The 288,358-nt window shown below is 45.4% G+C and overlaps 1 non-coding gene across 1 annotated transcript; it reads left to right on the forward strand.

The window, feature by feature from the left end:
- Positions 1–68,000: 68,000 nt before the first annotated feature.
- LOC120978296 lies at positions 68,001–68,086 on the forward strand. Its single transcript, XR_005774055.1, has one exon. It is a non-coding gene; the product is annotated as a small nucleolar RNA SNORD71 (small nucleolar RNA).
- The last annotated feature ends 220,272 nt before the right edge of the window (positions 68,087–288,358 follow it).

The following is a 288,358-nucleotide window of genomic DNA, read 5'->3' on the forward strand; positions in this document are numbered from 1 at the left end:
ATAACAAGAAATAGCTGTTTTGGCACCGTTTTTATTTTTTGTTATTTACAACATTCATCTGACAGGTTAGATCATGTGATATTTTTATAGACCAGATTGTCACGGATGCGGCGATACCTAATATGTCTAATTTTTTTATTTATGTAAGTTTTACACAATGATTTCTTTTTTGAAGCAAAATAAATCGTTAATTTCTAATGATAATTTGTTTTCCCTTAGTCCTAACAGCAGCACAGATGGGGTTAACTGCCCCTGTGGACTGGTAGGACCGGCGGAATTTTAATGAGCCCAAGAACCAATAAACGATCTTCAGCTCCCTGAAAGGGAGGAGATCACCCCCCAGCCCACCGTGTTTTTAACAAGCATAATGTATTTAGGGTGGGATATTTGTGTGCTGCTGTTAGGACTAAGGGAAAACAAATTATCGTTAGAAATTAACGATTCCCTTACGTCCTCAACAGCAGCACAGATGGGGAGATAGCAAGAAGAATCCCCTAGGGAGGGTCCTCATGCCTGGCAGAACTAAGAACAGTCTGCCCAAAAGCCGAAAACTCTGCCATCCTAGCATCTATCCTATAAAGGGAGATGAAGGTTGACTCAGAGCTCCAGGAGGCCGCCTTACAGATCAACTCTAAGGGGAGGAGTCTTCTCTCCGCAACCGAGGTGGAGACCGCCCTAGTGGAATGGGCTCTCACAAACTCAGGAGGATCTAAGGATTGGGAGACGAAAGCTTCCATAATGGCCTCCTTGATCCAGCGACTAATGGTGGCTTTAGACGCTTTACGGCCTTTAGACTTACCGGCAAACAGGATAAGAAGATTCTCATCTATCCTGAACTCACTAGATCTATCCACATAGATCTGGAGGCATCTTGAAATATCCAGCGGGTCTCTAGCTGGAGTATCAGAGGAGGAGGCTGTAAACAAAACTGGTAAAGATATTACCTGATTGATGTTCTGGAAAGTAGGCACCTTAGGCCTGAAGTAAGGTAAAAACTTCAGGAGTACTCTATCCTGTAGAAAAATAATGTACGGGTGAATTGCGGAGAAAGCCTGCAATTCAGAAACTCTCTTGGCTGAAGCTATAGCCAGAAGAAAGACCATCTTTAAAGTCAAAAATTTAAAATTTACCTCCTCCAAGGGCTCGAAGGGGGGAGATGCTAGCCCCCTGAGCACTACTGAAAGATCCCACTGGGGGATAGGTTTCAGTATAGTAGGCTTTAGTCATTCAGCTCCCTTCAGGAAGCGTTTGATGAGTGGGTCCCGAGAATGTGGCCTGTTGAGACAGGCCGAGATGGCATAAACCTGTACCTTCAAGGTAGCTGGAGATAGGCCTCTATCTAATCCATCCTGAAGAAATTGAAGTATCGCAGGAAGGGGCGGATCTGCAGACGCCACCATGCCTCGAAGATTCTCATGATCCTGGAGTAGGCCTTCTTTGTAGACTCTGCTCGGGAATGCGACAAAGTTCTCAGGACCGACTCGGAAAGCCCTTCTATGTTGGGAAGGGACTGATCAACCTCCAGGCTGTCAGGTTGAACCTGTGCAGATCTAGGCAGAGGTGAGTGTCCCACGACACCAGGGTCTGCTCCGGGGGGAGTCTCCAGTATTGTCCCCGACTCATCTGAATGAGCTGGGTAAACCAGGATCTTCTGGGCCAAAACGGTATGATGGCTATTACCGAGGCCTGATCCTGACGGATTTTCATCAATACCCTCGGTATCATGGAAAAGGGAGGGAAGATGTAAGCCAGCCTGAACCTCCACGGTATTGACAGAGCATCTATCGCCAGGGGGTTGTCTTCCCTGTAGAGAGAACATAACCTCATCACCTTGGCGTTGAACCTGGTTGCCATGAGATCCACTTCTGGCATACCCCATCTGTGAACTAGCTGCCTGAAGATCTCCGGATGCAGAGACCACTCCATGGTCGGTAATCCTCGACTTAAGCGGTCCGCTATCATATTGAGGGAGCCTCGAATATGAACGGCAGATAGATGGGAAAGGTTCAGCTCTGCCCACCGAAGAATTACCCCGATCTCTGACAGAAGGGGCAATGATCTTGTGCCTCCCTGTTTGCTTATATAGAGAACTGCAGTCATATTGTCTGACTGGACTTTCACTGCTTTGCCCCGGATCTGAGGCGCAAAGTGAAGGAGGGCTAGCCGGATAGCTCGCATCTCGCGAAGATTGGAGGAAAGATGCCGCTCCAGAGGAGACCAAGATCCCTGAATTGGGGTGCCGTCCAGGTGAGCGCCCCAGCCTACAAGGGACGCGTCTGTAGTCAATATGACCCAAGCTGGTTGGGTCATAGACTTCCCTGCTGGTAGCTGAAACCACCATCTGAGGGAATTTCGGGTTTGACCGGACAGGGAGCACAGGGAATCTAGCCCCGCAGGGCTGCCGTTCCATAGGTGTAAGACCTCCGACTGAAGAGGACGGAGGTGCCATAGCGCCCAAGGGACCGCATCCGCAGCCGCTGACATGAGCCCCAGCATCTTCATGAGAGTCCGGATAGAGACTCGACGAGGGACATAAAGGACCTTTGCCAGGTCCTGAATCCGCGCTCTCCTTTCTGGAGTCAACCGGAGGGACATCTCCACAGAGTCGACCACGAATCCTAAGTAATGGATTGAAGTCGATGGGCTCACATTCGACTTCTGCCAGTTGATAATCCAGCCTAGGCGGAAGAGAAAAGAGATTGCGACCTGAAGATGGTGGGTAAGGATCGGAACTGGAAGAGGCTATGAAAAGCCAATCGTCCAGATAAGGAATAATAGTCAGTCCTGGAGTCTCAAAGCTGCCACCACCGAAACCACCACCTTGGTGAAGATAAGGGGGCAGAAGAGATTCCGAAGGGAAGCACGGCGAACTGAAAGTGCCTGCAAACCCCTGAAATCTGGACCGCGATCCTGAGGAGTTTCCGGGAAGCGGAATGGATCGGAATGTGAAGGTACGCATCCTTGAGGTCCAGAGTAGCCATGACGTCCCCAGGATTGAGGATATGGCTGACTGACCTTATGGTTTCCATGCGAAACCTTGTTTTCCTTATAAATCGATTGAGGAATCTCAAATCGATGATCATCCGGAGATCTCCTGTCTTCTTGGGAACCAGTAACACTGGTGAATAAATCCCTAGGCCCCGCTCCCCTGCCGGTACCTCCTCTAGGGCTCCCTTGGAAATATAGTCCTGAATGTAAGATTCTAGGACCACCTGTTTGGCACACCCGAAGTTTCGTGTGGCGATGAATCTCCCTGGGGGGACAGAGATAAGATCTACCCGGTACCCGGCGGAAACTATGTCCCGGACCCAGGGGTCTGCAATCAACCGGCTCCAAGAGTCTTTGAAATGGGTAAGACGGCCCCCCACGGGAATCTGGGGGAGGTGAACGGGAAAATCTAGAGGAGACACTGCAGAGGCAGCAGGGCTTATCCAAGAGCCTCGAGGAGGCCCATAGTCAGGAGGGTTTTGCCTCCCTGGTGGGTTTGCGGGGGCGTCTCGGATATTTACGAGACGGCCCCCCCCAATCTCTGCGCCTAGACTGCTGCCCAGGACGACCTCCGCCCTTCTTTTCCTGTCTGGGGCGTCCCCGAAAGGGCTGCTGGGGGAGGCTTTTCCCTTTTTTATCGGAGAGCCCCTCCATTATTTTGTCCAATTCGGACCCGAATAACCTATCTGGTTCGAAGGGGAGCCCACAAAGGTTAAACTTGGATGCGTTATCCGCGATCCACGGTTTCAGCGGGCAGCTGAAACTAGGGCCATAGTTTTGGCGGCCAGCTTCAGCTGCATCTGGGAGGAATCAACTAAAAAGTCCATAGCCAGGTTGGCTGACTTAAAGGCTTCCAGGATGTCGTCTCTTGATACGCTCTGGTCCACATCCGTCTGGATTTGATTAAGCCTAGAGCGTAGATAGGTGGCTACCTCAGTGGCCGCAATGGAAGTAGATGCGGAGGCAGCGGCCGCCGCGTAACCCCTCCTAAGGGTGCACTCTGCCCTCCAGTCTAGAGGGTCCTGCAGGCTAGACCCATCGTCTACAGGGACTAGAGTGCGCCGGGACAACTTGGCTATAGCCATGTCCACCTTGGGAACGGAACCCCACGATTCCACCAAGGGTTTAGCCATCGGGTACATGAGTCTGAATTTTCTGGTAAGCACTGGACCCTTCTCAGGCTTTTTCCACTCTGTGCGCATCACAGAGAGGAGGGTCTCATCCGCTCTAAAGACACGCTGTGTCCGACCGGCGGGATCGGAGGACTCCCCCATGTCAACATCCTGCTCCTTAGGGGAAGCCATAGTCTGTAATGGAAGAAACAAAACAGGTCATAACACATACAATATCAGGAGGTGGAGAAAACCAGACCTTAAGGGGGCCCACCAGCACTAGAAGAAATAGAGCTGAAAGAAGAGGAAGTACAAAACCCAAGCAAAGCAATACTGCAGGAATATCACAAAGCACAGGAGAGCTCTGGAGCTAACTTGTGAAAGCAAACGCAACCAGAGCACTGACTGATGGGCTCTGGGCGCTAACAGAAGAAAGCCACGCCCAATGGGCGGGTTCCTGAAACGAGATCATCACCACTCCCTTTTTTTTTTTTTTTTTTCTCTTGTAGAAAAACCAGAGCCTATACTGGCTCTACCTATACGAAAATTGTCTCCCAGACTAATCCTAAGTCCAGGATGTCTTCTAGGGAGCCAGTTTAAAAGAAAGGTGAGTTTTATACATCACTGCAAGGCTTCGGAAAACCGGAAGTGACGTAGCGCACCTAGGGCGCGTCACTTCCGGAAAATGGCGGCGCCCATAGCGCCGCACACATGCGGTAACGGAGGGACGGAGCACCGTCTACAGATGATGAGAGAAGAGGGAAGGGGACGCCCTCCTCCCCGACGGTACCCCAGACCGAAATCGCCATGATCAGGCCTAAAATAAAGGCACTGAGATCCATAGAAAGCGAGCTAAGCTTAAGGGGGGGAAAAGAACCCCTAAGCAATCTTCAGCTCCCAGAGAGGGAGCGACACGCCAGTCCACCTGTCCAGAGGACAGAAAAAAACACGGTGGGCTGGGGGGTGATCTCCTCCCTTTCAGGGAGCTGAAGATCGTTTATTGGTTCTTGGGCTCATTAAAATTCCGCCGGTCCTACCAGTCCACAGGGGCAGTTAACCTCATCTGTGCTGCTGTTAAGGACGTACAGTAGGTGAACCCGATTTTGTGTCAATCTCGCTCTCTTTCTCGGCGAGATTGAGCACCTACGAGCCCCATCGCGGGAGCCAGCGCCGAGCTGGCTTGCCGCGATAGAGACAGAGCCGTCATAGAAGCGACGGGAGATCCGACTTGGATTCCCGCCAATTCTACACGTGTGCGGCGTTTGTTATGAATCCTGAGGGGGAAGTCCCCGCCGGATTTTAAATAAAAATCCGGCCTGGGTCCCCCCCTCAGGAGCATACCGGGCCCTTAGGTCTGTTATGGGTTGTAAGGAGAGCCCCCCCTACGCCGAAAAAAACGGCGTAGAGGGTCCCCCTATAATCCATACCAGAGACCCGTATCCAAAGCAACGCTACCCCGGCCAGCCAGGAAGGGAGTGGGGACGAGCAAGCGCCCCCCCCCCCTCCTGAGCCGTACCAGGCTGCATGCCCTCAACATGGGGGGGTTGGGTGCTCTGGGCAGGGGGCGCACTGCGGCCCCCCCACCTCAGAGCACCCTGTCCCCATGTTGATGAGGACAGGGCCCCTTCCCGACAACCCTGCCGTTGGTTGTCGGGGTATGCGGGCGGGAGGCTTATCGGAATCTGGGAGCCCCCTTTAATAAGGGGGCCCCCAGATACCGGCCCCCCACCCTAAGTGAATGAGTATGGGGTACATCGTACACCTACCCATTCACCTGCAAGAAAAGTGGTAAAAACACAAATAAACCACACAGTGTATTAAAATATTTTATTTTTCTGCTCCGGAGGCCGCCCCCTGTCTTCTTTATTAGCTCTTTTACCAGGGGGGGCTCTTCTTCTTCTGCTATCCCCGACGGGTCTTCTCCGCTATCCGGGGGGTCTTCTCAACTCTCGGGGTTCTCCTTCTGTCTTCTCCGCTATCCGGGGGGGTCTTCTCAACTCTCCGGGGTTCTCCTTCTGTCCTTCTCCGCTATCCGGGGGGGTCTTCTCAACTCTCCGGGTTCTCCTTCTGTCTTCTCCTTCTGTCTTGTTGACTCGGCGCACCCCGGTTTTTCGTCTCGCGAGACGTCTCGCGAGACGAAGAACCGGGGTGCGCCGAGTCAACAAGACAGAAGGAGAAGACAGAAGGAGAACCCCGGAGAGTTGAGAAGACCCCCCCCGGAGAGCGGAGAAGACAGAAGGAGAACCCCGGAGAGTTGAGAAGCCCCCCCCGGATAGCGGAGAAGACAGAAGGAGAACCCCGGAGAGTTGAGAAGACCCCCCGGATAGCGGAGAAGACCCGTCGGGATAGCGGAAGAAGAAGAGCCCCCCCCTGGTAAAAGAGCTAATAAAGAAGACAGGGGGCGGCCTCCGGAGCAGAAAAATAAAATATTTTAATACACTGTGTGGTTTATTTGTGTTTTTACCACTTTTCTTGCAGGTGAATGGGTAGGTGTACGATGTACCCCATACTCATTCACTTAGGGTGGGGGGCCGGTATCTGGGGGCCCCCTTATTAAAGGGGGCTCCCAGATTCCGATAAGCCTCCCGCCCGCATACCCCGACAACCAACGGCCAGGGTTGTCGCGGAAGGGCCCTGTCCTCATCAACATGGGGACAGGGTGCCTCTGAGGTGGGGGGGGCCGCAGTGCGCCCCCTGCCCCAGAGCACCCAACCCCCCCATGTTGAGGGCATGCCAGCCTGGTACGGCTCGCGAGGGGGGGGGGGGGGGGGGGCGCTCGCTCGTCCCCAATCCCTTCCTGGCTGGCCGGGTAGCGTGCTTTGGATACGGGTCTGGTATGGATTGTAGGGGGACCCCTACGCCGTTTTTTTCGGCGTAGGGGGGGGCTTCCTTACAACCCATAACAGACCTAAGGGCCCGGTATGCTCTCTGAGGGGGGGACCCAGGCCGGATTTTTATTTAAAATCGGCGGGGACTTCCCCCTCAGGATTCATAACAAACGCCGCACACGTTGTAGAATTGGCGGGAATCCAAGTCGGATCTCCCGTCGCTTCTATGACGCGCTTGCTGGGATGTGCTGTCACTATTCCAGTGAGTGCGAGATCTCGGCTCCCATGGTTGCCGAGTATCAGCGCGACGCTGTCGTGCTAAAAGCACAATCTCACAAACACCTACTGTAAGGGAATCATCTTTTAGTGTTTCCATTGTCTGAGAGCCATAGTTTTTCAGTTTTTGGGCAATTAACTTGTGTAGGGTATTATTTTTGCGGGATGAGATGACGGTTTTATTGCACTATTTTGAAGTGCTTGTGACTTTTTGATCGCTTGCTATTTCACTTTTGTGATGTAAGGTGACAAAAAATGGTTTATTTAGCACAGTTTTTATTTTCAATTTTTTACGGTGTTCATCTGAGGGGTTAAGTCATGTGATATTTTTATATAGCCAGTCGATACGGACGCAGAGATACCTAATATGTATACTTTTTTTTATTTATGTAAGTTTTACACAATGATTTCATTTTTGAAGCAAAAAAAAATCATGTTTTAGTGTCTCCATAGTCTGATAGCCATCATTTTGTTCAGTTTTTGGGCGATTACCTTGGGTAGGGTATGATTTTTGCGGGATGAGATGACGGTTTTATTGGCACTATTTTGGGGTGCATGTGACTTTTTGATCGCTTGCTATTACACTGTTTGTGATGTAAGGTGACAAAAAATGGTTTATTTAGCACAGTTTTTATTTTATATTTTTTACGGTGTTCATCTGAGGGGTTAGGTCGTGAGTTTTCTTTATAGAGCTGGTCGATACGGACGCGGCGATACCTAATATGTATACTTTTTTTCATTTATGTAAGTTTTACCAATAACAGCTTTTTTAAAACAAAAAAATGATGTTTTAGTGTCTCAATATTCTGAGCCATAGTTTTTTTTATTTTTTAGGAGATTGTCTCAGGTAGGTGCTCATTTTTTGCGTGATGAAGTGAAGGTTAGATTGGTACTATTTTGGTGGGTAAAACGCCTTTTGATCGCTTGCTGTTGTACTTTTTGTGATGTAAGGTGACAAAAAAAATGGTTTATTTTGCAGTTTTATTTTTTTATTTTTTTACGGTGTTCCTCTGAGGGGTTAGGTCATGTGATATGTTTATAGAGCCGGTCAATACGGACGCGGCGATACCTAATATGTATACTTTTTTTCCCCCTATTTTTTACCAATTTTTTTTTAACTTTATTTGGGGAAAATGACGTTTTTGTTTATTTTTACTTGAAACTTTTAATTTTTGGGCGGGAAATCCTTTACAATGCATTCCAATACTTCTGTATTGGAATGCATTGGCTGTATGAGTAATACTGTGTGTATTACTCTACAGCTTCTACGGCCTGTGAGATCCAGGGGCTGGATCTCACAGGCTCGTCACCGGAAGGCAGCGCAATGCCTTCCTTAGACATCGCGCTGCCATCCATGCCATAGGGTCCCCCCACAGCCACATGGGGACCCGATGGCACCACCCACCGCCGCCGCAACCGCAGGTAAAAGCCACAAACCGCAGGTCTGAATTGACCTGCGGTTTGCGGCGATCGCCGATACGGGGGGTCACATGACCCCCCTCGGCATTGTGACAGGATGCCCGCTGAATTATTTCAGAGGGCATCCTGTTCCTATTAACCCCCGCCGCGCCGCAATGTACTTTTAAACTTAGGACGTACCGGTACGTCCTGAGTCCTTAAGGACTCCGGCAAACATGGCTAGTACCGGTTCGTCCTAAGTCCTTAAGGGGTTTAATACTTTTAACATTGATTTTATTAAACCAAAACTTGATTGAAATGATGAGAAAGTACACCTAAATTTGCCAAAACTGGCCTAATAACTCAAGTATGAACTCTGCCTTATAGGTAGATGTTAGTGTCAAGAAGTGGTGCACTGGGGGGGCGGAGCCTGCGCTTGAGCCGTATGGACGTGTGAAGAGCTGCTCTCCTGCCCTGCATATCCCTCACAGGCACTTTATTATAGGCTTACTGGACCCCAAAATGGTCAAAATAGGTGGCCAGAAACCCACTGAACAACCGGGAAACAGTCGCTCCCAGTCGGAGAGATGGAGAGATTTATCAAAAAAAACTGCCGCTGTGGCTGTGAGCCGAGAATCCAAGATGGCGCCCGCCACCGCGCTCAAGCCACAAGCTAGCAGCAGCCGCTGGTGGCGACAATTAGGGGATGATCCCAGCGATGCGGACTGTCTGCCATATCCCAGAGCTTACTTAAAGGAAGCTCTTGAGAAGCCCTGGGTCCCCTTAGTCTAGACATTTCCTCAATAAAAGAGGACGTTCGACACATAGGCTGAAGGGTGGAAGTTTTAGAGGAAACCCAGGCCGCAATCCTGCATCACCAGAGTGAAGTGTCTCTATCCTGTCGCTAGCCCAAAGCCACATAAATTCCCTGTACACCGGGCCATAGAAGACCAAGAGAACAGGAGTAGGTGCAATAATTTGTGTTTTAGAGGTATCCTGAAACTATCTTAGCTATGGACATTCCGGAAACAGTGATCCAGATATGCCTTTAAAATTCTGGGTACCTGACTCTGCACATGAGGTCCTGCTTGAAAGGGCTCACAGAGCTCTCCGCCCTAAACTGCCAGCAAATGACCCCCCAGGGATGTGATTTGCAAATTTTCTGTTCTTCCCAGTAAAGGAAGCTATACTGACAAGCGCCAGAAACTCCAGTTCTGTGGAAGGGAAGAAAACAACATCACTATTTTTCAAGATATAGCACAACAACCCTCAGAAAGCGTAAGCCATGAAACCTCTCACTGACCTGCGCTACGCCAGCACAGAATTTTTTACAGATGGACATTTCCTTTCGGTCTATCATTCTGCACGAGGGAAGACGCATCCACATTTCCACCTTCAAATGATCTGTACAAAGCGTATGATCTTCTTCAGCTTCCCCACTACCCATTGAGAACTGGACATGGTCCAGAACTTGACCCCCTTACCTGACCTTTCTACGGTGACGCCCTGGGAGCCTTTACGCACCCCAAAACTCCAAAGGAATAGAAGGGGAAATTTATTTTCCACCCCCAAATGTCTAACCATGGTGGATAAGTAATCTTCTCTAGTTCTCCCCCCTAGGATTAGGAGGCTGTGGAAACCATCGTACGAGACTTCCTAACTCCAAGTTATTGTTATAATTGCTTACCACGTGACTTCATCTATATACTGAGTGGAGATTCTAGCTTTCTCATCCCCTCTACCTATGCATTGCTCTCCACCCAGTATTAGACGTCGAGACAGTAGGGATTTCTCTTGTTAGTTTTCCCATCTGTTTTAAGGTCAGGCCAGTCACAATGTCAAACATTATCTCAGGTGACAAACAAGATACCTCCCGTACTACAATGCCCTTCCATCCCCAAGGCATCAAGAGAGGGATCCCTCTCCTATACCTCTACCTCCTTAAATATTCTGCATCACCTTTTCCACCAGTTAGTTTAGACGTGATTTCCCCCCGCCATCTATCTCTTATCCGTTCCTTATTGAGATAGGCAACAAAGATAATTCCCAACACCCTGCTAACTCCCGGGGCCTTCCAATATCGCTGTCTCCGTTACTATTTTCCAGTATAATTGTCCTATAAGAGGGAAATGCTTCTGGGTACTTTACCTTTTCCCCCTTTATGCTACCTAATCAGAGAGGCACAATTGTTATGTCCTCTCTTGTTTGGAGAATAACCATTCATCTTTGGTTTTCACTCTTTGGTTTATTTTGTGTTTTATATTATTATTGTTTTGACAGGTACTCAAGAATTACTTCAATACTCTCTCAAGTGTGTGAGCGGGGGTCCTCGCAAAGACAGAAAACATATGTTTGGGATCATCTGGGTGATTGGATGTTCTCTGGCTCGCCTCGAGGTGGCACTCTCTCCACCACCCTAATTCTGGTTGGTCAATTTTCTCTTGCTACACCACTCATAGCCCCTCCAACTCCCCACCTCTCTAAAATGATATGGCAGATTTCAGATTGTCATCATACAATGTTAAGGGACTGAGATCCCCTTCTAAAAGATGCCAGATCTTTTCTCTCCTGCACAAAGAGAAATGTTCAGTAGTTTTTCTGCAGGAGACACATTTCAAACACGATAATTACCCCAACCTTTCTCACTCTAAATTTCCTAGCTGGTACCATTGTGGGGCCGGCGGTGCGGCCTCGAGGGGAGTCAGTATAGGCTTCCGTAGAGGCCTTCCTTTCCAATACAAATCCCATGTTCAGGACCCAGATGGCCGATACCTGATCCTTAAAGGCCAGGTGGGAAAATCCATGTTCACCTTTGCAAACATCTACGCCCCAAACACAGACCAAATCAGTTGGCTCATCCCTATCTTTTCTCTAATAGAAAAACATAGGGAAGGATTTCTGATTCTGGCTGGGGACTTTAATTTAGCCTTTAACCCTTCAATTGACACCTCCTCCAAAAAATCCCCTGCCTCAGCGAAGGCTCTTAGATTATTACACACAAAATTATATAATCTGGGAGTTATAGATATATGGCGCTGCCACAACCCTGAACCAGTTGGTTACTCCTTTTACTCCCCTGCAAATAACTCATACAGCAGAATTGATTACATCTTAGTCCCAAAAGAGAAACTAAAATTCTGTTCACTTCCTAAAATAGGGGATATTACCCTGTCCGACCACTCCCCAGTTTGCTGTGATATACGCCCAGACCTAAAAACTGATAGACAACCAACCTGGAGATTCAATGAATCTTTACTGAATAACACCAAACACACTGCTCAAATATCCTCTTATCTTGAGGAATATTTCCTAATCAATAATACCCCAGAGGTGTCCCCCCAGGTCCTCTGGGACGCTCACAAAGCCTACATTAGGGGCAGGTTAATCAGTCTCTGCTCCATTCTTAAGAAAGAATCAGAGAAAAAGCTCAATACTTTACTAACAAAAATTCACCTGGCTGAAAAAGCACATAAGCAATCTCTAATGGTCCAGCAACTGACGGAACTTTCTTCTCTCAGAGCTCAATTAAAAAACCTCCTGAACGAACGCTCAGCCAAGTTTTTCTTGTCTGCCCAACAGAAAATCTTTGCTCACGGCAATAAAGCCTCCAAATATGTGATGAACCAAATTAAACAGAGAAGAAATTCCCGTTATGTTCAGTTCCTTAAATCCCCTCAAGGCACCCAACTATTCAAAGCAGAAGAGATTGCTGAACAATTCAGACTATTCTATCAGTCCCTATACAATCTCCCGGTCCCTGAATTCCCTAACCCTTCTTTGAGTAGAGAGTCTAACATTAACTCCTTTCTAGATACTCTTAACCTCCCAGCCTTAACCCCACTGCAGCAGGAGTCTTTAGCCAAACCGTTTACTGTCCCAGAACTAACTACAGCCATTAAATCAACCCCTAAAGGCTCTCTCCATATCTTACTTATGGTCTCCCCATATCTTACTTCTCGATCTTCAGAAACATCTTGTTACCCCATTTGCTCCCTATCTGTAATCTCACAATGGCCAACCTCCCACTTTCCTCTGAAATGACTAAAGCTACCATTACAATAATCCCTAAAGAAGGCAAAGACCCCTCAGAATGCTCCAATTATCGCCCAATCTCCCTACTTAACGTAGACCTTAAACTTTTAGCCAAGCTGTTAGCCACAAGATTACAGAGCTTCTTACCTGAATTAATCCACCCAGACCAAGTGGGCTTTGTCAAAGGACGAGAGGGGAAAGACAATACCACCAAAATATTAGATGCCTTATACTTTAAGTATAGGATAAGTGATCAAATTTAAAACTTAACGTTTAATACACAAGATATAGAAAATTTGGTCCCATGATAATAAGATACAATTATAGAAACTAACAAGGAGCAACGCGGTGGTACACCAACGGAGAGCAGGTGCAAACAACCAGAACCCATATGCAAAAAAACGGTGCTCGGCGGCACTCAAAATAAACCCGGTGGTCCTACCGCTTAGATGAGAAGCTCATTGGAATTGCGACTGCACGTCCAGTGCTGATAGATGTGCACACCAATAAGTGACGGCAGGCGTGTGAAACAGGGTATAGGGGTGCTAGGATTGCTGACCCTAATGATACCCTAGGGCCCTACAATGGCCTAGATGGCACGACCACGGATCCCCGCGATCAGCCAAAGCAGGAACCTACCCCTGGAATTTGTGCGCCCTAATTAGCCCTCAGCTGCCTAGTCCCTACACGCATGTTTCGCAAACATAGATGAGTGAATGGCTCATCAGGGGAAACACGGAGCCTGGGCTGAGATTGTGCAGGGAACGCTGACAAAATGTCAAAAGCGGACACTGCACAAAGGCAAAGTTCGACCACAATCCAGATATAGAAAGAGTGTGGCCAAACAAATCACAGGGTGGAGAGGACAAACTGATACTTGTCCCAACCACTGCTATATATCTATGGCGCATGGGCTGATGTAGCCTGAGGAAGTGTTTAAATCCACCACCTTTTAAACCAAAGCCTGGCCTCAGAACGAGGCTTGGTCCGGACACTCCCACCCGTCATAGACAGTGCGATGCGCCCGCGCATGCGCGAACGGACGGAACGCATAAGGGAGGGAGGTCACTCAGCAGGCGCCTGTGAACGTGATGACGTCACCGCGCCCGATCTCGTTTGTTCACACGAGACCAAACGGCAGTTGCCAGGCGACCGGGACGCTTCTCCCTGACACCGCCGGATGACGCCGCTTCAAGTTGAGAAGCTGCGCAAACATAAGTGAGGCATTCAGGCAAACATATTAATTAAGGAAATCCTGGCTAAAAAGACAATCCACGGACACATGTAGACAAACGGAAGGGGTGATGAGGAAAAACATACAGATAAGACAGGAGGACAGAACGAAGGGGAGAGGGGGCAAATGGCATAACAATAAGTTAAATGAGGAATAATTAGAAGCCATATGAGTCAATAAGTATAAGCATAGGGGATCGATACAGGCAGCCTAAATAAAACAGCTATAGTTAAGCTGTTCATTCAGACCGGTGGGTGAGACCGTACCTAAAACATAGATCCAACGGGATTCTCTCTGGAGTAAAGTACGTTCCCAGTCACCACCACGTATTGGGTGTGCCACCTTCTTGATTCCCATTGCCCTCAGACAGCCGGGGTTGCCCTGATGGCAATCATGGACATGTCTGGAGATAACGGTGTCCCTCTGATTGGCAATGTCGCCAAGGTGCTCGCCTAGACGTCTGCCTAGTTCACGCCTCGTTTTGCCCACATACTCCAAATTGCACTCGCAGGTAATCTTATAAATCACACCTTGCGTCTTGCAATTAATGAAGTCTTTGATCGGAAAGGACTTATTGAGGTTAGAGCTGAAAAAAGATTTCCCTGTCTGGATGATTTTGCATGCTACACAGCCGCTGCACCTAAAGCAACCCATAGGTCTGCGGTCAAGCCAAGTCCCTTGTTTGGGTGGCGGGGCAAAGTGGCTGTGCACCAGGAGATCCTTTAAATTGCTACCCCTTCGGAATGTTATTTGGGGGTAGTCGTGAATGATGTCCCTGATGTCCGGGTCCATCATTAAAATTGGCCAATGTTTGCCCAGGATCCCACGCATTCTATCGGCACAGCCATCAAACGTGGCTAGCAGACGGATCTTCTGGTCACCGGCTGATTTAGCCTTAGGTACCAGGAGGTCCGACCTAGCCGTGTCAACCGCTCTGTGATAAGCCTGCTGAAGCACATTGTCCGGATAACCCCTATTCAGAAAGCGTGCCCTTAGATCATGCGCCTTCTTCCTAAAATCTGGTCCCTCGGAGCAGTTGCGCCTAAGGCGCAAATATTGGCCACATGGAATACCCCTTTTAAGGGGAATGGGGTGGCTACTGCTCCAGTGTAGGACTGAGTTGGTAGAGGTAGGCTTTCTGAAAATAGTTGTTGAGAGTTCATCGGACCCCTTTCTAAAGATGGAAATATCAAGAAAGGACAGACTATTAGGGTCAGATTCATGTGTGAATCTAAGGCCTATACTGTTATGATTCAGCTTGGATACCAAACCAGAGAATGATGATTGAGAATCGTTCCAGATGATGAAGATGTCGTCGATGTAACGTGCCCACCGTGCTATGGGCACGGTACTCGACGACATCTCCTCAGAGAAAACACAAGTAGCCTCCCACCAGCCCAGGAGCAAATTGGCGTAGGCCGGTGCACAAGAACAGCCCATCGCCGTGCCCCTGAGCTGGTGGTGAAGCTTGGTACCAAAATGAAAAAAATTATGTGTCAATAGATACTCAAGCAGTCTCAGCACAAAATCATTGTGCTGAGAAAACTGACAACCCCTCATACTAAGAAAATGACCAACTGCTTTGAGGCCCGCGGCATGAGGGATAGAGGAATATAATGCCTCGACATCAATACTGACAGTGAACGAGAACAACCAGGCACATCAACCAGACGGAAAAACACATACAGGGGGGGGAGGGGTAGAGGAGGTAGAGGACAACCCTAGGGTTTTTTAGATCAAGCCATTCCCTATCCGTTGAGAAACAGGTCAAGGACTCGGGACCAACAGGGCCCGAAGTAATAAACCTGTCTCAGAGAACACTGAGTACCATAGAGATGGCCGTACTTAGTAAGGGTTTATCCTTTGTCCCCACTCGCCGTTTCGACGCCTTTACGTGGACTAAGGATCTACATCTTTTCATTAGGAAACTTAGATGGCGGAAGTTTTTTAAACACACGGACGAACGGCAGTGCCAGGAACTAGGGATTCCCCTAAGCCTTTTACCGGATGTTAGGTTGCTACACGGTCTGGAGGATCTGGGCGGCGGCATTACTGGTGTGGGTCCCTTCACGACCCTTAGGAATAAGAGCACCAAGATGCCTCCGTCCAGTGACATTTCATGCTTGGATGTGTTCCTCCAGCTTGTATCAGCAGACCTCAAAAAAGTGGCATCCACCCCCCCCGGATAACAACTGTACTAGGAAGGAATGGGAGGCCATTACGGCCCTCAAGAATGATTCCACGATCACTGTGAAGCCTTCGGACAAAGGAGGCAACACAGTGATCATGGACACCACTGACTACCAGAATATGTGTGAGCATATTCTTCGGGACAGAAACACCTATGAAGTTTTGCCATCTAACCCGACAGACTCTTATCTAATAGAACTGAGGGACATCCTGCAGGATGCTAAAACCAAAAAACTGATCTCTGCAGAAGAATTGGACTTTTTGTATCCTAAATATCCAGTGAATGCCACATTTTACAGCCTACCGAAGGTCCATAAGGGGACAATTCCCCTTAAAGGGAGACCTATCGTCTCAGGGGTTGGCTGTATTAGCCAAAACCTGGGTATTTACATTGATAAAGTCCTTATGCCCTTCGTGGTGTCCCTGCCATCTTATGTCAGGGGCACCATGGACCTACTTAAAAGACTTGACGGCGTGAACATCGAACCCCAGGCTATTCTGGGGAGTATTGATGTTGAGGCATTATATTCCTCTATCCCTCATGCCGCGGGCCTCAAAGCAGTTGGTCATTTTCTTAGTATGAGGGGTTGTCAGTTTTCTCAGCACAATGATTTTGTGCTGAGACTTCTTGAGTATCTATTGACACATAATTTTTTTCATTTTGGTACCAAGCTTTACCACCAGCTCAGGGGCACGGCGATGGGCTGTTCTTGTGCACCGGCCTACGCCAATTTGCTCCTGGGCTGGTGGGAGGCTACTTGTGTTTTCTCTGAGGAGATGTCGTCGAGTACCGTGCCCATAGCACTGTGGGCACGTTACATCGACGACGTCTTCATCATCTGGAACGATTCTCAATCATCATTCTCTGGTTTGGTATCCAAGCTGAATCATAACAGTATAGGCCTTAGATTCACACATGAATCTGACCCTAATAGTCTGTCCTTTCTTGATATTTCATCTTTAGAAAGGGGTCCGATGAACTCTCAACAAACTATTTTCAGAAATCCTACCTCTACCAACTCAGTCCTACACTGGAGCAGTAGCCACCCCATTCCTCTTAAAAGGGGCATTCCATGTGGCCAATATTTGTGCCTTAGGCGCAACTGCTCCGAGGGACCAGATTTTAGGAAGAAGGCGCATGATCTAAGGGCACGCTTTCTGAATAGGGGTTATCCGGACAATGTGCTTCAGCAGGCTTATCACAGAGCGGTTGACACGGCTAGGTCGGACCTCCTGGTACCTAAGGCTAAATCAGCCGGTGACCAGAAGATCCGTCTGCTAGCCACGTTTGATGGCTGTGCCGATAGAATGCGTGGGATCCTGGGCAAACATTGGCCAATTTTAATGATGGACCCGGACATCAGGGACATCATTCACGACTACCCCCAAATAACATTCCGAAGGGGTAGCAATTTAAAGGATCTCCTGGTGCACAGCCACTTTGCCCCGCCACCCAAACAAGGGACTTGGCTTGACCGCAGGCCTATGGGTTGCTTTAGGTGCAGCGGCTGTGTAGCATGCAAAATCATCCAGACAGGGAAATCTTTTTTTAGCTCTAACCTCAATAAGTCCTTTCCGATCAAAGACTTCATTAATTGCAAGACGCAAGGTGTGATTTATAAGATTACCTGCGAGTGCAATTTGGAGTATGTGGGAAAAACGAGGCGTGAACTACGCAGACGCCTGGGCGAGCACCTTGGCGACATTGCCAATCAGAGGGACACCGTTATCTCCAGACATGTCCATGATTGCAATCAGGGCAACCCCGGCTGTCTGAGGGCAATGGGAATCGAGAAGGTGGCACACCCAATACGTGGTGGTGACTGGGATCGTACTTTACTCCAGAGAGAATCCCATTGGATCTATGTTTTAGGTACGGTCTCACCCACCGGTCTGAATGAACAGCTTAACTATAGCTGTTTTATTTAGGCTGCCTGTATCGATCCCCTATGCTTATACTTATTGACTCATATGGCTTCTAATTATTCCTCATTTAACTTATTGTTATGCCATTTGCCCCCTCTCCCCTTCGTTCTGTCCTCCTATCTTATCTGTATGTTTTTCCTCATCACCCCTCCCTTTGTCTACATGTGTCCGTGGATTGGCTTTTTAGCCAGGATTTCCTTAATTAATATGTTTGCCTGAATGCCTCACTTATGTTTGCGCAGCTTCTCAACTTGAAGCGGCGTCATCCGGCGGTGTCAGGGAGAAGCGTCCCGGTCGCCTGGCAACTGCCGTTTGGCCTCGTGTGAACAAACGAGATCGGGCGCGGTGACGTCATCACGTTCACAGGCGCCTGCTGAGTGACCTCCCTCCCTTATGCGTTCCGTCCGTTCGCGCATGCGCGGGCGCATCGCACTGTCTATGACGGGTGGGAGTGTCTGGACCAAGCCTCGTTCTGAGGCCAGGCTTTGGTTTAAAAGGTGGTGGATTTAAACACTTCCTCAGGCTACATCAGCCCATGCGCCATAGATATATAGCAGTGGTTGGGACAAGTATCAGTTTGCCCTCTCCACCCTGTGATTTGTTTGGCCACACTCTTTCTATATCTGGATTGTGGTCGAACTTTGCCTTTGTGCAGTGTCCGCTTTTGACATTTTGTCAGCGTTCCCTGCACAATCTCAGCCCAGGCTCCGTGTTTCCCCTGATGAGCCATTCACTCATCTATGTTTGCGAAACATGCGTGTAGGGACTAGGCAGCTGAGGGCTAATTAGGGCGCACAAATTCCAGGGGTAGGTTCCTGCTTTGGCTGATCGCGGGGATCTGTGGTCGTGCCATCTAGGCCATTGTAGGGCCCTAGGGTATCATTAGGGTCAGCAATCCTAGCACCCCTATACCCTGTTTCACATGCCTGCCGTCACTTATTGGTGTGCACATCTATCAGCACTGGACGTGCAGTCGCAATTCCAAGGAGCTTCTCATCTAAGCGGTAGGACCACCGGGTTTATTTTGAGTGCCGCCGAGCACCGTTTTTTTGCATATGGGTTCTGGTTGTTTGCACCTGCTCTCCGTTGGTGTACCACCGCGTTGCTCCTTGTTAGTTTCTATAATTGTATCTTATTATCATGGGACCAAATTTTCTATATCTTGTGTATTAAACGTTAAGTTTTAAATTTGATCACTTATCCTATACTTTCAATTGATTCAGGTGGTCTCTACTAAATTATCTATATTGGTGTTAAATATGCCTTATACTTTGCCTCATACAAACCTACCCCCCCTGGTCCTGATTTGTACGGATGCCGAGAAAGCATTTGACAGGGTTGATTGGACATATATCAGGTTGACCCTGTCAAAATTTTAAATACCGGAACAATATATATGAAGAGCAAGTGTACATAGCAAACACATTCCGGCAGGAACAATCCAGGGGGCTAACTTCTGGTGCCCCCTGGGGATTATAGAGAGTTACAAACTAATTAGCCATAGATAGCGTGATCCCATGTGTACCTATATAATGGTGTACAATTGATTGGCTATTTTCTTTTGGCCATTGTATAAAGGCAAGTTTTTAATCTATACACTGACTTGATGCCCTGATACTTTTTATATATAATCAAAAAACTTTTTTTTAAAGCATACAGGCTACAGGAAGCACGAAAAGGAGATCTGTTCATTGAGACCCATTGGATTCAGTTTTTAACCGATGAATTTCGGCCTGGATGACATCATTTATTTGACCTTTCTTCTGATCTGTCAGAAGGAAGGAAAAATGAGACGCACAACAGATCCTGTCTGTGTAGCAGCTGTAAGGCCTGTATGGTCCCATCAGAATTGGCTTATAATTTGGTAGACAAAATCAGGAGTGGGTACAAAGCACAGAAGAAATATTCCATTCACGTGTCATCTCTGTTTTAGATCCAAACCTGTTTTTATTGGCATTTTCAATACTGAGCAAATGCTAACTGGGTGAAGGCATATGTTCCAAAGACAGGATCCGTTTTTTTGTGGGTTATTGTTCTGATGGATCAGAGGAAGGGCAAATTAATCAGTGACGTCAACACAAACTTACTGCTGACACCCTCTCCACTCTGTCAGGGGGGCTCTACTTGTATAAGCGTGTAATAGAACAGGTTCTGTAGACATCTATGTGGAATCAGCTGACAAGGGTGTAAAAGGAGTGCACCACTTCTTTTTTTTTTTTTTTTAATTGACAATTTTTATTGTTTTCTATTTTTCATAGCAAGGTACAATGTCAAAGAAATATTGTAATAACAATACATGTGACACAAAAGGAAGCAACAATCTCGTATGAATAGACGTCACAGGTACAAATAACTAATGGGCGATTAGGCCCAACATTGACAGGTATCAGATAGAGCTAGGCACTTGTACATTCAAAAGTAAGCAGAATGTCAGAGATACTGGATTGTAGTTCTTGTGTTGTGAGGAGGGGGCTTAGTGGGGTAAAGGAGTTTCCTTGGCAAAATGTAGATAGGTAGGCAATAGAAAATAAATGTTGACAGAGCATTTTATATAAATTTTCTATAGGACATCCAAGGTGACCATACTTTTAAGAAAGAGGATCTGGAGTGTGACTCCCAGTGAGAGATTTCCTCTAGCCTATATATTTGGTCTACTTTATTGATCCAGTGGTCAATACAGGGGATTTCAGGGGATAGCCAGTGGGTTGGTAGGAGCAGTCTGGCAGCTGCCAATAAGAGTGTGAAGAGGGACGTTTTGTATGGCCCTACACCTCCCATTCCCAGGGATAACAGAGCTAGTTCAGGTGTGCAGGGGAAGGAGGACTGGCATATCTGGTTGCATAATTGAATTATCTCGTGCCGCCATGGTTTAATTAAGTCACATGACCACCAGATGTACATAAAAAAACCTTTAGATTTGTGTCATCTCCAGCATACATCAGAGGCTGTTGAGCTATATCATAAGTTTGCATATTTCAGAGTCTGAGAGTACACAGCCCTCATGGTCTAGGAGTTGAGAGATGGCAACCTCCGAAGACCTTATGGAAAATGGACAGCTCTCTTTCAGCTCTTTGGGTGCTAAATCAATAATATCTTTTATAAGCATGAGAGGGGAAGGGAGTGTGGGGGCCCCTGGACTAGACGAGAACCACCTCCAAACCTTTAGGGTGTTGCGTATGAGGGGGTTGAGTACTGTAGCCAGGTGAAGGGGGTGATCTGTTGGCCAGCAGGAGGGCCCGAGTGGAGGAGGGGAGTAAAGCGTTCTCTAGTGTGAGCCAGGATTTGTAAGTAGGCTCTCTGATCCAGTCTATAGCTCTGGAAAGTTGGATTGCATTCATGTAGGTCTCAGGGTCAGGAAGGCCAATACCACCTTTAGATCTAGGTTTGGTTAAAGTATCAAAGGAGATACGTGGGCTTGAGCATTATCAGTCCTCTAAGCCTGCAACCTGTGCAATAAGGAAGCACATGATACATCATCTGTGAATCCTTCCATTTTTTACCGCCCAGCTCCCTGCTGTTTCCCCTGATGAGTCTTACGCTCACCCGTAAGTGAAACATGCATGTAGGGATCTTCCAGGAGAGAGCTATTTAGGGTCTCCAATTCCAGGGTTAGGTTCCGGATGGGACACCCTTGTTCTAGTGGGTGCACCGTAGTTAACTTTAGGGCTAGTGTAGGACCCCATTAGGGCAACACTAGGGACCTATAGGCCGGAACCCTTCTCGTGTGCAGCACCATTAATACCAAGGACCTATCATTATTCCGAGAGGTAACTGCGGCACAATTGGAGCTGCCCAACTACGCGGTAGGACAAACTGGTTATTGCTATACGGGTGCCGCCGTGCACCACTCCATTTCTCTTTTTGTTCTATCTAAGTCCATGATGTGTGAGCTTTAATTTCGTTTGGAGTCACCTATACTCTACTGTCATATGTAATGTGACACGATTGAGGCTACACATCTAATTGTTTGAGATTCTATCTATATCTAATTATGTAAGGGGCTATTTTTCTAATAAGCTACAATTAAAAGTTAAGTTTTAATATCCTAAAAATTCAATCACTCATACTAGATACATCTAGTCTGCAGCAGAACACTGCGTTAACGCAGCCTGCCTCACTGTGTTCTGATTCCTCCGAGCCAGAGGGCTGCAGAATTGGCAGGGTTTAGCAGCGGCTCTATCGTCCTCCTCTTGTCTGTGAGGAGGCATGTGTACCGCCACTCGCCCCACCCATACACGTTCGGCGCTGCACACACTCTGGGCTATGGACATTGGCATGACCCTGCCGTCCCCTGCCCATCAGTGCCCAGAAACCAGTGACGAACTTGCTTGTCTTAGGCCAGGTGTGGAAGTGTCCTCGGCTCCGACACCGGGGTCAGTTTCTCTTCCCCTCGGTCATGACTCTGTCACGATCCCCGGCTACTGGCGGGGTCCTCGGCGACTGCCTCCAGTGCGCAGCATGGTTCATCTATCGCAGGTCATGCTGCCGAATAAGGCTTTAGCTGTGAGGCTTGGCTACACACGGGGGGTAGTGTCACCCAGCCTGGAGCAGACTTCACCATGGAGGGGCTGATACGCACAGGGGAGCACCTACACTGTCATACAGCAGAGTGGAGTTTGTAGGCTTTTTGGAAGGCAACATGTGTTCTGGAGTGCCATCGAACAGCCGTTAAAATTAACCCACATAACTAATGTATCTGTGCTTCATCTTTGTGGACTTGTTTGTTCGTGAAAAACGTACAGTAATCCAGTCCTCTACAATGCCGATATCTTGATTGGTAGAAAATTTCTGGTCTACCTTGGAGAGATGTGGTACATGGATAATTTATACCAGGATGGACAACTCATATATATCTATCTACCCCATATCTCTCGGGAATCCCTTTATTATTCTTCCCCTTCCCTAGATTTGCATTACAAAGGACAGGATTAGTATACGTTTTTATAGAGGTTAGAAGAATAAGAATTTCTATGTAAACTCAACAAAAATGAAGCACTGCTGCATTAGTTATGTCGGTTCAGTTTACCGGCAGTTCTCTGTAACTATAGCACACATGGTGCCTTCTAAACAATCCTCTCTGCTGGATTACAGTGCAGGTGCTCCCCTGTGCCTGTCAGCCCCTTCCTGGTGGAGTCTGCTCCGGGCTGGGTGACACAACTCCCCGTGTGCAGCCAAGCCTCGCAGCTAAAGCCTTATTCTGCATCATGAACTGCAATAGATGAACCATGCTGCGCACTGGAGGCAGCCGCCGAGGACCCCGCCAGTAGCCAGGGACCGTGACAGAGTCATGACCGAGGGGAAGGAGAACTAACCCCGGTGTCAGAACAGGGGACACTTCCACACACGGCCCAAGGTAAGCAAGTTCTTCAATGGCTTCTGGGCTCTGACAGGCAGAGGACAATGGGGTTGTGCTAATGTCCTTAGTCCAGAGTGTGTGCAGCGCCGATCGTGTATGGGTGGGTCGAGAGGCGGTACACATGCCTCCTCACAGACAAAAGGAGGACGTCAGAGCCGCTGCTAAACCCTGCCAGTCCTGCGGCCCTCTGGCTCGGAGGAATCAGTACATGGTGAGGCAGGCTGTGTTAACCCAGGTTTCTGCAACAGACTAGATGTGCCTGATATGGAAACTGAGAGCAGAAGGGTTTGGGCGGAGTTAATAGCTTATTTGTTATTCATTTATATTGTGCGTTCAGAAGGTAAAATAGCATTCCCTTAAATAATATAAACTAAAAACATTGCATTCACTATCCATTTTATCCCATTACTGCTTTACACAATGAACCTACTACTGTAACATGTGTTTTATAATATTTTTGGTTTTGCCCAGGTCTGGTGGGAGGGCCATTCCTGGGAACACATTCCTGCTGCACATTTAAAAGCTGCTGCTGCATGTCCTGCTGAGCTGGGCAGAGACATGTGTAGGCCTTATACTTGACCGTCACCGAAAGCCTGCTGTTGCTGCTGCTGCATGTCATGATCATGCTGAGTAATCATATGGGCCTTTTACCACAACATTACCTGCTGCTGCCTGTACTGCTGAGTTGTGCCAAGACATGTGTAGGCCTTAGACTCGACCATTACCAAAATCCTGATGTTGCTGCTGCTGCTGTATGTCATGATCATGCTGATTTATGTTTTATGCCTTATACTACACAATTTCCTTTACCTGGTGGTGCTGCTGCTGTTGCCTGTCCTGAATCAGCTTAGTTAGCCCCATCTATATTTAGACCTTATACTACAGCGTTAACATTTACCTACTTGGCTCTGTAATGATCCTGCGTAGTTGAGTCTAGAAATTTGTAGTCCTTAATACTACAGAGTTACCATTTACATGATGCAGTCTGACATGATACTGCTTGGTTAGGCCCATCGATGTGTAGGCCTTAAACTGTATTGTTACGACACTGCCTTTCCCCCAAAAAAAATCGACACCTAGATGTAACTTATCAAATAGTTATGACGCTCCTATTGAACAATTACTGCATGGGTGATTATCTTTCAGCTGGCAACAAGTTATTTAACCTCAAATGGTGCAATGAGTTGCTTCTCATTTCTTAAAAAAACATGTGTTCGTGGAAAAGATTTTAGTCTGTTTGAGAAGGGTCAAATCATTGGCATGCATCAAGGCGTGAAAACATCTAACAAGATTGCAGAAATTAATAAATTTGTCTGGAGAACTAACCAATGCATTATTAAAAACTGGAAGGGTAGTGCACTGTGGACTCATCAAACTTGATGAATAAATGTGGCAGGGAAAAAATACTGAATGATCCTGGTTTGCGATCACTTAAATGTTTGGTGAAATAAAATTTAATAAAAACAACAGTAGAACTCAAGACTATGTGTGATAGTGAAACTAAGAGCATTTCTACACGCACAATGCAAAGGGAACTCAAGGGATTGGGACTGATCAGCTGTGTAGCCATAAGAAAACCACTAATCAGTGAGGCAAACCAGAAAAAAGGCTAACATTTTCTAGGGAGGACTCTGGAGCAATGGAAGAAGGTTAAGTGGTCTGATGATCCAGATTTACCCTGTTCCAGAGTGATGGGCGCATCAGGGTAGAAGACAGGCAGATGAACTGATGCACCCATCATGCCTAGTGCCTACAGTACAAGCCTGTTGGGGCAGGGCTATGATCTGGGGTTGCTGCAGTTGGTCAGGCATTGTATGTTTTTCAAGAATGAGGTCTGCTGACTGCCTGAACTTACTGAATTAACAGGTTATTGCATCAATGGATTTTTTTCTTCCCTGATGGCACGGGCATATTCCAAGATGACAATGCCAGGATTCATTGTGCTTGTGAAAAAATGGTTCAGGAAGCATGAGGCATCATTTTCACACATGGATTGGCCACCACAGAGTCCAGACCTTAACCCCTTTGAAAAAAAAAAATTGTGGCCTTTTTTTTTTTGGGACAGGCAGTGCATTTACCTGCTACTGTTTGCAGTTATTCTGCAAGGTTATAAGTCGGCATTCTGGTACAAATACCTGTTGATGCTGTCTGTCCTGATCGTGTGGAGACAACCAGCATGGACCACTTATTTTCCATAGGATTTTGTCAAGAATAGAGTATTTGCATTCTCTTAAACTGGTGTGCATGTTTCATATGTGTACATATGCTCTGTTCCTTATGTATTGTCAATAATTATATAATTATATATATATATATATATATATATATAATGCATCTGTAATGCACTGTTTATTTTGATTATTTATTAATTGTAATGAATTATGTTCACCTGACATGTAACTTGTTTTGATTTGATATAACACTATATATGTTCAGTGTTTGGTCTGTACACACTGCTTGAGGAAGGCTCCTATGTAGAGCCGAAACGTCGCATTCGCCTTATGGGTAAATAAAGTTTTTTTCATCTTTTTATCCGCTGGAGTGCTGCCCGTTTTTATATTTTATATATATATATACACTGCTCAAAAAAATAAAGGGAACACAAAAATAACACATCCTAGATCTGAGTTAATTAAATATTCTTATGAAACACTTTGTTCTTTACATAGTTGAATGTGCTGACAACAAAATCACACAAAAATAAAAAATGGAAATCTAATTTTTCAACCCATGGAGGTCTGCATTTGGAGTCACCCTCAAAATTAAAGTGGAAAAACACACTACAGGCTGATCCAACTTTGATGTAATGTCCTTAAAACAAGTCAAAATGAGGCTCAGTAGTGTGTGTGGCCTCCACGTGCCTGTATGACCTCCCTACAACGCCTGTGCATGCTCCTGATGAGGTGGCGGACGGTCTCCTGAGGGATCTCCTCTCAGACCTGGACTAAAGCATCTGCCAACTCCTGGACAGTCTGTGGTGCAACGTGACGTTGGTGGAGAGAGCGAGACATGATGTCCCAGATGTGCTCAATTGGATTCAGGTCTGGGGATCGGGCGGGCCAGTCCATAGCATCAATGCCTTCGTCTTGCAGGAACTGCTGACACACTCCAGCCACATGAGGTCTAGCATTGTCTTGCATTAGGAGGAACCCAGGGCCAACCGCACCAGCATATGGTCCCACAAGGGGTCTGAGGATCTTATCTCCGTACCTAATGGCAGTCAGGCTACCTCTGGCGAGCACATGGAGGGCTGTGCGGCCCTCCAAAGAAATGCCACCCCACACCATTACTGACCCAATGCCAAACCGGTCATGCTGGAGGATGTTGCAGGCAGCAGAACGTTCTGCACGGCGTCTCCAGACTCTGTCATGTCTGTCACATGTGCTCAGTGTGAACCTGCTTTCATCTGTGAAGAGCACAGGGCGCCAGTGGCGAATTTGCCAATCTTGGTGTTCTCTGGCAAATGCCAAACGTCCTGCACGGTGTTGGGCTGTAAGCACAACCCCGACCTGTGGACGTCGGGCCCTCATATCACCCTCATGGAGTCTGTTTTAGACCGTTTGAGCAGACACATGCACATTTGTGGCCTGCTGGAGGTCATTTTGCAGGGCTTTGGCAGTGCTCCTCCTGTTCCTCCTTGCACAAAGGCAGAGGTAGCGGTCCTGCTGCTGGGTTGTTGCCCTCCTACGGCCTCCTCCACGTCTCCTGATGTACTGGCCTGTCTCCTGGTAGCGCCTCCATGCTCTGGACACTACGCTGACAGACACAGCAAACCTTCTTGCCACAGCTCGCATTGATGTGCCATCCTGGATAAGCTGCACTACCTGAGCCACTTGTGTGGGTTGTAGACTCCGTCTCATGCTACCACTAGAGTGAAAGCACCGCCAGCATTCAAAAGTGACCAAAACATCAGCCAGGAAGCATAGGAACTGAGAAGTGGTCTGTGATCACCAACTGCAGAACCACTCCTTTATTGGGGGTGTCTTGCTAATTGCCTATAATTTCCACCTGTTGTCTTTCCATTTGCACAACAGCATGTGAAATTGATTGTCACTCAGTGTTGCTCCCTAAGTGGACAGTTTGATTTCACAGAAGTGTGATTGACTTGGAGTTACATTGTGTTGTTTAAGTGTTCCCTTTATTTTTTTGAGCAGTGTATATATATATATATATATATATATATAAAAAAATTTTTTATAAAATTGTGCGGTGTTCTACTTCAATCACAAAATATAAATGTTTAAATTTAATTTATTTTATAGTTTATTATTTTGCTGAAATTGGGTTTGGGGAGGCCCAGTTGTGCTTCTCGATGTAGCAAGGTGGGGAGCGCATGTGGCCTTCCCTTGTCAAAAGGTCTTGTGCATTTAACATTGTAGACCTGATTGATGAACCTACTAAAAGCTTATTATTTTCTTATTTTCTTTATTGTTTACATACAGACTTAGGTTTGAACATGGTGTTTTATGTCGTCCTGGAAAGGATGCCTGAATTCCGTGTTCATCTCTCTACATGGTTGGGTGTGGCTGGCGTTATACTCATCCGTGTTGTAATCCGATTTTGTGAATGGAGCCTTATTTTCACATGTATATATCAATATAAATATTGATATTTATATGTTAATTATTGACAAATATGTACTGATAATTTGCACATGCTAATTTTATATAAACACAGCTTTAAACTTAGCAGTATAAACTGTGGACTATATAATGTTCTTGAAGGCATGTCACCATTTTTAGAGTGATTATAGGAAGCTATGCTTCGACATGCATGGTTAACAAGACGGAACACTATCTCGTATCCATGCTGATTAGTTCTTAGCCCACGCATTACATTTTTTTTTGTATTGTAATGGCATTTTTTATGACACTTTTTTTTTTTTCAAATATAGTTAAAAATTCTCACTCAGATGAATTAAGCTAATGTTATTAATACACATAGTGTTAGTGAAGTTATTAATCTGTTCACTGTATGGATACTAGTATCAAATGTTCTTATATTTTAAAATTATATTCTATTTATAGAAAATTTAATAAGCATGCTAATTTTGGGTGATGCACATAATAATATTTTTCTGTGAAAAATCACAACATTTGGTATTAAACCTTGAACTTGGCACTATTCACTTTGGTCACTACTTGAGAATTGTCCCATTGTGTTTACCAAAAAGTTACTTACTGTTTAATAAACACACAATTTCTGTTTGAACTTACGGGGTATTTGGTTTATGTTATCTTATATATTGGACTATTTTATATTGGCCTTTACAATCGTAAACAAATAAATCAGATTAAAAAATTTCATGCAAAAAATATTTTAGTTTTTATCCATGGGAGAACACTCCTGATGTAACTGATGAACAAACATGCGGCTTTTGCGGTAGTATAATTTTTTATATATATTTACCCCGTCTGCCTGGGGCACATTCCTGGGAACACTTTCCTGCTGCAAACTAATGACATGCTGCTGTCTGTTCCTGCTTAGTTAGGCTGAGCTATGTGTAGGCCTTAAACTACAATGTTAAATAACCATCTGCCTGCTGCTATTGTCCTGATGCTTCTTAGTTATGTGTAAGCAGTATACTCCACCGTTACCAATGACTGCTGCTATTATCCTGATCTTTCTGAGTTATGTGTAGACCTTATACTTTATCGTTACCAGTGACTGCTGCTATTATCCTGATCTTTCAGAGTTATGTGTAGGCCTTATACTCCACCATTACCAATGATTGCTGCTATTATCCTGATCCTTTAGAGTTATGTGTAGGCCTTATACTCCACCATTACCAATGATTGCTGCTATTATCCTGATCCTTCAGAGTTATGTGTAGGCCTTATACTCCACCGTTACCAATGACTGATGCTATTATCCTGATCCTTCAGAGTTATGTGTAGGCCTTATACTCCACCGTTACCAATGACTGCTGCTATTATCCTGATCCTTCAGAGTTATGTGGACGCCTTATACTTCACCGCTACCAATGACTGCTGCTATTATAATGATCCTTCAGAGTTATGTGTAGGCCTTATACTCCACCGTTACCAAAGACTGCTGCTATTATCCTGATCCTTCAGAGTTATGTGCTGTATGTCATGATAATTATGAGTTTGGGCTGGACTAAAGGGTCCTTAATGTAACCCTATTGGTTAAAGTAAAACAGAAACCATACAATTATAAATAAAAAACAGTAAGTTATAAGATAACTAGAAAACATTTATATTAACATTTACCTTATCAAAAAGCATTATATTTACAATTAAAACTATGGCAAAGCTTTAAGTTGGTCATGGAGGTTTAACAGCACCTCCACGGCCTTATTGTGCTTCTCCACCGGCTTCATCACTTTGTGTGAAAACTGTAGTTTCAGCTCCCGCAACTTCTGCAGCTGGTGCTCCCGTAGCTCCTTTAGATCTTGGTGGTGCTCCCGCAGCAACTGTAAGATCTTTATTTATTTTTTTCATTTTTATTAGTACTGTGTAAAAAAATTTATAATTATTTCTGAGCAGATTAAAAGCCAATTATTGATTAGTGTATAAAGCTGCTGACAATTTGCATCTCAATTCATTATATAGTTGTTTAGTTAGGAATAGTTAATTAGTGTCTAGTGTTATTTAGTAGTTAAGTTAATGGTTTTTATGTAGATTAATTAATTAGTGTATAGTGTTGCTGTTTTATATTACCGGATTGTTTGTTATACCTTCATTGTTGCCTTTTTTTTTATAACATTTCTACCATTTTATAGATAAAGATTAATATTGCTGTGTGCACTTTAGTAGCCCAAAGGGGAGAATCATAGATGGTCGGTATGTCTCACTGAGAATGTATGCCTCATTGAGATAATAATCCTAGATTACTGGGATGTTATCATTAAAGTGGATTTTGGGTCTGGGTTTTAGGCATGACTAGAGACAATGGGTGGGACAGGTCACTCCCATACTTCATCCAGGGTTTTCATAAAGGTGTGGTTAAAAAGGCTGGGGAGATAAATTGTGGACAGGCGATCTATACGCCAAAAAAGCTGAGAGAGGAACATGATCTCTGAAAGACTGTAAAGAGTGTTGAGATACTACTGTTTTGGTACCCTGCTTGGACTGAACTCAAAGTCTGGGACCTTATGTTATCCAATATGTGTGGGCTGAAGAAAGATTAAAGGTAAAGCTTGAACACGTTTATTATTGTTTGCTGCAATAAACTATGCCTGTAGTGAAGACTAAACTGACACCTGTGTGTGTGAACATTGACTCAGTTAAAACACCCACAGGGGGTTGTCACAACCTCTTCCTCGTGGTGAAGGTGAAGGTGGGGGTGGTGAAGAGGGGTGGTATGAGGCTCCAGCCTCCTGAACCTCCATCACTTGACCCACATCAGGTGGGGTAGGGGCCTTCTGCTGCCCAGAGGGTCCGGCATGCTCCTCCTCCTCCTCATGCTCCTCTGAAGCAGAGACCTCCACCACTACCTTTCTGGAATTCCTGCGGCAGACGCAGGGAACAGGAACATCCATAATGACACAATTTTCTGAATTTATAAAAGCAAATCTTAAAGCATACCTGTACATATACATTACAGAGTGTTGGTGAAAGATACAAAAGTTATGTAAGCATTGTACCTGGGCAAATTTTGTCGCGGATCTCTCTGATCCTATCAGAATTCCATCTCTTCAGATCGGACCATTTCTTCAGGATGGCCAACCTCTTGTGCTGGCCATCATGATTCCTCCACAACTCATACCCGATACTCCTCACTATACTTCGCTTGTCAGCATGGGACCGGGTCTTGTCATATCCCTTCCCCAATGCGCTGTAGGATGAAAATGCAAGCATATATTCCCAACTTTTTAAAATGCAAGTATTAGAATTTAAAGGGGTTCTCCCAGCTTTTTCTATTGCTGATGATGACCTATCCTCAGGATAGGTCATCAATATCAGATCGGCGGGGGTCCGACACCAGGTAACCGCACATATCAGCTGCACGTCCGTCTCCCGACTCTCTTCCTGCCCGCTGCTGCTGTCCCATAGACATACAGCATTGAGCAGGAAGAGAAAATGGAGACGGCACAAACAACTTATCGGTGGGGGTGCCGGGTGTCGGACCCTGCAGATCTGACAATGATGACCTATCCTGAGGATCAGTCATCAATAGAAAAAGCCTGGACAACCTCTTTAATGTCATAATCTCGAGAAAATCAATAAGACATTTTAGTGTTTAAAAGTTAAATATTAGATTTAACTTTACCATTATAACATCTGATTGTATTGAAATTGTATGTGTGTGGGGTATGAGCAATCTGATATTGGTCATCTGAGGAGAGGTGTACCTGTCTAGGAAAGTGACGGTACGGTATGGGGTGTACAGCTGGTTCGCCTCCCTGTGGTGCACCCTAGGTAACGCTAAATGAACCAACAAATACTGGCGGTCAAACGTTACCTGTCCTGACCAACAAGACACAAATTAGAATCTATAGACTGTGTGTGTGTGTGTGGGGGTGTGGTGGGGGTCTGGGGGTATATAGTGTGTTGGATATAGTGTGGGGTATATAGTGTGAAGCAGGAAAATGGATGTGTAATGTGCATATGACAGATATTTGTCTGCTATCCATACATACATGCTACAGAAATAGCGGTGTGATGTCAGATAAAGTTTTCCTAAATATTTGTGATCTCAAAAATTGTTGCACAATACTTATTGCCCCAAATCATTTTATCTACGCAAACAAGATAAAATGTCAATTTGTATGTATTCCGAAAAATATTACTAGAAATTTTCGAGATCACAAATATTTATGAACACTTTAGCTGCATATAAATGCATTTAAATATGTGATACAACATTACAGTGCTATAAAGTTGAATTACTTACAGTGATGATTGATGACATCTGGCTCGGCATCAGTAAAATTACTCCCGACCATTTTTTCCATACAACTTGACATCCGAATCTTTGAAAACGATTGCGAGACTAAGCCACGCCCATATATGCGCATGCATAAAAGAATATTTCAATGATGAGTTCTCGCGATAAAGAAAACATTGTAGGAATATAATGAAGTTCCGAAATTAGCTAATATATCCCGAATATTTGACAAAATATATTTATGAAATATTGCGAATTCGAATATGGGACCTGCCGCTCATCACTATTGCTGAGTTTAACCATGCATAAGGAGGAACTACCCTGCTTTCATGATTATATTCAAAAGATTTCAGAATATAGACCTAAAGACAATTTTCACACGTAATGATCAGTGATTTCTTTGTGCATTATTTAAAAATCTCTATTGTAAAGCTTCTCTTCTTTTTCCATTAACACAGATGTTCATTTTACAAAATGTCTCACATACTTCACTATACTTATGTAACAATGTCCTTTAGATGTTTAATACATCAATATGCAATGATCCCTAAAGTTGCAATATTAATTCATCCTTAGGTGGCCAATTTAAGTTGCTAACAATTTAACTTAAAGGAAATATGTTACCAAAAATGTTATCCGCCAGTTAAAACCAGATAGTAACACATCTTTTTATCTAATCTGTTTTTATTTTCTGATCGTAGATTTTAAAAATTTATTTACTGAACATTATTACGGGGGCGACCTTATCTGTTTCCAATGATCCACAGAGGGCCTTATTTACTTCTATGGGACAGTTTTCTAGGCATGCTCTGTGATTTGTGCATTGTACAAGAAAAGAATAGATAATATTTCACAATCACCTATTGTGAATGGTGGATCCTGTCTTATCTCTACACAGAAGTGATATCATTACAGGCAGGATTAAAATTAATTCACTGCAATAAAGTGATCTATACAGACATAAGAAGTGGCACCAATTATGAGACATAGTGGCCAGTGCAAAAACTGCAGTATTTTTGGTTTTCGCTTAAATATAAAAAAAAATAGCATGGGAAAAAAAAATCATAAACAATTATTTAAAAATATTTTAAACATAAAAAAGTGATTTTTAACAGCAGGTCATTTTCTCATGACACATTCCCTTTAAGGATTAAAGAGACAACTCATAGAGTGGTTTGAATGCTGAGGATGTTAATTGGCTGCAGTCAAGCAACAGGAATACCGATCCAGCACTGCAGTGGATGGCGCTGGAGAAGAAAGTGAGTACCGTATTTTTCGCCCTATAAGACGCACCGGCCTATAAGACGCACCTAGGTTTTTGAGGAGGAAAATAAGAAAAAAAATATTTTTAACCAAAAGGTGTGCTTTTGGTTGATTGTAAATTAATGGTGGTCTGTGCATGAAACTATTATGGGAGATCTGTGGATGATGCACTGTCATGTGGGGGATCTGTGGATGGCGCTGTCATGCGAGGGATCTGTGGATGGCATTGTTATGGGGGATCTGTGGACGGCACTGTTATAGGGGATTTGTGGATGGCACTGTTATGGGGGATCCGTGGATGGCACTGTTATGGGGGATCCGTGGATGGCACTGTTATGGGGGATCTGTGGATGGCACTGTTATGGGGGATCTGTGGATGGCACTGTTATGGGGGATCCGTAAATGGCACTGTTATGGGGAGGGACATCTGTGAATGGCACTGTTATGGGGTGCTGTATCTGTGGGTGGCATCTGTGGATGGCACTGTTATGGGGGGTATCTGTGGATGACACTGCTATATATGTGTCATTCCCAAATCCCCCTCATAACAGTGTCCCCCAATACACCAGCCCACCGCTCACCGCAGTATTTATAAATATTAATACTTAACCTCTTAATAAGTTTAACTAAAGCTGCGCTCTCCCCTGTATCAGTACTGTACTTACTAACAAGCTTCCATAGCAGGCAGAGCGGACGGCAGCAGTAATGTCACTCACTGACGTCACGCGCCTGCTACGCCTGCAAAGTGGGAGGAGCAGGCGCGCAACGTCAGTGAGTGACGTTACTGCTGCTGTCCGCTCTGCCTGCTATGGAAGCTTGTTAGTAAGTACAGTACTGATACAGGGGAGAGTGCAGCTATAGTTAAACTTATTAATAGGCTAAGGATTAATGTTTAGAAATACTGCGGTGAGAGGCGGGGCCCGGTGTAAGAGTACAGTGACTGCACCCGGCCCTGCCCAAAGTTCTGGACTCCAGCCCCTCCTCTCTCCCCGCTCATACATCGCAGTCTGCGATGCCACAGCATCACAGACTGCGATGTAAAAGGGAAGCATTTGGGGGCAAAAAAGTGCATCTTATGGGGCGAAAAATACGGTCTATTTTTTTACGCAATTGTAAGGGTTGTCTAAAATTTTGAAGTATGTATTTTGGACAACCTCTTTTAGACCATAACTGAAAAAAAGTATAAAATTCATACAGACAAACAATCCATTGCAAATAATTACTGGACAAAGTAAATCATTCTCTGTGCTGAGAACAGCTGCTTCTTCTGTGTCCTATGTAGTAAGTGCATGGTGCATAGTAATAATAAAAGGTTTCCTCCCTTGGTTTCGATCTGAATTTCAGGAAAAATTTGATTCGCACCAAATCCGAATTTCCTCATGCTTTGTGGTAATGAATCACGAGTAGAGACCTTGTAGCACTTAGTGGGTATTTTGCTGGAGTAGAGTTCCCACCCCTTCACATCAATAAATACAAAGACTCCAGTTCAACAATATCGGATGCAACTTGTTTATTTTGTTCAGTGCAGGTTGCTGCGGCAGGGTATCAGACTGCAGCAAAATAAAAATAAAGTATATCTACATGAATCAATATGAAAGCAGACATTTGTTTATATTATAATCAATTACATATGGAACAAAAAGATAATAAGAAAAGGTGCAAAAAAATAACAAATGGAAGGAATTCTTGGAGTTCAAAACATGGAATCCTGTCCCGGCAAGGACACTGTCAGCTAGAGTCATCCTCTTATATGTAGTAAAACTGCATCAGCAGGTTAAGGAGAAGCTGGAGTGATAGCATCTTAAATCTCATATGTGAACAGGGTATACTCATCAGTCATAATCACGTTTATAGGACTCAATCATAATAAGTACGTGTATGTGATAATATGTATCTATGCCTGCATCTCAGGCAACATATAAATAGTACAAGAGTAATGGAGAGACTTGCAAAGATGACCGGCCCAGAGCCACAGAATCAACTTACCTAATGCCGCTGTTAGAGAAAACCACGAGGAGGGAGGCACAGTGGGGAAAATGACATGCGGATATACCGCTGGAGAATAGTAGCGCCATGTCTGCTTGTAAGCCGGGCGGGTAGAAATACCCGTGCGGCCTGTTGGCGTGTCCCGCTCAACCGGAAACCGGAAGTGCGTCACGTGGAACGCACAAGGCTACAGCGGTGTGTTCCACCAACTGGAAGTACGTCGGTGGAGTGCAGCACTGTATGGCAGAAACATGGGATCGTAGTGGAGAGAGATAGGTGAATGGGGGGACATATAGGAAACAACCAAGTCAAACAAAAAAGGTTAAAAAGGTTAGAGGGATTGAAAATAGCAAAAGGACAACATGGACTAAGAAGGGGAAGGGGATGTAATTAGTAAGAAATGTGATTAAGAATAAGGAAATACAGCTATGTTTTAAAGGTGGGTGTGATGGAGGATCCCCTAATGGATAAAAGTGGCTCAGGTGACTTTATAAGAATCACGTGGATATCTAAACTAGACGTCATGAGGACAGTGAATATAAATAAAAGGTTGGAAGGAGAATCTAATGCATGGTGAAAACAGATATAACAGAAAAATATGGACAAAGCATAACACAAAAGGATACAATGCGGCACTAGAGTGGTCCTGATGCGTCAGTGGGCCTGTGGAGAAAAAATGGAGAAAGGGAAGAGTTAATAAGTAATATTATGAACATTCTTATAATAAAGCTTGGATCTCGTACTCTTTATTGAGCCCCCTTGGTTCCATAGTTTCCAATTTATGAATCCAGAAGGCTTCTCTTAGTTTGAGTTGCTTCACTCTGTCTCCCCCCCGTCTTGGTACTGGAATGTATTCTACCACCTGGAATTTCAGTTGAGAAATAGAGTGTGAAGCTTGTTTGAAATGATACGGGACAGGGAGGAGGAGGTTTTGTTTACGAATTGAAGATTTATGTTGGCATATTCCATTGCGGATGGTTTGTGTGGTTTCACCCACATAGATTAGGCCACATGGGCATTTGAGTGTGTAGATCACAAAGTCAGACTCACAAGTGAAAAAATCATTGATTTGAAATTGTTTGCCTGAGTATGGATGAGAAATGCTGTTGCCTTTCTGTACATGTGAGCACTTTATGCAGTGATGGCACGGAAAAGTGCCCTTCTTAGGTGTCCTTAGAAATGACTGGCATGTTTTAATGGCTGAGCCTATATCTGCTCGGACAAGTAGGTCACGCAAGTTCTTTGGGCGTCTGTTGCACATGAGGATTGGGTTTTTGAATTCTTCAATTTCCGGATAAGCTCTAGCTAGTAGGTGCCAATGGGATCTAATACTGTTTTGGATCTTTTTAGCGCACGGGTGGTATGTATTGAACAAAGGGAATACGTTTCCCTGATTGTCGATTACGGTCTTGGGGATGTATTGAGTATTTTATCAGATGTGGGTGATAACCTCTCTCCCTGAATCGTTCCTGCATTTCTTCAATTCTTTTTGTCTGTGTGAGTTCGGTTTGTACAATTCTACATATTCTTTGAAATTTCAACATTGGGAGTGATTTTTTTGTGTTAGTCGAATGGAAGCTAGAAAAGTGCAATAGATTATTACGGTCTGTGGGTTTCCTATAAAGGTCGCTTGTGAGACTGCCATCAGGATTTTTGAATACTAGTGTGTCCAGAAAGTTGATAGATACTGGGTCAAAATGGATAGTGAATTGGAGTTCTGGAGTGATGTTATTAATGTAATTGTGGAAATCAAGTAGAGTTTCTGTGGTGCCCATCCAGATACAGAAGATATTGTCGATATATTGTTTCCACAGTTGTATGTGTGTCCTAAAATTGCTATCTAAGTATAGATGGGTTTCTTCAAAATCGGACAAAAAGCTATTGGCATAAGGGGGCGCCCACATTGGACCCCATTGCCGTCCCCTGTTTCTGTAGGTAGAACTGATCCTGAAACATAAAGAAGTTGTGGTAAAGGACTAGTGAAAGTAAGTCCATGCACAATGAGATCACATTAGGGTGTTTGTCTGTTTTTTGGAGTAATTTGTCTACCGCTGCTAGTCCTTTCGTATTTTGGATTGAGGTGTATAGACTACATACATCCCAGGTAACTAAGATGGTATTTTTTTGTAATGGTTCCAGATTTTTGAGAATGTTAAGAAAGGCAGAGGAATCAAGTAGGAATGATTTGGTATTTTTGATTTCTGATGTAAGTATTTTTTCAAGGAACATGGAGAGGGGTGAGAGAATGTTGCATCAACCTGCACTGAACAAAATAAACAAGTTGCATCCGATATTGTTGAACTGGAGTCTTTGTATTTATTGTGGTAATGAATCCCATTTTTTCCTAAAATGGATGTTGCACGTATTAGGACATGGATAGAGTTGAGAGGACACCTGGATGTTCGGGTTCAACGGGTTCGGCCGAACTTCAGAAAAAAGTTTGAGTTCGGGACCCGAACTTGACCCTAACTTGAACCCTAACCCCATTGAAGTCAATGGGGACCCGAACTTTTGAGCACTAAAATGGCTGTAAAAATTTAATGGAAAGGGCTAGAGGGCTGAAAAAGGCATCAAAATGTGGTTAAGGGCATTGCAATGTGGATCGGGAAATGACTTTAAATAACATAAAATACGTAAAAATATAAAATAATAATCTTGATCTAGGAGGATGAGGTCCATATGGAGTAGAAGGTTGAGGAGGCGGTGGATGTGGCGGTGTAGATGGAAGCGGGGAATAAGGGTTCCAGGCCAGAAAGGGAGCCTAAGAAAATGATACCACATGCAAGAGAGGTCAATGGATGAAATTAAATGTAATCAATCGGAAATGTGGGACAAAGTATTGCAGCATAAGCTTCCAAGTTAAGGAGGGGGCGCGCGGCAATTACCCAATGCCGACCCGGGGAGGTAGTGACGATAAATAACAATTCAGGACTCTTAAGATGTCCTGTTATTGGAATGATTAATAAAAAAATTAAGGGAATGTCACTGAGGTATTTTGGATTTAGAAACGTTCACCTGAAAATGTAACAGACAAATTAGTGATTTTTTTTTTAACCTGTATACTAGTTATAGCAGTGGTACATCACACCCAAAAATTGGTGAGTTTCACCCGAAAATGTAACAGACAAATTTGTGAATTTTTTTTAACCTGTCTACTAGGTATAGCAGTGATACATCACACCCAAAAATTAGTGAATTTCACCTGAAAATGTAACAGACAAATTTGTGATTTTTTTTTTAACCTGTCTACTAGGTATAGCAGTGATACATCACACTAAAAAATTAGTGAATTTCACCTGAAAATGTAACAGACAAATTTGAGAATTGTTTTAACCTGTCTACTAGGTATAGCAGTGATACATCACACCCAAAAATTGGTGAATCTCACCCGAAAATGTAACAGACAAAGTAGTGAAATGACATCAAATAAAATAACATACGTACAAATAAAAATAAAAAATATATTAGATTTATGAAGTGGAGGTCCATATGGAGTAGGAGTTTTTAGGTATTTTGCCCAAAAAGGGTGTTTTTAAAAACCCAATAAATTATAGCTTTATTTCTAGCTTAAATTGCACACTGACTAATCCTACAAAGGTACCAGATGTTAGATATTGCCAAAACTGTGTGTTTTTTCAAAGCCAGAAAATTATTGAAGTTTTTAAAACTTGTTTTTAACAATCACAGATGCAGCAAGGGCTGCAATATTAAGTATTTTGCAAAAAAAGGGTGTTTTTTTTTTACTAACAGAATATGAAAGCTGTATATAACGCTTGAATTTCACACGTGCAGATGCTGCAAGGGCTGTAAAATAGTGTATTTTGCCCAAAAAGGTTGTTTTTAAAAACCCAGAAAATTATAGCTGTAATTCTAGCTTAAATTGCACACTGACTAATCCTGCAAAGGCACCAGATGTTGGATATTGCCAAAAATTTATGTTTTTTTAAAGCCAGATTATTATTGCAGTATTTTAAGCTTGGATTTGAATGTCACAAAAGCACAGATGCAGTGCTGGTGCAATGAGCTTGCATAAAATGGCCGCCGCCGCCCACCTAACTAACAGACGGATAAAAGTTATTTTTCTCTGGCACTTGGCTCAGGGCAGGGTAAAAAGATTGTGCACTGCACGCACACAACTAAATCTATGTAGATCGCTGAGTTCAATTGGAGTTCTGATCACAGATTCTGTCCTATTCTCTCCCTCACAGCAGCAGCATCCTCTCCTTACACTAAGCACAGCAGAGTGACGTGCAGCGCTACGTGACTCCAGCTTATATAGAGGCTGGGTCACATGCTGCACTGGCCAATCACAGCCATGCCATAAGTAGGCATGGCTGTGATGGCTTCTAATGTCAGACAGTTAAATGCTTGTTGATTGGCTGCTTTGCAGCCTTTCAAAAAGCGCCAAGAAAGCGCCGAACACAGAACCCAAACCCGGAATTTTACTAAAATCCTGAAGTTCGGTATGAACCCGAACTTTACAGTTCGGGTTCACTCGACCCTAATTATTACCCTTTCAGCGGTGCAGTTATATGTTCTGAAGCTATTTGGGGGGTTATTAGTGGTGGAAAAAGGCTTATTTCCCGTTCTAAAGCTTTTTTTTGTGGTGTATTAGTGGGAAAAAGGGCTTATTCGCCTCTATGCAGTGAAGTGACAAAATTATTGCCTTTTTTATGGTGTTTTAGTGGAAAAAAAAAGGGCTTATTTGCCATTCAGCGGTGCAGTTATATGTTCTAAAGCCTATTTTGCTGTGTATTAGTGGAAAAAAATGTCTTGTTAGCCGTTGTGCAGGGAAGTAACAAAATTACAGCCTTTTTTGGGGTGTATAAGTGGAAAGAAAATGTATCATTAGCCATTCAGTTGTGTAGTTATATGTTCTGAAGACTTTTTTTGGGGTGTGTTAGTGGTAAAAAAGGGCTTATTTGCCGTTCTGCGGTGCAGTTAAATGTTCTAAGGCCTTTTTTGTGGTGTATTAGTGAAAAGAAATGGACTGTCCGTTGTGTGGTGAAGTGACAAAATTACAGCCTTTTTTGGGGTGTATTAGTGGAAAGAAAAAGTATTATTGGCTGTTCAGCGGTGCAGTTATATGCTCTGAAGCCTTTTTTGTGGTGTATTAGTGGAAGAAAAGAGCTTATTAGCTGTTCAGCGGTGCAATTATATTTTTTAAAGCCTTATTTGTGGTGTATTAGTGGGGGAAAAAAGGCTTATTTGCCGCTATGCAGTGAAGTGACAAAATTACAGCATTTTTTTGTGCTGTATTAGGGAGAAAAAAGGGCTTATTTGCCGTTCAGTGGTGAAGTTATATGTTCTGAAGCTTATATTTGGGGTTTATTAGTGGGAAAAAAGGGCTTATTTGCCATTCTAAAGCTTTTTTTGTGGTTTATTAGTGGAAAAAAGGCTTGTTAGACAATGCAGGGTGAAGTGAAAAAATTACAGCCTTTTTTGGGGTGTATTAGTGGAAAAAAAAAGTTATCAGACGTTTAGTAGTGCAGGTATATGTTTTAAAGCCTTTTTTGTGGTGTATTAGTGGGGAAAAAAGGATTGTTAGCTGTTTAGCATTGTGGTTATATGTTCTGAAGCCTTTTTGTGGTGTATTAGTGGGGGAAAAAGGGGCTTATTTACCGCTATACGGTTAAGAGACAAAATTATAGCCTTTCTTGTGGTGTATTAGTGGAAAGAAAAAGTATGATTAGCTGTTTAGCGGTGTAGTTATATGTTCTGAAGCCTTTTTGTTATGTATTAGTAGGGAAAAAAGGGCTTATTTGCCGCTATACGATGAAGTGACAAAATGAAAGCCTTTTTTGTGGTGTATTAGTGGGAAAAAAAAGGATTGTTAGCCATTGTGCGGTGGTGTGACAAAATTACAGCCTTTTTTGGTTCCGGCGTCCGATCGCGTATCCATGCTGGGCCGCTTGAGCGTCCGCATGAACGCTTGAGAGGAGGTTCGCAAAGGGTTCGGCAGCCGAACTTACGCGCATCTTATTCGCTACGCCGGCCGCTGATGGGGAATATACCTGTACATAAACTCCAGTAGATTAGAGGGCAGGCATGGGTTAAGTGATCAATGACCAGCCAAGGCCGCACAAGTGTCAGGGATTAGGATAATCATATGGCCTATGAGGAATAGACACATGGCACTCTGTGATTGGCTAGCAGGTGTTTAAGAGGTGATCTCCCTGGCTGGTCAGTGCACACTGGTTTTTTGACAACCCGGGTGTATGTTGCTATTCACAGTCTTCCAGACTACCTGTGCATGACCGCTGACTTTCTCAATCCATCTCTAGAGACTGCTTGTGGGAAACTTCTATGCGGAACAGTTTGTCTCGTGTTGGACCTCGGATCGGACCCTGGAAATGTCTCATCCCTAGTTACTACGTTACATTGACTATTTCTGTGCATATGAACTTTGGCCTGGTCTGGCTGTCCCTTGTTTTTGGATTGATTACTTGCATATGATTTCTGGTCTGGACTGTACTGCTGTTATTTAATAAATTCATCATTGTTTAAACTCTGGCTTATTTGCTGTTGTGCGGTGAAGTAAAAAAATTACAACCTTTTTATGGTGTATTAGTAAAAAAAGGGCTTATTTGCCGTTAAGCGGTGCAGTTATATATTCTAAAGCCTGTTTTATGGTGTATTAGTGGGGGAAAAAAGGCTTGTTAGCCGTTGTGCAGTGAAGTGACAAAATAACAGCCTTTAATGGAGTGTATTAGTGGAAAGAAAAAGTATTAGCCGTTCAGCGGTGCAGTTATATGTTCTAAAGCCTGTTTTGTGGTGTATTAGTAGAAAAAAAGGCTTGTTAGACGTTGTGCAGTGAAATAACAAAATTACAGCTTTTGTGGTGTATTAGTGGAAAAAAAAGGGCTTATTAGCCACTCAGCGGTGTAGTTATATGTTCTGAAGCTTTTTAGTGGGTTTACTAGTGGAAAAAAAGGGCTTATTTGACGTTCTAAAGCTTTTTTGTAGTTTATTAGTGGGGGGAAAAAAGGCTTGTTAGCCGTTGTGTGGTGAAGTGACAAAATTATAGTCTTTATTGGGGTGTATTAATGGGGAAAAAAAGTCTTATCAGACTTTTAGTGGTGCAGTTATGTTTTAAAGCATTTTTTGTGGTGTATTACTGGAAAAAAGGACTTATTTGCTGTTCTGCGGTGAAGTGACAAAATTATAGCCTTTTTGGTGATGTATTAGTGAGGGGGAAAAAAGGGCTTATTTGCCGTTCAGCAGTGCAATTATATGTTCAAAAGCCTATTTTGTGGTATATTAGTGGAAAAAAAATGCTTGTTAGCCGTTGTGCAGTGAAAAAAAACTACAGCCTTTTTTGAGGGGTATTAGTGGGAAAAAAAGGGCTTATTAGCAGTTCAGCGGTGAAGTTATATGTTCTGAAGCTTTTTTTGTGGTGTATTAGTGGGAAAAAGGGGCTTATTTGCCTCTATGCGGTGAAGTGACAAAATTATAGCCTTTTTTGTGGTGTATTAGTGTTAAAAAGGGCTTATTTGCCGTTCAGCTTGTGCAGTTATATGTTCTAAAGCCTGTTTTGTGGTGTATTAGTGGAAATAAACAGTATTATTAGCTGTTCAGCAGTATATTTATATGTTCTGAAGATTTTTGGGGGGTTTATTAGTGGAAATAAATGGCTTATTTGCTGTTTTAAAGCTTTTTTTGTGGTGTATTAGTGGAAAAAATGCTTTTTAGCCATTGTGTGGTGGTGACAAAATTACTGCTTTTTTTTGTGGTGTATTAGTGGGAAAAAAACTTAATTGCCGTTCAGGGGTGCAGTTATATGTTCTAAAGCCTGTTTTGTGGTGTATTAGTAGAAAAAAAAGGCTTGTTAGCCGTTGTGCGGTGAAGTAACAAAATGATAGCCTTTAGGCCTCCTGCACACGACCGTTGTGTGCACCCGTGGCCGTTGTGCCGTTTTCCGTTTTTTTTCACGGACCCATTGACTTTCAATGGGTCCGTGTAAAAAACGGAAAATGCACCGTTTTGCAGCCGCATCCGAGATCCGTGTTTCCTGGCCGTGAAAAAAATATGACCTGTCCTGGACCTGTCAATGGGTCCGTGAAAGAACACGGATGCACACAAGATTGGCATCCGTGTCCGTGATCCGTGGCCGTAGGTTAGTTTTTATACAGACGGATCCGAAGATCCGTCTGCATAAAAGCTTTTTCAAAGCTGAGTTTTCACTTCGTGAAAACTCAGAACCGACAGTATATTCTAACACAGAAGCGTTCCCATGGTGATGCGGACGCTTCTAGTTAGAATACACTACAAACTGTGTACAAGACTTCCCCCTGCTGCCTGGCAGCACCCGATCTCTTACAGGGGGCCGTAATCAGCACAATTAACCCCTTCAGGTGCGGCACCTGAAGGGGTTGAATGTGCTGATCACGGCCTGTAAGAGATCAGGGCTGCCAGGCAGCAGGGGGCAGACCCTCCCCCCCTCCCCAGTTTGAATATCATTGGTGGCCAGTGCGGCCCCCCCCTCTATTGTAATAATAGCTTGGTGGCCAGTTCCGCGCCCCCCCCCCTCCCTCTATTGTAATAATTCGTTGGTGGCACAGTGTGCACCCCCCCCTCCCTCCCTCTATTGTAATAATTTGTTGGTTGCACAGTGTGCGCCCCCCCCTCCCTCCCTCTATTGTAATAATTCGTTGGTGGCACAGTGTGCGCCCCGCTCCTCCCTCCCTCTATTGTGATAATTCGTTGGTGGCACAGTGTGCGCCCCTCCCTCCCTCTATTGTAATAATTCGTTGGTGGCACAGTGTGCGCCCCCCATCGGCCCCCCTCCCTCTATAGCATTAACAACATTGGTGGCCAGTGTGCGGCCTCCCATCTCCCCCCCCCATCATTGGTGGCAGCGGAGTTCCGATCGGAGTCCCAGTTTAATCGCTGGGGCTCCGATCGGTAACCATGGCAACCAGGACGCTACTACAGTCCTGGTTGCCATGGTTACTTAGCAATAGTACAATAGTAGAAGATTCATACTTACCTGCTGCTGTGATGTTCGTGTCCGGCCGGGAGCTGCCTCCACCTACTGTTAAGTGACAGGTCTGTGCGGCGCATTGCTAAATGAACCGTCACTTACCAGTAGGAGGAGCTCCCGGCCGGACACGAACATCGCAGCTCCCAGGTAAGTATGAATCTTTTACTATTGTACTATTGCTAGTAACCCGCTGCCACCAATGATCGGGGGGGGGGGCGGGGGGGTAGATGGGAGGCCGCACACTGGCCACCAATGTTGTTAATGCTATAGAGGGAGGGGGGCCAATGGGGGGCGCACACTGTGCCACCAACGATTTAGTACAATAGAGGGAGGAAGGGGGGGGGGCGCACACTGTGCCACCAACGAATTATTACAATAGAGGGAGGAAGGGGGGGGGGACGGGGGGGGGCACACTGTGCCACCAATGAATTATTACAATAGAGGGAGGAAGGGGGGGGGCGCACTGGCCACCAATGATATTCAAACTGGGGAGGGGGGGGTCTGATCTCTTACAGGGGGATATGATAGTACAATTAACCCCTTCAGGTGCGGCACCTGAGGGGTTAATTGTGCTGATCACGGCCCCCTGTAAGAGATCGGATGCTGCTAGGCAGCAGGGGGCAGTCATGTACACAGTTTGTAGTATATTCTAACTAGAAGCGTCCCCATCACCATGGGAACGCTTCTGTGTTAGAATATACTGTCGGAAATGAGGTTTCACGATCTAACTCATATCCGACAGTATATTCTAACATAGAGGCGTTCCCATGGTGATGGGGACGCTTCAAGTTAAAATATACCATCGGATTGGAGAAAACTCCGATCCGATGGTATAAAAGGGACTCCAGACTTTACATTGAAAGTCAATGGGGACGGATCCGTTTGAAATGGCACCATATTGTGTCAACGTCAAACGGATCCGTCCCCATTGACTTGCATTGTAATTCAGGATGGATCCGTTTGGCTCCGCATGGCCAGGCGGACACCAAAAAGACTTTTTTTATCATGTCCGTGGATCCTCCAAAAATCAAGGAAGACCCATGGACGAAAAAACGGTCACGGATCACGGGAAAACGGGACCCGTTTTTGCGGACCGCAAAAAAATACGTTCGTGTGCAGGAGGCCTTATTGGGATGTATTAGTGGAAAAAAAGGGATTATCAGACGTTTATTGGTGCAGTTATATGTTTTAATAAAGAAAAAGTATTATTAGCCGTTCAGCAGTGTAGTTATATGTTCTGAAGCTTTTTTGGTGTTTACTAGAGGGGAAAAAAAGGCTTATTTGCCATTCTAAAGCTTTTTTGTGGATTATTAGTGGGGGAAAAAATGCTTGTTAGCCATTATGCTGTGAAGTGACAAAATTATAGCCTTTATTGGGATGTATTAGTGGAAGAAAAGTCTTATCAGACATTTATTGGTGCAGTTATGTTTTAAAGCCTTTTTTGTGGTGTATTAGTGGGAAAAAAGGGCTTATTTGATGTTGTGCGGTGAAGTGACAAAATTATAGCCTTTTTTTGTCGTGTATTAGTGGGAAAAAAAGGGCTTATTTGATGTTGTGCGGTGAATTGACAAAATTACAGCCTTTATTGCGGTGTATTAGTGGAAAGAAAAAGTATTAGCCGTTCAGCAGTGTAGTTATATGTTCTGAAGCCTTTTTTGTGGGGTAATATGACCACATGCCACTATATCCATACCGTACCCTTTCCATTTTGACATTGATCTGCTGCTTATCCCAATTAAAATGAATAATGTTTTTAGGTTCGGTCACAACAAGCCACTTTTTCTTCTGACAATCAACACTTGTGGATGTCATATCGGCAGGCATTCTCACCCTGTTGAGGCATAATTTTTGAACACTTGGTCCCCCAATCCACTTTTTTTATCCCATAACATTGTGTGTATTTAACCATCATCTGCCCCTGATAATGGACAATTTTTGAAAGCTTTGGAATATGAAAAAGCATAGCACATGTTCTGGCGTGGTGTGTTATTTAAACACGCTGTATGTTAATGCCGTCAAACATGCGTTTACCCATAGCTATATATGAGTGCTAAGCGGCTAGAGAGGATTATATACCAACTTTCAGGGCAATTGGATTAAGTTTGGTTCAGTCCGCATCGATTCGGATCCAAACAGAACTTTAAGGAAAAAAAAGGTGAGACACAAAACGAATCTTAACTGGTTCACTTATCTCTAATTTAAATAATATGACATCAAAGTTGTGTAGACCCAAGAGGGGAAATGTTAGGGTTAGAAAAATGCCTCAAAGGCTTTTGCATCTTGGAAAACTTTTTCCAGTGTGTGGTTTCTTCTAGTCCTTATATCTGTTGCACCTCGATGATCCACTCTTTTATGGTAGGTAACTCCATCTTGTGTCAAAGTAACAATTTAGCTGCAGTCAATAGAAGAGGGAGGTTACTTTTGTCAGGTGAAAATGTTGGGTTGGGTCTCCAGAAGAGGTGGATACTTGGTCTAAATAAATTTAAATCCCCTTCCCCAAAAAAAATAAAAAATTATAATTCTAACTATCAGAAGATCTGTGGTTAGTTCTCAAAGATGTTTGGTACATCCTTCCTTCTAAGTTCCTTCAAAAACTGTGCAAGTGTAGCTAGAAGAATTAATGCTGTTTTGAAGGAGAACAGTGGTCGCAAAAAAAATTGATTTAATTTAGATGTTGTCAGAATCAGTTCTGTGAGAAGGTCTGGCAGACGTCCTTCTCTACCTCTTGCATGACGTTCTTTGTTTTGGTTTCACTTTGTCATCTCCTTTCCTTCTCCCAGGTGTCACCTATTTAGACTAATTGTCTCCCTTTATATTCTCTCCCATACTGCCTCACTTTGCGGTTTATACTACCTCCTGGATGAAGTGTTCACTGCTGGAGGCTGCTGCTGCTGCTGTTTGCTCAGATAAGTCTTTTCATTTATTGTGTTTCCTTGCTGGCTTGATTCTAGGTGACCCTGACTCCGTCCGTATTAAGTGCAGGGAGCCGGTGGTCATGTGCCCTCACTATTATAGGGTTTTCAGGTGTCACACAGTCTAAGGTACGTGAGCATGCAATTGTCTACCATTGAGACCCTTGCATGGGCATAGCAGTCAGGGAGAGCTCTTAGGGTTTTATTGGGCTCACCTATATGCTCCTTAGTTTAGGATCAAGCCAGTTGGATGTTTATTCATAAGTACCAGCTATCTGCAACATCATCCGTGACAGATGTATCTTTTGTTGATTAACTTTGCATTTGGTTTATTGATAAAGAAAAAAAAAAACTTAGCACTTCACTTCTGTTTTTGAAAGCATTGTTACTTTGTTGCATTTTTTCCATACCTGCAAAAAACTTTTGCACAGTACTGTGTTTTTTTTTTTTTTTTTTATAAATGCATTTTTATTTTCCAAAAGATAAAAATCTACAATCTTCCAATTTGACATTACATAGCAATATAATAGTACTAAATTTCCCTCTTGTTTTTAACCCACCCTCCCTCCCTCCAACCCCTTTTTTTCCGCGGAGCTACCGTCATTGCACCAAGTGTTGGCATTTCAAATTACCCCATATCTGCAACCAGGCTGCCTTTTTCCCCGCTGTTTGGGCGAGAGTGTATTCATATTGCTTAACCCTATTCATCCATTCCATCCATTCCTGAAAATTAGGATATTTCGTGGAACCACAATGTTTAACAATTATTATTTTGGCCAAGGCAATGCCCCGGAGCCAAAGTATCTGCTCAGTTTTATTTTTATCTGTCTCTGGGAGAGTACCCAGGATCACATATTCAATACATGCTTCGTATTCCATGGGGGAACTGTCCTGCAGTTTCCGGAATATTTTGATCCAGTAATCTTTTATCCCCGGGCATTCCCACAGCAGATGTTTATAGTCTCCTCTATTTTTGTTACATTTATAACAGTTCTGTTTTCGGTCTTTGTAAATGGTATGCAATAATGCTGGTTTGTAGTAGAGACGGTGGATGATTTTCAAAAGAATCCATGTATGGGCGGGGGAGACCGTCAATCTTTTGATATTTCTATAAACAGTATTCCACAAAATGGGTTCCCCATTTTGCAGATCTTTTTCCCATTTAGCCTCACCTCTAAATGTGATCATTTTGGTGTATTCATATTTTAACTTTGCATAGATGTGCGATATAGAAGTGTTAAATGTCATTTCTTGACAGAAATCTAAAAAAGTGTTCCGTACAATGTTTAGATAATTCTTATTTTCAGTATAGTGTATAGCGTGTCGTAGTTGTTCATATCTGAATTTATCAATAAATCCTAATGTGGTGTCAGGTAAGATTTCATTTAAGGGCTTAATCTGTCCTTTATGAAACACCTGTGCAATTAGGTGTATCCCATTTTTTTCCCCAGTATTCAACCTCACCCAGTTGCCTAATTTGTGGTAAATGTGCATTCCCCCACAATGGGGTATACTGAACTGCATGGGATACTCCAACCATGTGTCTAACTTGTTGCCAAATATACCCAGGCATTCTACAAAACGGATTCATTATTGTTTTCTTCTCAATAATACCAGTTTCGAGAATGTGAAAAAGAACCTCCCAGGGTCTACAGTGCTCCCCAAAAATAAGCCGAATACATTTATTCTTTCGATTCCTCACACACCATCTCAATTGTGCGGCTACATAATATCCTTTTAGGAAAGGGACAGAGATTCCACCCTCTTCTTTATACAAATATTGTATCTTGATTCTAACTCGTTTGCGCCCCCATATTAGTTCATTGAAGAGGGTCTCTAAATTGTTAAAAAACTTATCTTCTATCGTTATTGGGCTAGCATTGAGTACATATAGTAACATTGGTAGTAACGTCATTTTTATAAGGGCTATGCGGTTGATTTGTGACAGGGGAAGTTTTAGCCATGTTCTGATTTTTCCCTTAACTTTATCTATTATTGGAAGTATATTTAGTTTCGTATAGTGTTCCAGTTTGGTCCCTATCTGGATGCCTAGATATGATAAAGAGTCTGCTGGGGTCAATATGCTAACCCGAAAGTTATGACCGGGCGGAACCGGACGTCTTAACGGAAGAAATTTCGATTTTTTTTTTTTCCCAATTTATCTCATATCCAGATAGGCATCCAAATTCGTCCAAGCTTTCCATAACCCTGGGCAGATTCTTATACCCTCTCCCCAAAAAAAGTAACGTATCATCCGCATAGAGACTTATTTTGTCAACTTCTCCCTCGCACCCAAAACCCGTTATTTCCCCATCTGCTCTGATTTTACATGCCATTGGCTCCAAGAACAATGAGAAGAGCAAGGGAGAGAGGGGGCATCCTTGACGCGTTCCCCGGGTCAGGGGGAAAGGGGCAGAATATTCATCATTGACTCGTACCCTGGATACCGGGTTTTGATACTGAATACGAACCCATCTGGAGAAGTATTCGCCCATTTTCACCCGTGACATCACTCTCCAGAGGAAGGGCCACTTCACCCTGTCGAAGGCCTTGGCCGCGTCCAGGGACAGGATGGAGCAGTCCTCCCCATCCCCCATCTGGACATTCAAGAAGGCCCTCCTTACGTTGTCCTGTATATTCCTTTTGGGGATAAACCCGGTTTGGTCCGCATGGACAACTTTGTGAATAACTGATTTTAATCTGTTGGCTAACAGTTTGGCAAGGATTTTATAATCTGTGTTCAACAGAGAAATGGGGCGATAAGATGTAACTAACAGCAGGTCTTTCCCTTTTTTGGGAATTAATGTGATGGTTGCTTCCATCCATGAGGGGGGTAAGGAACCCATTATCCATGATTCGTTTAATACCTCTAACATTTGGGGAAGAATAATTCCTTCATGTTTTCAGTATACTTCAAATGGAAAGCCGTCCAACCCTGGGGACGTATTACCCTTAATAGATTGCAACGTAGTATGTAGCTCAATCAGTTGGATAGGTCTATTCAACCAATCAATATCTTGTTGGTCAAATTCAGGAATCTTAATGTTGTCTAAGTATTGATCTATTTTTCCTCCCTGTTTTTTAGACCCAGCTTGGTATAACATCGAGAAATATTGGGTAAATTCCCTTAGGATATCATCGGGGTCTCGTAAAATGTTTCCTGCCTCTGTCCTAATTCCCGTGATGTTATTGCTCCTCCTTTGATTTTTAACTATTATGGATAAGTCTACTTGGTTTGCCGGATTCGCTGAAGGTTTTCAGCCCCGAGAAAAACATTTTATTCAGTGCTTTTTTATATAGATATTGTTTATATTCATCTCACACTTTTTTTAATTGAAGTTGTTTTTCTGGGGTGTTTACATGGGTGATCTCGTTCATTATCTGATCGAGCGTACCTTCTAGTTCTTTTTGACTTTGAGCGAATACGTTTTTCTGTTTCCTAATTTGGTGTGAATATATACCCCGCAGGTATGCCTTAAGCGAGTCCCAAACCATGTGAATGTGTGTTGAATTAACGTTATCGCTCCAAAAGAGCTTTATTTCTTCGTTGATCTTATCCACATCCCACAGTACTGTATTTTTGGCATATTGTTTCAAAGTCTCTTGTTTTTTAATGAAATCCCTGAGGCCCATGCCAGTTTTCTTCAAGAGAAAATCATCCTCAGTGGATTAATATTTGAGAAAAAAAAGTAACAATAGGAATTTGAGAAAAAAAAGTAACAATAGGAATATCAGCATTCTAGAACTAAAACAAGCATTTTAGAACTTTCTTTGTACACTTTTTTTTTATCTAGGATATGTTATCACTGAATAAATGATTCAAACAACCAACCAAATGGTCAACATCAATAACTTCCTCACTAAATTTAATTGACATTGCTATTAAAGAAAATTTGGATCTTGCTTGTCAGTGTTGCAATTGACATTGGACTCTGGTTATATTTCATGCACTTCAGCACTCTGTGATAATTTTCAGTGAGTTCTGTGGCTGAGCTGTTTTTGCAGTTAATCTTTCATAGTGATGACAAACAATGGAGCAGATTTAATAATCCTCTATAAAGCATTAACTTAAGCTAGCTAGACATTCACCAGATTAATCATAGTAGCTGAAACTAGATAATAAATGTGGTACAGTACATGGATACAGACTTTTGTCTAACTTTCTTCCAACTATTGCTTAGCTTATTTACAGACAAAATCTTAAATCAGAATTATGGTGCAAATTTGGCATTAAATGTTGCATAATAGATCATGTCCATTATTAAAGGAAGCTACATGTCTTTCCCAGTGAGCCATATTTCATGGAAGGTGCATACAATTTATCTAAACCTAGATAAAGAAAATGTGAGCATGATTTACGTCATAATCACACTCACATTTGTAAATATGGGTCTATGGGTCATTTAGGCTACTTTCACACTTGCGTTCAGAGCGGATCCGCCTGGTGTCTGCACAGACGGATCCGCTCCTATAATGCAAACGTTGGGATCCGTTCAGAACAGATCCGTCTGCATTATAGTTCAGAAAAAATTCTAAGTGTGAAAGTTAGTCAGACGGATCCGTCCAGACTTTACATTGAAAGTCAATGGGGGATGGATCAGTTTGAAATTGCACCCTATTGTGTCAACTTCAAACGGATCCGTCCCTATTGACATACATTGTACGTCTGGACAGATCCATCTGGCTCCGCACGGCCAGGCAGACACCCGAACGCTGCAAGCTGCGTTCGGATGTCCGCCTGCTGAGCAGAACGGAGGCCAAGCGGAGCCATCCTGATGCATTCTGAGCGGATCCGCATCCACTCAGAATGCATTGGGGCTCTACGGATCCGTTTGGGGCCGCTTGTGAGAGCCTTTAAACGGAGCTCACAAGCGGAACCCCGAACGCTAGTGTGAAAGTAGCCTTAAAGAGTACAGATGTATCCTTCCATATGTTTGCCATTAGAATGACATATCCTAAGCTATTTGGTGAAAGATGACCAGATTAAAAAAAAATTGTATATGATATAAGGATTGTGTATGAAATAAATAAAGCACATGCTGGGATAAACAAAAGCATTGTCCTTTATCAGATTGTAAATTCTCCTATTAAAAATATCTTTATTATAATCACATTTTAAATAACTTGATGTTCTACACAAGTAATGACATTTCAATTATGTGACATGAAGATTCACACTGAAGGCATCAAAACTATGAATTAACACGTGAAATTATATACATAACAAACAAGTGTGAAACAACTGAAAATATGTCATATTCTAGATTCTTCAAAGTAGCCACCTTTTGCTTTGATTACTGCTTTGCACACTCTTGGCATTCTCTTGATGAGCTTCAAGAGGTAGTCCGCTGAAATGGTTTTCACTTCACAGCTGTGCCCTGTCAGGTTTAATAAGTGGGATTTCTTGCCTTATAAATGCGGTTGGGACCATCAGTTGCATTGAGGAGAAGTCAGGTGGATACACAGCTGATAGTCCTACTGAATAGGCTGTTAGAATTTGTATCATGGCAAGAAAAAAGCAGCTAAGTAAAGAAAAACGAGTGGCCATCATTACTTTAAGAAATGAAGGTCAGTCAGCCGAAAAATTGGGAAAACTTTGAAAGTAAGGGCTATTTGACCATGAAGGAGAGTGATGGGGTGATGCGCCAGATGACCTGGCCTCCACAGTCACCGGACCTGAACCCAATCGAGATGGTTTGGGGTGAGCTGGACCGCAGAGTGAAGGCAAAAGGGCCAACAAGTGCTAAGCATCTCTGGGAACTCCTTCAAGACTGTTGGAAGACCATTTCAGGGGACTACCTCTTGAAGCTCATCAATAGAATGCCAAGAGTGTGCAAAGCAGTAATCAAAGCAAAAGGTGGCTACTTTGAAGAACCTAGAATATGACATATTTTCAGTTGTTTCACACTTGTTTGTTATGTATATAATTCCACATGTGTTAATTCATAGTTTTGATGCCTTCATAGTCATGAAAATAAAGAAAACTCTTTGAATGAGAAGGTGTGTCCAAACTTTTGGTCTGTACTGTATATGTATACATACAGTATGTTAAGACAATGTTACATTGCATAGGAGAGTGAGCAAATATTCAAAGAACCCCAACAGACATTTATAATATTCAAGAGACATACCATATTTTTCACCCTATAAGATGCACTTTTTCTCCCCAAAAGTTGGGGGAAAATGGCAGTGTCTTATGGGGCGAATACTGCAATTTACACTGATACATGGCCGACCACGATGCTGCACGGCCAGCGGTCTATTAGCAGGGAGGGAGCCGGCATCTGGTGTTGTAATGGCAGCGGGGCCCGATGCAGTCACTGTATTCTATTACACCGGGCCCCGCTCACTGTAGAATTTATAGGTAACGTGGAGGCATGGGCGCTGTTTTAAACCAAATGTATATATGTGATGTTCTGCATAATAATACTTGCTTTTGGCATACATTTTATGTTCAAACCTTCCTATGATGCTACACAACAGGAATGTAGTTGCCGAAAACATTTTACCTTTCAGTCCTTTTTTTATTATTTATGCTATTTGATTGCTTTGTTATCATGTCTCCTATCACATAATTACCTCCAGCTATACATTTTATTGTAATTCTAATATTTTGCTACTGAATGTTTAAATTCTGTTAAACAAGAAATTTGCAGCCACTGTGGTATTGTTAGTTTTCTCTTCTTCACTTCATAGTTACTTTTTAGCAATTTAAAGACTAGGTAGATCATCTGAAGTCTAGGCACACTGTAAGAAAACTCATTTCTCTACCAGGCACCCCCTGGGACAGCGTTTATTCTGTTTGCTTCTGTGTGTTTCATTTGGTCACTCACCTCAAACAGAATGTACTGTACTAAACTTGTGCTATATTTCTGGTTCACATTTAACTTTTGGATTTTCAACATGAAAAAGCAGTTTGTTTTTTTCTTAAATAGCAGTGTTGTTATATAATAATTATATGTTTAAAAAGAAAACAAGGCTTTCTAAAATAAATATATGCTCCCAATTATTTTGTTCTCCTGGGGCACAAGTGAACACCACAGTTGACTGGCAGCAGCTATCCTCTCTCCCCACCAAAAACACTTACATGCTTGGCTTAAACTAAGCATGCATATGTACGGGGGAGTAGAGAGAGATTACCTATCATTGGCATTGGCAATAACTCCTCCCCATACTGTGGAGGAGATCGCTGCATGTAAATGCAGCTTTTTCCTCCACTGACGATCAAGTGATTGTCAGGAAGGAAAACTTCCTTCCTGACAATCACTTGCTACATAGGGCCTCATTCACATAGCTGTACTCCCTACTTTACTATTCAACAGCCAGTGCTCTACACAGCAGGAGGAGTCATGGAGTGATGTCATTACGCCTGCTGAGCTGTGAATCAAAATGCATAGGTTAGGGATTATTCAACAGCTGCAGAATCAGTCTGTGCATGCTATAGCTTAGCAGGTGTGATCATATCACTGCATTAAGCCTACTGCAGGGGAGAGCATGATGTGCTCCGTTCATCAGAAAGGAGCTTGGTGAGTATTACTTTTTATTTTATTAACAGTACAGGGGAAGCACTATTGTAAGTCATTCGACTGTGTGTGGCACTAAGGGGGAATAACTACGGGCTGTGCACACGAGCAGTGATTTTTACGCATCACTTGTGCGTTGCATGAAAATCGCAGCATGCTCCTCTTTGTGTGTTTTTCACGTAACGCAGGCCCTATAGAAATGAATGGGGTTGCGTGAAAATCGCAAGCAAGTGCGGATGCAGTGCGATTTTTACGCACGGTTGCTAGGTGACGATCGGGATGGGGACCCAATCATTATTATTTCCCCTTATAACATGGTTATAAGGGAAAATAATAGCATTCTTAGTACAGAATGCATAGTAAAATAGGGCTGAAGGGGTTAAAAAAAATTAAACTCACCTTAATCCACTTGCTCGCGCAGCCCGGCTTCTCTTCTGTCTTCTGCAGGAAAAGGACCTGTGGTGACGTCACTCCGGTCATCACATGGTCTGTCACATGATCTTTTAACATGGTGATGGATCATGTGATGACCGGAGTGATGTCACCACAGGTCCTTTTCCTGCACACAGCAACAAAGAAGACAGAAGAGATGACGGGCTGTGCGAGCAAGTGGATTAAGGTGAGTTTAATAATTTTTATTATTTTTTTTAACCCCTCCAGCGCTATTTTACTATGCATTCTGTATTAAGAATGCTATTATTTTCCCTAATAACCATGTTATAAGGGAAAATAATACAATCTACAAAACACCGATCCCAAGCCCGAACTTCTGTGAAGAAGTTCGGGTTTGGGTACCAAACATGCACGATTTTTCTCACGCGAGTGCAAAACGCATTACAATGTTTTGCACTTGCGCAGAAAAAATCGTGCATGTTCCCGCAACGCACCTGCACATTTTCCCGCAATGCCCGTCTGAAAGGGCTCTACGGGCCTGTGAACGTGGTGGCTGCGACGGGGGAGTTACTGCACTTCTGGTGCTCGCCACTTCACCAGGGAATACGGCAGTGCTGGTAGAAGGTCCAGGATGTGCTGCGCTGCTGGTGTATGCCGCACCATAAAAAATATCAGCGCTAGCACCACTCTGCTGCAAATTAGGCTCATCACGCGGGGTATGCAGAACACTGACATGGGATCGGGTACGCCTGACCGTAACAGAGACCTCAACCTCGTCATCTTCGCTAGCGGTTAGAGTGCCACTGCTGTCTACAGGTTCATATTCTGAACCACTGGATTCAGCGGATGAGGCGTCCCCATCGCTTTCATCCATCACGGCCAGATTCCTGTAGGCCTCTTCAGCGGAATACCCCTTTTTTGACATTTTGGACTAACTAAATTTAGGGGGTATTCCTCTGAGACTACCCAGGAAAGAGAGCAAACCTGCCTAGTAAAAAGGAGTGTTTGCGAAGTAAAGCTGCGATCGCTAATAAAGATCCAAAAAGCTCAAAGTGATCTTTATAGCGGCGCAGCGATTGTACAGTGTTTTTGCAGTGATCAGAAAAAAAAAATTTCTGACACTGCGGTGGGGTGGACTGAACGCAAGTGTGCGCACAAGATAAGGCCTGATCGGGCGAACACTGCGTTTTTTGTAGAGCCTAAGGTGACCCTAAAGTGCTTATATAGATCTGATTGTGATCAGTCTTGATCACTTACAGATACTATATAGTGCTAGTGCTGATTAGCCACAGCGATGACGCTAATCAGCGACTAATCAGTGACTGCGGTGGGCTGGGCGCTAACTACTTAACAAGTAGCTAACTACCTGGCGGTGATGAGGGACCCTTACAGGGGGTGATCAATGACAGGGGGTTGATCAGGGAGTTTATATGGGGTGATCAGGGGTTAATAAGGGGTTATTAAGTGACACGGGGGGTGTAGTGTATGTGTGGTGTTTGATGCTACTTACAGAGCTGCCTGTGTCCTCTGGTGGTCGATCCAAGCAAAAGGGACCACCAGAGGACCAGGTAGCAGGTATATCAGATGCTATTTACAAAATAGCCTCTGAAATACCTCTTTAATTGGATCTTTTAAAAATCTACAGCCAATGATCGCTGCCGGCAGGCTGTAGATGAACTTCTGAACTGCGCGATCCTGTGAACGCGCGCTCCTGTGAGCGCGCGTTCACAGGAAATCTCGGGTCTCACAAGATGACGCCTATTGGCGTCATCGAGACCTGAGAGAGCCGCCGCACTCACGCCTTTCGGCGTTAGTGTGATGGCAAGCGGTTAATGATAGAGATGGTTGATATAATTGGTTGGTAACTTTCGGTGATAGAGTTGAATTGAATTAACCGGTTTACATAAAACACTGTGGCCTTATAATCCCATTATAAAATATTACTTAATAAAGATATTAATAATAATTATTAAGAGTTGTCTATTTTATTATTGTAGATTTATTTTGTATTAATTGGGTTTTTATGACACCATGATATAAAAACTGCTACTGGCCTTGGATTTTCAAAAGTTTGGAGGTATATGTATGTACAGTACTACCTACAATGCATTTTTATCATTTGTACACATTACATATTAACACAGTACGATTAACATGCATCAAATAAAGAGTGTTATTTTTATGTTTCTAAAGTTTAGAACTAACAAGGAAAACAATTCATACCGGGAAATTTGTGTATTTCCTGCCCTTACTGACTTCCTTCAACCAGGACGCTACTTTATGATGATTACAGAATAAGATGTACTGTAATTCCTATGTGCTCACCTATCGGACTCTCCAGCACTGTACAAGACATGACAGCATGCTGGGACAACAGGACGTAAAGGAAAAAAAATAAAAATAAGAAATGGAAGAATGAGGAAAAAGCCTAGAGCATATTATAGTCATGGTGATTTCACAGCTTGTATGAAACGTAACTCAGTGATCATTTCAGTCATCTGCAGTCACCAAGAATAGAAATAGAATAAAGCTAATTTGGTCAATAGATAACATGTTGTACTTTAAAGTGTACCTAAACTTAAAACTTTGTTAAAGCATATTGGAAATAATCAGAAAATAACTTTTGTAATATGCTTTATTTTATTTTTTTCACTTTTCCTGGTGCACACTTTGCAATCCGTGCTCCTGTACACATCTGTGTACTGAAGTAGGGATTCCCCTGTGACCAGACTGGAGCATTGCTGCTCTGCCTGTACTAGCACTGTTCTTTCCTCATGCTGGCTCTCTGGTGAAATGGATAGAATTTAGGGTTTTTAGCAGAGTGGGCACAGGCTGAGGAGCGATGTGCTATGCAATTTTCTTGCCCTGGATTCGCTATTCTCAGCTCTGCGAAAAGACTACACATAAATACACCTTCTCTTTTTTTTTTTTTAGGAAGCAGTAGAAGAGCAATTCCTCCTCACATGTTTAATCTGACTACAAGGAAAATTTTTCTTTCCACTTGCTATGGCAACAACTATCATATGCCAACAATCTCCTGGTGTCTACTGGTTTGAAATATGTTTCTGGCTCTGTTTTATTACTTTTAATAAGAAGTCTTAAACCCGGGAACATTATTTTAGTCTTGCATTGAGTTCTTCACTGCATTTTAATGCTCAGGTGGCAGAGGATGAATGTCAAATCCACATTAACATCTAGCCATTTATTTTCAAAATGCTGATAAACTGCAGCTTAAAAACTGCAACAAAATAAAGTCTAAACAAAGTTGTATTCATAGTTATGAAACAAATTATAGAGTTGAAGCAAACCAAGCCAAAAGGGGCGTGCATAGAGATCATAGGACCCCCTAGTAAGACTTAGCCCCCTCAACATAAGTTGTTATTTATTTATTTATTTTTTTATAAGGGGGGTTCTGTAATAATAATGCACCATGCATGTGCTGTGTCAGTATAACTACCTTGTGTAACATGACGTGCCGACATGAAGACCTCTTTAGAGGGATTGTCTAACCCCGATGTCAAAATGAACGTCTTTACAATAAAAGACACTCACCTCTGCCACTTATAGGGACAAGGAACAGCGGGGACTGGACCATCAGCACTGGAACAGAGATGTGGGGAAGAGGTATTTTCTATTCTTTATTGCAAAAAATTAATTGAACCCTTAATTGTGTTGGGGTTGGAAAACCCTTCTAAGACATCTGAAATACCATGACAATGCCTGAAAGGGTAAGGTTCTAAGACTGGGTTCATATGTTGCGGTAGTGTGTCTTCTGATCTTAGGCCTGATGCACATGACTGTATCCATTTTGCGGGCTACAAACCACAGATCCGCAAAATACTGATACCGGCCATGTGCATGATACATTTTCTACTAGAACTAGATATTCTTGTCTGCAAAATGGACATGTTCTGTAAAGACTCATGTACACGATCATATGTGTTTTGCGGTCCACATGAAATATGGATGACATCCGTGTGCATTCTGTATTTTGCAGAACAGAACAGCTGGCCCCCCTATTGGACATATTCTATTTTTTTGAGGAATGGACATACGGAAACAGAATGCACACTTCAATTTTTTTTTTTTCCCAGACCCATTGAAATGAATGGCTCTGCATACGGGCTGCAAAAAAAGCAGTAGGGACTGGGAAAGAAAATATGTTCATGTGCATGAGCCCTAAAGTGCACATTTTTGGCAGCGGATCGGACGTGGACCAAAACTACGGTCGTGTGCATGAGGCCTTAAATGTGCACCAACTACACATGTTGTGCTGTAAATTGGCATCATTTGGCCATCCCATTATTGAGTGTGTGATTTTTACAGATGAAGCATGTTTAGAAATGTATCAGATCCAAAAACTGTTCAGCTCAATAACTGCATTGTAATTTATTTAATTTTATTTTTTTTCAAATTTTTGAATTCATGATGAAACCTGTGTGATTTTGCTTCGGACACACAACACATTATCATAAAGTGTGATGTCAGCCTAAGGCCTCTTTATGAATGGGTCAGTACTTAATGCATAATTTATCTTATCGAGGTGTAGCATATTTATAAAAGAAATATAAAAAATGAAGTAACTATTTTAGACAAAAATCTGTTTCAGTGATGTAGAGATATATTTAATGGCAGCTACTGAGTTGAGAATATGTGATAAAGGTGGCAATATCTGCTGAATTAAATATAGGATTTTGATATTCTTTATAGCGTTAGTGCAGTTTCAGATATTTTATGCCTAAAATGTGGTTACAAGAGGAAAGAATCTTATATAAAGTAAATGAGTTACAATGTAGCTCAATTGTTTTTATATTATGTTTTCAAAAATATGTCCTTTCATGTGCGTTTGTAAAATGGTCTCTGTGGATGCTGTGTAATGATAATAAGTTGCTATTTTCTTGTTTATATTATGTGTTCAATATATATTTCCTTTGCTGTCTATGGCATATCTCAATTTAACACCTGCTGTTAAATGACTCTCCTGAGCCAGCTCCAAATAGTTTTTTTTTTTTAGCTGAGCAGGTCCTTGAGTTAAATATAAAGTGGTACTCACCTTTTCATTGCTAAAAGCTACTTTACAACTAAAATGCACTTCTTAAGCTTTTGTGCAATAGACTTCATTAAACGTGAGTATGAAACAATGGAAATAATAACAAATAAAGCAAATGTAAAGCACCCAAAACATCTGTAAATAGATACGCTGACTTAAATAAAATACAGCAAATTAAAACAATAGATTATACATATATATTTTTTTTTTTATTAGGGAACAGGGATAACGCCTCCGCTGTGCTTAAAGAATTGCCCCAATGTGGAATTTTGGAGCATGTACCAATCCCTGCAGAGAACCGTATACTTTAACTGTATCTGCCAGTAGAGTAACTGATGACCACACTGTTGTTATATTAGCCATGCTATCTTATATACTATGTGTTATACAGGTTTTGCTAGGTAGAGAAAATGTATGTGAAACCTAACATGAGATTTTTTTGCAGCCACAGTAATTGTGATGCACTGTGCCTTTAGGACTGTAGCCCTAGGCACCAGGTTTAGCTGAGGTCTTAGCAAATAGTATAAAAAGGAGCATCCTGTTTATTTTGCTAGTGTGACTTCTTTTGAGCTTTGTACCCACCAGTAGCTAGCTAGTGCACAGTAAAGAGGATCTGCGATTGGAGCTGGGCCTGCTGAGATAGGAAAAGACTCTGAGACTGGACAGCACCTATAACATGGACTTGCCTGAACTACTCTCACTGACTGGGCTCTTGACTGATCACTTTCCTCCAATGAAGAGACTGTCTTCAGTCTGTCCTACATAGAGTGGTAGTGGACCACTTCTAGCTAGAGACTGCAATGTGATAAGCCTGATATTGTGATAAAGAAGAACCCTGAAATTAATACCCTGCTATTCCCCTGTGCTTTGGAACCGCTCCGTTGAGAGTATACTAAGGACTGTTAGTAGGAGCCCTAACAGGTGTAACACAAGGTATACTGTGACCTCTGAAAATAGACTGTTCTAAAGGGGTGACCAACTGAAAAGTCTGTATTAAGTACACTATGAGTGTGGAGAGTGTCTGTATAGTTAGTAAGGAGAATCACCTGGTGCAAGTAGTCCTTTAGTAGATACAAAAATACCTTGTATATGTGGCAACCACTTATGGAATGCAGAGACTATCCTGCTACTCGTGGCAACCACCTATGGAGAAGAGCAACCATCACAACTCAGTAATTGTTCTCTGTACTGGGCTTGCTTCTAGTGATGTCCTTATCTGCTGAGCTTGGATGTGATGTTATATTTATGTTATCTGCTTGGTTTTGAGGCTGTATTCATGTTATACAGATGGCTTGTGGACTGTATTTATGATATATGCTTGTTTATGGTGCTGTATTCTTATTATGTGCTTGGTTCTGGTGTTGCATTTATGTCATGAGCTTTATTCTGGTACTGTATCTATCTATCTATCTATTTACTATCTATCTATCTAGGTTATTGTGCATTATTTATATTATGCATTTTGTTCTGGTTCTACATTTACCTTACAAATTTGGTTATTATGCTACACTCTTATTAAACATGCGGTTCTTTGATTCTGGTTCTTCATTTTCATTATAAGCTTAGTTCTCGTGCTGTATATACTGTATGTAACATGAAGCTGACTGTAGATACAAAGGGGGGTGTCAATTTTAGTGAACAGCCCATAGCTTATGGTATAGTTAATTCACCACTGCCACACTGCTATCTAAAATAGAGACATAAACCTCCAGGAAGGCTCTGGGTTCCATATGGACAGGTCTCTCTCTCACTGAAGGAATTGCTCCACACATATTGAATTTGATGGAGCATTTTTTGCTGTTATTTTGATATACCGTATATTGAAACTGAAAACAATTCTGTATGACATACAGAGGTTCTATACATTCGAAGCCCTATATGCTAGAATGGGAGCCTTATTATGGTTCCAATCAAAATAATCTGTAAGTGAGGCTTAAAACTTATTCATAACTTAGTATTTTTGTTCCCTTTTTTGCAAAAGCAAAGTTAAGTTATTTACTAAAATCTCTTTATTGAATATCCCTACCATTTTGTTGCAGTTTAATTTCTGCAACTACTTTACATGACTGTACTGCTTCTGACATACGTAAATCTGAAACACATAGGGACACATTTATTAATTCTGGCGTTTTAGACGCCAGTCTTAATAAAGGCCCATAGATGGCGGTGGTTCCGCTGAAGTTCTAAAGAGATGCCGGCCTCTACATAACTTTGGCGGATCTTCCGCAACTTCTAATTGTAAGAGAGCTTCCTTGATGTCTTACATTTAAACCATTTTCTACACCTAAAACAGGCATAGAAAATGGTAAATGAGACAGCCCTGCTGGCCATGCCCACTTTTTTAGATCTGGCGTGATTATACTATACTTTACTAATATAAGGGTATTTCTGTTTAATAAATGACCTCCATAGCTTCTGGTTGCTGGGGGCTCAGGGCTGACTGCATTTTTTTGCTGATAGCCCGCTTTACCTGCTTTTTCACTTCATCATCCCGCAGTTGCACAGTTTTAGATATACCATCAGGTAGGTGGAAGGAGGTTGTAAAAAGCATATTAAAGTGCACAGAGAAATAAAAGGACCCACTGTACTGTATTCTGCAGGAAGGGGTAAATCATACAGAATGTACTGTATCATAGGGAGGAGAGCAAACCCATAAAATCTGCAGATGAAGGGGACAGAGAATACACACAGACAGCATCAGTGACTGTGTTAGGATAGAGGAGTGGAGATGACCTGTTTTTTTTTTTAGAACGGTACAGCAGAATGAACCTGAGCTTCTACATGAGAGCTAGGTGAGGCAGCAGGATTCTGGATTCACAGAACAAATATCTTTACACTGAATTAGATGAAGGACATACCCACATAAGAAAAGTCTAAAACAGCAGGAGCTATTGTATAATAGTGGATCTAAAATAAACCAAATAATCAAAATTGCAGCCTAAAAGTTGGTGTGGTGTATTTAACTGGAGGTATTAACTAACATTTGTAAAAGTCTTTTTATTTTTTATTTTTTATTACTAGGCTGAGGCTGTAATCTAATAAACAACTTATTGCACTATATTATGAAAGTAATATTGCAATAAAAAAAAAACTGTTTCTATAGTCACTAAGACTTTATCATTAAAATATAAGATGCTGCTATCTGTTTCATCTTTATTATGTTCTAAGGATAACAACCCTCTGCAAATCTTTGACTTGAAAGTAAATGCTGTCTTTCAGAATGCTTATTAGGAATGTGATTATAACTGATACCGAATTTGCTAGTGTATACACAACATTATTCAGTCATCACTGTTAATGAAAGCTATTGAAATCCAAGACAATTAAAAATAAATAAAGTTTGTAGAGCAGTAAATATTTAATACCATGTAAAGCAATGATCAAAGTTTTCTCTTTGTAAATGTTTATAATTTTTTTCTATGTGTGGCATCACATGGGAAGGCACTAACATGTCTGCAATGCAGTAGAAACCACAGTAGCTTGCGGGCGTTGCAGTTTTCTAATTGATTGTAGGTGTGATTGCATGCTGCAATTTTTCCTTTTCCTTCCCTCTCATGAATAATCAGTATTTGTACACTGAAACTAATTGACATAGGCAGAAAACCTACAATACTTGAAAATGGTATATGTTTTGGTAAGGCTTTCTATCTGCTGCCCAAATGCCAGAACCTGAAAGAAGCCTGACAAATGTTATTTGAAGTCAGTGGGATCCAACATGTAAATATGCATTTGTCATAGCAGTCATGGCTGGATTATGAGTCCATTATGACTTCATGACATTATTTATTGTATAAAAGTCCGTAGCAGGAATGCAATATTTATGATCAATGATCTGCTGACACAAACTCAGATAAGGCGGCATAAATCTTTATTAATTATACTGCATGACTAGTGAATGACAAACATGTCCCCCTACCACCACATAAGATACTAATCATACCATGTTTTGGGAGGACACACTGCCTGTTGTTTTCTTCTAACAGGTTGTACCACTGTCTCCAATATATTATGGGAGCCCCTGATATGACATCAATGATATCTGGCACCACACAGTATTTTCTTGTTTTGTGGGACAGTGATGTATAGAAAAAAAAAATTGTAAAGAATTAATTGTCCTCATTGCAGCCCTACAAGTGAGATCAGAGGAATGTGGCCGCTGTTTTGTAGCAATGCTGATCACAAGTGGTTTCCTCACAGACTTCATAAATGTAAAAGTTTAGAATGAATAATAACTATAATCATAAATGTATAGGCCGCATAATAAAAATTTAGAACAAAGTCAAAGCTAGGCTTTCCTTCACCCAGGGCAAGGATTCATTGAACTTTTCAAGGAATAATGGAACTTTTATATGAAACTAAAATCATTATCATTAAATGTAGACATACACTTTATGGACAAACATATTGGGAAAACTACACATTACACCTACGGAGCCATTAGGACATCCCCTTCCAAATCCATAAGTATTTCTATGGAATTGGTCACCTCTTTGTGGCTTAAACAGTTTATTCCATTCTGGGAAGACTTTTTATAAGATATTGCAGTGTCTGTAGGAATTTTTGTCCATTCAACCAGAAGAGCATTTGTGAGGTCAAAAAACTGATGTTGAACGAAAGAGCCTGGTTCACAGCCTCCATTTTGGTTCATCTCAAAGGTATTGGATGGGGTTGACGTCAGGGCTTTGTGTGGACCAGTCAAGGTCTTACACCCCAAACTCACCCAAACATACATTTATGGCCTTGTTTTGTGCACTGTGGCATAGTCATGAAGAAACAGTAAAGAGCCTTCCCCAAGCTGTTCCCTCAAAGTTAAAAACATGCAATTCTCCAAAATGCCTTGGCATGCTGAAGCATTCAAATTTAAGTGCCCCAGGCCAACCCCTGAATAATCACCCCATAGTATTACCCCCTCCTCCACCAAACTTTATGCAACGGTCGCGTACACACACACACAGGGGGAAGGGAAGTGACCACTGCGCTCCACCCTTACCCCTGGCCCTGCCTACTTGCCTCGCGAGTCCTAATGACAGGGGACAACTGGATGGCAATCCCTAACTTGGAATAAGTGCAGGGATGACAGACAGACAAACAACAGGACGTGAACGGACCGAGTCAATACCAGGAAAGCTACAAAGTACAAAGGGAGCGAGCAGAGAATTGTCAGGAGAAGCCGGGGTCATAAATACCAGGAGAGCAGCAAAGTACACAAAGAGCAGGCAGAGGATCATCAGGAATTCAGCAGGAGCTAAGTACACCGGGAAAGACCAAATCACAGGTGGAACCTAAATTAACAGGCAACCTGTGGCCAGCAGGCTGCCTGTATTTATAGTGGGGAGTGAGGGTCATGTGACGTGGCCAGCGTCACATGACCGACAGACCAACCAGTCGAGCACCGAGTGATCAGCTCGGCGCTCAAGGCAGACTTAGGAGCAGGGAGCCACCCAGCTAGTAACGCCGCCCTGGGAATGAGGTCAAACACAGATCCTCATTCCTAAAGCTAAGCAACAGGTCTGCGGGTAATGGGGGACCGAGTGCACCTTCGGAACCCCGTTACACTTTACAGCTGGCACAATGAAGTCAGTTAGATAATATTCTCCTGGCATGCACCAAACACAGACTTGCCCTCCTGTGTGCGAGGTTAGAGAAGCATGATTCATCACTCCACAGAACACAATGGTAGAATGCCTTACACCATCTATATTACTTTTGGCACTGTGCTTGGTGAAGAAAGGCTGGTATGCAGCTGATTTGTTACAGTGTGCAATATTTTTGTTCTGATGTTAATGCCACTGTAAGTTTTGAACTCTACATTTATTTAAAAGAACATTGTCAACTTTAATATTCTAGGTACTCAAAACTCAATAACTCTGCTCTATAACTTTACATGGCCTGCCACTTTGTGGTGAGTTTATATGGTTCTTAAACTCTTTAGTTTGCTATAATACCATCCACAGTTGATCATGAAAAATTTAGGAGGGAAGAAATTTCACACTTGAATTCAGTGAGCACTTTGAAAAGACTTATTCTCTCAGAAATTATTTTTAAAGGCAGACTTCATGGCTAAGTACTTGATTTTATATAAATGTGGAAATAGGACTAAATGAAACTCCTGAATTTAATGATTTAATGTGTTTTTCATTTTTTTTCCATAGAGTGCTCTTTAAGAAGAGAAGATTAGAAGAAGCCACTTCCCTCTGCCGAGAACAAAGATATTCAAGTTTAAAAAGGTTTCTAAAATCATTGCTGTTAAAAAAGTGTCAGATGTTTACCAGGAAAGCATTGCTCTAAAGAAATATCTATCATTTTTATTAGCTTTGACACTTGACTTGACCATTACAATAATTTTGTTTCATTTTAATTCATTTGTTTATTTTGTTTGTGAAATATGAAGATCCTTTTTATTTTTTGCTTCACTTAGATCAGAGCTTCTAAACCATTTTTTCTACAGGCTCTTCACCTACCAGAACAAGGTGAATCCTTGGGTCTCACTTCTGGTAAAAGTCCATGCAAACATGAAAAATGTTTCTCAATTTATGTTTTATTTGTTTCCTTAATTCATTATAACCAGTATGTTGATTATAGTGCTGTCTCCAACACAATTGTGAATGCTAGTATAAAGTGGCCAACCACTTTAACAGCTTGGGGCACCTTACAGTTTGAGAATTAGTGGTTTAGACAGATCTTTACTGTCATCATACATATTTTTATCCGTTTTATCCATTAATCCTTTACCATCTATCTTCGGTCACCAACATGCAAATGAACCTAGTCACTTTAGATGACCTGTTCATCAGCTTTCTAGTCTATACAACATCTACTGTAAACATCCAGAATGGAAGAGCAGAAACGTATATTGCTTCAATAATTAACAATTACACTATTTGGTTCTAGTGCTGGTTCTTGTAAGTTACATGATATAAGATATCTAGCAAAAACCCATCTACAGTATGATCAAATAGCCTTTACTGTGGTGCACAGAGGCTAGAGCACTGTACAATACAGGTGAAATTCGAAAATTTTTAATATTATGCAAAGTTCATTTATTTTAGTAATGCAAGTGAAACTAACATATGTGATAGACTCATTACATGCAAAGCGAGATATTTCAAGCCTTTATTTTAACCCCTTCCCGACTGCAATCAGTTTATATACGTGATATTTGCACATGCCCCGTGCAGCTATCATGTGTATAAACGTCAAGCCAGTTCTTTATTCCAAGCGCTGCAAAGCTCTTGGATTAAAGCTTCTGCCCCTGTCCTGCTGCTGTCACGGACAGCAAACAGTTCAGTAATGCCGGCAAGGGACCAATCAGAGTGGCCCCTTGCCGGCAATCAATCTGATTGGTTAGTCTATGGAGACTAACCAATCCGATCGCGGCAGTGAAAAAATGCCGGTTTCAGGGTCTGATCTGTGCTCTGCAGATCAGAGCCTGAAATCAGATAGTGTTCCTCGTGCCCCCCGATCTGTGCCCCACGATCTGTGCCCCTCCAAGCCCCCCCTTTTGTCCGCCTGCCGTCTGCCCCTGAAGCTCATCTCCATATTCAATTCATGCAGCGCCTGCCCTGATGCGGTCCGCCCCCTCCCCGCCCCATACATTCCTCCTGCTCCCATTTGTGCTGCCTCAGCCTCCCTCAATGTTGGGCGTACCCCTTCTCCTTTTCAGCGCTGCCCCCTGCCCCCGATCGGTCCCCCTGCTATGTGTGATGGCGGCGGCTCCATTCCTGAGCCGCCGCCATCAGCAGAGAGTGTCAGCTCTATGCTGACACTCTGCTGTAACCCCATAGATGTTGCGGCAGCGGCATCCATGGGGTTAATAGAGGGAGGGGGCTCCCTCTCTCCACCATCGGGGCTGCCGCGCTGCGATGGCAGTGCCCGATGGTTGCCATGGCAACCGGACGCTTTGCAAAAGTGTCCAGTGTTGCCACCTACAGGGCATCTGATAGTATTATACTTTGCAATGCAAGAGCATTGCAAAGTATAGTACAGCCATCAGCCCCACTGGATCTTCAAGATCCAAGAGGGACTTGATAAAAAAAATTGAAAATAATAAAAGTAAAAATAAAAAAATAAATAAAAATGTAAAATTAATAAACTAAATTGCCTTTTCGTATAAAAAATTGAAAAAAAATAAAAATACACATATTAGATATTACTGCGTCCGTAACGACCATCTCTATAAATATATCACATGATAGACCCCATCCGATAAACACCATAAAAAAAAAAAACTGTGCCAAAAAAGCCATTTTTGTCACCTTACATCACAAAAAGTGCAACAGCAAGCGATCAAAAAGGCTTATGACCCCCAAAATAGTACCAATCAAACCGTCACCTCATCCCGCAAAAAATGATACCCTATTTAAGACAATCGCCCAAAAAATTAAAAAAGCTATGGCTCTCATACTATGGAGACACTAAAACATCATTTTTTTGGTTTCAGAAATGCTATTATTGTGTAAAACTTAAATAAATAAGAAAAAGTATACATATTAGGTATTTCCACGTCCGTAACGATCTGCTCTATAAAACTGTTACATGACCTAACCGCTCAGATAAACGCTGTAAAAATAAATAAATAAAAACTGTTCCAAAACAGCCAATATTTTGGTCACCTTGCCCCATAAAGTGTAATAATGAACAAAAAATCCTATGTACCCAAAAATGGTACCAATAAAAACCTCAACTCTTTCTGAAAAAAACTAGCCCCTGCACAAGACGATCGGCAGAAAAATACAAAACATATGGTGTTCAGAAAATGGACACACAAAAACATAATTTCTTTTTCAAAAATGCTTTATTATGTAAAACTGAAACAAAGAAAGTAGACATATTTGATATAATTGCATCCGTAACAACCTGCTCTATAAAAATATCACATGATCTACCCTGTCAGATGTATCTTGTTAAAAAATAAAACGGTGCCAATACAGCCATTTTTGTTACCTTACCTCACAAAAAACGTAATTAAGCAATTAAAAATCATATGTACCCCAAAATAGTACCAATAAAACTGGCACCTTATCCCCTAGTTTCCAAAATAGGGTCACTTTTTGGGAGTTTCTACTGTATGGGTGCATCAGGGGGGCTTTAAATGAGACATGGCATCTAAAACCAGTCCAGCAAAATCTGCCTTCCGAAAACCATACGTTCCTTTCCTTCTGCGCCCTGCCGTGCGCCCTTACATCAGTTTACGACCACATGTGGGGTGTTTCTGTAAACCGCAGAATCAGGGTAATAAATATAGAGTTTTGTTTGGCTGTTAACCCTCAATGTGTTAAAGAAAAAAATGTAATAAAATGGAAAATCTGCCAAAAAAGTGAAATTTAGAAATTTCATCTTCATTTTCTTTTTATTCTTGTGGAACACCTAAAGGGTTAACAGAGTTTGTAAAATCAGTTTTGAGTAACTTGAGGGGTGTAGTTTCTACAATGGGGTCATTTATGGGGGGTTTCCACTTTGTAAGCCCCACAAAGTGACTTTAGACCTGAACTGGTCCTTAAAAAGTGGGTTTGGGAAATTTTCTTGAAAATTTTAAGAATTGCTTCTAAACTTCTAAGCCTTCTAACGTCCTAAAAAAATTAAATGACATTTCCAAAATGATGCCAACATAAAGTAGACATATAAGAAATGTTAAGTAATAAATATATTTTTAGGTATGACTTTCTGTTTTAGAAGCAGAGAAATAGAAATTTAGAAAATTGTGAATTTTTCAAAATTTTTGGTAAATTTGGGATTTTTTCATAAATAAAGTTGAAATATATTGACTTAAATTTATGACTATCATGAAGTACAATTTTCTCCTCAAACAACTGATTGGCTAGTCTTAGGCTGCTTTGATTTCCTTTATGAAGTATTGTGTCTTTCTTATATTGGAATGCATATAGTAAAGCACGTTGGAGTGGCACTGTCTCACCCACTGACCACTGAAATGTAAAAAAGATGGTGTCTGCACTTCTAAAACACAAAAATCACATAATTGCAATCATCGCCCTCTAGCTCCTCCTTTTCCTCTCCTGTTGCTTGGGCAGATAAACCACCTAGTTATGTATAGAATTCCTGGGTGTTTATGTCCTCCTCCTCATCTTCTTCCTGTGCCATTTCAGCCTCCACAGGACTTAGGTGGCCTTGAGATATAGGCAAAGGAGTGGAATGACCTTATTTATTCCGTTGTCCTGGAGACTGACAAAGTCTACTCCTCAATGGGCCTGAGCAAATGGCAGATGTCACATATGAGCTTCCACTGTCTAATGTCAAAGTTACATTGGGGAGTAGTCCTATCCATCTGCATCATCAAGAAATCGGTCAGAGTTTTCCTCTGCTCATACAGTCAATCCAGCATATGGGGCATGGAGTTCCAAAATGTGGAAATGTCACATATGAGGTGATACAGGGGAGCAACATTCTGCTATTGCATCTCAAGGAGGGCGTGTTTTGCAGTCTAAGAGTGACACAGTTTGTGTGTGCACAGTTTCCTTGACATTTTCAAGATGACTTGCAATTGGGTGGAAGACTTCAGGAAACGCGTGACAGCCAGATTAGACGTGCTCTATAGAGGGTCCTCCCTGATGCAGCTCAGACAGAATGTTCTTCCCATTACCGGTGACCATGGTTCCTATTTCCATTTGGCAAGGCGAAAGCCAGGATTTGATTTCTTGTTTAATGGCTCTGAGCAGTTCCTTCTCGGTGTGACTCTGTTTGCCCAGGTTGACCATCACCGGGCCAAGTTGCTAGTGTGCCTGGGCTAGAACCACATTTACTCAGTGGGCTGTAAAGGTTAAATATTGTCCTTGAACATAGGTACATCTCCACACATATGCTCTGGCATGAACTGTACACTGACAGGCTCAAGGTCTGGCCCACCTTCTACTTAACATATGTGGGTAGGGCTGGTACAACTTTTTTAGAAAAGTAATGACAGCTTGGGACTCTCTACCTTGGGTGGTAACAAGCAATCAGTTCTCTTAAATGTTCAGAGGCCACAATATGTAAAGGGAGGGACTGTAGTGCCAGCAATTTGGTCAGGTGCAGCTTCTGTGCCGTAGGATGAGTGCACGACTACAGTTGTCTCTTTGCAATCGCCTCCGTGATTGATAGTGATAAGCGGCATAGGAAATATTTGTTTTAGCAATATTTCACAAATTTTTCACATTGTATTCGCAATAAATTAGTAAATTCTAGAATTCGTGATCTCCAGTCATTATTTTCTCGATTGCGCAAATTGGCAATAATGATGCACATATTTTTTGTGCAATACATGCACTTCACATTTTATCAGATCTGAGTAGATATTACTGATTGGTGCACTAAGCATTGTTGTGACATCACAGCACAATGTCTGTAGCATGTATGTATGGACAGCAGAGAAACAGTAATTCATATCACACTACCTATCACCCTGCACTGGATCAGCTACACTATATCACTATCTAACCTACACTGACTATCTCCCACTAACTATCTGTATTATATATATGAGCTAACTAACTATCTAATGTAATTGGATAAGGAATAGGATCCAGATCAAAGTACAGAGCACAGCAATGTCACTGCTCTCTCTATCTCTCTCTCACAACTGCAAAAAAAAACTGTAGAAAATGGCTGCTGGGGAGTTTCTTATATAGTAAGGGGTAGGCAACTTTCCTATTGGTTGCTAGAGATCTTGCTAAGCTCTGACAAAGATGTTGCAGTCTTATCATTGGCCCAAAAGAAAGAAGTGAGGTTACTGATGAAAAAAAAATCTATAATATTTGCGATTACAAATATATAGCACAATATTCCACATCTTCGCAAATTCTCGAAGTGGCAATAGTTGCGATAAAAATTATCGATTAGTATATTCGCAATCAACACTAGTGATTGATAGCTGGTGAAACACGTGATGAGGAGTAGGAGGAGCATGAGGAGCAATAGATAGAGGGAAGGAATGACAGATTCTAGATACTTACCAGTAGGAGGAGCTCCCGGCCGGACGCAGACATCGCAGCTCGCAGGTAAGTATAATGGTTCCACAAATTGCTAAGTAACCATGGCAACCGGGACTGCAGTAGCGTCCTGGTTGCCATGGTTACCGATCGGAGCCCCAGCGATTAAACTGGGACTCCGATTGGTACTCTCTGCTGCCACCAATGATAGGGGGGGAGATTTTAATTAGGAGGGGGAGCGAGGGGAGAGGGCCCACTGGCCACCAACGAGTTAACTACAGGGGAGGGAGGGGGGGCCCACTGGCCACCAACGAGTTAACTACAGGGGAGGGAAGGGGGCCCACTGGCCACCAACGAGTTGACTACAGGGGAAGGAGGGGGGCCCACTGGCCACCAATGAGTTAACTACAGAGGAGGGAGGGGGGGCCCACTGGCCACCAACGAGTTAACTACAGGGGAGGGAGGGGGGGCCCACTGTCCACCAACGAGTTAACTACAGGGGAGGGAGGGGGGCCCACTGGCCACCAATGAGTTAACTACAGAGGAGGGAGGGGGGGCCCACTGGCCACCAACGAGTTAACTACAGGGGAGGGAGGTGGGGCCCACTGTCCACCAATGAGTTAACTACAGAGGAGGGAGGGGGGCCCACTGGCCACCAATGAGTTAACTACAGGGGAGGGAGGGGGTGGCCCACTGGCCACCAACGAGTTAACTACAGGGGAGGGAGGGGGGCCCACTGGCCACCAACGAGTTAATTACAGGGGAGGGAGGGGGGCCCACTGGCCACCAATGAGTTAACTACAGGGGAGGGAGGGGGGCCCACTGGCCACCAACGAGTTAACTACAGGGGAGGGAGGGGGGGCCCACTGGCCACCAACGAGTTAACTACAGGGGAAGGAGGGGGGCCCACTGGCCAACAACGAGTTAACTACAGGGGAGGGATGGGGAACCACTGGCCACCAACAAGTTAACTACAGGGGAGGGAGGGGGGCCCACTGGCCACCAACGAGTTAACTACAGGGGAGGGGGGCCCACTGGCCACCAATGAGTTAACTACAGGGGAGGGAGGGGGGGCCCACTGGCCACCAACGAGCTAACTACAGGGGAGGGAGGTGGGCCCACTGGCCACCAATGAGTTAACTACAGGGGAGGGAGGGGGGGGGCCCACTGGCCACCAACGAGTTAACTACAGGGGAGGGAGGGGGGGCCCACTGGCCACCAACGAGTTAACTACAGGGGAGGGAGGGGGGCCCACTGGCCACCAACGAGTTAACTACAGGGGAGGGAGGGGGGCCCACTGGCCACCAACGAGTTAACTACAGGGGAGGGAGGGGGGCCCACTGGCCACCAACGAGTTAACTACAGGGGAGGGAGGGGGTGGCCCACTGGCCACCAATGAGTTAACTACAGGGGAGGGAGGGGGTGGCCCACTGGCCACCAACGAGTTAACTACAGGGGAGGGAGGGGGGGGGCCCACTGGCCACCAACGAGTTAACTACAGGGGAGGGGGGGCCAGCCGCACTGGCCACCAATGTGTTAACTACAGGGGGGGGGCTGCCCCCTGCTGCCTGGCAGCACCTGCCAGGCAGCAGGGGGCAGTCATGTACACAGTTCTTTTACTATATTCTAACCTAAAGCGTCCCCATCACCATGGGAACGCCTCTGTGTTAGAATATACTGTCGGATTTGAGTTTCACGATGTATCTCAAATCCGACGGTATATTCTAACATAGAGGCGTTCCCATGGTGATGGGGACGCTTCAAGTTAAAATATACCATCGGATTGGAGAAAACTCAGATCCGATGGTATATTAACTCCTGACTTTATATTAAAAGTCAATGGGGGACGGATCCGTTTGAAATTGCACCATATTGTGTCAACGTCAAACGGATCCGTCCCCATTGACTTGCATTGTAATTCAGGACGGATCCGTTTGGCTCCGCACGGCCAGGCGGACACCAAAATGACTTTTTTTTCATGTCCGTGGATCCTCCAAACATCAAGGAAGACCCACGGACGAAAAAACGGTCACGGATCACGGAAAAACGGAACCCCATTTTGCGAACCGCAAAAAAATACGGTCGTGTGCATGAGGCCTAATAGAGCAGTTGAGACTAATGTCTCATCCCCACGTCAGTGTTTTGGTCAGCGATTTCCATTAGTGATTTTAAGCCAAACCTGTTCTATGTTTGGAGCCGCCCCTGGTTTTGTCTCACAATTACTGATGGAAATCACTGACCAAAACACTGACATGTGAATGAGACATAAGTCTGATGCACAGTAAGTCTATGTATAACAGAACAGATTAAGTCTAAATGGCACAGCAGATGAACTATGTAAACATGCCTATATATTAGACAGTCTGTTGACAATGAGTCTGATATACAGTATGTTTATGTATAATTGAACAGATTAATTATTACTGGTGCAGCAGAGGAACTAGGTACAAGTGCCTTTATATTAGACCGGCTGTTGAGATAAAGTCTGATGCACATTCAGTCTTTGTATAACAGAACAGATTAAGAATGAATGGCACAGACGTGTAACAAGATGCACAGGGTGATTACACAGAGCTTGCACTGTCCCTGCAGTCTCCCTATGCTCTCCCTACAGTGTCTGAAAGCTCTCTATGATCTCCTTACACTGTTCCTGCACTGTCCCTGCACTATTCCTATCCAATATTCTACTATTAAAAGAATGCTAAAACACTGTCACTAGCACTTGTCTCTCTCTCTCCTTATGCTCAGATAACATTAAAATGGTGGAGACTGGGCAGGATTATGCTTTTAGGCTGTGGCATCACAGGGGATGGCTATCTGCTGATTGGCTGGCTATAAGTCATTATGTTGCATTCCCAGGCTTTTTACTTTTACTTTGTAACACATGTATCCATGTGAACAAAGTTTGTTTCACTTCGATTCGCTCAACACTAACACATGTGGGTACAGTGATAGAGAGATAAAAAGATACAGAAGTCAGAATTGTATATTTTTTGCCATTATCTTAAAATACAATATTCTTTACTTTCCACATTCGGAAAATTCAGCATTACATAACTGTTATCTTTATACCTGTCTCAGTAATACAACCGCTGAGCTGAGACAGCGCTAAATGTACCTTAATGCTTCTCGAATCAGTTCAATTAAATCCCAAAATGGATAAGATAATTGTACAATAATTATATAATCTAGCAAAACAGATTTCAAGAATATATTTTCCCATGTTTTCAGAAAGTTTGACTTTTTCGTTCCAAATGGATTATGCAAAAGAATTGCAGTAAGCCTTGCAAGTAGCTGTCGGTACTGCATATAGATCAGAACCCATTTGTGAGCAATGTAATCTTATAATTAAAGAATATAGATGCTATGTGACCCATGTTATTTGGCATGTTCATTGCTCCGATGGCATAAATCACTAGAGTCCGAGGAATGCAATTTCCAGTGTTTTTTTTTTACTTTTTTTTCCATAAGGCAATGCAGCATTGCTTTCCGTAAACTCTATCAGCTTAACGTCACACTGTGTGCTCTGCTTATCTAAATTTATCCATTAATAACCAAATGCTTAGTTATTTAAAAAAGTAATATGAATTTTATTTTCAATCCTTGGCAGTCCAGAAATGCTTAGTTAGTAAATACTGCATACATCCTTGCTGAATAAAAACTTTGTTCAAGCAATTGCTATCACTGACATGCATTTAAAGTGAAATAGATCAGCTAATTCCCAAATGCCTATGTGCGGAAAAATGACCTTTAAACATTGATTGTTGTTTCTTACAATTCATTATCAGTTGTTCCAGACACAGGCTGTTGAATGGTTGAGGGTTATGAGCTTTAATTTCACATGGTATTGAGCAAAGATATAAAAGTATCATGGGGAGATGAGTTTGTTTGTGTAAAAGAACAAAGCAAAAATGATGTTGCTATATATTGTAATACAAGGACATCTAGCAAATTTCCTGTAAAAGATCCCAGTTGATATCATTATTTAAATAGGCAAACTTACATTTGGTAGATATTTTTAGAAGTCCCTTTAACAAATTCTACAAGTTTAAAATAAAAAAAATAAAAAAACATGAAAAACATGAAGGATTCATGTTAGCAATTAACACCACTCAGAGGTTATTAAGATTTGGAAATAATTCAAAATACCTGTAGGTAGAAAATGAAAAAAACAAAAAAAATATATCTATTTATCAACTGTTAGATCCCCCATTGCTCTGGTTCATACACTGGTACGTGTTGGTGTCCTGTACAACCACATGCTTGCTGTAGTAACTCGCTGGTCAATGAATTGTTGTAGTGGTCACATGGCTGTATTCCTTGTCACTGCTGCAGAAGAATAAACACCATTATGGACCTCCGGACTGTTGGCACTTGAACAGAGGAGGATCTAGATGGTGAGTAATCATTATTTTTTTATTTTAACTGGGGTTATTCCATGTAATAGATTAATCACCAATTACACTATAGGCATTAAAAGTCAGATGGCTTGATGTCAGACCGTTGGGAATCCCAGTAATCAAGATAAATGGAGGGTCCCTCCACTCTATGAAAGGAGCGCACATGTCGGTCCCCCACATCACTGATGGACAAAACCGGACTGGGATTACAAAGCAGCCCTGGTACAAAGACCCCAAGAGCCCACATATGATATTGCGTAAAAATAGTAATACACAATGCATGCTGTGGCAAATTTTGCTTTACTTGGTCATGTGTCTATGTAAATCATCAATACAAGTAAGTAAATAAAAGTAGAACACAGAAATGCCTAATCACATGGTTAAGGACATAGCACCACATACCATGATAAAGCTCAAAATACCTCTGATACCACAATGCAGCACAAAATATCTCCCCAAAAGCATCCCATACCACCATGCAGCACAACATAATTATCTTCCGACAACCCCTCCCCCACTGACAGCAGTCTTGTCCCCTATCCAACTCTCCCCCACTGGTATTGTCCTTTGATCACCCCTCCCCCACTGGTAGCGGTATTCTCCTCTGAACATCCCTCCCTACTGGCAACAGCATTTTCCCTTGTTATTGAGCACCCCTTCACCACTGGCAGTAAAACTGACCCCTTGAACTCCCCTTCCAAACTAGCAAAAACACTGTCCCTATTTACATTTCTCAATTGTCTTGCAGACCGCCATGGCCGGGCACTAGTAGTGGGGCTGGAGTTGGAGTGAGATGCTTCTTTACAATTCCTCTCTATACTTTCGGAGGATCAAGGGCCTCACTGTCAGTGTAGTTCATATACTCTCTTATGAAGTTAAGGTCCTGTGATGATGATGTCATCAGATGGCCTGCACTGCTCAAATCTCGAACTGCACTCATTGCAATTCCTGTACTCTCTTAGGATGTTAAGTACCTGTGATGATGATGCCATTACAGGTCCTTCAGATTTATTAGGCTTCGAACTGCACTAAATGTTGCAAGGTTTTCAGTTAATGCAGTTCCTAACTATCTCATGCAGCCCCATGATATGCAGGCATACTGAGTTTCTTTGACCGTCCAGTAAACTCTGTGGCATCTTCCTAGACCTATGACTTCACATTTAGTGGTGAGCGAAGTCAAAGTGATGAGTGATAAAATTTTTGATTCAGTTGATTCGATTTGTTCCAAATTAATTCACTAATCGCTATAAATCAGGTATCATCATGATATCATCATGGTGGCTGAGAGAATTTATGGAACGGGCTGCTACATTGAGTCTGCTACATGCGCGGTGTGTGCCGGCTGTATCATACAGCAGGCACCTGCCGCAATTATGGGGAATAGCGATTAGGGTGAATAGGACAAGGGATCAAAAGATCCCAAATTCCAGCCCTCTAAGGCTCCATTCACACATTCGCAATTTCGTTCCACATTTTGCGGAATGGAATTGAGGACCCATTAATTTATTTTTCTTTTTAAAATCTTTTTATTGATTTTCATAAAAGGGGGGGGGGACAGTACATAGACAGCAAATCAAGAAAGTATTAAAGCCACATACAATGGTACATAAATATTACAGAATCATATATAGAGTTCAAATTTTACCAAATTTGCTTGAGAGTGGGGACTTTTACGCCCTCAATGATAACATAGGAAGAAGGTCAAATTAGAGGGTTTTGAAGCGGCTAGTATTGAGAGACAAAGGACTTAAAGAAGTGAAAGCCGTCTTAAAGTTGTCGGTTGAAGGCTCAACACTCCAGACATTCTAACCGCCTTTAACCTCCAAGATCCTGATCCTATATGATTTGTTAAGGAGTGTTGAGTAGAGGAGGAGAATCAGGCGGGGGGGGGGGGGGGGGGCAGTAGGGAGATGTCACCGCTCTATTATTTTACTTTTGTAGTGGCTAAGCTTATTTAATAAAAGAACAGCAAATCAAATAAACAATGAATAAACCGGGAGATAAAAATAGGGAGGCGGGAGGGGGGAGGAAAGGCAGGGGAAGATAAAGTACCCGTTTTAGAAGGCAGATGGAAGTGGAATAACCTATTATGTATATCAGTAGCGAGTTGGTTAGATCTGATATTTATTCCAGGATGTCAAATTGTCTGAAGTGGCAAAAGGTAGAGAAGTGGGAAGGTCAGGACAATAATTAAGGTTTTAAGGAACTCCAGTTGAACCAAGGGGTCCAAATTTTTTTATATTTGTGGTGTGTTCTTATTCCCAGTGAGATAATTCTTCTAGTCTGGAAATCGAGATTACTTTATTTGTCCACAGTGTCCCGGATAACGGACCTTGTGTTTTAAAATTTGAAGCTATAATAAGTCTAGCTGCTGCAATAAGGATTCTCAAAAGGCTCTTCTCAGGTCTGGATAAAGGATTTGGTATGAGATTTAACAAGGCAATCTTGGGACAACTGAAGATCCTTGACAAGTCTTTTTTATCTAGGATGCAATTGATATTTTCAAAAACCTGAGTCCAGAAGGATTGTATGAGAGGGCAGGACCACCATACATGTAAAAAGGTGCCTCTCTCATTGAGACATCTCCAACATAGATCTGTTGTTGAGCTATACATTTGGCTTAATCTTACAGGGGTAAGGTACCATCTGGATATTACTTTATATGTGTTTTCTTGAATGTTAGAGCATCTTGAGGATAGTTTTGGTGAAAGCAGTATAGTTTTGGTGTCTTCATTTGTAAGTTTGATATTTAGGTCTCTTTCCCATTCTTCTCAGAAAATAAAGGGAGTTATGTGTTTAGTTTTGGAGTAGGTTCTTATTTATTAGATGTGTAAGTTTTTTTGGTGTCTGCACTTGAGATATTAGGTTTTCAAACCAAGAGGGTTCTCTACTCTGAGAGTCTTGTGACATAACCAGTTTCAGAGATTTCAATATAATATTATAGTGGAGATTGTTGAGTTGAGATGTGCCCAATTTTCCTTTCATATCTTGTAAATTTAATATAGCACCGTCAGTATCTAGCAGGTCTGAGGGAGCTAAATTACTGTTACGTACTAGTGTTGGTAGAGTTGTGAAACCTTGAGGATGTCACTAAGGTTACTCAAGTGAGAGGGATGTTTAGAGCAAATATCTCTCAGCTGTTTTGTTTCCCAGATGGATAATGTAGCGTGAACCAGGATATTATCTTTATTAATAGTGGGAGTATTTTGGGGGTTTGTGAAGACTAGACCTTTTAAGGGATATCTAGTTAATTCTTTTTCTAGTGTGATCCATGTTTTGTGTTTAGGTTGTCTCACCCAGTCTATAATTCTACTAAGGTGTACTGCTGTAATGTATCTATCTAGAACAGGTGTCACTACCAGAGCTTTGGGACGTTCTCACAGCTCTGTTTCTCCACCCCTGTGATGATGTCACTACTAGAGCTGGGAGGAGTTCTCACTGCTCTGTTTACTTTTGGTTTCCTTCCTCCCAGCTGTTCCTCATGTGTTTGATTTCCCTCTCTTTATATCACCCCTCCTCCTATTGTAGGGCGTGGATTATAGTTCTCATTTCAGTTGTAGCTCTTGCTTTAGTATCTTCACTTGTAGCTATCAGTTCACTGGACCTGTGTTCTGCTGCAGCAAGCACTCCGGATATTGCCAGCTGTCCTTGGATCCGTCTTCTCTGCGGCTGCAACACCTTCAGCTAAGTGTACAGACATTGTTGTGTACCTGATTATTTTCTGACTGGATCTGAGGTGGCCACGGTTCCCTCCATATACTGAGTAGGGCACCGGTGGCCGTGCCCCTTCCACTATTGTAGGGGTTACAGTGGTCATCAGTCTTAGGCACGTGGGCATGCCTCGTTCCGCCATTTGGATCCGGGCATGTGCTTTAGCAGAATAGGGAGAGCTTTGAGGGTCTGACAGGAGTCACCCTTTATCCTCCCTAGTTTGGGTCCGGTCAGTAGCTCTTTTACTGTGTATACTATTGTTGCTCACATACAGCCGTGACATTATAATCCACCAAAACCGTCCTTTTTTGACATGGATCCGCTTTCTGGCCTGGTTGACCGCATGCAGGGTCTTTCTTTGGAAGTAGCGGATCTCCGTCAATCTATGACTCAGCTTCAAGCATTGGGCTCTGCTCCGGCTCATGGAGTCTGTTGCGAGCCAAAGGTCTCACTTCCGGAAACGTTCTCCGGGGGCATTGAGAATTTTGTTCCCTTCAGAGAGGCATGCAAACTCCATTTTTGCTTGTGTCCCCACTCCTCTGGTAAGGAGGAGCAGAGGGTGAGGATTGTCATCTCCCTGCTATGGGGTAATGCTCAGACTTGGGCTTTTTCGCTGCCATCAGGGGATCCCTCCCTTCGATCCGTGGAAAGATTTTTTGTGGCCCTTGGGCAGATTTATGATGACCCGGATCGTGTTGCTCTGGCCGAATCTAACTTACGTGTTTTATGCCAGAACAAACTGTCTGCGGAGCTTTATTGTTCTGAATTTCGGAGATGGGCAGCTGATTCGGGTTGGAATGATGCTGCACTCCGGAGTCAGTTCTGTCATGGTCTCTCAGAGAGATTGAAAGATGCGTTTGCTTTCCATGAGAGACCAACGTCCTTAGAGTCTGCCATGTCATTGGCGGTACGCCTTGACAGGCGTCTAAGAGAAAGAAACGAGACCTCTCTGTCCAGCCATTGTCAGTCTAGGGGCAGTGGTGCGGACTCATTCAGTGTGCAGGGGCCTCATCCTGTCTCGCTCCCCTCTGAGGAGGAGCCCATGCAGCTAGGTCGACTTGCCCCTGATAAAAGAGGATTTAGTCCTCAGAGTATGGTGTGTTTTTGTTGTGAGGGCATAGGTCATTTGGCAAATGTTTGTCCCTCTAGGAGATTCTTGAACTGTACTAAGAGCGATAATAAGAGAAAAACCTCAAAAGGTAAATCATCAAATTCTGCTTCATCTGCTACTTTGGGCAAAGTTGATGTAGGAATTGATGCTTTTCCTCTGACCTGCAGTTCCCGTTTTCTCCTGTCTGCCAGGGTGGCGCTAGAGAGCAAAGTCATTTCTTGTGAGATTTTTGTCGATAGTGGAGCGGCCGTCAATCTTATTGACACTCAATTTGTAGCCATGCATGGTTTTCAGGTTTGCACATTAGAAAAGGATATACCTGTTTTTGCTATTGACTCTGCTCCACTCTCACAGAGATCTCTGAAGGGCATTGTTCACAATATCCGGCTAGCTGTAGGTGACACTCATGTGGAGGATATATCTTGTTTTGTCCTTAACGGATTGCCTTTTCCTCTAGTTTTGGGGTTACCCTGGCTCACTAGACATAACCCCACTATTGATTGGCAAGGAAGGCAAATAAATGAGTGGAGTGACTTTTGTAGAGAGAATTGTCTCACAGCGACTTTTGCAGAGGTGTCTACTAAAACTGTGCCATCATTTCTCTCTGATTTCTCGGACGTGTTTTCCGAGAGCGGTGTTCAGGAGCTACCTCCTCACCGGGAGTTTGACTGTCCCATTAACCTCATTCCCGGCGCCAAGCTGCCAAAAGCACGCCTCTACAATCTCTCACAACCGGAAAGAATCGCAATGCGAACTTATATCTCCGAGAGTCTCGAGAAGGGGCATATTCGTCCCTCAAAGTCACCTGTGGCCGCGGTTTATTTTTTTTGTTAAAAAAAAAAGATGGCTCTCTGAGACCTTGCCTAGATTTTAGGGAGCTGAACCGTATCACGATTCGCGATCCCTATCCCCTTCCTCTGATCCCGGACCTCTTCAACCAAATTGTTGGGGCCAAGGTGTTTTCCAAATTGGATTTGAGAGGCGCGTACAACCTGGTCAGGGTCAGAGAGGGGGATGAATGGAAAACGGCCTTTAATACCCCTAACGGGCATTTCGAGAATCTCGTTATGCCTTTCGGCCTGATGAATGCTCCGGCCGTCTTTCAGCATTTTGTTAATAGTATTTTCTACCATTTAATGGGGAAATTTGTATTGGTGTATCTTGATGATATTTAGATTTTTCCCCCTGATTTTCAGACCCATCAGGATCATCTTTTTCAGGTTCTGCAGATTCTGCGGGAAAATAAATTGTACGCCAAGCTGGAGAAATGTCTTTTTATGGTATCGGAGATTCAATTTCTGGGTTTTCTCCTCTCTGCTTCTGGTTTTCGCATGGATCCGGAGAAGGTCCGTGCTGTACTTGAGTGGGAGCTTCCTGAGAATCAGAAGGCATTGATGCGCTTTCTGGGTTTTGCGAACTATTACAGAAAGTTCATTTTGAATTATTCCTCTGTTGTCAAACCCCTTACTGACATGACAAAAAAGGGGGCGGATTTTTCCTCTTGGTCGGAGGAGGCGCTTGTAGCCTTTTCTAAGATTAAAGAGAGTTTTGCGTCTGCTCCCGTCTTGGTGCATCCCGATGTTTCCTTACCTTTTATTGTTGAGGTGGATGCTTCCGAGGTGGGTGTGGGTGCGGTTTTGTCCCAGGGCCCTTCTCCTGCCAAATGGCGACCCTGTGCCTTTTTCTCTAAAAACTCTCCCCGGCAGAGAGAAACTATGATGTGGGAGATAGGGAGTTGTTGGCCATCAAGTTGGCTTTCGAGGAATGGCGCCATTGGTTGGAGGGGGCCAGGCACCCTATCACCGTTTTTACCGACCATAAGAATCTGGCATACTTGGAGTCGGCCAGGCGTATGAATCCGAGACAGGCCAGATGGTATCTGTTCTTCTCCAGATTCAATTTTGTTGTTACATTCCGACCTGGGATAAAAAATGTGAAGGCTGATGCTCTCTCTCGCTGTTTTCCGGGAGGAGGAAACTCCGAGGACCCGGGTCCCATTTTGGCGGAGGGGGTAGTTGTTTCTGCTCTATATTCCGATTTGGAGGCCGAGGTCCAGGCTGCCCAGACTGAGGCACCTGCCCGTTGTCCTTCTGGGAAGTTGTTCGTGCCTCCTGAGCTACGTCACAAACTCTTTAAGGAGCATCATGATACGGTTCTTGCTGGTCACCCCGGGAGTAGAGCCACGGTAGATCTCATTGCTCGGAGATTTTGGTGGCCGGCTCTTCGTAAGTCGGTGGAGGGTTTTGTGGCTGCTTGTGAGACGTGCGCTCGCGCTAAGGTCCCTCGTTCACGGCCTTCAGGTTCCCTTCTCCCGTTACCCATACTTTCCCGTCCTTGGACACACCTGTCCATGGACTTTATCACGGATCTTCCTCGTTCCTCGGGGAAGTCGGTGATCCTGGTGGTGGTGGACCGTTTTAGCAAGATGGCTCATTTCGTACCTTTCCCTGGTTTACCCAATGCTAAAACGTTGGCGCAAGCTTTTGTCGACCATATTGTTAAATTGCACGGCATTCCCTCTGATATTGTTTCCGATAGAGGCACGCAGTTTGTGTCCAGGTTCTGGAAGGCTTTCTGTTCTCGCCTGGGGGTTCGGCTGTCCTTCTCTTCTGCTTTTCACCCGCAGTCGAATGGTCAGACTGAGCGCCTCAATCAGAATCTGGAGACATATTTGCGCTGTTTTGTGGCAGAGAACCAGGAGGATTGGTGTTCATTTCTCCCTCTTGCTGAGTTTGCTCTGAACAACCGTCGTCAGGAATCTTCTGATAAGTCACCATTCTTTGGTGCATATGGGTTCCATCCGCAGTTTGGGACATTCTCGGGAGGAACTCTTTCTGGTTTACCTGAGGAGGAGAGATTTTCCTCGTCTTTGTCTACCATTTGGCAAAAGATTCAGAGTAATCTTAAAAAGATGAGTGAGAAGTATAGGCGTGTGGCTGATAAGAGACGTGTGCCTGGTCCGGACCTGAATGTGGGTGATCTGGTGTGGTTGTCTACAAGAAATATTAAACTGAAGGTTCCCTCCTGGAAATTGGGTCCCAAGTTTATTGGGCCTTATAAAATCTTGTCAGTCATCAATCCTGTTGCCTTCCGTCTTGATCTTCCACGGGTTTGGAAGATACATAATGTATTTCACAGATCTCTCTTAAAACCATATGTCCAGCCCACGGTACCCTCCTCTTTGCCTCCTCCTCCGATTTTGGTTGATGGCAATCTGGAGTTTGAGGTTTCCAGAATTGTGGACTCTCGCATTGTCCGCGGTTCTCTTCAGTACCTCGTTCATTGGAGGGGTTATGGTCCTGAGGAGAGGATGTGGGTTTCCGGTGTCGGACATTAAGCCACTCGCCTCATCAGGGCATTTCATAGGGCTCATCCTGAGAAGGTGGGTCCTGGGTGTCCGGAGTCCACCCGTAGAGGGGGGGGTACTGTCACTACCAGAGCTTTGGGACGTTCTCACAGCTCTGTTTCTCCACCCCTGTGATGATGTCACTACTAGAGCTGGGAGGAGTTCTCACTGCTCTGTTTACTTTTGGTTTCCTTCCTCCCAGCTGTTCCTCATGCGTTTGATTTCCCTCTCTTTATATCATCCCTCCTCCTATTGTAGGGCGTGGATTATAGTTCTCATTTCAGTTGTAGCTCTTGCTTTAGTATCTTCACTTGTAGCTATCAGTTCACTGGACCTGTGTTCTGCTGCAGCAAGCACTCCGGATATTGCCAGCTGTCCTTGGATCCGTCTTCTCTGCGGCTGCAACACCTTCAGCTAAGTGTACAGACATTGTTGTGTACCTGATTATTTTCTGACTGGATCTGAGGTGGCCACGGTTCCCTCCATATACTGAGTAGGGCACCGGTGGCCGTGCCCCTTCCACTATTGTAGGGGTTACAGTGGTCATCAGTCTTAGGCACGTGGGCATGCCTCGTTCCGCCATTGGATCCGGGCATGTGCTTTAGCAGAATAGGGAGAGCTTTGAGGGTCTGACAGGAGTCACCCTTTATCCTCCCTAGTTTGGGTCCGGTCAGTAGCTCTTTTACTGTGTATACTATTGTTGCTCACATACAGCCGTGACAACAGGTAGGCCAATCCCACCTTTGGTTGAGGGTAATTGAAGAATGCTATGGGAGATTCTTAATTTTATACTTCCCCAAATGTAATTAGAGCATATTTTCCTGAAAGATTTCAGAAAGTGTTTTGGGAGCTTGATTGGGAGAACCTGTATGAGATATGTGAGTTTAGGTAGGATTAGTGTATTAAACATGTTCTTCCGTCCCAACCATGAGATGAAGGTGGGTCTCCAGGAGCTCAATATAGTTGGTATGGAGTTTATAAGCGGGATATAGTTTAAGCTGTATAACTTGTTGAGGTCGGAGGGGATATTAACACCCCAAAATTTCAGTGAAGATTTGGTCCATTGAAAAGGGGAGTCTTTCTTAAGGTATTTGAGAGCACAATGAGAATAAATTAAGCCCATTGCTTGAGACTTAGAGATATTGATTTTAAAGTTTGAAATTTCTCCAAACCTTTTTAGAGTATCTATTAAATGAGGGAAGGCTTGTTTGGGATTTGAGACAACTAACAAAAGGTCATCTGCATAGGCAGCCTGCTTTACCTCTAAGTCTCCACAGCTTAAACCTTTGATTTCAGGGTTTTGCCTAATAGTTTGTAACAGAGGTTGCATTGATAAAATAAATAATAGGGGGGATAGTGGGCAGCCTTGTCTCGTTCCATTATTTATGTTTACTACTCGGGATAGAGTGTCATTTACTTTTATATAGGCGCAAGGGGAGGAATACATTGAAAATATAGCTTTAATAAAGGTGCTTGGGAATCCGAATTTATCTAGGGTGCTAGAGATAAAGGGCCAAGCCACTCTATCAAAAGCTTTTTCAGCATCTGTCCCGAGCAGTACAATGGGAGTTTTGTTCCTTTTGGCAAGAGCAATAGTGTTAATGATTTTATATAACCCATCTTTTCCCTCTCTGCCTAGGACAAAGCCAGACTGGTCGGGATGTATCAAATCCTGAAGTAATGGCTTCATTCTAGCCGAAAGGATTCTAGCATAAATTTTAAGATCTAGATTCAATAAAGAAATGAGCCTGTAACTGGAGCAGAGTGTTTGGTCTTTTAGGGGTTTGGGAATTAGTGTAATATGGGCACTTACTGTTTGGGGGGGTAAAGGGTGTACCGGTTAAAGCCATATTAAAAACTTGGACCATATGAGGAACCAGAATTTCTTTAAAAGTCAAATAATATAAGGCAGGGAGGCCATCTGGGCCGGGGGATTTCCCTTTAGCAATTGTCTTCAGAGTATCCATGACCTCATTATCCGAGATTGGAGCGCACAGTCTTAATCTTTGATCTTCATTAAGAGTCGGCAGATTAAGATTTTGTAGGAAATCCGAGGTAAGTTTGCTCTTATCTTGCAAAGTCTTATCTGTCTCGGCGGCATTAATATTATATAGTTCAGAATATAAGTCATGGAAAGCCTGAGCAATAGTAGAATCATCTCTATGTAGTTGTTCATCACTTGTTTTAATGGTAGCTATCCTAGATTTGCGTTTTTGATGGCGTAGTAACGCAATCATAAATTTGGAGGATCTGTTGCCGTGTGCAAAGAATTTTTGCTTTAAAGCTAGATACATTTTTGCTGATTGTGCATTAAGGTGAGTCTTCAGCTCCTCCCTAGCCGTATTAAGCTTATCTAAGATATAATTTTTCTTAAGACGTTTGTGAGAGCACTCTAGCTTAGAAATTATAGAGAGTAGTTCATTTGTCTTTTTTTTGCCTTAATTTGTTTAAGTTTGACGCAAGAGAAATGAACTCTCCCCTAATTACTGCTTTGTGTGCTTCCCATACAAATTGTGGGGACATTTCGTCTTGAGTATTGTCTGTGAAGTAGTCTTTTAGTTTTGTTTTTATGGCAGAATATATATCTGTAGAACTGAGCAAGGTTTCGTTTAGACGCCAACTAAAAAATTTGGGTGAAGAGTTAGGTGGCTTGAATGTGAGGTATACTGGTGCGTGATCGGAGTGTAAGATATGACCTATTTTGGTTTCTAAGCAAAGGTGCAGGATGTTGGTTGGGAGAAATATGTAGTCTAATCTTTGATAGGATTTGTGGGGGGCTGAAAAGTGAGTGAAGTCTTTTTCTTTTGGGTTTAGTGCTCTCCATATATCTGACAGAGAACTTGTTAGGAAGTGCTGAATTGCCTGTTGAGGAATCTATGCGAGGGTTAAGTGTTACATTGAAATCTCCCACTACTATAACTAGCCCTTCACGGAAGGCCTCAAATTCTGGCCAAAATTTATCAAACCATTTCTTTTGTGCAGTGTTGGGGACATAAATATTGACCAGAGTATATAACTGAGAATTAATTTTCCCTTTAACCATTAAATATCTCCCATCTTCATCTGACAAGGATAGTATGTGTAGGAAATCTGTATTTCTGTGAATCCCTATACTAGTACCGGATTTGTTAGCAGCTGATGACGGGTTATGGAACCAGAGATTGTACTTTGTCCTTGATAGTTCTGGCGTTTTAATGTGTTTGAAATGGGTTTCTTGTAGGAATATTATATTAACCTTCTTTTTGTTTAATTGGTTAATGATTTGACTTCTCTTCACAGGAGTCTTAAAGCCTCTGACATTATAAGTAGCTACTCTAAGTTCCGCCATGAGGAGAAGTGTGAATAAAGTTGTGTGCGAATAATTTACTCACTGATGAAGAGCTCCATTTGTGTCCTGCTAGGTGGTCACATCTTCTGGAAACATTCGATGGTACTTTGGGTAAAGGAGTGAATAGGGATGAGGATGAGGGAGGAGGTAAAACCATTCTGAATGCATAAAGAACAAGATAATGATTAGAGGTAAACAGTACAATTAGCAACCTATCCCAAAAAGACATCCTGCATGAGAGAATGTGTGGGAACAATAAAATTTTAAGTCCGAATGAGACCTGAGGAATAATGAACAAGTTTAAAGCTAAAGAAATGAAACTTTTCAGTACATATCATGTACGGCACAGGTGGTGATAAGTAATATATATACTAACTACTATTTCAAGGAGTAATAGTAAAAACAAGGTAAGAGAGAGACTAAGTCATAGAGCCCAAGTTGGGGGTCCGAGTCTGCAGCAGGAGCAGACCCTATAGAGAAGGGGGAAGGAAAGAGGGGGGGTGTAGGAACAGGGGGGAGGGAGGGGTCCCAAGCTGCACACCAAGACCCCTGAAAGCTGGGCTCTCTCCCTATAAAATGATAAAGGTTGAATGTGGATAACACATTAATGACCAATACAGGAAAGGAAAACAAGATAGTTATCTAAGATGGCTTCAATCTTCATCTGCCATAAGACGTCTAGGGGTCATTTCCCCCTGTCTTCTCTTGTTCTTCAAGGCTTTGCTGGAGAGGGCAGTCTCCCATGTAGTTGGAGGAGGAACCTCAGATGGTATAAGGATATCTGTAGTAATAGACCAATCTGGGATATCTATGTCCGTGATCTCTAAGGCTTCAAGAACATCTGGTAGATCTTTTGGTGTTCTTATGGTGTATCTTTTCTCCCTCAAGGTTATTAGCATGCCAAAAGGAAACAGCCATCTGAATACAATTCTCTTGTGTCTTAAGTAATCTGTTAGAGGTTTCAACATGCGCCTTTTATTAAGGATTACTGGCGCTATGTCCTGGAATAATTGAGTGGCATCTTCATATTCAATACGTTCCATTTCTCTAACTTTTTTCATTATTGCCTCCTTCTGGGCGAAGTTCAAGAGTTTACAGATTACGTCTCTTGGAGGGTCATCTGGTTTTGGCTTAGGACGTAAAGCTCTATGGGCTATTTCAATGACAACAGGAGAATCGTCCGCTAGCAAAGATTTACATATCTCTTTGACTGCTTTAGGGACTGCCTCATTTGCAACTGTTTCAGGGATACCGCGAAAGCGAATATTATTCCTCCTGCCTCTGTTGTCTTGGTCTTCAATATAATCATGAAGATGGTTGATGTGTTGTTGATATTTGGAGAAAGCTTTGGAGGCTTGTTTAGTGTAGTTAGTAATTGCTGTTTGTGTGGTCTCGAGTACTTCGACTCTATTGCCAATCTGTCTCATTTCCTTTTTGATTTCCGACAGCTCCTCTAGAACAGGATTCAAGGCATCAGACAGAGCCCTTGAGATGGAAGATCTGGACAATGGGAGATCTGTGGTGGGCTCTGTGACATCTTCATAGTCACTGTCTCCTTCTTGTGGCCATGATGTCTGCTTCTGAGTGGCTCCTTTTGGAGTGGAGACTAGTGACCCATGTGGAGTTTGGAATTTCTTCATTACGAATTTGTCTAGGCCTGATTGAGACAGATGGGGAGGTTTTGCAGGATTTTGGAATTCTTGGCTGGTGCCTCTAAATCTTCCTACTTTTACCATATGTGCTAGCGACTGAGACCACTTTATGAATTATTAATCACCTGTGCCTGTATCAGGATTAGACTGGTGTTTAATACATATTCAGGGTATTCTGGTTAATTACTTGAGAAAAGTTGAAGTGCAGCAGGATAAGTTATATTACTTGTGGATAATTAAATTGCTTGAATACTGTGAACAAAAGCACCTGCTAATGAAGTTGTGAAATTACTTGATCTGACTTAGGAAAATAGGACTCTGGCCCTTTAAATGGTTTCAGACGGAGAGGAGGAGATGACTGTTAGGAGGGGGTGATAAGGAGAGTGACAGTATACTGTATACTGCAAAGGTTTATGATTGTAATTGCAGTTTATATCACTCTGTTTTCCTTGCGGTGGTGCACTCAGGATGGTGGATAAAGGAAGCGCGATGCTCCGGACCACTGCCGTGACACTCCGGATCAGACCCGACGCACGGACTGTGTTGCGGTCTTATGGGTGAATAAATTACTTATTAGTGGGATCGGCAGACTGAGTAATGAGCTGTAATTAACTCACAGAGGTATATCGCCAATTTTAACTCAGAGGCACATGTAGTTACATTTAACAGGCCTCAATGTAGATGTCCTAGGGCCCAGGGGTCAGCTTGTGTCTGGAGGAACACAGCCGCGAAGAGGTGAAAATCTTCTTACCGGTAATGCGGTTTCACTGCCATCGGGTATACCCCTTGTGTTCGGCCCTGTCGTCTGGTAAGTCCGTTCTCTGTCTGGGTGAAGTCCGCAGATCGAGTGCGAGGCTTATTGCTCTGTGTAGGCCGCAGATGTATTTCAGGCTGACGGCACTCTAGGGATCCAAGAAAGGGCTTAAAATGTTCCGGCTGTCCTGTATATTCGAACGAGACCAGTTTAGATCGTCTTATTGACTTAAAATTGCTGTGATGTATGTAGATAAGGTTTCGACCGCAGGAGCTCTGCAAGGACGCTTCCTTCCTGTTCGGCCTCATGCACACGACCGGTTTTTTTTGCGGTCCGCAAAAATGGATTCCGTAGTTCCGTGATCCGTGTCCGTTTTTTCTTCCTTGGGTCTTCCTTGATTTTTGGAGGATCCACGGAAATGAAGGAAAGTAAAAAAAGAAAGTCGTTTTGGTGTCCGCCTGGCCGTGCGGAGCCAAACGGATCCGTCCTGACTTACAATGCAAGTCAATGGGGACAGATCTGTTTGACATTGACACAATATGGTGCAATTGCAAACGGATCCGTCCCCCATTGACTTTCAATGTAAAGTCAGGAGTCCCTATTATACCATCGGATCGGAGTTTTCTCCAATCCGATGTTTTATTTTAACTTGAAGCGTCCCCATCACCATGGGAACGCCTCTATTTTAAAATATACCATCGGATTTGAGTTATATCGTGAAAACTCAGATCCGACAGTATATTCTAACATAGAGGCGTTCCCATGGTGATGGGGACGCTTCAAGTTAGAATATACTAAGAACTGTGTACATGACTGCCCCCTGTTGCCTGGCAGCACCCGATCTCTTACAGGGGGCTGTGATCCGCACAATAAACCTCTCAGGTGCCTGTATTTAACTCATTGGTGGCCAGTGCGGCCCCCCCTAATTAAAATTCCGGGCAGCGGAGAGTTCCGATCGGAGTTCGAGTTTAATTGCTACTGCAGTCCTGGCTGTCATGGTTACTTAGCAATTTTAGAAGCATTATACTTACCTGTGATGTCTGTGACCGGCCGGGCGCTCCTCCTACTGGTAAGTGAAAGGTCTGTGCGGTGCATTTCTGACTGCAGCCCCATAACCATCAGACGGCATCTGAGACTGAAGGGCTTCAAAAACAAAAAATGTCTTTAAAGACCTCGTCTCCTTGAACACCACAGAACTGCTCGTTTGGACTTTGCAAGAGAGCACCAAACATGGGACATTCAAAGGTGGAAGAAAGTTTTATTCTCTGATGAGAATATTTTTTACCTTGATGGTCCTGATGGTTTCCAACGTTATTGGCATGACAAGCAGATCCCACCTGAGATGTTTTCTACTCGCCACAGTGGAGGGGGCGCCATAATGGTCTGGGGTGCTTTTTCCTTCAGTGGAACAATGGAGCATCAGGAAGTGCAGGGGCGTCAAACGGCCACTGGCTATGTCCAGATGTTGCAGAGAGCATTCCTCATGACTGAGGGCCCTCGTCTGTGTGGTAACGACTGGGTTTTTCAACAGGACAACGCTACAGTACACAATGCCCTCAGGACAAGGGACTTCTTCCAGGAGAATAACATCACTCTTTTGGCCCATCCTGCGTGTTCCCCTGATCTAAATCCAATTGAGAATCTTTGGGGATGGATGGCAAGGGAAGTAGATGGTGGAGAAATGTTCCCGATCACCTCATGGAAATGCTTGCATCAAGCATGCCGAAACAAATTTTTGAAGTGATAAACAATAGCAGCGGAGCTACTCATTACTCATTGGATTTCTGTTTTGGGGGGGGTTTAGTTTTTTTTTGGAGGTGTGGTCCTAAACTTTTGATCAGCTGAAAAACAGGCTGTTTCAGTTTATTCGTTGTTTTCATTAAATTGAATGCTCAAAAAATGTTTTGTCTCACTCCCATTTCTTCTTGTTGCATGTTGAAGCTCTACTTGGAACCTTGTTAAGATCCAGCCAATGCTAAATATGATTTTTTGCCATTTTTCAAGTAGTCTTAAACTTTTGATCAGGACTGTATGAGCTGAAGGTTTTTCAAGTTCGCCTGCCATTAAAATGAATGGGACCCGCCGCGAACTTGCGGTTCGCGAACATTTGAATGTGTTTGCGCTATCGTGTTCGCGAACCGTCCTGGCAGATGTTCGTCCATCACTAGCCAACACTACTTACCAGCAGCTAGACATTGAGCAGAACCTGAACCAGCAGGTGCTGCTATACTTGGAGTGCACCCTGCCAGCCGTCATTGAAGATCCGCTGGACTACTGGGCAGCCAAACTGGATTTGTGGCTGCAACTTTCCGAATTTGCCCTGGAAAATCTGTCCTGCCCGGCCAGTAGTGTGGCATCAAAACAAGTGTTTAGTGCAGCGGGGGCCATAGTTACCCCAAGAAAAACCCGCCAGTCCACCCAAAATATGGAGAGACTGACCTGTGTCAAGAGGAATCAGGCATGGATCAGCCAGGATTTCCACCCACCAATGCCTGATCCAGGGGCTGACTGGCAACTTTTGGCCCAGGGGGCAAGTAACACCCAGAGGCCCACTGAGCCCCCCTCTTGCTTTACCATTTCCCCTGCCTCCTCCTGACCGCCCCTTGCCACTTTCGTCAGCCATGTAAATTACAACACAGGAAAACAAAATAAACTAGGGATGCTCCGATATATCGGCCGCCGAAACATATCACCCGAAAATGGCATTTTTGGTATAATGCCGAAAGTGTCATTTTCTGGCTGATACAGTGTTGCATCCATGTATTCTCTCCTCCCCGCTGGGCGCTGCTCTGTGTCCCCCCCCCCCCATGACACTTGATGACTTTTGCAGAAGAAACTGTATATTGTGGGGCACGGTAAATGCTATATGTGTATAACATAAACATATTTCATATGAAAACTTACAATTACTTGGCTTGACCCTTGGGGATCTCGGACACCTCCACACTTTGGCCGGGGCTCGGCGGAGCTGATGTGTTTTATCCTAATGAGAAAAATTTCATAATAAGGATTTGGAGAAGAGGCAGAGGGATAGCAGAGCAGGGATAGGCTAGTGCTGCTACTAGGGGGCTCAGACCATGGGGTAGTAATAAGCCCACCATAATGCCCCCACCATAATTCTCCTTATAATAGACAGTGCAAAAAATACCCCCTTGTAATGTCCCCAGTTGAGCTAATTTCCCCATAGTGCCCCCTATAATGTGCCAGTAGCCAATAGGCCCCCCTATAATGTGCCAATAGGCCCCTCTATAATATGCCAGTAACTATAGCCCCCCCTATAATCTGCCAGTAGCCATAGGCCCCCCCTATAATGTGCCAGTAGCCATAAGCCCCCCTATAATGTGCCAGTAGCCATAGGCCCCCCAATAATGTGCCAGTAGCCAATAGGCCCCCCCCTATAATGTGCCAGTAGCCATAGGCCCCCCACTATAATGTGCCAGTAGCCAGATAGGGCCCCCCTATAATGTGCCAGTAGCCAGATAGGGCCCCCCTATAATGTGCCAGTAGCCAGATAGGGCCTCCCTATAATGTGCCAGTAGCCATAGGCCCCCCACTATAATGTGCCAGTAGCCAGATAAGGCCTCCCTATAATGTGCCAGTAGCCATAGGCCCCCCACTATAATGTGCCAGTAGCCAGATAGGGCCTCCCTATAATGTGCAAGTAGCCATAGGCCCCCCACTATAATGTGCCAGTAGCCAGAGAGGGCCCCCCTATAATGTGCCAGTAGCCAGATAGGGCCCCCCTATAATGTGCCAGTAGCCAGATAGGGCCCCCCCTATAATGTGCCAGTAGCCAGATAGGGCCCCCCTATAATCTGCCAGTAGCCATAGGGCCCCCCTATAATCTGCCAGATAGGGCCCCCCTATAATGTGCCAGTAGCCATAGGCCCCCCACTATAATGTGCCAGTAGCCAGAGAGGGCCCCCCCTATAATGTGCCAGTAGCCAGATAGGGCCCCCCCAATAATGTGCCAGTAGCCATAGAGGGCCCCCCTATAATGTGCCAGTAGCCATATAGCCCCCCCCTATAATGTGAAAGTAGCCAGATAGGGCCCCCTATCAGTGACAGAAATGAAAAAATAAAATAAATAGAGTCATACTTATACTTACCTCCTGGACCTGTCCTGAGTGAGCGAAATGCTAATCGAGCACCTTCACTCCCGTCCCGCCTCCAGCGCTGCTGATGTCTTTACGGCAGCGCAGCGGCTCAGTCAGGCGGCGCGATGACGTCATCGCGCCGGTCCGGCGGCCTCTCTAATAATCTGCCGGCAGCATGCCTCCCCGTCTCCCTCCGCAGTCTGCACTAGTAGTATTAGTAACAGCGGCGGCTGCGGAGGCAGTGCCCTTAAAGTGTGAGTGTGACAGTCTGACAATGACAGATCATTCCGGGCCCGGCCGGCCGGGACAGTGAGGCAACAGAGAGGCCCGGGGGGCAATTGCCCCCCTGCCCCCCGGCCCAGTCCGCCCCTGGCCTGATCCATCAGATTTGATCATCCATGGTGCCACACCAAAACTTTTACAAAAGAGACCTGTTTCTTCTGGCTACCTGCCTGTCACGGCTGTGTCATGGTCTGGTGGTAGTGGACCATGACACTTTAGCCGTGTATGCTTATTGCTGGTGGCACTGGCAACGTGTAGTTGTAGCATGTTTGGACACTTTCCCTTTAAGTCTGGTTCTCTTCCCATTTCTGGTGTGTATGGGGTTAAAGTGTGAGCAAGGTGGATCTGGGTGTGGCCTCTTGGCTCTCATAGTACTGGTGTTTGGAGCCAGAGGTTTTAGTTGACTTCAGCTTCTAGTGCATCTGGAGTTATGCTGCCTGGACCTTTCCATCTGTCCAACTTGAGGGCCACCTTGTTGAACATAGTTTGTCATTCCTTTTGCATCCTCTATGTTCCCTACCTTATCTGTGTTGATGTTTGATGTGGGATTATTTTCAGTGTGTGGTGTATGTCTTGTTCTTTCACGTCTGGTCTTTTGGTGTTGTCCAGCATGAATGCAAGGTGTTATCCTGTGTGTTGCACTTCTGGAAGGGGGTCTCAGGGTTCCCCAGAGGGGGAACCAATAGTCAAGTTAGTGAGCTGTTTCTGGAGTGCTGGTTCCTATGTGTGTCAGTACGTACTGAGCCCGGGATGGTGTTCAGATTGCAGTCCATTTACATGGGTTCCAGTTCACATCTCCAGTTGTTTTTGAAGGTAAATGCTGTTGTTCCAATGTGTTGTTTGCGCTAGGTGCTTACCTGCCAATATGGTTTTTACTCACCTGCTTTCCCTTCCTTTGTTGCTAGGCCTGTGGGACACTCCAGTTCATCGGTGTCTTGGATGAACCGGTTGTCTCTTATTCCTATCTCCTATTTCAGGGATCATTCATTAGGGTCAGAAGGGCCCAGGTTCCGCAGTATAAGCCCCCCTACCATCGAGGCTGGCTCATACAGTTAGGAGGTCCGGAATTGCATTAGGATGGCGTTAGGAGGTGACCTGTTTCCGTTATCCCGGTTTCCAGGCCTAGTGTCATATCCCACCATTCATCATTGTACGGTGGGGGGTTTCCCCTACACCCCACCGTGACACTGCCTCAGCTACTATTCTGATGCTGCCACCCACCTGATGCCACATATATGATGCCCAGTGCTACTTCTTTCACCCACCATCTTCAGCTGTTACTGGTATTGCCACCCACCTCCCCACTCTGTCACCAGGTCACTTTGTGGTCTCCTCATGCTGCTGCCACCTCCACACTATGTCACCTTGCCACTCTGTGGCCCCCTGATTCTGCTGCCACCTCCACACGATGTCACATTGCCACTTTGTGGTATCCTCATGCTGCTGCCACCTCCACACTATGTCACCTTGCCACTCTGTGGTCTCCTCATGCTGCTGCCAGCTCCACACTATGTCACCTTGCCACTCTGCAGCCTTCAAATGCTGCTGCCAACTCCACACTTTCATTGTGCCACACTGGGGCCTCCTCCTGTCGCTACTGCTGTCACCACCTCCACACTTTGTCATTGTGCCACTCTGTGGCCTCCTAATGCTGCCACCACCTCCACACTCTGTCATTGTGCCACTCTGTGTCCTCCTGATGCTGCCGCCACCTCAACACTCTGTTATTGTGCCACTCTGCGGCCTCCTGATGATGCCACCACCTCCACACCTTTTCATTGTGCCGCTCTGTGGCCTCCTCCTGATTCCACCTCACCACTATGTCATAGGGCCACTCTGTGGACTTCTCATGCTGTTCCCACCCTCCCCACTTCATGACTGGGCCAGTATTTTGCCTTTCGGCCTGGCTGACATCATCATTTATTTGATCCTTCTTCTGATTTTTTAGAAGGAAGGAAAAATTAGACGCACAATGGATCCTGTCTGTGTAGCAGCTGTAAGACCCTTATGGTCCCATCAGAATTGGCTTGTGATTTGGTAGCCAAAAGCAGGAGTGGGTACAAAACACAGAAGACATGCAAATATTCCATTCACATGTCGCCTCTGTTTTGGAACCACTCCTGTTTTTATTTTGGCATTAGCAATACTGATGGATTACTGACCAAATTCTGACTAAGTGAAGGCGGATGCTCAACAGACAGGATCCATTTTTTGTGGGTTATTGTTCTGACGGATCAGAGTAAGGGCAAAATAATCAGTGACGTTAACACAAACTTACTGCTGACACTCTCTCCACTCTGTCGTGGTGTCTCTACTTGTATAAGCGTTTAATAGAACAGGTTCTGTAGACATCTATGTGGAATCAGCTGACGACGGTGTAAAAGGAGTGCGCTTCTTCTTGGCGCTAACATCGACCTGTAAGGCTGAGTTCATACTTGAGTTATTTGGTCAGCTTTGGCCCCGTGACTGCCAAATTAAGTGAAGTGTGCAGTGATTCTAAGAGCGACGCCTGTCATCTGAATGTCATACTGACTCACAGTATTATTTCACTACCAGAGCAGACTCCCTATGTGTGTTACTGCAAGACACAGTGTTCTACACCACTATAAAGACTCTCTGCAGCCAAGAAATAGCCATTTTTAACTTGATTTGCCGCAAATAAATTCGGATCGAACCAATCTTTTTTTTTTTATTGGGCGAACTGGCTGAATCGCATTTTTGAAAAATTTGCTCATCTCTAATTACTTTACTTTTAGGAAAAACTAAAGTAAAACAAATACATATTTAATCAATAACACCATAATTCTTATCCTACATTTTCCCGCTTCATTCCACAAACTCATCCTCCCTTTCTTGTGATGCATCTTTTTTCATTTCTTCCTTTTCTTTCCTCTTTAACCTGTAGAGGACCCGCTCCGTAAATGTATTAGTGACTGCCGGACCCCTGCCGCATGCGCTGGCATCGGTAAAATTGATGGCGGCGCATTAACCCTTGATGTGCCGCGGTCAGTGCTGACTGCGGCACCTGCGATGTCCTTGTGGGTATTGGAGCTTCCATCGGGTCCCCGAGCTGCTGTGACGGGGACCCAATGGCAGGGAATTCTTTTTTTCCCCCATTTAAAAATAAATAAATAGGGGGCGGAGCCTGCGACTGAAGGAGATGGCTGCCTAACTTAGCTGCTCCGTTATACACATCACCCTGCTAGCCTGTAACCACAGCGTGGAGTAACCAAAATGGTTAAAATCGGTGGCTCAAAGGCTGGGGAAGCCTCTGGTCAACACAGATCAACTGCAAGTGGCGGTGATATGGACAAATTCATCAAAAAATCAGCCGCTGCCCGAGAATGCAAGATGGCGCCGGACACTCCATGTGCTTCAAACCGCAGGCAAGCGGAACAACCAGCACAAGACTGGGAAAGCGGAGACGACATAGATAGTCTGCCTATCTCCCGCTCCTATCTGAAAGATGCCTTAGCTTCCTCACTAGCCTCGCCATTTGAACCGTTCAGCTCGGACTTATCGTCCATCAAACAAGATGTGAGGCAGATAGGCAGATGAGTCAAATCCCTGGAAGACGCCCAGGCAAGCCTTATTCAACATGAACATGCGATGTCACAAAGCATCTCCTCAATTCAAAAGCATCTTAATACCCTGTACAGCGCTATTGAGGACCAGGAGAACAGAGGTAGGCGCAATAATCTACGTTTTCACGGTATACCCGAAACTGTGGCTGCAGGTGACCTTTCTAACACCATGGTGCAGATCTGCCTATCTCTCCTGGGTCCGGATACGGCCCATGAAGTTATCCTAGAAAGGGCTCATAGAGCCTTAAAACTGAAACCAGCTCCCTCTGAGCCGCCCAGGGACGTAATTTGCAAATTTCTGGCATTCCCAGTTAAGGAAGCGATTATGTTTAAAGCGTGTTCTGGTGGTCCAATTCAGTGGGATGGCAATAACATTTTAATCTTTTAAGATTTGGCCCAATCTACTGTGAGGAAACGGAGAGCTATCAAGCCACTAACCGATTGGCTTAGAGCCAACAAAATAATCTATAGATGGGCATTCCCTTTTGGCATCTCCTTTATGTTTGAAGGCCGCAGACTTTCCATAACTTCATTCCAGGACTTGGAATCGGCTTATGACTTCTTAGGGTGTGGCCCTTTGGACATCCAAAACTGGGACCCTATCCAAGAATTATCTGTCCTGCCGGTCCTACCTCATGTGGAGCCATGGGTAAGACAACGTACACCAAAGTCTCAGAGAAACAGAAGAAACACCCCTGGACCGACTCCAAGACATCTTCCAGTGGAGAAGTGATGATCCTGAGGGCCGTTTCCTGATATATATTAACAGAAGTATTTAAATGTATTACATCTCTCTGCATTTCTCTATTTCAATACTTTCCCCTGTCACTTAACTTCACCAGTGTCTTACTCCTATAATACCTACCTTTGATCCCTAATCTCACTATGTTAAATGGTTACCAATTATAACTAAGGGTGATATAACCAAGAGCCGAGTTCTTTCTCCCCCCTTCCTTATCCCATCCGGTATTTCCGGATTCTGAGTTCTTCTACAAATTCCTTTTCTGTAAGGTTATAATTGTTCATTGATGGGCAATGGCTGAGATAACAATCTGTGTTAATTGCTCATTTCTTGTTAATGTTAATATTGGTTCAAAAGAGTACTATTGTGAACAACAGGTTTCTGAACACAGAAGATGGTCTCTCCTTGTGGGGGGAGGGATTGGGATGCTCCTGGAGGCTGGGTACTCGGAATCCTCACCCCACCCATATCCCTATTGCGTATATAAGGCCCTTCATTATATAAAGTCACGACTGACCTTCATATTTCCTCATATAATGTTAGGGGTTTTAAGTCACCATCCAAAAGATCTCAAATTTTCTCCCAATTAAAGAGAAATGGTAGCTCGGTCTTTTTACTTCAAGAAACACATTTTAAATGTGATCAATACCCTAACCTATCATACTCCAACTTCCCAATATGGTATCATTGTGGGTCCGACTCCTCAGCCTCCAGGGCAATTAGCATTGGCATCAAAAGGGGTAGTCCATTTCAATACTGCTCCCATGTACAAGATCCTGAGGGTCGCTATTTAATGTTGAAGGAAACCTTTGCAAATCGGATATATACGTTTATTAACATGTTTGCCCCCAACACTCGTCAATATCAATGGTTTAAAACACTTTCTCCAATAATATAGAAATTCAAAGAAGGCATAGTCATTATGGGTGGACATTTTAATATCTCATTGGAACCTATATTAGACTCCTCTTCTCATAAATCCACTCTCTTCCAAAAAAAACTCAGGGCCATTCGAAAACAATTTCATAACTTCCAGTTGGTGGATGCATGGAGACTCTTTGTGGAGAAACCACTTTGCAAAGATTATACTTTCTACTCTAACTTACATCAATCCTGTCATAGAATCAATTATCTAAAGAACACCTCCAATACTGCACTAAAGCTGAAATAGGTTCCATCCACCTTTCTGACCATGCCCCTATTCACATTTCTCTTTCCACCCCCCAACAAGCTCCTATGGCATTCAAGTGGAGAATAAACGAACAGTTAATCACTATACCAGAACTAAAAACTCAGGTACAAAATCTTCTGGACGAGTATTTTCATCTGAATGCAATGCCTGAAACATCCCCTCATATGGTGTGGGATGCCCACAAAGCATTTATTAGAGGCCGATTTATTAAATTGGGAACATATCTAAAGAAGAAAAGAATGGATGGAGATGCTCCTCTCAGAAATCCAAAGGGTTGAAGGCCTTCATAAAAAAAACCTTACTGGAAGCTAGTCTTTCCCAACTTAATGATCTTAGATCAGAACTAAAAAATCTTCTCAACACCAAGTCAGCTAAATACTATCTACATTCTCAATTTAAGTACTTTGCCCATGGCAATAAAGCTTCAAAATTGATGATGAGCTTTATAAAAAAGAGGAAAGCTCAAAAATACACTATTCAAAAAAAAAAAGGGAACACTTAAACAACACAATGTAACTCAAAGTCAATCACACTTCTGTGAAATCAAACTGTCCACTTAGGAAGCAACACTGAGTGACAATCAATTTCACATGCTGTTGTGCAAATGGGATAGACAACAGGTGGAAATTATAGGCAATTAGCAAGACACGCCCAATAAAGGAGTGGTTCTGCAGGTGGTAACCACAGACCTCTTCTCAGTTCCTATGCTTCCTGGCTGATGTTTTGGTCACTTTTGAATGCTGGAGGTGCTTTCACTCTAGTGGTAGCATGAGACGAAGTCTACAACCCACACAAGTGGCTCAGGTAGTGCAGCTTATCCAGGATGGCACATCAATGCGAGCTGTGGCAAGAAGGTTTGCTGTGTCTGTCAGCGTAGTGTCCAGAGCATGGAGGCGCTACCAGGAGACAGGCCAGTACATCAGGAGACGTGGAGGAGGCCGTAGGAGGGCAACAACCCAGCAGCAGGACCGCTACCTCAGCCTTTGTGCAAGGAGGAACAGGAGGAGCACTGCCAGAGCCCTGCAAAATGACCTCCAGCAGGCCACAAATGTGCATGTGTCTGCTCAAACGGTCAGAAACAGACTCCATGAGGGTGATATGAGTGCCCGACGTCCACAGGTGGGGGTTGTGCTTACAGCCCAACACCGTGCAGGACGTTTGGCATTTGCCAGAGAACACCAAGATTGGCAAATTCGCCACTGGCACCCTGTGCTCTTCACAGATGAAAGCAGGTTTACACTGAGCACATGTGACAGATGTGACAGAGTCTGGAGACGCCGTGGAGAACGTTCTGCTGCCTGCAACATCCTCCAGCATGACCGGTTTGGCATTGGGTCAGTAATAGTGTGGGGTGGCATTTCGTTGGAGGGCCGCACAGCCCTCCATGTGCTCACCAGAGGTAGCCTGACTGCCATTAGGTACCGAGATGAGATCCTCAGACCCCTTGTGAGACCATATGCTGGTGCGGTTGGCCCTGGGTTCCTCCTAATGCAAGACAATGCTAGACCTCATGTGGCTGGAGTGTGTCAGCAGTTCCTGCAAGACGAAGGCATTGATGCTATGGACTGGCCCGCCCGTTCCCCAGACCTGAATCCAATTGAGCACTCTGGGACATCATGTCTCGCTCTATCCACCAACGTCACGTTGCACCACAGACTGTCCAGGAGTTGGCAGATGCTTTAGTCCAGGTCTGAAAGGAGATCACTCAGGAGACCGTCCGCCACCTCATCAGGAGCATGCACAGGCGTTGTAGGGAGGTCATACAGGCACGTGGAGGCCACACACACTACTGAGCCTCATTTTGACTTGTTTTTAAGGACATTACATCAAAGTTGGATCAGCCTGTAGCGTGTGTTTTTTCCACTTTCATTTTGAGTGTGACTCCAAATCCAGACCCTCCATGGGTTAAAAATTTGATTTCCATTTTTTAATTTTTGTGTGATTTTGTTGTCAGCACATTCAACTATGTAAGAACAAAGTATTCAGAAGATTAGTTAATTAATCAGATCTAGGATGTGTTATTTTTGTGTTCCCTTTATTTTTTGAGCAGTGTATATTAGTAAAATCAACAAACAAGAAGGGGGTTTAGCCATAACATCTATGGAGATTGCTCCCCAATTTCAAAAATATTACCATACACTCTACAATATCCCACAACTTCCTCTAGGAAACACCAACTTATCCATCTCTGATTCTATTGATTCTTTCCTTAAGGCCCCAGGCCCTGATGGCCTCCCAGCTTTTTATTACCTCACCTTCAGTAAATCCCTAATCCCTCACCTACTCTCCTCTATGCAATCATTCCCTCCAAGGTTTCCCTCTGTCATCAGATATGACCAGGGCATATATCACCATCCTGCCCAAAGAAGGCAAAGATCCAGCTCAATCTGTGAGTTACCGCCCCATCTCTCTGTTGAATCTGGATTTAAAATTACTGGCAAAAATGCTTGCCAACCGCCTCTCACCTTACCTCCCCGCTCTGATACACAGAGATCAGACTGGTTTCGTTAAGGGACGGGATCGAAAAGATAACTCCCCTTGCATTGCTGAGCACTGATGCAGAAAAGGCATTTGATAGGGTCAATTGGGAATTCATGTGCCATGTTAAGATCAAATTTTATCTCCCAATGTCATTCATAAATGCTACATTTGCCATGTACTCGAGTGCTTCTGCGTCAGTGCTGGTAAACAACCTTATCTCCCCTATGTTCGGTATCCGTAATGGTACAATACAGTGTTGTCCGCTATCTCCCCTACTGTTCGTGTTGACTATGGAACTACTTCTCCAGGCCATCAGGCAAGAACCTAAAATAGAAGGGATCAAAATGGGTAAACAAGAACATAAGGCAGCTGCTTTTGCCGATGACTTGCTGATACTAACTTCAAACCCACAATCCTCATTGGCCGTCATTTACAGCCTATTAGAAAAATTCAGTCCATTATCCAACTTCAAAATAAATATGAATAAATCTCAGGTTATGAGTGTCGGCCTAAGCTTGTCCACGACAAAATCCCTAAAAGCCATTTCACCCTTTAACTGGGATGCCCCATACAGCACATATCTGGGGATTAAAATAGGTCCAGACCCAAATGACCTCTTAAAACTTAACTACACCTCGTTACTCCAAGCTATAACGGACCAATTGACCCAAATCGACCTTCAGACTCTGTCTTGATTTGGTTGGAAAAATTTAGTCACCTCTCTGGTCATTCCCAGACTCAACTATTTACAACAAGTATTTCCTATTCCTATACCTAAAAACTTCACTTCTTTAATAAAACAAATCTGCAGATTCATATGGAAGCAGAAAAGCCCAAGATTGGCGACATCAACCCTCCAGAGACCTAGAGGTATGGGGGGGATAGGTCTGCCCAAGCCCCTGCTCTATAACAGGGCCATTCACTTATCCAGAGCATTAGACTGGTTTTGTAAACCGGCACATAAATCTTGGGTCGAAATGGAGTCCGCGACCTTCCATTTTTCATCTAGGACACTTTTGATTGGAGATTCAAGTCATATCAACCTCCTCTTCAAATCCAACCCTGTGATAAAATCTACACTCTAATTGGGGTTTCCCACTCCCATCTCCTTTGATCCAAGTGAGGGATTTGATAGATCTAGCCCCAATGGAGCTGAAACAAAGTCTCCCACTTCCACTTAAAATGTCCCAAATCCCCATTGTGACATTCTTTGATGAAGAAGGTAGACTGGTAAATAGAAGAGAAATCACCACTTTGCTTTCCCTTTCTGACGCTTTCCCCTCCCTAACTTCCTACCTCCATTCCTATATAGCTAAGCATATCCCTCTCCAAGCCCTTCACAGGCCCATGGTTTGAGGGCGGGATTTGCAACCAGTACCGTCAACAACAAAAAAAGCATCTCACAAATATACAAAAAACTCATTATACCTGTCATGATGCCTAAACCTGCTTTCATAGGCCTTTGGGAAAGGGATTTGAATACATCCTTCTCGTTACAAGACCTATCTAAGCTTTTCATCTCCCCACACAAATCATCACGGTGTGTACTTTATACAGGAGAATGGATATAAAATACAAAGTGGTACAAAACACCCGATGTTACATCCAAATATGATAGCTCAAATCTGGATAGGTGCTGGAGGTGAGGAGAGGGGTACTTTCTTCAATATATGGTGGTCATGCCCCTCAATATTACTATGGTGGGAAGAACTATTTAAAAAGTGTAATAAAATTTGCAAAACCTCTATCACTTCTTCTGCACATCTAGCTTTACTGAACTTGCCGCCTTCAGATTTAGCTTCTAATATCTCTTCCCTATTCTGCATTCTTCTTATGGCTGCCCGTCTTCTCATTCCACGTTTCTGGCTGTCAGCTGAACTCCCTACATAAGATCTATGGACAGGGAAAGTAGATGCTATATATAGATTTGAAGAGATCGCTGCAGCTGAGTCACGTAAACTACATGTCTTCAGAGCCAAATGGAAGAGTTGGGTAATCCATAGAAATATAAATTTTAGCGATTAATTCCCAGTTAGACTGCGGTGTATCATGTCATACTATATATTACATACTCCCGATTACCAAGGGTTGACTATTAGATAATATATGACTAGCTGCAATATAAGTGATTATTCACCTGACATTTTCCTCTTGAGGTGTTACTGCATACCTATCTCATTGTATGTACCCACTTTTGAATAAGTTACTATTGTTGAATCAATAAGATTAATTTTCCCTTTTAAATGTCTGCACATTTATTTTCAAAAAAGCTTTTTAAAAATAAAAAAAATAAAAATAAAGAAAAAGTAGACAAATTAGGTATTGCCGCATCTGTATCGACCGCTCTATAAAAATATCACATGAGCTAACCTCTCAAATGAACACCGTCAAAAAAATAAAAAATAAATCCTAAAAAAAGATTTTTTGTCACCTTACATCACTTAACCACCTCCGGACCGCTGTACGCACAGACGCGTCCTGGAGGTGGTTGTTTCATTCCGAGTGGACGCGAGATTTCGGTCACAGCCGGCCCGCGCATGCGCATCGCGGGCCGGCAAAAGTTCGAGGAGAATTGCATCAGCAACCTGCCAGCCAATGATCGTCGCTGGCAGGTTGCTGATTTTTAAAAAATCGAATCACAAGCCATATAACAGATCATATTAGTAAATATGATCTGTTATATGGCTTCTCTGCTCCTGTGCTGGTCCTTTTCGTCGGTTGGATCCAGCACAGGAACAGACTGAACTGTGAGTAGCACCAACACTACACCTTAGCCCCAGATCACCCCCCTGCACCCCAATTAACCCTTTGATCACCCCTTTGATCGCCCCTGTCAATCACTTTTTTTTTCACTAGTATTGGCTGTTAGGTTTTAGGGAAAGTTTAGGCCCCTTGGTTAGGTAGTTAGCGTCAGTTAGCGCCCACCCCACCGCAGTCACTTTTATTCGCTGATTAGCGTATCGCTAATCAGCATTTGTAATTTTATAGTATCTGTAAGTGATCAAAACTGATCACAGTCAGATCTATAATAGTATTAGTGTCACCTTAGCTCGCCCTCCACCCAAAACGCAGTGTTTGCCCGATCAGGCCTGATCGGTCGCCCACACGTGCGTTCACCCACGCCCGCCCCACCGCAGTGACAAAAAATTATTATTTTTTGATCACTGCACATTCACTTTACACGCACTGCGGCGATAAAAAAATCAGTTTTGATATTTTTTATCAACCGCAGCGGCCTCCGGTACTTCGCTAGCCTCCCCTTTGTAAGACAGGTTTGCTTTTCTCTTGGGTAGTCTCAGGGAATACCCCTAAATTTAGTAGTCCAAAATGTCAAACAGGGGGTATTCTTCTGAAGAGGCCTACAGGATTCTGACCCAGTCGGATGAGGAATGGGAACCCTCATCTGACGAATCTAGCGGGTCAGAATATGAACCTGTAGAAAGCAGTGGCTCTCTGACCCAAAGTTCGGACGAGGAGGTTGAGGTCCCTGGCAGCACCAGGCGTACCCGGCCCCGTGTCGCTAGACCACAGGTTACACAGGATCCGCTTCAAGAGCAGCAGAGTGGGGCTGTCGCTGCCGGATCACGTGGTGAGACATACACCAGCAGCGCAGCCCTTCCTGGACCTAATACCAGCACTGCCGTACAACCTGGTGAAGTAGCGAGCACCAGAAGGGCAGTTGAAGCTGGTACGGTGGCACGTGCAGTAGTTACCCCGTCGCAGCCACCGCGCAGACAGGCCCGTAGAGCCCCTAGAATCCCTAAGGTGCTGGCAAACCCTGATTGGCAGTCACCAACTTCAGCCGCACCTGTAGTTCCCCCTTTCACCGCCCAGTCTGGAGTTCGGGTTGAGACGGCTCAAATCGGTTCGGCCCTGGGATTTTTTGAGCTGTTCTTGACTGCGGAGCTCTTGGACTTAGTCGTGGCAGAGACCAACCAGTATGCCACACAATTTATAACCGCAAACCCGGGAAGCTATTATGCCCAGCCTTTCCGGTGGAAACCAGTCCAAGTTTCCGAACTTAACCCCTTAAGGACCGGGCTCATTTTCACCTTAAGGACCAGGCCATTTTTTGGAAATCTGACCAGTGTCACTTTAAGTGCTGATAACTTTAAAACGCTTTGACTTATCCAGGCCATTCTGAGATTGTTTTTTCGTCACATATTGTACTTCATGACACTGGTAAAATGAAGTCAAAAAAATTATTTTTTTTGCACAAAAAAAATACCAAATTTACCAAAAATTTGGAAAAATTTGCAAATTTCAAAGTTTCAGTTTCTCTACTTCTGTAATACATAGTAATACCCCAAAAAATTGTGATGACTTTACATTCCCCATATGTCTACTTCATGTGTTGAATTGTTTTGGGAATGATATTTTATTTTCTGGGGATGTTATAAGGCTTAGAAGTTTAGAAGCAAATCTTGAAATTTTTCAGAAATTTACAAAAACTAAATTTTTAGGGACCAGTTCAGGTCTGAAGTCGATTTGCGAGGCTTACATAATAGAAACCACCCAAAAATGACCCCATGTAAGAAACTACACCCCTCAAGGTATTCAAAACTGATTTTGCATACATTATTAACCCTTTAGGTGTTGCACAAGAGTTATTGGCAAATGGGGAGGAAATTTGAGAATTTAATTTTTTTGTCTAATTTTTCATTTTAACCCATTTTTTCCACTAACAAAGCAAGGGTTAACAGCCAAACAAGATTGTATCTTTATTGCCCTGACTCTGCCGTTTACAGAAACACCCAATATGTGGCCGTAAACTACTGTACGGCCACACAGCGGGGCGTAGAGGGAAAGGTGCGCCGTATGGTTTTTGGAAGGCTGATTTTTATGGACTGGTTTTTTGACACCATGTCCCATTTGAAGCCCCCTGATGCACCCCTAGAGGAGAAACTCCCTAAAAGTGACCCCATCTAAGAAACTACACCCTCAAGGTATTCAAAACTGATTTTACATACGTCCTTAACCCTTTAGGTGTTGCACAAGAGTTATTGGCAAATGGGGATGAAATTTGAGAATTTCATTTTTTTGCCTAATTTTCAATTTTAACCCATTTTTTCCACTAACAAAGCAAGGGTTAACAGCCAAACAAGACTGTATCTTTATTGCCCTGACTCTTCTGTTTACAGAAACACCCCATATGTGGCCGTAAACTACTGTACGGGCACACAGTAGGGCGTAGAGTGAAAGGTGCGCCGTTTGGTTTTTGGAAGGCTGATTTTGCTGGACTGTTTTTTTGACACCATGTCCCATTTGAAGCCCCCCTGATGCACCCCTAGAGTAGAAACTCCATAAAAGTGACCCCATCTAAGAAACTACACCCTTCAAGGTATTCAAAACTGATTTTACAAACGTTGTTAACCCTTTAGGTGTTGCACAAGATTTAATGGAAAATAGAGACACAATTTCAAAATTTCAAATTTTTGGCAGATTTTCCATTTTAATATTTTTTTTCCAGTTACAAAGCAAGGGTTAACAGCCAAACAAAACTCATTATTTATGGCCCTGATTCTGTAGTTTACAGAAACACCCCATATGTGGTCGTAAACAGCTGTACAGGCACACGGCAGGGCGCAGAAGGAAAGGAATGCCATACGGTTTTTGGAAGGCAGATTTTGCTGGACTGGTTTTTTTGACACCATGTCCCATTTGAAGCCCCCCTGATGCACCCCTAGAGTGGAAACTCCAAAAAAGTGACTCCATTTTAGAAACTACAGGATAGGGTGGCAGTTTTGTTGGTATTAGTTTAGGGTACATATGATTTTTGGTTGCTCTATATTACACTTTTTGTGCAGCAAGGTAACAAGAAATAGCTTTTTTGGCAAGTTTTTTTTTTTTGTTATTTACAACATTCATCTGACAGGTTAGATCATGGGGTAATTTTATAGAGCAGGTTGTCACGGACGCAGCGATACCTAATATGTATACATTTTTTTTTATTTATGTAAGTTTTATACAATAACTTCATTTTTAAAACCAAAAAAAATGTTTTAGTGTCTCCATAGTCTAAGAGCCATAGTTTTTTCAGTTTTTGGGCGATTATCTTGAGTAGGGTCTCATTTTTTGCGGGATGAGATGACGGTTTGATTGGCACTATTTTGGGGTGCATATGACTTTTTGATCGCTTGCTATTACACTTTTTGTGACGTAAAATGGCAAAAAATGGCTTTTTTTACACTGTTTTTATTTTTCTTTTTTTACGGTGGTCATCTGAGGGGTTAGGTCATGTGATATTTTTATAGAGCCGGTCGATACGGACGCGGCGATACCTAATATGTATACTTTTTTTTTATTTATGTAAGTTTTACACAATGATTTCATTTTTGAAACAAAAAAAAATCATGTTTTAGTGTTTCCATAGTCTAAGAGCCATAGTTTTTTCAGCTTTTGGGCGATTATCTTGAGTAGGGTCTCATTTTTTGCGGGATGAGATGACGGTTTGATTGGTACTATTTTGGCGTACATGCGACTTTTTTGATCACTTTTATTACCTTTTTTGGGAAGTAAGGTGGGCAAAATTTCAATTTTCTCATAGTTTTTATTTTTTTATTTTTATGGCGTTCACCGTGCGGGGAAAGTAACATGACCATTTTATAGATCAGGTCGTTACGGATGCGGCGATACCTAATATGTGTAGTTTATTTTATTTTTTTAATTTTTATTCAGTGATAAATGTTTTTTTTTTTATCTTAACTTTTTTCACTTTTTTTTTACATTTTTTTGACCCAGACCCGCTTGGTTCTTGAAGATCCAGTGGGTCTGATGTCTGTATAATACAGTACAGTACAATATATATTGTTCTGTAGTAGCATAGATCTGTTCAGCACCATGGACAGCAGGACGCCTGAGCAGGCGTCCTGTTGCCATGGGAACCTTCCCCGTCTGCTCAGAACTTCGCAGACGGGGAAGGGTAAGCACGGGGCTGAGGGGGGCTCTCTGGGGGCTCTCTCCATCTCCATCGGGGGGCTGCAAAGGCACAGCAGCCCCCCGATGGAGAGGGAGTGAGCTCCCTGACCGATGACAGTTAACTTTTTCCATACAGTGGTCCGTACGTACCGCGGTATGGAAAGGGTTAAACGGCTGACATCTGCACAGATGTCAGCCGTTTATACCAGGGTGCCAGCAATGTTCTGGCACCCTGGTATAACCACTAGAAGCCAACGATCATTCATGGGGAGGCGGGCGGGGGATCGCGATCCCGCCTGCCGCACCGCCCGCCTCCCGCAACGCCCCCTTTAGCCACTCTAAAGTTTCTGATCCCCGCGGTCAGGGACCGCGGGCATCAGAAACTGCAAAAAGCGCAGCAAACCGCAGGTCTGAATTGACCTGCGGTTTGCTGCGATCGCCGACACGGGGGGGTCACATCACCCCCCCTGGCGTTGTCACAGGATGCCGGCTGAAGGATTTCAGTCGAAATCCCGTTCCGTTTAACCCCTCGGGCGCCGGAATCCCGATTTAAAAGTTAGGACGTACCGGTACGTCCTTGGTCCTTAAGGGGTTAAAAATTTTCTGGGCCTTCTCCTCAACATTTGCCTGACAAAAAAGCATGAATTGCGGTCATATTGGTCCACGAACCCGATTCATCACATGCCCATGTTCTCTGCTGCTATGTCCAGGACATGATTTGAGGCCATCCTGCGTTTTCTGCATTTTAGCGACAACACCACCTCCCTTCCCAGAGGCCACCCAGCTTTTGACCGGCTCCACAAAATTCGGCCCCTCATAGACCATTTCAACCAGAAATTTGCAGATTTGTATACCCCTGAGCAAAACATCTGCGTAGACGAGTCCCTAATACATTTTACCGGGCGCCTTGGCTTCAAACAATTACATCCCAAGCAAGCGTGCCCGGTATGGGGTCATAACTAGTATAAGCTCTGTGAAAGGGCCACAGGCCTATACCCCACAAATTTCGGATCTATGAGGGAAAAGATCAGACCCTGGAGCCGGTCGGTTGCCCTGACTACCTGGGGAGCAGTGGTAAGACAGTCTGGGACTTGGTGTCACCCTTATTCGGCAAGGGGTACATCTTTATGTGGACAATTTTTACACAAGAGTGGCCCTCTTTAGGCATTTGTTTCTAGAACGGATTTGCGACCTGTGGCACCGCGCAACTAGTCCGTGGGCCTTCCCCCAACGGCTTTGTAACCACCCGTCTTGCAAGGGGGAGAGGGCTGCCTTGTGTAACGAAGAACTGCTCGCGGTGAAATGGAGAGACAAGCGTGACCGTTTACATGCTCTCCTCCATTCACGCAGACACGACAATCCAAATTCGAAAGGGCAACCCGTGTCATTGAAAAAGCCCCCTCTCAGGTCCACGACTATAATGCGCTCATGGGGAGGGGTGGACTTCAATGACCAGATGTTGGCTCCCTATTTAGTTTCCCGCAGAACCAGAGCTGGTATAAGAAGGTGTCTGTATATTTAATTCAATTGGCGCTGTATAATAGTTTTGTTCTCTACAGTAAGGCTCGGGAAGAACAGGATCCTTCCTCAAATTCAGGAAGAGATCATCGAGAAACCTCCTTTACCCAGAAGGTTCCGTGGCCCATCCACCAGTGTAGTAGCCGTCTACACGAGCGACATTTCCCCAGTGGCGTTGCTGGTACCTCAACCCAACCCGCCACCCCGAATAAAATGTTGTGTCTGTAGCAGGAGTGAATAATGCGTGACACCCGCTATTTCTGTCCTGACTGCCCCTGACCACCCGCCCTATGCTTAGGAGAGGTGTTTCCGGAAGTACCACACACAGGTACACCTAGCAAGGGGATTGATCTCACAGGACAGTGCATACAGGGGCTATTAGGGCCCTTTTCACTCACAGCTGCTGTAAACCTCTCCTTTCACCTGGGATAAAGTGCATAACGTACTTTGCCACATCTTTGGGCGATTTGCGCTTTGCACATTGTCCCATGGGGAAGGAGAGGTTTGTTATATAAAGGTAAAAAAAAATAAACAAAAAAAAAATTACCGGTAAGTAAAAAAGTTTAAAAAGTTAAAAAAAAGTTAATGTTCTGTTCTAAAGTTAATAAAGTTATTGCTTTGCGGCCTGTTTTTTTCTTTTTTCTTTTTACCTTCCAGGTGGACCAACCGATCGACTAGCTGCAGCACTGATGTGCATTCGGACAGAAGCATTGCGCTGCTGTCAGATTACACGCAAGTCGGTGTATGCGGCGCTGCAAGACGAGATTTCTCCTCTGCAGTAAAAGATACGTTTGCCGAGGCATATGAGCTGAGGAGGTGGCGGTGTTCAAATACTTTAGCAAACACTTTGTATATATAAAAAAAAAAATCCCCGCAATGATTTATTCATCCACATCGATTGATGTGAATGGAGAAATCGGGTTTGCCAGGGCATACGAGCTGAAGTGGGTATGGATGTTGGGCGGAGCTCCTATGTCCTGGCAGACGGCTTTCCCCTCCTTTTTCTTTTTTTGGCAGAGATTTTTTCATCCACATTGATCGATGCGAATGAAGAAATCTGTGCCGTTCATTTTTTTCTTTCAGCCCAGAGGCGAACGGAAAAAAAAAAAATCTCATTACCTGTATGCTCAATATAAGGAGATAGCAGAAACTCCTAATGCTGGGCATACATGTCATGATTGCGGAGACCCTCAAATGCCAGGGCAGTACAAACACCCCCAAAATAACACCATTTTGGAAAGAAGACACCCCAAGGTATTCGTGATGGGCATAGTGAGTTCATGGAAGTTTTTATTTTTTGTCACAAGTTAGTGGAATATGAGACTTTGTATGAAAAAAAAATACAAATCATCATTTTTCCACTAACTTGTGACAAAAAATAAAACAATTCTAGGAACTTGCCATGCCCCTCACGGAATACCTTGGGGTGTCTTCTTTCCAAAAATGGGGTCACATGGTGGGGTATTATATTCAGCCATGGCATTTTAGGGGCCCCAAAGCGTGAGAAGAAGTCTGGTATCCAAATGTCTAAAAAATGCCCTCCTAAAAGGAATTTGGGCACCTTTGCCCACCTAGGCTGCAAAAAAGTGTCACACATGTGGTATCTCCGTATTCAGGAGAGATGGGGAATGTGTTTTGGGTGTCATTTTACATATACCCATGCTGGGTGAGATAAATATCTTGGTCAAATTCCAACTTTGTATAAAAAAATGGGAAAAGTTGTCTTTTGCCAAGATATTTCTCTCACCCAGCATGGGTATATGTAAAATGACACTCCAAAACACATTCCCCAACTTCTCCTGAGTACGGCGATACCACATGTGTGACACTTTATTGCAGCCTAGGTGGGCAAAGGGGCAAATTCCAAAGAGCACTTTCGGATTTCACAGGTCATTTACCTACTTACCCACAATTAGGGCCCTGGAAAATGCCAGGGCAGTATAACTACCCACAAGTGACCCCATTTTGGAAAGAAGACACCCCAAGGTATTCCGTGAGGGGCATGGCAAGTTCCTAGAATTTTTTTTTTTTTGTCACAAGTTAGTGGAAAATTATGATTTTTTTTTTTTTTGATACAAAGTCTCATATTCCACTAACTTGTGACAAAAAATAAAAACTTTCATGAACTCACTATGCCATCAGCGAATACCTTGGGTCTCTTCTTTCCAAAATGGGGTCACTTGTGGGGTAGTTATACTGCCCTGGCATTCTAGGGGCCCAAATGTGTGGTAAGGAGTTTGAAATCAAATTCTGTAAAAAATGACCTGTGAAATCCGAAAGGTGCTCTTTGGAATATGGGCCCCTTTGCCCACCCTAGGCTGCAAAAAGTGTCACACATCTGGTATCTCTGTATTCAGGAGAAGTTGAGGAATGTGTTTTGGGGTGTCTTTTTGACATATACCCATGCTGGGTGAGATAAATATCTTGGTCAAATGCCAACTTTGTATAAAAAAAATGGGAAACAGTTGTCTTTTGCCAAGATATTTCTCTCACCCAGCATTAGTATATGTAAAAAGACACCCCAAAACACATTCCCCAACTTCTCCTGAGTACGGAGATACCAGATGTGTGACACTTTTTTGCAGCCTAGGTGGGCAAAGGGACCCATATTCCAAAGAGCACCTTTCGGATTAACACAGGTCATTTTTTTACAGAATTTGATTTCAAACTCCTTACCACACATTTGGGCCCCTAGAATGCCAGGGCAGTATAACTACCCCACAAGTGACCCCATTTTGGAAAGAAGAGACCCCAAGGTATTCGCTGATGGGCATAGTGAGTTCATGGAAGTTTTTTATTTTTTGTCACAAGTTAGTGGAATATGAGACTTTGTATGAAAAAAAAAAAAAAAATCATCATTTTCCACTAACTTGTGACAAAAATAAAAAATTCTAGGGAACTCGCCATGCCCCTCACGGAATACCTTGGGGTGTCTTCTTTCCAAAATGGGGTCACTTGTGGGTAGTTATACTGCCCTGGCATTCTAGGGGCCCAAATGTGTGGTATGGAGTTTGAAATCAAATTCTGTAAAAAATGACCTGTGAAATCCGAAAGGTGCTCTTTGGAATACGGGGCCCCTTTGCCCACCTAGGCTGCAAAAAAGTGTCACACATCTGGTATCTCCGTACTCAGGAGAGTTGGGGAATGTGTTTTGGGGTGTCATTTTACATATACCCATGCTGGGTGAGAGAAATATATTGGCAAAAGACAACTTTTCCCATTTTTTTTATACAAAGTTGGCATTTGACCAAGATATTTATCTCACCCAGCATGGGTATATGTAAAAAGACACCCCAAAACACATTCCTCAACTTCTCCTGAATACAGAGATACCAGATGTGTGACACTTTTTTGCAGCCTAGGTGGGCAAAGGGGCCCATATTCCAAAGAGCACCTTTCGGATTTCACTGGTCATTTTTTACAGAATTTGATTTCAAACTCCTTACCACACATTTGGGCCCCTAGAATGCCAGGACAGTATAACTACCCCACAAGTGACCCCATTTTGGAAAGAAGAGACCCCCAAGGTATATCGTGATGGGCATAGTGAGTTCATAGAAGTTTTTATTTTTTGTCACAAGTTAGTGGAATATGAGGACTTTGTAAGAAAAAAAACAAAAAAATCATCATTTTCCGCTAACTTGTGACAAAAAATAAAAAGTTCTATGAACTCACTATGCCCTTCAGCGAATAACTTAGGGTGTGTACTTTCCGAAATGGGGTCATTTGTGGGGTGTTTGTACTGTCTGGGCATTGTAGAACCTCAGGAAACATGACAGGTGCTCAGAAAGTCAGAGCTGCTTCAAAAGCGGAATTCACATTTTTGTACCATAGTTTGTAAACGCTATAACCTTTTACCCAAACCATTTTTTTTTTAACCCAAACATTTTTTTTTTATCAAAGACATGTAGAACAATAAATTTAGAGCAAAATTTATATATGGATCTCGTTTTTTTTGCCAAATTTTACAACTGAAAGCGAAAAATGACATTTTTTTGCAAAAAAATCGTTAAATTTCGATTAATAACAAAAAAAGTAAAAATGTCAGCAGCAATGAAATACCACCAAATGAAAGCTCTATTAGTGAGAAGAAAAGGAGGTAAAATTCATTTGGGTGGTAAGTTGCATGACCGAGCAATAAACGGTGAAAGTAGTGTAGTGCAGAAGTGTAAAAAGTGGCCTGGTCTTTCAGGGTGTTTAAGCACTGGGGGCTGAGGTGGTTAAAGTGCATCACCAAGCGATCAAAAAGGTGTATGCCTCCCAAAATAGTACCAATCTAACTGTCACCTCATCCAGCAAAAAAATGATACCCTAACTATGACAATCACCCAAAAAAAAAAAAAAAAATATGGCTCTCAGACTATGGAGAAAATGTTGTTATTGTGTAAAACTTAAGTATATAAAAAAGTATATATATTAGGTATTGCCACATCCGTAACAACCTGCTCTATAAAAAATACCACATGACCTTACCCCTCAGATGAACACCGTAAGAAAATAAAATAATAAAACGGTGTCAAAAAAGCAATTTTTTGTCACCTTACATCACAAAAAGTGTAATAGCAAGCAATCAAAAAATCATTTGCACCCTAAAATAGTGCCAATCAAACTGTCATCTCATCCCACAAAAATGATACCCTACCTAAGACAATCGCCCAAAAACTGAAAAAAATATGTCTCCCAGAATATGCACACTATAGACACTATATAGACACTAAAACATGATTTTGTTTTGTTTCAAAAATTATATCATTGTGTAAAACTTACATAAATAAAAAATTATTAGGTATTGCCACGTTCGTAAGAATGTTCTGTATAAAAATATCACAAGAGCTAACCCCTCAGGTGAACACCGTAAAAAAAAAAATTTTGCAATCAAAAAGTCATATACTGTACACCCTAAAATAGTACCATCCAACCGTCATCTCATCCCGAAACAAATGAGACCATATACAAGACAGTCGCCCCCAAACCAAAAAAAAAAACCAAAAACACGGCTTTCAGAATGTGGCCGACACTAAAAAAAACAATTTTTTTTCAAAAATGCTTTATTATGTAAAACTGAAACAAACAACCAAAAATTTGGCCTTGTTGCATCCGTAACAACCTGCTCTATAAAAATGTCAAATGATCTAACCTGTCAGATGAACGTTGTAAATAACTAAAATAAAAAACAGTGGCAAAACAGCTATTTTTTGTTACTTTGCCTCGCAAAAAGTGTACTATAGGAGCAATCCAAAAATCATATGTACCCTAAAATAGTACCAACCAAAACTGCCTTTCCGTAGTTTCCAAAATGGGGTAACTTTTTTGGAGTTTAAACTCTAGGGGTGCAATCAGGGGGCTTCAATGGTGTCAAAAAAACATTCCAGCAAAATCTGCCTCCCAAAAACCATATGGCATTTCTTTCCTTCTGCGCAATGTCGTGTGCCCGTACAGCAGTTTACAACCACATATGGGGTGTTTTTGTGTAAACTAAAGAATCAGGGCAATAAATATTGAGTTTTGTTTGGCTGCTAACCTTGCTTTGTAACTGGAAAAAAGGGATTAAAATGGAAAATTTGCCAAAAAAGTGAAATTTTGAAATGTTATCTCTATTTTCCATTAACTCTTGTGGAACACCTAAAGGGTTAACAAAGTTTGTCAAATCAGTTATGTATACCTTGAGGGGTGTAGTTTCTAAAATTGGGTCACTTTTTGGAGTTTCTACTCTAGGGGTGCATCAGGGGATCTTCAAATGTGACATGGTAGCTTAAAATTATCCCAGTGAAACCTTCTTTTAAAAAATCATATTACGTTCCTTTCCTTCTGTGCAATACCGTGTGCCCGTACAGCAGACTATGATCACATATGGGGTGTTTCTGTAGTTGCTTTGTAACTGGAAAAAAATTATTAAAATGGAAAATCTGCCAAAAAAGTGAAATTTTGAAATGTTATCTCTCTTTTCCATTAATTCTTGTGGAACACCTAAAGGGTTAACAAAGTTTGTAAAATCAGTTTTGAATACCTTGAGGGTGTAGTTTCTAAAAGGGGGTCATTTTTGGGTGGTTTCTATTATGTAAGCTTCAAAAAGTGACTTTAGACCTGAACTGGTCCTTAAAAAGTGGGTTTTGGAAATTTTCTGAAAAATTTCAAGATTTGCTTCTAAACCTTCTAAGCCTTCTAACGTCCCCAACAAATAACTGGCATTCACAAAATGATCAAACATGAATTAGGGGATATGGGGAATGTAAAGTAATAACTATTTTTGGAGGTATTACTATCTATTATAAAAGTAGAGTAGTTGAAATTTGGAAATTTGCTAATGGTTTCAAATTTTTTGTAATTTGGCATTTTTTTAATAAATAAAAATATTTTTTTGGACTCAATGTTACCACTGTCTTGAAGTACAACTATGTAACGAGAAAACAATCTCAGAATGGCCTGGATAAGTAAAAGTGTTTTAAAGTTATCACCAACATAAAGTGAACCATGTCAGATTAGCGAAAAATGGCCTGGTCCTTAAGGTGAAAAATGGCATGTCCTGAAGGGGTTAAATCTTTCTTTTAATAAACAATCAATACATGGAAAGTGGAAGGTGGGGGAGGGGGGAGCCACAAAAAAGATCTACCACTTCCAACTGCCCCATATCTTAGACCATTTATCTTTGGAATTTCTTTGTTTATATTACAGCAATTATGGCAAAAGAGAAAAGGGAGAGGCGCTCATAGGGTAGTAAGCGATGATACGCAGATAAACGTGATGGATAGAATGTGCTCACCTTAGGGTGTTGTGCAGGTGTAAGCGCACAACAGGTTTAGACACACAATAGGTTTGGAGGGTGAGGGAGGTCCGTGCTGCAGGTACCCGTTCAGTCCCTTTGGATGGAGTTGCCAAAAACTCCTAGGGATTGTTAAGGGCGAGAAGAGTGATTTGTGTCCGAAAACACACACGATAGGGTACCTCTTTGGCGCACAGGGACGACCACAGTTTCAGGTTTTTAGGTATAAATACTATTTATTGTTCAGTTGACAATGCGTTTCGGAGTTTATAACTCCTTTTTCAAGTCTAAAGTGAAAACTTTAGACTTGAAAAAGGAGTTATAAACTCCGAAACGCGTTGTCAACTGAACAATAAATAGTATTTATAGCTAAAAACCTGAAACTGTGATCGTCCCTGTGCGCCAAAGAGGTACCCTATCGTGTTTGTTTATATTAGACCTTCTCCTTATCTCTTAACTTTTATGGCAATTTACCCTGTTTAAGTCATTCAATATCCAACATTCAGGTACAAACGGGATTACTACTCTCAGTTTTTGGATGGATAAAGTTTCTGGATTGAATCCCAATAAACTTTAAGAACTGGACATAACCAAAGCATATACAGGAAATCAGACCGCTGATCATCACACCTGGGCATTTTCGAGGATTCTCTTAGACCACATTTATTCAGCCAAATCGGCGTGATATAAACTCTGTGTAAAATATTAAACTGTACCAAATGTGATTCGCATTATGTGATACTAATCAGAATGGCTCCAACTACTGATAGTGGAGGCTACTGCAGTCTGTGTAACATCAAGATAATACAGTGATAACTTACTTGTGCCTCTGTATACTGTGTAAAATCGTTTTCTGTCAGAACTGCATAGACTCATCCTCCCACATTAACAGCTCAATGCCAGAATTATGTCTGCTCGTTCTGCACAGGCATCTCCCTGCCTGTTGCCCACACCTAATTGGCAGATGGAAATGTTTTTCACTTTTTTTTGCAGTGATGCAAAATGTCTCTTGAATTAGTTGCTGTGATGCAGTAATGGCTCTATTAATAAAGTTAGAATTTGCATTACTGAAGTGAAATGTTTTTGCTACTGTATCGTATCCACCCTTTACCTTGCAGCTATGTACAACACATTCAGTAACACAGCTATTATAATAGTGTTATGATTGCGGAATTATTATTTTTATTTTTGGGGTTGCAGCTGGATCTCTGTAGGACCCTATTATAGTCAATGGGTCCAGACCAATTACCTGCAGTGCACGGCTACATCTGGCAAAAGAACGGATCCGACAGGCTGTTCCCAGCCGGAACAGCCTGTCGATCTCTTTTACTGTTAGTGTGAAATAGGCCTAAGGCCTCTTTCACACGGGCGTCATGTTTTTGGCCCGGAATAAGATGCAGGTGCGTCGCGGGGAAATTGCGTGATTTTTCTGCGCGGAGTGCAAAAACATCGTAATGCGTTTTGCACGCACGTGAGAAAAATCGGCATGTTTGATACCCAGACCCGAACCCGGACTTCTTCACAGAAGTTCGGGTTTGGGTTAGGTGTTGTGTAGATTTATTATTTTCCCTTATAACATGGTTATAAGGGAAAATAATAGCATTCTTAATACAGAATGCTTAGTACAATAGGGCTGGAAGGGTTAAAAATTAATAATAATAATTTTAACTCACCTTAATGCACTTGCTCTGTCAGCCCGGCTTCTCTTCTGTCTTCATCTTTGCTGTGCAGTAGGGATAGGACCTTTGATGACGTCACTGCGCTCATCACATGGTCTATCACTGTCACTACCAGAGCTTTGGGACGTTCTCACAGCACAGTTTCTCCACCCTGTGATGATGTCACTACTAGAGCTGGGAGGAGTTTTCTGTTTCCTTCCTCCCAGCTGTTCCTCCTCCGTTTGATTCCCCCTGCCTTTATATTCCCCCTCCTCCTATTGTAGGTGTGGATTATATTTCTCATTTGGGTTGTAGCTCTTGCTTGAGTATCTTCCTTGTATGCTATCCTTTCACTGGACCTGTGTTCTGCTGCAGCAAGTACTCTAGGATATTGCCAGCCTGTCTTTGGATCCGTCTTCACTGCGGCTGCAGCCCTTTAGCTAAGTGTGCAGACATTGCTGTGTACTGTGTGTTTTCTGACTGGATCCGAGGCGACCCACGGTTTCCCTCCATATACTGAGCAGGGCACCGGTGGCCGTGCCCCTTCCACTATTGTAGGGTTTACAGTGGTCATCAGTTTAGGTACGTGGGCATGCCTCCTTCCACCATTTGGATCCGGGCAGGGCTTAGCAGCATAGGGAGAGCTTTTGAGGGTCTGACAGGGGTCACCCTTTATCCTCCCTAGTTTGGGTCCGGTCAGTAGCTCTATTTTCTGTGCATGCTCTTGTTGCTCACATACAGCCGTGACATTATAATCCACCTAAACCGTCTTTTTTGACATGGATCCGCTTTCTGGCCTGGTTGACCGCATGCAGGGTCTTTCTTTGGAGGTAGCGGATCTCCGTCAATCTATGACTCAGCTTCAAGCATTGGGCTCTGCTCCGGCCCATGGAGTCTGTTGCGAGCCAAAGGTCTCACTTCCGGAAACGTTCTCCGGGGGCAGTGAGAGTTTTGTTCGCTTCAGAGAGGCATGCAAACTCCATTTTTGCTTGTGTCCACATTCCTCTGGTAATCAGGAGCAGAGGGTGAGGATTGTCATCTCCCTGCTCAAGGGTAATGCTCAGACTTGGGCTTTTTCGCTGCCATCAGGGGATCCCTCCCTTCGATCCGTGGAAGGATTTTTTGTGGCCCTGGGGCAGATATATGATGACCCGGATCGTGTTGCTCTGGCCGAATCTAACTTACGTTTTTTATGCCAGAGCAAACTGTCTGCGGAGCTTTATTGTTCTGAATTTCGGAGATGGGCAGCTGATTCAGGTTGGAATGATGCTGCACTCCGGAGTCAGTTCTGTCATGGTCTCTCAGAGAGATTGAAAGATGCGTTTGCTTTCCATGAGAGACCAACGTCCTTAGAGTCTGCCATGTCATTTGCGGTACGCCTTGACAGGCGTCTAAGAGAAAGAAACGAGACCTCTCTGTCAGCCCATTGTCAGTCTAGGGCAGTGGTGCGGACTCATTCAGTGTGGAGGGGCCTCATCCTGTCTCACTCCCCTCTGAGGAGGAGCCCATGCAGCTAGGTCGACTTGCCCCTGATAAAAGAGGATTTAGTCCTCAGAGTATGGTGTGTTTTTGTTGTGGGGGCATAGGTCATTTGGCAAATGTTTGTCCATCTAGGAGATTCTTGAACTGTACTAAGAGCGATAATAAGAGAAAAACCTCAAAAGGTAAATCATCAAACTCTGCTTCATCTGCTACTTTGGGCAAAGTTGATGTAGGAATTGATGCTTTTCCTCTGACCTGCAGTTCCGTTTTCTCCTGTCTGCCAGGGTGGCGCTAGAGAGCAAAATCATTTTCTTGTGAGATTTTTGTTGATAGTGGGCGGCCGTCAATCTTATTGACACTCAATTTGTAGCCATGCATGGTTTTCAGGTTTGCACATTAGAAAAGGATATACCTGTTTTTGCTATTGACTCTGCTCCACTCTCACAGAGATCTCTGAAGGGCATTGTTCACAATATCCGGTTAGCTGTAGGTGACACTCATGTGGAGGATATATCTTGTTTTGTCCTTAACGGATTGCCTTTTCCTCTAGTTTTGGGGTTACCCTGGCTCACTAGACATAACCCACTATTGATTGGCAAGGAAGGCAAATAAATGAGTGGAGTGACTTTTGTAGAGAGAATTGTCTTACAGTGACTTTTGCAGAGGTGTCTACTAAAAACTGTGCCATCATTTCTCTCTGATTTCTCGGACGTGTTTTTCCGAGAGCGGTGTTCAGGAGCTACCTCCTCACCGGGAGTTTGACTGTCCCATTAACCTCATTCCCGGCGCCAAGCTGCCAAAAGCTCGCCTCTACAATCTCTCACAACCGGAAGAATCGCAATGCAAACCTATATCTCCGAGAGTCTCGATAAGGGGCATATTCGTCCCTCAAAATCACCTGTTGCCGCTGGTTTTTTTTTTTGTTAAAAAAAAAGATGCTCTCTGAGACCTTGCCTAGATTTTAGGGAGCTGAACCGTATTCACGATTCGCGATCCCTATCCCCTTCCTCTGATCCCGGACCTCTTCAACCAAATTGTTGGGGCCAAGGTTTTTTCCAAATATGGATTTGAGAGGCGCGTACAACCTGGTCAGGGTCAGAGAGGTGGATGAATGGAAAACGGCCTTTAATACCCCTAACGGGCATTTGAGAATCTCGTTAGGCCTTTCGGCCTGATGAATGCTCCGGCCGTCTTTCAGCATTTTGTTAACAGTATTTTCTACCATTTAATGGGGAAATTTGTATTGGTGTATCTTGATGATATTTTGATTTTTTCCCCTGATGTTCAGACCCATCAGGATCATCTTTTTCAGGTTCTGCAGATTCTGCGGGAAATAAATTGTACGCCAAGCTGGAGAAATGTCTTTTTATGGTATCGGAGATTCAATTTCTGGGTTTTCTCCTCTCTGCTTCTGGTTTTCGCATGGATCCGGAGAAGGTCCGTGCTGTACTTGAGTGGGAGCTTCCTGAGAATCAGAAGGCATTGATGCGCTTTTTGGGTTTTGCGAACTATTACAGAAAGTTTATTTTGAATTATTCCTCTGTGGTCAAACCCCTCACTGACATGACAAAAAAGGGGGCGGATTTTTCCTCTTGGTCGGAGGAGGCGCTTGCAGCTTTTTCTAAGATTAAAGAGAGTTTTGCATCTGCTCCCGTCTTGGTGCATCCCGATGTTTCCTTACCTTTTATTGTTGAGGTGGATGCTTCCGAGGTGGGTGTGGGTGCGGTTTATGTCCCAGGGCCCTTCTCCTGCCAAATGGCGACCCTGTGCCTTTTTTCTCTAAAAAAACTCTCCCCGGCAGAGAAAAACTATGATGTGGAGATAGGGAGTTGTTGGCCATCAAGTTGGCTTTCGAGAATGGCGCCATTGGTTGGAGGGGGCCAGGCACCCTATCACCGTTTTTACCGACCATAAGAATCTGGCATACTTGGAGTCGGCCAGGCGTATGAATCCGAGACAGGCCAGATGGTCTCTGTTCTTCTCCAGATTCAATTTTGTCGTCACATTCCGCCCTGGGATCAAAAATGTGAAGGCTGATGCTCTCTCTCGCTGTTTTCCGGGAGGAGGAAACTCCGAGGACCCGGGTCCCATTTTGGCGGAGGGGGTAGTTGTTTCTGCTCTATATTCGGATTTGGAGGCCGAGGTCCAGGCTGCCCAGACTGAGGCACCTGCCCGTTGTCCTTTTGGAAGTTGTTTGTGCCTCCTGAGCTACGTCACAAACTCTTCAAGGAGCATCATGATACTGTTCTTGCTGGTCACCCCGGGAGTAGAGCCACGGTAGATCTCATTGCTCGGAGATTTTGGTGGCCGGCTCTTCGTAAGTCGGTGGAGGGTTTTGTGGCTGCTTGTGAGACGTGCGCTCGCGCTAAGGTCCCTCGTTCACGGCCTTCAGGTTCCCTTCTCCCGTTACCCATATCTTCCCGTCCTTGGACACACCTGTCCATGGACTTTATCACGGATCTTCCTCGTTCCTCAGGGAAGTCGGTGATCCTGGTGGTGGTGGACCGTTTTAGCAAGATGGCTCATTTCGTACCTTTCCCTGGTTTACCCAATGCTAAAACGTTGGCGCAAGCTTTTGTCGACCATATTGTTAAATTGCATGGCATTCCCTCTGATATTGTTTCCGATAGAGGCACGCAGTTTGTGTCCAGGTTCTGGAAGGCTTTCTGTTCTCGCCTGGGGGTTCGGCTGTCCTTCTCTTCTGCTTTTCACCCGCAGTCGAATGGTCAGACTGAGCGCCTCAATCAGAATCTGGAGACATATTTGCGCTGTTTCGTGGCAGAGAACCAGGAGGATTGGTGTTCATTTCTCCCTCTTGCTGAGTTTGCTCTGAACAACCGCCATCAGGAATCTTCTGATAAGTCGCCATTCTTTGGTGCATATGGGTTCCATCCGCAGTTTGGGACATTCTCGGGAGGGGCTCTTTCTGGTTTGCCTGAGGAGGAGAGATTTTCCTCGTCTTTGTCTACCATTTGGCAAAAGATTCAGAGTAATCTTAGAAAGATGAGTGAGAAGTATAAGCGTGTGGCTGATAAGAGACGTGTGCTGGTCCGGACCTGAGTGTGGTGATCTGGTGTGGTTGTCTACAAGAAATATTAACTGAAGGTTCCCTCCTGGAAATTGGGTCCCAAGTTTATTGGGCCTTATAAAATCTTGTCAGTCATCAATCCTGTTGCCTTCCGTCTTGATCTTCCACGGGTTTGGAAGATACATAATGTATTTCACAGATCTCTCTTAAAACCATATGTCCAGCCCACGGTACCCTCCTCTTTGCCTCCTCCTCCGATTTTGGTTGATGGCAATCTGGAGTTTGAGGTTTCCAGAATTGTGGACTCTCGCATTGTCCGCAGTTCTCTCCAGTACCTCGTTCATTGGAAGGGTTATGGTCCTGAGGAGAGGATGTGGGTTCCGGTGTCGGACATTAAAGCCACTCGCCTCATCAGGGTATTTCATAGGGCTCATCCTGAGAAGGTGGGTCCTGGGTGTCCGGAGTCCACCCGTAGAGGGGGGGGTACTGTCACTACCAGAGCTTTGGGACGTTCTCACAGCTCTGTTTCTCCACCCCTGTGATGATGTCACTACTAGAGCTGGGAGGAGTTTTCTGTTTCCTTCCCCCCAGCTGTTCCTCCTCCGTTTGATTCCCCTGCCTTTATATTCCCCCCTCCTCCTATTGTAGGTGTGGATTATATTTCTCATTTGGGTTGTAGCTCTTGCTTGAGTATCTTCCCTTGTATGCTATCCTTTCACTGGACCTGTGTTCTGCTGCAGCAAGTACTCCGGATATTGCCAGCCTGTCTTTGGATCCGTCTTCACTGCGGCTGCAGCCCTTCAGCTAAGTGTGCAGACATTGCTGTGTATCTGTGTGTTTTCTGACTGGATCCGAGGCGACCACGGTTCCCTCCATATACTGAGCAGGGCACCGGTGGCCTTGCCCCTTCCACTATTGTAGGGGTTACAGTGGTCATCAGTCTTAGGTACGCGGGCATGCCTCCTTCCACCATTTGGATCCGGGCATGGGCTTAGCAGCATAAGGAGCGCTTTTGAGGGTCTGACAGGGGTCACCCTTTATCCTCCCTAGTTTGGGTCCGGTCAGTAGCTCTATTTTCTGTGCATGCTCTTGTTGCTCACATACAGCCGTGACAATCACATGATCCATCACCATGCCGGTGTGAAAGCACTGTACAGAAATGGGACATGGTGAACGAGACATAAAGTGGATGCTCATGGACCATGTCCCATTATCACGGAGGGGTGGGAATAGAGTATTACAGTTAAAGAAAAGAGAGATCTTTTTGCATCATGAAATTAAATACTTTAAAACCATGGGATAAATGTTGAGTTCAGACCTTGGATATGTACTTAGATGGCGCTCTATCTGGTTGTGGCCCCAAATCCTGTTTTTCGACCTGCTAGTTATATGTGGGGTGCTTGGAAAGAATATTTTGTTTCTAATGCTTTCCCTGATTATGATTATTTTTACTTGCAGATTATGTAAAGTTGAGCGTTCGGTGGACATAGAAGGAATTGGGATCCTCTCCACACATGATGATGCTGGACAATTATTGAATTTATACAAGATGGGATATGGTGATGAGAACTGATCACTAATATGAGGTTGCTGCCTTCTTCTGTTTGTTTGTTCATTTCATCTGAAGTTCTGGGATTTTGTATTGTGTACATTTTATATTTTTTGGACGGGGGTGAGCTGCAGATATTTACTAGATTAACTAAAGGGATGTGGATTAGTGCCCCGTATTATGGGAGCCTTATGCATGTCCACAGAAACCCATGTTGACAGTGTGTGATGGGACCACCTAGCATTTATTCCGCCCGGACTGCTGTTTGTGGTGGTTGATCCTCCCTGTCAGGATGTCTTTATTTCTACTGTATTGGGGGAGGGGTGAGCAGGGCTTAACCCTGCACTTGGGGACAAGTGCAGTGTTGCCTGTGCTACCCACGGATACAGCTGGTGGGATTGAGCGATCTCAATAGTTGTTGATGACCCCGTAGGTAGAGCAATTATATCTGCACCTGATGTCTGTTCAATAATGATAGTTCAAAGAGAGATGGTGTCTCCACTATCTGGAACTTCAGATGATATTTACACTTTGGGAAGATCATAGCTACCAGAGTAAAACAGTTAGATACAGAAACATAAGTTTGATCTTTAGAATGCAGGACCTTAGTCACGTGATGGTTGTTGTAGCAACGTGTACCAATATGCCTCACGTGACTTGTGGATCCCGATCACCTGACTTCCTAACTTCCGATCAGCTGACTTGCTGGCCACAGAAGACTGCCGTTAATAGGAGATGCCGCGCAGGCGCAGTTGTGCTTGCACCACGCCAGACCTTCGTGTGCCGCTTGGATCCCGATCAGGTAACGAACGCCCAGCGATTGTTTTTAATCAAGTTAATCATGTATATCACCTGGGCACTGTTGATTGCTGTAATTTTATGAAATATGATTCACAGTCACTTAAATTAACATGGTCTTTTGGATATATATATATCCAAGTCATTTAAATGTGTATTATGAATTTCACTTGCTTTTTAATCATGTATTTCTGGATCGTGATATGTACTTTGATGAATTGTATTATTTATTGCACTTAATTATGTTACTGATTGATTGATATGAAACATGCTATAAATATGTTATGTGCACTCCCCTTTCACATCACTGCTTGAAAAAAGTTTCATTGTGCGAACCAAAACGTTTTATTTCTGGTGAATAAACACTTACATTTTTACTGAAGGAAGTGCCAAATTTAACACACCTGTTCCCCATTCACACCTGAGACCTTGTAACAATAATGAGTCACATGACATCTGGGGGGGAAATGGCTAATTGGGCAAAATTTGGCTATTTTACTTAGGGAAGTAGTCACATTTCTTGCTAGTGGTTTAGACATTAATGACTGTATGTTTATTTATTTTGAGTTGCACCAAATTTACACTGCTATACAAGTTGTACACTGACTATTTAACATTGTATCAAAGTGTCATATCTTCAATGTTGTCCCATGATAGAATGAAACATTTACAAAAATGTGATGGGTAAATATAGTTTATTACTGCTTTGTTTCATTTTCCAAAGTGCTGAAATGTCTCTTAAATATCCTGCCATGTGGCCGAAAATCGAATTGAATAATTTTCAAAATGATACATTTTAAATTGCATGGAGAGATAACTGACACAGATCAGTGATTCTGAAATTACTTTGCTGCAAAATATGCTAGTCTGGAAAGCTCAGCAAAGCATTCATTAAAAAAAATATATTTTTCAAATAATGTAAGTATTGTGACACAGTAAGAAGTTTGGTCTTGGATAACAGGTATTTTCCTCCCAGCATGTGCTGCTGGGCCGATTTACAGCCAGGTGAGGTCAAATACCGGACCGGATTTTAAATGCTGGTCTAGGATTTGGCAGCACCTGGCTGTCCTTAAATAGGCAGCTGGGCTCAGAAGCCAGGTCTCTGTGTTGGGATCTGGGAGCCTGGTGTCTGGATGAAGGTATGCTACCTGTTTGGCGTAAAAACAGGTTTGTGCTCTGTCAGCAAGGACTCTTTGAGGCAGAATTGCTGCATGGTGTGAATTACCACCAACACCGCAAGGTGACTTTTTGTTTGAATATGACTGCTTGTTTTGTCACTTGCCTAAAGTGTTAATAAAACACTGATTGTTTGATCCAAAGAACTTGTTGCCTTTTGTACTGCGTCCACTAATCCTGTCTACCAGAGCGAGTTGCTACAGTACGTATACTAGAAAAAGACAATTCAAACTGAAAATCATAAATTATTGACTAGAATAAATATTAAGAACTATGTAATAAAGTTTCTAAAAATAATAATTTAAGTTAGAAACACAAAAACTATGGGAAACTTTGTTACATCATGAACTTGTATTTAAATATAATGAAATTTTTTCTCTCAAAACTTACATTTTCTCACATGATGATCATCAGTTTTATATCACATTTAATCCCTTCCCAACCAATTTACAGTAGTAATTTTGCCCAGTGGTATCCAAACTTTTGCATGCTACTATAATTTTAAAAAGCATTTTAGTTGACGATTATACAATTAAATGAATGAAAAACCATGTGAACAACAGACAATTTCGACAAATTTTTTAACATTTTCCTGGATATAACAAGGACAAGAACAGTCACTAAAATAAAATGGTATAAAAATAAAACAAAAGTTGGACCTGCTTCTCCAAACAATGTATGAAAAGGGTGGTTAACGTGGAACTAACATGGCTGCAATGCAAAAGCAAACAAGGACTACAAGTAGCACCACACTGCTTTATTCACAAAGAAACATGCAAACACTGGAAATGCAGGTTCCATTACTGCTACTTGTATACTTACTATATGAAAATTAGAAGCTCTCTGCACACATTTTGGATAAAAATTGAGTGGGGCCCATCTAGCAACAACAGATGGGACCTGCACTAAAAGACTTTTGGCCTAAAAAATTCAGGGCAATGTAGAATCCAGCTATCTAATACTCTGATTAGAAGCACAAGGCAGATGGGCAGGAAACCACTCCCCTAAATGTACAATGTAAAAGAAAGCAAAACCAGCACCTCCAACCTATGGGGGAGATTTATTAAATATATAACCACTGGACGCCAATGAATATTCAAGAGGAGGCGGGCGGGGGATTGCGATCCCGCCTGCCGCACCGCCTGCAACCCCCCCCTGCACCACCCGCAAGCATAAAATCATTCGGGGGTGCAGGGGGGTGAAAAATCTATATTTTCGGCATATTAAAGTTTCTGATCCCCGCAGAAACTGCAGAAAACGCAGCAAACCGCAGGTCTGAATTGACCTGCGGTTTGCTCCGATCGCCGACACATTTAGCCGAGGTGCCTGCTCAATGATTTGAGCAGGCACCTTGTTCCAATCACCTCCCGCCGGGCGTGGGTGATCGGAACAACACATGACGTACCGGTACGTCATGTGTCCTTAAGGACTCGGGGAACATGCCATACCGGTACGTCATGTGTCCTTAAGGGGTTAAAAAAATAAAATTACATTTTAAACCAAAAAGCATATGGACCTCATCCTTCTAGACCAAGATTAATATTTTTTATTTTTACATATTTTATGTTATTTAAGGTCATTTCCCTATCCACATTTGTTTGCAGAGCACTTGCCATGCTCTTAACCACATTTTGATGACATTTGCAGCCCTCTAGCCCTTTCCATTACATTTTTAGAGCCATTTTAGTGCTCAAAGTTCGGGTCCCCATTAACTTTAATGGGGTTCGGGGTCAAGTTCTGGTCAAGTTCGGGTCCCGAACTCAAACTTTTTTGTCAAGTTCGGCCGAACCCGTCGAACCCGAACATCCAGGTGTCCGCTTAACTCTAGTGTTGACCCCTGTATCCTATGTATCTAATATACCAAAGATAAAGAAAGACATACCCTATTGCTGGCATATGGCATTTACAGGGTACAGCTTCAAGTGCCTGAATTTCAGTTTCAACATATGGCTGCACCCCTTTTTTTATTCTTTTTGAATTTAATAAAATCATTTCTTGTTTCCTAGTCAGACAGTACTATGTCTGCCTCTAATCACCAGATGTAAGTCAGCTATCCTATAAGTCAATTTTCGACCCTTTAAGAAAGGCCTTGAGACATGACGGATATTAAATAAGCCAGCACCTTTTCTGCAGACAGCTGTTTCAGGGTGATTGCCCCTCATCAGTGCAGAGCAGAGTGTACTGGCTTAACTGGGTGAGAGGTCTAGGACAGGATTTGGGGAAAACTATCTCTCCTTGGGGAGAGCACCTTCTTCGTCTTGAGGAGACTTATAAGATTAGTAAATCTGCCCCAATGTATGAAAGCAGAAATAGGTCTTCTTATGCACCATCTTTTTTGTGTATATTAGATTATATAGATAAAAAAGAAAAGAGAATCCAGTTGCATACATTTTGGTTGTAATTAAAATACAGAAATCAAGCCTATCAAGTGTATCCAAATATTTGACTTCAGAGTAGTGATGTCGCGAACATAAAATTTTCAGTTCGCGAACAGCGAACGCGAACTTCCGCAAATGTTCGCGAACTGGCGAACCGGGCGAACCGCCATAGACTTCAATAGACAGGCGAATTTTAAAACCCACAGGGACTCTTTCTGGCCACAATAGTGATGAGAAAGTTGTTTCAAGGGGTCTAACACCTGGACTGTGGCATGCCGGAGGGGGATCTATGGCAAAACTCCCATGGAAAATTACGTAGTGGACGCAGAGTCGGGTTTTAATCCATAAAGGGCATAAATCAACTAACATTCCTAAATTGTTTGGAATAACGTGCTTTAAAACATCCAGTGTGTGTATACGATTGGCACTGGCAGTGGGCACACTACAGTCAGTAGAAGCGGGCCTGACACACACTGGCAGCAGGCAAGCAACTGAAATTACACTAAAGTGTAAAAATTAAATGCCTTATTTATCGGCAAGCTACTGTGCCACCCGGTATGAGTGGTTGGCACTGGCAGTGGGCACACTACAGTCAGTGGAAGAGGGCCTGACACACACTGGCAGCAGGCAAGCAACTGAATTTAGACTACTGTCTAAAAATTAAATGCCTTATTTATCGGCAAGCTACTGTGCCACCCGGTATCAGTGGTTGGCACTGGCAGTGGGCACACTACAGTCAGTGGAAGCGGGCCTGACACACACTGGCAGCAGGCAAGCAACTGAATTTAGACTACTGTCTAAAAATTAAATGCCTTATTTATCGGCAAGCTACTGTGCCACCCGGTATCAGTGGTTGGCACTGGCAGTGGGCACACTACAGTCAGTTGAAGTCGGCCTGACACACACTAGCAGCAGGCAAGCAGCTGAAATTACACTAAAGTGTAAAAATTAAATGCCTTTTTTATGCAAAGTCCTGTGCCAGCCGGTATGAGTGGTGGTCACTGGCAGTGGGCACACTACAGTCAGTGGAAGTCAGCCTGACACACACTGGCAGGCAACTAACCTTAGATTAAAGTGTAAAAATTAAGTGCCTATTTTTTAAGCAAAGTCCTGTGCCACTCGGTATGACAGGGGTGGGCACTGGCAGTGGGCACACTACAGTCAGTTGAAGTCGGCCTGACACACACTAGCAGCAGGCAAGCAGCTGAAATTACATTAAAGTGTAAAAATTAAATGCCTTTTTTAAGCAAAGTCCTGTGCCAGCCGGTATGAGTGGTGGGCACTGGCAGTGGGCACACTACAGTCAGTGGAAGTCAGCCTGACACACACTGGCAGGCAACTAACCTTAGATTAAAGTGTAAAAATTAAGTGCCTTTTTTTAAGCAAAGTCCTGTGCCACACGGAATGACAGGGGTGAGCACTGGCAGTGGGCACACTACAGTCTGTGGGCCTGCAGCTCCTCACACACAGGCAGGCCAGGCAACTGCAATATGTATATAAAGGAAAAAAAAAAAGCAGACTAATGTTGCAGCCCTAAAAAGGGCTTTTTGGGGTGCTGTCAGGACGCTGTCCTTACAGCAGAGATCAGATGAGTCTTTCAGGACTGGAGTGGACACTGAATTCACTAGCCTAGCTATCGATTTCCCAATTAAATCAGCAGCAGTTACAGTCTCCCTCCTCTCACTAAGACTGCAGCTTCAGAATGAATCTAAAATGGATGCTGTGCAGGAGGTGGGAGGGTCTGGGAGGGAGGGTATGCTGCTGATTGGCTGGAATGTGTCTGCTGACTGTGAGGTACAGGGTCAAAGTTTGCTCAATGATGATGTATAGGGGGCGGACCGAACATCGCATGTGTTCGCCCGGCAGAGGCGAACGCGAACAAGCTATGTTCGCCGGGAACTGTTCGCCGTCGGATAGTTCGGGCCATCTCTACTTCAGAGTAGCTGGCAGAAAAAACTTTTTTCACAGTACAATTTTCTGTTGTATAAGCTGACTGCTTGCTGTAAGACAAAAAATATTGCAGTACTCACTAACCCATCACATTTTTAAATATTGATTTCAAATGTTCTGAATTATTTATGACTAAACTAATCAGTTCTATTTCATAGAGATTTAATAACATATCTTTCACTGAAACAAAAGATTTTTTAACCTTGCAGTAACAATTAGCCAAAAGTAGCTGGAGCAAATATGAGTTGCACATTTCATCTTAAGTGGATATAATGACTATGAATCTTAATATATTTTGAGTAACTTTTTATATCCATGTCTTTGTATATTCATTTTTAAATAATAATCTTACATTTGGTGCTGCGGGAGGGAGAGGATGCTCTTGCTGCATGTTTTCCTGGCTGGTTCCCGGTTCCTGCTCTCTCCGTGAGTTCCTGCGATCCCAGCACCCTTCCTCCTCCTCCGAAGCTTGTCTTAACTGGGGGTTTAAGTGTACGCCCCTGACGAAGCTTGGAGCGAAACCCGAGTCGGGCAGAATCGTGGGACGGTTGTTTTAATATATGTGCCTGTTTTTATAGACGTTTGTGAGTATAATAAAATAAATTTTTTGCTAACTTTGTAAGGCTACTTTCACACCTGCGTTAGGTGCGGATCCGTCTGGTATCTGCACAGACGGATCCGCACCTATAATGCAAACGCTTAGATCCGTTCAGAACGGATCCGTTTGCATTACCATGAACAAAAAAAAAAAAATAATATATATATATTTTTTTTTTGTTCATGATAATTTAAACGGATCCGTTTTGACTTTACATTGAAAGTCAATGGGGGACGGATCCGTTTGAAAATTGAGCCATATTGTGTCAACTTCAAATGGATCCGTCCCCATTGACTTACATTGTAAGTCTGAACGGATCCGTTTGCCTCCGCACGGCCAGGCGGACACCCGAACGCTGCAAGCTGCGTTCGGGTGTCCGCCTGCTGAGCGGAGCGGAGGACAAACGGTGCCAAACTGATGCATTCTGAGCGGATCCGCCTCCACTCAGAATGCATTAGGACTGGACGCATCCGTTCGGGGCCGCTTGTGAGAGCCTTCAAACGGAGCTCACAAGCGGAGCCCCGAACGCTAGTGTGAAAGTAGCCTAAACTGTACTTCACTATGGGAGTGGATTGTAATATTCCCCAGAATAGCCCATAGAAGAGAGAAAAAGAAAATAGAAAGAGAACAATGAGGTTGCACCTGTCTGATGTGCCTGCATGTTTATCTGTGACTGAGTATATTCTCACAAGTGCATAGGAACAGCAAATATAGTACTTCACTATCAGTGCGATATATCACAGGGTTTCTGGAGGAAGAGGACACTTGTGAACCTGATGCCTCATATATATATCGTAGTGGATGGTTTAAATTTAAAGAGGTTTTCTGCAAATCAATATGCAATATTGTAAAACTATTGACTGACTGTGAACCGAACCCACATCACTATTTGGACCTGCAGCGGTAATTGATTTTAACAACGGACTGGAAGCAATTTTTATTGATATTTTTTTTAATTCACAAGGGGATCGATTTTGTATGCCAGGCCTCCTCCATTGACAAGCAAGGGAGGTTTGTTTTTCTGTATGGAAACCTACAGTATATGGGATAGTATGTATCTTTCCTTTTATCTATGTTATTTCTCCTTTTTCTCTTTATGTACTCAATTGTTTATTATCTTTTGTGGACCGGTGTCCTAAATGCCCTATAATTGTGATGGGGATTTTCAATTGTGTCATCAATCCAGAAAAGGATAGGGTTTCCATGGAGACAGACAGATATATCCCACGACAAGGCTCCCCTCTGCTACGCTTTTGTCAGGAAGCTGTTTTTTTTAATATATGGGGATATCTAGGGAAGGTTAAACAAGCATATTCCTGTGTTAATAAATCTGGGAGATCGATGTCTAGGATAGACTTAGCCCTGATAAATAAAAAATATTTGAAATATATAAAAGGCTTGAAATATGAGGCTAGGTCTTTATCTGATCATTCACCTCTTTCTTTTGAGCTATCTATGAAGGTTGATAAGTTAGTAAGGCTGATTAGTCAGCCTGCATTTGTGGGAGGGGCGGAGGCTCTTCATATACGAGCCACAGCCTCACTCACAGCCGTGGGTTCTCAGGTGCACAGCTGCCGCTGGGTGTCATTAGCAAACTAGCTTCTCTGGTGGTAGGAGTCTTTCTTTGCAGCATGGAGCTTGTTATTTTGCTCTCTGCTACCGTGGCATGCACGCGCCATACTACGTAAGTAGGTTGGGCCGGGGTCGTCTCTCCTGGCTGGTTGGATCCGACTTTGCTAGCGAACAGGAGGCTTTGCCTCAGAATCTGCTACCTCAGGTTTGCTTGTTGGGGCTAAATACTTCTATTTCTTTTCAACTTTGTTTGTTGGTAATAGGAGTTAGTTCCTATAAATCTTACAAGTTTTACTTCGCTTTGTTCGTCTCATATGAAAAGTTACTTCAGCCGGTTTGCTGTAAAGGAAGAGTTACCCGGGCTGCACGTGATGTCATGTTTGGAGTTCGGACGCAGCGTTTATTGTTTAGGCCTCTTGCTGTAGCTGTTCCTTGCCACGTGTCTCCCCCTCCCCCCACTACCACCATCTTTAGACTTCATGTATTTCACTGCTCCATGTACTTAAAAACCCTGCCGCACTTTTATGCTCTGCTGTTATCCTGAGCGGCATTTACACTTTTGGCTTTTATTTCATGTCTTTATGCTGCATCCGCACGTCTTTACTGTCCTGCACTTTCCTACTCTTGGTTCGTATTCACTCAGATTGGTCTCACATTCAAGCTGCGTTCACTTGTTGGCTGTTACATCTCATTCTGTCCCCAGCCGACAGCCGGATCCGTATTACATGCCTGTTATTACATGTTGTGTACTCGGCTTACAGCTGCTACTGTTACTCCATTTTTATTCTCTGGACGCACCACCCTGGTGTTCACACCTTGCTCCACTCACAACCAGAGCTGCGTTCATGCATTGACTGATATACCATGTTTGCTATGCTCACTGTGAGAGCTGTGTTTACACATCCGCTGTCACAACATGTTCATACTAGGCTTTTTTCAGAGCTGCATTCACTTTCACTGTTACATCATGTTTATGCTCTACTCACATTTAGAGCTTCTGTTCTACCAATTTCATTCTCGGCCACACCCAGAGGTGCATTCACACTACGCTGTCAAATCAATTTAATTTTTTTTTTGCACTCCACCCTCGGCCAGAGTTGCATTCATCCGTCTATCAATATATCAGGTTTACTCTACTCGCACCCAGAGCTGCGTTCACACGTCCTATGCTACTACAGGTTCTTTCCATGTCTGCTGTCACATCAAGTTAATATTCCGTTCACATCCAAAGCTGCGTCCGCATGTCTGCTTTTACATCTTGTCCTATACTCCATTCCCATACTCAGAGCTGCGCCCATACCATGTTTTTTAGGTACCACTCACATCCAAAGCCCCATTTGTTGTTACATCATGTGTTGTACTCTGTTTCCACTCAAAGCTGCATTCTCCTGTTCATTGCTACATCATGGTTTTACTCAATAATCTCACCGGGGCAGTCTGCACCCACCGCTCTGGTACCTCTCTCCTGACAAACATAACGGCGTTCTTTTCAGGCTTACGTTCCTTTCCTCGGTGGTCTGTTACATTCCATAGGCCTACTTTTCTGTTCACCTCAGGGAGAATTTTTATTTATTTATTTTTATTTCTTTTGGTCTTCTTTAATCCTGGTTCATATTCACTCAGACTGGTCTCCTTTTAAAAAAAAAAAAAAAAAAACTTGCTTTCACTACTGCAGTCCGAGTCGTCCGCCGCTTGTACACCGCCTGTACGCGTCTCCAGGACGGGTAAGCTCCTTCCCTCAGTCCATCCCCTCCACAGGGCTCCTCCGATCAGCGCTCATGTGTTTCCCTGCTTCCGGTCGCGGTGTTGGCGTGCATTCCAGCGTGGAACGCATGTTGAGAACCACTGCCGGACTTCTGTGTTTTGGATTACAGGTGGTGTCCTGGTTAGTACTGTGTCATTGTTGCCCAAACTTACCGGTGCTCGCTCCTCCCGGTTCCTCTATGCTTCCTACAGCGGCATTTTGCAAATCAGGTTCACACACACTGACCTCGCTCTTGATAGTGGCTTGCAGCTAAACCAGCTCCTCTATTCCTTGTTGTGGTTGCTAGGAGCTGGTCATACAGTGCAAAATCCTCACGTTGGAGCGCATGCTGGGCTGTGTGTTACATGAATACGACTCACCTGGGTTGGAAATACACAGCTTCAGCCTAGACACTATGCATAGTCACTGCACGCTGACCATTTGCCTGCCGTCATCTGTACTGATATGTAGTGGTAGCAGGGCCGGTCTGTATGTGTATGTTCATTTATTCATATGCTATGTTTTTTCCTGTTTCCCACTGGATCGCCCAGGCTCGTACCTGCCTCCGTCTCCTGGATCGCCCAGGCTCGTACCTGCCTCCGTCTCCTGGATCGCCCAGGCTCGTACCTGCCTCCGTCTCCTGGATCGCCCAGGCTCGTACCTGCCTCTGTCTCCTGGATCGTCCAGGCTCGTACCTGCCTCTGTCTCCTGGATCGTCCAGGCTCGTACCTGCCTCTGTCTCCTGGATCGTCCAGGCTCGTACCTGCCTCTGTCTCCTGGATCGTCCAGGCTCGTACCTGCCTCTGTCTCCTGGATCGTCCAGGCTCATACCTGCCTCTGTCTCCTGGATCGTCCAGGCTCATACCTGCCTCTGTCTCCTGGATCGTCCAGGCTCATACCTGCCTCTGTCTCCTGGATCGTCCAGGCTCATACCTGCCTCTGTCTCCTGGATCGTCCAGGCTCATACCTGCCTCTGTCTCCTGGATCGTCCAGGCTCATACCTGCCTCTGTCTCCTGGATCGTCCAGGCTCATACCTGCCTCTGTCTCCTGGATCGTCCAGGCTCATACCTGCCTCTGTCTCCTGGATCGTCCAGGCTCATACCTGCCTCTGTCTCCTGGATCGTCCAGGCTCATACCTGCCTCTGTCTCCTGGATCGTCCAGGCTCATACCTGCCTCTGTCTCCTGGATCGTCCAGGCTCATACCTGCCTCTGTCTCCTGGATCGTCCAGGCTCATACCTGCCTCTGTCTCCTGGATCGTCCAGGCTCATACCTGCCTCTGTCTCCTGGATCGTCCAGGCTGTCATCTCCTCAGTCATTCCTCCTTCTGACTCGACTAGATTTTGTTCTCCTGGGAACGGGTGATGCCAGAAGCAGGAAGCAGATCCCGCGGGGTCCCCTCTCCCAACCTTCAATTCCTGGGTGATGGATTAGAGTCCCTCCTTTCTCACGCCAGGAACCTGGTACAACATTCCCTCTCCTCCCACACGGCCAGGAATTATCAAGCCGGCTATAAAATATACGAAGAATTCTCTGCCCCATGGCTTTGGGGGCCCGATGACGGCTTCGGCCCCATGGCTTTGGGGGCCCGATGATGGCTTCGGCCCCATGGCTTTGGGGGCCTGATGATGGCTTTGGGGGCCCGATGACTGTTTTCAGTCCTGCTGGGCTGATTGCCTGGTTGGTTGTCCATCTGGGCTGATTTGGCCCGTATGTATCACATACATACCTGCTTCCCTAATTTCCTAATAATCCATGTTGATCGCTCACTTTATGTTTTGACCGCAAACTGGTCCGGTTCGCCCTACAACATCATTGTCATGTCTTACGCAGATATTTCGTCTTGGTTTAATTGTTCGTGCTTTCGTTCAGGTCCTGCCAGAGGAGGAACAAGTAGGGTAATTCCCTCTAGCATTTCAGTCTCTGATCGTAGTCGATCATACCTTTCCAACCAGGTCCCCGCGCAACGTCTTTGCCTTTTTTCCACGACCAGGAATTCATTTTCGCTGGTAGCTTCATTGCAATTGCCTTCCCTCACTCATGGGAGGGCATAGACAGAATCTTGTATATTATGGCTTCGTAGCTTCTTACTGCACTAACCTCAGACTCCCTACAACCATGTTGAATCGGGTTTTGGACAAAGTTCAGCATTTCCTCATTGTAGAAGATTCAGATAGTAGGTCGGTCTTCTCGTCTCAAGCGTTAAAACAATTCTCAGGGGCACACACTAGAACAACGCGCGGACTACGGCTAGCAGATGGCTGTTGTCTGGGGAACTATTTAAGGATTATCTTCCTATCTACATAGTTCTTTTTGGCCCTCATTCCTGCATAGTCTAGGCAGTTAGGTTTCGGTCCCACGATCTCCTGAGGCTAGGGCATTGCCAGTACTCCGTAGAACCAAAACTTTACAAGGTTCATTTGGTTTTCATCCATTTCACAACGTATTCCCGGTCCTCCATTCCGCTTTGGGGCAGTATCCGCAATATTGAGCATCATGTCTCTGGCCTTGTCATCCACAAGATGGGTTTTAGGTCTCCTTCTGGCCTTGCCTCATACACCCCAAATTTTCCTATCGCCCATGACAGCACCACCGGAGAGAGGAGGATCCGCCCCACAGAGACAGGAAACCTGCAGAATAAAACGGGCGGGCATACTCCTCCTCGTCAGTGTGGTTTCCTGTCTCTGATGGGAAGCCTGCAGAGCGACATGCTGGATCCTTCCCTCCGGTGGGTCCCCCACTTACCTGCGATCCTGGAAGCTGCAGCAGAGGCACATCTGAGCTCCGGAGGGGGCGGCAGAGTGCGGGGAGACGGCGGCATGTGTGGCGCCGGAGGAAGAACGCTGACCACCAGGGGGAGGAAGAGGAGCGGCTCCGGCTGTGAGTAGGCCGTGGAGCGCTCCTAAAGTCACATGACGCCGGCTGTGACGTCATCTGCAGGCGCCTATGAGAGGTGCACGAGTTGTCGGCCGGCGTCTATTCCGGCTAGAGCATGGAGGATGAGAGCCTTCAGAAGCGATCTGAGGATCCCACAGTTCCTGCCCCAGCTAAGCCCAAGAAAGTGGGGGCAAAGAAGAAGAATAAAGAATGTGCGTTATGCAGCAAGGGCTTGCCATCTGAATGGTAAGATGGAAAATGTCTAAACATAACTGTTGTTATAGCTTAGACGGAGTATCACTGGGTAATTACATTTTGACCTGCAAACCTGTGTAATTCATTTCCCAGGGATAAGAAGATGTGCCAGCCCTGTATAGATAGGACGGTGGCTGAAGAGTCTCCCTCATTTTATAAGTGTTTGCAGACGTTGGTGCGCTCTGAGATTAATGCATCCCAGGTAGCCCAGAAATGGCAGAAACCTAAAACCAGAGCACCTTCCAGAGAACCCCCATCGTCAGACGAGGGTGAGATCCCTTCTTCAGTATGTGGTCCTTCTGATATCTCGTCACAGGACTCGTCAGGGGAAGAAGAAATAGGGGGGAGACCCTGTTTTCCGGTTGAGGACACCGAGAAACTCCTTAAGGCTATTCGCTCGACTATGGGCATAGAAGAAATTCGGGAGCCCCGCTCAGTTCAGGATATTATGTTCGGGGGGTTGGAGTCCCGGCAGCATGGTACCTTTCCAGTGCATAGGAATGTATCAGCTCTGATTAAAGGAGAATGGAAAAAACCCAATAGGAGGGTATTTATTTCCAGGAGTCTCAAGCGTAAATATCCTTTTAAGGAGGAAGATTCTGCGTCTTGGGATAAGGCACCTAGGATAGATGTGGCTATATCCAAAGTTTCCAGGAAAACGGCCCTACCATTTGACGACACGGGAATCTTGAAAGACCCGCTGGATAAAAAGGCGGATGCCTTTCTGAAAGGGGCCTGGGAGGCATCTACCTCTTCCTTTAGGCCTAGTATAGCCTCCACCTGCACGGCCCGGTCTCTTATTGTATGGTTGGATGAGCTTGAATCCCAATTAAAAAATAGATGCCCCCGTGAAGAGATATTAGCCTCCCTCCCTACAATTAGGAAGGCAGCAGACTTTCTGGCAGATGCCTCAGCCGACTCAGTTAGATTGGCGGCCAGATCAGCGGCTTTGTCAAATTCTGCACGGAGATCTCTTTGGCTGAAGGGCTGGTCTGGAGACATGTCTTCTAAATCCAAGCTTTGTGGTGTTCCATGTGAAGGGGAATACCTTTTCGGTCCAAGTCTGGACGACCTGCTAGATAAAGCGGCAGACAGGAAGAAAAAGTTTCCGGGGTTTCAAGGATCCTTTTCTAGCAAAAATAGGTTTAGTCGGTCCTTTCGTCCCTTTAGGGGTAGCCAGGAACAGGATAGGAGAACTAGGGAGGACCGATTCAGAGGTCAGAGGAAAAATAGAAATTTTTTCTTTAACCAGTCCTCCGCAGACAAGAGAAAGCCTGAACAACAATGACGCCAGGATTCCGGTTGGGGGCAGGCTGAAGGGCTTCTTAACGGAGTGGAAGAAAATTTCCCTAAGTCCGTGGGTTTTAGATACAGTCAGCCAAGGGTTAAAGTTGGAATTCCTTCAGTCCCCTCCGGCCCGATTCCTTCCAACCATAGTCCCCCCTTCAGTCCTAGGGAAATCAGTGATACAGGCAGAAGTGCTGAATTTAATAGAGAAATCGGTCTTGATCCCAGTATTAAAGGAAGAAGTAGGCAGAGGATTCTACTCTCCACTTTTTTTGGTAAAAAAAACCAGACGGTTCTTTCAGGACCATTATAAATCTGAAAAGATTAAATCAGTTCATTCAGCCCAAAAGATTCAAAATGGAAACAATACGATCAACAATCAATCTTCTTTATCCATTATGCTTCATGGCCGTTCTCGATTTAAAAGACGCATACTACCACGTCCCCATTTCAATAGAACACCAGAGGTTTTTAAGGGTGGCCATCCAGTTGAAAGGTCAACTGGAGCATTTCCAATTCCAGGCTCTACCCTTTGGCCTTTCCATGGCCCCAAGGGTGTTTACAAAACTAGTGGCGGAAGTAGCAGCCCACATAAGGGAAAAGGACATTCTCTTCGTCCCTTACCTGGACGACTTCTTAATAGTAGGTCAGACAGAAGAAGCATGCATCTGGGCAGTATCAGAGATCCGGGTTATCCTGAACAGGTTAGGGTGGATAATAAACGAGGAGAAGTCAAGACCCCGTCCATCGAGGAGGCAGACCTTTTTAGGCCTAATACTGGACTCTTCTCTCCAAAAAACCCTTTTACCTACAAGCAAGGTAGTAGTTATCCAGAACAGGATCCAGGATCTAACCCGGAGACCGGTTACTTCAGTAAGAACAGCAATGTCGGTCCTCGGCTCCCTCACATCCTGTATTCCGGGAGTAAGGTGGGCTCAGCTGCACTCCAGAGCCTTACAGTGGGAAATCCTGTCTGCTTGGAAGGAAAGCCGGTCCTTGAATGCGAAAATGGAGATCTCAGTCCAGACCTTACAGAAACTATCATGGTGGCTGGATACGGAAAATCTCGTCCAGGGGATCCCGTGGAAAACAGGAAGATTGGTGTGCCTGACTACAGATGCAAGCCCGTGGGGGTGGGGTGCCCACATTCAAGGAACCTCCTTCCAGGGTCGTTGGGACCCCCTACAAAAAGTAGAGTCCTCCAACCTGAAAGAATTAATGGCAGTCGGCCTTGCGATGAGGGCCTCCCTTCCGAAGATAAAAGGGAAGGACCTAAGGATCCTTTCGGACAACAGGACTGTAGTCTCCTATTTGAACAGGCAGGGAGGGACAAGATGCAGGGCTCTTATGGAGGAAGCCTATGTCACTCTGAGTCTAGCAGAAAGAATATGCACCTCGATTTCAGCAGTCCACATCAGAGGGGTAGAGAACAGACAGGCAGATTTTCTGAGCCGCCATACCCTGTCCCAGGGGGAATGGTCCCTAGACCCCATTGTTTTCCAGAAGATAGTAGATCTCTGGGGAGTTCCCGAAATCGACTTGTTTGCCACGTATTCAAACAAGAAGGTGGCCAGGTTCTTTTCCCTAAGCAGAGCGGGATCCCCCTGTGGGATAGACGCCCTGACACAGGAGTGGAATTTCCGCCTGGCTTATGCCTTTCCCCCTCTTCCCCTGATTCCCCGAGTTTTACGGAAAATCAGGGAAGAGCGGGCCACAGTAATCCTGATCGCGCCCTTCTGGCCCAGGAGGTCCTGGTTCACGGGACTCCGAACCATGTCTATCGCCGATCCCTGGGTGCTTCCGACGGTCCGGGGCCTTCTGAGCCAGGGACCAGTGAGACATCCAGCTGTAGACAGCCTACATTTAACGGCCTGGATTTTGAAAGGTGGTTATTAGAGAAGGAAGGGTTCTCTAATGCCTTGGTTTCTACCCTGCTAAAAAGTAAAAAGGAGGTTACTATAAAGATCTATAGCAGAGTTTGGCATAAATTCTTAAATTTTGCCCAGATCCAGTTAAGGAGCCTACCTAGGGTTGCTCCCTTGCTTTCTATTCTTGAGTTTCTCCAGAAAGGTTTAGAAATGGGTCTATCAGTCAGTACCCTGAGAGTTCAGGTCTCTGCCCTGTCGATTCTGTTTAATCAGAACATAGCTAGTAGCCCTTGGGTTGCCAGGTTTTTTAGGGCTGCGGAGAGGTCTTCCCTGGTGGTAGTTCCAAAAGCCCCCCCCTGGAGTCTAGAGGTGGTATTAAAAGCTTTGTCTGGGCCTCCCTTTGAGCCCATTGATTCTATTTCGATTAAGCACCTTACCCTAAAGCTATCCGTTCTGATAGCCTTGACTTCTGCTCGGAGGATTGGGGAGATCCAGGCCATCTCCATCAACCCTCCGTATACCTTGATTTTAGAGGACAAAGTTATCCTCCGTCCTGACCCGGCTTTTCTTCCAAAAGTCGCCTCCAAATTCCACCGCTCTCAGGAGATTGTTCTTCCCACTCTCTGTCAAAATCCTTCCTCTGAGGAAGAAGAATCTCTCCACTGTCTGGATGTCAAGAGAGCCCTTTTGGCCTATCTGTCCTCTACCTCTTCCTGGCGAAAATCTTCCTCACTCTTCTTACAGTTTCAAGGGAGAAACAAAGGTTCTGCTGCCTCAAAGAGTTCTATATCTCGGTGGGTCGTGTCAGCCATCTCCTTATCCTACCTTTCATCGGGGTTGTCTCCCCCGGGGGGCCTAAGGGCCCACTCAACCAGGGCAGTGGCTGCCTCCTGGGCTGAGAGGTCTTCTGTTCCAATGGAGAAAATTTGTGAGGCAGCGACCTGGTCTTCCCCTTTGACCTTTTTTAGGCACTATAGGTTGGACTTGAACTCTTCTGGTGATCCTTCCTTTGGTAAAGGGGTTCTTCTTTCTACTTCCCACCCTTATGGATTACTCTAGTAAATCTCCGGTGGTGCTGTCATGGGCGATAGGAAAAAATGGTATTACTTACCGGTAATTTGATTTTACAGAGCCCATGACAGCACCCTGGGTTTCCCTCCCTGGTGGTTCTTCTTTATTACACGGGTGTGCAGATAAAAAAAAAAAAAAAAGAATATATATAATATATGTTCCCTGTATACAAAATGCATGTCTAATTCATGTGGCGGCCTTCCTCCGATACTTGGAAAACTCACTGACGAGGAGGAGTATGCCCACCCGTTTTATTCTGCAGGTTTCCTGTCTCTGTGGGGCGGATCCTCCTCTCTCCGGTGGTGCTGTCATGGGCTCTGTAAAATCAAATTACCGGTAAGTAATACCATTTTTTTCGCTCTAGATCCCTGACGCCTTGCAGTTGGCTTGGAGATTAGTTTGCACATGCCATTCGAGTTCCTTTTCTACCCTACTTGGCTTGGTTTTTGCCCACTTATAGGCCTACCCACGATCATGGCTTAGGGCACACAACAAGCCATTTAGTCAGGTTAGCTAGGACACGCCTAGCTGGGTTAGGTTGTTCCCGTTGTTTCTCTCCCCAGGGTTCTTCGGTTATCTCTTGGCCGTAGCCATGACCACAAGTTAGTAAGGCTGATTAGTCAGCCTGCATTTGTGGGAGGGGCGGAGGCTCTTCATATACGAGCCACAGCCTCACTCTCAGGCGTGGGTTCTCAGGTGCCCCACCCTCCCTCCCTTATCTTCTCATTTCCACAGGGTATGCCCACTTATAGGCCTACCCACGATCATGGCTTAGGGCACACAACAAGCCATTTAGTCAGGTTAGCTAGGACACGCCTAGCTGGGTTAGGTTGTTCCCGTTCTTTCTCTCCCCAGGGTTCTTCGGTTATCTCTTGGCCGTAGCCATGACCACAAATATAATCTTAGTCCTCCATTCAAACTAAATCCTCATTGGATCTCTATAATGGAAAAACATGAATTGATTAACGAAGAGATGGAATTTTTTTGGTATAACAACTATAACTCAGCAAATATTTATTTTGTATGGGATGCATTTAAGGCATTTATGAGGGGGGTGTTTGTTAGTAACATTTCTTACCTAAGGGAAATATATGCTAAGAAAGAGAGAGATCTTCAAGATAGTTTTCTAGTAAAAAAAAAAACAGAACAAACTAGGCTTTTTCTGACTTTCTTCTAGATAGGGCCCATCAAAGGCTTTTTTCAGGGGACAAACATTTCTCTGAATCAGGTTACCCAGCGAAAATGTTGGCCAGGGTAATTTCTAATCAGGAACCACAAAAGAGATAGATAGTATTTGTTCTTCTGAAGGTACAATAATTCAAGATCAAGAAGGTATTAAGGAGGCATTTGTGAAATACTTTTTGGAATTATACAAATCAGAAAAATCTATGTCAGATGAAGCGATTGATTCAAATTTGGACTCTATTTCTTTTCCAGTTCTTACAGATAATACCTTGATGCGGACCTCTCTTTGCAAGAGCTAAAGGCCTCTCTAAAAGCTTGTATGGCAAACAATTCTCCAGGATCTGATGGACTCCCATGTGAATTTTATTGTAAATATAGGGAGGTTGTTCTTCCCCATCTCCTGAAGGTATTTATTCAGGCAATTGAGGACGGTAGTCTTTCGGATTCTATGACAGAGGCGGCAATAGAATTAATACTGAAAAAGGCAAAGACCCCACAGATATTGCTTCATATAGGTCGATTTCTTTATTAAATACAGACGTTAAGCTATTTTCACAAATCCTTACTACTAGGCTGTATAAAGTAATCTTATCTATTATACACCCTGACCAAAAAGGGTTTATTCCTAATAAGGGTACCCATTATAATTAGCATCGCCTGTATGCTAATATTCAGTCATCCCAGGGGGTCTCTCGCTCCATCCTGTCTCTTGATGCCTCTAAGGCCTTTGACAGGGTGGAGTGGAGATTTCTCTGGAGGGTACTAGAGAAGATGGGATTTGGCATCAAGTTCATAAACATGGTTAAGCTCTTGTATAAATCCCCTAAGGCGAGGCTGAACATTAATAAGATTCTTACAGAGGTATGTGTCAGGGATGTCCACTCTTTCCATTATTATTTAATATCTATGTTGAGCCCCTTGCCATAAGGGTCAGGCAGGACCCCGGGATTGAGGGGTTTGGGACATTGGGAATGGAAGACCGTATTTCTTTATATGCCGATGATATTATATTTTATATACAGCAGACCAACACTACACTGCCGAAGGTTATTCGAGTTGTTAACTCCTTTGGTAAAGTTTTGGGTTTTGATGATAATTTGTCCAAAACTATTCTCCTCCCCATAGATAGACTAAAACCTTTTATTGAGGAGTCGTGTAGTAATTTAAGGGTCTCTGACTCATTTGAATATTTGGGAATTATCATTTCTTCTAAGATTGAAGATTTTCAACAGCTTAACCTGACCCCATTAATAACTAAATTGAGATCTAAAACAAAGACATGGATCCGTCTCCCGCTATCTAGAGCCGATAGAATATCTTTGGTGAAAATGGTGATCTTGCCTCAATTATTTTATATCCTCAGGAACTGCCCAGTATGGAATGAAGACAAAATTTTTTAGTTGATTGAGAGAATTATTAATGATCTACTTTGGGGGAGATAGCGAGTAAGGTTTAAATTGGAGTACTTGTATAAGCCGATGGAACAGGGAGGATTAAATCTTCCCTGGTTCAAGGGCTATTTTATAGCATCACAACTATGACTACAGTTGTGTTCAAAATTATTCAACCCCCAATGCTGTAAAGGGTTTTAGGGAATTTAGTGTACATTTGTAATTGTGTTCAGAATGAAATCTTACGAGGACTTTTTAAAGAACCAAATGCAACTAAAATGACATCAATTGTTTTTGTAATACAGTAGCAAATGTTTTTTTTTGTGATTTCTTCATTGACACAATTATTCAACCCCTTAAAGACTACCACTCTTAAGAACAGAGGTTCATTCAAGTGTTTTCGATCAGGTATTTAAAACACCTATGGATGTCAAGGAGCAGCAATCAAGCATAATAAGCACCAATCAGGCAGATTTAAAAGGACTGTGATACTCAGCTCCTTCTAGACATTTACTGTTTACAAACATGGTGAAGTCAAGAGAATGGTCCAGGAAGACAAGAGAAGAGGTGATTTCTCTTCACAGGAAGGGCAATGGCTATAAGAAGATTGCAAAGATGTTAAACATACCAAGAGACACCATAGGAAGCATCATTTACAAATTCAAGGCAAAGGGCACTGTTGAAACGCTACCTGGTCGTGGCAGAAAGAAGATGCTGACTTCGACTGCTGTGCGCTACCTGAAGCGCAAAGTGGAGAAAAGTCCCCGTGTGACTGCTGAGGAACTGAAAAAAGATTTGTCAGATGTGGGTACTGAATTTTCAGCTCAGACAATAAGGTGCACACTGCTTAATGAAGGCCTCCATGCCAGAACTCCCAGGCGCACCCCCTTGCTGTCTCCAAAGAATAAGAAGAGTCGACTGCAGTATGCCAAAAGTCATGTGGACAAACCAAAAAAGTTTTGGGATAGTGTTCTGTGGACTGATGAAACAAAATTAGAACTGTTTGGGCTCATGGATCAACGCTATGTTTGGAGGAGGAAGAACAAGGCCTATGAAGAAAAGAACACCTTGCCTACTGTGAAGCATGGCGGGGGGTCAATCATGCTTTGGGGCTGTTTTGCTTCTACAGGTACAGGGAAGCTTCAGCGTGTGCAAGGTACCATGAATTCTCTTCAGTACCAGGAGATATTGGATGAAAATGTGATGCAGTCCGTCACAAACCTGAGGCTTGGGAGACGTTGGACCTTTCAACAGGACAATGATCCCAAGCATACCTCCAAGTCCACTAGAGCATGGTTGCAGATTAAAGGCTGGAACATTTTGAAGTGGCCATCGCAGTCACTAGACTTAAATCCGATTGAGAACCTCTGGTGGGACTTAAAGAAAGCAGTTGCAGCGCGCAAGCCTAAGAATGTGACTGAACTGGAGGCTTTTGCCCATGAAGAATGGGCGAAGATACCCGTAGATCGCTGCAAGACACTTGTGTCAAGCTATGCTTCACGTTTAAAAGCTGTTATAACTGGAAAATGATGTTGTACTAAGTACTAAGATTGAATGTCACTTGGGGGTTGAATAAAACTGATAATGATGTGAGCACAGAAAAGACATGTGTTAAGGCCGATTCATTGGCCTGTATTTGTGGGAGGGGCACGGTTGCCTATATCATGGCACCTCTGCCCCTCCTTCAATGAACGTTGCGTCAAACGCTGGCCTCGTGTGTGAAGTTGCATCTGGTCCTAGAAGTTCGTTTCTACGCAACGCAAGCTACTAGACCAGGTAAGTGACTGCCACATTGCAGTCTCGGCTCACAAGTCCGGCCGGCAGTGCCTGCTCCCTAGGTAAGAGGGGGCCACACTGCACCGGAGCGTCTGCCAGGAGCTCCGACTCCCACGTGGCATGAATCGTAGGGTGCAGGGATCAGCGCGATCCCGATTCGTACGTCTCTCCTCCTTTAATGTCTGGCACGGGCCGCTGTGCCATTAGCTAGGTAGGGCTCACGGCATCAGTAGTTTGGTTCTTCTCCCCACATGCCCCCCATGCCACTACTGGCCCTTGACATGTCGACCGCACACTCACCTCAGCGTCCGGCTTGCGGTCTCCTCCGCTGTCTGCCCGTGCTGCAGGTGGCCGGCACTGTGTGGGCTCCCCCTGGTGGTTGCTGGAGTCAATGCAGTCCATGGAGCAGTGTTGGATGTCACAGGCTCCCTCCGGTGGTAACTGCCGGCAGTGCAGTCCATGGTTCTGTGCCCTGTGTTGGCTCCGTCTAGTGGCCACCAGGGGTTATGACCACAAAAAAAAAAAAAAGTGTTAAAAAATGGTAAAAAATAAATAAAATAAAAAAAGAGAAAAGGAAATATTTATAAGAGTGTAACTCATGCTTGATTGGTGGAGTTTTAGGGAAGGGACGATATACTTGTTCAGTGCTAGTTAGAGGATATCTGTATTGTTGGTCGCACGCCTCTACGATTGGCGCCATGACGTACGCAAGGATCTTACATGTGATGTTATTCCAGGACTTGTCTCGTCCTTCTTCATACACATTCTGCACGTTGTTCAACCATCAGGGTACAGTATGGCAGTAGCTATGTCATGGTACTATTCCATTTTCTCCTTCTGGTAATGGGTCAGTTGTGCCTCGGTCAGGCTCACCATTCACTGGGGTGTTCTAGGTCCAGCTATCGCTTCTCCTTGGCTCAGGTTCTCTCGTCCTTTTTTCACTTGTTTTCTTAACAGTTGCATGGGTCTCGGCCTACTCACAGCCACATCACATCGTCCCAGTGTCGGTTGACAGTCAGGAGTTGATTTATGCATACTGTATCCACAGGGTATGTCACATGCTTCAGACACAGTGGAGGCTTCGGTCGACCAGAACCCCGCCAGGATGTCAGAAGGGGACAGTGTGTCGTCTCTTCACACCTGGACCGTCCCTAGGCTGATGTCGGAATTGTCCAGACGGGGTATTGCATATCCCGCTGCTACTAGGAAGGCTGAGTTATACCGGTTATTGGTCGTTAACTCAGGCCCTCAGCAGCAGGAAGAAGTCTCCACGGTCACTGTTCAGAACTTGCTGACACAAATCCATCTGTTGCTGAATAACTTGACTTTGTCCGTCACGGATGTGCAAAACAGGTTGCAAGCGGTTGAGTCTCGTTGTTTTGCCACTACTCCGCATACCATCGATGCCGCTGTTCCATCCACTTCTACGGCGACAGGGGCAGGTATCCCTGTGACTGCGCCCAGTATTATGCCGGCGCATTTTGTTCCTGCCAATCTAAAGAAGGACATCCTAGAAGGTAGAGATGTCAATCTAGCATCCTTACTGGTCGCTACCCGGGATCTGTCTGATAGTAGGGTAATTGCCTGTGGGGATGTGTCAGTGATCCTGAAAGACCGTGACTATAGGCTGAACCGCAAGCTCACGGTACCTGAATTTGTGCTCGCATTTAGTTTGTACAGAGACGTAATCTGTTCAGTTCGTCCCGAGAGAAGGGAAGAACTTGACTTGTACTTGTTCAGAATAACGGAGTTGGGGTACAAGTATGGTGGTAGTTCCTTCTACGACTACCATTGTTCTTTCTCGGCCAAGGCAGCTGCCACCTTAAGTCAGTTCCAGTTGCTTACTAACTGGGCCAACATTGATACGGAGATTTTTTGTAGGCACTTCGCCGGGCTTAAGGCGCCTTCATGCTCCCTGTGCCAATCAATTGACCATTCCACGGCGTAGTGTCATAAGGCCGCTCAGAGTGAGGGGTCTAGTTCTACAGGTCCTGTTCCCGGCCCGTCCTATTCACTCAGATCCTCTGGTTTAGTTGACAAGCTGGGCAGACCCATCAAATTACTCGGCAGGTCACAGATCTGTAACAATTTCAACTATGCATCCTATAACTTCAGTCAGTGCCGCTTGCTACACATATGTACTAACAATTGTTGAGCGTCCTGACGCTCCCCCCAAAGACCTTCATTTGCTACTGGAGTGTTTCAGACAACTAGGGGTTCCTGTTTCTCCCAAGAAAGTGGAAGGTCCCTCCGCAGTCATCACATTCCTTGGTATAGTCTTGGACACCCAGAACATGGTTGCCAGGTTGCCAAGGGACAAATTACAGAGAATCAGGGAAGTTGTTCATAATTTCACATCTACTAGAGTGGTCAAAAAAAAAAAAAAGTTCAGCTACAGTCCCTGTTAGGTATGCTGAACTTTGCGATGCGCATAATTCCGCAAGGTAGGGCATTTGTATCTCGTTTACTTTCTCTCCTTCCTACAGCCCCTTCCCAGGATAGCAGCATAGGTCTGGACGATATGGTCATGGCTGACTTAAACATGTGGGATCAATTTCTCACGCAATGGAATGGCATCTCGCTCTTTGTTCCCACAATATCCGACAACTCCCTCGTAATTTTGTCTGCCGCCGCCGCCAATACAGGTTTCGCAGCTATTTTTGGCAACCATTGGTTAGCAGACAGATGGCCAACCGAAGTGAGTTCCATTCCTGGGTTTTTACGTACCTCAGCAGTTTTTGAACTCTACCCCTTAGTGGCAGCATCCTATACCTGGGGTCAAAGTTGGTCAGGTCAGACTGTGTCCTTCGTGTCCGATAATGCAGCCGTCATCGAGATTCTCAATAGTGGGTCTTCTAAGTCTCCATATGTCATGTTATTTCTTAGGCGCTTGGTCCTTCTGTCATTGCAACACCAGTTTCGTTACATAGCTTCACATATAGCCGGTAACCACATCGCAGCAGCCGACGCGTTATCTCATTTTAATTTTACCCTCTTTGCACAGATCTGTCCAGAAGCAGACTCCATCGGGAGCCCAGTCCCTCCATACGCTGCTCTAATCCTTCCATAGACGCTCATCTCGCCACCGCTCGGTCACTGTTACTCAAGTCCCTCTCACCCAATACAGCTAGAGCCTACCAGACAGGTTGGAGAGCCTTCCAGAGATTTCAGGACTCTCATCCGCAAGGTGACACCGAGTTCGTTCCATACATCCTGGCGTTCATAGGTTACTGTCACACCAATCTGAACTATCCCACGCCACGGTCAAGTCCTACCTCGCAGGGGTGCAACATTTTAGAGCCATGAGTTTCACCCAGCCAGGTTCATTGTTTTCTATCCATGTCATTAAAGCTACTCTGAGGGGTCTCGAGAAAAGCGACTGCGAGTCACGCACTTGCCGGCTACCCGTCACTGGCCAGCTTTCCGCAACCTTTCCGACTTGTTAGACAAAAAACCATTCGGTGCACTGCATAGTTTGATTATAAAAGCTGCCATGTACCTGGCCTTTACGGGTTTTTGAGACCGGCCGAGTTTACTTCCCCGGCTAACAGCAGCAGGTACGTCACTCTCGGTCAGCTCTCGGCTTCCAGAGATGGTTTCATACTCTCTCTACTCACCTCCAAGACCTCTCAGGTAGGCCCCCCGGTGTTTTTCTTCCCGACCTCTCATCATTGGTGAACCCGTGCGCGTGCTACAACAGCTTCTGTCCTCTCTGCCAAACAAGCCGCCCGGCAGTCCTTTGCTACCATTCAATAATACTCACCTTACCTGTCCCCAATTCATAACTCATATTCGTGTTTTACTGACTAATCTGGCAGTAGACCCGTCCTCAATATCCGGGCATTCGTTTCGCATAGGGGCGGCATCCGCCGCGTCAAGGAATAGGGATCCAGCACACATAATAAAAAGACTAGGTCGCTGGCGTTCGTCCTGTTTCAGACGCTACATTCCTTGTCCGTACACTGAAATGAATCTTGCTTGTCAGAATTTGGTGTTATGAATAAATGTTTGTAGCATTCCGATATGATAGAAATTGTTGTTCTTTTTGGCCTCCTTCAGCTATCCCTTCAACGTCACGGTTTCGGCATAACTCTAACCGCTTTAGCTAGCCAGCAGGTAGGAGTCCTTCTTCGTGAGTGCCCGACCACAATTGTGGTTATTTCATTATAAATGTTATGTTATATTTGTCTGACTTACAAGTGCCTCTTTGATTTAATTGTAAACAAGATGACTGAAATGATCAAAATCAATGTCAAACTGGCCAAAACACTCAATTTCAGTGGGGGTTGAATAATTTTGAACACAACTGTATATTATGAATGAGAGAAGAGCCCACTTTGTAGAGTTTTGGTGAAGAATTCCTCACATGATAACATTTTTGCTTTATTGATATACGGTCAGTTATTTAGCTCCCAACAAGAGTATAGAGTTGCTGTGAAGCTACTCACTTAGTCCTGGAAAATTATTAGACATTGGTTTAAAATTAAGGGATCCCTTTGCTGTATGCTCCTTTAGCATAATCATTATTTACAGGCCTTATACGAATTGGCCAGGGATCAGTATTAGCAAAAGAATAATATTTGTTATATGGCACAGGTTGTCGTGAATGGTCATATTTTTTCTGTTTCAGAGTTAGTACCCAGGGAAAATATTCCTAATTTATCTTGGTTTCGGTATTTTCAGTTACGTTTCGCGCTTTCTAGTATAAAAGATAAATCCCTCTTTCACATAGATACTTAAACTTTTTTGCACGATTTAATAGCAAAGCCAGCACAGAGGGTTAAGATTTCTCAATGTTATAAATATTTACTTAAAACACATTTTACTAATATACACTTTCCTGGGCAAGAGGCATGGAAAAGGGAATGCCAAATGATCCAAATGGATATCTCTCACAATTTTATTCACATATTGGTTCAATCCCATATTTTACACAGAGTCTATGTTACACCCATATGGCTTTAAAAACTGAATCTTAGAAACACTTTTAATTGTTCACTGTGTAATTCTCCTGAGGCTGATCACCTACATATGTTTTGGACCTGTATACAACTTAAAGAATACTGGGAGGCAATACACAATTATGTTTCCCAAAAGCTGAAAGTGGCAATACCAATTATGGTAGAGATTTGGATTCTGAGAGATCTTACTAAGCGTGGGTGCCATGAGTACAAACGGATTCTCTTAGTTAAAATAATGTTCTTGGCAAGGCTTTTGATTGCATGGGCTTGGTTCTCATCTAATACTCCAAGCATGAACACATGGCTAAATCTCGGTAATAAGATTAAAAGATATGAAATTACTTTATATAAACAACAAAAAATCAAGAATAAATAGTTTTAAGATATGGGGAGAATGGAATGTTTAATTTTTCCTTCCACAACCCTCCCACTATCCCCGTCCTGTCCTTTTTTTGTTGGGGTGGATGGGAGACGCATCGTAAAGGGGTGGGAGCTTGGGAGGGAATTGGGGGGGTGTATAAGAAAAAGAAAATTATAATTCTGATTTGTTATTTTGTATGGAAATATTAATGTTTGAAATAAAAAAGAAAAAAAAAATAATAATCTTACATTAGGCAATACCATTCTTGTTCCAAGGGTCACCCAAAGAAGAGTTGATAACAAGTTGTCCAGCTTCTGTGGTTTCTGCAGTAATCCGTGTGGAAAACTGACAGAAAGGGGGCATTCCTCCTATGTCAGGTTTCTGACAAAAAACAAACAAACTTGTAAACCTCATGTTTGTGTCCTTTTAAACAGTGTATCTAAATGTAGGCACAAGTGGCATTTCTATGCCTCCCATGCCTCTTTTTGAGAAGGGGACATGATGAAGATAGGTAGGGGAGACACCCCTAAACTGAGATTTATGGCAGCTTCAGTCTAGGTGCAAGGAGTGCTGAGGATATGCACCTCATTATAAATTAGGCAAATCCTCTGGCAGCAAAGGGGTTCTCTTAGACCATCGTAAATTAATATGAAAGATTCAAATGTCCCTGTAGCTCCCCCATATGAAAAATTTTATTTTACACAATCCCCACTGAAATCAATCATTTTTTGTGTAAAGCACAGTTGTACCAGATCCTCAAGATTAAGAAATTAGTGTAGACAGTATTTAAAGTCTGGCTAAATGATGAGGGTACTGAATGTCTGCACCCTCCATAGTAACTTGAAAATGAGATTTCAATATTTACTCATTTGACTTTATTGTAGATAGACACAACAACATTGAAATCAAATTGTGGATTGGACTGTTGAGTACTATTTAATTACTGAAAATGTTTGCCAGACAAACAAACAAATATGATTTGTGCTTACAGCTAGAGATAAGTGAATAAATTCAAAGCAAATTAGATCAAACCCAAATTTTATAAAAATAAATGTTGCTTTTGAATCAAAATTTTTGGTGATTCAATTTGGGTGAATTTTGGGGAAAGAGAGAGAAATTTATAAAAACAATAAATAAGCAAGATAAAGAGAATAGAGAGAAAAATATGTCTTAGGAGACCTCAGAGTGTTACATGCACATTTTTAAACCAATTGGAACGCTTTTCATTTGTTTAGAATCGATTCGAAAAGGATTAAAGTCTGTCGACAGATTTGGCCAAATCGAACCCGAATCTAGAGATACCTTAAATGGCTAAGATGAGAAACCATACATGTATTCTATGTGGCATCAAGTTTATAATTTTTGTTTAAGATAGTGAGAAAGTAGTATGTACTTGCTTACATACCTGCCCTCCAAAAACTGTAATTATATATGACAAAGTGATTTTAACATTTCATACTAGGTGTTTTTTCAGCTTTTTCTACACATTCACTAACATCTTAGATATGTTTAAAAATATTATTTAATTTCACTACAAAGCTGTGCTCATAATTTGATGTTAAATGAGTGTGATTTTCAGATCATCCAAAAATAAATTATTTTTTCTTACAACCATTGCCTTAGTCATGTAATTTTCCTGGAATAAAAATAACACATTTGGGACTCATTTTGGCTTAGAGCAGGCAAAGCACCAAGGAGATATCTAAGCAATTTACAATTCTACATCTGTATAGCTTTGTCAGTGATATGATAATGATCAGTTTTGTAGCAACTAGGAAGATGACTGCTGCAGGAAGGATGGGAAATGGAGTGCAGCAAAGGTTAGATAGATGCTTGGTTACAGATGAACCTAACAGTGTGTTGTCTGCCGGGTGCTCGGGTTTGGCATATTGTGGATTGGATTGACAGATTATTGGGTGGGGCTGGGGAAGACCCAGTGGTCATGGTACACATTGGCACCAATGAAAAAGTCAGGGGGAGATGGAAGGTCCTTAAAAATGATTTTAAGGAGCTAGGAGAAAAGTTAATGTACATGACCTCTAAGGTAGTGTTTTCAGAAATACTAACAGTGCCACAAGCGACACCAGATAGACTACGGGAGCTTAGGGAGTTAAATAAGTGGCTCAGAAACTGATGCAGAAAGGAAGGGTTTGGGTTCAAGAAGAATGCGTCGACTACTCTGTCGGTTACAGGCTCTACAGTAGGGACTGCACCTTAATGGGGCTGCACCTTAATGGGGAGGGTGCAACTGCCCTGGGGGAAAAAATGGTTAGAGGGCTGGAGGAGCTTTTAAACGAGGATCTGGGGGCAGGGTGGGGGATCATACTAATAAGGGGATAGATAGTGTAGATAGAGAGTGGGATATTGAAGGGGACAGTGGGGATTTAGTGGGGGATGAGATTAGCAAGGAAAGTAGGGAGAAGACTGGGCATAACAATACACTTATGAATTATAGAACTGCTGGTAACAAGAACATGTTACATACAAACATCAACCAAGGTAACCCAAAAATCCCAGATATTCACTTTACAGGTAATAGTAATTTAAAATGTATTTACACAAATGCCTGAAGTCTAGCTGGCAAAATTGGGGAGCTGGAGGCTATGGTACTAGAAAAGCACATAGATATAGTTGGTGTGGCTGAGACATGGTTGGATTCTTCACATGACTGGGCTGTAAATATTAAGGGTTTAACACTATTTAGGAAAGATAGGGTGAATAGAAAAGGAGGTGGCTTGAGCCTGTATGTGAGGAGTGATCTGAAGACAAGCGTGAAAGAGGCAATTGTGGGCGAGGATGGTGAGGATGTGGAAACCTTATTGGCGGAAGTTCAAAGGGATATAAATACTGAAAAAATAACACTTGGTGTAATCTATAGACAGGGCCGGTGCAAGGATTTTTGCACACGCAAGCAAAGCTACATTTTGGGGTGCTGTAAAAAGGAGGGCGTGATGTGACATGGAGGGGGTTGAAATGTGACATGGAGGGGGGAGAAATGTGATATGGTATCACGACCATGGTCATGGTCGCGACTCCTGGATCCGGATGCAGTTGCCTGCGGTTTGGTCTGTTGTCAACCACATGGTGAGGGCAGCTGGTATGTTGCCTCACATGTGGTTGCCGCTGGCAACATGTTTGTACTTGGCAGTATAGCAGCCTGAGCTGTTGCTAGGCAGCTTGCTGTCAAGTGCATGCGGTTACACCTGGCAACCTGTCTTTGTACAGGTGCCTTTTCATGTCTGGTGTGCACGAGGTGTGTGTGTTTGTGTGCATTTTCCCTGTCTGGTGTGCACTGTGACATTTTCCCTTCACTGTGGCTGCCCGTGGCAACGTTTGGTATTGTGTACATGTGGTGGCAGTGTCTCGGCCATCTGGCTGACTACAAGAACATGGTTGCCACGCATGTCGTTTCCTGCGGTAACAGCTGCAGTGTGATGTTTGTTTGGACACTTCCCCTTTAAGTGGCAGTCTTCCCTTTCCTGGTGTAGGAAGGGTTAACTCCCTTCTTTGTGTGTGAACACTGGATGTGTCTGTGTGTGGGTGTGGCCACATGGGGCTATTTAGCTCCTGCTGGATGCCAGACTCTGAGGGGTACTTCAGCCATGGTTAGCTGAAGTCATCCTCCTGGTTATATACCATCTTCCAGTGAGGGCCACCCTTGTGGTCATAAATCCTATGTATGATGTCAAGTTGATGTGTTATCCTTTCTGTGTTTTTTACAGCTATGGATGTCCTGGTTACCTGTGTGTTTTGTGGTGTGCTGTCTCACTGGTGTTTGTGTGGACAGCAATACTGGTGCATGGGTTCCAGTCAGCAAGGCTGTGGCAGGTAGGTTTGGAACTAGTGTTGTTCACCTGCCATATCCATATGTCTGTATGTGTTTCCCCTTCCTTGTAGCTTGGCCAGTGAGACTCCTGTTCCTCCGTGTCCTGGAGAAACAGGTCGTCTTACCCTGCTCCTAAGTTCAGGGTCACCCTGAGAGCTAATAGGGACCCCAGGTTCCAGAGTATGAGCCCTCCTACCATCAGGGTCAGCTCATACAGCTAGGAGTTGGGGTCAGATTAGAGACGTGATAGGAGGTGACCTGCTCCCTAATTCTGTCGTCCTGGTCGAGCAGCGACCAAACATCTTCTGGCATCGCACGGCTGAGGGTTTCCCCATCCTCAGCCGTGACACATGGAGGGGGGAGAAATGTGACATAGGGGGGTGATGTGACATGGAGGGGGAGAAATGTGACATAGGGGGGTGATGTGACATTTCTCTCCCTCCATGTCACATTTCTCCCCCTCCATGTCACATCACCCCCTGCTTTTTACATCACCCCTTTGTGTCACATTTCTCCCCCCATGTCACATTTTAACCCCCTCCATGTCACATTTCTCCACCCATGTCACATCACCCCCCCCCCCCCTCCATGGCACATTTCCATTAATGTTGTGTAAAAAAAAAAATGATGCTCCTCACCTGTGCCTGTTCCCGTCTGCAGCAGCTCCCCTTCTCCTCTGTGTGGTCCTGGTATCTTCTCTCCGTGCTCCCGACAAGACTTTGAGGACCTTTCCCACTCAGCCAATCAGTGGCTGCAGCTGTGTCAGAACTGTTCGTTGTCTTCTATCTGGCAGAAGATTCAAACTTATTTGAAAAAAATGGGTGAAAGATATAAAAGGACGGCTGATAAGAGACGTATGACTGGTCTGGACCTGTGTGTGGGTGATTTGGGGTGGTTGTCTACTAAGAACATTAAGTTGAATGTACCTTCTTGGAAATCGTGCCCAATATTTATTGGTCGTTACAAAATCTTGGCCATTGTTAATCCGGTTGCGTTTCGTCTGTAACTTCCGCAGGCCTGGAAGATCCATAATGTGTTTCGCAGGTCTTTGTTGAAGAAGTATGTTGAACCTGCTGAACCATCTTCTTTGCCACCTCCTCCTGTTTGGAAGATGGTAATCTGGAGTTCCAGATCTCCAGAATACTCAACTCGCGTGTTTTTTGTAGCTCCCTTCAGTACCTTGTGCATTGGAGGGGATACGGCCCTGAGGAAAGAATGTGGGTTCAGGCAACTGATGTCAATGCTAGCCGCCTTGTGAAGGCCATTCACAGGGCACACCCAGATAAGGTTGGTCCTGGGTGCCCGGAAGTCACCCGTAGAAGGGGGGTACTGTCACGCCCTGCCCTGTGAGAGGCCAGAGAAGATCTGACAGACTTGCTACACGTGAGTCTATCTGACAGATTGTTCTGTTTCTCTTTGTTGTGGTTTTGGGCAGGATCCCATCTCCCCACAGGTTCTGCTCATTAGCTATTTAGTGGTGCTATTTATACCCGCCTCTAACTATAGCCCTTGCAGTTTATATTTGCTTTTGGATTTCTCAGCTGGTGTTTGGTGGATCTCCTGCTCCCCGTCTGTCTTACGCTAAGTCCTATTCCTTCCCTTTTGTTGTTTGTTCTGGCTAGACCTCAGGAAGACGCTGGTGCTAGGAACCGGTTGTCTTTTCTCCAGCTCCCTAGCTGAGGGTTTGTTACAGTTTCAGCTAGGCTTAGGTTCCATGAGCACTTTCACCTTTAGGATTTGCTCATGTTGTCACCCGTCAGGAAAAGACTCAGGGATTGTCAGGTGGTGACCTTTCCTTGTTCCCTCGCTTTGAGGCATAGCATGGTGTTTTGTTGCTTTTGTTGTATTTGGTTTGCTTCCCTTCCCTCACCTACCGTAACAATAACACCGCCGTGCCCTGCACATGTGGTATGCTGGAGGGGCACTGTGAATTGTCCCTGCAATGTAGGCTTAGGACATGGTGGAGGATGAAGAGGCAGAGGCGGACATTGTCGCTGGACCAACGGCGTGAGAACGTGGAGGTGGAAGCAGCGTCACCTGGCCAAGTTTCTGGTGTGGCTGTGCAGGAACCACATTCACCCAGTGGGCCGTAAAGGACATGTATTTTGTCCCTGCCCATAGTTATAGCTCCACACTTCGGCACTGTCGTGCACTGTGGCAGACACTTTCAGGCTCAAAGACTGGCACACCTTCTGTTCTACATATGTGTGCAGGGATGGTACTGCCTTTTTGGCAAAGAAATGACGGCTTTGGACTCTCCACATTGGCTCGGCACAAACCATCAGTTCTCTGATAGGTGCAGAGTCCACCACTTGGAAAGAAAGGGACTGCAACACCAGAGACTTGGCCAGGAGCACGTTCAGCTTCTGCGCCGTAGTATGACCACACGTGTATTGCTGTTTCTTGGCAATCGCTTCGGTGATCGACTGCTTACCAAATGAGTGACGAGGAGTAGGAGGACAAGGAGCAGGAGCATCAGGACTGGCAGATGATGGGAAGGACATAGTCTATAGAGTGATTTAGGACAAGCAGGGAGGCATCAGGGCCAGTTTATTTGGTATCCACACTGTTCTTCCCGTCTCCTGGTATCACCAGTCTAGTCCATCACCTATTTGCGTGTGTGTTTGTTTTTTGCTGACCACTGTTTTTTGATCGCTCAGCATTCCTGTTGAGTGTGCATAGGTCTTACGTGTAGTTTGTCTGTGGGGCCGTTGTTTTATCTCCTATATTTCGTTAAAGTGTATTTTTAGTCTTAGTATACTGCCCCTTATAGTTTATTGATCCTTGTACTTCAGCAGTAATTTAGGAGGTTACTATTATATCTCCTGACCGACCACCTTTTTTCTTCATTAGCATCAGGGGTATGTCCGGTTTTTTGCCCACGGGGCTGGACAGGAACGTCTGGGTCTCAGAGGCCAGTGTAGTTTTTTCTGAACAATCCTTTGTTCAGAAAAAATATACTCCCACTTTGAACGGTGCTTTTTCTGAGCTGACTAGGCTCTATAAGGAACACATCAGTTCATGGTGGGAGGTTCAAGGCCTTGAACACTACATTAGACAGGGCATTGTACCTAGGGGCCTTCGGATTACTCTTACTCCCGGACACCGTATTAGGGGTCCTGAATTCTTGAAAAAATGGGAGAGGGAGGCCACATCCAGTTCCCTTAAACTTATGCAACTTCTCCTGGATGAGGAGAAGCTGATTCTGACTCGGGCAGAAAGCAGTCTCGATGAACAAATTGAGATTGCCAAAAAGTTCCAGTCAGAATCGGAGTTTGCTGTCAAAGAAGTCCAATTACAGAATACGGTTGAACGGTATCAGTACCAGCTAAAGGACGGCAAACATAAACAGTTCAACAGAGACTTTCAGGACTTCCGCGACAATAAGGCCTATCAATTTCTGACCAACCCACCCGCCACGCAGAATACAGACCTTTCCTCCACCGACACAGAAGTCTCCGACGTGGAGAGGGAAAGATACCCCAAGAATAGGGGGCGAGGACGGGGAACATATAGGTCCAAGGGACGTGGTAACCGCCCTAGACAGAACCCACAAAACCCTCCTCAAAACATCTCTGCACCAGCATCAGGCTCACCTTTTTTAGATCAAGGGGCACATTACTATCCCCTCAGCAGCCGGTATACCCAGTCATAGACACAACACATAATCCCACCATCCCTCCTTCGCTCTGCTTGGACAAACGGGTCATAAATCTTTCTTCCCGCGTACTAACACAAATTGAACTTAAGTTATTGGGACGGGGATTATCTTTTGTTCCTACGAATAAATTTGATATTTTCCGGTGGACAAGGGACCTGCACCTCTTTGCCCGGAGATTAAAGTGGCACAAGTTTTACGAAAGAGAGGAGGGAAAGTCGAGAACTGGGCGTGCCTATTGACATTCTGAAGGACGTCCATCTTCTCTTCAACCTTGATCAGGCCCCACCCAATGCAGAGGGGCTGGGTCCCTTTACGTCCCTGAGGAATAGAAGTGCCAGAATGCCCCCTATGGGCGATGTATCCTGTGTGGATGTGTTTCTTCAGCACACCACTGCAGATTTGGCCACTATACATCCCGTGCCCCCTAGGTTCAATTGCAGCAGGGAGGAGAGAAGGGCCATTGCCAGTCTTGAAGGTGATAAAGAGATTATCATTAAACCTTCAGATAAAGGGGGTAACGTTGTTGTGATGGACATGGTGGCATATAAAAGAATGTGTCTCTCTATCCTGGAAGATGATACGGGGTATGAGATACTCACTCATAATCCTACTAACAACCTGCAAAGGACTTTGAGACACATTCTTGAGAAGGCCAAAAAAGCCTCTCTAATCAGTGTGGAGGAGTATGATTTTCTGTATCCATCTCACCCAGTCACAGCTACTTTCTATTGCTTACCGAAAGTGCACAAGGAAACTGTCCCCCTAAAAGGACGACCAATTGTCTCGGGAGTGGGGAGCCTATCCCAGAATTGTGGTGTTTACGTAGATGAGGTGCTACGTCCGTTTGTGTCAACCTTACCGTCCTACGTGAGGGACACTGGGGACCTTTTGGGGAAGCTGGAGGATATCTGCATCGAACCACACTGGTTCCTGGCCTCTATCGATGTAGAGGCCTTATACTCTTCCATTCCACACGATTGTGGGCTGGAAGCCACTAGCCATTTCCTCAAAACTAGGGGCCAACAATTCATGAAACATAATGAATTTACCCTTGAACTGTTGAATTTTATTCTATTGAATAACTTTTTTCTGTTTGACGGCTGACTGTACCACCAGCTCAGGGGTACGGCGATGGGCAGTTCTTGCGCCCCGTCGTATGCCAACCTACTCCTGGGCTGGTGGGAAGAGTCTGTAGTGTTCGGTGACCCATCTTTGTGGTTCGCCGAGCATATCGCCCTCTGGTCACGTTACATTGACGGTATTTTCGTCCTGTGGAGTGGACCAGAGGGCGATTTCGGCAGATTCATCTCTGAGTTGAATTCAAACTGCTTCAATCTCAGATTTACCTCTGTGATTGTCAAGGACCGTCTCCCCTTTTTGGACGTGGTTATTTGTAGGGACCTAAAGGGTGGTCTGAGCACATCCATCTATCGGAAACCAACCTCCACCAACTCTCTGTTGAGGTGGGACAGTTGTCATCCGGTCCCCCTTAACCACCTCAGCCCCCAGTGCTTAAACACCCTGAAAGACCAGGCCACTTTTTACACTTCTGACCTACACTACTTTCACCGTTTATTGCTCGGTCATGCAACTTACCACCCAAATGAATTTTACCTCCTTTTCTTCTCACTAATAGAGCTTTCATTTGGTGGTATTTCATTGCTGCTGACATTTTTACTTTTTTTGTTATTAATCGAAATTTAACGATTTTTTTTGCAAAAAAATGACATTTTTCACTTTCAGTTGTAAAATTTTGCAAAAAAAACCGACATCCATATATAAATTTTGCTCTAAATTTATTGTTCTACATGTCTTTGATAAAAAAAAAATGTTTGGGTAAAAAAAAAATGGTTTGGGTAAAAGTTATAGCGTTTACAAACTATGGTACAAAAATGTGAATTTCCGCTTTTTGAAGCAGCTCTGACTTTCTGAGCACCTGTCATGTTTCCTGAGGTTCTACAATGGCCTGACAGTACAAACACCCCACAAATGACCCCATTTCGGAAAGTACACACCCTAAGGTATTCGCTGATGGGCATAGTGAGTTCATAGAACTTTTTATTTTTTGTCACAAGTTAGCGGAAAATGATGATTTTTTTCTTTTTTTTTTTTTTTCTTACAAAGTCTCATATTCCACTAACTTGTGACAAAAAATAAAAACTTCCATGAACTCACTATGCCCATCACGAAATACCTTGGGGTCTCTTCTTTCCAAAATGGGGTCACTTGTGGGGTAGTTATACTGCCCTGGCATTCTAGGGGCCCAAATGTGTGGTAAGGAGTTTGAAATCAAATTCTGTAAAAAATGACCTGTGAAATCCGAAAGGTGCTCTTTGGAATATGGGCCCCTTTGCCCACCTAGGCTGCAAAAAAGTGTCACACATCTGGTATCTCCGTACTCAGGAGAAGGTGGGGAATGTGTTTTGGGGTGTCATTTTACATATACCCATGCTGGGTGAGAGAAATATCTTGGCAAAAGACAACTTTTCCCATTTTTTTATACAAAGTTGGCATTTGACCAAGATATTTATCTCACCCAGCATGGGTATATGTAAAAAGACACCCCAAAACACATTCCTCAACTTCTCCTGAATACAGAGATACCAGATGTGTGACACTTTTTTGCAGCCTAGGTGGGCAAAGGGGCCCATATTCCAAACAGCACCTTTCGGATTTCACAGGTCATTTTTTACAGAATTTGATTTCAAACTCCTTACCACACATTTGGGCCCCTAGAATGCCAGGGCAGTATAACTACCCCACAAGTGACCCCATTTTGGAAAGAACACACCCCAAGGTATTCCGTGAGGGGCATGGCGAGTTCCTAGAATTTTTTATTTTTTGTCGCAAGTTAGTGGAAAATGCTGATTTATTATTTTTTATTTTTTTTCATACAAAGTCTCATATTCCACTAACTTGTGACAAAAAATAAAAACTTCCATGAACTCACTATGCCCATCAGCGAATACCTTGGGGTCTCTTCTTTCCAAAATGGGGTCACTTGTGGGGTAGTTATACTGCCCTGGCATTCTAGGGGCCCAAATGTGTGGTAACGAGTTTGAAATCAAATTCTGTAAAAAATGACCTGTGAAATCCGAAAGGTGCTCTTTGGAATATGGGCCCCTTTGCCCACCTAGGCTGCAAAAAAGTGTCACACATCTGGTATCTCCGTACTCAGGAGAAGGTGGGGAATGTGTTTTGGGGTGTCATTTTATATATACCCATGCTGGGTGAGAGAAATATCTTGGCAAAAGACAACTTTTCCCATTTTTTTATACAAAGTTGTCATTTGACCAAGATATTTATCTCACCCAGCATGGGTATATGTAAAAAGACACCCCAAAACACATTCCTCAACTTCTCCTGAGTACGGAGATACCAGATGTGTGACACTTTTTTGCAGCCTAGGTGGGCAAAGGGGCCCATATTCCAAAGAGAACCTTTCGGATTTCACTCGTCATTTTTTACAGAATTTGATTTCAAACTCCTTACCACACATTTGGGCCCCTAGAATGCCAGGGCAGTATAACTACCCCACAAGTGACCCCATTTTGGAAAGAAGAGACCCCAAGGTATTCGCTGATGGGCATAGTGAGTTCATGGAAGTTTTTATTTTTTGTCACAAGTTAGTGGAATATGAGACTTTGTATGAAAAAAAAAAAAAAAAAAAAAAATCATCATTTTCCACTAACTTGTGACAAAAAATAAAAAATTCTAGGAACTCGCCATGCCCCTCACGGAATACCTTGGGGTGTCTTCTTTCCAAAATGGGGTCACTTGTGGGGTAGTTATACTGCCCTGGCATTTTCCAGGGGCCCTAATGTGTGGTAAGTAGGTAAATGACCAGTGAAATCCGAAAGGTGCTCTTTGGAATGTGGGCCCCTTTGCCCACCTAGGCTGCAAAAAAGTGTCACACATCTGGTATCGCCGTATTCAGGAGACGTTGGGGAATGTGTTTTGGGGTGTCTTTTTACATATACCCATGCTGGGTGAGAGAAATATCTTGGCAAAAGACAACTTTTTCCATTTTTTTATACAAAGTTGGCATTTGACCAAGATATTTATCTCACCCAGCATGGGTATATGTAAAATGACACCCCAAAACACATTGCCCAACTTCTCCTGAGTACGGCGATACCAGATGTGTGACACTTTTTTGCAGCCTAGATGCGCAAAGGGGCCCAAATTCCTTTTAGGAGGGCATTTTTAGACATTTGGATACCAGACTTCTTCTCACGCTTTGGGGCCCCTAGAATGCCAGGGCAGTATAAATACCCCACATGTGACCCCATTTTGGAAAGAAGACACCCCAAGGTATTCAATGAGGGGCATGGCGAGTTCATAGAAATTTTTTTTTTTTGGCACAAGTTAGCGGAAATTGATATTTTTTATTTTTTTCTCACAAAGTCTCCCGTTCCGCTAACTTAGGACAAAAATTTCAATCTTTCATGGACTCAATATGCCCCTCACGGAATACCTGGGGGTGTCTTCTTTCCGAAATGGGGTCACATGTGGGGTATTTATACTGCCCTGGCATTCTAGGGGCCCTAAAGCGTGAGAAGAAGTCTGGAATATAAATGTCTAAAAAATTTTACGCATTTGGATTCCGTGAGGGGTATGGTGAGTTCATGTGAGATTTAATTTTTTGACACAAGTTAGTGGAATATGAGACTTTGTAAGAAAAAAAAATAATAATTCCGCTAACTTGGGCCAAAAAAATGTCTGAATGGAGCCTTACAGAGGGGTGATCAATGACAGGGGGGTGATCAATGACAGGGGGGTGATCAGGGAGTCTATATGGGGTGATCACCCAACTGTCATTGATCACTCCCCTGTAAGGCTGCATTCAGACGTCCGTATGATTTTTACGGATCCGATCAGTCTATCAGTGGATCCGTAAAAATCATGCGGACATCTGAATGGAGCTTTACAGGGGGGTGATCAATGACAGAGGGGTAATCAATGACAGGGGGGTGATCAGGGAGTCTATATGGGGTGATCACCACAGTCATTGATCACTCCCCTGTAAAGCTGCATTCAGACGTCCCTATGATTTTTACGGATCCGATCAGTCTATCAGTGGATCCGTAAAAATCATGCGGACATCTGAATGGAGCTTTACAGGGGGGTGATCAATGACAGAGGGGTAATCAATGACAGGGGGGTGATCAGGGAGTCTATATGGGGTGATCACCACAGTCATTGATCACTCCCCTGTAAGGCTGCATTCAGACGTCCGTATGATTTTTACGGATCCGATCAGTCTATCAGTGGATCCGTAAAAATCATGCGGACATCTGAATGGAGCTTTACAGGGGGGTGATCAATGACAGGGGGGTGATCAGGGAGTCTGAATGGGGTGATCACCTCCGTCATTGATCACTCCCCTGTAAGGCTGCATTCAGACGTCCGTATGATTTTTACGGATCCGATCAGTCTATCAGTGGATCCGTAAAAATCATGCGGACATCTGAATGGAGCTTTACAGGGGGGTGATAAATGACAGGGGGGTGATCAGGGAGTCTATATGGGGTGATCACCACAGTCATTGATCATGCCCCTGTAAGGCTTCATTCAGACGTCCGGATGCGTTTTGCGGATCCGATCAGTCTATCAGTGGATCCGTAAAAATCATGCGGACATCTGAATAGAGCTTTACAGGGGGGTGATCAATGACAGGGGGGTAATCAATGACAGGGGGGGTGATCAGGGAGTCTATATGGGGTGATAACCACAGTCATTGATCACGCCCCTGTAAGGCTGCATTCAGACGTCCGTATGATTTTTACGGATCCGATCAGTCTATCAGTGGATCCGTAAAAATCATGCGGACATCTGAATAGAGCTTTACAGGGGGGTGATCAATGACAGGGGGGTAATCAATGACAGGGGGGTGATCAGGGAGTCTATATGGGGTGATCAGGGGTGATCAAGGGTGAATAAGGGGTTAATAAGTGACAGGGGGGGGGGTGTAGTGTAGTGGTGCTTGGTGCAACATATTACTGAGCTGCCTGTGTCCTCTGGTGGTCGATCCAAACAAAGGGGACCACCAGAGGACCAGGTAGCAGGTATATTAGACGCTGTTATCAAAACAGCGTCTAATATACCTGTTAGGGGTTAAAAAAATCACATCTCCAGCCTGCCAGCGAACGATCGCCGCTGGCAGGCTGGAGATCCACTCGCTTACCTTCCGATCCTGTGAACAGGAAATCTCGCGTCTCGCGAGAGGACGCACCGGCGCGTCCACCCAGAACAACAGGACCGCCGCAAAGACGCAATCCTGCGTACGGCGGTCCTGAGGAGGTTAAGAGAGGGATCCCAACCGGACAGTACCTTAGGCTTAAACGTAACTGCTCGGAACTCGACAATTTTAAATGCCAGGCTAGGGATCTCAGATCGAGATTCCAGGAAAGGGGATATCCGGACAGGACCCTGAGACTGGCATAGGAAAAAACTAAAATCCGTACGAGAACCGAGCTTCTCCACCCCACAACCGGTGGGGCGAGTGAGCCTGAGGGTACTGTCCGGTTGGTAGGTACCTTTGATGCCGCGGCTTCTCAGGTAAAAAGAATCCTGGCACGACACTGGGATACCCTCCTCATGGACCCAGATCTCTCAGACGTCCTAAGTCCCACAGTCTCTCTAACGTTTAGGAGAGGCAGCAATTTGAGGGACCGATTGGTGCATAGCCATTTTACTCCACCAGCTAAGCCACGGACGTGGCTGGACACACCCGTGACGGGATGCCACAGGTGCGGTTCATGCAGCTTCTGTGGCAGCCTGTCACAAGCTAAAAGCTTCAGTGGGGAACCTAACAACACGGTTTACCAGGTGAAGGGCTTTATTAATTGTCGCACAGTGGGTGTGATTTATCTTGTGACATGCATCTGTGGGCTTCGATATGTGGGCAAGACCTCTAGAGAATTGCGTAAACGTATGGGGGAACACTTCGGGGACATCCGGAATAATAGGGATACCCCCATAGCACGTCACGTACAGCTTTCTCACGATGGACGTGTCTCGGCAATCAGTTTTATGGCAATTGAACGAGTGCCCAAACCAACACGGGGAGGTGATTGGAACAGACACATCCTGCAACGGGAATGCTGGTGGACGTTCACCCTCAACACGGTTGCCCCCCATGGTCTGAACGAACAAATTAACTATAGCTGTTTTCTCTGAGTGCTGGTTGTTCGTGTCTTGCATCCGTGGTCGAGATGTACGGCCATTTAACCCCTGTACCTTTGGTCTCAATATATGTGGGACGCCGGACGTATTCCGTCATGTCCCCATATATAATAGGGACAAGGGGGTTACGGTCCTAATAGACCGTTGAGGTGATTCCCTCCCCCTTGGTGCATTTCTCCTTTACCCTATTATTTAGGTTGCTATGAGCGCTGTGTCCCTCCCATTGATACACTCTTAATGGGGGTATGACCCAGCTATGAGGCATGCAGACCGGGGGAGCGGTTCTGCATGTACTCTATGACGCCCCCGGATGATATTATACTGACTTAGTATAGTGCCTTACCCGGCTAGTTAATCACCAGGGACGCCTCTTTTGCTGTGGCTTGGTTCCGATCATGTGACCGCCGCTGTGACGCGTCAGCCCTGTGGGCGGCGTTCTGCGGCGGTCACATGGTAAGGAAGAACAGCTTTGCGTTCCACCCTGGGCCCCATGAAACGCATGGGTGACTCAATGCGCATGCGCGAAGGTGCGCCCGTGCGATCACACGGGTGCGCCGGGATATGCCTCCTCTGACGTCATGGGTAGGCGCAGGTGGCTATGGGACGCTGAATAGGGCCCCACAACCTTTATAAGGGGGCGGTTTCCGCCCCACTCGTTGCCGGTCACCCCACCTCAGCAGACACCACCACCCTGGGTCTTTGCTGAGAAGGTGGATGTACAGCTGAATGCCGACTGCTGCCAACAATATGTGAGTACCTTTCCTCCAGAGCCCCTTATGTGTGGTTATATGGAGGTGTGTCTATGTTAAGTGACTTACTTTGGCGTTCTGTTGCTTTTGTGTTATCCCTAGACTCAGCCACACCAGGACTGAAGTATCCACGCAGGTCATTCCCCTGCTTCTGGGCTAACTAGCCTGAAGGGATAACTGCCATTCTTGCCCCGTGTCCCCTGATGAATCTTGGGGCATCCTGTGAGGAAACGCGTCGGGACACATGAGTATCTGCCCACCCTTCTTACCCTTTCTGGGGTGACTGAGTGGGGTCACATTTTTACTGATTCTTTTTGTTTTTTGTATGTATATGCCAATCCTTTGGACGGACACTCTCCCCTCTGTTAGGGCCTCATCAGGGTCACTTAACAGGGTGAGAGATCCTGTCTGGGCCACCCCTTGCGGGGCTTTTTGGACCCCGTCCTCTGGACATAGTCTATAGGGTGATTTAGGACAAGCAGGGAGGCATCAGGGCCAGTTTATTTGGTATCCACACTGTTCTGCCCGTCTCCTGGTATCACCAGTCTAGTCCATCACCTATTTGCGTGTGTGTTTGTTTTTTGCTGACCACTGTTTTTTGACCGCTCGGCATTCCTGTTGAGTGTGCATAGGTCTTACGTGTAGTTTGTCTGTGGGGCCGTTGTTTTATCTCCTATATCTCATTAAAGTGTATTTTTAGTCTTAGTATACTGCCCCTTATAGTTTATTGAAGGACAGACAGCTCCCTTTGGCTGAGGTGGTGGAGCCTTAATTGCCTGAAATGGGGTGCGTGCCACTGGGTGATGCAGCGATTGCTGCTGCAAGCTGGAGCACCACATCAGAGCCACAGTTCTACCAGGCCACTTTATGGTGACACTGCATATGGTGACAAAGGGCCCTGGTGCTAACATTGGCACCCTGGCCACGCTTCATCTTCTGCCCACAGATTCGGCAAATAGCCATGTTCACCTCCTCTGGCAGCTTACCAAAAAACTGCCACACCGCCGAGTAGATGATTTTAACCCCAACACTCCGCACTGACTGACTGCTACCGCTGCTGTCTCCATGAACCCCTGCACCACTACTTTCCTGGCAGGTATGTTCCCGCGAAGCGGATGGATTACCCCGGGCACGTTTGGCTCCTGACCTCCCACTGCTACCACCCTGCTGACTCACGACCATGCTACTGACTTGCTGGCTCTGCAGCTGCCTCACACACAAGCTGCCACCCTCTTCTCACTATGATGATGATAATTATGATGATGAAGCCCCTTGGTCACCCAGCTCCCAATTGCAATCGGCTACACCATCATCGAGCCAGAAGCCTGACCACTCGCAACTCCAGCTCCCACGCCACTCTTCTCATCACTACATGCCCGCCTACCGGAGGAAGCGGCGGCTGTCTTCTCCAGATCTTGGCTGGCCAGTAGCTGCTGACTGTGCTCTAGTAGCTCGTCATTGGTGTATAGTGGAGCTGAGCCCACAGCATATTATTAGAGATGAGGAAATCAAAGCTGATTTGCACTAAATGCAAATTTTCTCGCGCTTTGTAGTAAAGAATTTCATTTTTCCTAAAATGGCGGCTGCACGTGTGAGGACGTGGAGAAAGGAAGTATGGGAAGGCGGGATCACCCATACTGACATGCATGCAGCCAATCAGCAGCCAGCTAGCCCTGTGATGTCACAGCCATATGAATACTGAAGCCATCTTAGATTCTGCCATTCACCAGCGTAGTTTATACAGGGAGAGACGTGTCTGCAGGCGCTAGGGACAGTGATAGAAAAATCATCATTGTGCTAAAGAAAACTATTTACAAGTGCAGGGAAAGATTATTCAAGGTGTAGGGAAAGGACAGAGAGGAATCATTCCAGTGCATTTATGTTGAATAGGGTTCAGTCGAGGAGGTGACAGCCTGGTTGATACAAATTGACATTATACAGCTCTGTAATTCCAGCAAACCGTTCTTATTATGGTGCAAGTGCTGATTGATACAGGCATTAACAGGGTTCATGACAAGGAAATATTTCTATTGAAGTGCAAAAATTACAGCCCTTTTTGTCATGTATTAGTGGCAAAAGTAAAATATATTTGCCGCTCAATGGTGCACTTATCTGTTTTAAAGCCCTTTTATGCGTGTATTAGTGGAAAAAGGAAAAATATATTTGCCGCCTATCAGTTCAGTTATCTGTTTTAAAGCCTTTTTTTGCTTGTATTAGTGGAAATAGGAAAAATATATTTCCCATCTAGCAGTGCAGTTATCTGTTTTAAAGCCCTTTTTTGCATGTATTAGTGGAAGAAGGAAAAATATCTTTGCCGCTCAGCGGTGCAGTGAAATACACTGTAGTGTATTGAGTAGTGCAGACACTACTCAATGATGATGATGTAGCTGATCGCATTTGGGAGCCGGGTGTAGAAGGGGCTTCATCATCGGGAGAAGAGGGTGGCAGCTTGCCCGTGAGTCAGCGGCGGAGCCAGCAAGTCGCTAGTGTGGCCGGGAGTCAGCAGGGTGGCAGCAGTGGGAGGTCGGGAGCCAAACAAGCACAGGGAAGACAACCCGCTTTGCGGGAGCCTACCTGCCCAGGAAGTAGCGGTGCAGGGGCTCAAGGAGGCAGCAGCAGTAGTAGTCAGACAGTGTGTAGTGTTGGGGGTAAAATCACCTACTCAGTTGTGTGGCAGTTTATTTTTAAGCCGCAGGAGGAGGTAAAGGTGGTCTAATGTAGAATCTGTGGGCAGAGGGTGAAGCGTGGCTAGGGTGCCAATGTTGGCAATACGGCCCTGTGTCAACATATGCAGTGTCGCCATAAAGTGGCCTGGGACAATCATGGCTCCGATGTGGTGGTCTAGCCTGCCGCAGCAACCACTGCATCACCTACTGGCACACACCGGTTTCTGGCAGTCAAGGCTCCACCACCTCCACCGAAGGGAGCTGTCTGTCCTTCCCATGATCTTCTGGTCCTGATGCTCCTGCTCCTCCTCCTCCTCATCACACATTCCATCAGCAATTAATCACCAAAGTGATTGTCAAGAGACAACAGTATTTGTGCACTCATCCAACGGTGCAGAACCTGAATGTTCTCCTGTCCAAGTTGCTGGTTCTGCAGTCTCTCCCTTTCCAAGTGGCGGACTCTGCACCTTTCAGAGAACTGATGGCTTGTGCCGAGCCAAGGTGGAGAGTCCCACGCTGTAATTTCTTTGCCAAAAAGGCAGTACCAGCCCTGTACACACATGTAGAACCGAAGGTGGGCCAGTTCTTGAGCCTGTCGGTGTCTGCCAATGTGCATGGCAGCCCAACGTCTGGAGCTATGTCTGGAAAATGTGGGGGGTTGAGTCCGCACAACCTGCCTGTAGGTGCAGATCACTATGGCGGAATACATATACAAATGGAAAATGCAAATGTGATCGCACACTACATCCAGCACTCTGCCCTCCATGCTGGATGAGACATTGGTGTACATTTTGGCCAAAGCGTAATTAAGCCACTCACCGCGTCAAGGTCGTCTCACTTGGCTTGCATGCTGACCTGCATTCCCTGGACTTTATGTGGCTGTCATGGCCCATAAACAGGTAGGAACAAGAGTTAGGGACCACTCAAGTGAGACGACCTTGACGTGGTGAGTGGCTTAATTACGCTTTGGCCAAAATGTACACCAATGTCTCATCCAGCATGGAGGGCAGAGTGCTGGATGTAGTGTGCGATCACATTTGCATTTTCCGTTTGTATATGTCTGGAAAATACATGTCCTTTACGGCCCACTGGGGGAATGTGGTTCCTGCATAGCCACACCAGCAACTTGGCCAGGGGACGCCGCTTCCACGTTGCCACGCCGTTGGTCCAGCGACAATGTCTGCCTCTGCCTCCTTATCCTCCACCCTGTTCTCAGCCTCCACTGCCGGGAAAATTCACAGTGCCCCTCCAGCATACCACATGTTCAGGGCACGGCGGTGTCACGCTGTTCTGCACCTCATTTGCCTGGGCGAATAGAGTCACACTGGAGAGGAACTTCTGCTCCATGTCCTTCAGCAAATAATCGAATCCTGGTTTTCTCCGCGACAACTGGAAATCGGAACCATGGTGACCGACAACGAGAAGAACATAGTGTCTGCTCTATGTCAAGGAGGACTGAGCCATGAGCCCTGCATGGCACACGTGTTCAATCTGGTTGTGAAGCAGTTCCTGAAGTCTTCCACCCATCTGCAAGACATCCTAAAAATGGCCAGGAAACTTTGCATGCACTTCAGTCACTCGTACACCGCAAAGCACACCCTCCTTGAGTTGCAGCGGCAGAAAGGCATCCCCCAACATAGGCTTATATGCAACGTTTCTACCCATTGGAATTCCACCCTCCATATGTTGGACCGACTGTATGAATAGAGAAAGGTCATCAACGATTTCCTGATGATCCAAGTGGACAGGAGTACTCCCCTGTGTAACTTCGATGTCAGCCAGCGGCAGCTCATATGTCACACCTGCCATTTGCTTAGGCCCTTTGAGGATGCCACGTTTTTTGTCAGTCGCCAGTGCAGTATTCCAGACCAACAGGGGAATTTTAGGTGAGGTCACAGTGTGAGCATTAGGTGGGTCAAGGGTAAAACAGTTCTGGTTACTCACAGTTATGTTGTCCCTGGGCAAGCCTGCACAAGTAATGAGGAGAACGGCACAGGAATTTTCTGGGGCACACTCTGGTGCAGGGAACACAATCCAGATGGTGGTTTGAGGTGCCCTTGATGGTCTGTATTAATGTGCCTATGGCAAGGTCCCTTGTTGTCGTGACGCCAGTACCTTTTATGGTTGTACAACCATTTACTGTAGTGTTAACTGAGGAATTGGAGACTGAGACAAGGATGGTGCAATCCAACTTATAACTTTTACTGAATGTTGCTTCTGGTAACGGTTACATCCAAGTATAAAACAGTCTCTAGTACATCCAGATATGAAATACAGTCTCTTTAAGAGAAACAGAGGTAAATCTGCAAGAGGTCCTCTGCTCACAGGTGTGATGTCTGTCTCTCAGGCTATTAATGATATAGGTTTTATGCTTACGGGTAGAAAACTTCTACACTGGTCCCTGTTATCCCAGTGCAGGTTAGTGAGGCTGCCGGAGGCCGGTAAATCCTTTACTTTTAACTCCAAAGGTCCTAAGGCACGTATAGCGATGGCCGTAACCCTTTGGGTCTCTGTCTCTTTAGTGCTTTCTGGATTAATATCCTTTTCTGAAGATAAACTTCTAGCTAATGTCCACTAACTCTTAGCAAAGTTCTGAGCTGGATGTGGACCTCTTCAGCTCAGGGCTGAAGACTGACTACTACTCTGAAGACTAGGCCTGAGCTGGGCTATATATATGGGATGTGTTGTCTCCCTGTAGGCAGGGATTATGCATAAAGATGCACTGCAGCATAAAACAGGTTATATAAAGCATACAAAGCATAATACTACGACTTTGCAGTACCCACTACCTACGTGGTTAGTGGGACACTGCATACACCACTTGTTTAACCCGTGTGGTCCTCAACACGAAGATGAAGGTCTCCTGAAAGATACAAAAAGAGAACAATCCAGGCAGGCATTAAGAACAGTACCATAACCCATAACAATAATTTTTCTTGAGACTGAAAAGCAATTGGTTAGGCACAAATGTAAATATCAGGCAAACATCAAGAATGATAGTAAACAAGTAAGAAGGGGCTTCATTTCTTCCCTCTGGAAACTGATGAAAAGGGGCGCTGACCTGGCACAGCGGAATAGTAATAAACCAGGATAGTCCGTAATGGGGAAATAATAAACATGAATGCAAGTCAGGAGGCTCACAGGGCATGAGTCCGTTCCCTGAGCATAGGGGATGTAAAGATGATGAACAACACAGAGGCTCAGGTACGTTTGAGTCTTTCTCCGGGCACAGGATTGAACGTTGCGGGAAAAAAAACAAAGAAGACTGTAGAGAGTCCTTGGAGTAAGGCAAATAATAAGAGTCAAGTTTCTTACCCAGGCTCTGTAGTTTCACCAAGAAGCAAAATTGTAATCCACATTAAACTGGGATGGCTGGAAGCATTCTCCTCTGGGTTTGCAGTAGACACTCCCTATAACGGGTAGGTGGTTGTCCCTTGGTATTCCAACTGGATCTGCAAAGTGGTGGTCCTTCTTCTGGCCTTGGCGCAAGGGGACTTGGTACTTCTGGAGTTTCTTGCACTACTGAGGTGGTTTCTCTGGCTAACGTGACACTGTACTGACTGGAGCAGGCACAGCAATGTTTAACCATGGTGTAAGGAACCATTTTAGAGGATCTCTTTCTGTCATTAGTTTTTCAACAGTCTTCATAGGCTCTACAGGCTTAACTGGTAGTTCAGTAACTTGAATTGGAGGCTGATGTTCTTCTGCAACAGTCTTGTTTGGGAGGATTCTTCCTGGAATATCTTTCTCCTTGTTGCACAGTTTCAAGCGATTGCGATGTAGTATTTGAGGTGATTTGTTTTCTCTGGTGATCTCATGGGTGTCAGTTGCTGGATTGGGGATAGCTGAAACAACGTACGGGTATCTTTCCCACTTACTGTCCAACTTGCTGGTTCAATGATTGTTCTTTAGCCACACATAATCACCAATTTCAAGAGGCTCTGATTTGGCAGATTGGTCATAATTTTTTTGCTGCCTTTTGTGAGCATGTTCCATGCGGTGGTGAACAATTTCTTGTGCATCAGCTAGCCATCTTTGGTGCTCGCTCACTTAATCAGTTTTTGGCAATGGATTGATGGCATTAGGCACTTGTACATCCAAAGTATAGTCAGCCGGTAGTTTACCTTGTCGGCCAAACATGAGGTAGAAAGGTGTATACCCAGTGGAACAGTGAATGGTGTTATTATAGGTATACATCAATTGAGGCAGAAGAGTAGGCCAATCATTCCTGGTAGCAGGTGGCACAGCTCTAAGCATTTCAATTAGGGTCTGGTTCATCTTTTCACAAAGTCCATTACCTTGGGGATAGTAGGCTATTGTTCTGATTTTCTGGCAATTGTGAAGTGAACACAGTTCTTTGAAGAGTTGCGACTCAAAGGCAGATCCTTGATCTGTAAGAATTTTTTCTGGACATCCGTGTGGTAACAGGAAATGTTTCCAGAAGGCATCTGCAGAAGTTTTAGCGGTCAAGTCCTTAACAGGTACGGCTACAACGAATTTGGTGTAGTGGTCAATGATGGTCATAGCGTATGTGTAGCCTGAGCGACTTGGGTCCAGCTTCACGTGGTCAATTGCAACGATATCCAATGGTGTCTGGCTTACAATAGGATGTAAGGGTGCTCTTTGGTCATGCCTTTCACCTCGACCAACAGCACAGGCGGAACCCTCTCGACACCACTTCTCAATGTTTCCTCGCATTCCAATCCAATAGAATCGTCTGTGGACGGTAGCTATCTGCACGCCAAAGTGTCCAAATTTGTCATGGTACATCTCGAGAATGATGCTTACAGTACATCCCTGCGGGGTATTAGGATTTGGTATACCCTGTCATAGGTAACTGGATCCAGGCTTTTTCTCAATAGTAGCCCCTTCTGCAGAAAGAGTTGTTTTCGGTGTCTCCACAGCTTCAACAGTTCTGGGTCTGCATTTCTTCTGCGGATTCTCTCAGATGTTCTTCCACTGGTGAGGAAGTCATGTAGTTCTCTGATTACTCTACTTTCTGACTGAAGTTTAATCCATCTCTCCTTTTCAATTTGAGATTCTGGATTGTTCTGTAGATGGGGATTTAGGACTCTTTTGTTTTTGATGGAGAGGATGTCTTGTTGGGCAAAGTTTTTGTAGAAATTAGGCATCTCCAGTTCTTTCCAGACATCTATGGGTGCAGTAGGATCTTCCTTGGTAGGCAGGCTAAATAAGGCATCCACATTCTCATTGGACTTGCCCATTCTGTATTTTACAGTGAAGTTGTAGTTAGCAAGACGTGAGGCCCATCTTTGTTCTAAGGCACCTAGCTTGGCTGTATTGAGATGCGCCAGTGGGTTGTTATCGGTGACAGCTATGAAGGGAGTTGCTGCAAGGTAGTCCTTAAATCTTTCGGTGACAGCCCACACAAGTGCGAGGAACTCTAACTTGAAAGAGCTGTAGCTCCGGTCATTCTTTTCGGCTCCTTTCAGGGATCTACTAGCGTAAGCAATCACTCTTTCGTTTCCTTCTTGCATTTGGGACAGAAAAGCTCCCAGGCCTTTCTGGCTGGCATCAGTGTAGAGATGGAATGGCTGTTGGTAATCTGGATATCCCAAGACAGGTGGTTCGGTCAGCTTCTTTTTCAGGAGCTGGAAGGCAATTTCCCTGTCTTCATTCCACTCCACATGTATCTGAGTCTTCTGATACTTCTTTGGATGTCCTCTTAGGAGTTCCTGAATTGGTTCAGCAATCTGGGCGAAGTGAGGGATGAAGCATCTGTAGTACCCTGCACAACTAAGGAAACTTCTCACCATCTTTACTGTGGTAGGAGTAGGACAATTCTGGACTGCAGCTAACTTTTCTGGTTTAACACCTTCTGCACTGACAACATGTCCCAGGTACATGACTTCTGGCTTCAGCAGGTAGCACTTAGATGTTTGATCTTGAGTCCATGTTTAATGAGGACTTGGAAGACTTCTGCAAGGTGTTTCAAGTGGTCTTCGTAGGATTTGGACTATATAATGACATCGTCCAGAAAGAGTAGGACAGTCTCGAAGTTTCTGTGGCCTAAACATCATTCCATTAGTCGTTGAAAAGTTACTGGTGTATTACAAAGTCCAAAGGGAATGTAATTAAACTCGAATAGGCCCATGGGGATGGTAAAAGCTGTTTTCTCTCGGTCTTCAGGAGCCATAGGAACCTGCCAGTATCCACTGGTCAGTTCAAGGGTAGAGAAATACGGTAGGCTGATGACCCCAGTGTTTTCAGGGATTCTTTTCAGGGATGACCCCAGTGATTCAGGTTTTTGGTTTTAATTTAATTTTGTAAAATTAAGGTACACTCCAAAAGAGTGTGAAATATCCAAAATACAAACATGAGCAATTGCGCTGCAGTATAACAATGGCTGCTTAGTGCTGGTATACATGTCTATTCTGCACAAAGTACAGACAAGTCCTGAGGGATCCATGCTTGGTTCATTTTAATGAACGTGAGCTTGTCCACATTGGCTGTCGACAGGCGGCTGCGCTTGTCTGTGATGACGCCCCCTGTCGTGCTAAGCACACGTTCAGATAATACAATGGCCGCAGGGCAGGCCAGCACCTCCAAGGCGTAAAGGCCATGTGCCCAATTTGAATTTGAAGGGGGCAGACCCGTCATTCAGTACGTGTAGGCGTGTGCACACATACTGCTCCACCATGTTGGTGAGATGCTGCCTCCTGCTAAGACGTTCCATATCAGCTGGTGGTGCTGGTTGTTGTGGCGTGCTGACAAAGCTTTTCCACATTTTGGCCATGCTAACCCTGCCCTCTGAGGTGCTGGCGGTGCCCCAGCTGCGTTGGCGACCTCTTCCTCGTCCTCTGCCTTCGCCTTGTGCTTCCACTGTGCCCCCGCTGTCAGATGGGAATGCCACCAGCAGAGCATCTATTAGCGTGCTTTTGTACTCGCGCATATTACGATCACGCTACAGTGATGGAATTAAGGACGGTACGTTGTCCTTGTAACGGGATCCAGCAGTGTGGCCACCTAGTAATCAGCACAAGTTAGGATGTGAGCAACTCGGCGGTCGTTGAGACACTGCATCATGTAATCGTTAATGTGTGCCAGGCTGCCCAGAGGCAACGAAAAGCTGTCCACTGTGGGAGGTGTATCATCTGTGTCCTCTGTATCCCCCCATCCACGCACCAGTGATGGCCATGAGCTGGTCTGGGTGCCACCCTGCTGTGAACATGGTTCCTTCTCCTCCATCTCCTCCTCTTCATCCTCCACCTCCTCATCCTCCAGAACTGTGCCCTGGCTGGACAATTGTGTACCTTGGGTTTGTGGGTGCAGGAACCCACCCTCGAAACCACTTGGGAATGACTGGCCGGAAACCCTACCAAATGATCCCTCTTCCTCCTCCTCCTCCTCCTCCTCCTGTGCCACATCCTCTTCCATCATCTTCCATCATCGCCAGGAGGGTTTTTTCAAGGAGGCATAGAAGTGGGATAGTAACGCTGAGAACGGCGTTATCGGCACTGGCCATGTTGGTGGAGTACTCGAAACAGCGCAACAAGGAACACAGGTCTCGCATGGAGGCCCAGTCATTGGTGGTTAAGTGGTGCTGTTCTGCCGAGCGACTCACCCGTGTGTGCTGCAGCTGAAACTCCACTATCGCCTGCTGCTGCTCGCACAGTCTGGCCAGCATGTGCAAGGTGGAGTTCCACCTTGTGGGCACGTCGCATATGAGGCGGTGAGCGGGAAGGCCAAAGTTACGCTGCAGCGCTGACAGGCGAGCAGCAGCAGGGTGAGAACGCCGAAAGTGCGAACAGACGGCCTGCACGTTATGCAGCAGCTCTGACATGTCGGGGAAATTTTTAAGGAATCTCTGCACCACCAAATTCAGCACATGCACCAGGCTGCTTAGTGCTGGTATACATGTCTATTCTGCACAAAGTACAGACAAGTCCTGAGGGATCCATGCTTGGTTCATTTTAATGAACGTGAGCTTGTCCACATTGGCTGTGGACAGGCGGCTGCGCTTGTCTGTGACGCCCCCTGTCGTGCTAAGCACACGTTCAGATAATACAATGGCCGCAGGGCAGGCCAGCACCTCCAAGGCGTAAAGGCCATGTGCCCAATTTGAATTTGAAGGGGGCAGACCCGTCATTCAGTACGTGTAGGCGTGTGCACACATACTGCTCCACCATGTTGGTGAGATGCTGCCTCCTGCTAAGGCGTTCCATATCAGTTGGTGGTGCTGGTTGTTGTGGCGTGCTGACAAAGCTTTTCCACATTTTGGCCATGCTAACCCTGCCCTCTGAGGTGCTGGCGGTGCCCCAGCTGCGTTGGCGACCTCTTCCTCGTCCTCTGCCTTCGCCTTGTGCTTCCACTGTGCCCCCGCTGTCAGATGGGAATGCCACCAGCAGAGCATCTATTAGCGTGCTTTTGTACTCGCGCATATTACGATCACGCTACAGTGATGGAATTAAGGACGGTACGTTGTCCTTGTAACGGGATCCAGCAGTGTGGCCACCTAGTAATCAGCACAAGTTAGGATGTGAGCAACTCGGCGGTCGTTGAGACACTGCATCATGTAATCGTTAATGTGTGCCAGGCTGCCCAGAGGCAACGAAAAGCTGTCCACTGTTGGAGGTGTATCATCTGTGTCCTCTGTATCCCCCCATCCACGCACCAGTGATGGCCATGAGCTGGTCTGGGTGCCACCCTGCTGTGAACATGGTTCCTTCTCCTCCATCTCCTCCTCTTCATCCTCCACCTCCTCATCCTCCAGAACTGTGCCCTGGCTGGACAATTGTGTACCTTGGGTTTGTGGGTGCAGGAACCCACCCTCGAAACCACTTGGGAATGACTGGCCGGAAACCCTACCAAATGATCCCTCTTCCTCCTCCTCCTCCTCCTGTGCCACATCCTCTTCCATCATCTTCCATCATCGCCAGGAGGGTTTTTTCAAGGAGGCATAGAAGTGGGATAGTAACGCTGAGAACGGCGTTATCGGCACTGGCCATGTTGGTGGAGTACTCGAAACAGCGCAACAAGGAACACAGGTCTCGCATGGAGGCCCAGTCATTGGTGGTTAAGTGGTGCTGTTCTGCCGAGCGACTCACCCGTGTGTGCTGCAGCTGAAACTCCACTATCGCCTGCTGCTGCTCGCACAGTCTGGCCAGCATGTGCAAGGTGGAGTTCCACCTTGTGGGCACGTCGCATATGAGGCGGTGAGCGGGAAGGCCAAAGTTACGCTGCAGCGCTGACAGGCGAGCAGCAGCAGGGTGAGAACGCCGAAAGTGCGAACAGACGGCCTGCAAGTTATGCAGCAGCTCTGACATGTCGGGGAAATTTTTAAGGAATCTCTGCACCACCAAATTCAGCACATGCACCAGGCAAGGGATGTGCGTCAAACCAGCTAGTCCCAGAGCTGCTACAAGATTTTGCCCATTATAGCACACCACCAGGCCGGGCTTGAGGCTCACTGGCACAAACGACTCATCAGTCTGTTGTTCAAGGCCCGTCCACAGCTCCTGCGCGGTGTGGGGTTTGTCCCCCAAACAGATAAGTTTTAAAACTGCCTGCTGTCGTTTACCCCTGGCTGTGCTGAAGTTGGTGGTGAAGGTGTTACGCTGACCGGATGAGGAAGCAGAGTAGAAGGAGGAAGCAACAGGAGGCAAACTGAAGCGCCCTGCAATCCTCGGTGGAGGAAGGACATGTGCCAAACTGCTATCCACCTCAGGCCCAGCCGCCACTGCATTTACCCAGTGTGCTGTTATGGAGATATAACGGCCCTGACCGTGCTTACTGGTCCACGTATCCATAGTCAGGTGCACCTTGCCACAGATGGTGTTGCGCAGTGCACACCTGATTTTGTCCCCCACTTGGTTGTGAAGGGAAGGGATGGCTCGCCTTGAAAAGTAGTGGAGGCTGGGCACAACGTACTGTGGGACAGCCACTACCATAAGGCCTTTAAAACTATCCGTCTCCACCAGACGGAATGACAGCATTTCAAAGGCCAGTAATTTAGAAATGCTGGCATTCAGGGCTAGGGATCGCGGGTGGGTAGGGGGGTACTTCCTCTTCCTCTCCAGCGTTTGGGAGATGGAGAGCTGAACGCTTCCGTGGGACATTGTGGAGATTCTTGGTGACCCACTTGTTGGTGTTGCCTGCAGATCCTCTGTTTGAGGGGTGGCAGGTGGCACTGTCACTCCAGAGGTGGATGAAGAGGCCAAGACTGCAGCAGAAGAGGAAGCAGGAGGAGCCAGAGATCTTTCATGGTTTTTGAGGTGTCTACTCTACTGCAGCTTGCGCTTTGCACTTAAATGCCTGGTCATGCAGGTTGTGCTCAGGTTGAGAATGTTTATGCCTCGCTTCAGGCTCTGATTGCACAGCGTGCAAACCACTCGTGTCTTGTCGTCAGCACATTGTTTGAAGAACTGCCACGCCAGGGAACTCCTTGGAGCTGGCTTTGGTGTGCTCGGCCCCTTGCTGCGGTGGGCAGTAGGAGGCGTACTGTCTAGAGGACGACCGCTCCGCTTTTGCACCCTGCTCCCTCTTCTGCTGTGCTGGTGGCTCTGTGCGACCACCGCCTCTTCCTCCGAACTACATAGGTCACTCGCATGACCTTGATTCCATGTGGGGTTGAGGACCTCATCGTTCTCCACATCATCTTCCACCCAGTCTTCACCCCTGCCTTCCTTGTCGGTCTACACACTTTCGAAAGCCTCAGCAGTTAGCACCTGTGTCTCGTCAACATCCGAGACTTGCTGCGATTGTGGCCGCGGCCACGGTCAGTAAGGTGACAGGAGGGGGCTAGACAGTGGCTGGGGTGTGCCTGGAGCCACGGGACGTGGGCCTGCCTAAAAGAGGGCCAACCCTAGGGAGAGTAGGAAGAAAAAAGGGGGGGGAAAGGGTGGGTGAAGTGCTGGTCGGCGGGCGCGGTGATGGTAAGCTGTACGAGGGGGTTTAAGTAAGGGGACCTGGCCCCTCCCACAATAACAGGCTGCATGCAGCCTTAACTATTTGTGGCCGCGGCCACGGTCAGTAAGGTGACAGGAGGGGGCTAGACAGTGGCTGGGGTGTGCCTGGAGCCACGGGACGTGGGCCTGCCTAAAAGAGGGCCAAAAAAGACACCAGGTAGGAGAAGTGCTGCTGTTTAATGCATGTGGAACAGGGTTACAAAACCAAGGAACGGAATACCTGCCGGGTTTCAGTCAGCGGATCCGGGATGTACCGGGAAAAACAGGCAGATCTCCACCTACCCATGTGACGGATGACGTGCGGAGGCGTCCCGTGCTTGGAAGCCGCTGAAGCCGCTCCGATGCGGAACGAATGTCCTGATATGGTTTTGGGGTCCACCCCCAACCCTGCGACCAGGGATCTGATGTGGGAGACAAACTGTGACGTGGATAGGGGTTTCCCTTGGAATGGCAGCAACGGAGACTCTGGATCTGGAGATGGTGTGGAACCCAGGAGATGTTGGAGTACCACCACCGGACACCAGGCGTTCCCGGACTTGAAGAAACGGATCAGTATGGGAGGACCGGTTTGGGACGTCTTGGTGGAAGGCAGGCTTAATACCAGATGATCCTGGCTCCAGGATAGCTGCTTCTTTTTCAGGAAGATCGTCTTCAGGGAAGAAACTGAAAATTCTCCTGGACGAAGGAAGCCGTAGAAGCTTAGGTACATGGCGGCTTTGATGACCAGACTAGTGAAATGGCCAAAAGGATTGCCATCTAGGGATGCAGACAGCTGCCTAAACAGCTCACCGGAGACCGGCCGACGGGACGGGTTGGAGTCTTTACTATTTTTCTCAATGCCCCTGAGCGTGGCCTTGACGGCTTGGGATGTGAACGCTGCGCGTACTTCTGGGTTCTGAAGGGCTAAGAAATGCTGTGCCCCGGCCAGGTACAAACGGATGGTGCTGGGTGCCAGCTTGAGGTTGACATGGCAATGGGCCATGAAAGCCATGATGTACGCAATGAAGGACATATCCTGTTGGGGATGGTCCCTGGAAAACTTCTGGAAGTGGTTCCAACCTGTGCCGTAGTTGCGAGCCGTGTTGACCGAAAGGGATCGGTGCCTGAGGTCCTCGGCGGTTGCCAGCAGAGACCTCAGTCCAACATCAGGTCGCTGAAACCGGGAATCCGGGCCCCGGTCCGGTCTGCTTCTGGACATACCTGAAAGAAGGTGTGAAAATTGAACCTCGATAAGGCATCGGCCGCCGTGTTGCTGGCACCTGGGATATGGGAACATGAAAAGTGAAAGTTATGGGTCATGGCCAGCCAGACCAGTTTGCGTAACAGGGACATGACCCTGGCCGACTTAGCTCGGCCTTTGGAGATGATGTCCACCAGGTCCTGACTGTCAGATATAAACATGACGCTGGAATTCGCCCAGAGGTGACCCCAGACGGATGCGGCCGCCACGATGGGGTAACATTCCAGGAACGGTGATGAGCTGAGGGACTGGGGGTCGGAACTGACCTGAGGAGGCCATGGGCCAGCCAGCCACTGGGACCCGAAGATGGCCGCGAAACCCCGGGATGCTGCGGCATCAGCAAACACCCTGGTAGATGACTGGGACCATGAGGGGACAAACAGGCTGACCCCGTTCCAAGATAACAGAAAGCTGTCCCACATGCGCAAATCTGCCATGGCAGCCCTGTCCAAGTGGACAATGCTGCTGGGTTCGGAGGCTGAGGGAAGGAGCGAGAGCAGCCGGGAAATGAAAGCCCTGCCCTGGGGCATGACCCTTAAGGCAAAGTTCAGCCGACCCAGGATGGACTGTAGCTCGACCTTGGTCACCTGGGAAGAGGTGATGGCCCTGGCCACGACTTCCCGTATCTGGGACAGCTTTGCCTCAGGAAGCCTGGCTTCCATTCTGTCTGAGTCCAGGACAATACCCAGGAAGGTGATGGAAGTGACCGGCCCCGCGGTCTTCCCCTGCGAAATTGGGATGGAAAGGGCGGCAAAGATCTCCAGGAGGGAGAGCAGCCCGGATGGCCGACATAGCGGAGGTTCTATGAGGAGGAAGTCGTCCAGGTAATGGATGACCGCTGGGGCGCTGCCGTGGTGGATCAGGATCCAGTGCAGGGCCTGCGCCAATTGGTCAAATAACCACGGGCTGCTTTTTGAGCCAAAGGTCAACCTGTTGGCAAAATAGAACCTGCCCTCCCACCTGATGCCATAGAACTGCCAAAGGTGAGGGGCAATGGGCAGCAGTTTAAAGGCGTCCGCTATGTCCGTTTTAGACAACCAGGCGCCTTTCCCGGCGCTAAGGATGAGGGCAATGGCTTCGTCTATGGACGCATAGGTCATGGAAAATTCTTCAGAAGGGATGAGTGAATTGATGCTGGGGATGACGGAATCATGGGGGGCGGAGAGATCGTAAATCAAACGTTTTTTATTCGAATCTTTTTTAGACACGATGCCTATGGGGCTGATCCGCCAGCGAGAGAAAGGAATCTGGTTGAAGGGGCCCAGGAGGAACCCTTTCTCCACCTCCGAATTCAGGAGTTCCTGTACAGCGGTGGGATCTGACCTGGCTGACTGCAGATTGTCGCACTCCCAGTTGGAATGGGGTAGTGCCACCAACCCTGTGTCAAACCCGGAGCAGAGGCCAGAGACCAGGAAGTCCACGAACCCTGGCACCGGATGGTCCCGTAACAGGAGAGCCAGGAGGTCGATGTCGCAGTCGGCTAGTCATAGGCGCTTGTAAGCCTTCTTGGGACATGTGGACCTGGGGTGAGCCCTGAAGCAGATGGAGCAGATGTGCAGGGCCCTGCAACCGCTAAATAGACAGGAACCAAAGTTGAAGTTATTGCAAACTTGGCTGTTGCCAAGGTAGACAATGGGTCTACCCAACTTATCGGTGGTGGAGGGACTGCGGGGGACCCCAGAGGGGCCTGGAATAGCCTTGTCTGATTGGGCCGTGGCCGTTTGAGGACACCACTCAGTAGAGTGGAAAATCGACTGGCAGGTCGAACAAGCGGGGGCCCGGAGACCGGCGAAATGCTGGCAGAACAACTCCATGTCCAGCATGGCCCAGTTGACTGAGAACTGAAACTGGGCAAGCGCGGCGGCGGCCTTGGCTGAAAAGGAGCGGTGGTAGTCATAAAAAGCCGTGCCGCCGTACTTGTGCCCAAGTCCCGTGACCCTGTGTAGATACGTGTCCAGCTCCTCCCGGCGGGCCGGGAAAGCGGAGCAGAGCACGTCTCTAAACAGGCCGAAGGCCAAAACAAACTCGACGACAGAGAGCTTGCGGTTGAGACGTCCATCCTTGGCCCGAAGGACCACCGAGACCTCCCCGCAGTCAAAAGTCTTGTTGTCTGCGGCATCGTGGGACGCAATCAGGATGGACGCGAGATTCACGTCCTTGCCCGCCAAGATGTCCCTCCTGATGTGGTCCGGCACCAAGTGCGCAGGAGCCACCACCGGAGCAGCCGGGGACGTACCTGGAGCCGGAAGCTGAAATAGAGGGGGATCGGAGATGGGGACCACCGCCTGGGAAGACGCCGGTGCTCTGGACTCCAAGTCCACCACCCTGGTCCTGATGTCGGCAACGGACGAGATGAGCGAATCCAAGGAGGCCTGCAACAGCACCAGGGACTGCTGGATGGCTGGGGGTGGATCTTCCCTTTCAGGAGCGCTGGGCTCGGTCATCAATAGGCGGTATAACTCGGCCTTCCTGGCTGACGCTGGGTGTCTGATGCCTCTCTTGGCCAATTCCGCAACGAGCCTCGGCACAGTCCATCTACGGAGGGCAACTGGGCCGCCTTGGCTGGAGACCGACGTACCCGGGAGGGACAACGTGTCGTCGACGTCAGAGACCTGTGACATGGCTTCAAAAATAGCAGAGACCTTGCAACACCTGAGAGCGTGGAATCAACCCCTTGTCTTACCGTCAGAGGATGGACGGGAACGAACCGGCTGGCCCTGAGGACTGGAAAAGTTAGGAGTGACGTGAGCAAAATGCTGCGCGAGACAGGAAGCCATCGCGGGTGCGCGTGGACACAGCGTAGTGTCGTCTAATGTGGAGACAGGGAGACGTGGATAAAACATGGACCAGGAAGAAGGGCACCAGGAGGCGGAGACTAGGGACTGTGGAAAGGAGGGCCTGGGAGTACCGAGACGCGTGGCGATGCGTGGCCTGAATGCCCCGGCTGCCTACCGGGAAGGTGGCTGCACCTGAGGCTGACGAGCCCAGGGCCGACCCCGACGCTACCAGCCACCGTGGACGGAGAAGACACCTGAGCGCCTCAGGGCCCCTGGCAGGGAAGACACCTGAACGTCTCGCCTGAGAAGGACAGAGGAAACACCTGAGCTCTTCAGGGTGCTGAGACAGAGAAGACACCTGAACGCCTCAGGCAAGGATGGACAGAGAAGACACCTGAACGCTTCAGGGTACCAGGACAGAGAAGACACCTGAACGCCTCAGGCAAGGATGAACAGAGAAGACACCTGAACGCTTCAGGGTACCTGGACAGAGAAGACACCTGAACGCCTCAGGCAAGGAAGGACAGAGAAGATACCAGAACGCTTCAGGGTACCAGGATGGAGAAGACACCTGGACGCCTTAGGCAAAGATGGACAGAGAAGACCCATGAACGCTTCAGGGTACCTGGACAGAGAAGCCACCTGAACGCCTCAGGCAAAGATGGACAGAGAGGACCCCTGAACGCTTCAGGGAACCTGGAGAAAGAAGACACCTGAACGCCTCAGGCCAAGATGGACAGAGAGAACACCTGAACGCTTCAGGGTACCTGGAAAGAGAAGACACCTGAACGCCTCAGGCTAAGCAGGACAGAGGAGACACCTGAACGTCTCGGGTTGAGAGCGAGAAAAACATCCCCGCGTGCCTCCTGGGAGGCAACCCGGGATGTCGGGAAGAGGAACTGCCAGGAGCAGCCCCAGATTACCTACCTGAACCCTCAAGTATGAGTTTTCCCGCGAGCGGCCGACAGCGATTTTCTGCAGGACCTAACCTGACGTCAGGGAAGTCGAGATAAGGTACGACGGGGACCACGAACGCTACTGGCACCTGGGAAAGGAACACACATGTGAATCATAGGGAGCAACAAGGCCGGAGCCCCCAAGGCCCCGCTGGGAGGCCGTGGGTAGGCCGGGGCGTGGAAGGACCCGGAGCGCCACGGATCCGACCTGAATGTGTGTGACGGAGACCGTGGCGTAAGCCAGCCTGGCAGGAGCGGGGCCAGGGGGTGGACATGCCGGGCCAGGCACGGTGGCCTGAATGGGGCAATGTGGGACGTGGAGGGGGTGTGGCCCGTGACTTGCCCATCTGGCCACCTGTGATGGGCAATTTAGCGCGTGCCAGGGCTCAGACCACCCAAAAGTTGGTCATGACCAGAGAGCCGTCCCCGCCGGCCCAGGCCGGGCCTGGAGCGGGACGTGGCCTGCCTGCAACTGCAGGCTGGCCACCATGGATCCATGGCTGCAGGAGCCGTGAATTGGGAGGAAGCTACCTAGTGGGGGAGTAAGGCGCCTGCCCCAGGCCACTTGTGTAACTAAGATGTGGCCGCGGGACAGCGCGGGAGGCGGCTGCCTGAGCACCCCGGCTGAGCGGCAGCAGCGGCAGCCCCACCGGAGTGGGTGGACAAGGTGCCCGCATGACTCAGCCCCCAACCGGGGACATGGCAGCCGTCAGCCGAGACAGCCCCGGCCGGAGTGTGGGAGGCGGGCAGCGGGTGCGCAGCCCGGCCGTGGCGGGGGATAGAGCTCCCCTCTGTGCGCCCCCCCCCCCCCCCGGGCGGCCAGCGTGCAGCCGAGAGCAAATACCGAGGCGCCGCGCATGCGCCCTGCCTCTCGCGAGAGGACGGACGCCACCGGACGGCGGAGAGGGGAGCCTGCGGCGGCTGAAGGCGATGATGAGGAGGGGGCCAGCGGTCGGCGACGGCCCAGCAGACGGAAAGACCGGAGCCCACCACGGGAGGCGCGTGGTGATACTTACCTGGGGCACGTGCTTACCGGAAGTGACGTGCGTCACATGAAGTGCTGGTCGGCGGGCGCGGTGATGGTAAGCTGTACGAGGGGGTTTAAGTAAGGGGACCTGGCCCCTCCCACAATAACAGGCTGCATGCAGCCTTAACTATTTGTCTTCCCATGTACTCATCTTGAAAGATAAGTGGTTGGGCATCGGTGCACTCAATCACTTCCACTTCTGGGGCAGGGCTAGGTGGATGGCCCTGGGAAACCCTGCTAACAGAGTCATCAAAAAGCAGAAGAGACTGCTGCATGACTTGGGGCTCAGACTGCTTGGCTGATTTGCAAGGGGGTGAGGTGACTGGGTGGGAGCAGGAGACTGGGTGGGAGACAATGTGAAGGAACTGGATCCACTGTCAGCAACCAAATTTACTATCGCCTGTACTTGTTCAGGCCTCACCATTCATAGAGCAGCATTAGGCCCGACCAGATACAGCTGCAGGTTTTGTTGCGTATTCGCACCTGAGGAAGGTGTTTCACTTGTGCGTGTAGCTGGCACAGATCGACCACTTCCTCTCCCTGCAACAGGAGCTCCAACAGCAGCACCACGACCTGGGCCACGTCCATTATTTGACGCTCTCTTCATATTTTTAGAATTTAGGATCTTGCCCTAAATGGGTGTTTAATTAATAGTAGAATAGAACGACAGTATCTAAAGGGTGTATCTCACATGGCCTTAACCAGACTAGGCCTGAATTAAAGATTTCTTTGCACAAAATGGCTGTATTTCAAATGGCTGTATTTCAAATGGCTGTACTTCAAATGGCTGAATCAAACCCCTGTATGTAGAGGGAGTATCTCACACGCCCTGAATCAGTGTAGGCCTGAATTAAAGATTTCTTTGCACAAAATGGCTGTATTTCAAATGGCTGTATTTCAAAAGGCTGTACTTCAAATGGCTGAATCAAACCCCTGTATGTATAGGGGGGATCTCACACAGTCTGAATCAGTGTAGGCCTGAAGTAAATATATCTTTGCCCAAAATGGCTGTATTTCAAATGGCTGTATTTCAAATGCCTGATTCAAACCCCTGTATGTAGAGGGGGTATCTCACACGGTCTGAACCACTATAGGCCTGAAGTAAATATATCTTTGCACAAAATGGCTGTATTTCAAATGGCTGTATTTCAAATGCCTGATTCAAACCCCTGTATGTAGAGGGAGTATCTCACACGGTCTGAACCAGTGGAGGCCTGAAGTAAATATATTTTTGCATAAAATGGCTGTATTTCAAATGGCTGTACTTCAAAAGGCTGAATCTAACCCCTGTATGTATATGGCAGATCTCACACGCCCTGAATCAGTGTAGACCTGAATTAAAGATTTCTTTGCACAAAATGGCTGTATTTCAAATGGCTATATTTTAAATGGCTGTACTTCAAATGGCTGAATCAAACCCCTGTATGTATAGGGGGGATTTCACACGGCCTGAATCAGTGTAGGCCTGAATTAAATATTTCTTTGCACAAAATGGCTGTATTTCAAATGGCTGAATCAAACCCGTGCAGGGCCGTAGATATTTTTTTTTTCCTGGGGGGGTTCAGCTTTCTCAAATTACACTAGTGCAAGGCTGGCAGGCGGCAGTGCAGGAGGCGGAGCACAGGGGTGTGATTAGGGTGTGCCCAGGCACACCCGGCACACCCCGTGCGCACGCCTATGCTGCCCAGGGGCGGATTAAGTGCATGATAGGCCCGGGGCTGTCTACCCAACTTGGCCCCCCCCTCCATTTTAGTTTAGTTTTTTTTTTGTATGAAGAGGCTGCGGTGCTTCATGAGCACCACAGTCTCTTCTTAGGCCATATGACATCTTCAGACTAAAAAAAAATACCCCAAATTGGGTCCTAAACTGAAAAATGTGGTCGCCAAATTTAAAATACATATAATTGTAATAAAAAAGACATGGAGGAGAATACATCACCACATACCTCTTACATCCAGTGACATCCCCTGTCATGTAGACCTTCTCTTTCCTCTTCTCCTCCATTTGACCCAGACCAGTATGGCAAATTCTTTCAGCCGCATCTAGTCTCTACAGTTTGTAACACAGACACGTTAGATTTCTAAATTTTTCCATCAACCTCCTCATCCTGGTGTCCCCACAGCGTCATCCTGCCACCCCCAATACTGTGCCCGTTGTGCTTCCCAATGCCCCAGGAACTATACTGCTGAAAAAATAGTGACCCTAATAGACATAATTGGGGTAATTTATCAAACTGGTGTAAAGTAGAACTGGATTTCCAAAAGAGCTGTCATATATGAAAGGTGGAATCTTATTGGCTGCTATGGGCAACTAAGCCAGTTCTGCTTTACACCAGTTTGATAAATTACCCCAAATGTCCCTATAGTGTCCACAGCAGCTATAATGTCCCCTAGAGACCCCCAGTAATAATAACACCCTCTATTGTGCTCCAGGGAATAATCCCTGTATAGTGTCCCCAGAAATAATAGAATTGCCCCTACAGTGCCTCCCCAATAGCAACACCCCCATATAGTAATTTCCACCACACTGCCCCCACATAGTAATCCCCCATAGTAATTTGCCCCCACACAGTAATTTCCCCCAAACTGCCCCCATATAGTAGTTTGCCCCCACACAGTAATTTACTCCACATTGCCCCCACATAGTAATTTCCACCACACTGCCCCCACATAGTAATTTGACCCCACATAGCAATTTCCCCACACTGTTCCCACATAGCTATTTCCCCACACTGCCCCTACATAGTAATTTGCCCCCACATAGCAATTTCCACACACTGCCCCCACATAGTAATTTGCCCCCACATAGCAATTTCCCAACACTGTCCCCACATAGAAATTACCCCACATTGTCCCCACATAGCAATTACCCCCACACAATAGTTTCCCCCACACTGCCCCCATATAGAAATTTGCCCCCACATAGTATTCCCTCCCATAATAATTTGCCCCCACACTGCCCCCACATAGCAATTTGCCCCCACACTGTCCCATCTAGTAATTTGCCCCCAAATAGTAGTCCCTCTCATAATAATTTGCCCCACATAGTATTCCCTCCCATAATAATTTCCCCCCACATAGTATTCCCTCCCATAATAATTTGGCCCCATACAGCCCCCACATTCCCCCCCCCATCATGTACTCGATTTATCTTCCCTAATATGTCCTCCTGTGTGTGTCCCCCCCAAAGTAGGCACATGAAATAAAAAATTTAAAAAAATGAACAAAAAATGAAAAGCTAAATACTCACCTATGTCCAGGGCCAGGCGCTTGTTCGCATAGGAAGGCGGGATGAGTCAGGCGCGTCACAGTGCTGCTTCCCGGCACAGGCGGGCGATGATGTCATCACACACGCCTGCGCCGGGATTTCACTACCGCATAGGCCTAAGGCATACAAGGCCTGAAGCCTATGGCGGTGATAGGCGACGGGAGAGGGAGCTATGCGCTCCCGTGCCCCGCCGCAGTAATACAGTATGTGGGCGTTCGGGTCAGCGGCACGCCTGGGGGGGTTTGAACCCCTCTAGCCCCCCCTTATCTACGCCCCTGAACCCGTGTATGTATAGGGGGGATCTCACACGCCCTGAATCAGTGTAGGCCTGAATAAAAGATTTATTTGCACAAAATGACTGTATTTCAAATGGCTGTACTTCAAATGGCTGAATCTAACCCCTGTATGTATAGGGTAGATCTCACACGCCCTAAATCAGTGTAGCCCTGAATTAAAGATTTCTTTGCACAAAATGGCTGTATTTTAAATGGCTGTACTTCAAATGGCTGAATCAAACCCCTGTATGTATAATAAGAGGGATCTCACACGCCCTAAATCAGTGTAGGCCTGAAGTAAATATATCTTTGCACAAAATGGTTGTATTTCAAATGCCTGTTTCAAACCCCTGTATGTACAGGTGGTATTTCACAGGGCCTGAACCACTGTAGGCCTGAAGTAAATATATTTTTGCACAAAATGGCTGTATTTCAAATGGCTGTATTTCAAAAGCCTGTTTCAAACCCCTGTATGTAGGGGGGTATCTCACACGGTCTGAACCAGTGTAGGCCTGAAGTAAATATTTCTTTTCCCAAAATGGCTGTATTTTAAATGGCTGTATTTCAAATGCCTGATTCAAACCCCTGTATGTACAGGTGGTATTTCACAGGGCCTGAACCACTGTAGGCCTGAAGTAAATATATTTTTGCACAAAATGGCTGTATTTCAAATGGCTGTATTTCAAAAGCCTGTTTCAAACCCCTGTATGTAGGGGGGTAGCTCACACGGTCTGAACCAGTGTAGGCCTGAAGTAAATATTTATTTGCCCAAAATGGCTGTATTTTAAAAGGCTGTATTTAAAATGCCTGATTCAAACCCCTGTATGTAGGGGGGTATCTCACACGCCCTGAATCAGTGTAGGCCTGAAGTAAATATATCTTTGCACAAAATGGTTGTATTTCAAATGGCTGTATTTCAAATGCCTGTTTCAAACCCCTGTATGTAGGAGGGTATCTCACACGCCCTGAATCAGTGTAGGCCTGAAGTAAATATAATTTTGCACAAAATGGCTGTATTTCAAATGGCTGTATTTTAAATGCCTGATTCAAACCCCTGTATGTAGGGGGGTATCTGACACGGTCTGAACCAGTGTAGGCCTGAAGTAAATATATATTTTAACAAAATGGCTGTATTTCAAATGGCTGTAATTCAAATGTCTGATTCAAACCCCTATATGTAGAGGGAGTATCTTACACGGTCTGAACCACTGTAGGCCTGAAGTAAATATATATTTGCACAAAATGGCTGTATTTCAAATGGCTGTATTTAAAATTCCTGATTCAAACCCCTGTATGAAGAGGGCAGGCATCCTCCAACTGCGGCCCTCCAGCTGTTGTGAAACTACAACTCCCAGCATGCCCGAACAGCCTACAGGTATCAGCCTACAGCAGGGCATTGTGGGAGTTGTAGTTTTACAACAGCTGGAGGGCCACAGTTTGAGGATGCCTGGTAGAGGGTGTATCTCACAGGGCCTGAACCAGTGTAGGCCTGAATTCAATATTGGTGCACCAAATGGCGGTATTTTAAATCTCTGAATGTAACCCAAATGTATTATTGGTGTATCACACAATGACATCTGCATCAAAGGCTGCCAACTAAATCTTTTGTGCCTAAACGAGTGTTTGTTTAACAACGGAATTTGACAGCAGTATATAAGCCTGTAATTTCATACGTGCTGCAAGGCCTGAAAATAGTGTTTTTTGTAAAAAAAAAAGTGTGTTTTTTAAACCCCAGAAAATGATGGGTGTATTTCTAGCTTAAATTGCACACTGATTAATCAAGATGTTGTAGATTGCCAAAATTGTGTTTTTTTGGTAACAGAATATGAAAGCTGTATATATTAAGCTTGAATTTAACACTTGCAGATCTGGAAAATACAGTTTTTGGGAAAAAAGAGGGTGTTTTTCAAACCCCAGAAAATGATGGGTGTATTTCTACCTTAAATTGCACACTGACTAATACAGATGTTGTAGTTTGCCCCCAAAAAATGGTGATTTGCAATGTCCCAAAAGCTCAGATGCCTGTGCTGGTGCACTGAGCATGCATAAAATGGCCGCCGCCGCCACCCACCTAACTAACAGAATTATAAAAGTTTTTTTTTTTTTTGGGTCAATGGCCTCAGTTCAGGGTAAAACGATAGTGCCCTGCACCCACACAACTATTTCTAGGTAGATCGCTGAGTTAGATTCTCTCCTATTCTCTCCCTGAAATCACAAGTCCAGCAGCATCCTCTCCCTACACTTGTAACAGCAGAGTGACATGCAGCACTACGTGACTCAAGCTTATATAGGGCCTGGGTCACATGCTGCTCTGGCCAATCACAGCCATGCCATTAGTAGGCATAGCTGTGATGGCCTCTTGGGGCAAGTAGTATGACGCTTGTTGATTGGCTGCTGTGCAGCCTTTCAAAAAGTGTCAAGAAAGCGCCGAACACCGATCCAGTACTTTTACGGAAATGTTCGGGTTCGGGTCCGGGGTCCAAAAATCCTAAAGTTCAGTACGAACCCGAACTTTACAGTTCGGGTTCGCTCAACCCTAGTAGTGATTTGAGACCCAGTGTCCAGTAGAGTGACAAAGGGAACTCTGTTAATTCCGATTGCCACTTCCGGACGGGATCCTACATATCTGGGCATCCAGTTGGGATCTTGTGGACCTACTGGTTTACCTCTCGAGGGGCGGTCCATAGCCTAGAGAGTTTCTCTTCTAACCGCCAGCATATTGGTTTTGTATGCCCTGACTTATGACAGTAGGTGCAAACAGGTCGCCTGCAGGCGTTGGAGTGGTCATTTGGGCGCCCGCCAGGACCTCTGGGATATATATCTGTAGTCAGGAGGGAAAAGTTCTCTTCATACAGGTGTCTCATCCTTAAATAATAACGGCTTCTCCCATTTTTCTAATTTCTGACACACCTTCTTCAGGCTTTTTGTTAAGAAGTTAACCTGTTCTGTCAAGGCTGCTACGGCATCAGGGACCGGAGTTTGAGCTGCCTGACTGGCTACCGGACAACATGTGGAAGGGGTAGCAGGCGTATGGACAGGAGTCTCAGCAAATTCAGCAGGCTCTGGCTGCGGACTCTTTCCCAGAATGCTAATGGCTAGCTCTTTAAAATCCAGGAAGGTGACGCTTGGGTGTTGTGCAGCTAACATTCTCAAATGGCCTTTTAGGTTGTCAGTGTTAACACCTTCAATGAATTGTTCTTTGGTTCTCTGCCTCACGGGGGTATACCTGAACCACAGCTCTAAGGTCTTCTTGTAAAGACAATGCAAAGTCTCTGAGTGACTCACCGGTTTGTTGTTTCGTGCTGAAGAACCATATTTTGACCACTGAAACGGTCTTGGGTTTGAAGGTGGTGTGGAGTCTCTCAAAGATTGGTCCCAGTGTTCTCCTTTCAGAGCTGGACCAGGACTTCAACTCCCGGAGTGTGGCTCCCTCTAGTTGTGCTAGGAGTATTTCCATTTGCTGCTCTGTGGAGACAGGGTACAAACTGAACAAGGCACACATTTCCTCTTTAAAGGGTTTCTACCACTTCGTTTTCACATAATTAGCTTTCAGACACTAGCGATCCGCTAGTGTCTGCTCTACCAAACAATCCTAATATAATAGCTTTTGGGGCAGCCGTTTCGCTAAAAAAAGAACTTATATTGATATGCTAATGAGCCTCTAGGTGCTATGGGGGCGTCATTAGCACCTAGAGGCTTGGTCTACCTTCACAAAATGCCGCCGCCCAGCGCGTCCCTCCAGCCCGCCCATCTCCTCCGGAATGCGATCCTCCCTGTGAGCCAGCGGACGAATTCTCGCGCATGCGCCGTGCGCGTCTGTATTCGGCACATGCGCAGTGTATGTCTGACCGCTTCCCTGCTCAGACATCTCCACTGCGCCTGCGCCGATGACGTCAAAGTGCTCCGAGGAACAGGCGCAGTGGAGATGTCTGTGCAGAAAGCGGTCAGACATTCACTGCGCATGCGCCGAATACAGACGCGCATGGCGCATGCGCGAGAGTTCGTCCGCTGGCTCACAGGGAGGATCGCATTCCGGAGGAGATGGGCGGGCTGGAGGGACGCGCTGGGCGGCGGCATTTTGTGAAGCTAGACCGAGCCTCTAGGTGCTAATAACACCCCCATAGCACCTAGAGGCTCATTAGCATATCTATATAAGTTCTTTTTTTTTGCGAAACGGCTGCACCAAAAGCTATTATATTAGGATTGTTTGGCAGAGCAGACACTAGCGGATCGCTAGTGTCTGAAAGCTAATTATGTGAAAACGAAGTGGTAGAAACCCTTTAAAGTCTCTTAGGGTGCGAGCTTCCCCAGAGTATTGGGGGAACCAAGGGGCCCCAAAGTAGTAGGGCATGGTTAGTGGCATCATGCTGGTTGCTGCAACGGCTGGTGGTGCACTGGAGCCAGCTGCGGCTGCTGCAGGGGATTCGCTGAGGTGAGGCTGCGCGGCTTCTTCCTGAGCAGACATGGTGATGACAGTTTATTTAAATGTTGCAGGCTAAATTTGACTTTATACAATTTTTTTATGGGGTTGCTATAGGCAACCATTGCAGCTGTATGGCCCTTTAAGACGAGCGGTGCAGGCCGGAGATACTATTGAGGGAAACTCTTATTAAATGCCCCCTTGTTACTGGTGAGGATTTTCACAGGCTGAGGAGTAAGGTTTACGCCTTTACTTACATTTATCCCTGTGGAGGTTGGCTGGCAATGCGACGGTTCTCCTCTCTCTCGCTCGCAGGCCAGATCTCGCAATCCGCGAGCGTACGTCACACACAAGTCCCGTGCACGACACCTCTCTTCAATGTGATCCACAGCCAGAAGGGGTGGTGCTACACTCTGCATACAGCTCGGCCTCTCCGGACCGCTACAGGAGTGGTAGGCGGCACTATTTTGCATATGCGGCGTTGCACCAACTCTTTCCGCTCTGAGAGGGGGTGTAACTTAGTTTTTCCCGCCAGGCTGCTCTGTGATGCCGCAGCAAACAACTACAAGTCCTTTAGGCGGCTATCTTAAGTGCAAAAAACAGTCCATTCAAATAAAGCAAGCAGCGCTATTGACTTTTGAAAAAGCAACAATTTTGCAGTTTTAAAGATGCGGTTTTGTAGTTGAAGTGTAGCACAATACATGCAGACAGTCTCTAAGCAGCCTAAACAGTCCTTTGGCCCAATAAAAGCAATCAAACTGTTGGGGCTCATTCACAATAGGCAGTCTATAATGGCGCAGGGGTTTGCAAATCCTGTTCACACAGTTCATTAAAGGCACAAAGGAATGAATCCTGTTCTTGACGGCAAGATTCATTTATGCAGTATGCCAGACCGACAGAAGAATTATACGTGAGGTCACGGTGTGCGCATTAGGTGGACCGAGGGTAATACAGTTCTGGTTACTCACAGTTATGTTGTCCCTGGGCAAGCCTGCACAAGTAATGAGGAGAACGGCACAGGAATTCTCTGGGGCACACTCTGATGCAAGGAACACAGGCCAGATGTTGGTCTGAGGTGCCCTTGATGGTCTGTATTAATGTGCCTATGGCAAGGTCCCTTGTTGTCGTGACGCCAGTACCTTTTATGGTGGTACAACCATTTACTGTAGTGTTAACTGAGGAATTGGAGACTGAGACAAGGATGGTGCAATCCAACTTATAACTTTTACTGAACGTTGCTCCTGGTAACGCTTACATCCAAGTATAAAACAGTCTCTAGTACAGACTAGGCCTGAGCTGGGCTAAATACACTGCTCAAAAAAATAAAGGGAACACAAAAATAACACATCCTAGATCTGAATTAATTAAATATTCTTCTGAAATACTTTGTTCTTTACATAGTTGAATGTGCTGACAACAAAATCACACAAAAATTAAAAAATGGAAATCAAATTTTTCAACCCATGGAGGTCTGGATTTGGAGTCACACTCAAAATTAAAGTGGAAAAACACACTACAGGCTGATCCAACTTTGATGTAATGTCCTTAAAACAAGTCAAAATGAGGCTCAGTAGTGTGTGCAGCCTCCACATGCCTGTATGACCTCCCTACAACGCCTGTGCATGCTCCTGATGAGGTGGCGGACAGTCTCCTGAGGGATCTCCTGCCAGACCTGGACTAAAGCATCTGCCAACTCCTGGACAGTCTGTGGTGCAACGTGACGTTGGTGGATAAAGCGAGACATGATGTCCCAGATGTGCTCAATTGGATTCAGGTCTGGGGAACGGGCGGGCCAGTCCATAGCATCAATGCTTTCGTCTTGCAGGAACTGCTGACACACTCCAGCCACATGAGGTCTAGCATTGTCTTGCATTAGGAGGAACCCAGGGCAAACCGCACCAGCATATGGTCTCACAAGGGGTCTGAGGATCTCATCTCGGTACCTAATGGCAGTCAGGCTACCTCTGGCGAGCACATGGAGGGCTGTGCGGCCCTCCAAAGAAATGCCACCCCACACCATTACTGACCCAATGCCAAACCGGTCATGCTGGAGGATGTTGCAGGCAGCAGAACGTTCTCCACGGCGTCTCCAGACTCTGTCACGTCTGTCACATGTGCTCAGTGTGAACCTGCTTTCATCTGTGAAGAGCACAGGGCGCCAGTGGCGAATTTGCCAATCTTGGTGTTCTCTGGCAAATGCCAAACGTCCTGCACGGTGTTGGGCTGTAAGCACAACCCCCACCTGTGGACGTCGGGCCCTCATATCACCCTCATGGAGTCTGTTTCTGACCGTTTGAGCAGACACATGCATATTTGTGGCCTGCTGGAGGTCATTTTGCAGGCCTCTGGCAGTGCTCCTCCTGTTCCTCCTTACACAAAGGCGGAGGTAGCGGTCCTGCTGCTGGGTTGCTGCCCTCCTACGGCCTCCTCCACGTCTCCTGATGTACTGGCCTGTCTCCTGGTAGCGCCTCCATGCTCTGGGCACTATGCTGACAGACACAGCAAACCTTCTTGCCACAGCTCGCATTGATGTGCCATCCTGGATAAGCTGCACTACCTGAGCCACTTGTGTGGGTTGTAGACTCCGTCTCATGCTACCACTAGAGTGAAAGCACCGCCAGCATTCAAAAGTGACCAAAACATCAGCCAGGAAGCATAGGAACTGAGAAATGGTCTGTGGTCACCACCTGCAGAACCACTCCTTTATTGGGGGTGTCTTGCTGATTGCCTATAATTTCCACCTGTTGTCTATCCCATTTGCACAACAGCATGTGAAATTGATTGTCACTGAGTGTTGCTTCCTAAGTGGACAGTTTGATTTCAAAGAAGTGTGATTGACTTGGAGTTACATTGTGTTGTTTAAGTGTTCCCTTTATTTTTTTGAGCAGTGTATATGGAATGTGTTATCTCCCCCTAGTGGTAGGCTCAGTGTAATGAAATCTAACACACCTGTAGGCAGGGATTATGCATAAAGATGCACTGCAGCATAAAACAGGTTATATAAAGCGTACAAAGCATAACACTACGACTTTGCAGTACCCAGGGCCGGTGCAAGGATTTTTGTAGTATTAATAACTAAACAATTAAATAATAAACATATTGCATTGTCTACTTACCACCAGGACAATAAGATGATCTGGTCTCTGGCTGCAGTCTGGCTCTTGGTCTGGCTCTGGGGACTCCCTTGTCATTCTCTTCCCCCCCCTCCCTCCTTTGTCACGCTCTCCCGCCCCTCCCTTGTCACTGTCATTATTCCCCCCCTCCCTTGTCACTCTCATTATTTCCACCCCCCCCTTGTCACTCTCATTCTAGCCCCCACCTCTAATGTAGCGTGGCCGAGCTCTGTTCGATCCGCGGTACAGGAGCATTTGTTTCCTGTACCCGGCCGGACTGACAGGAAGTGCTCACTTAGTGTGCACTTCCTGTCAGTCCGGCCGGGTACAGGAAACAAAAGCTCCTGTACCGCGGACCGAACAGAGCTCGGCCACGCTACATTAACAGCATACAGCAGGCGCAGGCAGGATTCTTTAGAGCGTCAAGCGCTCAGCCTCAGCCGCTCAGGCGGCACAGCATGAGGGGAGCCGCCGGCCGCCCGAACTTATATAAGCAATTTTATTTATTTTTTAAACCGCAACGGGCGCCGGGCGCCCCCTGCTAGTTGGCGCCCTAGGCGACTGCCTAAGTCGCCTTACTGGTGGCGCCGGCCCTGGCAGTACCCACGTGGGTAGTGGGAACTGCACCAGGTCTACGGGATGAACAATGTCATTCAACTGCTTCATGTCCTGAAACAGGTGCTGCTACATATGGCTTGTCAGGGGACTGGAGACGTGGCACCTAGATCTCATGTCCACATGAGATTTGTGGGGGCTGAACTGGAGGAGCAGGATTTTGGAGCACAAGCAATGTCTAGCGAAATGGGTGGTTTTGCTACACAGGTGACAGCAGAGGAGGAGCAGAAGCAACCAGAGGAGCTACAGGGTGATGAGGAAGATAAGGCATAGGACCCAGACACACATTGGCAGTATGCAGTGGGGATGGAGGCAAGGAGTCCCTCCGAGTCACTTACGCAAATGGCCCGCTGCATGCTCACTTGCTTGGATAGTGACAGCTGAATTGTCACCATTCGGCAGAAGGATGACTTCTGGCTCTCCACCTTACTGGACCCTCACTACTGGTCCAAAATGGGGGCCTTTTTTACACCCACTGAGAAGGAGGACAAACTAAACTACTATAGAGACATCTTATGTAGTCAGTTAGCCGCTGTCTATCTGCGCCATCACCTATCCTCTCGCAGGTCTCACCAGGGGGGCACACTGCGCTCACATTCCACTGCCATTGCTGCTGGGGAGGGGTGGGGTGGCAGGAGCAGTACCAGCTACAGTCGCTGATAAGCAGCTTTCTTCACCCACATAGTGAAGGCACTACTCACCAGCACCTAGATGTAGAGCAGAACCTGAGCCAGCAGGTGGTGGCATACTTGGAGTGCACCCTGCCAGCCGACCTTGAAGATCCGCTGGACTAATGTGCAGCAAAAATGGAATTGTGGCCACAACTGGCAGAGTTTGCCCTGGAAAAGCTGTCTTGCCCGGCCAGTAGTGTGGCATCAGAGTGGATGTTAAAGGGATCCTGTCACCAGTTTTATGGTGTCCTAACTAAGGGCAACATAAATAAGTGACTGATTCTCTTAGCAAAATGCTAGGTCACTTTCTTTAATTGACCCAGTCAATCTGCCAACATCTTGTATTGAAAAGCTCCAGCTCATAATGATGAGTCCTGAATATTCATGAGCTCCTGACTCTTCCCGCCTATCTGCCCCTGATTGACAGTTATTTTCCATATGAATCAGCAGCAGGTGGGCAGGGGAGTGGCTATAGCTCTGAATAAAAAAAAAAATGCTGGACTCACTGACATCACGCTGGACTCAGATCAGCTCATTAGCATGCAGCATGTGGCATCTTTGTGTGTATATTATGAGGTAACCATCTGTCACACCAGTAAGTGAAAACATCTAAGGCACTTTTTAGTAGTTAATGATTGTATTTGTATATAATTAGTTAGATTATAATCAAATATCCACAGTACAGGTTCCCTTTAAGTGCAGCGGGGGCTGCACCAAAAATGTGGAGTAACTGACCTTTGTCAAGATGAATCAGGCGTGGAGTGGATCAGCCAGGATTTCCACCCAACAATTCCTGATGCAACAGATTAGGTCATCCATGGTGCAACACCAACACTTTGACAAAAGAGACCGGTTTCTTCTGGCTACCTGCCTCAGCTACTATTCTGATGCTGCCACCTGCCTGATGCTACATGCTATTCTGATGCTACACATCTGATGCCAAGTGCTCCTTATTTCACCCACCATATTCAGTGGGTACTGGTATTGCCACCCACCTTCACACTCTGTCACCTTGCCACTCTGTGGTCTCCTCATGCTGCTCTTACCTCCACTCTATGTCACCTTGCCATTCTGTTGCCTCCTGATGCTGCTGCCACCTCCAGACTCTGTGATTGGGCCACTCTCTGGTCGCCTCATGCTGCTTTCACCTCACCACTATGTTACTTTGCTACTCTGTGGTCTTCTCATGCCACCTACACCTACACACTGTGTCATTGGGCCACTTTGTGGTCTCCTCATTCTGCTGGTACCTTCACACTCTGTCATTGTGCCACTCTGCGGTCTATTCATGTTGCCGCCACCTCCAGACTCTGTAATTGGGCCACTATGTGGTCTCCTCATGCTGCTGCCACCTCCACACTATGCCATCTTGCCACTCTGTGACCTTCTGATGTTGCCGCCAACTCAACATTCTGTCATTGGGCCACTCTGTGGCCTCCTGATGCTGCCGCCACCTACAGACTGTGTCATTGGGCCACACTGTGGTCTCCTCATGCTGCTGCCACCTCCACACTATGTTACCTTTCCACTCTGTGGTCTCCTGATGCTGCCGCCACCTCCACACTATGTCACCTTTCCACTCTGTGGCCTCCTCATGCTGCTGCCACCTCCACACTATCATTGTGCCACTCTGCGGCCTCCTGATGATGCTGCTACCTACAGACTCTGTCATTGGGCCACTCTGTGGCTTCCTGATGCTGCCACCATGATCAGACTCTGCCATTGGACCACTCTGTGGCCTCCACATGCTGCTGCCACCTCCACACTATGTTACCTTGCCACTCTGTGGTCTCCTGCTGCTGCTGCCAACTCCACACTATGTCACCTTTCCACTCTGTGGTCTTCTGATGCTGCTGCCACCTCCACACTGTCATTGTGCCACTCTGTGGCTTCCTGATGCTGCTGCCAACTCCACACTCTGTCATTGGGCCACTCTGTGATCTCCTCATGCTGCTGCCACCTCAACACACCGTCATTGGGCCACTCTATGGTCTCCTCATGCTGCTGCCACCTCCACACTATGCCAACTTGCCAATCTGTGGTCTCCTGATGCTGCTGCCTCCTCCACACTATGCCATCTTGCCACTCTGTGGCCTCCAAATGCTTCTGCCACCTCCACACTGTTGTTGTGCCACTCTGTGGCCTCCTGATGCTTCTGCCAACTCCACACTCTGTCATTGTGACACTCTGCGGCCTCCTGATGCTGCCACCATCTACAGACTCTGTCATTGGGCCACTCTGTAGTCTCCTCATGCTGCTGCCACCTCCACACAATGTCATCTTGCCACTCTGTGGTCTCCTGATGCTGCTGCCACCTCTACACTATGCCATATTGCCACTCTGTGGCCTCCAAATGCTGCTTCCACCTCCACACTGTTGTTGTGCCACTCTGTGGCCTCATGATGTTGCTGCCACCTCCACATTCTGTCATTGTGCCACTATGAAGCCTCCTGACACTGCTGCCACCTGCAGACTCTGTCATTGGGCAACTCTGTGGCCTCCTGATGCTGCCGCCACCTCCAGACTCTGTTATTGGGCTACTCTGTGGTCTCCTCATGCTGCTGCCACCTCCACACTCTGTCAAGGTGCAACTCTGCGGCCTCCTGATGCTGCCGCCACCTGCAGACTCTGTCATTGGGCCACTCTGTGGTCTCCTCATGCTGCTGTCACCTCTACAATATGTCACTTTACCACTCTCTGGTCTACTGATGATGCTACCACCTCCACACTCTGTTATCGTGCCACTCTGCGGCCTCCTTATGCTGCCACCACCTGCAGACTCTGTCATTGGGCCACTCTGATGCTGCCGCCACCTTTAGACTCTGTTATTATGCCTCTCTGTGGTCTCCTCATGCTCTTGCCGCCTCCACACTATGATACCTTGCCACTCTGTAGTCTCCTGATGATGCCACCACCTCCACACTATGCCACATTGCCACTCTATGGTCTCCTGATGATGCCACCACCTCCACACTATGCCACCTTGCCACTCTGTGGCCTCCTCATACTGCTGCCGCCACCTCCACACTCTGTCATTGTGTGACTCTGCGGCCTTTTGATGCTGCCGCTACCTGCAGACTCTGTCATTGGGCCACTATGTGGTCTCTTCATGCTGCTTTCGACCCACCACAATGTCATATGGCCACTTTGTGGACTTCTCATTCTAATCCCACCCTCCCTACTTCATTGCTGGGCCACTATTTAGCCTTTTTGGTTTGGCTGACATCATCATTTATTTGTCAGAAGGAAGGTAAAATGAGACGCACAACTGATCCTGTCTGTGTAGCAGCTATAAGGCCTGTATGGTTCCATCAGAATTGGCTTGTCATTTGGTAGCCAAAAGCTGGAGTGGGTACAAAACACAGAAGACTTGCAAATAGTGCTGAGCGAACTTGTGATTTAAGTTCGGCATCTAAAGTTTGGGTTCAGGTTATCGAAGAATCGGGTTATGGATTCCGCTACCACAGACCATAACGGAATTTGCAATCCATAACGCGATTCTTCGATAAACCGAACCCGAACTTTAGATGCCGAACTTAAAACACAAGTTCGCTCAACACTACTTGCAAATATTCAGTTAATGAGTCATCTCTGTTTTGGATCCACTCATGTTATTTTTTTAGCATTAGCAATATTGATGGATTACTGACCAAATGCTGACTTAGTGAAGGCGGATGCTCCACAGACAGGATCTGTTTTTTGTGGGTTATTGTTCTGACGGATCAGAGGAAAGGCAAAATATTCAGTGACGTCCACACACACTTACTGCTGACACCCTCACCACTCTGTTGGGAGAGGGGGGCTCTACTTGTATAAGCGTTTAATAGAACAGGTTCTGTAGACATCTAAATGGAATCAGCTGATGACGGTGTAAAAGGAGTGCACTTTTTCTTGGAGCTAACATCGACCTGTAAGTCTGAGTTCATACTTGAGTTACGGGGTCAGTTTTGGCCCCGTGACTGCACAAATAAGTGAAGTGTGCAGTGATTCTAAGTGTGACGCCTATCATCTGCATGTCATACGGACTCACAGTATTATTTCACTACCAAAGCAGACTCCCTATGTGTGTTACTGCAAGGCACAGTGTTCTACACGAATATAAAGGCTCTGTGCAGCCAGGAAATAGACGTTTTTTAACGTAATTCATCCCAAATTTATTTGGATCAAACCAAATTTTTACAAAAAAATTAGGCGAACCGGCGAATCAAATTTTAAAAAAATTTGCTCATCTCTACATATAATACTTGTCTGGCTGAGGGAACAGAAAAGGACAGATACAGATTGAGGACAGGTGAGGGCACAGGGCCTGCTCCCGGGCCATGCCAACTAAGGGTTGTGTCTGACGAACACACCGACTCTTGGCTGGGGGTGTCTGATGTCACTTTGGATGAAGTGGATGACCAAATCAACCATTCAAGAACCGCTGGGTTGCTGGTCAAGACACGACCACTAAATTACATCGGGAGGTCAGGCCTCTTGAAATAACCCCTGCTGGCATGCCCCTTACTCTGTGAGTACTGTGCCTTTGTCAGGAACATTTAGGACTCTGCCCCTCCCCTGTGCAGGACCTGTCACTTCTTTGTCTGACATACTATTAGATCAAATAAATAAATAAAAAGGAAATTAATACACCAAAAAAAGGCTGTAATTTTGTCACTTCTCTGCACAACTGCTAATAAGCCTTTTTTTGCACAAATTCACCACAAAGAAATGCTTTAGAACATATAACTGAACAACCGCTGAACAGCAAGTAATACTTTTTATTTCCACTAACACACCCCAACTAGGGTTGAGCGAACCCGAACTGTAAAGTACAGGTTCGTACCAAACTTTAGGATTTTTGGACCCCAGACCCGAACCCGAACATTTCCGTAAAAGTTTGTGTTTGGGTTCGGTGTTCGGCGAGTTAATGGCGCTTTTTGAAAGGCTGCAGAGCAACCAATCAACAAGCGTTTAACTCGTGTGCCCTTAGAAGCCATCACAGTCATGCCTACCAATAGCATGGCTGTGATTGGCCAGTGCAGCATGTGACCCAGCCTCTATATAAGCTGGAGTCACGTAGCGCTGCATGTCACTCTGCTCTGATTAGTATAGGGATAGGATGCTGCTGCTGTGAGGGAGAGAAATAGACAGAATCTTTAATCAGAAGTGCTTTTTAACTCAGCAATCTACCTAGATTTTGTTTTGTGGGTGCAGTGCACAATCTTTTTACCCTGCCCTGAGCCCAGTGACCCAAAAAAATAACTTTTATCTGTTTGTTTGGCCATTTTATGCAAGTTCTGTGCAACAGCACAGCATATGTGAATTTGTGACAGTCAAATAGAAGCTTGAACTACTGCAATTATATTCTGGGTTTAAAAAAAATCACCCATTTTTGGCAAGACCCTACATCTGTGGCCTTTGCAGCATTAGTCAGTGTGCAATTTAAGCTAGAAATAGAGCCATAATTTTCTGGGTTTTAAAAAACACCCTTTTTGGGCAAAATACAAAATTTTTCAAAATTCAGTGTGACATTCAAGCGTTATATACTGCTGTCATATTCTGTTATAAAAAAAACCCCACCAATTTTGAACAAAATACTTAATTTGCAGTCTTATCTGCATCTGTCGGTGTGAGGTACAAGCTTGAAATACAGCAATAATATTCTGGGTTTAAAAAAACACCTATTTTGGGCAAAATACTCAATTTTACAGCCCTTGCTGCATCTGTCAGTATGAAATTCATGCGTTATATACTGCTGTCATATTCTGTTATTAAAAAAACACCCATTTTGGGCAAAAAAACTAAATTTGCGGCCTAGTCTGCATCTGTCAGAGTGAGATACATGCGTTAGATAATGCTTTTCTATTCTGTCATTAAAAAAAAACACCTATTTTGGGCAAAAAAAATTAGTTTGGCAGCCTTTGCTGCATCTGTCATTGTGAGATACACCCTTTAGATACTGTTGTTCTATTCTGTTATTAAAAAAGCACCCATTTTGGGCAAGATCCTAAATTTGAGAAATATGAGGAAAGTGTCAAATAAGGGACGTGCCCCCGGTCGTGGTGCTGCTGGTGGAGCTCCTCTTGCAGGGAGAGGATGTGGTCGATCTGTGCCAGCTACATGCACAAGTGAAACATCTTCCTCAGGTGCAAGTAGGCTACAGAACCTTCAGTGGTATTTGGTCGGGCCTAATGCGACTCTAAAAATGATGAGGCCAGAACAAGTACAGGCAATAGTAGATTGGGTTGCTGACAGTGCCTCCAGTTCCTTTTGTCTCCCACCCAGTCTCCTGCTGAAAGATCAGAGTTGGCACCTGTAGCCGATGTCCATCAGTCTTTCACCTCAACCCCTTGCAAATCAGCCAAGCAGTCTGAACCCCAAGTCTTGCAGCAGTCTCTTCTGCTTTTTGATGACTCTGCTAGCAGGGTTTCCCAGGGCCATCCGATGCTCAACCACTTATGTTTCAAAGTGAGTACATGGGAGGACTACCACAGCACGTCTCGGGTGATGACGAAACACAGGTGCAAAATGCTGTGGCTTTCAAAAGTGTGCAGACCGACAAGGAGGGCAGGGGTGAAGACTGGGTGGAAGATGATGTGGAGGACGATGAGGTCCTCAAACCCACATGGAATCAAGGTCAAGCAAGTAACCCGTGTAGTTCTGAGGAAGAGGCGGTGGTCGCACAGAGCCACCAGCACAGCAGAAGAGGGAGCAGGGTGCAAAAGCAGAGTGGCCGTCCCCTAGACAGTACGCCTGCTACTGCCCACCACAGCAAGGGACCGAGCACACCAAAGCCAGCTCCAAGGAGTTCCCTGGCGAGGCAGTTCTTCAGACAATGTGCTGATGACAAGACACGAGTGGATTGCATGCTGTGCAATCAGAGCCTGAAGCGAGGCATAAACGTTCTCAACCTGAGCACAACCTGCATGACCAGGCATCTAAGTGCAAAGCATGAGCTGCAGTGGAGTAGACACTTCAAAAACCAAGTAAGGTCTCTGGCTCCTCCTGCTTCCTCATCTGCTGCAGTCTCAGCCTCTTCATCCACCTCTGGAGTGACAGTGCCACCTGCCACTCCGCAAACAGAGGATCTGCTAGCAACATCACCACCTAGGTCACCAAGCATCTCCACAATGTCCCAAGGAAGCGTTCAGCTCTCCATCTCCCAAACACTGGAGCGGAAGATGAAGTACCCCCCTACCCACCCGCGATCTCTGGCCCCAAATGCCAGCATTTCAAAATTACTGTCCTTTGAAAATGCTGTCATTCCGTCTGGTGGAGACAGAGAGTTTTAAAAGCTTTTGGCAGTGGCTGTCCCACAGTACGTTGTGCCCAGCCGCCACTACTTTTACAGGCGTTAGAAAAATGAAAAAATGTAGCAGCACTACAAAAATTGAATACTGTTCCTTACTGTGGTGGTGCCCGCTGTGTCAGAAGCCAGTCTTATACTTCCCAGATCCAGATGCAATTGTGACAAAACTGCAGCACTCTCCAGCCTTAGTTCTTTCAATCCTTTATTCACCAGTACAAATAGTGCGACGTTTCGATCTATGTGATCTTTCTCAAGCAAGAGAAAGATCACATAGATCGAAACGTCGCACTATTTGTACTGGTGAATAAAGGATTGAAAGAACTAAGGCTGGAGAGTGCTGCAGTTTTGTCACAATTACTTTTACAGGCGTGCCATCCCTTCCCTGCGCAACCAAGTGGGGGACAAAATCAGGTGTGCACAGCGCAACACCATCTGTGGCAAGGTCCAATTTACTGTGGATACGTGAAACAGTAAGCACGGTCAGGGACGTTATATCTCCATAACAGCACACTGGGTAAATGCAGTGGCGGCTGGACCTGAGGTGGATAGCAGTTTGGTGCATGTCCTTCCACCACCGAGGATTGCAGGGTGTTTCTCTTTGCCTCCTGTTGCTTCCTCCTCCTACTCCGCTTTCTCATCCTCTACCGCCTCCTCATCTGGTCAGCGTAACACCTTCACCACCAACTTCAGCACAGCCAGGGGTAAACGACAGCAGGCAGTTTTAAAACTTATCTATTTGGGGGACAAACCCCACACCGCGCAGGAGCTGTGGACGGGCCTTGAACAACAGACCGATGAGTGGTTTGTGCCAGTGAGCCTCAAGCCCGGCCTGGTGGTGTGTGATAATGGGCAAAATCTCGTAGCAGCTCTGGGACTAGCCGGTTTGACGCATATCCCTTGCCTGGCGCATGAGCTGAATTTGGTGGTGCAGACGTTCCTTAAAAAATTTGATTTGCTACCATGAAATTGAGGAAATTCGGATTCGATGCAAATCAAATTTTCCTGAAATTCAGATTGAATTCCACTATGTCAACTTTAATAATTTTTAGTTAGTAAACACCTTTTCATAGCATATTGACCAGTTGGGAGTTGATTGCATGATGTCCACTTGATTATTTTTCTCCTAAACAGAAAAATATGGTGTGGGTCAATTATCAAAGGTCTTTGATATCACCTGTGCTGCTGGATAATGGGTTTAATTTATGATGAGGCACAGGTCTCGCCAAATATTAGTTGTGTCCCGTAGAAGTCCATACGCCTAGATTGGAATCTAATCCTGCCTCTAGCTGGAGTAGATTTTAATAATAATTTACACCAGGAAACTAGCGTAAATTATAGCTCCACCACATTCCTACCCCCTGCCACTCTCCAGTGGTGAGGATGGCATAGAAATGCCACATGTGCCTAAATTTAGGCCCATAGTAGTGTTGATCGAGCACCAAAGTGCTCAGGTGCTTGAGTAGAACACTTTAGGATGCTCAGGTGCTCGGCAGAGCACCCAAGCACAATGGAAGTCAATGGCAGAACCCGAGCATTAAACCAGGCACCCCCTGCTCTGAAGAGGGGAGGGTGTCTGGTTCATAGAAAAAGGTCAGAAATTGATAGAAACACCCCTGAAATGGTTCGGAAACAGCATGGGGAGGATGTCTGGATGCATCTTGGACTCCCAGTTCACTGCTGGGAACGATGTTGTCCGAGTAGTACGCCACTTTTACAGACTGACAATAATACGCACCAAACCAAAGATAAAATCGATTTTAGAGGAAACATTGTTAGGAAAATAATTTTCCTGTATATTTACTTGTATATAAAGTGCAAGTGCTGCCAAAAATTACACGGAAGAGGCACTCCGATACAACCTGTATATATCACATAAAGGAGGGCCTCATCCACATTGTGGTAAAATTGTTCAGGTAGGGGACTCCTACACTCATAAAGCATATGCACTCAGTGAAAGGGCTGCCAAAAATTACAAGGAATAGGCACTCCAATACACCCTTTATTACACATAAAAGAGGGCATCATGCACACCCTTGAAAAATTCTGATTGATGGCCTGCTGGTGACCCAAAAAAACATTCAGAGCAAGGGCCTGCTGGTGACCCTCTAAAACATTAGGGGCGAGGGCCTGCTGCTGATCTGACCATCTGAAAAATTAGGTGTGAGGGGCTGCTGCTGAGCTGACCATCTAAAACTTTAGGGGTGGGGGTCTGCTGCTGATCTGACCTTCTAAAACATTAGGGGTGAGGGTCTACTGCTGAGCTGACCATCTAAAACATTAGGGGTGAGGGCCTGCTGCTGATCTGATCATCTAAAAAATTAGGGATGAGGGTCTGCTGCTGAGCTGACCCTGAAAAACATTAGGAGTGAGGGCAGCCTAATAAGCATGTTGATATGATAAAGGAGGAGGAGGAGAACGAGAAAAGGAAGATTGAACCATATACCATTTTTTGTGGTGGAAGTGGTGCATGGGAATACAGTGTGTTCAATACACCATACAAGCCACATTTAAAGTGCCTTTATGTTCATCCGCTTTCCTCTGGTGGAGTAGAGAAGTCAGGGGCAATCCAGGCCTTGTTCATTTTGATAAGAGTCAACCTGTCAGCATTTTCAGTTGACAGTCGGATGCGCTTATTATTAGTTATTATGCCCCCAGCAGCACTTAAGACCCATTCTGACAAAACGCTGGCAGCAGGGAAGGCCAGCACCTCCAAGGTGTAGAGGGCCAGTTCATGCCACGTGTCCAGCTTAGACAGACAATAGTTGGAAGGCGCAGAGGAATCACTGAGGACGCTGACACAGTCTGCTACGTACTCCTTCACCATCTTCTAAAACATTTCTCTCCTTGTGACACTAGGCAACACATCAGGGTGAGGGTGATGGCAGGGTGTCATGAAACTGTCCCAGGCCTTGGAGAGTGTTGCCCTGCCTCTGTTGGAACTGCTGTGTGTTCCCATTGTCTCACCTCCTCGGTTGCCCAAGGAACTACATACTCTGTCGCCAGCGTTGTCATCTGGAAATTTTTGGAGCAATTTTTTTCACAAGGATCTTCTGGTATTGCACCATTTTGCTAGTCCTCTCCACCACAGGAATGAGAGATGAGAAGTTCTCTTTGTAGTGGGGGCCGAGAAGGGTGAGCAACCATTAACTGGTGTTGGCAAAAATGCGTATAACGCGAGGGTCACGGGAAAGGCAGCATAACATAAAGTTAGTCATGTGTGCCAGAGTCCCAACAGACAAGACTTTGCTGTCCTCATCAGGAGGATGACTCTCAATCTCGCCATCCTCTTCCTCCTCTTTGGCCCATCCACGCTAAACAGATGGAATAAACTTGGAATGGGTACAACCGTCTCCTGCTCCTCCTCCTCCTCCTCATCATCATCATCCAATTTGCACTGAGAAGACAAATGGAGGGTGGTGTGGCTATCACCCTGTGTACTGTCTTACCCCATTTCCCCCTCTTCCACATGCAAAGTGTCCGCCTTTATTGTGAGCAGCAAGCGTTTCAGTAGACACAGTAGTGGGATGATACTGATAATAGCGGCATCGCCACTCACCATCTGTGTTGAATCCTTAAAGTTGTGTAAAACCTCACAAAGGTCAGACATCCATGCCCACTCGTCGCTTGTGAAGAGCGGAAGCTGACTGGAAAGGCGACGACCATGTTGCAGCTTGTGTTCCACTACTGCCCTCTGCTGGACAACATGTGGAATGTGGGTGAGCTGGCAATTGCAAGCGCTGCTGCAGCATTGCCAGACCGGCGGCAGCTGTAGATGACTTTTGGAATTGGGAACACACATGGCACAACTTCCCCAGTAGCTCAGGCAAATTGGGATAGGTTATGAGAAACCGCTGAACCACTAAGTTAAACACGTGGGCTAGGCAAGGTATGTGTGTAAGTTTGTCGAGCTCCGAAGCTGCCACCAAGTTACGGCCATGATCAGACACAACCATGTCTGGTTGTAGGTTGAGTGGCAAGAGCCACAGCTCAGTCTGGTTCCTTATACCCTGCCACAGCTCGGCAATATGCTGTTTGTCACCTAAACAAATAAGTTTCAACGCGGCCTGCGGCCGCTTCCCCACTGCAGTGCTACACTGCTTCTAGCTACTGACTGATGGCTGACTGGTGCTGCAAGATAAAAATTCAGAGGTGGAAGTGGAGGAGGAGGTGGAGGAGGAGAAGTGGGGGTTGCAGCCACTAATGTAGGTGAAGGCGGAAATCCTGATGGATTGGTATCAGTAGCGTACGACTTGCTCCCGTTCACCCAGTATGCCGCCAGGGAAATGTAGCATCCCTGTCCACAAGCACTTGTCCATGTGTCAGTCATTAAGTAATCCTTCCCAATAACTGCATTGTTCAGGGCACGGGTGATGTTATGGGATACATTCGGTGTAAGGCGGGGACGGCACACTGGGAAAAATAGTGGTGGGGACTGAGTAACGAAGGATGGCCACCGCCATCAGGCTGCGGAAAGCCTCAGTGTCCACAAGCTAAAATGGCAACATTTACAGGTCCAGCAATTTGGAAAAGTGCGCCTTTAGTGCTATGGCCTGTGGGTGGGTGGCTGGGTATTTGCACTTTCGTTCAAAGGCCTGGGGTATTTACATCTGTACACTGTGCTGGGAAACAGAAGTGGATGTGGTAAATGATGGTGCTTGCAAAGGTCCAGGTGCAGGGCAGTAGATATCCGGGCCTGCGTCTTGGACAGGGGATTGGCTAGCACATAACACAGGGGAAGAGGAGGCCGTGGTGTGACCCACAGACACTGATTGTGGACCCAGGCGTTCGGCGCACCTATTAGGGTGCTTTGATGCCATGTGTGATCATGCTGGTGGTGGTGAGGTTGCTAGTGTTCACACCCCTGCTCACTTTGGTACGGCACAGGTTGCAAATGACAATTCTTTTATCGTCCGCACTTTTCTCAAAAAAGCGCCAGACTGCGGAACACCTACCCCTTGGCAAGGGAGATTGCCGCATGGGGGTGCTCCGGGGAACAGTTGCGGGTCTGTTTGGTGTGGCCGGCCTTCTCCCTTTTGCCACCCCACTTCCTCTTCCAGACTGTTGCGGTGCTGCAGATCCCTCCCCCTCTGTACTGCTGTCCTCGCTTGGCTTGCCACCTTCCCAGGTTGGGGCAGTGATTTCATTGTCCATTACCTCCTCTTCCACTTCCTCACTCTGGTCATCCTCCTGACTTGTTGACCTAACAGGAACCTCACTTATTGACAACTGTGTCTCAATCCTCATCATGAACCTCTTGAAACACTAATTGCAGTTGACTTATTGGCAACTGTGTCTCATCATCATCATCCACCTCGTGAATCACTAATTGCCGTTCCCCACCGCCATCTTTTTCTGATTGTGGATGCACAAGTGTTTGGGAATCAGTGCACAAGATCTCCTCATGTCCCTCTTCAAGCGTGCTTGGCAAGATGGTCAAATCAAGGAATGGCGATGAAAAGAGCTCCTTGGAATATCCAAGTGTGGAATCACTTGTTTGCCAAGACTCTCCATGGTGGGAGGAAGGAAGATCAGGGTGAGGATTCTGTTGACCAGACTCTTGGCTACTGAGACTGGACTTTGTGGAAGACATGGTGGTGCTTAACCGACTGGAAACATTATCTGCTGGAATCCAACCGACCACCTGGTTGCACTGGTGTGACATAGAGAGTGGTATCCTACGCCACCCTGCAAACTGGGACATGAAGCTAGGTATTGTGGATGAGTGGGTTTCTTGTGCTCTAGCAGCAGGCACAGTTTCACAGCGCACAGGGCCACGACCTCTGCGTGCACCATCTTCAGCATGGCCACTTCCACGTCCCTTACTGCTTGCTTTCAGCATATTAAATGGTATATATGCTTGTAAGTATGTCACACGTACAGTAGTGAATGTTTTGTAAGTGTATGCGCAAATAAATTAGACTGAATGTCACTGATATTTAGGATGGGGAAACGTTATACAGGAGATGTAGCACAGGTAATGTCGCTGCCAACAGCCTCGAAAAAATTAGACTGAATGTCACTGATATTTAGGCTGGGCAAACGTTATACAGGAGATGTAGCATAGGTAATGTCGCTAACAAAAGCAGCGGAAAAATTAGACTAAATGTCACTGTTATTTTGTTTGGCAAACGTTATACAGGAGATGTAGCGCAGGTAATGTCGCTGCCACCAGCAGCGAAAAAAATTGACGGAATGTCACTGATATTTAGGATGGGCAAACGTCATACAGAAGATGTAGCACAGGTAATGTCACTGCCACAAGCAGCGAAAAAATTTGACTGAATGTAACTGTTATTTAGGATGAGCAAACGTTATACAGGAGATGTAGCACAGGTAATGTCGCTGCCAACAGCAGTGACATTTTTTTACTAAATGTCACTGTTATTTAGGATGGGCAAACGTTATACAGGAGATGTAGAGTAGGTAATGTCGCTGCCAGTAAAATCTGCCTAACAATCAAACAAACCAATTCCTGTCCCTACACTACCTGTCCCTTCTCTTGCAGCTCTCCCTGACTAAGACTGAGCTGAACCACGTGTCATTGGGTGCTATATAGCACCCAATGACGCGTTCCAGCCAATCACTGTAATGCCAGTAGCCAACATGGCTACGGTATTAAAGTGAGTGACAGTACCTCCGCGCATGTTTATTGGCTGCGTAAAAAAGTGTTCGGCTGAGCATGCTTGCACAACACTAACCCATAGGTGTTTAAAATTTTATAAACTAGGGATTTGCAACTTTTTTATGCTAGCTTCTGGTGTAGGTCATAATAACTGAGTTCTAGTGTGTCAAATAATTTTTTCATGACTTTGTGCTGATTGATACTGGAAAAGGCTGGTGTGAACTGTAAGTTTTGTTTGTGGATCAGAAAGAAGAGGGTATTCCCAGATACTTTGTGTCTGGATTCCCGGGAAAGCACAACAACTGCTTATTGAAATTGATTGTCTGGTCCAGAGTAAAGAAATTCAATCTTTGGATCCTGTGCCCCAAGTGGGTGTTTGCTCTGGTAGACAGGTTAGTGGACACAGTATAGAGGCAAGAAACCAGGTTGTAAATCAAACTTTAGTGTTTTCTTCACACTCAGCAAAACATAACCGTCTTGGTGCTTGTTCAAAACATAACAGTCTTGGTGCTTGTTAATACACATAAAAAACAAAACAATGTTCACCTGGAATCCTAGGTGTCAGTTCACACCCGGCTGAATGCTAGCCACAGAAAAGTTCACTGGCAGGCTTCAAGGCGGCCTGCACACCTGTTTGCAGTCTTCAGCTTTCAACCCAGAGGACTCCACATATTAACTGTCAAATAGAGGTAAAATCCACACCACCTGAAAGTGCTGACTGCTTTTAAGCCTGCCAAGACCTGGCCTGGAATGTGGGGAGTAGCCACCCACCCAGCACTTTGGCTACTCCCAGTAAAAGCCATCCCGGATCAGCTTTGCAGCCACACTAAGCAGCTGAAGTGTCAGACTGCAATCTGCAATAATGACACTTGATAAAAACTGTCTCTTACCTCACCGAGGACAGGAACCTTGGTGACACATACCAACCATCAATGACGGCCCCTTGTTCCTTCCTATACCCATTAAAAAAGAATGTCTGTAGTCCTTCCAGTCCCACCCTTTGGCCCCATTCTTTAATGTTTCTTGTTCCCACAGGACCATAAGTGGTTTGCTCCTATTCAGTGCACATGTGACCGCTGAGGCTAGTAATTGTCCACAGTGTTTACAAGACCTAACCATTTCTATTTTGGCGAGGACTAGAAGCAGATGGGAATGGTGCCATGGCACTGGAATGGGGGGCTGGGAACAGGAGCGTGCTTTTTTTTTTATTGTAACAGGATCCGAGGATTGGGTTGGTCAGCTCCAAGACCAAACAGCCCATTTAATTTATTGAAGGGACAGGACACTTATTTGTATTGTTTACTGTCAACAGGGATAGGCTCGGCACTTCTCGCCTCTTCAACTGTTTAATAAGCCAACAAATTTTTCACAAACTTACCTGTCCAGGCCCCAGTGAAGAGATCTCCAGCTTCGGCATGACTGTGTCAGGGAAGACGCTCTGTGAAGCCATGCCCCCTGGTGACACAACAGCATCCTTAGCAACATAATGCAATGCTCTGTTTCTGTGTGCTGGAGGAAACTAGCAGTGGGTTGATTGCTCAGCTGTTCTATTCTTGTGTTCTGACTAATGGAGCCATTACCTATCAGGTTCTAATCCTAAGACTCAATGCTCTACTTAAACCCCTTCCTGGACAGATACCATTGCTTGTGAAAGGTTTACACTCCCTAGCAGTGATGAGCGGCATGGGCAATATTCAAATTTGCGATATTTTGCAAATATTTGGGCGAATATTCATCATATATTCATCATAAATACCCTCTGTCATCTGAATAGGTACTGCATTATCCACCCGGTTCTGACTCATTCCTATATGACTTTGTGTAGTTTCTTCTCTCTGTGCACAGAGAACATCAACCAGTTGCAGACTTGCCACCTAGGGCTTGCACTGCAAGTAGGCAGGGAATGTGAGCACAATTTTAACAAAAATGCTAAGTGTATTTTATCCTTATTTTTTTATACATGCTGTGACTTTTAAGAGCCTTCAGCTACCAAAGAGAAAATACACAAGGAATTAGGGTACGCAACCTGTGTTAAAATTGCATATGTGCATTTCTGCATGAATACAGTGGCCAATGTCATTAGGACAACCACATTGAAAGAATATGACATTTTTAATAAATGACTCATTTTTATAGTAAAGCATATATGGCAGTCCTTTATTAAAATATTGTACTGTTTCCTAGGCTAATGAATTATTTAACATTTCTTTGCATTAAAGAATAACTGTGTGGCTTAAAATATAGCCTTTGAGAGGTAATTGCATAATTTATAGAGAGTATTGGCTTAAACCTACTGTATGTTTGATTTTATCCCTAAATAGTATGACTTCCAAGCTTGCCAGTATATTTTTTTTTATGGAGGGTTTGATAAAATAAAAATCGAAGAGTACAATAATGCTTTATATTCAAAATGATTGCCAAATTGGAAGCTCAAATTGGGCTACTCAAATATACATTTCCATAAACATAAAAGTCCCTACAATACATTTAAAAGTGCCTTTTCCACTATTATAAGTATGGACAAACCCATAGAATATGCTGCTACTTCCTGATGGACCTCACTGATTCTCAGAATATTAGACTTATATTTGCGATTGAATAACAATTGTGGGGATTCGCTCTGGTAGACAGGACAAGCGGACGCAATATAGAGGCAAAGACCAGTTTGTAACTCAAAAACTTCAGTGTTTTATTCACACTTATGGCAACAAAACAGTATGACAGTCATTTGCAGTTTTGGTTTTCGTTCACATCTAGACAGTTCATACAGCAAAAGAGTCACCTGTTATTCTAGGTGTTAGTTCACACTTGATCGGCATTGCTCAGGACAGAGCAGACCTCCCAAATAGAGATGGCCTTGCGGTTCGCCCGGCGGTCATTTTGCGGTGAACTTTGCTAGTTCGCAATTCGCCAAACAGGCGAACATATGGCGATGTCCGCTGGCGCCTTATTCTTAGCATTGTGAAGAACTTTGACCCATGAAACATCCATCCGGTGGGACAGGACGGCCAATTGAGAAGTTTCAGCACATGGACACACCCCCTATCCTATAAGTAAACCCGATTTGGCAGACATTTTACATTCAGTTTTTTTTTGCCACTGTAGGGAGAGGTTGCTGTGTGGAGCAGGGACAGACTGTTAGGGACACCAAACGCTAGCTAATAGGGCCACAAAAGTCCTTTTAAGGACTGGTATAAGTGTGCTATCGATGTGACATACAGAGGGGTGTGATATACTTATAATATACTTTCTAACATAGAAAGTATATTATAGTCCATTTGTATTGTGCAGCAGTTGTGTGCGGTTCTGCTGAGATACTGCAGCTAGATAGACGGACAAATGCTATTGTAATAACTATTTGCAACAGGTGTGATATATCTGTTGCCCCCTCAAATAAAAACGGATTGAGAGACAAACTCTATTAGAATAAGAAATTGCAACTGGTGTGATATACCTGTTGCCCCCCAAAAAACTTAAGGGGTGTGATATACCTATAATATACCTTCTAACATAGAAAGTATATTATACCGACTTCCACCAAATATTGATTGAGGCCTGCGATACACCAGCTTCCACCAAATATTGATTAAGGGGTTTGATTTACCAGCTTCTGGCAAATACTCATTATTGTGTTCTATATACCAATTTCCACTGATACAGGGTATTGATATACCGGCTTTCACCAAATAATGGTTGAGGCCTGCGATGCACCAGCTTCCACCAAATATTGATTAAGGGGTTTAATTTACCAGCTTCCAGCATATACTCATTATTGGGTTCTATATACCTGTTTTCACAAAATACTGATAGAGTGGATTGCTATACCGACTTCCACAAAATATTGATTGAGGCCTGTGATATACTTTCCTCCTCAAATACTGCTCTTCTATAGGGACTTTGTCACAGGGTCATTTTGAAAATGACAGGTAGAGGAAGAGACAGGGCATTCCGCAGGGGTGGTAGGGGTCGGGCAGCTGCACCAGGCTGGAGCCTAAGTGGGAAGTTGGAGAAGGTGCGTGCGATTACGTCAAAGGATGCACCAGAGTTGGTTGAGTGGCTCACTCTGACTTCCGCTTCTGCACCATCTTTATCATCTGTATCAGCCCTCTGCTCACTCTCTAGTGTGTGCACCCCAAAGACACCACCACCACCATAGCCCATCCACTCACATCAAAGTAATTATTTTCCCATCCATTCCAAGACCTTACCGATGCGCAGCCATTCTTGGCATCGGATCAGGAAGAGGGGGTAGCAACGGCCGCCACTTAGCGGTCTGACGACAGTACCCAGATCAGCCCAATGAGGGTGGTCCCTGCTGTTGCTACCGACTCCGAGATCTCTAATGTAAGTGGTGGTGAAGGTGGCGATGATGATGTGTCGATGGAGAGAGGAAGAGGAGGGGAGTTCAGAGGGAGAGACTGAGCAGCAGATAGGGAGGATAAAGAGGAGAAGCAGGCAGAACTCGCAGTGGTCAGGAGGCAAAAAGCAGACTGCTAATGTATCTGGAGCGAGCCATCCAACATGCACTGGCACATCTAGCGCTCCCAGGATGCCGGCACATGCCTCCGCAGTATGGGCTTTTTTTAACGTGTCAGCTGCTGACAATAGTGTTGCCATCTGCGGCATGTGCTGTCAACGCATATGTCGCGGTAAGCCCAACACTCACCTAGGGATGACCGCCTTAAGGAGGCACCTGGCCTCCCAACACCAAGCCCAGTGGGAGCAACACTGTCAGAATCCACAAAGCCACACTCCCAGCGCTCCATGTCCTGCCTATTTTCCTTCTCCTTTCTACTCCCATTTGTCCTCAACTCCACCTTCCACCGTGCTGTTGTCGCGTTCATCTGGCAAAAGACAGGCTTCCGTGGCCCAAATGTTCGAACGTAAAAAGTTGATGACGCAGGAATAACCCTCTTGCCCAACGGCTGACTGCCGGCTTGTCGGAACTGCTAGCCCGCCAACTACTGCCATATAAAATGGGAGGCCTTTAGAAAATTTGTGGCCATTGGCACACTGCAATGGAAGGTCCGCGGAAGTAAATATTTCTCCCAGAAGGGCATCCCAGAGCTATATGGCCATGTTCAGCGGCAAGTGAATGTACCTCTGGCACACAGTGTCGGTGCCAATATACATCTGACCACAGACACATGGTCTAACAAACATGGGCAGGGAAGGTAAATAACTTTTACTGGCCACTCTGTGAACCTTCTGACTGCTATCAAGCATGCAACCCGTGGCACCTGTGGGGATTCGGTGTTACCGCCACGGATTGCAGGCAGACCTGCCTCTTCTTCTCCTCCTCCAACTCCATCCTCTGTCTCCTCCTCAGCTGACTCCTCCTTTTGCACTGCTACGGTCTCTTCCGCTGTACCCCCGAGCTCCCCAGAACCTATTTGACGTGCCAGGTGAGACGTTGCCATGCTGTGCTGCGGCTGTTGTGCCTGGAAGCCAAAAGCCACACCGTTCCTGTACTCCTTTCAGCTCTGCGGTCACAGGCCGATCAGTGGCTAACCCCGCTCAATTTGACAGTTGGGAAAGTGGTGTTCGACAACGGTGCCAATATGCTGAGCGCGCTGAAACAGGGTAAAATGATACATGTCCTGAACTTAGTCGTGCAGCGATTTGTTGCTAAATACCCCGGGGTCCAGGACGTCTTGCGGCAGGCCAGGAAAATCTCTGGCCATTTTAGAAGATCTTACACGACCCTGGCTTGCCTTGCTGACGTTCAGCGGTGACACCACTTACCCATCAGACGTCTGATTTGTGACTGCCCGACGCGCTGGAACTCCGCCTTGTATATGCTTGATTGGCTGCTCCAGCAGAAACATGCCATTAATGACTACCTGTACGAGCTCTGCGGCAGGACAGGTTCGATGCATGCAGACTTCTGGGGCCATTTGATTGGATCACCAAACTGGTCAGTTGCAGCCAGGGTGCCATCAGTGACATCGTACCTCACACCTTCTTTCTGGAGCGTGCATTGCATCAAGTCATTGATTAAGCCGTCAAGGAGCAAGAGCAGGAAGATGAGAAAGTCGCAATGCTGAATGAATTCCCAGAGGGGCTACTCCATTTAAGACAAGTCAGAAGGAGTCTGAAGAGGAGTCAGAGGAGGATAGTGCCTGGTGGGAGGAGTAGGAGGAGGAGCAAAAATGAGCAGGCTTTAAACTTTTCTATGATCCCTGGTGTTGTCCGTGGCTGGGGGGAGGAGACCGAGGATGACATTATCCTGGACAGTGAGCAGGAGCCAGGCCACTCCACTGCTTCCAGTTTAGTACAAATGGGGGCCTTCATGATCCAGTGTTTTAAGAGGGACCCCCGTATAAAAGGGCAAGTACCAGTACTGGGTGGTAAAGTACTTAGACCCCCGGTACCAACACAAAAAGGCGAACATGTTAACCAGCATCACAGAGGGCTGTCAGAATTCAGAATTTCCAGGCCTTGCTTCGAGAAATGCTGCATTCTACTTTTTACAAGCGCTGGCAGAGGAATTTCCACTTACAGAGAAACAGTTGCGGGTACCAATCCAACAGCGCATGCAAGAAGAGGGCGGTTTGAAGATGTGTTGGTCACTTCGAATATGAGATCATTCTTGCAGCCAACCCATCGACAGCCGCCCTCTAGCTGGACAGCCGGATCCAGCCTCAGGGAACGCCTAGACCGACAGGTGTCCGACTACATCGGGTTAACGGCCGATGTGTACGCTCTGAGAAGCGACAAACCATTTGACTTCTGGGTATGCAGGCTTGACCTGTGGCCAGAGCTGGCACAATTTGCCACATGGAACTCTTGGCTTGCCCCTCGTCGAGTGTCCTGTCCAAAAGGATGTTCAGCGGAGCAGAGGGGATCGTGACCAATATGCGCACTCGCCTTGCTCAAGACAGTGTGAACTACCTCACATTTCTTAAATTGAATGAGGCATAGATCTCGGAGGAATTCAACACCCGTGACGACCACGTTTAATTGAATTTCCTCATGCCAGCCAACACATATCCGCCACCACCCAGAACAAATAACGGTCCCTGTCTTATGTAAATACATCGGCATAAAAGACCTCTTCTATCCGGTGTATGCCTAATGTTTGGGGCTACGGAGAAATTCAACACTTGTGACGACCACGTGTTATCGAATTTCAACTTTTATCTTTTTTTTTTTTTTTTTTAAGAGGGGAGATTTCGTTAGCCATGTTTTCAATCCAATTTAATATTTATATATTTTAAACATATGTATTTGACATGTACGGTATTTGTTCTGGCCTGCAGTAAAATTGATATCCAATGACCGTCTAAAATGCCTTTAGCCACATAATCACTTGATCTTTTATGTACGTTGAATGAATAATTTTTGGGGCCTATAATCTAACTGGCCAACAATAAAATTGTTATACCATGACCGTCTAATGTACCTCCAGCTACATAATCACTTGATGTTTTCTGTCCGGTGAATGAATAATTTTTGAGGCCTGTAGTCCACTGGCCTGCAGTAAAATTGATATCCAATGACCGTCTAATATACCTTCAGCCACATAATCACTTGATGTTTTCTGTCCGGTGAATGCCTAATGTTTGGGGCCTATACTCCTCTGGCCTGCAGTAAAATTGATATCCAATGGCCGTCTAATATACTTCCAGCCACATAATCACTTGATGTTTTCTGTCCAGTGAATGAATAATTTTTGGGGCCTGCAGTTCAATGGCCTGCAGTAAAATTGATATTCAATGACCGTCTAATATAACTCCAGCCACATAATCACTTGATGTTTTCTGTCCGGTGAATGCCTATGTGTCACGGCCTTTGGTGTGCGCTGTGACACTGTTGCCACACTTGTGGTTGCCCGCGGCAACGTGTTGCTGTGAGAGCATGCGGTGGCACTGTCTTGGCCTTCTGGGTGATTGCCGTGACATTGTTGCCACGCATGCTATTGCCGGTGGTAACGTGTGGCTTAGTTTGCTTGTGTGTGCACTTCCCCTTTAAGTGGCTTACTTCCTCTGTCTGGTGTTGGAAGGGTTAACTCCCTTCCTAGAGTTTTGTGAACACTGGGTTTATGTGTGTGTGTGTGTGGCTGCTTGGGATATTTAGCCTCTGCTGGATGCCTGAAGCTTGGGGTTCCTCCAGCCTTGGTGTATGCTTGTGGTTCTCTGCTCCTGGTTTTACCATCTGTCCAGTGAGGGCCACCCTTGTGGTCATAGATGTTCAATTTTATCCCAGTGTCTCCTTCCCTTCCTATCCTTATTTGTATGGAGTGGGTTATGTTCAGGGTGTTGGTATGTTTAGTTTGATGTTTCATGTCTGGTGGTGTTTGGTGTCCAGCATGTTTGGCTAGACATTCCCCTGTCTTATGTTTATTGCTGCTATGGGTGTCCTGTGTGGTTTGTGGTGTGTGCTGTGTCCTTTAATGTTGGTGTTGACAGCAGCACTAGTGCCCGGGTTCCAGTTAGTGTGTCTGTGGCAGGTAAGTGGGTTATGGGTTTCGCTTACCTGCCATCTCAATAGCTGTATGTGTTCCCCTCTCCTTGCAGCCTGGCCTCCGATAGAGACTCCTGTTCCTCCATGACTGGAATGAACAGGTTGTTTCTTCCCTGCTCCTTGGTGAGGGATTACCAGGGCAACTTAGGGTCTCTAGGAATCCTGTCTATGAGTCGTCCTACCATCGGTGTAAGCTCATACGGTGAGGTGTCAGGGAGAGGATTAGGGACCCGGTAGGAGGTGACCTGCTCCCTTATTGCTCCTTTTGGCCAGGCTGATCCCCTTTTACCGCAACTCCCCGCCGCGACACTATGTTTAGGGCTTGTACTCCACTATCATTCAGTAAAATTGATATCCAATGACCATCTAATTTTCCTCCAGCCACGTAATCACTTAATGTTTTCTGTCCGGTGAATTAATCATTTTTGGTGCCTGTAGTCCACTGGCCTGCAGTAAAATTGATATCCATCGACCGTCTAATTTACCTCCAGCCACATAATCACTTGATCTTTTGTGTACGGTGAATGCATAATCTTTGGGGCCTGTAATCTAACTGGCCAACAGTAAAATTGTTATACGGTGACTGCCTAATGTACCTCCAGCCACATTATTAATTGTTCTTTCTGTATGGTGAATGATTAATTTTTGTGGCCTGTAGTCCACAGGCCTGCAGTAAAATTGATATCCATTGACCGTCTAATATACCTGCAGCCACATATTCACTTGATCTTTTCTGTATGGTGAATGCATAATGTTTGGTGCCTATACTACACTGGCCTGCATTAAAATTAATATCCAATGACCGTCTAATATACCTCCAGCCACATAATCATTTGATGTTTTCTGTCCGGTGAATTAATAATTTTTGGGGCCTGTAGTCCACTGGCCTGCAGTAAAATTGATATCCATTGACCGTCTAATATACGTCCAGCCACATAATCACTTGATCTTTTCTGTACGGTGAATAGCATTTGACACTGTACCACATAAAAGGTTAGTATATAAAATGAGAATGCTCGGACTGGGAGAAAATGTCTGTATGTGGGTCAATAAAAGGCTCAATGAGAGAAAACAGAGGGTGGTTATTAACGGTACACACTCAGATTGGGTCACTGTCACTAGTGGAGTACCTCAGAGGTGAGTATTGGGCCTTATTCTCTTCAATATATTTATTAATGATCTTGTAGAAGGCTTGCATAGTAAAGTATCAATTTTCGCAGATGACACTAAACTGTGTAACGTAATTAACACTGAAGAGGACAGTATACTGCTACAGAGGCATCTGGATAGATTGGAGGCTTGGGCAGATAAGTGGCAGATGAGGTTTAACACTGACAAATGTAAGGTTATGCACATGGGAAGAAATAATGCAAGTCACCTGTACATACTAAATGGTAAAACACTCGGTAACACTGACATGGAAAAGGATCTAGGAATTTTAATAAACAGCAACTAAGCTGCAAAAAGCAGTGTCAGGCAGCTGCTGCCAAGGCCAATAAGATAATGGGTTGCATCAAAAGGGGCATAGATGCCCGTGATACCAACATAGTGCTACCACTTTAAAAATCGCTAGTCAGACCACACATGGAGTACTGTGTACAGTTCTGGACTCCTGTAAACAAGGCAGACATAGCAGAGCTGGAGAGGGTACAGAGGAGGGCAACTAAAGTAATAACTGGAATGGGGCAACTACAGTACCCTGAAAGATTATAAAAATTAGGGTTATTCACTTGTACACAAACATAGAAAAGGATTCTTTACGGTAAGAGCAGTGAGACTACGGAACTCTCTGCCTGAGGAGGTGGTGGTGATGGTGAGTACAACCGTTTTTTTTTTAAGGTCCGCAAAAACGGGGTCCGTGATCCGTGACCGTTTTTTCGTCCGTGGGTCTTCCTTGATTTTTGGAGGATCCACGGACATGAAAAAAAAGTCGTTTTGGTGTTCGCCTGGCCGTGCGGACCCAAACGGATCCGTCCTGACTTACAATGCAAGACAATGGGGACGGATCCGTTTGACGTTGACACAATATGGTGCAATTGCAAACGGATCCGTCCCCCATTGACTTTCAATGTAAAGTCAGGAGTCCCTATTATACCATCGGATCGGAGTTTTCTCCAATCCGATGGTATATTTTAACTTGAAGCGTCCCCATCACCATGGGAACGCCTCTATGTTAGAATATACTGTCGGATAGAGTTAGATCGTTGAAACTCAGATCCAACAGTATATTCTAACACAGAGGTGTTCCCATGGCGATGGGAACGCTTCAAGTTAGAATATACTAAGAACTGTGTACATGACTGCCCCCTGCTGCCTGGCATCACCCAATCTCTTACAGGGGGCTGTGATCCGCACAATTAACCCCTCAGGTGCCGCACCTGAGGGGGGTTAATTGTGCGGATCATAGTCCCCTGTAAGAGATCAGGGGCTGCCAGGCAGCAGGGGGCAGTCATGTACACAGTTCTTAGTATATTCTAACTTGAAGCGTCCCCATCACCATGGGCCCCCCCTCCCTCCCTCTATTGTATTAATTTTATTGGTGGCCAGTGTGCGGCCCCCCCGGCCCCCCCTCCCTCCCTCTATTGTATTATTTTCATTGGTGGCACAGTGTGCGGCCCCCCCGTCCCCCCCTCCCTCCCTCTATTGTATTATTTTCATTGGTGGCACAGTGTGCGGCCTCCCCCCCCCCCCCCCCCGATCATTGGTGGCAGCGGAGAGTTCCGATCGGAGTGCCAGTTTAGTCGCTACTGCAGTCCTGGTTGCCATGGTTACTTAGCAATATTAGAAGCATCATACTTACCTGCTGCGCTGTCTGTGACCGGCCGTGAGCTCCTCCTACTGGTAAGTGACAGGTCTGTGCAGCGCATTGCTTAATGATCGGTCACTTACCAGTAGAAGGAGCTCCCGGCCGGTCACAGACAGCGCAGCAGGTAAGTATGATGCTTCTAATATTGCTAAGTAACCATGGCAACCAGGACTGCAATAGCGTCCTGGTTTCCATGGTTACCGATCGGAGCCCCAGCGATTAAACTGGGACTCCGATCTGAACTCTCCGCTGCCACCAATGATCGGGGGGGAGGGGGGAGAGGGGAGGCCGCACACTGTGCCACCAATGAAAATAATACAATAGAGTGAGGGAGGGGGGGGCCGCACACTGTGCCACCAATGAAAATAAAACAATAGAGGGAGGGGGGGCCGGGGGGGCCACACACTGTGCCACCAATGAAAATAATACAATAGAGGGAGGGAGGGGGGGGGCGCACTGGCCACCAATGAAATTAAAACTGGGGAGGGAGGGGGGTCTGCCCCCTGCTGCCTGGCAGCCCCTGATCTCTTATAGAGGACTATGATATGCACAATTAACCCGTTAGGTGCAGCACCTGAGGGGTTAATTGTGCGGATCACAGCCCCCTGTAAGAGATCGGGTGCTGCCAGGCAGCAGGGGGCAGTCATGTACACAGTTCGTAGTATATTCTAACTAGAAGCGTCACCATCACTACCAGGGAGTGCAGAATTATTAGGCAAGTTGTATTTTTGAGGATTAATTTTATTATTGAACAACAACCATGTTCTCAATGAACCAAAAAAACTCATTAAAGGGACACTGACAGGCCAAATCAGCATATATAGTTAGATATATCACATTACAGGTCTTATAGAGTCTTTTAAAAGCATATAACTATCCCCCCTGTCCACCTTATAAAGAGCGAAATATAAAGTTTTATAACCTGCATCTGCGGTCAGCAATCTGCCCAAGGGGCGGCGTTTCATGTGAAAATGCGCCCAGCCAGCCTTCCCAACTGCCGTTTGTAGCCCCGCCCAGCTCATCATTATTCACTTCGCTGAGCGGCGGCTACAACTCTCCCCAGTCCCGATCCTGCGCCTGCGCAATTCAATCCTCCGGCATCGTTCATGCCCATTCTTCTGCGCCTGCGCCCCGCCGTGCCGTCGGACGCACTATAATTAACCCCTTATATGATGTGAGTGAGCAGCGCTCTGAAGCGCTGCTCTGAACAGTGCATGGCTGCAGCCAGTGCATGGCTGTTTTTGACGGACAGGAAACACGGATCACGGATGCGGCTGCAAAACAGTGCATTTTCCAATTTTTCCACGGACCCATTGGAAGTCAATGGGTCCGCGAAAAAAAATTGAAAACGGCACAACGGCCACGGATGCACACAACGGTCGTGTGCATGAGGCCTAAAGGGGAGGAAAATTGGCTTCAACCTCACAGTTTTTTTTTTGCCTTCCTCTGGATCAACTTGCAGGATGACAGGCCGAACTGGATGGACAAATGTCTGATTGCCCTAATTTCTTAGTGTGCCCTTTTCCATCCCTTCCAGCAGACGTCGTAACCCAATTGTGAAAGCAACACTCTCGGCATGGAAATGGTTACAATCCTCTCAATATGCCATACCGCTGCCATCACTGCTGATCCAAATACGCAACATTTTGGCTCATGCACCCATAACCCTGTGGGAATGCCTACCACACGCTATTCAGAACTCTACACTTCCGATACTTTCTTTGTGTGGAGAAGATGGAGCAGTATTGAATAACGATAACATTTTGCAAATCTTCCCAGATGGCAGGCTCTTTCCCCCTCTATTATCATTTCTACGCTCATTTATTTCCAAAAATAGCCCCATGGGGGCATTAATGCGCCCTCTGACATGGCTCGAAGGGTTAATAAGCGACCATTCAAAACAAACTAGATTAATATCCCAGCTTTATAGGAAACTAAGTAACCCATTTTCTTTGATTAAATCGGCATTTGTGGGCCTCTGGGAGAGAGATCTATGTTCTTCTTTCTCTCAAACCAACGTTTTGAGACTCTTATTGCTTCCACACAAATCATCCAGATGTGTCCAAACACAGGAGAATGGATACAAGATTTTAACTCGATGGTATAGGACCCCTGATATAACATGCCAATATAACCCAGATGGCTCAGATACCTATTTTTTTATTTTATTTTATATTTTTTTATTTCTTTCGGGTAGACCCCAAAACATTGGGAAATATAAAAAATAAAACAAAGAGAAAGTGCGCTGGAGTACAACAATTGCTGGATGAGGCCGGTATACGTGTCTATTATGCACAAGGTACTGTGAGACAGTGACAGATCTCACACAGGTTAGAGGCAAGGAAGGGGTGGATAGTGGGATCCACACCCTTATTACACCACAGGTGAGACCAGCTGGAGGTACTCAGGCTGGCATAAAGCACCTCCCAGGGTGTCAGTAAGGGGGGAGTGTGTTACCCGTGGACAGAGGCCTGGAGGCTCTGTGAATGTGGTCTCAGCTGGGCAAGGCTGGGGGACCACGAGGCTGGGAGATAGCCTGGACTAACTTTGTTACAACCTGGAAGTGAGCTGGACTACTGGCTAAGAAAGCCGCACCTGAAACAGTTTATGAACTGTTAGGTATACTTTAGGTGAATCAGGTTATTATATGTTTAGTTAGAGCCCAGCCGGGCAGGTGTTTGTTTTGTATTATGTTTTGTTTTTGCTGAGGTGCCAAATAAAAGCAATGTTTGGACCTTAAAACTTGGTGTCCGTGAAGACGTGTGTGAATGTCCCCCGCATAAGAGCTAACCCCACCCTCACAGTACAGACAAGTACTGTGGGATCTCTGCCTGGTTCATTTTAATGAACATGAGCTTGTCCACATTGGCTGTGGACAGGCGGCTGTGCTTGTCTGTGATAACCCCCTCCTGCCGTGCTAAACAAATGTTCAGACATTACACTGGCTGCAGGGCGTAAAGGGCAAGCTCAGGCCATGTGCCCAATTTGGAGACACAGAAGTTGAAGGGGGCAGACCCATCATTCAGTACGTGTAGGCGTGTGCCCACATACTGCTCCACCATGTTGCTGAAATGCTGCCTCCTGCTAAGACTTTCCATATCAGCTGGTGGTGCTGGTTGTTGTGGCGTGCTGACAAAACTTTTCCACATTTCGGCCATGCTAACTCTGGCCTCTGAGGTGCTGGCGGTGCCTCAGCTGTGTTGGCGACCTCTTCCTAAGCCTTCGTCCTGTGCTTCCACTGAGCCCCCGCTGTCAGGTGGGAATACCATCAGCAGCGTGTCGACCAGCGTGTGCTTGCATGACAAATCACTTGACCCAAGAAAGATTCACAAGAACCACCCCATGAATGCACATCCAACAATAAGTCAATGATAAAACATATATACTCACCTAAATAATTATTAGGAACACCTGTTCTATTTCTCATTAATGCAATTATCTAGTCAACAAATCACATGGCAGTTGCTTCAATGCATTTAGGGGGGTGGTCCTGGTCAAGACAATCTCCTGAACTCCAAACTGAATGTCAGAATGGGAAAGAAAGGTGATTTAAGCAATTTTGAGCGTGGCATGGTTGTTGGTGTCAGACGGGCCGGTCTGAGTATTTCACAATCTGCTCAGTTACTGGGATTTTCACGCACAACCATTTCTAGGGTTTACAAAGAATGGTGTGAAAAGGGAAAAACATCCAGTATGCGGCAGTCCTGTGGGAAAAAATGCCTTGTGGATGCTAGAGGTCAGAGGAGAATGGGCCGACTGATTCAAGCTGATAGAAGAGCAACGTTAACTGAAATAACCACTCGTTACAACCGAGGTATGCAGCAAAGCATTTGTGAAGCCACAACACGTACAACCTTGAGGCGGATGGGCTACAACAGCAGAAGACCCCACCGGGTATCACTCATCTCCACTACAAATAGGACAAAGAGGCTACAATTTGCACGAGCTCACCAAAATTGGACTGTTGAAGACTGGAAAAATGTTGCCTGATCTGATGAGTCTCGATTTCTGTTGAGACATTCAAATGGTAGAGTCCGAATTTGGCGTAAACAGAATGAGAACATGTATCCATCCTCTGATGGCTACTTCCAGCAGGTCAATGCATCATGTCACAAAGCTCGAATCATTTCAAATTGGTTTCTTGAACATGACAATGAGTTCACTGTACTAAAATGGCCCCCACAGTCACCAGATCTCAACCCAATAGAGCATCTTTGTGATGTGGTGGAACGGGAGCTTTGTGCCCTGGATGTGCATCCCTCAAATCTCCATCAACTGCAAGATGCTATCCTATCAATATGGGCCAACATTTCTAAAGAATGCTATCAGCACCTTGTTGAATCAATGCCACGTAGCATTAAGGCAGTTCTGAAGGCAAAAGGGGGGCCAACACCGTATTAGTATGGTGTTCCTAATAATTCTTTAGGTGAGTGTATATATAAAGTTTATTAGACACACCAACAAACATACGTTAAAAATTGTATACAAATAGAACAAAGTGTGGTATGCAATAAAATATATGTAACTGACACACACAGGTCCACTGAGTGTCCACTAGATAGGGACATACACTATACACCAGCATATAAAGAATCCAATAAACCACATGAAGCAAATGCAAGGTAAGGTAAGACCACTGAATAGATGGAGACAGACCGTGATATGTTCAAATATCAAGAGCCAAACCTACATCAACAGCTGGTGCAGTGGACCTGGAAACATGAGAAACCTCCAACGTGTATCGCCGGAGCAGTCCGGCTTCCTCAGGGGTAAAGAGCTGTGTGTTGGAGTGTCACATAATATAGGGTAGTAAATAAGGAACAATAATATTCACCTGTGCAGCAGGAATGATGTAGGCGGTGTGGCAGCATGTCAAACAATACTAATCCAGAAACCGGAAGTGAAGAAGTCACATGATATATGCGTTCCACCGGCCCAATCACTGCCGCATATCACAAATGGGCGAATGGACAGTGAAGTCAGATAAAATAAAAATAGAATGAACATATATATATGTTTTGAAGATACTAAGCAACAGGGGCACATGAATAGGCCGCAGGAAAAACCAGCTAGGCTAATGAGCGAGTGGAGGCAATGATCGTGAACCGGATGTGCAGATAGCACATGACCGGAAGTGGAGTGCCGCAGTGGAACGCATAGTGGAACGCATAGTGCGCTCCACAGGGATAAGTGGAATGCACGATGCGCTCCACACACAGGTTAGAGAGCCAGGGGCAGCCCACCATGCTGGAAGGGATGGAAAAGGGCACACTAAGAAATGAGGGCAATCATATAAGCATGAGGTGACTGTTGTACATGCATGTGAAACATTGGGCATTGGACATCCAGGGGTGCTGGCATTATAACAAATGTATATATATATATATGTGGATATGAATATGCGCATAGATGCAACAAAGGCCAAACATGAACCATTAATGCATGATTCGCATCATGTGAGAGATGCATAAAATAATCCTAAATAATTACAATTATATGGTTACTAATAGTGCCAATGTGAGTACCTGCAAGGGGATACAACTTATTAATGATAAACTATCATAAACATTACTATTATATATTATACATAAATATGTATCAAAAAACCTATTCTGTGATAAAAAACATATGTTTGACCTGAGGGAATAAAGTGATTAATTAGTGAAGCGTGGGAAAGACCACGAGTGTGGAAGTGAAAAGGATGGTGGATTAGGGTGTGCATGCCTGAACGTGAAAAGAGGAGGGAAGTGCGAATAAGGTGAGTGAAGAAAACCTGTAAGGAATAAATAAATTAATAAGTACATATAAAAATAAAAATAAAAATATAATCAAAAGGAGGATGACAATGCATTATTATTTATGATCTGCAGCCCTTGGCATAAGCCCCTGTCTGTACATAAAATGGCTAGTGCCTGATGGTTGCCAGTGTATGGCACATGCAAGCAAGTGCAAGCATCAACACTGTCCCCAAACCGCACAGTGCGCATGTATATGTGCATGAATCAGGTACATCCTGATTCGCCCCTAATATTGGTGCCCTGACACCACAAAACATATTTACCCAGTATGGTATATACCTTGCTGCACCTGGGGTGGTGCCATACAGTAGAGCCCCAGGTAAATGAATAGATGGCCCCCCACAGGATTTTATGGGAACCCCGAAATCAGGTGTTATACAAACCGGATTCCAAAAAAGTTGGGACACTAAACAAATTGTGAATAAAAACTGAATGCAATGATATGGAGATGGCAAATGTCAATATTTTATTTGTAATAGAACGTAGATGACAGATCAAACATTTAATCCGAGTAAATGTATCATTTTAAAGGAAAAATACGCTGATTCCAATTTTCACGGTGTCAACAAATCCCCAAAAAGTTGGGACAAGTAGCAATAAGATAAACCAATACTGTTTCCTTATTTCAGATAAGTAAATGATCCATAATCATTCATTATAAAACCAATACAAGATATATGGATCTATAAGTATCAAATCACAACTCAAGCAATAAAGTTTTATCCAAAATCACAGATCTTTTTATTGGTACAAAAAATAGAGTTGTGACCACTGGCCACACAGACATTTAAGAACACTTAAAATGCCATACAGACCGCAGATATGTGGTAGTTACAATAATTGTGCGTAAAGTGCAAGTGCTAAAATTACTCTACAGCAAAGGAGATTGGTCAATGCCCAACACCGAGTTAAGTCCTGTCTATACCATGTAGCAAACGGTAAACATTGAACCATAGACTAAAAAGGACCTATTACTCACATCGGTGACTCTAAACAAATAATGACATGAATGAGGAAGCATACTGACCACAATCTCTACCACGGCACTGACAGTCTGTGCCCCGACGCGCGTTTCGCCGTCAGCTTTTTCAAGGGGTAATGACAAACAGCTTCCTAGCCGGGTATATATGGTCCACATAGTGGGCGGACACACTTTCACCTCACCTATAGATGAAGGGCACACTGATGAGGAGGCAGGTTCCACAGCATTCCTCACCTGCATAGTATGTTATGCTCGTCTCGTGTGTTATGTTACGAACCGCCGCACACCGCCAATGCCCACGTGACCGGCCGTAGCAATGACGCAGGACGGCTACGCTCACCAGAGCACAGGACGTCCTACGTCAGAGCCAGGGCCGCGTCAGTGCGCCCGCGGCTGCGCAGATGGACGTGCGCACTACGAGCTCCATGCAGGTTAAGGGCAAAATCTGTCTTAGATCTATTACTCCAACAGTGCGCTCTCCATCCTAAAACATATATACATATGGGGTTATGTGGTTTTTCTTATCTCCCTACCAATATTTGGTTCGTCATGTATCTCTAAAGATATATATATCTCAAAACAGATATGCACAGATACCATACATCATGAATTAAATTCTGAATAAACCCCCCACACTAGAAATACAAAAACCCACAACAACAGTGATTGATGACACTAGTGATAGTGCTATAAACAATATATATATATTTATGTAAAATACACATAAGTTGTGAGACAATTCATTATTATGTAAGCAAATATACACATCAATATCTGCATGATTCCCATTCCAAAGGACATGATTATCATACCACAAAAATACAGTTTGACTTGATTATATAAATAATTACCCTCGTGCAAAAAGTATAAGTAAACATGATCATAGTATTAAAACATATGTTGTGCACAAATACATATAATAAAAATAAAAATGAATAATAAAAATAAATATATTGTCATGCATGCCTTATCACGGTACAACAACACCGGCATGAACGAACAATACATGTGTTATAAAAATAAAGAAAGACATGTATTTAAAAATTATTAGTAATAAGAATACATGATTTCATCAACATGTGTTTATAATGTACAGACATAAATGCATTTCATAACATGATGTATATACATGACTCATTGATCGCAGTTCACCAGACGATCCACTGGTTTGTAGGCCCTATCCATATTTATTCTTATGGAGAAAAAGATTTTCCGATCCCACAACAGCAGTATATATATACCCTACATATGTAGACAAAAAAGAGATCAAATCAGTGTGCATAATTCAAACATCACACCATAGGAACCCGGCTAGAGATAACCTAAAAACATAGACATCCTAACTAACTAAAACACCACACATCAGGGATGATGCTGCACCCTACAAAAACGAGGCAAATGGAATTTTGTCATTCAGGCCAAATGGCACCTGAGTGTTCAACTTCACAATCCACTTGCTTTCAACCTGCTCCAACCGTTTGAACAGATCTCCGCCACGCGCACCAAGGGAGACCCTATCTATCCCCCTGAATTTTAAGTCCTGCCAACAGTTGTTATGTTTCTGACGGAAATGTTTTGCAATAGGTTTTAGTTTTACAAGTTTATCTCTTTCTCCATCCACAATTTTGGCAGCTGCCCGAATGTCTTTCTGATGTTCCTGTATGCGAACCCGAAACTCACGAGTCGTCATACCAATATATATCAGGCCACATGGACATGTGGCGTGATATATGATTCCTGTGACACTACAGTTGATAAAATGAACAATGTTGTAGCTCACTTTACCTGAGGAATCCTCAAAAGTCTTGGTTTTGGTAATTGCTCTACATGTGGTGCAATGAGCACATGGTACAGAACCCCATTTGGGCCCTTTGGATTCAAAGATGAATCCGGATTTAGATGGTATATAATGGCTCCTCACTAAAATATCCCTAAGATTTTTGCTACGTTTCGCCACAAATTGGGGAGTGGGGGTAATTATTTTCCCCAGGTCCACATCCGATTTAAGGATGGGCCAAAATCTTCTGAAGATTTCTCTCATATTGTACCATTGAGTATTATAGTTGGTTATCATGCGTGTGACAGGAGTTTCTGGGTTGACCCGAGCCTTGGGAGATAATAGGGATTCCCTTGATGCGGCGGCGGCACGCGTATAGCCACGTTGTATATCACTCTGATTGTAACCCCGTTGTGTAAAACGGTTTTTTAAGGTTTCAGATTCCCTTTCAAATTCGCCTCTTGATGTGCAGATCCGTCTTGCCCTCCTTTGCTGTAGAGTAATTTTAGCACTTGCACTTTACGCACAATTATTGTAACTACCACATATCTGCGGTCTGTATGGCATTTTAAGTGTTCTTAAATGTCTGTGTGGCCAGTGGTCACAACTCTATTTTTTGTACCAATAAAAAGATCTGTGATTTTGTATAAAACTTTATTGCTTGAGTTGTGATTTGATACTTATAGATCCATATATCTTGTATTGGTTAAGTAGCAATAAGAGGCTGGAAAAAGTAAATTTAAGCATAACGAAGAGCTGGAAGACCAATTAACACTAATAAGGGCAATTGGCAACATGATTGGGTATAAAAAGAGCTTCTCAGAGTGTCAGTGTCTCTCAGAAGCCAAGATGGGTAGAGGATCACCAATTCCCACAATGTTGCGCAGAAAGATAGCGGAGCAATATCATCCGAAGATTCAGAGAGTCTGGAACAATCTCTGTGCGTAAGGGTCAAGGCCGTAAAACCATACTGGATGCCAGTGATCTCCGGGCCCTTAAACGACACAGCACCACAAACAGGAATGCTACTGTAAAGGAAATCACAGAATGGGCTCAGGAATACTTCCAGAAACCATTGTCAGTGAACACAATCCACCGTGCCATCCGCCGTTGCCAGCTGAAACTCTACAGTGCAAAGAAGAAGCCATTTCTAAGCAAGATCCACAAGCTCAGGCATTTTCACTGGGCCAGGGATCATTTAAAATGGAGTGTGGCAAAATGGAAGACTGTTCTGTGGTCAGACGAGTCACGATTCAAAGTTCTTTTTGGAAATCTGGGACGCCATGTCATCCGGACCAAAGAGGACAAGGACAACCCAAGTTGTTATCAACGCTCAGTTCAGAAGCCTGCATCTCTGATGGTATGGGGTTGAATGAGTGCGTGTGGCATGGGCAGCTTGCATGTCTGGAAAGGCACCATCAATGCAAAAAAATATATTCAGGTTCTAGAACAACATATGCTCCCATCCAGACGTCATCTCTTTCAGGGAAGACCCTGCATTTTTCAACAAGATAATGCCAGACCACATTCTGCATCAATCACAACATCATGGCTGCGTAGGAGAAGGGTCCGGGTACTGAAATGGCCAGTCTGCAGTCCAGATCTTTCACCTATAGAGAACATTTGGCGCATCATAAAGAGGAAGGTGCAACAAAGAACGCCCAAGACGATTGAACAGTTAGAGGCCTGTATTAGACAAGAATGGGAGAGCATTCCTATTTCTAAACTTGAGAAACTGGTCTCCTCGGTCACCAGACGTCTGTTGAGTGTTGTAAGAAGAAGGTGAGATGCCACACAGTGGTGAAAATGGCCTTGTCCCAACTTTTTGGGGATTTGTTGACACCATGAAATTCTGATTCAACATTTTTTTCCCTTAAAATGGTAAATTTTCTCAGTTTAAACTTTTGTTCCATGATTTATGTTCTATTCTGAATAAAATATTAGAAGTTGGCACCTCCACATCATTGCATTCAGTTTTTATTCACGATTTGTATAGTGTCCCAACTTTTTTGGAATCCGGTTTGTAGAAACCAGTGAACGTGAGTTCTTCATTTAGTCCATGAGGAGCCACTGTGTCCAGAGTGAAAATCCATTTGGACTCCAAGCGTAGCAACTGGGAAGTGGCCGACCCTCCCCTCAAATTCATGCGTACCAAATCAAGGCCCGCAATCCTGAGTCCAGAGGTTATGCGTTGATGACTGTCCAGAAAATGCGCAGCAACTGAGGTTAACGTTTTCTTGGCTTGAGTCCGGTCACGACGGGCCAAGGCAATATTTGATAGATGCTGTTGAATACGTTTCCTTACTTTCTGACCGGTCTGGCCAACATATATTTTTCCACATTCACAGATGAGTGCATAAATCACATTCCTTGTTCGGCAGTTGATGTAATGACCCAGAGAAATCACAGCCGGGTGCCTGCAGGTGGAAAAGGAGTCAGTACAAATCATGTATTGACAAATGTTGCAATTCCCGCACAGGTATGTCCCACGCAGTCTGACACCCCTCCTTAACCCCTGTGTAGGCCTCTGGAAATGACTACGTGGTAGTTTGGGGCTCTGCGTGCAATAATCTTCGGACTCGGATTAACATATCTGCTCAGCTTTGAATCCGCCAATAGGAGATGCCAGGGTGCATTTAGTATTGTATATAGATCACGCAATTGATTATTGTATCTGGTGATGAGATGTACCTGGGTGCTCCGAGGTTTTGATTTTGGCTTCAGCAGTTCCGAGGGATCAGCCGCCTTTGCTATTTTGAATGCCCCTGATATAACTTTCTTAGGGTAACCACGTGCTCGGAATCTGGCCGTCAAGTCACAGGAGGCCTCATTGAAGTCAGGAGTGGTGGTGCAATTGCGGCGTAATCTCAAGAATTGTCCCTTAGGGATCCCTTTTCGCAGATGGGCCAGATGGAAGCTGTTAAAATGTAACAAGCTGTTGGTTGCCGTTTTCTTGCGAAATAGCTATGTACGAATGCCCTGGTCATCCAATTGTAATCGCAGATCCAAGAAGTCAGCAGTGTTATCCGAAATCCTATAGGTAAGTGAGATGTTAAATGGATTGTTATTCAACATACTGACAAACTCAGTGCACTGCTCTACTGTGCCCTGCCAAAAAATCAGAATGTCGTCAATGTAACGATACCATTCAATGACGTGTTCACCGAACATGGCGGTGGGGTACACGTGTGTCTCCTCCCACCAACCTAGAAATAGGTTGGCGTAGGAGGGCATACACCGTGCCCCCATCGCAGTCCCCGACACCTGTCTGTAAAAAACACGGTCAAACACAAAATAATTATGGTGCAAGACAAACTCCAGAAGGCTCACCAAGAATGTATGATGTGCCGGATATCCAGAAGGTGATTTTTGAAAGAAATATTGAGTAGCTTGTACACCGTCAATGTGCGAGATGTTTGAATAGAGGGACTCAAAATCACATGTAAGTATCAATGTGCCCGGGGGAAGTTGAATCTCTTGTAGATGTTGTACCAACTGCATGGAGTCTCTAAGATACAACTGGAGACCTAATAAGGGCTGTAAAAAGAAGTCAAGGTAAATGCAAGCCTGTTCGCATAGCCCCCCTATCCCCATCACAATTGGACACCCCGGGGGGTCAGCCAAGTCCTTGTGTACCTTGGGGAGCATATAGAAGGTGGGGACTGTGGGATGTTTAACTTCCAAAAACTCCTTTTCTTTTTTGGTGATGATATTGAATTGCCATGCAGAGGTGAGAAGTCTATCCAATTTCTTCATGAAGGTTACAGTGGGGTCTGTGGGCAATGGAGTATAAAAGTGACGATTATTCAATTGTCTTCTAGCCTCCGCAATGTATAGCCCAGTCTCCCACAGTACAATGTTACCTCCTTTATCCGCCTCCTTGATGACAAAGGCCGCATTACTCTGTAGGTTTGCTTGTAGTCGAGCATCTTCCGTTCAGTAACAGACATTTTTTTACTAAATTTAGCTTCCTGTCAGCAATGCAGGGCAGGGGTTTTTCCACCGGCAAAAAAGGGTTAATGTCAACCATCAATGTAACAGACGATTTTTAGAAATTTAGGTCCCTGTCACCTATGCAGAGCAGGGGTTTATTCACGGTAAAACTGGGTTCATGTCACCCACCAATGGAACAGATGATTTTACAAAAAATAGGTCCCTGTCACTTAAGCAGAGCTGGGATTTGTATATAGCAAAAATGGTAAAATGTCACCTGAGAATGTAACAGATGATTTTTAGAAATTTAGGTCCGTGTCACATATACAGAGCAGGGGTTTATTCATGGCAAAAATTGTAAAATGTCACCCAAGAATGTAACAGATGCTTTTGCACCCTGCTCCCTCTTTTGCTGTGCTAGTGCCTCTGTGCGACCACCGCCTCTTCCTCCAAACTGCATACATCACTCGCATGATCTTGATTCCATGTGGGGTCTAGTACCTCATCATCCTCCACATCATCTTCCACCCACTCTTTACCCCTGCCCTACTTGTCGGTTCTCAGACTGCAGAAAGCCAAAGCAGTTGGCACCTGTGTTTTGTCATCATCAGAGACGTGCTGCGGTGGTCTTCCCATGTCATCATCCTGAAACATAAGTGGTTGGGCATCAGTGCACTCAACCTCTTCCACTTCTGGGGAAGGGCTATGTGGATGACTCTGGGAAACCCTGCTAGCAGAGTCATCAAAAAGCATAAGAGACTGCTGCATGACTTGGGGCTCAGACTGCTTGCCTGATTTGGGGGTGAGTTGAAAGACAGATGGCCATGGGCTGTAGGTGCCACCTCTGAGCTTTCAGCAGGGCACTGGGTGGGAGACAATGTGAAGGAGCTAGAAGCACTGTCAGCCACCCAATCTACTATCGCCTGTACTTGATCATAAATGCAGTGTAGGCCGCAAATGTACTTTCTAGAGCAACAGATGAGGATTTGTCACCCAAGAATGTAACAGACGCATTTGAAATTTATTTCCCTGTCCGCTATGTAGAGCAGGGGTATATCACAGCCAAAAATTGGTGAATGTCACCCAACAATGTAACAGACGAATTTGTCAGGGGTGTAAAAATGGTGTATTGCACATGTGCCCTGGCTGTACAATTGTGCACCTGCCCTATGTTGGTGCAGGAACCCAACATCCGAGCCACTTGTGAATGACTGGCCTGATAACCGTGTAAATGTCACCCCAGAATCCAACAGATGAATTTAGTGTATTTATTTGCCTGGCTGTCACATATGCAGCACAGGCTGCAAAGGTATTTTCTGGCCAAAGAAAAAAAAATAATTCACCAACAATGAAACTGGTGGATTTAACTGATTTTCTTTCACTATCACAAATGCAGTGCAGGCCGCAAAGGTACTTTATGGCCAAAAAAAAGTGTCTTGTTGACCCACAATGTCGCAGTTGCATTCACTGATTTGCTATCAGATTTGCAGTGTAGGCCGCAAAGGTACTTTATGGAAAAAAATATAAGATTTTTTCACCCACAGTGAAACAGATGGATTTACTGATTATATTTCACTATCACAAATGCAGTGCAGGGTGCAAATGTACTTTTTAGCAAAACAATTATAATTTGTCCCCCCCAGAATCTAACAGATGGATTTACTGAATTGATTACACTCACATATGCAGCACAGGCGTACTTTACAGAAAAAAAATTACTATATTATTTTCCCCTCCCCTGGCACATATGTAGTGCAGGTGCACTTACAAAATGGGTATATGCTGCCCACTGAACTAAAAGAACAGGATTCAATTATTGTCCCTGGCACATATGCAGTGCTAGTGCACTGCACTTGCAGAAAATGGCCGCCGACGCCCACCTAACTAACAGACGGAAAAAAATTATTTTCCGTGTCACTGGCTTCAGGGCAGGGTACAAAAATGTTGCATTGCACACACAAAAAAAATGCTGTAGATCGCAGAGTTAACAAGTTCTGATATCAGATTCTTTCCTATTCTCTCCTTCACAGCAGCAGCATCCTATCCCTACACTAGTAAGAGCTGAGTGACGTGCGGCGCTACGTGACTCCAACTTATATAGAGGTTGAGTCATATGCTGCACTGGTCAATCACAGCCATGTCATTAGTAGCCATGGCTGTGATGGCTTCTAAGGGCACACAAGTTAAACACTTGTTGATTGGCTGCCCGGCAGCCTTTCAAAAAGCAACATTAAATCGCCGAACACCGAAATCGAACCCAAACTTTTACTGAAATGTTCGGGTCCCGGGATCAAAAAATCATAAAGTTCGATATGAACCCGAACTTTACAGTTCGGGTTCACTCAACCCTAAGTCAGCGTACAGAAAAGAACAAGTAAGTATAAGGCTGGAGGTAGATTACACGGTCATTGATATTAATTTTACAGCAGGCCAGTGTACTACAGGCTCCAAAAATTATGCATTCTGCGTACATAACAGAACAAAAAGTTTGTGGCTGGAGGCAGATTACACGGTCATTGGATATCAATTTTACAGCACGCCAGTGTACTACAGACCCCCAAAAAAAGAACAAGAGCATGAAGGCCCCCATTTGCACTAAACTGGAAGCGGTGGAGTGGCCTGGCTCCTGCTCATTGTCCAGGATAATGTCGTCCTCGGTCTCCTCCCCCCAGCCACGGACAACACAAGGGATCCCAGAAAAGTTTAAAGTATGCTCTTCTTGCTCCTCCTCTGTCCCGGCACCATCCTCCTCTGACTCCTCTTCAGAATCCTATTGCCTTGACTCAGATGGAGTAGCCCCCCCTGGGAATTTATTCAGCATTGCAACTTCCTCATCTTCCAGCTCCTGCTTTTGAATGACACAACGCAATGCGCAATGCATGCTCCAGAAATAAGGCGTAAGGTACGATGTCACTGAAGGCGCCCTGGCAGTGACTGACCAGTTTGGTGATCCTATCAAATGGCCTCAGAAGTTTGCATGCATCATGCATGAGCAGCCACTGGCGCTGTGAAAATAAAAACAAGCTCCCAGAACCTGTCCTGCCGCAGAGTTCATACAGGTAGTCGTTAACTGGACGTTTCTGCTGGAGAAGCCAATCAAGCATATACAAGGTGGAGTTCGAACGCGTCGGGCAGTCACAAATCAGACGTCTGACGGGCAGGTGGTGTCGCCGCTAAACATCAGCAAGGCGAGCCATGGCCAGATCTTCTAAAATGGCCAGAGATTTTCCTGGCCTGACGCAAGATGTCCTGGACCCCAGGGTATTTGGCAACGAATCTCTGCACGACTAAGTTCAGAACATGTGCCATGCACGGCATGTGTGTCATTTTGCACTGTTTCAGCGCGCTCAGCAGATTGGCACCGTTGTCGCACACCACTTTACCAACTGTCAAATTGAGCGGGGTTAGCCACTGATCGGCCTGTGACCGCAAAGCTGAAAAGAGTGCAGGACCAGTTTGGCTCTTGGCTTCCAGGCACAACAGCCACAGCATAGCATGGCAACGTCTCACCTGGCACACCGAATAGGTTCTGGGGAGCTTGGGGGGCGCAGCGGAAGAGGCGGAAGCAGTGGAAAAGGAGTAGTCAGCCAAGGAGGAGACGGAGGATGGAGTAGGAGGAGGAGAAGAAGAGGCAGGCCTGCATGTAATCCATGGCGCTTACACCAAAGCCACACGGGTGCCACGGGTTGCATGCTTGACGGCCGTCAGAAGGTTCACCCAGTGGCCAGTAAAAGTTATGCACCTTCCCTGCCCGTGTTTGCTATACCACTGCAGCTGGTTTACCCGATAAAACATATCCTGATGAACCACAAAACGCGGGAACACCGACTCTGCCCCAGCTTTTTGGTGTTCACCATCTACTATTAATACATTTTCCCAGGCTCGGGATAGGGTTGGGTCCCGGTGTTGTGCAGTACCAAAATTATCCCCGGAGACAGAGAGGTCTGCCAGCTCAGGCCCCAGCGGCAAGTCCTCCACGTCTTCCACCATTACACTCAGTGGGGTTCTCTCCCCCTCTTCCAAAGAAGTGGTGGTCACCCCTACCGCTGGCCCTTTGGCCTCGGGTTTACAGAGAAAGGCCACTCTGCTGGGGTTACCTCTGTCTCGTGGGTATCAGTCACTTTCGTAGCGGGCCACAGTGCCGGGAAAACCAGGAAGTCTCTCCTGATTATAAGTTCATAGTGTAAGTTTTTGGCAACTGCCATTTTGTGAGTCCACCTGCCGGCCCCCGTGGTTAGAGACACCAGGACGGTGGGATAGTCTTTTAAGTCCCCATGAATGCACATGACCCCGACTTTCTGGCCAAAATACTTTGCGGATCTTACCAGGGGAGTCCTTACTAGGGACACCAGACTCCCTGAGTCCAGCAGGGCCTCTGCAGGAGTGTCTCCCACCTGGCACAAATGATTTTGAGTTTCTGGGGTACCCACTGCACACAGCTTCCTGGCATATAACAACTGACAGAAGCCATAGTTCATGTCCATGGGTTCCACCTGATGCAGACAATCAGCTTGTACATGACCAGGCTCCCGACACCGCCAGTAGACTATCGGAGCCGGATCCATCCCGGGCGAGTTTGGTTGGCACAAGTCGCCGGGTCTGTGGTGGAGATTTATGGGCTTTGACTGCCCCCCTCCCAAAATACCCCCCCTGTAGATTCTGTGTAGCCTCATAGCGTTCCACCAGGTCGACCATCTCAAGGAATTATCTGGAGACACCTGGCCGATTGCTGGAGAGGGGGTGGCAAAGCCCTGCAGAACATATCAGCCAATATTCTGTCCAGCATAGCCATGGGACTCAGCACATCAGGCTGTAGCTACTTTTTTCAAAAGGTGGAGTTAGTCATAATACTGGGGTCTTGTGGGCTCAGCCAGCTTAAACCCACACTCATGTATCCGCTGGGCCCAGATCAACACATTAACCCCCCAGTCTTGCGAAAATCTCACCTTTACTTTGTGGTATCATCCGGCAAGTCGAAATACATCCGCTGGGAATCAGATGCCAGAAACGGAGCGACGACCTCAGCCCACTGGTCTCGGGGTAGCTTCTCCCTTGTGACCACTTTTTCATACATTGCCAGGTAGGTTTTGATGTCGTCTGCGGGTGTCATCTTAGGAATCGCCGCACGGACTGCTTTCCAGGCATCATGGATGCTCGGGGTTGCTCCTGCTGTCTGCAAAGCCATCACTTGTTGTAGCAGCAACTGTCTGGTCTCTTGCTGCTGCTTGTTAGCCTCCCGTTGTTGCAGGTTTGCCTCTCGCTGCTTCAGATTATCCTCCATTAGGGCCTTCATAACAGCCTCCATTTTGTCATGGGACACAGGTTGTAATACCGCTGGTTTGATGTATGACATACAACCGTGCCCAAAAATGCAAGCCCAAAAATATTTTGGCGTTCACGCCAGCCTCACTGCTCTTTCCCGAATCCTCCACCAATTGTGGGGATTTGCTCATGTAGACAGGACAAGTGGACGCAGTATAGAGGCAAAGACCAGTTTGTAACTCAAAAACATCAGTGTTTTATTCACACTTATGGCAACAAAACATTACGACCATTTGCAGTTTTGGTGTTTGTTCACACCTAGACAGTTCACACAGCAAAAGAGTCGCCTGTTATCCTAAGTGTTAGTTCACACCTGATCGGCATTGCTCAGGACAGAGCAGACCTCCCAATCTCAGGTCTCCAGAATAGAACACGGCTCAGATCCAAATCCAGCGATTGCCAAAGCTCCTCTGTCAGAGAGAGAGGTGATTACTGCTGGCTGTTTTTTTTTATTTTTATATAGGCCAGTCAAGACCTAGCCTGGAATATGGGGAGTAGTCACCCACCCAGCACTTTGACTACTCCCAGTAAGAGCCATCCCGGATCAGCTATTACAGCTATACTAAATAGCAAGGTGTCAAACAGCAACTGCTGCTGACTCATGAAAACTGGCTCTTATTCCACCGAGGCCAGGAACCTCGGTGACATATACCTTCCATCAACACCGGTCCCTTGCGCCTTCCTACACAATGCAGGAACACATTTTCTTTGAAGTTAGCATGTTTTCATTCCTCTAATAAATTGTTCACTAGGTATTACTTTTTTTTCTGTCAACAAGCAGGGCTCTTTCACCCCTTTGAATACACCGGGTATACCGTAACTTTATGCCTAAGGTCCATGAGGAGTGTTCGCAATAGACTCCCAGGCTGTGCCCACTACATGCCAGGTGTTTTACATAGCTGACAATATTTCACAGCAGCTAAGATCGGAGTTGCCTGCTACCAAATAAGACATCAACAAAAACAATAGCCCACAAAAAGAAAGCCCTCACACAACTCCATCAAAGAAAAAAAAATACAAAAGTTCTGGGTGTCAGAATATGGTGACACAACATTTTTTTAGACGTGTTTTTTTTTATTTTAAAGCTATATAATTTTTGTATTGCCTTCATTTTGCTGACCTTCAGAATAAAATTGGAGCCCATTAATACAAAACTAAAACAACAATGATGGACTTGTCTTGTAGCTTTTTTCACTCCATTTAGCCCTCATAAGAATAACAAAAAAAGTTATGGTGCATAATTTTCAAAATCGGTTGCATCTTAAGGGAGTTGGGTCATTTTCTGATTACTGTTGATGGAGGCAAATAACCTCCATGTGATACCTCCTCCATTCAAATACATTGCACCTGTCATCTACACCTATACTGGTGGGAGTTTAGTGCAGTGTGTTAGGAGAAATCACATGGAGGTGATTTGCCTGGTCACATGATCCTCCATCAGCAGTCATCTTAGGGACAAGACTTGTGTGGACAGCAGAAAAGGCTTTGTAAATGAGGGATTATACCTTATGAAATATAGAAAATGGTGCAGAATTTCAGCAAGGCTAAATTAGTAAGTGCCATATAATGATCTCACAAACAAATTGGTCAACAATAACCAGAAAATAGCCAGCCTAAATGGGGTTATAGAGGTGGAAAAACTTTGCTTGAGGACAACCTTTTTCCTAGGGTATCCTCAAGATTAGGAACACAGGAACAAAGTAAAAGAATCTAATATTATTTATTGGTGTATGATGATGGGGTTACTGCCTATTATTTGCTGACTATATAGGTCTATTACATGAGCCTAACAATAAGCTTATCTCACAATTAAAAGATGTCTAAAATGGCAAGCACAGGGTCTTGTTGTGTAGGTCCCAATACTATATTAACTAGCACTAATTGGACAGTGTTAAACCAGATACGGAAGTAGGAACATATCTCCCATGAAACTGTAATGTCCAGCTGTACATTTATTCATATATTTCCAGAAGAGTTTCCAAACAATAGAACAATGCAGTTATAAGAAAATATTCTCCAGCATTGTAACTTTATGGGAAATAAAAGTATTTACCAAAGCAGACATGTCAGGAATGGTGACATATCTTCTTTAAGTGTTTTATGACTCCATAGTTTTCCTATTTCTTATTGAATCCTATCAAATTGACAGGGATCCCAAAGGTCAGACCCCACCCAGTAATATGTCGCAGATATATCCTAGCCCTCAAATGTACTTTAAGTATTTGTATGATCCTAAATATGGGGAAAAAAAGAACAAACACATATACAAGACACTGCATCCAACTATCAAAAACATAATCTATTAGCAATATACAAAACAACACAACAAAAATGAGACAAAAAAAAAAACAGCAAACAACATAACTAGTAGTAAATATCTCATCTGATTCCTGGAGGTTAAACAAATTGATGTTTACCTACTGTATTTCCTGAAACTTTATAGTTATGCATCAGTTGTATTTTACCCTTAAATTAATTCTTCTATTTAAAAGTCCAAAGGTGTCGCATATTTCAGTCACACCACTGGCTCATGAAATTTATAAATCAAGCTAGGAGAAAAACAGAGGTGATTGCCCATTGATGGACTATTCTTGGCATGATTAATCCCATTGCCTTAATCATATCCAATTCATATGCCAATCAATGTTGCCATATTTACAGCTTCTGTTGCAGCTTTGTTTAGATTTGCTTACCCATGAAATATTGCATTTCATACCGTACCTCCATCTTATATACATTTCTATGCATATCAGAACATTAAAGTCAACAGAATTATTACTCCTTGCTTGCAGTTAAATGGAAAAACAGAAAGATTATTTTGTTTATTGGTCTAGCTGTGTGGTATGTAGACCAAATCTACTAATTTAAAGCCCATTACTTGTAGAGATAATTGTCCTATTACTGATATTAAATATTTATGGAGTTTTTTTTTTCAAATCAAATTGCTTACAGTAATATTAGGAAAAAAAATTCTAATGGATTTGCTGATACCATTTGTCAATGATAATATGAATACATTAGGCATTGGTCCATGTGTTCAGACTCAATATTTTAAAATATTAATCATTAATTTCTAACGATAATTTGTTTTCCCTTAGTCCTAACAGCAGCACAGATGGGGTTAACCACCCCCCGTGGACTGATAGGTCCGGCTGAATTTTTAATGAGCCCAAGTAATAAAACACTTAAGTATCCCCTATAAAGGAAGGAATCACCCCCAGCCCACTGTCTTATCGTAAGAAGAAAACTAGCCTTACTAGGGTGGGATATTTGTGTGCTGCTGTTAGGACTAAGGAAAAACAAATTATCGTTAGAAATTAACGATTCCCTTACGTCCTACCAGCAGCTTCAAGCTTGGCAGAATCAAGTATAGTCTGCCCAAAAGTCGAGTATTCTGAAAATCTGGCATCCAGTCTATAATGGGAGATGAATGTTGATTCAGAGCTCCAGGAGGCAGACTTGCAAATCATGTCAAGAGGAAGAAGACTCCTCTCAGCAAAAGAAGTAGCTACGGCCCAGGTAGAATGGGCATTCACAAACCCCAGAGGGTCTAGAGATTGGGAAACAAAAGATTCCCTAATAGCCTCCTTAATCCGACTGATGGGTGGTTAAGATGCCTTACGGCCTTTAAACTTAACAACAAACAGGATTAGAAGATTTTCATCTTTCCTAAACTCCCTTGATCTATCCACATAGATCGGGAGGCATCTCGACGTCCAGAGGATGTCTAACAGGTTCCTCGGAGGATGTAGAAGGTGTAGAAAGAACCGGGAGGGATATCATCTGGTTGATATTCTGGAACGAAGGAACTTTAGGCCTAAAATAAGGGAGAAATCTTAGAAGGACCCAGTCTTGCAAAGAGATGGTATAGGGCTCGTGTGCTGAGAGAGCTTAAAGCTCAGAGACCCTCTTGGCTAATGTCACTGCAAGGAGAAAAACAAGTTTCCAAGTGACAAACTTGAAATCCACCTCCTCCAAAGGCTCAAAAGGGGGAGATGCTAACCCCTTGAGAACTACTGATAAATCCCACTGAGGTAAGAGTCTCAGTACTGTAGGCTTTAATCTCTTAGCTCCTTTAAGGAACCGTTTAATGAGCATTTCATGAGAAAAATACCTGTTGAGGCAAGCTGAGATGGCTGAAACTTAAACCCTCAGAGGAGATGGAGCAAGGTCCTTGCCAAGGCCGTCTTGCAGGAACTAAAGGATGGCGGAGAGGGGAGGATCTGCAGACGCTACCTCCTTTGAGGTACACCAAGATGAGAATATTTTCATAATCTGTGAGTAGGCTCTCTTGGTAGAGTCCGCTCTTGAATGAGACAGCATTCTCAGGACCGACTCTGAAAGCCCTTCTATTCTGGGAAGGGACTGATCAACCTCCAGGCTGTCAGGTTGAACCTGTGCAGATCTGAGCAGAGTTGAATGTCCCACTACACCAGGGTCTACTGAGGGGGGAGCCTCCAATATTGCCCTCAACTCATTTGGGTGATCTGGGTTGTGGCAAAACCAACCTCGCCACTGTGTTTTGGAGGGGGCTGTTTGCCAGCCTCCTGCCCCAGGATTATGGCCCATACTAGCTTTGAAGGAGAAGACAGACCGGGCAGGAAAGCCATGCTTGCAGCCGGCCAAATGTGACTTCCATGGAATTCGGGAACTCCTGCTCAGATCTGGGTGATTTTTGGATATGTTTTTCACCCAGATCAGAGCTATCCATGGATGTATACATTATGGGGATATGTGGGGTTTTGGGGTGTTTTCTGTGTTTTGGGGAAAAATATGTGTTTTCTGTCTGTGAGTGATTAAGTTAGCCCATTACGTTTGGTAATTGTATTTTGTTGATTGCGTCTTAGACAATGCAAGTGTGCTAGTTAATTGCGTCTCAGACAATGCTCATTGTATTTTGTTGATTGCGTTACAGACAGACGGAAGGGGATTTTGTGTACAATTACTGGGAAGGTTTGAATACTGTAAATGGCTGTTTTTACAAAACCCTGGTAACCTTGTTTGAAGATGTGTATAAATCAATGCTTGTGTGTTCAAATAAAGAGAATTCCTGTTTTTATACCTTCATGAAGTTTTGGCTCATGTTTAGGGAATGGGATAACTACACTCTTGGGGATTGCTATATCACAATACTCCCCTGAGTATAAGCTCTTGTAAGAGCTTGTTCATGGTTCCTGCTCTCTGCATTTAGGAGAGGTTCACCCACTGGAGCCTGGAGCCTTGTCGTAGGTCCAGGGTGGGTAGGAGACGGCGAGACCTCCACCAACCTTCGGCGGTTTGTGGGGTCTGCAGTGCTGATGGTGTCAAGTGGAGTGCTTGGAGTCTTCTGGAAGCACTAGGAGCATCTATTAACGGAGGTACCCGGTCAGGGTGCTAGGCGTTCCGTTACATTGGTGGCAAGCAGTGGGTTGGCATCCTAGTGAGAGGAGAAGCAGCTCGGAGACACGTTTCGTGGATTTTACAATTGAGGGCAACGCTAGTATCCGTACAGCGCCCCTGGCCACAGCAATATGGATGCCGTTGGTTCCTGCACAGCATTCCATGAGGAAGATCACCAGGATTACAGGGATGCCGAGCGGAAAAGCGTATGGCAGCAGGCCCTGGAGGACGTGCAGCGTCGGAGGGGTGAGAAACTTCCCAGTGAGGAGCAGAGATTATGAATGCGATTGGCGCTGCGACTACCTCTACTGGGCGAGCAACCATTGATGGAGTGGGTGTCAGAGCTTGAGACACTGGTATGGCAGGAAACCTGGCTGGATGACGCTTACCAAGCACTATGGTGGGACACAGTACGATAGTCTCCATGGATGGAGGAGTACGCCAAGCCCGAAGGTGAGGAATATAATTGCCCTGGTTCATTGTGGGAGTCTTTTGAAGACATTGACTTTGGGAGCACAGAAGGGTCTAGATTTTGGGACATTACTGACTACAGGTGGGACTTGCACAATTTGCCTACAACTAGTGGGGTGAGGGCAGATCTTACCTTTCTGGTCCAAAGGGAGTGGGAGCTGGAGCAGGATTATCAACAGTTGTTTCGCTCCATTCAAGCCCAGCGCAAGATACAAGACAGTTGGATACCAGGCCCAGACCTGCAGCCCTTCCCCTGGCAAGTCACAGCTGAGGTATACCCTACTTCCTCACCAACTGTGGAGGTAGGGGACTTCATAGACTGGTACTGGGAGGAACCCCAGTCGGCAGGTGGAGGTGGGACAGTAGTCACTCCACCGGCCCAACAGGGTGGCTGGGCAGGCGGCCCAGATCCCCAACTGCCACTGGGAGTACAGGGAGAGGAGATTGTCGGTCCCTCATCTCTGCAACAACCAGAATCACTGGTAGTGGAGACAGTCGGTCTCACTACCCAGCGGCAGTATACTCTACAGGGAGAGGAGACAGTTGGTCTCTCTCCCCAGCGGCAGATGGGGTATCCAGAGGAGGGGGTAAGTGATAGCCCCCCTCCACAGCTCTCTCCCAGCCCAATACTGAGGGTAGTGGGTAAGGCTTTAAACCCCACTGACCCCTCTCCAGCAGAAGAGCTGGCATCAGAGCAGAGCGCTGCTTGCCTCTGCCCTAACCGTTCATTTACTACCCAGCAGGAGTTGGCACCATGCACCCCAGCTGAAGCGCTGGCAACAGGGCAGAGCGCCGCTGGCCTCTGCCCTCCCCTATCCTCTTCTCCAGAGCCGGACTTCCCACAGGCTACCCCAGCAGAAATGCTGGCATCTGGGCAGTGCGCAGTCGGCCTCTACCCACCAAGTACCTACAGCTCCAAGCTAGAGAACCACAAGGAAGCAAGGAGTCGCAGATGCCCACTCAACAGCTGGGGATATACAGAACAGAGCCAGGCCCCAAAATTCAACAGGTCCAGTATTGAGTTGTGGTTGGACTGCCAGACTAACTCAGGTACTGACCATGAGGTCAGGTATCTGGTTAGTCTTCCCTGGGAGGGGGAGATGTGTGGCGAAACCAACCTCGCCACAGTGTTTTGGAGGGGGCTGTTTGCCAGCCTCCTGCCCCAGGATTATGGCCCATACTAGCTTTGAAGGAGAAGACAGACCGGCCGCACAGCTTAAATCTGTGGAACTGTTTTGGGCAGGAAAGCCATGCTTGCGGCCGGCCAAATGTGACTTCCATGGAATTCGGGAACCCCTGCTCGGATCTGGGTGATTTTTGGATATGTTGTTCACCCAGATCAGAGCTATCCATGGATGTATACATTATGGGGATATGAGGGGTTTAGGGGTGTTTTCTGTGTTTTGGGGAAAAATTTGTGTTTTCAGTCTGTGAGTGATTAAGTTAGCCCATTACGTTTGGTAATTGTATTTTGTTGATTGCGTCTTAGACAATGCCAGTGTGTTAGTTAATTGCGTCTCAGACAATGCTCATTGTATTTTGTTGATTGCGTTACAGACAGAGGGAAGGGGATTTTGTGTACAATTACTGGGAAGGTTTGAATACTGTAAATGCATGTGATTGGCTGTTTTTACAAAACCCTGTGGGTGGTAACCTTGTTGGAAGATGTGAATAAATCAATGCTTGTGTGTTCAAATAAAGAGAGTTCCTGTTTTTATAACTTTATGAAGTTTTGGCTCATGTTTGGGGAATGGGATAACTACACTCTTGGGGATTGCAATATCACAATACTCCCCTGAGTATAAGCTCTTGTAAGAGCTTGTTCATGGTTCCTGCTCTCTGCATTTAGGAGAGGTTCACCCACTGGAGCCTTGTCGTAGGTCCAGGGTGGGTAGGAGACGGCGAGACCTCCACCAAGCTTCGGCGGTTCGTAGGGTCTGCAGTGCTGATGGTGTCAAGTGGAGTGCTTGGAGTCTTCTGGAAGCACTAGGAGCATCTATCAACGGAGGTACCCGGTTGGGGTGCTAGACGTTCCGTTACATGGGTAAACCAGAATCTGTTCGGCCAAAAAGGTATGATGGCTATCACTGAGGCCTGATCCTGACGGATTTTCATCAATTCCCTTGGAATCATGGAAAATGGAGGGAAGATGTAAGCCAGCCTGAACCTCCAGGATATTGACAGAGCATCTATCGCCAGGGGGTTGTCCTCCATGTAAAGGGAGCAAACCCACTCCACCTTGGCGTTGAACATAAGATGCCATAAGATCCACCTCTGGCATCCCCCACTTGAGGACTATCTGCTTGAATATCTCCAGATAAAATAGACCACTCCACTGTTGGAAGACCGCGGCTTAGCCGATCTGCTATCATATTGAGGGAGCCTTGAATGTGGATTGCAGATAAGTGGAAAAGGTTTGACTCTGCCCAATCCAGAATCACCCCGATCTCTGATAGGAGGGGAAGTGATCTTGTGCCTCCCTGCTTGCTGATGTAAAGTACCGCAGTCATATTGTCTGACTGGACTTTCACAGCTTTGCCACGGATCTGAGGGGCAAAGTGAAGGAGGGCTAGCCAGATAGCTTGAATCTCGCGGAGATTGGATGAGAGAAGCCGCTCCTGAGGAGACCAGGTTTTGTGAACTGGAGAGTCGTCTAGGTGAGCGCCTGAGCCTACTTGGGACGCATCTGTCGACAATATGATCCAGGTTGGCTGGGTCATAGACTTCCCGTCTAAAAGATGGAACCACCATCTGAGGGAATGCCGAGTTCGCCAAGACAGGGAGCTGCCATTCCATTTGGAGATGACCTCCAACTTTAGCAGGCAGAGGTGCCATAGAGCCCAAGGGACTACTTCCACAGACGCTGACATGAGCCCCAACATCTTCATGAGGGTCCGAATTGGGACTCACCAAAGAACGGATAGGAACTCAGCCATGTTCTGTATTCGGTATCTTCTTTCTGGAGTCAACTGGAGAGACATCACAACGGAGTCGATTATGAAGCCTAGATACCGTACTGAAGTCGACGGGCTCACGTTCGACTTCTGCTAGCTGATAATCCAACCCAGGTGGAATAGAAAGGAGATTGCTACATGAAGATGGTGAGTTAGGACCGTTAGAGAGGAGGCTTTTAAAAGCCAATCGTCCAGATGAGGAATGATGGTCAGTCCTTGAAGTCTTAAAGCCGCCACCACAGACACCACCACTTTGGTAAAAGTGTCAGGGGCAGAAGAAATGCCAAAAGGAAGGGCAACAAATTGAAGGTGTCTGACGACACCCGAAACCTGGACTGCCATTATGAGATATCTCCTGGAAGCAGGATGAATCGGGATGTGCATATATGCATCTTTGAGGTCCAGGGTTTCCATCACATCTCCAGGATTGAGAACGTGAACCACTGACCTGATGGTCTCCATACGAACAAAACTTCATCTTCCATATATATAGTTTGAAATACCTCAGATCAATAATCATCTGGAGATCTCCTGACTAGAGTTGAGCGAACACCTGGATGTTCGGGTTCGAGAAGTTCGGCCGAACTTCCCGGAAATGTTCGGGTTCGGGATCCGAACCCGATCCGAACTTCGTCCCGAACCCGAACCCCATTGAAGTCAATGGGGACCCGAACTTTTGGGCACTAAAAAGGCTGTAAAACAGCCCAGGAAAGAGCTAGAGGGCTGCAAAAGGCAGCAACATGTAGGTAAATCCCCTGCAAACAAATGTGGATAGGGAAATGAATTAAAATAAAAATTAAAAAAATAAAAATGAACCAATATCAATTGGACAGAGGTCCCATAGCAGAGAATCTGGCTTCACGTCAGCAGAGAATCAGTCTCTTCATGCCATAGCAAAGAATCTGGCTTCATGTCAGCGCAGAATCAGTCTTCATGTCATAGCAGAGAATCAGGCTTCACGTCACCCATCACTGGAACAGGCCACTGTCACACATTTACTGTAGGCCCCGGCACCCAGGCAGAGGAGAGAGGTCCCGTAACAGAGAATCTGGCCTGATGTCAGCACAGAATCTGTCTTCATGTCATAGTAGAGAATCAGGCTTCACGTCACCCACCACTGGAACAGGCCAATGTCACACATTTAGGCCCCGGCACCCAGACAGAGGAGAGCGGTCCCGTAACAGAGAATCTGGCCTTATGTCAGCGCAGAATCTGTCTTCATGTCATAGCAGAGAATCAGGCTTCACGTCACCCACCACTGGAACAGGCCACTGTCACACATTTAGGCCCAGGCACCCAGGCAGAGGAGAGAGGTCCCGTAACAGAGAATCTGGCCTTATGTCAGCGCAGAATCTGTCTTCATGTCATAGCAGAGAATCAGGCTTCACGTCACCCACCACTGGAACAGGCCACTGTCACACATTTAGGCCCAGGCACCCAGGCAGAGCAGAGAGGTCCCGTAACAGAGAATCTGGCCTTATGTCAGCGCAGAATCTGTATTCATGTCATAGCAGAGAATCAGGCTTCACGTCACCCACCACTGGAACAGGCCACTGTCACACATTTAGGCCCCGGCACCCAGACAGAGGAGAGCGGTCCCGTAACAGAGAATCTGGCCTTATGTCAGCGCAGAATCTGTCTTCATGTCATAGCAGAGAATCAGGCTTCACGTCACCCACCACTGGAACAGGCCACTGTCACACATTTAGGCCCAGGCACCCAGGCAGAGGAGAGAGGTCCTGTAACAGATAATCTGGCCTTATGTCAGCGCAGACTCTCTCTTCATGTCATAGCAGAGAATCAGGCTTCACGTCACCCACCACTGGAACAGGCCACTGTCACACATTTAGGCCCAGGCACCCAGGCAGAGGAGAGAGGTCCCGTAACAGAGAATCTGGCCTTATGTCAGCGCAGAATCTGTATTCATGTCATAGCAGAGAATCAGGCTTCACGTCACCCACCACTGGAACAGGCCACTGTCACACATTTAGGCCCAGGCACCCAGGCAGAGGAGAGAGGTCCCGTAACAGAGAATCTGGCCTTATGTCAGCGCAGAATCTGTCTTCATGTCATAGCAGAGAATCGGGATTCACGTCACCCACCAATGGAACAGGCCACTGTCACACATTTAGGCCCAGGCATCCAGGCAGAGGAGAGAGGTCCCGTAACAGAGAATCTGGCCTTATGTCAGCGCAGAATCTGTATTCATGTCATAGCAGAGAATCAGGCTTCACGTCACCCACCACTGGAACAGACCACTGTCACACATTTAGGTCCAGGCACCCAGGCAGAGGAGAGAGGTCCCGTAACAGAGAATCTGGCCTTATGTCAGCGCAGAATCTGTCTTCATGTCATAGCAGAGAATCAGGCTTCACGTCACCCACCACTGGAACAGGCCACTGTCACACATTTAGGCCCAGGCACCCAGGCAGAGGAGAGAGGTCCCGTAACAGAGAATCTGGCCTTATGTCAGCGCAGAATCTGTATTCATGTCATAGCAGAGAATCAGGCTTCACGTCACCCACCACTGGAACAGGCCACTGTCACACATTTAGGCCCAGCACCCAGGCAGAGGAGAGAGGTCCCGTAACAGAGAATCTGGCATTATGTCAGCGCAGAATCTGTATTCATGTCATAGCAGAGAATCAGGCTTCACGTCACCCACCACTGGAACAGGCCACTGTCACACATTTAGGCCCAGGCACCCAGGCAGAGGAGAGAGGTCCCGTAACAGAGAATCTGGCCTTATGTCAGCGCAGAATCTGTATTCATGTCATAGCAGAGAATCAGGCTTCACGTCACCCACCACTGGAACAGGCCACTGTCAAACATTTAGGCCCAGGCACCCAGGCAGAGGAGAGAGGTCCCGTAACAGAGAATCTGGCCTTATGTCAGCGCAGAATCTGTATTCATGTCATAGCAGAGAATCAGGCTTCACGTCACCCACCACTGGAACAGGCCACTGTCACACATTTAGGTCCAGGCACCCAGGCAGAGGAGAGAGGTCCCGTAACAGAGAATCTGGCCTTATGTCAGCGCAGAATCTGTCTTCATGTCATAGCAGAGAATCAGGCTTCACGTCACCCACCACTGGAACAGGCCACTGTCACACATTTAGGCCCAGGCACCCAGGCAGAGGAGAGAGGTCCCGTAACAGAGAATCTGGCCTTATGTCAGCGCAGAATCTGTATTCATGTCATAGCAGAGAATCAGGCTTCACGTCACCCACCACTGGAACAGGCCACTGTCACACATTTAGGCCCAGGCACCCAGGCAGAGGAGAGAGGTCCCGTAACAGAGAATCTGGCCTTATGTCAGCGCAGAATCTGTATTCATGTCATAGCAGAGAATCAGGCTTCACGTCACCCACCACTGGAACAGGCCACTGTCACACATTTAGGCCCAGGCACCCAGGCATAGGAGAGAGGTCCCGTAACAGAGAATCTGGCCTTATGTCAGCGCAGAATCTGTCTTCATGTCATAGCAGAGAATCAGGATTCACGTCACCCACCACTGGAACAGGCCACTGTCACACATTTAGGCCCAGGCATCCAGGCAGAGGAGAGAGGTCCCGTAACAGAGAATCTGGCCTTATGTCAGCGCAGAATCTGTATTCATGTCATAGCAGAGAATCAGGCTTCACGTCACCCACCACTGGAACAGACCACTGTCACACATTTAGGTCCAGGCACCCAGGCAGAGGAGAGAGGTCCCGTAACAGAGAATCTGGCCTTATGTCAGCGCAGAATCTGTCTTCATGTCATAGCAGAGAATCAGGCTTCACGTCACCCACCACTGGAACAGGCCACTGTCACACATTTAGGCCCAGGCACCCAGGCAGAGGAGAGAGGTCCCGTAACAGAGAATCTGGCCTTATGTCAGCGCAGAATCTGTATTCATGTCATAGCAGAGAATCAGGCTTCACGTCACCCACCACTGGAACAGGCCACTGTCACACATTTAGGCCCAGCACCCAGGCAGAGGAGAGAGGTCCCGTAACAGAGAATCTGGCATTATGTCAGCGCAGAATCTGTATTAATGTCATAGCAGAGAATCAGGCTTCACGTCACCCACCACTGGAACAGGCCACTGTCACACATTTAGGCCCAGGCACCCAGGCAGAGGAGAGAGGTCCCGTAACAGAGAATCTGGCCTTATGTCAGCGCAGAATCTGTATTCATGTCATAGCAGAGAATCAGGCTTCACGTCACCCACCACTGGAACAGGCCACTGTCACACATTTAGGTCCAGGCACCCAGGCAGAGGAGAGAGGTCCCGTAACAGAGAATCTGGCCTTATGTCAGCGCAGAATCTGTCTTCATGTCATAGCAGAGAATCAGGCTTCACGTCACCCACCACTGGAACAGGCCACTGTCACACATTTAGGCCCAGGCACCCAGGCAGAGGAGAGAGGTCCCGTAACAGAGAATCTGGCCTTATGTCAGCGCAGAATCTGTATTCATGTCATAGCAGAGAATCAGGCTTCACGTCACCCACCACTGGAACAGGCCACTGTCACACATTTAGGCCCAGGCACCCAGGCAGAGGAGAGAGGTCCCGTAACAGAGAATCTGGCCTTATGTCAGCGCAGAATCTGTATTCATGTCATAGCAGAGAATCAGGCTTCACGTCACCCACCACTGGAACAGGCCACTGTCACACATTTAGGCCCAGCACCCAGGCAGAGGAGAGAGGTCCCGTAACAGAGAATCTGGCATTATGTCAGCGCAGAATCTGTATTCATGTCATAGCAGAGAATCAGGCTTCACGTCACCCATCACTGGAACAGGCCACTGTCACATATTTAGGCCCAGGCACCCAGGCAGATGAGAGAGGTCGCGTAACAGAGAATTTGGACTTATGTCAGTGCAGAATCTGTATTCATGTCATAGCAGAGAATCAGGCTTCACGTCACCCACCACTGGAACAGGCCACTGTCACATATTTAGGCCCAGGCACCCAGGCAGAGGAGAGAGGTCGCGTAACAGAGAATCTGGCTTCATGTCAGCACAGAATAAGTCTTCATGTCATAGCAGAGAATCAGGCTTCACGTCACCCACCACTGGAACAGGCCACTGTCACACATTTAGGCCCCGGCACCCAGACAGAGGAGAGGTTCATTTAACTTTGGGTTGCCCCGCAATATAATGGTAAAATGAAATTAAAAATAGTATTGAATGAGGAAGTGCCCTGGAGTAGAATAATATATTGTTAAGGGGAGGTAGTTAATATCTAATCTGCACAAGGGATGGACAGGTCCTGTGGGATCCATGCCTGGTTCATTTTTATGAACGTCAGCTTGTCCACATTGGCTGTAGACAGGCGGCTGCGTTTGTCTGTAATGACGCCCCCTGCCGTGCTGAATACACGTTCAGACAAAACGCTGGCCACCGGGCAGGCCAGCACCTCCAAGGCATAAAAGGCTAGCTCTGGCCACGTGGACAATTTGGAGACCCAGAAGTTAAATGGGGCCAAACCATCAGTCAGTACGTGGAGGGGTGTGCACAGGTACTGTTCCACCATGTTAGTGAAATGTTGCCTCCTGCTAACACGTTCCGTATCAGGTGGTGGTGCAGTTAGCTGTGGCGTGGTGACAAAACTTTTCCACATCTCTGCCATGCTAACCCTGCACTCAGAGGAGCTGGCCGTGACACAGCTGCGTTGGCGACCTCTTGCTCCTCCTCTGCCTTCGCCTTGGGCTTCCACTGGTTCCCCTGTGACATTTGGGAATGCTCTCAGTAGCGCGTCTACCAACGTGCGCTTGTACTCGCGCATCTTCCTATCATGCTCCAGTGTAGGAAGTAAGGTGGGCACATTGTCTTTGTACCGGGGATCCAGCAGGGTGGCAACCCAGTATTCCGCACACGTTAAAATGTGGGCAACTCTGCTGTCATTGCGCAGGCACTGCAGCATGTAGTCGCTCATGTGTGCCAGGCTGCCCAGAGGTAAGGACAAGCTGTCCTCTGTGGGAGGCGTATCGTCATCGTCCTGTGTTTCCCCCCAGCCACGCACCAGTGATGGGCCCGAGCTGCTTTGGGTGCCACCCCGCTGTGAACATGCTTCATCCTCATCCTCCTCCACCTCCTCCTCATCCTCGTCCTCTTCGTCCTTCAGTAGTGGGCCCTGTCTGGCCACATTTGTACCTGGCCTCTGGTGTTGCAAAAAACCTCCCTCTGAGTCACTTTGAAGAGACTGACCTGAAAGTGCTAAAAATGACCCCTCTTCCTCCTCTTCCTCCTGGGCCACCTCCTCTTCCATCATCGCCCTAAGTGTTTTCTCAAGGAGACATAGAAGTGGTATTGTAACGCTGATAACGGCGTCATCGCCACTGGCCATGTTGGTGGAGTACTCGAAACAGCGCAACAGGGCACACAGGTCTCGCATGGAGGCCCAGTCATTGGTGGTGAAGTGTGTCTGATCCGCAGTGCGACTGACCCGAGCGTGCTGCAGCTGAAACTCCACTATGGCCTGCTGCTGCTCGCACAGTCTGTCCCGCATATGCAAGGTGGAGTTCCACCTGGTGGGTACGTCGCATATGAGGCGGTGAGTGGGAATGCCGAAGTTACGCTGTAGCGCAGACAGGCGAGCAGCGGCAGGGTGTGAACGCCGGAAGCGCGAACAGACGGCCCGCACTTTATGCAGCAGCTCTGACATGTCGGGGTAGTTGCGAATGAACTTCTGCACCACCAAATTTAGCACATGCGCCAGGCAAGGGATGTGCGTCAAACCGGCTAGTCCCAGAGCTGCAACGGGATTTCGCCCATTATCGCACACCACCAGGCCGGACTTGAGGCTCACCGGCAGCAACCACTCGTCGGTCTGTTGTTCTATACCCCGCCACAACTCCTGTGCGGTGTGGGGCCTGTCCCCCAAACATATGAGTTTCAGAATGGCCTGCTGACGTTTACCCCGTGCTGTGCTGAAGTTGGTGGTGAAGGTGTGTGGCTGACTGGATGAGCAGGTGGAAGAAGAGGAGGAGGAAGCTGAGTAGGAGAAGGAGGAGACAGGAGGCAAAGAATGTTGCCCTGCGATCCTTGGCGGCGGAAGGACGTGCGCCAAACAGCTCTCCGCCTGGGGCCCAGCCGCCACTACATTTACCCAGTGTGCAGTTAGGGATATATAGCGTCCCTGGCCGTGCTTACTGGTCCACGTATCTGTGGTTAGGTGGACCTTGCCACAGATGGCGTTGCGCAGTGCACACTTGATTTTATCGGACAGTTGTTTGTGCAGGGAAGGCACGGCTCTCTTGGAGAAGTAGTGGCGGCTGGGAACAACATACTGTGGGACAGCAAGTGACATGAGCTGTTTGAAGCTGTGTGTGTCCACCAGCCTAAATGACAGCATTTCATAGGCCAGTAGTTTAGAAATGCTGGCATTCAGGGCCAGGGATCGAGAGGTGCTAGGTGGGAATTTACGTTTCTCTCAAATGTTTGTGAGATGGAGAGCTGAACGCTGCCGTGTGACATGGTTGAGATGCTTGGTGACGCAGGTGGTGGTGTTGGTGGTACATCCCATGTTTGCTGGGCAGCAGGTGCCAACGTTCCTCCAGAGACGGAGGAAGAGGCCGAGGCGGCGGCAGCAGCAGAAGAGGCCGAGGCGGCAGCAGCAGCAGAAGAGGTAGCAGGGGGAGCCTGAGTGAATTTTTTGTTTTTAAGGTGTTTACTCCACTGCAGTTCATGCTTTGCATGCAGGTGCCTGGTCATGCAGGTTGTGCTAAGGTTCAGAACGTTAATGCCTCGCTTCAGGCTCTGATGGCACAGCGTGCAAACCACTCGGGTCTTGTCGTCAGCACATTGTTTGAAGAAGTGCCATGCCAGGGAACTCCTTGAAGCTGCCTTTGGGGTGCTCGGTCCCAGATGGCGGCGGTCAGTAGCAGGCGGAGTCTCTTGGCGGCGGGTGTTCTGATTTTGCCCACTGCTCCCTCTTTTGCTACGCTGTTGGCTCGGTCTCACCACTGCCTCTTCCTCCGAACTCTGAAAGTCAGTGGCACGACCTTCATTCCATGTGGGGTCTAGGACCTCATCGTCCCCTGCATCGTCTTCCACCCAGTCTTGATCCCTGACCTCCTGTTCAGTCTGGACACTGCAGAAAGACGCAGCAGTTGGCACCTGTGTTTCGTCATCATCAGAGACGTGCTGAGGTGGTATTCCCATGTCCTCATCATCAGGAAAAATAAGTGGTTGTGCGTTAGTGCATTCTATCTCTTCCACCCCTGGGGAAGGGCTAGGTGGATGCCCTGGGGAAACCCTGGCAGCAGAGTCTTCAAACAGCATAAGAGACTGCTGCTTAACTTGAAGCTCAGACAGTTTCCCTGATATGCATGGGGGTGATGTGACAGACCGATGGGCTTGGTTTTCATGCGCCATCTGTGCGCTTTCTGCAGAAGACTGGGTGGGAGATAATGTGAACGTGCTGGATCCACTGTCGGCCACCCAATTGACTAATGCCTGCACCTGCTCAGGCCTTACCATCCTTAGAACGGCATTGGGCCCCACCAAATATCGCTGTAAATTCTGCTGGCTACTGGGAACTGAGGTAGTTGGTTCACTAGGACGTGTGGCTGTGGCAGAACGGCCACGTCCTCTCCCAGCACCAGAGGGTCCACTAACACCACCACGACCATGTCCACGTCCGCGTCCCTTATTAGATGTTTTCCTCATTGTTCCCGTTCACCACAATTTTGAGAATGGCAAATTTGGGAATGGTTTTTCAACCCAGAAAAAAAAGTGTGCTTTTACGGTCACTACAAATAACTTGACCAGCTAAAACAGTACAGATTTGGTTAAATAGAGATGTGAGGCCTGTTTTTTTTTGCGCTGTGTGACAGGTATAGGTTTAATCACAGAATCAGACTTCTATCAGCACACTAGCGTGTGTCTTAGGTTTTTCTGAATGACACTATCACTAGCTTCAATGTAAGATATTCTTTTTGGGATAGATTTCAAGTAGGCCTCAAATACCAGAAACTAGTTATTTTGAGAATGGCAAATTTGGGAATGTTTTTTCAACCCAGAAAAAAAAGATTGCTTTTACGGTCACTACAAATAACTTGACCAGCTAAAACAGTACAGATTTGGTTGAATAGAGATGTGAGGCCTGTTTTTTTTTTGTGCTGTGTGACAGGTATAGGTTTAATCACAGAATCAGATTTCTATCAGCACGCTAGCGTGTGTCTTAGGTTTTTCTGAATGACACTATCACTAGCTTCAATGTAAGATATTCTTTTTAGGATAGATTTCAAGTAGGCCTCAAATACCAGAAACTAGTTATTTTGAGAATGGCAAATTTGGGAATGGTTTTTCAACCCAGAAAAAAAAGTGTGCTTTTACGGTCACTACAAATAACTTGACCAGCTAAAACAGTACAGATTTGGTTAAATAGAGATGTGAGGCCTGTTTTTTTTTTGCGCTGTGTGACAGGTATAGGTTTAATCACAGAATCAGACTTCTATCTGCATGCTAGCGTGTGTCTTAGGTTTTTCTGAATGACACTATCACTAGCTTCAATGTAAGATATTCTTTTTAGGATAGATTTCAAGTAGGCCTCAAATACCAGAAACTAGTTATTTTGAGAATGGCAAATTTGGGAATGGCTTTTCAACCCAGAAAAAAAAGTGTGCTTTTACGGTCACTACAAATAACTTGACCAGCTAAAACAGTACAGATTTGGTTAAATAGAGATGCGAGGCCTGTTTTTTTTTGCGCTGTGTGACAGGTATAGGTTTAATCACAGAATCAGACTTCTATCTGCACGCTAGCGTGTGTCTTAGGTTTTTCTGAATGACACTATCACTAGCTTCAATGTAAGATATTCTTTTTGGGATAGATTTCAAGTAGGCCTCAAATACCAGAAACTAGTTATTTTGAGAATGGCAAATTTGGGAATGGTTTTTCAACCCAGAAAAAAAAGTGTGCTTTTACGGTCACTACAAATAACTTGACCAGCTAAAACAGTACAGATTTTGTTAAATAGAGATGTGAGGCCTGTTTTTTTTTGCGCTGTGTGACAGGTATAGGTTTAATCACAGAATCAGATTTCTATCAGCACGCTAGCGTGTGTCTTAGGTTTTTCTGAATGACACTATCAGTACCTTCAATGTAAGATATTCTTTTTGGGATAGATTTCAAGTAGGCCTCAAATACCAGAAACTAGTTATTTTGAGAATGGCAAATTTGGGAATGGTTTTTCAACCCAGAAAAAAAAGTGTGCTTTTACGGTCACTACAAATAACTTGACCAGCTAAAACAGTACAGATTTGGTTAAATAGAGATGTGAGGCCTGTTTTTTTTTGCGCTGTGTGACAGGTATAGGTTTAATCACAGAATCAGATTTCTATCAGCACGCTAGCGTGTGTCTTAGGTTTTTCTGAATGACACTATCAGTACCTTCAATGTAAGATATTCTTTTTGGGATAGATTTCAAGTAGGCCTCAAATACCAGAAACTAGTTATTTTCAGAATGGCAAATTTGGGAATGGTTTTTCAACCCAGAAAAAAAAGTGTGCTTTTACGGTCACTACAAATAACTTGACCAGCTAAAACAGTACAGATTTGGTTAAATAGAGATGTGAGGCCTGTTTTTTTTTGCACTGTGTGACAGGTATAGGTTTAATCACAGAATCAGACTTCTATCTGCACGCTAGCGTGTGTCTTAGGTTTTTCTGAATGACACTATCACTAGCTTCAATGTAAAATATTGTTTTTGGGATAGATTTCAAGTAGGCCTCAAATACCAGAAACTAGTTATTTTGAGAATGGCAAATTTGGGAATGGTTTTTCAACCCAGAAAAAAAAGTCTGCTTTTACGGTCACTACAAATAACTTGACCAGCTAAAACAGTACAGATTTGGTTGAATAGAAATGTCAGGTCTATTTTTTAGGCGCTGGGTGACAGGCTCAACTTGCCCCTGATGTAATATATGGCCAAAAAATAACCACACTGTTGATGGTTAAATGCACTTGGGTGACACAGGCTCAGCCTGCACCAGATGTAGTATATGGCCAAAAAATAATCAGACTGTCGATGGTTAAATGCACTTCGGTGACACAGGCTAAGCCTGCAGCTAATGTAGTATATGGCCAAAAAATAACCAGACTGTTGATGGTTAAATGCACTTCGGTGACACAGGCTCATCCTGCAGCTGATGTAGGATATAGCACAAAATAACCACACTATCGATGGTTAAATACACTTTAACCATCGAGCACCACAAGTCACAAAATGGCCGCCGATCACCCCAGAAAAAAAGTGATCTAAAAACGCTCTGGGCAGCCTCAAAAAAGTGAGCAAGTCAATAATAGCACTTCAATGATCCACAGCTGCAGATCGATCACAGAATGAAGTCTTTTGGAGGAGTTAATCTGCCTAATCTCGCCCTAACGTCGCAGCTGCAACCTCTCCCTATACTGATCATAGCAGAGTGACGTGCGGCGCTACGTGACTCCAGCTTAAATAGAGGCTGGGTCACATGCTGCACTGGCCAATCACAGCCATGCCAATAGTAGGCATGCCTGCGATGGCCTCTTGGGGCAAGTAGTATGACGCTTGTTGATTGGCTGCTTTGCAGCCTTTCAAAAAGCGCCAAGAAAGCGCCGAACACCGAACCCGAACCCGGACTTTTACGAAAATGTGCGGGTTTGGGTCCGTGTCACGGACACCCCAAAATTCGGTACGAACCCGAACTATACAGTTCGGGTTCGCTCATCCCTACTCCTGACATCTTGGGAACCAGAAAAACTGGTGGGTAGATCATTAAGCCCCGTACCCCTGCCGGAACCTCCTTCAGAGCCCCCTTGCAGATGCAGTCCTGAATGTAAGCCTCCATATCCCACTGCTTGGCAGCCTGTATGAGCTTGGTCTTGATGAACCTGTCCGGAGGAAGAGAGGTAAGATTGATTAAATATCCCTCGGAGATGATGTTCAGGACCCAGGGATCTGAAACCTCTCAGATCCAAATGTCCTTGAAGTGGGAGAGACGACCCCCGATGGGAAGATGAGGCAGAGGAATAGATGGCAGGAGTAACGGGAGTCATCCAAGAGCCTCGAGGAGGCCCGTAGTCAGGAGGTGGATCTTTTATCTTTGGCTCTTTTGCGAGAGCGCCTCGAACCTATTCGCTGCGCTCCCCAGTCCCTTCAGGCTCTTGACTGCTGGCCAGACCTAACACAATGGTTCTGTCTGCTCCGCCCTCGAAAAGACTGCTGAGGAAGACTCTTCCCCTTCTTATCCGACAGGCATTTCATAATTTTATCTAGCTCTGAGGTGAAACAAACGGTTGAACTCAAAGGGAAGGCCACATAAATTATACTTAGAGGAGTTGTCAGCGACCCAAGGCTTAAGCCACAAAGGCCTACGGGCCGCTGACACAAGGGCCATGGATTTGGCCGCCAATTTCAGCTGAAGCTGCGCGGTATCACACAGGAAATCTGTCGCCAGGTTAATAGTCTTGAAAGCAGCTAGAATGTCGTCACGAGACACCTTTTTATCCAGGTCCGTCTGACTCTGGTTCAGGCAAGTCCGGAGGAACGTAAAGAGACCTCGGTAGCATCAATGGCTGTAGAAGTGGAAGCTGAGGCTGCTGTATAACCTCTCCTCAGAGTGCACTTCACACTCCTGTCAAGGGGATTCTGCAGACTAGACCCATAGTCTGCTGGAACCAGAGCCATGTCGACCTTAGGAATGGAACCCCACGATTCCACTAAGGATTTAGCCATCGGGAACATGGTTCAAAATTTCTTGGTTAGAACCGGACCTTTCTCAGGTTTCTTCCACTCTGTACCATAACAGAGAGGAGGGTCTCATCCGCTTTAAAGACACAAAGTGCCCGACTAGTGGGGATCGGAGGGCTCCCCCGGGTCAACATCATGGTCCCCGACCTGATGGACTTAAGTAACTTTTGTGTCTTTTCTGGAGGAAATAAACATGAAGTAAACTCCTCCTCATCCGAGGAGGAAGAAACTAAGGAGACCATAGAAGGTCTCTCCCCAGGAGCAGATGACTATATAGGGGTCTGAGCAGGAAGCCTTTCATCAAGCAAGCTTACGACTCCCTTGATAGACCCATCCACATAGGTCTTCAGCCATTGATACATGTCCTGCATCATAGGTTCACTAAAAGGTTGGACCCTCGGATGGCAGCTGTCACACCTGGAGTAGGGAAAACTATATTCCAAAAGCGCGGTACAATCATAGCAGGATAAATGCTTGCTCTTGAAATTGGCCATTCTGCTTTCTGAATCCAGCAGGAAAGACATCACTGTGGGAAAAAAAGACAAGTAAAACATTTGTAAATTACCTGTAAATGTTAAGGAGAAAAGGTAAAAGGCAGACCGGCAGAAGCTGAAAATGAGGACCAGAAGAATAAGGTACCAATAAGTGGAGAAACACCGACTTATAGGGACTCTGGGAGATAGCTTGAGAAGCATGTGCAGCCAGAGACGAAACTGGTGCACAATGCTTCCCTAAATAGGGGAGGGGTTGGGTCCAGAAACAAGCCCCCGCCCCCAGAGGGAAAAAAAACTAATGAACTAAATAAAAGTTTTCCCCCAAAACAGATAATCACTATAAATCCTCCAACAGGAGGAAAGAACGCAGATTATATCATAAAATCCTATGCGAAATCGCGTTGCAAGGAAGCCCCGGAAGTGACGTCAGAGCACTACAACGTCACTTCCGGAAGATGGTGGCGCCCAGTGGCTGTAAGAAAACTGGACAGAGGATGCCGTCAAACCCACCACAGCAAAGCGCAGCCGTCAGCAGGTAAGCTGACAGCCAAGTTGCTCAGGGCAAAGAAAGGGCAACAGCCCGGCTGACAAAATGAAAAATAATCCCCCTAGAAAAAAAGGGGGGATCACCGCCTAGTCCACCTGTCATGGAGGACAGAAAAAAACACAGTGGGCTGGGGGTGATTCCCTCCTTTATGGGCGATACTTAAAGGGCTTCTGTCACCCCCAAAACACATTTTTCGGCTTGTTAAAATCCTTATTGAACGACTATTCCATATATAGGGCTCTTACCTTTGTCTGTGGCTTTGTTTCAATAAAAATCGATCTTTTAAAATATGCAAATGACTTCACTACCAGCAAGTAGGGCGAAAGAGAAGACGTCATCGGCGCAGGCGTCATCGGCTCAGGCGCACTGAGGGAGTGCTGAGAAGGCGAGCATCCTTCTCTCAGAGCGCCTGTGCCGAATGAAGACAGGCATGGGATTTGAAATGCTGACAGGGCCAGCCGGAGGAGGAGAGCGCTCGCTGGCCCTGTCAATCAACAGGAGGAGGGGGGCGGTTTTTTGCGGCGGCTACCAGCAAGTAGACACCCTACTTGCTGGTAGTGAAGTCATTTGCATATTTTAAAAGATCAATTTTTTATGAAACAAAGCTACAGACAAAGGTAAGAGCTCTATATAGGGAATAAAAATGTTCACAGGATGGGGTGGCTCTACCAATCAGTAGGATAGGATGGTGCACAATATCTATGTGTTAACTCCAAAACACCAAGGGGTTAATTAAAATTGTAGTAATAAAGATATGGCACTCATATAGCTGGAGAGTTGCTCAAAACAAATTACTTTATTGAATTCTACTATTGAAATTCACAATATTAAAAAGTTATAGTATTAAAACGTCATACAAGATACAAAATTGTACAGAAATTAAAAAACAAAAGGATAAAACATCACAAATGACGGTAAGGTAAAAATTTACTTGAGGTATAGATTTAACTTATTGTCATATAAGTCAGACAGCATATAGGTGCTTGATAGATTCACCACAGGAAGATCTGATTATCGATAATTCACTGAAGCTCTCGATTAAATAGACATGATATCTTCAGTTAATATAATCGTCGATTCTTGGTACTATAATGCACTTATACACTTTTCGATTTGATTATGAATTCTTGGCTCGAATAATTGAAAGAGTCACATTAGTTCTTATGCAATAGTTCATAGGCTTATCGAAATTTTGAAAAATTCAGGAGTTTTAAGCTCTAGGTGGCGTCCCACCTATTGTTGAGCTATCTTATTCCCTTACCTCCAACCTCTGAATGCGGCTTGTTCGTTTGATCGCCCTTCCTTCAGCGTCCCACGTGCTCGACTTCTCACTAGCTCCGATCAAGCTGAAAATGGAACTGTATCGCTCCAGGAAGTTTGCGAGCAAGGATTTCTGTATAGGACGAGTCGGTCACTTAGGAGGTTGTTCATAAGGAGGTAAAATTGCAGATGTTCTTGCTATTTATGAAAAAAACGCAGGTGCGGTAGTGGTGCGGTTTTCATGCGTTTTTTATCTACCGATGCGTTTTTTTCACAAATGCTGCTGTAAATTTACCCTTAATCTTTTGGATAAAGGGTTTGGTATTATTTGCATTCTTTATTAAGTTATATCATCATTTTCATTTAACTCCCACTAGTATACTAGTGGGAGTTAAATGAAAATGATGATATAACTTAATAAAGAATGCAAATAATACCAAACCCTTTATCCAAAAGATTAAGGGTAAATTTTCAGCAGCATTTGTGAAAAAAACGCATCGGTAGATAAAAAACGCATGAAAACCGCACCACTACCGCACCTGCGTTTTTTTCATAAATAGTAAGATCTTGATATAATATATATATATGAGACCTATAGAACAAGGAGAGGTGCCATATTTTTTACTAATTTCACTTTATTATCAATTTCATTGTACTATTATAATCCGGGCCGGATCTTTGTTGCTATGAGACTTGAACCCTGATCCAAGACTGGATTTAGCACCATCTGGATCCAATTAGGAAAGAGGATATAAAAAGGTGGTTTAGTGGGAGCCAGGTTACCACTGAGGAAGAAGTCAGTCAGTAGACTTCGAAACGCGTCTGGGAGGAATCTGGACCCCACACTACCACCACTTTGGCGTACGCAAGAACATCTGCAATTTTACCTCCTTATGAACAACCTCTTAAGTGACCGACTCGTCCTATAAAGAAATCCTTGCTCGCAAACTTCCTGGAGTGATACAGTTCAATTTTCATCTTGATCGGAGCTAGTGAGAAGTCGAGCACGTGGGACGCTGAAGGAAGGGCGATCAAACGAACAAGCCACATTCAGAGGTTGGAGGTAAGGGAATAAGATAGCTCAACAATAGGTGGGACGCCACCTAGAGCTTAAAACTCCCGAATTTTTCAAAATTTCGATAAGCCTATGAACTATTGCATAAGAACTAATGTGATTCTTTCAATTATTCGAGCCAAGAATTCATAATCAAATCGAAAAGTGTATAAGTGGATTATAGTACCAAGAATCGACAATTATATTAACCGAAGATATGATGTTTATTTAATCGAGAGCTTCAGTGAATTATCGATAATCAGATCTTCCTGTGATGAATCTATCAAGCACCTATATGCTGTCTGACTTATATGACAATAAGTTAAATCTATACCTCAAGTGAATTTTTACCTTACCGTCATTTGTGATGTTTTATCCTTTTGTTTTTTTAATTTCTATTCAATTTGCGTATCTTGTATGACGTTTTAATACTATAACTTTTTAATATTGTGAATTTCAATAGTAGAATTCAATAAAGTAATTTGTTTTGAGCAACTCTCCAGCTATATGAGTGCCATATCTTTATTACTACTATATAGGGAATAGTTGTTCAATAAGGATTTTAACAAACCGAAAAATGAAAAATGTGTTTTGGGGGTGACAGAAGCCCTTTAAGTGTTTTATTACTTGGAATCATTAAAAATTCTGCCGATCCTACTAGTCCACGGGGGGGGGGGGGGGGGGGGGGGGGGGGGGGGGGAGGGAGGGGTTAAACCCCATTTGTGCTGCTGGTAGGACGTAAGGGAATATGATCTATACCTATTACTCTTAGATTATAAAGCCCGAATAATAAATCACCATTTCCTAGGTTTCTTCTGCAAACATTTTAATATAAGTAATCATTAGAAACTAGTGCAGACAAGAATTTGCGTTGCAGTGTCAATGAATAGGGCAATTAGGGCAACATCAAGTTTTGTTAACTACAGATAATTACACTCATTATAAAATAATACACCTGTCACAGTGTGGTTCACTGTGGCACGGGTTGCCGTGTTGCTCACGTTTGTGCTCTGGCGTACTTTGCATGAGGAACTGGCATCTGCTAGTCCTAGTTACGCCTTTGGTGAGAGGGCTTCTGGTTTCTCCAGACAGAGGACATCTCTGTCTTATCTGTACTTGTTCAGTGTCTAGGTCTGTGTAAGTATGGAAGTGCTTAGTGCGTATGTTGCTTCTGTCAATGGCAGGATATGTAATGGGTGTTGTGACACTAAATTTCCTACTGCTAGCTCCTAATCAGCCCAGAGACAGCAGTGTGTACAAAGGTGCCACCTGTGTCTGGATGATGGACAACAAAACTGTGGGAGCTGCGTGCAGATCAAACATTCCTTTCTACTGGAAGTCTGTCTGGGCCGCCCAGAGCCTGTTCGCTTTGTGTGCTTGCGCTCTGGTAACCTGTGCTTCCAACACCTCCTAGCAGCTAGATCATAATGGTTTAGATGGCAGGCAATTACACTAAGACATACACCAAGACATACACTGCGTGCAGAATTATTAGGCAAATTAGTATTTTGACCACATCATCCTCTTTATGCATGTTGTCTTACTCCAAGCTGTATAGGCTCGAAAGCCTACTACCAATTAAGCATATTAGGTGATGTGCATCTCTGTAATGAGAAGGGGTGTGGTCTAATGACATCAACACCCTATATTAGGTGTGCATAATTATTAGGCAACTTCCTTTCCTTTGGCAAAATGGGTCAAAAGAAGGACTTGACAGGCTCAGAAAAGTCAAAAATAGTGAGATATCTTGCAGAGGGATGCAGCACTCTTAAAATTGCAAAGCTTCTGAAGCGTGATCATCGAACAATCAAGCGTTTCATTCAAAATAGTCAACAGGGTCGCAAGAAGCGTGTGGAAAAACCAAGGCGCAAAATAACTGCCCATGAACTGAGAAAAGTCAAGCGTGCAGCTGCCAAGATGCCACTTGCCACCAGTTTGGCCATATTTCAGAGCTGCAACATCACTGGAGTGCCCAAAAGCACAAGGTGTGCAATACTCAGAGACATGGCCAAGGTAAGAAAGGCTGAAAGACGACCACCACTGAACAAGACACACAAGCTGAAACGTCAAGACTGCGCCAAGAAATATCTCAAGACTGATTTTTCTAAGGTTTTATGGACTGATGAAATGAGAGTGAGTCTTGATGGGCCAGATGGATGGGCCCGTGGCTGGATTGGTAAAGGGCAGAGAGCTCCAGTCCGACTCAGACGCCAGCAAGGTGGAGGTGGAGTACTGGTTTGGGTTGGTATCATCAAAGATGAGCTTGTGGGGCCTTTTCGGGTTGAGGATGGAGTCAAGCTCAACTCCCAGTCCTACTGCCAGTTTCTGGAAGACACCTTCTTCAAGCAGTGGTACAGGAAGAAGTCTGCATCCTTCAAGAAAAACATGATTTTCATGCAGGACAATGCTCCATCACACGCATCCAAGTACTCCACAGCGTGGCTGGCAAGAAAGGGTATAAAAGAAGAAAATCTAATGACATGGCCTCCTTGTTCACCTGATCTGAACCCCATTGAGAACCTGTGGTCCATCATCAAATGTGAGATTTACAAGGAGGGAAAACAGTACACCTCTCTGAACAGTGTCTGGGAGGCTGTGGTTGCTGCTGCACGCAATGTTGATGGTAAACAGATCAAAACGCTGACAGAATCCATGGATGGCAGGCTTTTGAGTGTCCTTGCAAAGAAAAGTGGCTATATTGGTCACTGATTTGTTTTTGTTTTGTTTTTGAATGTCAGAAATGTATATTTGTGAATGTTGAGATGTTATATTGGTTTCACTGGTAAAAATAAATAATTGAAATGGGTATATATTTGTTTTTTGTTAAGTTGCCTAATAATTATGCACAGTAATAGTCACCTGCACACACAGATATCCCCCTAAAATAGCTAAAACGAAAAACAAACTAAAAACTACTTTTGGGTTCATTGAGAACATGGTTGTTGTTCAATAATAAAATTAATCCTCAAAAATACAACTTGCCTAATAATTCTGCACTCCCTGTACACTACATACACTACCCAAAACTAATCTCTGAGAGCCTTTATTAGGGTCGAAAGGGAAGCTCTTTTACACTCCATGGTGGCAAGAACCAGTGTCTAATTAGATCGCACATGAAATCATAACTGCATGCCCAAGTTTTTGGGTGCATTATTTATTTTTTCTCATTGGGTGTATATAATGTGTATTTGTTGTAAATCAGGCATGCTCAACCTGCGGCTCTCGAGCTGTTGCAAAACTACAACTCCCAGCATGCCTGAACAGCCTACAGCTATCAGCCCACAGCAGGGCATTGTGAGAGTTGTAGTTTTACAACAGCTGGAGGGCCGCAGGTTGAGCATGCCTGTGTAAATACTATTAAATATATGACTCCAGGGCTGCTAGGACACAGTGATGAAAACAAGGCTAACATCTGTAGCCACTCATTTATTGGTTTTATTCTTTAGAAATTTGTAGTAAAGCCCCAACAGTAGTTGTATTGAATAAAGAAATATACCCATTAGAGCTGTTTCTTTATGAAAACTACCAGTAAGGTCCTACTTATAAGGCTGTGTATAGAACCAGGCTGTTCCTAGTAAGCATGATATTGCAGGAAGTGCCTGGACCACCTGGGATTGCTTATAATAGGAAGCAGTACTGTGCTTTTCTACACATATTATGCACACCTTTTGTTGATTGTCCTTCTTGCCTTCCACCCAACCCTGATAATTTATGTTCTCCTGTTCTCTCAGGTCTCTTGCCCACAGAACCCTGACAACCAGTTTTTCTGATAGAGTTCTTGCCCACCATTTATCATTTATAGAAAACTGTAATTCACTCTTTTAATCTCTCATTATCTTTCTCTAATTCACCCACCATTCTCCTGGTTAAACTTGATGGTCATACAGTCAGGTCCATAAATATTGGGACATTAACACAATTGTAACATTTTTAGCTCTATACACTACCACAATGGATTTGAAATGAAACAAACAAGATGTGCTTTAACTGCAGACTGTCAGCTTTAATTTGAGGATATTTACTTCCAAATCAGGTGAACGGTGTAGGAATTACAACAGTTTGCATATTTTGCTACCACTTGTTAAGGGACCAAAAGTAATGGGACAATTGGCTTCTCAGCTGTTCCATGGCCAGGTGTGAGTTATTCCCTCATTATCCCAATTACAATGAGCAGATAAAAGGTCCAGAGTTCATTTCAAGTGTGCTATTTGCATTTAGAATCTGTTGCTGTCAACTCTCAAGATGAGATTGAAAGAGCTGTCACTATCAGTGAAGCAAGCCATCATTAGGCTGAAAAAAACAAAACAAACCCATCAGAGAGATAGGCCAAAACAACTGTTTGGAACATTCTTAAAAATAAGAAACACACCGGTGAGCTTAGCAACACCAAAAGACCAGGAAGACCATGAAAAACAACTGTAATGGATGACCGAATAATTATTTCCCTGGTGAAGAAAACACCCTTCACAACAGTTGGCCAGATCAAGAACACTTTCCAGGAGGTAGGTGTAGGTTTGTCAAAGTCAACAATCAAGAGAAGACTTCACCAGAGTGAATACAGAGGGTTCACCACAAGATGTAAATCATTGGTGAGCCTCAAAAACAGGAAGGCCAGATTAAAGTTTGCCAAACGACATCTAAAAAAGCCTTCACAGTTCTGGAACAACATCCTATGGACAGATGAGACCAAGATCAACTTGTACCAGAGTGATGGGAAGAGAAGAGCATGGAGAAGGAAAGGAACTGCTCATGATCCTAAGCATACCAACTCATCAGTTAAGCATGGTGGTGGTAGTGTCATGGTGTGGGCATGTATGGCTGCCAGTGGAACTGGTTCTCTTGTATTTATTGATGATGTGACTGCTGACAAATTCAGCAGGATTAATTCTGAAGTGTATCAGGCAATATTATTTTCACATATTCAGCCAAATGCTTCAGAACTCATTGGACGGTGCTTCACAGTGCAGATGGACAATGACCCAAAGTATACTGCAAAAGCAACCAAAGCGTTTTTTAAGGGAAAGAAGTGGAATGTTATGCAATAGCCAAGTCAATCACCTGACCTGAATCCGATTGAGCATGCATTTCACTTGCTGAAGACAAAACTGAAGGGAAAATGCCCCAAGAGCAAGCACTAACTGAAGACAGTTGCAGTAGAGGCCTGGCAGAGCATCACCAGGGATGAAATCCAGCGTCTGGTGATGTCTATGTGTTCCAGACTTCAGGCTGTAGTTGACTGCAAAGGATTTGAAACCAAGTATTAAAAAGTGAAAGTTTGATTTATGATTATTATTCTGTCCCATCACTTTTGGTTCCTTAAAAATTGGGAGGCACATATGCAAACTGTTGTAAATACCCTTAAATTAAAGCTGACAGTCTGCAGTTAAAGGGAACCTGTCACCAGGATTTTTTGCATAGAGCTGGGGACATGGGCTGCTAGATGGCCGCTAGCACATCTGCAATACCCAGTCCCCATAGCTCTCTGTGCTTTTATTGTGTTAAAAAAACGTTTTGATCCATATGCAAATGAATCTGATATGAGTCCTGTGTCCGGAGATGAGTCCAATTTTCTGAGCGCAGCACCACCCCGCGTCCTCCGAATCTCCTCCTTGCTGGCTGACATCACAGAGCTGGAGCACAGAAATCTTGCGATGCGCGAGCTAGCGCATGCGTAGTTCGTTCCCTGTGCTCATGCCAGCACAGGGAATGAACATGATGCCGACACTGCGCATGCGCTAGCTCGCGCATCGCAAGATTTTGGCGCTCCAGCTCTGCCATAAATTTTGGTCTACAGATCTGTATGAGAGTTTGTTTTTTGCATAACAAACTGTATTTTTTATTGGTACCATTTTTATAGTATGTACGACTTTTTGATCACCATTACTTAATTTTTTGGGGCGGACAAGATTACAAAAAAATTGCAAATTGCATGTTTTTCTTTTTTTTTTTTTCAGTTACGTCGTTCACCGTACAGTTTTTTTTTTATATATATATTTTACAAGTTCTGACATTTTCAGATGCACCAGTACCTAATGTATATTTTTTTCTTGTTTATATATTTTTATATGTAAAATTTGGAAAGGGGGGTTATTTAAACTTTTAATATGTTGCCGTATCCCTCTGCCTTCACTCACAGGTGTTCCGATCAGTGTTGATCGCGGCACCTGAAGGGTTAAATGTTGGGGTGGCACGATCACCTCTACCTGTCAGTGTGGGCAGGTGCCGGCTGTATGACACATATGGATTGGGCCTGCTGCAGAGGCCTGCTCCATTCATCCCCTCACGCATTATGTTGTACATGTACAGTGAGGAACAGAAGTATTTGAACACCTTGCGATTTTGCAAGTTCTCCCACTTAGAAATCACGGAGGGGTCTGAAATTTACATTGTAGGTGCATTCCCACTCTGAGAGACAGAATTTAAAAAAATAAATAAATCAGGTGATCACATTGCATGATTTTTAAAGAATTTATTTGTCCTGCACTCTTGAACATAGGTATTTGAACACCTAAGAAACAGCAAGAATTCTGGCTCTCAAAGACCTGTTACTGTGCCTTTAACTTTCTACTCCACTCATTAATCTAACTTAGTAGCACCTGTCTGAGCTCTTTAAAGACCCCTGTCCACCCCACAGTCAGTCAGACTCCAACTACTACCATGGGCAAGACCAAAGAGCTGTTAAAAGACACCAGAGACAAAATTGTGGACCTCCACAAGGCTGGAAAGGGCTACGGGGCAATTGCCAAGCAGCTTAGTGAAAATAGATCAATTGTTGGAGCAATTGTTAGAAAATGTAAGAGGCTAAAGATGACTGTCTCCCTCGGACTGGGGCTCCATGCAAGATTTCACCTTGTGGGGTATCACTGATGATAGCAAAGGTGGTGAATCAGCCCAGAACTACAAGGGAGGAGCTGGTTAATAACATGAAGAGAGCTGGGACCACAGTTTCCAAGGTCACTGTTGGTAGAACACTACGCCGTCATGGTTTCAAATCATGCATTGCACGGAAGGTTCCCCTGCTCAAGTCATCACATGTCCAGGCCCATCTGAAGTTTTCCAATGACCATCTGGATGATCCAGAGGAGGCATGGGAGAAAGTCATGTGGTCAGATGAGACCAAAGTAGAACTTTTTGGTCTAAAGTTCACTCGTCGTGTTTGGAGGAAAAAGAAGGATGAGTTGCATCCCAAGAACACCATCCCTACTGTGAAGCATGGGGGTGGTAACATTATGCTTTGGGGGTGCTTTTCTGCAAAGGGGACAGGACATCTGCACTGTATTAAGGTGAGGAAGAATGGGGTCATTTATTAAGAGATTTTGAGCAACAACCTCCTTCCCTCAATCAGAGCATTGAAGATGGGTCATAGCTGGGTTTTCCAACATGACAACGAGCCGAAGCATAACGAGCCGAAGGATAACCAAAAAGTGGCTCCGTAAGAAGCATATCAAGGTTCTGGAGTGGCCTAGCCAGTCTCCAGACCTAAATCCAATAGAACATCTTTGGAAGGAGCTTAAACTCCGTGTTAGTCAGCGACAGCCCCAAAATCAGACAGATCTAGAGGAGATCTGTGTGGAGGAGTGGGCCAAAATCCATGTTGCAGTGTGTGCAAACTTGGTCAAGAACTACAGGAAACGTTTGAGCTCTGTAATTGCAAACAAAGGCTTCTGTACCAAACATTAACACTGATTTTCTCAGGTGTTCAAATACTTATGTTAATCAGTGCAAGACAAATAAATTCTTTAAAAATCATATCATGTGATTTCCTGATTTTTATTTTTATTTATTCTTTCTCTCAGAGTGGGAATGCACTTACAATGTGAATTTCAGACCCCTCCATGATTTTTAAGTGGGAGAACTTGCAAAATTGCAGGGTGTTCAAATACTTCTGTTCCTCACTGTATGTGATAATGCGTGAAGGGGGTGTACAAGAATGGGTGGAGTGGCAACTGCCCCTTAATTCTGCCAGACCAGCAAAGAGAGGATGACATTTCTGCTTTCTGGCACCAGCTCCAAACTCCTTCTCCTGCAAGCCTATTATGCTTATCTAGGCCCCATCAATGTCAACATCTGGTTTGACATTGCAGCAGCCAATCACAATCAAAGACCTCGTCTCCTTGAATGCCACAGAACTGCTCGTTTGGACTTTGCAAGAGAGCACCAAACATGGTACATTCAAAGGTGGAAGAAAGTTTTATTCTCTGATGAAAAAAAATTTAACCTGGATGGTCCTGATGGTTTTCCGATGTTACTGGCATGACAAGCAGATCCCACCTGAGATGTTTTCTACGCGCCACAGTGGAGGGGGCGCCATAATGGTCTGGGGTGCTTTTTCCTTCAGTGGAACAATGAAGCTTCAGGAAGTGCAGGGGCGTCAAACGGCCGCTGGCTATGTCCAGATGTTGCAGAGAGCATTCCTCATGACTGAGGGCCCTCGTCTGTGTGGTAACGACTGGGTTTTTCAACAGGACAACGCTACAGTACACAATGCCCGCAAGACAAGGGACTTCTTCCAGGAGAATAACATCACTCTTTTGGCCCATCCTGCGTGTTCCCCTGATCTAAATCCAATTGAGAACCTTTGGGGATGGATGGCAAGGGAAGTTTAAAAAAATGGACAACAGTTCCAGAAAATAGATGGCCTTCATGCAGTTGTCTTCACCACTTGGAAAAATGTTCCCACTCACCTCATGGAAACGCTTGCAACAAGCATGCCGAAACTAATTTTTGAAGTGATAAACAATAACAGCGGAGCTACTCATTACTGAGTTCATGTTTGGAAGTTGGTTTTCTGTTTTGGGGGGGTTTAGTTTTTTTTTTGGAGGTGTGGTTCTAAACTTTTGATCAGCTGAAAAACAGCCTGTTTCAGTTTATTCGTTGTTTTCATTAAATTGAATGCTCAAAAAATGTTTTGTCTCACTACCATTTCTTCTTGTTGCATGTTGAAGCTCTACTTGGAACCTTGTTAAGATCCAGCCATGCTAAATATGATTTTTGCCATTTTTCAAGTGGTCTTAAACTTTTGATCAGGACTGTATTAGCAGCATGACATCCACATGAAAAATGCACACAGGGCCACTAAGCATGATACATCTGTGATTAAATAAATCCCAAAGACAAATAAATAAAGTGCAAAGTGCCACAGTATCAATAAATTTATGCAGGAAACTGTTATATAAAGTATACAGACCAATGTAATTCTAGTCCCAAGGAGCATCTTATTATGATGTATTATAGTTAGTGGTCCTGTGGGCATTTTTCCTGTGAATGTCATGCTGCTTTTGTATATGTATGTAAAATTTGTTATCTGCTGCTCTGTTATTTTTTGGGGGTTAATTGATACTGTAATTACTAGTGTTGAGCGAGCATGCTCGGCCGAACACCGGTTCGGCCGAACACCTCGTGTGCTCGAGCGTGGTGCTCAAATCAGTGTATTTAAATCTAATTTAGCCTCTATTTCTATGCAGAAGATCGCTGTACAATGAGGGTGTAACGGCATACAAGGGAATGCTCCAAACTCCGAACGGAACCTCACGAATAGCTGCAAGCAGACGAATAGGAAACGCACCCACGCGGCTTACACTCCTAGCAATCAGTCTCTAACAGAATACAGTGAATCCCCCCAAGAACGAGATGAGGCTCTGTGTTGAGGGTCAAGTAGTGGTCAGCCAGAGCTGTGTGTTTATTGTTCTTATATAACACTGTTACACACTAGTACCACCTACAGGGTTTTGTAAAAACAACCAAAAAACACGTACAATACAGTAAAACACTCCCACACAAAATCCTCCCCTCTGCCTGCGATACATCTACCTTAAACAATGGGTTGATGTAATTATCACAGGCAGGAGAATACACAATGTCTTCTGTCCTGGAGACAACCGATGAGTAATTCAATTATCTCTCAGGACAAAGGGAAATTGACAATACACACGTGGAGACAATAGGACAGACATCACTACTCAAATATACAATGTCCCAAGCATTACAGTAACATAGACATTTAACATATCCCCAGATGGCTTGGATCTGAGCGCTCAATATATCCAAACAGCGCTCAGATGCCACAAACACAGTCAAATCGCCATGAGATTTAAGCTTAGCATGGGCTGATGAGAGGACCATTAATCCTGGGGCAAGAGGCTGGCAACCAGGCTTCTCCACCACCCAGTGGCGAGGTTGGTTTCGCCACATTTCTCCCCTTTTCCAAACAGACTAACAGGGTATCTGACCTTCTGCCGGTCAGTGCCCTTGTTAGTCCAGCAGCCCACCCACAAAATAGAAACAGCAGTACAGCCCACCCACAATAAATGGTTACTACACCTGAGCAAGGGATAAACGTGTCCATGTCCATGTGTCTTACTATGGCTGTGTGGGGGACTGGTAGACTGCCTTGGTGGGTTGCTGAGTGGGCAGAGACCAGTGGTACTTTGCCCTGGTGCCAGTGATACCACGGAAGAAGCCTGGTTGTAGCCTGGTTGTTGGAGGGGAAGACCGACTGTCTCGCCTTTAGATAAACCACCATGCTGCTGTGGGGGGAGACCGACTGTCTCCCCTTTGGCTAAACAGCCCTGTTTCTGGGGCACAGGACAGACTGTCTCTACCCCCTGTGCTGTAAGTGCAGAGACCACGGTCCCATCTGCATGGTTGTGGGGCTTACTGTCTCCCCCTGGTACGTTAAGCTGCCGCTGGGGAATGGAGACTGGGCTCCCAATTCCCAACAAATCCTTCTGTTGCTGTGGGATGGAGACTGGGCTCCCAATTCCCAATAGATCACATTGCCGCTGGGGGACAGGACCGACTGTCTCTGCCCCCTGTAACTCAGCCTGCCGCTGGGGAATGGAGACTGGGCTCCCAATTCCCAATAAATCATATTGTTGCTGGGGAGAGGGGATAGCAAGCTCCTCTCCCATAAATACTTCCAGCCTCTGGGGAGGGAGACCAACTGTCTCTGCTCCCAATACAGTGTCCTGTTGCTGGGGAAAGGAGACTGGGCTCTCTATTCCCTGTAGGACACTCTGCCGCTGGGGGACAGGACCGATTGTCTCTGCCCCCTGTAACTCAGCCTGCCGCTGGGGAATGGAGACTGGGCTCCCAATTCCCTGCAGGAGCGGTGGAGAGACCTCGGTCCCACCTCCACCGGCCACCTAGGGTTCTTCCCAGTAAATCACCACAATATCTGCCCCCCAGCTGAATGGGTCTAGATCCGGGTCTGTGATCTTGCTGTCCTGCTGAGCCTTCCCAATGGAGTGGAAGAGATCCCGGTAGTCCTGCTCCAGTTCCCACTCCAGGGTTGCTAGGTGAGCCAGGCCTTTCTCTACCTCATGGGGGTCATCCCAATCCTGCCTATCCTCCCTCTCATAGAAAATGTCCTGAAGTCTGGACTGTGCAGGGCTTCCGAAGTCAGGCTCTGCAAAGGACTCCCATAACAAGCCAGGACCATCAAACTCCTCTCCCTCTGGCTTGTCATGCTCAGCTGTCCAGGGTATATACTGTGCCATATACCACCAGAGCGCCTGGTAGGTATCCAACAGCCATAGCTCCTGCCATACCCGGTGCTCCAGGGGCTGCTCTCCCAGGAAGGGCATCCGCAGGGCCACTTGCTTCTGCAATCGCTGCTCTTCACTGGGGAGACTCTCGCCTCGCTGGTATTGTACATTATTTAGGGCCTGGTACCAGATGCCTTTCCTTAATGCATCCCGGCCATCCAGGTCTTCCTCATCGTACTCCACTGCTGGTTCCATTCTGGTGCTGTCAGGGTCACTGTACTAGGACATGCGTTGCCTTCAAATTGTAAAATCCACGGAATGGTGTCTCCTGTAGCTGTCCTTCTGGCTGTGGGAACGATCCCGCCGCTTGCCACCAATTGCAACGGCATACAAGGGAATGCTTCAAACTCCCGAACGGAACCTCACGAATAGCTGCTAGCAGACGAATAGGAAACGCACCCAAGCGGCTTACACTCCTAGCAATTAGTCTCTAACAGCATACAGTGAATCCCCCCAAGAACGAGACGAGGCTCCGTGTTGAGGGTCATGCAGTGGTCAGCCAGAGCTGTGTGTTTATTGTTCGTATATAACATTGTCACACACTAGTACCATCCACAGGGTTTTGTAAAAACAACCAATAAACACGTACAATACAGTAAAACACTCCCAAACAAAAATCCTCCCCTCTGCCTGTGATACAATTACCTTAAACAATGAGTTGATGTAATTATCACAGGCAGGATAATACACAATGTCATCTGTCCTGGAGACAACCGAGGAGTAATTCAATTATCTCTCAGGACAAAGGGAAATCGCCAATACACACGTGGAGACAATAGGACAGACATCACTACTCAAATATACAATGTCCCAACCATTACAGTAACATAGACATTTAACATATCCCCAGATGGCTTGGATCTGAGCGCTCAATATATCCAAACAGTGCTCAGATGCCACAAACACAGTCAAATTGCCATGGGGTTTAAGCTTAGCATGGGCTGATGAGAGGGCCCATAATCCTGGGGCAAGAGGCTGGCAACCAGGCTTCTCCGCCACCCAGTGGCGAGGTTGGTTTCGCCACAGAGGGAATCCCTCAGTGTGAGTTTGCAGCTTAGGAGTCCCTGCTCTGACTCCATATATAGCTATGTCCATATATGGAGTCAGTAGATAATGGCCAAGGAGAGAAAAAGGCGCTCATAGGGTAATTAAGTTAAGAGCCGAGCCTCCAGAGCAACAGGAAGAGTGGTTAAATTCTCTGGTTGCGTTTTTTGCGCCTACGGTCCACCCCTCCACTCGACCCCCGGTCCAGTGGAAATATATCCTACCCATATATGGAGTCAGTCAGGGGCGGATTAAGTGCATGATTGGCCCGGGGCTGTCTACCAAACTTGCCCCCCCCCCCCTCCATTTTTTTCATGGGGCGCCACAGTCTCTTCTTAGGCCATATGACATCTTCAGACTAAAAAAAAATACCCAAAATTGGGTCCTAAACTGAAAAATTTAGTCACCAAATTTAAAATACATATAATTGTAATAAAAAAGACATGGAGGAGAATACAGCACCACATAACTCTTACATCCAGTGACATCTCCTGTCATGTAGACCTTCTCTTTCCTCTTCTCCTCCATTTGACCCAGACCACCATGGGAAATTCTTTCAGCCACATCTCGTCTCTACAGTTTGTAACACAGACATGTTAGATTTCTAAATTTTTCCATCAACTTCCTCATCCTGGTGTCCCCACAGCGTCATCCTGCCACCCCCAATACTGTGCCCGTTGTGCTTCCCAATGCCCCAGGAACTATACTGCTGAAAAAATAGTGACCCTAATAGACATAATTGGGGTAATTCATCAAACTGGTGTAAAGTAGAACTAGATTTCCAAAAGAGCTGTCAAATATGAAAGGTGGAATCTGATTGGCTGCTATGGGCAACTAAGCCAGTTCTGCGTTACACCAGTTTGATAAATTACCCCAAATGTTCCTATAGTGTCCACAGCAGCTATAATGTCCCCTAGAGACCCCCAGTAATAATACCACCCTATATTGTGCTCCAGGGAATAATCCCTGTATAGTGTCCCCAAAAATAATAGAATTGCCCCTACAGTGCCTCCCCAATAGCAACACCCCCATATAGTAATTTCCACCACACTGCCCCCACATAGTAATCCCCCCATAGTAATTTGCCCCCAAACTGCCCCCATATAGTAGTTTGCCCACACACAGTAATTTGCTCTACACTGCCCCCACATAGAAATTACCCCACACTGTCCCCACATGGCAATTTCCCCCACACTGCCCCCACATAGCAATTTCCCCACACACAATAGTTTCCCCCACACTGCCCCCATATAGAAATTTGCCCCCACACTGCCCTCACATAGCAATTTTCCCCCACACTGCCCTTACATAGCAATTTGCCCCCACACTGTCCTCACATAGCAATTTGCCCCCACACTGCCCCCACATAGCAATTTGCCCCCACACTGCCCTCACATAGCAATTTGCCCCCACACTGCCCTCACATAGCAATTTGCCCCCACACCGCCCCCACAGCAATTTGCCCCCACATAGCAATTTGCCCCCACACTGCCCCCACATAGCAATTTGCCCCCACACTGCCCCCACATAGCAATTTGCCCCCACATAGCAATTTGCCCCCACATAGCAATTTGCCCCCACACCGCCCCCACATAGCAATTTGCCCCCACACTGCCCCCACATAATAATTAGCCCCCACACTGCCCCCACATAGTAAGTAGCCCCCACACTGCCCCCACATAGTAATTAGCCCCCACACTGCCCCCACATAGTAATTAGCCCCCACATAGTAATTAGCCCCCACACTGCCCTCACATTGCAATTTGCCCCCACATAGTAATTAGCCCCCACATAGTAATTAGCCCCCACATAGCATTCCCTCCCAATCTCCCATAATAATTTGGCCCCATATAGCCCCCCCAATGTACTCGATTTAACTTCCTTAATATGTCCCCCAAAGTAGGCACATGAAATAAAATAAAAAATAAATGAACAAAAAAATGTAAAGATAAATACTCACCTACTGTATGTCCAGGGCCAGGCGCTTGCTCGCAGAGTCAGGCGCGTCACAGTGCTGCGTCCCGGCACAGGCGCGCAATGGCGTCATCACACACGCATGCGCCGGGATTTCTCTACCGCATAGGCCTCAGGCCTTTAAGGCCTGAAGCCTATGGCGGTGATCGCGGACGGGACAGGGAGCTATGCGCTCCCATGCCCCGCAGCAGTATGTGGGCGTTCGGGTTAGCGTTGGGCCCCCCAGCGGTGCTGGGCCCAGGGCTGCCGACCCGAACGTCCCTATTGTAATCCGCCACTGGAGTCAGTGCTTGGGGACACACCAGTGAATTTAAATCTAATTTAGCCTGTATTTCAGAAAAGTTTCTGCCAGGATTCAAACTCACGACCTTTTGCATTGGAGGCAAGGCACCTAACCTCTCAGCTATAATAGCTGCATAGACAGTTATTTAAAAAATAAAAATTATACTTCTACTGTACTGTACTTCTACTGAGACCTATACAGTAGAATTTTCATATTTTATTTAATTTTATTTTAGTGAATGGCTATGCAGCTGTATAGTGTAGTGGTTAAAGTTCTGAACTATGATGCAGAAGTTGTTCAAATCCTGTCACAAACTTTTTCAGAAATAGAGGTTAAATTAGATTTGTATATTTTATATATTTTTTTGTCATTTAAAAAAATGTATGGCACAAAATAAATGTGTAATTACAAAAATATATATATATATATATATATATATTTTTTTTTTTTTTAAATAAAAAAAAATGGCAGCACAGACAAAAAAACAAAAATTGCAAATGGGTGCAAAGCCCAAAGGGAACAAGCAACCAATCAAAGTATAACAGTAAAAAAAAAGACAGCACTCCAAGGTAAAAAAGAAAAAAACTTTCATTCACTTAATTGGTACAGCAACATTTCAGCTCAACAATAGAGCCTTTCTCAAGCAAAGAACAGTGACAAAGTGCTCAGTGTATATACCCAAAGTAATCAAGTACATGATTCCACATTATTATTACATAATTAGTTCATATATCCCCAAAAATATATATTGAGAACAAATGCAACATATGATAGAGTCAACGTGAGTTTAAAAGGATCATGCTTCAAACCATTAAAAATAAGATAATTAATATTACAAAATCAATAATTGACATGATTCTTAATTAAAATAAATTCATAACATCTGTGATTAATAAAGTGCTATGAACAATTCATCTGGTATGCTGAATTAGAAAAGTAGGAGGACTTACATAAACTAATTAGATACAGGGCGACTTAGTGTGTGATAATGTTTGTGGCCCCCACATCTGCCCTAACCAACTGGTCACGCAGACTCTTGTATTTACAGTATGAAAACAATGGAGGAGACCTGAATTCAGGAACATTCCTAAGACAACCATCTAGTATGTTCCAATGGCATCTAATTATTTTGCTATCAGTACTCATTTCAGTGTATGTAGAGATGAATGGAACTCTAGACATCTTCATGTTAGATCTATTACTAGCAAGAGTACATTTTCTGTCTAGTTTACATACTGCATCTTTATGTAGCTGTAATAACTTGGGGGATAACCACATTGCACAAACTTCTCCACCATCATATTTAAAGTGGAATCCAATATTCATTGATCAGAAACAATGTGTCTAGCTCTCACAAATAGAGTTGAGCGAACACCTGGATGTTCGGGTTCGAGAAGTTCGGCCGAACTTCCCGTAAATGTTCGGGTTCGGGATCCGAACCCGAACCGAACTTGGTCCCGAACCCGAACCCCATTGAAGTCAATAGGGACCCGAACTTTTGGGCACTAAAAAGGCTGTAAAACAGCCCAGGAAAGAGCTAGAGGGCTGCAAAAGGCAGCAACATGTAGGTAAATCCCCTGCAAAAAAATGTGGATAGAGAAATGAATTAAAATTAAAATAAAAAAAATAAAAATGAACCAATATCAATTGGACAGAGGTCCCATAGCAGAGAATCTGGCTTCACGTCAGCAGAGAATCAGTCTCTTCATGCCATAGCAAAGAATCTGGCTTCATGTCAGCAGAGAATCAGTCTCTTCATGCCATAGCAGAGAATCTGGCTTCATGTCAGCGCAGAATCAGTCTTCATGTCATAGCAGAGAATCAGGCTTCACGTCACCCACCACTGGAACAGGCCACTGTCACACATTTAGGCCCCGGCACCCAGACAGAGGAGAGCGGTCCCGTAACAGAGAATCTGGCCTTATGTCAGCACAGAATCTGTCTTCATGTCATAGCAGAGAATCAGGCTTCACGTCACCCACCACTGGAACAGGCCACTGTCACACATTTAGGCCCAGGCACCCAGGCAGAGGAGAGAGGTCCCGTAACAGAGAATCTGGCCTTATGTCAGCGCAGAATCTGTCTTCATGTCATAGCAGAGAATCAGGCTTCACGTCAGCCATCACTGGAACAGGCCACTGTCACACATTTAGGCCCAGGCACCCAGGCACAGGAGAGAGGTCCCATAACAGAGAATCTGGCCTTATGTCAGCGCAGAATCTGTCTTCATGTCATAGCAGAGAATCAGGCTTCACGTCACCCACCACTGGAACAGGCCACTGTCACACATTTAGGCCCAGGCACCTAGGCAGAGGAGAGAGGTCCCGTAACAGAGAATCTGGCCTTATGTCAGCGCAGAATCTGTCTTCATGTCATAGCAGAGAATCAGGCTTCACGTCACCCACCACTGGAACAGGCCACTGTCACACATTTAGGCCCAGCCACCCAGGCAGAGGAGAGAGGTCCTGTAACAGAGAATCTGGCCTTATGTCAGCGCAGAATCTGTATTCATGTCATAGCAGAGAATCAGGCTTCACGTCACCCACCACTGGAACAGGCCACTGTCACACATTTAGGCCCCGGCACCCAGACAGAGGAGAGCGGTCCAGTAACAGAGAATCTGGCCTTATGTCAGCGCAGAATCTGTATTCATGTCATAGCAGAGAATCAGGCTTCACGTCACCCACCACTGGAACAGGCCACTGTCACACATTTAGGCCCAGGCACCCAGGCAGAGGAGAGAGGTCCCGTAACAGAGAATCTGGCCTTATGTCAGCGCAGAATCTGTATTCATGTCATAGCAGAGAATCAGGCTTCACGTCACCCACCACTGGAACAGGCCACTGTCACACATTTAGGCTCCGGCACCCAGACAGAGGAGAGCGGTCCCGTAACAGAGAATCTGGCCTTATGTCAGCGCAGAATCTGTATTCATGTCATAGCAGAGAATCAGGCTTCACGTCACCCACCACTGGAACAGGCCACTGTCACACATTTAGGCCCAGGCACCCAGGCAGAGGAGAGAGGTCCCGTAACAGAGAATCTGGCCTTATGTCAGCGCAGAATCTGTATTCATGTCATAGCAGAGAATCAGGCTTCACGTCACCCACCACTGGAACAGGCCACTGTCACACATTTAGGCCCCGGCACCCAGACAGAGGAGAGCGGTCCCGTAACAGAGAATCCGGCCTTATGTCAGCGCAGAATCTGTATTCATGTCATAGCAGAGAATCAGGCTTCACGTCACCCACCACTGGAACAGGCCACTGTCACACATTTAGGCCCCGGCACCCAGACAGAGGAGAGCGGTCCAGTAACAGAGAATCTGGCCTTATGTCAGCGCAGAATCTGTATTCATGTCATAGCAGAGAATCAGGCTTCACGTCACCCACCACTGGAACAGGCCACTGTCACACATTTAGGCCCAGGCACCCAGGCAGAGGAGAGAGGTCCCGTAACAGAGAATCTGGCCTTATGTCAGCGCAGAATCTGTATTCATGTCATAGCAGAGAATCAGGCTTCACGTCACCCACCACTGGAACAGGCCACTGTCACACATTTAGGCTCCGGCACCCAGACAGAGGAGAGCGGTCCCGTAACAGAGAATCTGGCCTTATGTCAGCGCAGAATCTGTATTCATGTCATAGCAGAGAATCAGGCTTCACGTCACCCACCACTGGAACAGGCCACTGTCACACATTTAGGCCCCGGCACCCAGGCAGAGGAGAGAGGTCCCGTAACAGAGAATCTGGCCTTATGTCAGCGCAGAATCTGTATTCATGTCATAGCAGAGAATCAGGCTTCACGTCACCCACCACTGGAACAGGCCACTGTCACACATTTAGGCCCCGGCACCCAGACAGAGGAGAGCGGTCCCGTAACAGAGAATCCGGCCTTATGTCAGCGCAGAATCTGTATTCATGTCATAGCAGAGAATCAGGCTTCACGTCACCCACCACTGGAACAGGCCACTGTCACACATTTAGGCCCAGGCACCCAGGCAGAGGAGAGAGGTCCCGTAACAGAGAATCTGGCCTTATGTCAGCGCAGAATCTGTATTCATGTCATAGCAGAGAATCAGGCTTCACGTCACCCACCACTGGAACAGGCCACTGTCACACATTTAGGCCCAGGCACCCAGGCAGAGGAGAGAGGTCCCGTAACAGAGAATCTGGCCTTATGTCAGCGCAGAATCTGTATTCATGTCATAGCAGAGAATCAGGCTTCACGTCACCCACCACTGGAACAGGCCACTGTCACACATTTAGGCCCCGACACCCAGACAGAGGAGAGCGGTCCCGTAACAGAGAATCTGGCCTTATGTCAGCGCAGAATCTGTATTCATGTCATAGCAGAGAATCAGGCTTCACGTCACCCACCACTGGAACAGGCCACTGTCACACATTTAGACCCAGGCAGAGGAGAGAGGTCCCGTAACAGAGAATCTGGCCTTATGTCAGCGCAGAATCTGTATTCATGTCATAGCAGAGAATCAGGCTTCACGTCACCCACCACTGGAACAGGCCACTGTCACACATTTAGGCCCCGGCACCCAGACAGAGGTGAGCGGTCCCGTAACAGAGAATCTGGCGTTATGTCAGCGCAGAATCTGTATTCATGTCATAGCAGAGAATCAGGCTTCACGTCACCCACCACTGGAACAGGCCACTGTCACACATTTAGGCCCAGGCACCCAGAGAGAGGAGAGAGGTCCCGTAACAGAGAATCTGGCCTTATGTCAGCGCAGAATCTGTATTCATGTCATAGCAGAGAATCAGGCTTCACGTCACCCACCACTGGAACAGGCCACTGTCACACATTTAGGCCCAGGCACCCAGGCAGAGGAGAGAGGTCCCGTAACAGAGAATCTGACCTTATGTCAGCGCAGAATCTGTATTCATGTCATAGCAGAGAATCAGGCTTCACGTCACCCACCACTGGAACAGGCCACTGTCACACATTTAGGCCCCGGCACCCAGACAGAGGAGAGGTTCATTCAACTTTGGGTTGCCCCGCAATATAATGGTAAAATGAAATTAAAAATAGTATTGAATGAGGAAGTGCCCTGGAGTAGAATAATATATTGTTAAGGGGAGGTAGTTAATATCTAATCTGCACAAGGGATGGACAGGTCCTGTGGGATCCATGCCTGGTTCATTTTTATGAACGTCAGCTTGTCCACATT

The sequence above is a fragment of the Bufo bufo genome, chromosome 8 (genome assembly GCF_905171765.1).
Source record: "Bufo bufo chromosome 8, aBufBuf1.1, whole genome shotgun sequence".
Classification (NCBI taxonomy): domain Eukaryota; kingdom Metazoa; phylum Chordata; class Amphibia; order Anura; family Bufonidae; genus Bufo; species Bufo bufo.